This window comes from Ahaetulla prasina, chromosome 2, assembly GCF_028640845.1.
Source record: "Ahaetulla prasina isolate Xishuangbanna chromosome 2, ASM2864084v1, whole genome shotgun sequence".
Lineage (NCBI taxonomy): Eukaryota > Metazoa > Chordata > Lepidosauria > Squamata > Colubridae > Ahaetulla > Ahaetulla prasina.
Window position 1 is genome coordinate 56656439 of NC_080540.1, and position 227079 is coordinate 56883517.

The 227079-nt window shown below is 39.5% G+C and overlaps 5 protein-coding genes and 1 long non-coding RNA gene across 10 annotated transcripts; 3 read left to right on the forward strand and 3 right to left on the reverse strand.

Moving 5' to 3' along the window:
• Positions 1-2283: 2283 nt before the first annotated feature.
• LOC131189952 (uncharacterized) lies at positions 2284-68222 on the forward strand. The gene is made up of 3 exons (XR_009153176.1): positions 2284-2364; positions 64302-64478; positions 65669-68222. It is a non-coding gene; the product is annotated as an uncharacterized LOC131189952 (long non-coding RNA).
• Positions 68223-88470: 20248 nt separating this feature from the next.
• On the reverse strand, positions 88471-95470 carry LSM3 (LSM3 homolog, U6 small nuclear RNA and mRNA degradation associated). Of its 2 annotated transcripts, XM_058172583.1 has the most exons (4): positions 95200-95246; positions 93152-93262; positions 90405-90500; positions 88471-89117 (listed from the first exon to the last, which is right to left on the reverse strand). In XM_058172583.1, the coding sequence occupies exons 1-4, from the start codon at positions 95218-95220 to the stop codon at positions 89037-89039; spliced, it is 309 nt and encodes a 102-aa protein (XP_058028566.1). In that variant the 5' UTR covers positions 95221-95246; the 3' UTR covers positions 88471-89036. The 2 variants fall into 2 exon arrangements, with proteins under 2 accessions (XP_058028566.1, XP_058028567.1); XM_058172584.1 differs by lacking the exon at positions 90405-90500 and having other exon boundaries at positions 95200-95470.
• A 223-nt stretch (positions 95471-95693) lies between these two features.
• Positions 95694-119995, forward strand: XPC (XPC complex subunit, DNA damage recognition and repair factor). Of its 2 annotated transcripts, XM_058172575.1 has the most exons (16): positions 95694-96491; positions 97471-97663; positions 98942-99051; positions 101128-101242; positions 102491-102575; positions 105259-105416; positions 105660-105774; positions 106580-106669; positions 108553-109449; positions 110573-110733; positions 111504-111585; positions 112737-112871; positions 112971-113140; positions 114903-114996; positions 115925-116014; positions 116762-119995. In XM_058172575.1, exons 1-16 carry the CDS (start codon positions 96368-96370, stop codon positions 116972-116974), a joined length of 2832 nt encoding a protein of 943 aa, XP_058028558.1. In that variant the 5' UTR covers positions 95694-96367; the 3' UTR covers positions 116975-119995. The 2 variants fall into 2 exon arrangements, with proteins under 2 accessions (XP_058028558.1, XP_058028559.1); XM_058172576.1 differs by lacking the exon at positions 97471-97663 and having other exon boundaries at positions 95699-96491.
• Positions 119996-120054: 59 nt separating this feature from the next.
• TMEM43 (transmembrane protein 43) lies at positions 120055-135767 on the reverse strand. The gene is made up of 12 exons (XM_058172580.1): positions 135594-135767; positions 132284-132436; positions 130831-130965; positions 129946-130040; positions 128618-128667; positions 126988-127057; positions 126538-126608; positions 125495-125616; positions 125301-125375; positions 124664-124765; positions 123453-123570; positions 120055-122768 (listed from the first exon to the last, which is right to left on the reverse strand). Exons 2-12 carry the CDS (start codon positions 132422-132424, stop codon positions 122566-122568), a joined length of 1182 nt encoding a protein of 393 aa, XP_058028563.1. The 5' UTR covers positions 132425-132436; positions 135594-135767; the 3' UTR covers positions 120055-122565.
• A 289-nt stretch (positions 135768-136056) lies between these two features.
• CHCHD4 (coiled-coil-helix-coiled-coil-helix domain containing 4) lies at positions 136057-150603 on the forward strand. Of its 2 annotated transcripts, none has more exons than XM_058172581.1 (3): positions 136057-136427; positions 140129-140227; positions 149557-150603. In XM_058172581.1, the coding sequence occupies exons 1-3, from the start codon at positions 136406-136408 to the stop codon at positions 149853-149855; spliced, it is 420 nt and encodes a 139-aa protein (XP_058028564.1). In that variant the 5' UTR covers positions 136057-136405; the 3' UTR covers positions 149856-150603. The 2 variants fall into 2 exon arrangements, with proteins under 2 accessions (XP_058028564.1, XP_058028565.1); XM_058172582.1 differs by lacking the exon at positions 136057-136427 and adding an exon at positions 144633-144724 and having other exon boundaries at positions 140152-140227.
• Positions 150604-153315: 2712 nt separating this feature from the next.
• LOC131192946 (netrin-4-like) lies at positions 153316-220252 on the reverse strand. Of its 2 annotated transcripts, none has more exons than XM_058172577.1 (11): positions 219971-220252; positions 219331-219485; positions 208189-208721; positions 191515-191778; positions 176549-176675; positions 175026-175214; positions 165003-165216; positions 162866-163002; positions 161521-161589; positions 158111-158281; positions 153316-155434 (listed from the first exon to the last, which is right to left on the reverse strand). In XM_058172577.1, the coding sequence occupies exons 2-11, from the start codon at positions 219416-219418 to the stop codon at positions 155298-155300; spliced, it is 1929 nt and encodes a 642-aa protein (XP_058028560.1). In that variant the 5' UTR covers positions 219419-219485; positions 219971-220252; the 3' UTR covers positions 153316-155297. The 2 variants fall into 2 exon arrangements, with proteins under 2 accessions (XP_058028560.1, XP_058028562.1); XM_058172579.1 differs by lacking the exon at positions 219971-220252 and having other exon boundaries at positions 153316-154613; positions 155266-155434; positions 219331-219934.
• Positions 220253-227079: the final 6827 nt, after the last annotated feature.

Genomic DNA, 227079 nt, shown 5'->3' on the forward strand with positions numbered 1-227079 from the left:
TTTTCTCTGTAATCAAAAGGATTTTAATTATTAAACAGTGACAGAAGTGGATATAGGCTGGTGATATCCATATCTGAACTTTTATCCTTTGTATGGTTGTATGTTTATTATTAAAGTAGAAAGTAATTCTACTCAGATTAAAGCTGGGTGGCTGTGTTTCACGATTGCCAAGTGTTCGGGGTTTTTTTAATGTCTCAGTCATATTCAAAGATTTCACTCCTCAGGTTTTAAGGGCTACTTTTCAATAGAAACTCTGTCAATACTGTTGAAAATATCAAAGCTCGAACATACTTAAAAGGGTGGTAATTATTAACATATCAAATAGTATCTTAGCTCAGGGTTTTATTTACAAGATTACATACCATTGGTGATTAAGATTTAAGTGCTGGTTCTTTAAGTGGCAAACTGGTCAGCACAGCCTCCAAGCAGTGAAGAAAAGGTGGGCATTGGAACAAGACACCAGTGGCTCACTACAAAATGGCAGGTGCTATCATCACTGAATATCAGAGGCCTATCCTTAGACCTTGGGCCAAAGATGGGTAGAGACCTTCCTTCCTGACATGTTTATAATCATGCAAATTATATTTCTACACTTTTCTTTTTTTAAGTATGTTTAACAAGAAGAAACAAAGATGCCAAATTCAAAGCATATCCCAGAGAGGAATAAATGAATCATGGAATGGCATTCTTTAACCGTACAAGTAAGTCATATATTTTTCTGCACCTAAGCAGCATCAAAATTAAAACAGAAGTCCATGCAATAAATAATACATCGTATTATCAGCAAAGCCCTTCACTAAGACCCATGTCTTCCTATAATGTTTACTTACAAGTAAATGCTTTCAAGCAAAACATTGACCTACCAGACGTTTATCTCTGTAGGTACTAGATGTTTTTGTATACTTTTTTCTAAGTCATAGCTAAAGGACTAGTGATCAAAGGAGCCTTTATCTTAAGTTATGTCCCCATTAGCACCTGACCATGGCACAAACATGCTCTGGAAATCTTCTCATGCCAATATAACTTTCTGCCCTGAGTAGCCCTATAATTCCATCAGTGAAGAGAAGTTTTTATAGTGCAATGCTATCTACCAAGAAAGCTGGATCTAATCTAAACTTAATCAGACTACCCTAACTTGCTCCAGAAGCAGCATTCTCCTCTGGAAGATCACAGCCCAAGAAAAGATAGAATGCCAAGTCCCAAAGTCCCCTTTGATTTCACATCTGAATCCAACCCACTGAATACATGGAACTTCCTCCCACATACTGTAAGTGAGGAAAGGAATTTAGACTTAATCAACTCAAGGTCTTGTTTTTTCCCCGCATTCCCACTGTATGAAAGGGGAAAGCAACCACAAACAAATCCTATTTTAGATGACAGTGTAAGACAAATAGGAGGAAACTTGTAATTAAAGTCCCCCTCCCCCTATGGGAACAAATACTGACATGGGGGAAATTAAGAAATGCTATTCAAGGGGTAACTAAATAAATATTCATCACTAATCCCTCAACTGTGCAACAGGGAGTAATAAAACAAGTAGGAGTTGCAAACAGGATTAGCAGCTCAGAAATACTAAAAAGATTGGAGAGCATTTGCCAGGTGCTTGGCATGAAACTGCAATTTAATGCAAACATGTGCCACAATATAGGAGTGGGAAAATTACAATAGGTGAATATAAAAAACACTAGTTGGCAAAATTAAGTAGAAGGAAGGACAGAGAAGAAATATCCATCTGGATCTGGTTCAGTTCCAAGCTGGGAAAAAGACACAGGAAACATGAAGGCTGATTGGAAAGATAGTTTAATGATGAGGCAGAACCACATTTGGTTCTGCTGCGGCTGACAACATGGAGTTGAGAGTGGGTGTCTTTTATACCTTCTTTTGGGCTTTGCACTTGAGCTTCCTGTTCCTGTTTAAGAACATGCATTCTATTGGCTGTTGTCAGATTCCTATGGGGTCATATAGGGGTTATGTTGGGGTCATAGCTAACTCTATAGGCAAAAGAGGAAATCAAACCTGAAAAATCCTATTTTGATAATCTAATGAGTTAGCCTGCCAATGAAGACTAGGAAGATAACACTGTCCTTCAAAGTTTTGAATAAAGAAAATGTTCCCCCTCAGCTTCCATGAAGATCATAACATTTCAATCAACAGCTTGAGTGCAGTGAGGATGAGGAAAGGGAACTGGTAAGCATAGAATTGCGATAATGTTCAGAAGGATGAGCAATAACTAGTGACAGCTTTTCTCCTTTCTCATATCAGCGTGGGCAGATGCTGTGGGCATTGATGAGAGAGTCCATGCCCAGCTTGACTCTCTGGCTATTGCAAGCGGTACCATTGTGTGCTACGTGACACCCACATTTTGTAAGTACCCATGGTCACTTTTTAGGATGGAACCTGTTCAAAGCAGATTCTAAATACACTCATATTTTCAAAGATGAATCTTGTGCTGTTCTAAAGCTTGCAAATCTTTCCAACAAAGTGTATTGTCATGATGTTTGTGATTACTTGACTCAACCAGTATCTTGAGGCATATCAAAAGCTGAGGCATCTGATCGTCTGTTCTGCTTCATCTCCTCTCTCACCTATTATAAGCACTTTGTTCTAATGTGCTAGAGGGAGGCAGAATGTTAATAGATTCTCACCCGCTTTCATCTCTCCTACACAGGGGAGGTCATCGCATTGATGAGCAATTCATAAATTAAATAAAAGGAAAGAGAGATTGCAAGAGTGTTCAAAACAACTTGTCTTTTCTGATGGTTCTCATGAATCATGATGTTGGTAAAGACTCTTGGTCTCCATGCAATTTGTAGTTATCACAGCAGGGTCAGTCTTCAGCGCTAGATCAAAATCCCTGGTCCCTATCAGAACTAAAGCTTCAGCACAAAAGGTTTTAAATAACAAATTGTAAGAAATGCTTGCTAAGCATGAGGTGGTGAAGAACAAATTAAAAAAAGAAAAGGCAGAAGCTAGAATTCTACATGGCTGTGATGGCTTAACACATCATAGAATATGTTGCAGAATGTGGCCTATCAAAATTAGGCAGATTTCTGGTCCGAAAGTGGAATATTATCAAGGAACTGTTTAGCCATGAATATTGTACTCAAGTCTATGTGTTTAACTTAATATTTTGCTCATCTCCGAGTCAAGATTAATTTGCGCATGTAGTTGAGCAGTTCAGATGAAAATTCATCCTTGGGCTAGCATCATTTCCAGGTTTTTTTTTCCTTCCCAAGGCCTCACATGTCTTTTTGAGCATTTTTTTTAAAAAAAACATTTCATTGCAGTTGCTGATTGCTGGGTCAAAAATGTAGGAAAGGGGAACATGGTCCTTAGATGTGAGCATTTTTCCCAAGACGGATATGAAACTCTGACCAGCAGCTATCATTTCAGATCCAAATTGGAGATTAAGGACCACTATGGATTTCTGCTAAATCCTCCTTCCTCTATAAAAAAAATATATGTAATTTTTCATTTCCTTCTTTGGTTGTTCCTGTTCCTGTTGGAATGTATAGTACAGTTTCAAAAGAATCAAGAAGATAAATACATTCAGGGTGCTTGCTTGTCCTCTGACTCACATGCTATTCTTACTACCGGGAAGACCAATAAATGAACAAGGAAGCTATTGGGTTTCATGAATCTCTTTTGGAAAGCGTTCAACCTTCAAGATCCTTTTCCATAAGTAGACCATGCTTAAAGCAGATGGACCATCATCAATCTGTAAAAGCATTCAAGAGAATGCAACCAATCAAAGCCTGAGGCAACTTATAGGGGTATATCTTTTAGATGCATAATCCATAACAGATGGCTTTATCTCAGCTTCTAGGGTTTCCTCTTCCTCAGCAGCTTTAATGTAGCTATATTTCTGAAACTAGGGAACTGTCAATCATCTCAATATTAGTGCACGGCTGTTGAGCTCTCTCATTTTACCCATGGATTTCTGAGCAACAAGATATGTACTAAACATAACTGTATAGTCGGGACCAATTACAGGCCTAAGAAGCTAGAGTAAAGTATTGAGATTTGGATCATGGACCTGCCTTAATGAGAACTTTGAATAATCTTATCTTGTAGTTTCATCTCTTATCAATAATTTATTTACCCATTGCACTTCCATATTTTCTTGCCTATTCAGATCAGCCTTACACCAACATTTTAATAAGCACCATATTTTTTTACCTTCCTTGTGATTTTACTTAATTTGCATTTCTAACTTGCCCTGTCTTGACAGCATATTTACACATGAATGATATCAAGACTCTTTCTAAATGTGATTAGAATTCTTTCTCCTGCCCTGAAATTATATGCATGATTCTATGTGACTTAACCATGGCCACAGCAGCACACCAGATAGACATAATAGCAATTCAAAAACACATTTAGAGAATAAGCTTTACACATTAAAAAAAAAAAAACCCTACAGGAATTATTCTAAGAAGTAGTGGGCAAATAGCACATATATAGAAACATCAAAGATGTAACAACTCTGGTATCTCTGGTGAATACCCCTGTCCACCGTGATAGATGGATGTGACCTCTGAAACTCTAAACAAAACCTAGGCTCTCCTTTGATCCCCAGTGGGAGGACGTGGTGCCTGGATAATATTTGTGGTGAAGTTCTCCATCATTTCCCCCTTTACTTTCTTTGGAGTTTAAAGGACTAGGTTCAAGTCTTAGCAGGCTTGATCTCTCCCATAAGGATTCTATTTTCTCCCCTTGTCTTTTTAAATTAGGGGCTGCTGGAGAGTAAAACTCCTTTATTTTCACCTCCCAGAGTACGAGAGCCACAGTGTTGGATTTTGTGAAGAAGGAAGGAGGGAGGGAGGGAGGGAGGGAGGAAGGGAGGAAGGGAGGAAGGAAGGAAGGAAGGAAGGAAGGAAGGAAGGAAGGAAGGAAGGAAGGAAGGAAGGAAGGAAGGAAGGAAGGAAGGAAGGAGACATCATGTTCTCCTGGTCACTTGGTAACCACAATCCATCACCAAATATTCTAAGATTAATCAATGATACCAGGAAGCTTGGGAGGAGGAATATTAGAGTATGCTATTTTAACTCTACTGAAAATTAATAGACTTTACTACTAGGCAGTGATGAGCCTTTCTATAGATTCACTTTACTATTGTATTACTATATTAATGATAGGGTTTGTCTGTTTGCAATAGGATTGTGATTTTATACCAGTTTACCAACTAAAATGAAAAAAATAAAACCCTCTAGGAAGACCATAAACACTTGCCTTTGTTTCTTACCACTGCCAGTTAACATGATTGCCACTTCATAGAGATTATTATCTGGAGAAGAACAATCACTTCTTTCCCTGAAGAAAAAAAGGGTCCATCACCAGGAGAAGGCAAATGGTTGTGCAAATAATTGCTATAACTTCATTTATTGATTCAGAATGTTGAACTGTTACTAAAAAAACAGGTTGGTTTTCAATTAAATGGGTTGAGCTCAGTGGTGGGATTCAGCCAGTTTGCACCACTTCGGGAGAACCGGTTGTTAACTTTCTGAGCAGTTGGCAAACTGGTTGTTGGACAAAATCATTAGGGCAGAGAACCGGCTGTTAAATTACTTGAATCCCACCCCTGGTTGAGCGGAATGTTTCCTGTATATTTTATCTCTTATCTTTGGGTCTACAAAGGTAGAAACCTGCACTTACATAGTAAAGTTAAACTCCAGGAATTGTTTTATTACGCTTTATTCATCTGACCTTCTAATCCAGGGGTCTCCAACTTAGGTAACTTTAAGACTTGCGGATTTCAACTCCCAGATTGCAGGCTGAGGAATTCTGGAAGGTGAAATCCACAAGTCTTAAAGTTGCCAGGATTGGAGAGCCTTGTTCTAATCCTTACAGACTGGGTCACACATGGAGGGAAAAATGGTCTACCTTGCTTTCTCCTATAGCAGCGGTTCTCAACCTGTGGGTCGGGACCCCTTTGGGGGTCGAATGACGATTTGCCAGAGGTCGCCTAAGACCATCAGAAATATGGGAAGTATACTTGTGAGTTGAAGAATCGCGCTCAAATGGTTGACTTCACAAGCCAGCTGCAATCACTCCCAATTGCTAGCCTAATCTGGCTTCAGGCGCGATAAACTTAATAGGGGAGGAGTCTCCGCTTTAATGCCTCCATCCTCAAGGCAATCGCAAGCAGTTCAGCTCGCTAGCCAATATGGCTTCAGGCGCGATAAATTCAAAACCGTGGTGAACCAGGGCCGTGGTGGCTCAGGCTGTAAGATAGCCTGTTATTAAAACACAGCAGCCTGCAATTACCACAAGTTCTAGTCCCACCAGGCCCAAGGTTGACTCAGCCTTCCATCCTTTATAAGGTAGGTAAAATGAGGACCCAGATTGTTGGGGGGGCAATAAGTTGACTTTGTAAATATACAAATAGAATGAGACTATTGCCTTACACACTGTAAGCCACCCTGAGTCTTCGGAGAAGGGTGGGATATAAATGTAAATAATAAATAATAATAAATAAAAACGAAAATAATTTTACGTTTGGGGGTTGCCACATCATGAGGAATTGTATTAAAGGGGTCGCCACATCATGGGGAATTGTATTAAAGGGGTCGCAGCACTATAAAGGTTGAGAACCACTGTCCTATAGCAAGGGTGGTCTCATGATACTAGCAGGGAAGGCTTCAGAATATATGCTTAAAACCCTATTAAAAATACATGGAACAGTCTGTAGGGAACAGATTTCTCTATTTGAATATACTGAAGTATAAACTGGCTCTGGGACATATAGACATACAGTGTAATGGAATATAGGCCTGCAGAAAACTAAGCCTCAGATAGATGTGTATAGTACTGTAGCCTAAATCACTCACCCATTTCCCTTGATTTTGATTCAAAAACCTCAAGATATCAAGGGAAGGGATAAGTCAGAAATTTAATATTAGAACTAGCTTTGAACAAAACTTTGTAGATATCAATAATCAATAAAACTGGAAGAGTAAAAAAAAGGGCTGTGGATTAAAGCATTGCGAAATGAATGCAGGTCCTGCAGTTTGTAAATTAACATGAAATTTCCTCTTTATCCAAAATAAAATCTAAAGTCAATGTTGCTGTTCCTGCATTCTTGAAAAAGATTTTTCATTCGAAGAGATTTCTATTCATGTGCCCTCTTTGCCTCTTTAATCAAGTATACAATTCTTAGAGAAATGCTACAGTACGATTGTACTGTTTCAAAGGGTATGAGGTTAGAACAGAAAGGATCAAGTATTAATTCAGGACTCATTTCCCAAATAAGGAGGCCCAACTGCAAATACAGACCATTAACCCTTTCTCAAGAATTGGCATATGCAACACAGTATGCAATCATTCTCCACTCAGACCTGAACCCACAAGAAAGCCCTTTTTCCTTTCCCTTTGGTGCATTCAAAGGAACACTTTCAGACTTTTGCTGACTGAAGCTCCGCTGTCTGGCTCACCTTCTATGCTTCATCTCATTGTAGGCAATCGCTTCTACTCCAGAGAATGACAAAGCCCGCCAAGGTGACTGTTGAAACACTGTGCTATTTATTATTTTTTAAACAAAAGAGGAAGTATTAAGTCCTTTTTTTAAAAAAAAATCAGGTGGTTGACTAAAGTTCTGTCAATTTCCACTTTTAGCTTACAGTAGTGGCCAAAATTATGGAAACCTTTTTTGAAAACTGTATTTTTGAGGTTTGATGGCTAATAACACCACTTTTTTTTTTTTTTTGGAGTTTCAGGATAATCATATTCCACTGCTGAAATGGCCTGGGAAAAGCCCAGACCTTAACCCAACTGAAAATCTATGGAGCTGACTAAAGAAACTTGTTAGTCAGAAGTGACCCAGCAATAAAACCCAGTTAATGGAAGCAATCATTCAATCTTGGTTTCACATTATAACAGCTGCAGAAATAAAAGACTTGGTTCACTCCATGGAAAGACATTGTAAGGCCGCAATTCATGCTAAAGGTTACCCAACTAAAATATTAACTGATGTGATAATTTTTGTATATCTCATTTTTTCTATGGTGATAATTTTTGTATATCTTATTTTTTCTACGTGTTTCACTTTTCTTCTTTATACTGTAACTGCTATTCTAATAGCAAGTCCTTCATTAAAATTATTGCATTACATTCTTGATTAAATTATCTTTCCATTGAAATATAATTTTATGGTACTACTCCCCAAAAAAGTGGTGTTATTAGTTAGTTTTAGAAAATATGCTTTTCCCAAAAGGTTTCCACAATTTTGGCCACTACTGTAACTGACAGGAATAATTGTAAAGCTTGATGTTTTCTTTCTTCAAAAATTCAGTGAAATGGTGGCCCTTCCTTCCTTCCTTTCTTCCTCCCTCTCTTCTTTCTCTCTCTCTCATAAATGTCCTACTAGCTTATATTTTTGTTAGTCCACATGACAGGAATAATGGTAAAACTGTGGTGGTGTTTTTCATTCATTTCTTTTTCTTTACTGATCCATGGTAGACAGATCAGGAAGAAAAGTGTCCTTCATGACTCAGTAAAGAGAGGCTCATAAAAAAAAAATCTATTGACAGAAATAGCATGATCTCAAAAACTCTCCCACATAAAGGAAAGCAACTAGTGAGTCTTTTCTTGGCACAGGTGGAAGAGACAAAGAAGCGCTAATTCTCCCAGTCCCTTGGTAGGCCTAGTCTAGACAGAATGGTCAAAGGAGGAAGGGTTAAACTCTACTAAAAGGTACCTTAAACCAGATTCATTTCTAGCCAATTTACTTGCAGCTTAAGCCCAAGTTCAGAAAAGACTTCATCTCCATTCAAGGAAATTAATACATTAAGAAATGTGTCTAGGAGGAGAATGCATCAGATATTTTTGATATATTTTTCAGCATTCAACCAAGATGGACTTTTTATCTTTAATGTCAGTGTGAATGACATTAAAGTATATTATGTATAATGAGCTGTGGTGGCGCAGTGGTTAGAGTGCAGTACGGCAGGCTATTTCTGCTGATCACCTGCTGTCAGCAGTTTGGCAGATCACATCTCACCAGACTCAAGGCTGACTCAGCCTTCCATCCTTCCTAGGCCGGTAAAATGAGGACCCAGATTGGAGGGATATAGTCACTGATGAAGCAAATAGAGTTAGTCCTTGATTTATGACCACAATGGAACCCCACATTTCTGTTGCTAAGTGAATAGTTATTAAGTGAGGTATGTCCCATTTTATGACCTTTCTTGCAGTCGTTAAGTGAACCCCTGCAGTTATTATGTGAGTCACACGGTTATTAAGTGAATCTGGCTTCCCCATCCCTATATGCTGACTCTGTAAAATCGCTTAGAGAGGGCTGTAAAAGCATTATGAAGTAGTATATGTCTATGCTATTGCTATTGCTATATTCATCTTTTTTTTGTACACATCTTTTTTTATTTTTATTATTAGTGTTTGATAGTTGTTTTGTTTTTTCTTTATTTTGTACTTTAACTTTGGAAATAAAATTAAAAAATGTAAAAAAGAAATATGTTTTTGTTATAACTTTTCACACAGTACCAAGTTATTTTTTGATACTAGGCAGCACCGGATCTTGTACTCCATGATCTGTACACAACCCCCAAAGGACATTACTTTAACATTTTTCTGACTGTGTACAGGATAGACCATAAATAAAATCTCAATAAACAAAAATGAATCCGGGCTTAAGTTCACTGAACTTATTACCCATTAAAATCAAGAGAAATATTGATCCTGAGGTCAGGGGGAACTAAGTTTAAAATATTTGCTGGCCATGATCCGACATGTTTAGCTCAATTTTCCTGGAAGAAATCTTTTGAAAGACTTAAAACATCTCATTTGCACACAGAAGACCTGCATTCAGGTTTTGTACATCTCCAATTGAAGTATGAGGTTGCGTTGATGGCAAAGCCTCTATTTAAAAGCCTCCATTTGTTAGAACAGACAATGTAAAGTACATAATATAGATCAGGGTAGTCAACCTTTTATACCTACCGCCCACTTTTGTATCTCTGTTAGTAGTAAAATTTTCTAACCGCCCACTGGTTCCACAGTAATGTGCCGTATCGCATCATCGCATGTCTCTCGCGCATCGTGGATTGGGTTTGGGGGGGTGCGCAGGCTACCAGCTCTGCTTGTCTGTTACAGCTGGGTGGTATGGGGGAAGATGCACGAGCTATTCTGGATAAGGCTCTTTTGTTTGCGGTCACACTATAGCGCCATTTAGTTTCACTTACGTAACGTGAACTAAACTGATGTGCAGGCGATACAAATAGTATATTTTCAGAAATTTAAATTGTAACAGGGAATTTTAGGAAAACCTAATGAAAATGTTTTTAAATAATGCTATGAATTTTTTTTTAAAAGTCAATTTAATTAAAAAAAAGAAAGTGGTTCAGTATCAGACAAAACCCCTATGCCCACCATGAAAGCTGGAACGCCCACTAGTAGGGACCAGGTGGACTACCACTGATATAGATGATGTAACTCAGTTTCTCTAAGTTTTATGTAAACGAAATGGCACTGCAAAGGAAGAAACGTAACTGTGCATAAAACATAATATGCTGCTATGTTCATCACCTCTTTTTAATGATGTCATCAATCCTATCCAACAATTCTATGACTTTTGCACTTCCTCTTGAAAGTTCACTCTTTCTTCATATGTGTGTGTCTGTGTGTTACAAAACATATATATGTGTGTGTGTGCGTGTGTGTGTGTCTCTGTGTGTGTAGCAATTCAACTCTCAATGTACTTCCTTCCTACTGGACACTCCCTTTTTTATGCAGTCCACATTCATCCAGCAGCAATTTATTCTTGATTCTGTTCCAAACTTTCTGAGCAGTTGGCAAACTGGTTGTTGGACAAAATCATTAGGGCAGAGAACCGGCTGTTAAATTACTTGAATCCCACCCCTGGTTGAGCGGAATGTTTCCTGTATATTTTATCTCTTATCTTTGGGTCTACAAAGGTAGAAACCTGCACTTACATAGTAAAGTTAAACTCCAGGAATTGTTTTATTACGCTTTATTCATCTGATCTTCTAATCCAGGGGTCTCCAATTTAGGTAACTTTAAGACTTGTGGATTTCAACTCCCAGATTGCAGGCTGAGGAATTCTGGAAGGTGAAATCCACAAGTCTTAAAGTTGCCAGGATTGGAGAGCCTTGTTCTAATCCTTACAGACTGGGTCACACATGGAGGGAAAAATGGTCTACCTTGCTTTCTCCTATAGCAGCGGTTCTCAACCTGTGGGTCGGGACCCCTTTGGGGGTCGAATGACGATTTGCCAGAGGTCGCCTAAGACCATCAGAAATATGGGAAGTATACTTGTGAGTTGAAGAATCGCGCTCAAATGGTTGACTTCACAAGCCAGCTGCAATCACTCCCAATTGCTAGCCTAATCTGGCTTCAGGCGCAATAAACTTAATAGGGGAGGAGTCTCCGCTTTAATGCCTCCATCCTCAAGGCAATTGCAAGCAGTTCAGCTCGCTAGCCAATATGGCTTCAGGCGCGATAAATTCAAAACCGTGGTGAACCAGGGCCGTGGTGGCTCAGGCTGTAAGATAGCCTGTTATTAAAACACAGCTGCCTGCAATTACCACAAGTTCTAGTCCCACCAGGCCCAAGGTTGACTCAGCCTTCCATCCTTTATAAGGTAGGTAAAATGAGGACCCAGATTGTTGGGGGGGCAATAAGTTGACTTTGTAAATATACAAATAGAATGAGACTATTGCCTTACACACTGTAAGCCACCCTGAGTCTTCGGAGAAGGGTGGGATATAAATGTAAATAATAAATAATAATAAATAAAAACGAAAATAATTTTACGTTTGGGGGTTGCCACATCATGAGGAATTGTATTAAAGGGGTCGCCACATCATGGGGAATTGTATTAAAGGGGTCGCAGCACTATAAAGGTTGAGAACCACTGTCCTATAGCAAGGGTGGTCTCATGATACTAGCAGGGAAGGCTTCAGAATATATGCTTAAAACCCTATTAAAAATACATGGAACAGTCTGTAGGGAACAGATTTCTCTATTTGAATATACTGAAGTATAAACTGGCTCTGGGACATATAGACATACAGCATAATGGAATATAGGCCTGCAGAAAACTAAGCCTCAGATAGATGTGTATAGTACTGTAGCCTAAATCACTCACCCATTTCCCTTGATTTTGATTCAAAAACCTCAAGATATCAAGGGAAGGGATAAGTCAGAAATTTAATATTAGAACTAGTTTTGAACAAAACTTTGTAGATATCAATAATCAATAAAACTGGAAGAGTAAAAAAAAGGGCTGTGGATTAAAGCATTGCGAAATGAATGCAGGTCCTGCAGTTTGTAAATTAACATGAAATTTCCTCTTTATCCAAAATAAAATCTAAAGTCAATGTTGCTGTTCCTGCATTCTTTTTTTTTTTTTATTCAAAAAGTTTTACAAATTTTTCCCCCCCTTTCCCCCCTCCTCCCCCCTCCCTTCGCAACCCCCCTCCCCCCCCCCCGACTTCCCGGAACGAGCACAAGGTATAGTTAAAATAAAACAAACATATGCTAAAAATTTCATCCCAACTTAATTATACCCTACAATCATCAATTCCTAACTTCCCCAAAAGCAATCAAAATAATACATCATAATCATTCAAAACAGTCTGATAACTCTTAGTCTGATATCTCGTTGAATATAGTCAATCCATTTTTCCATTCCTTTAAGTATCTTTCTTGCGTATTGTCTTTCAAAAGGCTGATATCTTAGCCATCTCAGCCAAATTGGCAACTTTCAATATCCATTCTTCTATTGTTGGTACTTCTTTTTCTTCCAATATTGTCCTATTAGTAATCTTGCTGCAGTTATTAGATTTAAAATCAATTTAGTCTCAATTACTGTACAATCCGTAATAATTCCCAACAAGAAAAATTGCGGCAGGAACTTTATCTTCTTTTCAGAACATTTTGTAAAATCCACCAAATTTTTATCCAAAAGGCCTTTATGTCCTTACAAGTCCACCAAATGTGAAAATATGTAGCGTCATCACAATTACATCTCCAACATTTTGCTTGCATTTCTGGATACATACACGATAATTTTTAGGATCTAGATGCCATCTATAAAACATTTTATAAAATTTTCCCTCAGATTCTGTGCCTCGTGAATTTAACATTTCTAACCCAAATTTTTCCCACGTTTCCAATAATATTGGCTCCTGAAAATTTTGTGCCCACTTTATCATACAGTCCTTTACCAAGTCCCTTTCAGAATCTATTTCAAGTAACACATTATACAATCTCTTTATATGCTCCTGAGACTGATTTCTAATTTGCTTTACCAAATTTCCCTCGTTCTGCTCTATACCAATTTTCTGATCTCCCTTCCATCTAGCACGTAGTTGCTCATATTGAAACCAAGTATAATTTTTCCCTTCCTCTCTTAATACTTGCAGAGATTTTAACTGCAAATTACCTCTTTCAGTATACAAAAGATCTTTATATGTAATCATTTCCTGATTCTGTTCTATGTTTATATTTTCTACTGTATGTCTAGGACTTGCCCATATAGGAACCTTATAATTTAGTTTATAAGAGTATTTTTTCCAAACACATGAAGGGCATTTCTTAGCACATGATTTTTAAAGGCCTTATCCACTTATTTGTCATAAATTAAATATGCATGCCATCCATATAGCAAATCATAACCTTCTATATTCAAAATTCTGTCCTCTGTTAAATTAAACCAATCACTTATTGCAGAGAGAGCAGCTGCTTCATAATATAATTTAAAATTAGGCATTTTTAAACCTCCCCTTTCCCGAGAATCTTGAATTATTTTCATTTTAACCCTAGCCTTTTTACCTTCCCATATAAATTTGTTAATTCCCTTCTGCCATTCCTCAAGATTCTTATCTTTCTTAATTATTGGTATCATCTGAAAGAGGAATAAAAATCTAGGTAAAACATTCATTTTAATAGCAGCAATTCTCCCCAGCAAAGATAATTGCAATTTTTTCCAAACAATCAACTCCTTCTGAACTTTTTGCCATAAAACCTGACAGTTAGAACAATTAATCAGTGGAACGACTTGCCTGCAGAAGTTGTGAATGCTCCAACACTGGAAATTTTTAAGAAAATGTTGGATAACCATCTGACTGAGATACTTTTGTCTTTTCTGATTTACCTTAAACCCTGAGACATTCCCATATTGATCAATTATTTCCAACAAAGATTTACTAGAATTTATAGGGTTTGTTAAAGTAATCACCAAATCATCTGCAAAAGCTCTTAACTTATATTCATATTGTCTAACTCTAATTCCTCTATCTCCTTTACTTCTCGTATTTTATCCAATAATGGTTCTAGAGTTAAAATAAACAATAATGGTGATAAAGGACATCCCTGTCTTGTTCCTTTCGCAATCTTAAAAGGTTCTGTTAAGCTACCATTGATTATAATCTGTGCTGTTTGCTCTCCATAAATTGCCCTAATTATTCTTAAAAAACCATCTCCAAATTGCATCTTTTCTATTAATTTAAATAAAAAATCCCAATGCAATCGATCAAAAGCTTTCTCTGCATCGAGAAAAATAAATGCTGCTGGAATAAAATTTTCTTTTCTAAGTACTCCAGTAAATTAACAATCTGCCTAACATTATTCCTCATCTGTCTCCCTTTTATAAATCCAGATTGATCATTATGAATTCTTAGCTGCAGAATCAACATTAATCTATTAGCTATTATTTTAACAAAATCTTATAATCATTATTTAAAAGTGAGATTGGCCTATAATTCCCAGGTTTAGAACAATCCTGTTCCTCTTTTGGTATCAATGAAATAAAGAGGTTCTCCATGAGAATTCCCCTCCTAGTTGTATCTGATTAAATAATTCCTTAAGTGGACCTAACATCTCATCCTGTAAATTCCTATAATAACTAACTGTGAGCCCATCCGTACCAGGAGTTTTCCCCATTTTAATTGTTTAATTACCAAAATAATTTCTTCCGAGGTTATAGGCCGATTCAGTTCATCCGTTTGTTCTAAAGTTAAATTTTTAACCTTATATTCCTTCAAATAATTATCAATATCCCTATTCAATATATTATCTTTAAGATATAAATTTGTATAATATTCTAAAAAAGCTTTTTTAATTTTATCCTGTTGATATCTCTCTTTACCTTTATATTCTATTTTTTCTATAGTACGTTGTTTTGTCTTTTCCTTAAAGTGTATGCTAACCACCTACCAGGTCTATTTGCGTTACAAAAGTATTATGTTTGGCATATTGTATATTTGTTGCCACCTGATCAGCCATTATCATATTAAATTGATTCTGTAGTAACTTTATTGCATCTTTAAGTTTTTGATCATGTGGTGTATGTATTAATTATTGTTGTTTCTTATAAATTTCCTCTTCTAAATACCTCGCTGTCTTTGTTGCTTATTTCTCTGTCTATTATTAAGATATATTAATACACCTCTCATAAAAGCTTTACTGGAGTCCCAAACCATTTCTATCGATGTTTCATTATTCAAATTATAATCAAAAAATTCTTTCATCTGCTTTTTACATTGATTTACATTATCCTGATATCTAAACAAATTTTCATTTAATCTCCAAGTTCTTCTACCCTCTTTTCCATATTGCAATTCCATCCAAACAGGACTATGATCAGACAAACATCTTGGAAATATCTTAGTTTTCTTCACCCTAAAAAGCAAATCATTAGAAATTAAAATAAAATCAATACGTGAGAAGGATTGATGCCTATCAGAGAAAAAGTATAGTCTCTTTCCTCCAAATTCCAGTCTCCATACATCTCTTAACTCAAAATCTTCTATCATATCAAAAAAGGATTTAGGCAGCTTTGCATGTGCAGGTATCTTCTTGGAAGAAATTCTCTTGTCCTTTCGTGTATCTATTACTCCATTCCAATCTCCCAATATAATGCACGATTTATAATCCCATAGATTCAACTTATCATATAACATTCTATAAAATTTTTCTTGTTGCTGATTGGGTGCATATATACCAAGCAAGAGAGTCCTTTTTGTTTCTATTGTAAGTTCAATAGCAATATATCTTCCGTGAATATCTGCCTCTATTAACTTGGCTGGTATATCTTTTCTCAAATATACCACTATGCCATGTTTATTCTCCAAAGCTGAAGCAACAAAATGTTTACCTAACTTTGACTTTATTAGGTACTTTTGATCTGATAATTTAATATCGTTTCTTGTAAGCAAATAACATCATTTTAAATTGTTTCAAATAATGAAATATTTTCTTCTCTTCTGAGCTGAGTTCAAACCATTGACATTCCAAGTCAAGATTTTATTTGCCATTACTGGGCTGCTGAAGCCTTTGAGCAATCAACTGAAGATCGTCCTCCCGTATCTTGACGTGCTCCTCCCACCGCTTCTGTAGCAGAATCCTGAACTTTACTTTGAGTTTGTTGCTCCTTTTCTTTACGCTTAAGGGCTCCCCTCGTCAGTCTTTGTTCTTGTGGTTGTTCCTCTGATGGTAACATCACTGGAATCACCTCAGCTTCCACACCCATTTGAGTCTCTTGAATTCTTTTTTCTATTATTTCTATTTCAAATTTCAGCACTGTAGAAAGAAAATCTTTGGCCTTAAGCACTGTGTCAATACGATATCTCCTTCCTTGATAATACACTGTCAAGCCAACTGGAACCTCCCATCTAAATTGAATCTGGTATTTCTTAAGTTCTTGTGTGAAAAATGTAAAGTCCTTTCTATCCCTTAACATCTTGGGAGGAATCTCTTTCAAAACCTTCAACTCCTGTTCCCCTATTTTCAAGTTTTTCTGAAAAGCAACTTGCAAAATTTGATTCCTCACTGTTCTTTTCAAAAAATAAACCACAATGTCTCTAGGAAGTTTCTTTTGCCAATTTGATAAGCAACCTCTTGTGGATCAAGTTCAATAAATTCAGCCAGAGCTTCTGATAAAAATTTTTTTAAATCTTCCCCTTTCTCCTCATTCAAACCCCTAATTCTCAGAGCTCCTTCCATCATTCTATACTGCATCACCACCACTTGATCTTCATTTTTATCCAATTTGATTTGCATTCCCCCCATTCTATTTTCTATTTGTTGATTTGACTGAACAATTTCTTGCACCTCCTCCTCCACCACCTCCAGTCTTTTTGCCAAACCTTGAAAAGCCATCAAGATATCTTCTCTTATTTTTTTATTATTCTCTTTTATTTCTTCTCTTATTTTCTCATTATTATCCATAATCTCCTTAAACCTTTCTTCAGACACTTTCCCTTGCTCTTTAATCAGGTCTTCTAAAGCTGGTTCAGAACCCCTTCTGCCCCCAGTCTTAGGTGGTTTAGTAGCCATTTCAGTTTTTAAAATTCACAAAATATAAGTCTAGAAACTTCTCTTTTCCCCTTTAAGTATAGGAGAGCTCAGTTCACTTCATTAAAATCCACACATAACATTTCTTATCTTCTTAGTTGCACAGACTGTTTGAAATTCCATTCGTCACTTTCACTCCCGTTCAGGCGCCATCTTTAAGAGTCAATTAAAACAAAGGAAAAAAAGTTTCTCTTTTTTAAAAGGTAGAAGTCAGGAAATCAAAAATACTTGCAATCCAATAATTGTCCGCTGGCACTCATTCCGTCTGCTTAAAGAGATCCATAAAGATAAGACAATTAGCAGAGATGGACACTTTCTTCTTTTCCTGCTTTTGCAGGCACGCACTGAAGTCGGAGGGCAGGAATATTTATGGGACCCGTCGACCCTTCGAGGCTCTGCTTAATTAAAACAAAGCCTCTGGGGAGGTCTACCAACATTTCCTGCTGCTCTTATCTTTCCCCTTTCATCCAGGGAAAAAGATTAAAGCCGGCTTTTCCTGGCTTTTACGATGTTCAGTGCGGAGCCCCTTTAATTAGGGGCTCAGCGAAGAGGTGGAGCCACCCGGAAGTCTGTTCCTGCATTCTTGAAAAAGATTTTTCATTCGAAGAGATTTCTATTCATGTGCCCTCTTTGCCTCTTTAATCAAGTATACAATTCTTAGAGAAATGCTACAGTACGATTGTACTGTTTCAAAGGGTATGAGGTTAGAACAGAAAGGATCAAGTATTAATTCAGGACTCATTTCCCAAATAAGGAGGCCCAACTGCAAATACAGACCATTAACCCTTTCTCAAGAATTGGCATATGCAACACAGTATGCAATCATTCTCCACTCAGACCTGAACCCACAAGAAAGCCCTTTTTCCTTTCCCTTTGGTGCATTCAAAGGAACACTTTCAGACTTTTGCTGACTGAAGCTCCGCTGTCTGGCTCACCTTCTATGCTTCATCTCATTGTAGGCAATCGCTTCTACTCCAGAGAATGACAAAGCCCGCCAAGGTGACTGTTGAAACACTGTGCTATTTATTATTTTTTAAACAAAAGAGGAAGTATTAAGTCCTTTTTTAAAAAAAAAATCAGGTGGTTGACTAAAGTTCTGTCAATTTCCACTTTTAGCTTACAGTAGTGGCCAAAATTATGGAAACCTTTTTGGAAAACTGTATTTTTGAGGTTTGATGGCTAATAACACCACTTTTTTTTTTTTTTGGAGTTTCAGGATAATCATATTCCACTGCTGAAATGGCCTGGGAAAAGCCCAGACCTTAACCCAACTGAAAATCTATGGAGCTGACTAAAGAAACTTGTTAGTCAGAAGTGACCCAGCAATAAAACCCAGTTAATGGAAGCAATCATTCAATCTTGGTTTCACATTATAACAGCTGCAGAAATAAAAGACTTGGTTCACTCCATGGGAAGACATTGTAAGGCCGCAATTCATGCTAAAGGTTACCCAACTAAAATATTAACTGATGTGATAATTTTTGTATATCTCATTTTTTCTATGGTGATAATTTTTGTATATCTTATTTTTTCTACGTGTTTCACTTTTCTTCTTTATACTGTAACTGCTATTCTAATAGCAAGTCCTTCATTAAAATTATTGCATTACATTCTTGATTAAATTATCTTTCCATTGAAATATAATTTTATGGTACTACTCCCCAAAAAAGTGGTGTTATTAGTTAGTTTTAGAAAATATGCTTTTCCCAAAAGGTTTCCACAATTTTGGCCACTACTGTAACTGACAGGAATAATTGTAAAGCTTGATCTTTCTTCAAAAATTCAGTGAAACGGTGGCCCTTCCTTCCTTCCTTTCTTCCTCCCTCTCTTCTTTCTCTCTCTCTCATAAATGTCCTACTAGCTTATATTTTTGTTAGTCCACATGACAGGAATAATGGTAAAACTGTGGTGGTGTTTTTCATTCATTTCTTTTTCTTTACTGATCCATGGTAGACAGATCAGGAAGAAAAGTGTCCTTCATGACTCAGTAAAGAGAGGCTCATAAAAAAAAAAATCTATTGACAGAAATAGCATGATCTCAAAAACTCTCCCACATAAAGGAAAGCAACTAGTGAGTCTTTTCTTGGCACAGGTGGAAGAGACAAAGAAGCGCTAATTCTCCCAGTCCCTTGGTAGGCCTAGTCTAGACAGAATGGTCAAAGGAGGAAGGGTTAAACTCTACTAAAAGGTACCTTAAACCAGATTCATTTCTAGCCAATTTACTTGCAGCTTAAGCCCAAGTTCAGAAAAGACTTCATCTCCATTCAAGGAAATTAATACATTAAGAAATGTGTCTAGGAGGAGAATGCATCAGATATTTTGATATATTTTTCAGCATTCAACCAAGATGGACTTTTTATCTTTAATGTCAGTGTGAATGACATTAAAGTATATTATGTATAATGAGCTGTGGTGGCGCAGTGGTTAGAGTGCAGTACGGCAGGCTATTTCTGCTGATCACCTGCTGTCAGCAGTTTGGCAGATCACATCTCACCAGACTCAAGGCTGACTCAGCCTTCCATCCTTCCTAGGCCGGTAAAATGAGGACCCAGATTGGAGGGATATAGTCACTGATGAAGCAAATAGAGTTAGTCCTTGATTTATGACCACAATGGAACCCCACATTTCTGTTGCTAAGTGAATAGTTATTAAGTGAGGTATGTCCCATTTTATGACCTTTCTTGCAGTCGTTAAGTGAACCCCTGCAGTTATTATGTGAGTCACACGGTTATTAAGTGAATCTGGCTTCCCCATCCCTATATGCTGACTCTGTAAAATCGCTTAGAGAGGGCTCTAAAAGCATTATGAAGTAGTATATGTCTAAGTGCTATTGCTATTGCTATATTCATCTTTTTTTTGTACACATATTTTTTTATTTTTATTATTAGTGTTTGATAGTTGTTTTGTTTTTTCTTTATTTTGTACTTTAACTTTGGAAATAAAATTTAAAAATGTAAAAAAGAAATATGTTTTTGTTATAACTTTTCACACAGTACCAAGTTATTTTTTGATACTAGGCAGCACCGGATCTTGTACTCCATGATCTGTACACAACCCCCAAAGGACATTACTTTAACATTTTTCTGACTGTGTACAGGATAGACCATAAATAAAATCTCAATAAACAAAAATGAATCCGGGCTTAAGTTCACTGAACTTATTACCCATTAAAATCAAGAGAAATATTGATCCTGAGGTCAGGGGGAACTAAGTTTAAAATATTTGCTGGCCATGATCCGACATGTTTAGCTCAATTTTCCTGGAAGAAATCTTTTGAAAGACTTAAAACATCTCATTTGCACACAGAAGACCTGCATTCAGGTTTTGTACATCTCCAATTGAAGTATGAGGTTGCGTTGATGGCAAAGCCTCTATTTAAAAGCCTCCATTTGTTAGAACAGACAATGTAAAGTACATAATATAGATCAGGGGTAGTCAACCTTTTTATACCTACCGCCCACTTTTGTATCTCTGTTAGTAGTAAAATTTTCTAACCGCCCACCGGTTCCACAGTAATGTGCCGTGTATCGTCATCTGCGCATGCCTCTCGCGCATCGTAGATTGGGTTTGGGGGGGGGCACTGGCTACCAGCTCTGCTTGTCTGTTACAGCTGGGTGGTGTGGGGGGAGATGCACAAGCTATTCTGGGATGAGGCTCTTTTGTTTGCAGTCACACTATAGCGCCATTTAGTTTCACTTACGTAACGTGAACTAAACTCATGCGCAGGCGATACAAATAGTATATTTTCAGAAATTTAAATTGTGACAGGGAATTTTATGAAAACCTAATGAAAATGTTTTTAAATAATGCTATGAATTTTTTTTTTAAAGTCAATTTAATTAAAAAAAAGAAAGTGCTTCAGTATCAGACAAAACCCCTATGCCCACCATGAAAGCTGGAACGCCCACTAGTAGGGACCAGGTGGACTACCACTGATATAGATGATGTAACTCAGTTTCTCTAAGTTTTATGTAAACGAAATGGCAGTGCAAAGGAAGAAACGTAACTGTGCATAAAACATAATATGCTGCTATGTTCATCACCTCTTTTTAATGATGTCATCAATCCTATCCAACAATTCTATGACTTTTGCACTTCCTCTTGAAAGTTCACTCTTTCTTCATATGTGTGTGTCTGTGTGTTACAAAACATATATATGTGTGTGTGTGCGTGTGTGTGTGTCTCTGTGTGTGTAGCAATTCAACTCTCAATGTACTTCCTTCCTACTGGACACTCCCTTTTTTATGCAGTCCACATTCATCCAGCAGCAATTTATTCTTGATTCTGTTCCAAACTCAATTCCTATTGCCTCTAAAGTACCTTTATGCTTCTCCTGACATACTGTTGCTTCACTTTAACAAAGTGAACAGAAGTGTACACTTAAACATAGCTATTTTGCCATGGAGTCATGAAGAGTCAGACATGACTTAGCGACTGAACAATAACAACCAAAAGCTGTCTTTGCTCTTGAACAGATCACATGCCATCTTCTATCTTCTTACCATCACCTGCATATCTTAAAATTTCTCCATCCATTTTTCCATCTTTAATCAACATTTTACCTGTATATATATATATATATATATATATATATATATATAGATATATATATAAAATCATTTATTTGCTCTAGTTTTTCAACATTTATGTAAAACTTGCAATTATTCTCTTTATTTTTTATGTTAAATACAATTGCCTTGTGTTTTGTACACTAAATCAATCATATATTAATTTTCAGATTCATAATCCTTGTTGCATCCTACAATCTTCACTACAAATCACGTTGGGTCTCAAACAACAACATGGCATCACCTGGGTACAAAAGAAACATGTGTTTTCCCATCCCCAATTAATACATCTTTAACACCACAACAAACATTCCTCTTTACCCATGGGACCATTAAACAACTTCTAAGCCAAAAGGAAATAATTCACTCGTATTGCCTTCCACTTATAATGTTCCATGTGTCTGTATGTTATATTTGCATGCATGGGTTTTTGCAGTTGAGTCAGTGGATGATAAGTGTCAAAACATGCACTGTGATATTAACTTTATAGACAGGTGTACAGTGTTGCAATGCAAGTACAAAAGGGCTTGCTTTGTAACATTATGGTTCAAGGTTCACCATTCTGGCATCATTGTGGCTTGCTGCTGACCCCTATTGTCTATTGATTTGCAAAAAGGTTCCTTTTCCAGAATCATGCTACGGTAGCAAGAGAAGATAGATTGTAAATAATGTAAGTGGATGCCCTGAAAGGCTTCCCTGGTTGCCATGGCAATAAGCTTGCCCTTCAAAAGCTTTCACACCCCAATTGCATTGGGGAAGACATGTATTTGGAAGCCTTGCCTTTCTGAAGGGTTAGGACTGTAGCAGCACAATTAAATTGTGAGGAATGAAGGAAGATCAGCTTTAAACAATGCATATGCTAGCACTGTTAGAGGACTGCTGTTTATGCTCCTACCAGATTTTATACACCCAATGCAGTGGGTATAAAGCTCAGTGTATCATCCTGGTGAATTGGAAAAGCACAGGTAAATTCCTCCTTTACTAACAGCACAGATTTAAAAAGAAAAAGAAATGTATTTTCTTCCTTATAGAAAAAGATGGGGGAAAGGGAGAGAAGAATTGCATTAGAGAGAGGGAGAGCTACCGTATTTTTCGAAGTATAAGATGCACCCTTTTTCCCTAAAAAAAGAGGGTGAAAATCTGGGTGCGACTTATATTCCGAATGTAGCCCCACCCAGCTTCTCAAACAGAGGTTTCAGAGGCTGAAAAAAGCATCAGAAATGAAGCTTCAGAAAAGAAGCCCCCAAAACACTGAAAGATGAAAAGGACAAGTATAAAAAGTGGAAAGAGGGGCAAATAACTAAGGCAGAATATCAGCAAATAGTCTGAGCCTGTAAAGATGAAGTGAGAAAAGCTACGCCTCACAATGAACAAAGGCTAGCAACAAAAACAAAAAACAAAACAAAAAAAGCTTCTTCCAACATGTTAAAAACAAGAAAAAAAGTCAAGGAAACAATTGGCTCATTGCTGGGAGAAAGTGGCAAGAAGGTGACAAGCAACAGGGAGAAAGCAGATCTACTTAACCCATTTTTTGCATCTGTCTTTACACAAAAGGAAAAAACAATCCAACCTATCAAAAACAGCACCACAAAAGACAGATTAGGAATACAAGTTAAAATGAGGGGGGAAATAGTAAGTGAACACCTGTCTACCCTAGATGAGTTAAAATCACCAGAATCAGATGGATTACACCCCAAGGTTCTGAAGGAACTGGCAGACGTGATCTCAGAACCACTGAACTATATCTTTCAAAGATCCTGGAGCACAGGGGAACTGCCAGAGGATTGGAAAAGAGCTGATGTAGTTCCCATCTTCAAAAAAGGAGAAAAAAAACAGATCCAGGAAATTATAGACCTATCAGCCTGACCTCAATACCAGGAAAGATTTTGGAAAAGATAATCAAGCAACGAATCATTGAACACCTAGAAGCAAATAAAGTAATAAGCAAAAGCCAACATGGGTTTGTCAAAAACAGATCATGCCAGACTAATCTCATTGCATTTTTTGACAAAATGACAAAATGACAAAACTAGTGGACCAGAGGAATGCTGTTGATACAATTTACTTGGACTTCAGTAAAGCATTTGATAAAGTAGACCATAACCTACTACTAGATAAAGTAGAAAAATGTGGGTTAGACAGCACCACCATCAGATGGATTCGTAACTGGCTGACCAACCGCACTCAACGTGTAGTCCTCAATGGAACTACATCCACATGGAGGGAAGTATGCAGTGGAATACCCCAAGGCTCTGTTTTAGTCCCAGTACTCTTCAACATCTTCATCAATGACTTGGACAAGGGGATAGATGGGGAACTCATCAAATTTGCAGATGACACCAAGCTGGCAAGAATAGCCAACACTCCAGAAGATAGGCTCAAGATACAGAAGGATCTTGACAGACTTGAACACTGGGCGCAATCTAACAAAATGAAGTTCAACAGTGAAAAAAGTAAGGTTCTACATTTAGGTAAAAAAACCAAAATGCACAGCTACCGTATATGTGGTATTTATTTATTTATTTATTTATTAAATTTTTATACCGCCCTTCTCCCAAAGGACTCAGTGGTACCTTGCTCAATAGTAGTAACTGTGAGAGGGATCTTGGAGTCCTAGTGGACAACCATTTAGATATGAGCCAGCAGTGTGCAGCAGCTGCCAAAAACGCCAACACAGTTCTGGGCTGCATAAACAGAGAGATAGAATCAAGATCATGTGAAGTGTTAATACCACTTTATAATGCCTTGGTAAGACCACACTTGGAATATTGCATTCAGTTTTGGTCACCACAATGTAAAAAAGATGTTGAGACTCTAGAAAGAGTGCAGAGAAGAGCACCAAAGATGATTAGGGGACTGGAGGCTAAAATATATGAAGAACGGTTGCAGGAACTCGTTATGTCTAGTTTAATGAAAAGAAGGACTAGGGGAGACATGATAGCAGTGTTGCCGCAAAGAAGAGGGAGTCAAACTATTCTCCAAAGCAACTGAGGGCAGGACAAGAAGCAATGGGTGGAAGCTAATCAAGGAGAAAAGCAACTTAGAATTAAGGAGAAATTTCCTGACAGTTAGAACAATCAATAAGTGGAACAACTTGCCTGCAGAAGTTGTGAATGCTCCAACACTGGAAATTTTTAAGAAAATGTTGGATAGCCATTTGTCTGAAATGGTGTAGGGTTTCCTACCTGGGCAGAGGGTTGGACTAGAGGACCTCCAAGGTCCCTTCCAACTCCATTGTTATGTTATGTTATGTTATGTTATGTTATGTTACGTTACGTTACGTTACGTTACGTTACGTTACATTACGTTATTTACAGACCCCTGTAAATAAAATAATAATACAGACCCCTGTAAATAAAATAAAAAATATTTACAGACCCCTCGCATCCTGAACATAAACTGTTTCAACTCCTACCCTCAAAACGACGCTATAGAGCACTGCACACCAGAACAACTAGACACAAGAACAGTTTTTTCCCGAAGGCCATCACTCTGCTAAACAAATAATTCCATTAACACTGTCAGACTATTTACTGAATCTGCACTACTATTAATCGTCTCATAGTTCCCATCACCAATCTCTTTCCACTTATGACTGTATGACTATAACTTGTTGCTGGCAATCCTTATGATTTATATTGATATATTGATCATCAATTGTGTTGTAAATGTTGTACCTTGATGAACGTAACTTTTCTTTTATGTACACTGAGAGCATATGCACCAAGACAAATTCCTTGTGTGTCCAATCACACTTGGCCAATAAAATTCTATTCTATTCTATTATGTAAAACAGAGCTTCAGAATTTTTTTTTTCTGAAGCTGTTTCAGAGGCTTTCAGAGGCAGAAAAAAGTTTTTTCTGAAACAGAGTTTCAGAGGCAGAAAAAAAAAAAAAAGCAAGACACAGAGCTCACAACCAAGGAACCTGTTGCTAAAATTCACCTCTGGAACAGCTGATTGGGGGTATTCCAGGAGGCCATTCACCTGCCAATCAGCTTTTTTCTTATTTTCCTCCTCAAAAACTAAGGTGTGTCTTATATTCTGGTGCATCTTATACTCCAAAAAATACGATAGGTTGCGTTTGTGTTCTGGAAATTGCTAGGAGGTTAGGATTTCTGCTGGCAAACTGCAAAGGAAGTTGGGAAACCCCCAGAGTTCTCAGCTGGACTTGTTTTCACCTGATGATTACGAGAAACCTATAGACCAAGCAATAAAGGAAAAAGAAAGTAGGCACATGTAATAAATAAATGACTAACTCATGCCATTCTATTGCTGCAGGCAGCTGATGGCTTTGCTTCTTTATAAAGTTTATAAAGCATCACCTGCCAAGTTCCACCTCCGAAATGGTACTTGGAACTGGTTTCTGAATTGCAATCTTGCCTCCTCTTTCCCTCTTCTGGGTGAGATTTAAGTATTAGTAGGATCAGATCATTTGCAATGTATGGCTGTGAAAGGCTGAGCACCAAAGTTGTTGCAATGAATTGCAATGTATGGACCATAAGAAAGGCTGAGCACCAAAGAATTGAGGCCTTTGAATATGATGCTGGGGAAGACTCCTGTGAGTCCCTTGGATTGCAAGGTGATCAAACCGGTCAATCCTAGAGAAGATCAACCCTGACTGCTCTTTATAAGGCCAGATTCTGAAGATGAAACTGAAATACTTTGGCCACCTAATGAGAAGGAAGGATTCCCAGCTAATGCTGGGAACGATTGAGGGCAAAAGAAGAATGGGACGACAGAGAATGAGGTGGCTGGATGGAGTCACTGAAGCAGTCAATGTGAGCTTAAATGGACTCCAGAGGATGGTAGAGGACAGGAAGGCCTGGAGGAATGTTGTCCATGGGGTCATGATGGGTCGGGCACGACTTCGCAACTAACAACAACAACAACAAAGGATCAGATATTTTAACATGGCAGCATTAACAGAGCATATGAAGTAGTAGATGTAGTTTAAAATAGTAAAGAACATTTATCATTTCTGAGTGTTTTCAGAGCAAGTCAGATTCAAGAGTCAAAGCAAAAACGTTTTGGAAATCAAGTCTTCTGAAAGTCAGCAGCAGATGAGAACCAAAATAAAACAACCCATGCATAGATATTACACATGTAAAAAATTCAGCAAGCCTGTTTGGTTCCACCTCATCAGGAACTAACATGGAGATCTGAAATTAAACCATTATCCTGCCACAATATCATATGAGACTTTTAGGGGGACAGTAACTCTTAGTTTGCCCCTTAGGAGATCTCTATATCATAAATCCAATAAATGAGAATAATTTTAAGTATCTCTCCCCACAAAAGATAGTGGCAATTCAAGGAAGCAGCTGTGATTTCAGACATCCTCTCTGGAAACAATGAGAAGTGATATCCTCTCCCTGCCCCTCAACTCTGAAGAGCTAACATAGATGGGCCATGAATAATTTTCTCTAGCATTCGCTTTGGCTGCAGATCAACTACTGTATATTTATGGCTCAGTACTTGGAATGAAGAGTTCCTGTTACTGAACTTTCCAAGGTTATCTAAAAGATACCCAGCTCCATTTTTAAACAGGAAAAACTCTTAACTCACTTAGTGATTCATTATATGAGGTTTATCATTTGACCAGGTAATCACTTAATAAATGTGGAAGCCTCTTTATCAAGCTGATGTAGAAATATGGTGAGTCTAGGATTTGGGGTCTATCTACTTTAGGGTTTTTTTCATAGTTCTGCAGAGTTGGACTCAGACAAAACAAAACATAATATGTTCTACCATTTGTTTTCCTCTTCTTTATTAAACAGAATAATGAGACCATAATAATAGGACAAGCAAATTATAGATATGAAGTCCATTTTTCAATTATTCATATTAATAGTTCTTTTTCTTGTTAAGCGAATCCCCCCCCACCCCCATAATTCAGGATGATAAAAAAAATATCCTTTGTATTAGCCTTCTAATTTTGGATTGTAATCTTCGCTAACCCCTAGAAACACAGGAAGCTGCCCTAGATTCTCTTCATATGTTTTTTCCCTTATATTTCTTTTGGAATTTTGCTGTGGGAGATAAAAGTCCACCAGTTCTTTATTCAGGAGATATTAAAGGATTTACTTACTAATGTGAACAGCTGCAAGTAGTCCCTTCCCTCCAATGTCACTTATCTGATGCTACTCTTCTTAAAAGGCCCATGTCTACGGAATTAAACAGATTAACAGAGTTGGATGGGACCTTATAGGTATCTAGTCCAACCCCCTACCTAAGCAGGAGACCCTACACCATTTCTGACAAATGGTAGTCCAATCTCTTCTTGAAAGTCTCAAGTGATGAAGCTCCCACAACTTCCAAAGGCAAGCTGTTCCATTGGTTGATTGTTCTCATTGTCAGAAAATTTCTCCTTATTTCTAGGTTGAATGAATGATTTCCTGTGACTGATGAGGAGAGCACATCTTTCTCCTTCTGTCCTGGCCACTTTTTACAAAGGCACAATTGAGAGCATTTTAACAAATGGTATCACTGTTTGTTTTGGTGGCTGTAGTGCCTCAGATAGAAAGTCCATACAGAGTGTGGTAAGGACAGCCGAGAAGATTATAGGAAGCTCACTTCCCGGTATTCAGGATACTGCTTATAAGCGCTATGTGCTTAGAGCTCAAAGCATTGTTAGAGACCCCACACACCCACTTCACAGTCTGTTTCTGTTGCTCCCCTCTGGGAGGCGATTTCTAGCAGGACTACCAGCCTAAAGGAGGCAAAGTAGCCAACTAGAAAGGCCAAGTAGAGATGGTTGAGGATGCCCAGGCCCTGCAGGCATAACGTAGCCACTGCAAGCAGGGAAAGCTGGATTCCCATCAGCATCATGGCCACCCAGGCCCAGCAGAAATGTGGGGAGGTACATGATCCCGGCTGGGCCTGAGTTTGATGCCCCTGGCATAGAGAATTCAGACAGCATAGTCTGCAAGCTGCATTCAACCTAATAATCCACTCACAAAGCCATCCCAAAATGGAAGAAATCCATTTTGGGATTTCTGTTTTATGAGCAAGATAAAACAGAAGCTTTGCAGAAGCTGGAGCACCCTCCTTTTCATTGTTTTAGAAACTTTGAATATCAACCTCTCTAGCAATGTTTTCAGGTGACCTTCAAGCCAGTGAGAATCCTAGTGGGTGTTGCACACTTTGGTTTTAATATAGCCATTATTTCCGAGGGTTAAAATAAATAGATGTGAGCAACTCTCCCCTTACCATACGTACAGTACACACATTTGGGGTTCATTATCTGCCATTGAGAGGAGCCTAATTTGTAATATGCATGTAGACAGCTGCACATCATTACATAAACTTTTGATTTACAAATCTGTATTGCTCTGCCATTGTACAGTAGATGCATTTGCAAGGTTTGAAAAAAGAACTTGAAATAACCCAAATGGCATTCACAGCTTCTTTTCTGGAAGCTATAGCATTGTACTTCTGGCATGTGAACTCCCACTATAAATACAAGTTGCAGGGCACTCATGCCCTTTCAAAGCTCTATTTCTCCCACAGTTATAGCTGTGTGCATTAGTGCATGACATTTAATCATGTTAAAAACACAAAAACAATTGCACTTTTTTTGAAAAAAAAAAGTTGCTTGGAAGGAAAGAAACAAGGCTGCTTTCAAACACGATACTATCTTGCATTGTACTGTATAAATCCACAAGAAAACTCCAGGGGTATTGACTAATAGCAATAACCATAACTATTTTCTTAAAATTCTAGTGTATAAGTAATTTGACCCTGGGAATGAACTGGAAGGAAGAAACGTATCTTGAGACCTAATTTTAAATATGTAATGTTTAAATGTAAGTGCAAGATTATCCTACTTGATTTTGCTCAGTGCATTGCTTCTTCCAAAGAATAGTATCATAATGTTCCATTACATATAGCATTTAGTGATATCCAGTTTTATAGATGAGGAGGAGGAGGAGGAGGAGGAGGAGGAGGAGGAGGAGGAGAAGGAGAAGGAGAAGGAGAAGGAGAAGGAGAAGGAGAAGGAGAAGAAGAAGAAGAAGAGGAAGAGGAAGAGGAAGAGGAAGAGGAAGAGGAAGAGGAAGAGGAAGAAGAAGAAGAAGAAGAGGAAGAAGAAGGAGAATTCTATACTTCCTAAGTCCCAGGGATTCTGGGATATACTATAGATATCATTTATGGAGGAGCAGACAGATGTGCAGACTAATTGGTGAAGCATTGTCAGGTTTCTCCCAAGAAAGCTATATCTACCTGAAACGCCAGAAAATATAGAAGTCCATTGGCATAAATGAGAGAAAATGAAACGAAAAACATGTACAATCCAAGACAAAGAAATCATTCTTCAGACCCAAGTTTTTCCACTGTTGGCTAAGAGGCATGGATGGTACTTCTGTACAACACAATGCAACATGACAATCCTACAACTAGCAATAAGAAGGCAATACTGGAGCAGAAGCTTTTTTCTGAAAAATTCCCTTCCCCCACTTTTTTTTTTTTTTTTTTTGCATGGAGCTTTGAGGACACTGCATTTCCCTCTCCAGCCCTCAGCACTTACATAGCACCCTAGAAACAAGGGCATAACATTCAAAGGCTGGCTTTAACGTACTTTTTAAAAATGCAGAAGAAAGTACATCTGGGGCAGCTGAGCAAATATTTTGGAATCAATCCTGCATTTTTTTTCCTATAATGTATCAAAAATAACCTAGAGAGGAGTTTAAATATAGCACTTCTGAATTGCTCTTTCCAAGAACTGATGAGCTGTTTGTACATAAGAATTGCACAAGGTTAAGTAGCAAAATTAGCTACTTCTCTTAGGAAAGGCTGCTGCAAAATAAATATATAAAATAACATTCTAAGGGAGACATTAAGACTCACCCTGGGTTAAAGGAATGCTGTTCACAACCCTCCATCCTGCAAACAATGGTTGCAGGATGGGTTAGCTTCACTTTCAGAACATGGGGTCAGAGATCAAGCTGAACAGATTATTTACACGTCTCAATCACTTCTAAAAAGAGTTTCTTTCTTAGGAAGGGATGGAAAAGATGGTTCATAATCTACCATTAGCCATCTTTTTTTTGTTATTGACTTTAGCAAGAGGACAATGGCCACATTTATTCAAGCAAAGTTAGATTGCCAGAGTTACATTGCCAGATTACAGTGCCAGAGCCCACTGTAACAACACTGCCAAAAAGGCACTAAGAATTGTTAACCTAATAACTTCTTCTCTGATAATATTGTATGACTAACTAGAGCATACAAAACATTTGCTAGACCAATCCTAGAATACAGCTCATCTGTCTGGAACCTGCACTGCATATCGGACATTAATACAATCGAGAGAGTCCAGAGATATTTCACAAGAAGAGTCCTCCACTCCTCTGCTCGCAATAAAATATCTTATGCCACCAGATTTTGGGTTTAGACAATTTAGAACTACGTAGACTTCAATCTGTCCTAAGCGTAGTACATAAAATTATCTACCACAATGTCCTACATGTCAATGACTACTTCAGTTTCAACCACAATAATACACAAGCAAATAATAGGTACAAACTCAAGGTAAACCGCTCCAAACTTGATTGCAGAAAATATGACTTCGGCAACAGAATGGGCAATGCCTGGAATGCACTACCTGACTCTGTAGTTTCTTCCCAAACTCCCAAAACTTTAAGCTTAAACTATCTACTGTTGACCTCATCCCATTCCTAAGAGGTCTGTAAGGGGCGTGCATAAGTGCACCTGGGTGCCTACCGTCCCTGTCCTAATATTCCTTTTTTACCTACTCTTTTCATGTATCCAAATTATGTTTATACTTTTACCTGTTATCTTATATATGATTGACAAATAAATAAATAAATAAATAAATAAATAAATAAATAAATAAATAATAAAATTGCAAACCCATTTATCTGAGAGCAAATTGTGAAGTATATACTTATTTCCATTAATTAACCGTTGGGTTTTGTGAAATGCTAGCCAATGCATTTTCATCAAACATAATGGAAACATGCAATGACATGAAAAATAAATACTGTGGAATCCATCAGTTCCTGTTAACCAATAGGAACAGATATGGGTGGATCTAGACCAGGGGTATCCAGGCTTCGCAACATTAAGACTTCTGGATTTCAACTGCCAGAATTCTCAGGCCAACATGGCTGGCTGGGGAATTCTGGGAGTTGAAGTCCATGGATCTTAAAGTTGTCAGGGGTGGACACCCTGATCAAGATAAATAGAAAGACACTGGAAAAACAGCATCGAGAAAATAGTTGTAAAAATATTTACCAAGGAATCAAAGAATAACAGAGTTGGAAGGGACCTTCTTAGAAGGGAGGTCTTGTAATTCAACCACCTACTTAAGCAGGAAACCTTATAACATTTCAGACAAATGGTTATCCAATCTCTTCTTAAAACCTCCAGTGTTGGGGCACCAGAACTTCTCGGGGCAACTTGTTTCACTGATTAATTGTTCTGTCAGGAAATTTCTCCTTGATTTTAGGTTGCTTCTCTCCTTGATTAGTTTCCATCCATTGCTTCTTGTTCTACCCTCAGGTGCTTTTTTTTATTTGAATTTATATCCTGCCCTTCTCAGAAGACTCAGGGCGGCTTACATTGTGTTAAGCAATAGTCTTCATCCATTTGTATATTATATACAAAGTCAACTTTTATTGCCCCCAACAATCTGGGTCCTCATTTTACCTACCTTATAAAGGATGGAAGGCTGAATCAACCTTGGGCCTGGTGGGACTTGAACTTGCAGTAATTGCAAGCAGCTGTGTTAATAACAGACTGTCTTAGTCTGTTGAGCCACCAGAGGCTGTTTGGAGAATAGCTTGACTCCCTCTTCTTCGTGGCAACCCTTGAGATATCGGAACACTGCTATCATGTCACCTCTAGTCCTTCTTTTCCATTAAATTAGACATACCCAATTGCTGTAACTGTTCTTTATATGTTTTAGCATCCAATCCCCCAATCATCTTTGTTGCTCTTCTCTACACTCTTTCTAGAGCAGGGGTGATGATCACGGCATCGTCAACATGACACATTGTGACTTTTTCCCCCTTCAGTAAACCGGGCATGGGTGTGGCCAGAGCATGACACATCTGGCCCGGGAGCCATGAGTTTGACAGCCCTGTTCTAGAGTCTCAACATCTTTTTTATATTGTGGTGACCAAAACTGGATGCAATATTCCAGCGGTCACCAGCTGGTGGTCCGTGGACCACCAATGGTCCGTGAGAAAATTTTGGTGGGGCGCAGAAAAATTATTTGCATTTTTTATATTAAACTAAATACTATTTTTTTAAAAAAAAATCATATTAGTGGTCCACAGGATTTACAATTACAAATTTAGTGGTCCCTGAGGTCCAAAAGGTTGGTGACCCCTGCAATATTCCACATGTGGTCTCACCAGGGCATTATAAAGTGGCACTAACACTTCATGTGATCTTTATTCTAGTACCTCTGTTAATGCAATCTATGACTGAACTGACTTTTTGGGTACACTGCTGGCTCATATTTAAATGATTATCCACTAAGACTCCAAAATCCCTCTCGCAGTTACTATTATTGAACCAGGTACCACCTATACTGTATCTGTGCCTTTGGTTTTTCTTGCCTAACTGTAGAACCTTATTTTTTTCATCATTAAATTTCATTTTGTTAGATAGGGCCCAGTGTTCAAGTCTGTCAAGATTCTTCTGTAGCTTGAGCCTATCTTCTAGAGCAGTGATGGCTAATCTTTTCCGGACTGCATGCCCAAAGCGCACATGTGCCCAAACCCCCAAAATGCAATATGCGCGTGCCCAACCCCCTGCATGTGTGGCCCCTGCATGCCCCCTGCCCCCCCATGCATGCGCCGCCCCCACACACTTACTATCCTACTATCTTGTCTAAATCAACTGTCAGCGTTCCAGAAAACCCCTGCTGCAGAAAAGATTCCGAAACCAACATCTTTCAAAGTTCTTTTACTAGCATAGGTAAACTGGCACAGTTGGAGGAAAACCGAAACTGGGGATTCCGGTTCCTCCCTCAGTAATACAAACCCCAAAATCTCCACCCTCATGACCCCTCTGCCGGTCACATGCTCCAATCCTCAACCATCCCATGTCGAAGCATCACTCCAGCCATTCCTTCTCCAGATGCAAACCCAGCCTGACCTTGACCAGCAGAAAATGTTATTATGTCTAATCATCCCTTGCACCACCACCCTCCTCCCCTCCTTTCCCACAGAGGAGGATTGTGGCAGCGCATGGAAGCCTTCAGCCTAGTACGGCTTCCAAAGCTGACATCAACTCTGTTTCCCGGATTTGAGGAATGCATTAGATGGGGACAGTCTATTAAGGCCACATAACATTAGCCCTAAATTACAGAAGCTCAATATCTCATCTTAGGGGAGAACCCCCCTCCCATAAGACCACAACACACATTACCATGAAGTAATGTATCAATATGTCAGTGTCAACACCAATGTCCTGATGAACAACCTAATGAATAATACTATCATTAGAATAATAGCAATCTGATTCATACTTGCAATAATCAAACTTTGAAGCAGGAATAAACAGAAATATACTGATACTTAAAAAAAACATAATCATTTTTATTAATAAAGACATTTGTATACTACTTCCCATAAAAGATGTTGAGGCAAGCTGCAAAAAAGAGAAACAATAAGAAAACATCATTGTTAAATGAGTTGATCTGAATCATATATGTTAAACGCAAACAGGGAAGGTCTTTGTGAAAAGATAATTCTTCAACCAGCATCTCAATGATATAATGGTAGGTTTGCCTTGGATATCAGCTGAGACAGTCTTCCAACGAAAGCAGGCGTAACCATCCAGAAAATCTGCTGCAAATCATTGCAAAAATAATTGAAAACAAAACAGATGGGTTTTAATAGGTACCCCAGTCCAAAGTTTAGATTTTTATTTCATTAATAAAATCTTGAACCTGGCCTGGTAGTGATTGAAAACCCCTATGGTTTCTTCAACACAAGAGTAAGAGGTGTATAAAAAGATACCAATGTGAAGTGAGATGTCATTTATCCTAGAAAGAAAAGCTTTGTTCAATGTGATTTTCATCTGAGTCAACTGTGAGTATCAGCTACAGCAGGGGTGTCAAACTGGACTTCTTCAGATCAGCATCCACGGGGACATTTTTGTGGCTGGTTTTTGGCCTGGATGGCCTCCTGCAGCATTTTGCCGGCCAAAACGGGCCACGGGTGGGCTGTGCACATGGGCTGTCCAGGTCAAAAATGGGCCACATTGGGGGGGGGTGCCCCATTTTGGCTGCCAAAGGCACTGGTCCTTTCCGAATCCGGCCGCCGCCGAGGCCTCAGGGGCCAGGTGTTCGAAAGGACACCTGCCGCAGACGGCTCGCCAGGGGTCTCCCAGCCGACATACAGGACTGTGGGGACCGATGCTGGCGCGTCCTAGGCTTGGCGGGGTTCGAGGCCACAGGCGCGGCCATTATTTTGGTCGTCGCCTGGGCGCTGTGCCAGTGACACCGGGGCATTGGATTTATAACTGCAGCAGCCTGGTGGTGAACAGGGCACGGAGAAGAATTGAGGAGGAGAAGGAAGGGAATATCGGTGGCGTGGTGGAGTGCTCCGGTGCGGGGGTTTTCTCTCCCCTGCGGTTGGAAGGAGCACGAGTTATTCTGGAGAGGAGAACTTAAAATAAGAAGATTACGGTTTTGTGGAGCTCTGGAGAGAAGAGGTGATGGAGAAATTTAGGAGGGAAGGTTTGAGGCCCCCTCCTTCTGAGGAACAGTGGTGGCGTCCAGCTTCCGCCTTCACTATGAGAATTTTGATGACATCACTTCCCTTGACTTCCTGGTTGACTAACTGTACTCTGGACTCGTTGCTCCTGTGAGTGCCCCTGGTGGATCGGAGGAAATTACAAGGATACTGTGCTTGCCTGAGGATTTTGATTCTTTTTTTCAAATGGCAAAGGTCAGAGACCAACTGCTGGAGAGATGGAGAATTTTGGAAAAGTTATCTAATATGGACAAGAAACTGGATGATTTGCAAAGAGGCCAAAACGGAAATAAGAGCAGAAATTGTGACTATCCAAAAGGATTTAAAGGATACTCAACAAGTTTCAGCAGAAAACAAGCAGAAAGTGGAAGGTCTGGAGGGTGAGATGCGGGCAGTGCAGAAAGAGAGGAGGCGACAGGCAATGCTGTGCTTGGACTACAGATGGATAAAATGTCTTATTTCCTTAGGTTTCAAAATTTGGAAGAAGTGGACCAAGAAGACTTGAGAGATGTTGTGACTAAATTGTTGGGAGAATTTCTTGGGAGAGGTGTTGATTTCATGAATTGGGATGTGGATCGAGTTTATAGAGTTAATTAGCAATATGCACGCACGCATGCAGTTCCCAGAGAGGTTCATGTCAAATTTGTGAGAAGAGGCGAGAGATGAAATTCTTAGAAAACATAGGAGTGGGGCACTGATTTACAGGGGCAGGAGATAGCCATTCTGAGGCAGATTCCCAGACAGGTACGTGAAAAAGAAAGAAATATTATTTTTGTCAAGCAAATTGTACCAGAAGGAGTGGGCTTCAGATGGCTGATGCCAGAGGATTGATGATTTTCCGGGAGGGCATTACGAAAAAATCAGTACAATTGCGGAGGCTACGGCCTATGTGGAGGAACACAAAGCCTTCCTGGAATCAGATGACCCAGGAATTGAAGAAGGGGAGGTTATAGATCATGGGGCTGAAGCGGCTGCCGCTGTTGCGGCCCTGGAGTTGGGTCAGGCTGAACCCAGAGTTCTGAGATCCAAAACTAGGAAGTGATAAAGATATTTGGGATTGTGTTGGTTTTCCTTATTCTCTTTTGTATGATATTCTGTTTATTCTTGACTCTTCTTTATTACGTATTTAAAATTTGCAAACTTTGCTACTTCGTGTCACCTGCTTGCCTTATGGCTGTTGTATGTGTTAAAAAATTTGAGTAAAATTCTTATTTTAGATAAGAAAAATGAAAATTTACCATACCTGATATGTATTTGTATAAACCTTTTTTGACTAATAAAAACTTTTTGAATAACAAAAAAATGGGCCACATTGGGGGGGGGGCGTGCCCCATTTTGGCTGCCAAAGGCACTGGTCCTTTGCTATTTCCAGGCTGGCCCTGCAGGCCAGATTTAACCACCCTCTGGGCCGGACCTGACCCGCAGGCCTTGAGTTTGACACCCCTGAACTACAGCCTTCAGAGTGGTAGGTAATAAAAAACACAGGTCATTCTTTCTTTTTGTTGAAATGGATCGAGCATTAATAGCACACTCAGAAACCCTTTTCAAAATCCGGAAGGCTAGTCCCGGGAGTATTAAGAGTCGCTAACTCTCTTCATCAAAGGAGCCTGGTTGCATTTAAAGGGTCCGTTGTGGTCAGTTCAGAATAAAAATAGAGTGTAAATTGCAACCCGGTGACTTTAGATGACCATGAAAGTAAGGTGGGGTGGAATGTGAGGATGGAAGCTTCTTCTATTTCTTCTTGTAGGCACAGAATGAGCTTGATGGTCTGATCTTGAAAGAAACATCTGCCATCTATTGGCAGTGATTCATTCAAAATAAAAATAGAAAGGTGGACTAGCGCTCAAAGTTAATCTGGGAACATTGTCAATAATGCTGAAGTTTTTGCTTGTTTGCTTGTTTATTAGATCCATATCTCCTTTGTCATTCAGGAACTCCATGTTGGATTAAGAGAAAAATATTGGTCCAAAGCACCCAGTCACTTAGCTTCGACAAGTCAGAGTAGAATTGCAGCTGAGGCTCTTGGATGCCAGCCCAATATTGTACATTCACTGCTACACCACATGTGTGATTGCCTGATATAAATAGCACATCTTGTGAGAATTCCTTTATGCACATGCTTAAAACCACACTTTTGTTGATAAATTATTTGTGAAGACTCATTTTAACTCAAAGAAGCCAATCAAACCTATTACCAAGACCAAGTCAAAGATCACAAAATATGAATCTAATTTTTTATGAATTCACAAGAACCATTTTAAAAAGAAAAACTCAAAATGCCAGAGTTGATCTCTGATCAATCTGTTTCTCATAACTAAAAACAACAACAACAACAACAGCACCCTATAGGAGCCTGCTAAATTCTGACAAAATCGATGGAATACAGCATATATTCAGTTCAGGAGAATATATAGTACCGTAAAGTAAGACTTCATTATGAAACTCAGAAAGCCTATGATGTTGTAGAGTAGAAAGTGTTTGAAAATTATTTGCTCATCCTCTTAAATTATTTTTATAGGCACCATAGAAAGTTGAAATGGCAATTGGTTTTAATAAGAGAGACTACAAGCTGTGGTTCTGCCTGTTACAGTTGTGATAAATAGATAAATTTGCTGAATAGATATCCAGCAAACATTCCATCTGTGTGCAGATTAAAAGAGTATCCTTTTTAAATTTATGAGCAGAGCATCCATTCCTATCAACCACATGTAATGTACACCTATGTAATACAGAAATGGAGGACATCATAGGCATTGCATATATATGCATATTTGTTAATCAAACTGCAGTCTCCATGCATGGCAAGGTATCTCTGCTTCTCAATGTATGGAAATCTAAATATCTCCAATGGCATGAAATTAATGGGATTTCAATGTGGCATTCATGACCTGAAACTTTTAATAAGACTTAATTACATCTAGTTTTGGTCAAATCTAGACTATACTAATCATTTTTATTGGTGTAGCTATCATGAGACCAACATGGCAACTGAGATGTACCAGGTAGAGATTTAAGAGCATTATCGGTGTTTTATGAGATAAGGACTATGTAATTATTTTGTACTTGTTGAGCAGATTTAGAAGAAAACCCATCTTTTCCCATATTGTCATTGAGTTATGTTATCCTCTGTAACATATTATCCTACAGAGAAGGTTAAATAGAGACAGGGAAGACTTTCCCCTGCTTTCATATTTAATCCCACTTTCTTATGGATTTGGAAGCATGAAGCAGCTCCACTAAGTCTTCTTATACCTTTTGTTCCTCTTTGTACTAGTCAATTTTACACATTCAAGACATCTCACTAGACTTATGTGGAGTACAACTTAAAAGCATTTTGGCACGCACAGAGTGAGAAGAAATCTTTGCTGCAAATGTTCAAGAGAAACAGCAGCACCTTCTAATAACTCTTTAACAGGTGCAATTTATTTTTAGCTTTCCAAAAGTGTCCCGTTTAGATTTAGACTCATGAACAAATCCAGTATCTTAGGAGCAGAAGACTCTAAACAGTAGATCTATCACTGAAGCCTAACCAGAGAGAGTTTGTTCTCCAACCCTGGGCAAGACAGACGGGAAGATTCTCTAACAGTTTGTACATCCTGACTGAGTCTTCTTCCAGTTTCTAAATTCCCAGATATCTCATCCAGCATTTAAGTCATTTCCCCAAACAAATCTGCTTTCAGGTTTGCATATTATCATGATAAAGTCAAACGATTTATTCCATGTACAGAGTTTCCCATCAAGTAAAAATGCACAAGCCGGGGATTTCTATCAAGCCATTTACAGAAAATCCTTTTTAAGTTTGGGGTGTTGTTGTTTTTTTAAATTGAGCAGTAAGTGGTGTTATTTTCACTACTTCAGAAATCAGTTTATTTACAAGCTCAGTTTAGAGTCCTAGTTTCAACTTAACATTGTCAGTGAAGAAAGCCTTTATTGTTTTCAGCAAGGGTGTGGAATTTTCAGACATGGCTAAGCGGCTGTTTCCACTGGCACCAGTTTGCAAGGATTAGAGAAGTTGGAAATTTTAGTTCAACAACAACTGGATGGCCAGAGATCCTCTATCCCAGTTTAAGATCATAGTAAGTAAAGGGTTACCTCTTTCCATACATTTCTACCCACTCTTGAGATTCTCCATCATATGAAACTTCAATAGATGTTTACCTGTGCACGTACTTCTCTATTGTGAACTATCTCCCCTGAGAGATCTACACATGGCTGTCCTTTTTTAATTTCACAAGCCTATTAGTGTGATTAGTTTATAGTTTGCTACTCAGATGCATCTTGCCATTATATCCGAGTTATTTTTATCTCCTTTGATTTTATTCCATGTCATTATGCTTTTGTTTTTAATCTGCACAACCTTGAACTGGGCAGCTAGCTACTCTTAATTTGTTTTTATGATACTGTGATTGAATTGGGTTTATTTGTGTGTGTACGTGTGCAGAGAGAGAAAGACAGAATCTATGCTCCAAGAGAGAACATTCAAAACACTTTCACCCCCTTGTGATAAATATCCCGCATCACACACTTTACTATGTGATGGGTCATAATCTTAATATCTGCTGAGGACACAAACCCTGTCCATTGCCATTTTAATATTTACTTGTTTATGAGCTGTGGAAGCCAGACCTCACTCTCTGCTCTAGTTGGATCATCCTCCTTCATGGAAAAGGCCCAGGAATTCTTCTATGCCCATATGAAACTCACAGGACTTTCCGTTAAGGAAACAAACTCCAGTGCCAAAGCAGATCTGGTGCTAAGTAGAACAGAAACCTTTTCTGGCTTTTTGGTAGACCTCCCAATGGTTTCCCAAGAGGTTCTGCTCTTACAAGCATCCCATGGAAGCAACACCTGCCATTGCAACACATCTGGCAGAACATTTTGCTTTGTGATTTTGCTTTTTCACCTTTTCTCTTCTAGGAAGATAAGGAGCAGGTCTGCTTCTTTTATGCTGGAAGTTCTGGGAGGGATCAACTTGGTGATTGGCTGGTTTGCATCCTTGGTTTGGCTTCAGTTCGGCTATAGTGGAGTGGCTGGTACAACTGGCTTTGAGCTACAGAGTCCCAGACATTTGGGTGGCAGCATCTGTAATCTGCAGCTGGTGAAGGAACAAGGATGAATGGGAGGTGGAACACACAGTATTGGGAGCAAGTTGGAGATCAAACACATTGGGTGGGGCAGAATATTGCCTAACCTTATTTGGCACACCTTGCCCATATGTTCTTCCCATTCTGCAAAAGCAAAGCACCAGGAATGCAGGGAGCAGTGGTCCTTAAAGGATTTTCCCATAGACAATGAGGAGGGAAGTGTCATGATTGAGCCAGAAGCCATGCAGACAGGCTGAAGCATGCAGGGTCTTCATATGACTTCAGTACAAATCTTCTACAATCTGCATACTGTATGTGATTGTGTTAGCAACATTTATCCTGCAGTTGTAATAGGGTCTGGTTATGTCACCGGGAAGCAACCCAAGCAAGCGTTCCTACATCCTGACAACCAGTCTGTATTTGTCATGACAAATGTGAAAATGTGCCATCATATTTATAACAGTGCATTTCACTTTGATCTCGTCCCACAGAAGGATTTTCTTTTGACATAGATTTCTAGGCCCAGCTGGCAGTAACAGATAGTAAATAAAAAGGATTGACATTTTATAGAGAGCTCCTGTCATCTTAAACTGATTTAAAATGTGACTCTCTCTAAGCATTGGTCTATAAATAAGCTGACTTCATTCCCTCCTTACTCACTTGTTGATAAATAATGCCAAATGTTTCAAGATTACTATCTTAACAGATCCTGATAAGAAACCAGGGTTGGGAAACATACATAATTGAGTTCAGTTGTCTGTCCTTGGTTTTTGAATTGCTTTACAATTCATTCCAGATGTATTCATGAAACCCCCAGGTTCTAATTTCCATTATTCCTCCTTTAGGAAAGAACATTGGAATTGTGCTGTCTGGAATGAGAGACACTGAAGGAAATGGCCCCCTTTCCTTCTACTGCTTTTATTCATTTGAAAAACAGAATATCCTCTCCCCCTTCTATTTATTTTACCCAGCCTTGATCTCCAGCTTTAATCCCATGACCTGGTATAACTTGCCTATGTCCTAAAGTTCTTATCTTAAGGAATTAATGACCAGCGAATATAGCAACAGACTCCAGTATTAAATAGGTTTTTTTTAAAGCTTTCCCTCACAGCATGTACTTGGCCTTAGTTTATCTTGAAAAAGTTAAGGAGGGTCAGATCTGGCAAGTATTTGACTGGAAAACTAACAGGAAATACTAGGGCTGTAAATTTGATTGGAAGAATGAAAAAAAAAGCTTACTGGAAGAATAGAATGGAAAACCATTTCCATATTGTTGCCCATGCGTCCATCCGGATGTGTATCTATATAACCTGCAGGAGTGAAGGCTGCCTTGAGAGAGTCTTCAACTTTAGATGGAAGCAGACCAGTGGTGGGTTTCCCCCGGTTCGGACCAGTTCTATAGAACCGGTAGTAAAACCAGCAGGAGGCTCCACTTACTAACCCGGATGTCGTCATAGGCAATCTGCGCATGCGCAGAAAGCTCGAGGTGCGTGCAAGTGATCCTGTTGCAAACTGGTAGTAAAGGTAAGTAGAATCCACCCCTGAAGCAGACCAGTGGTGGGTTTCACTTTCCTTTGCTACTGGTTTGCTAACAAAGCAAGCACGCACACTTCTACACATGCACAGATGCGCATGTGCAGAGTGTATTTGATGACATTTGGGTGGATAGGCAGAGTGTCCTGCCCCCGCTGCTACCGGTTCTCCAGAACTGGGGCAAACTGGTAGCAACCCACCACTGAAGCAGAGTTGTCAAAAGTGATATAAGTCAGCAGTACCATTAGGAAGAATGGAAGCTTCAGATGGGACGTCAGCCACAGAAATTGGGGGTGATGAGAAGCTGAACTGAATGAAATGTTGGCTGACAAAGTTGTGCCTTGAGGCCGGCTGTATGATATTATGTTCCTTTGTATAACTAAAAGGAAGTAGGATCATTTACAACCCTGTGTATGGGGTTGTACCATTTTAACCTTCTGATGAAAATGCCTCTAAATTGTCACCTTCGTTTTTTTGTTTCTTAAAAGTAAAAAATATCAATGGTCTGAGTCTAAAGAAAATTCATAATTAGCTTACTCAATTTATTTAGTTGCAATTTATATGCGACTATTTTTTCTTAGACTAGTTTTTTTTAAATATATTACAAAACGTGCATAAATCAGCAATAGAGATGGAAAGTATTTCATACTAAGCAACAATTCATGTAAATCTGCATCACTGTTAAATCCTACTGCCGTACCTATATGCTGTATAACAGATACCTGTGCTGAGTTGGGTGTTACAATGAAACTTGATTTGCTTTCCATCATTTGTAAATATGAAAAAGCAATCCAGACTAGCTCGTTACATAAGAAGGTGCTCTTCTCCTGCTACAACTACATAATATATAGTGTACTATAAGAAGTATATAATACTTTTTCAGGCTAAAATGTATTCTAGAACAGGGGTGTCAAACTTGATTTCATTGAGGGATGCATCAGGGTTGTATTTGACCTCAGGGGGGCTGGATAGGCATGGCCGGGGTGAGGGTGGCCAGCTTGATGTCACTCATGGCAGGGGGAACCTGTGGTGGCCCGGGCAGCGCTGGAGGGATCCTCCTGCAGCCCTCTGCCAGCAAAAATGGAGCCCAGAATGGCTGCACATGGCCCTCCAGAGCTCCATTTTTGCTGGCAGAGGCACTGCGGGCCAGTCATTCGCTATTTCCAAGGTGGCCCCACGGGCCAGATCTAAGCACCCCACGGGCCAGAATAAGCCTTGAATTTGACAACCCTGCTCTAGAACAACATTTCTCAACCTCAGCAATTTTAAGATGGGTGAATTTCAACATGTTAACTGGGGGAATTCTGGGAATTGAAGTCCACCCAGTGGTGGGATTCAGCCAGTTCGTACCACTTCAGGAGAACCGGTTGTTAACTTTCTGAGCAGTTTGGCAAACTGGTTGTTGGGAGAAATCATTAGGGCAGAGAACCTAGGGATTGTTAAATCCCTTGAATCCCACCACTGAGTCCACCTATCTTAAAGTTGCTGAGATTAAGAAACGCTGCTCTAGAATTACAGAAGTCACAAAGATTCTTTAGAAGTCCAGGGAGAGTGCTAGATAGTAAAAAGAGGGTGGGATACAAAAAATGTTCAGAGCCGGAATAAGCATTGAATTGGGGTTTAAGGAATTAAAGTGATCTGATTTTCATTTTGATATCATCATTCCTCCATTTAATAGTTTTCAATCATATTTTATGGAAACTTTTGGAGAGATTTTGAGGGTCACTGTGAAAGCTGTATGTAGTTACAGGCCCTGGGCTAAAGCACCTCTGGCATAAATTGTATTAAGTTAGTTCTGTTCTATCAGGCTTGATGAACTTTACCATTAGTTGCCCTAGTAACAAGCTTCTAAAAATACATTTCTTACAAGAGTCATTCTTCTCAATTATTATAGCAGAGTTTCTCAAAACCAGGCAGACAATGGTCGCTCTTAAAGACAAGAGACCCACAGGAGAGGGTGGGTTTAAGAATTTTGGCACCCACATCCATTTGCTGGTACCCAACGTATTCAATCAACTTCCCCAGGCTGGTTTCTGAACAACAGAGGGGATAAAAATTGGCTGCCCTTGTGTAGGCACTGTTTGAATTCTTTGCTCTTTGTTTTCCCAGCCAGAATAGGCAAAACTTTGTGTTTCTAAGGTTCCAACATTGTCCTATGTTTGGATTATACTGGAACAAACATCTTGCATCAGCCTTGGACAGAGATCATATAGCTTGTTCATTGCCCATTGTACTTCCATAAACACAAACAGAAGAACAGAAATCACAAGAAGCCAGTTTTAATACAGAGGAATTTTTATTCTCTTACTCAGAAGCCACATTCTTGCCATGGAGTGGGATGTAAATCCAAATAAATTAACCCCAGTCCTTCCATCACTAGTCAGTGCCCAAAGAAGTGATTGTTACAACTATTGTCTCTTTTGGAATACAACACTCCTGCCACTTTGGAAATTGTTCTCTAGTCTTGTAGTCTTGTGTTGGTAGTAATAAAAAAAATATTAGACATCAGTCACTGCTGCTAATTCATCCAATCGACCAAATGCTTAAACCTGTTTTTCACTGATTTCAGAAGAAACACCTTTGTTTTGTTTTGCATGTGATGAATTTTGTTAAGTGAGGGGGGGAAATCCAAAGACTTTTTTTTAGCAATATTAAATCTGCCAGAAAGGTTCTAAGATTTAGGATCTTTACAGATTCCTTTATCCCTGATTGTCGTTGGGAGATAAAGGGGAGATCTTTTCAACCATTTGTTTTATTTAATATATAAGTGTGGGTTTATATAGACACTTTTATAAAAGGGCTCAAACTCATATTTTCAGGTGATTTCCTATCACCAGTGACCAAGTATGGACTTGCTTAGGTTCTGCAATCTGACTTCATCAAATACTGTATCATCAGACTAGCATCAGACTAGCATTTTCACACGTTAAGTTCCTGAAGAGTATATGAGCTGTGGTGGTGCAGTAGTTAGAATGCTGTATTGCAGGCTAATTCTGCCTACAATCTGGAGTTCAGTCCTGACCAGCTCAAATAAGTCTGGAGTTCAATCCTGACCAACTCAAATAAGTCAGCTTTCCATTCTTCTGAGGTCGGTAAAATGAGGATTTTGGACGGCACTATGCTGACACTGTAAACCCCTTAGAGAAGGCTGTAAAGCACTATGAAGTGGTACATAAGTCTATGTGCTATTGTGGTTGCTCTATAATTCTACTAAAAGTTGGAGGATGAAGGTGGACTCACATGCTGACTTTCAGAATCTTTCTGGTACTTCAGATACAGAAATGCCAGCCCAAAGGCAGAAGCATCCTAATCTCTAGAGATGCTTACTCTGAATTCTGCCTTGAAGGCAAGTGCCTGCAATGGCTTTTTTCCTCATACTAGCGCTGCCCATAAATCCTAACATTGGGCATTTCCTAACATTGGGGTTTATGGGAAATTGAAATGCTTGCTTCCATCAACATTCACTTGGCACCGATCAGAAATCTGCTGCTGGATTACCTGGTTTACTGTAATCAGTTCCGAGCTATGTTATGACCCTAGTGGATCTCAGGAGTATGTTGAAACGTGTATTATGTATATTTTGTGGGTAGTTTATTAATATTTGTTTATGTGTCATATGGCAACTAACTGAACTGATTGCACTGAGTACATTTTAGCTTATGAAACATTTGTTATGGATAACGGGGAAGCACTGACAGTATATGACAACAAAGCAAACAAAAAGGTTGATAAAAAGTTTAAAACTAACCAACTTGATTAGGATATAAGCTTTTGTGAGCAGCTGCCATAGAAAGGTTGGCTAATCATGAAGGTAATACCAGCCTTTGTATCTAATGTGTTACTCTGCTTCAAGGAAACATTCATTTTTAAATGTACTTTTCATTTTAATGCTCATATGAGATACTATACTTTGTATGATATATCATAGAAATGTGGGGTGAGACAAGTAAAGCGATTACAATTACTGTTTAAAAGCTTTATAATTTTCTGGAGTTCTACTACATGTACGTTTGGGCCCAGCTTTTCAAATTCATTGAGAAAGTGTCAGTGTTATTCATTAACTGATTGCTTGTAGTCTATATTAATTCTTCTGAGGAGTTGCTGCTGAAGTAAATTTCTGAAACAAATCTTTGGACTTGAAGAAAAACTAAACCAAATGTCCACATGCTCATGAATGTGAGATTTAGCACCATCTGCTGTTCCTTGGAGTGAATCTGGACAATGTCCCTCAGGATCCTATTTGGCATTGCAAGAGAACCTTAGTTCCCAGGAATGTAGTTGTTCTGTCCGTACATTTTGATCTATGCTAGTTCTGCAAATCTGCTGTGTTAAAGGTAAAGCTTTCCGCTGTCCAGTTGTGGATCTTGGTTTTATTCCAGTGCCAAAAACCAAAATTGTCTACTATTGACGTCACCCCATTCCTAAGAGGTCTGTAAGGAGCGTGCATAAGAGCACAAATGTGCCTACCGTTCCTGTCCTATTGTTTCCTTTCATTATATCCAATTAATATAGTTATTACATACTTATGCTTATATATATGCTTTTATATTGTATAGTTATTTCATACTTATGCTTATATATACTGTGTGACAAAATAAATAAATAAATAAATAAAATATTCCTGGCAAATCCCATGTTGGTGTAGAGCAGAGGAGTCTTGGAAGAGTGCATGTCTCTGCTGAAGTAGAGAAAGTAGAACAGGAGGAAACACCAGAGAAAAAAAATTGTGCTATCAGATTTGTATAACCGAAGTGTATTTCTGAAAATCACAAGTTCACATGGCTTCACATCCGCTCAAAGATTGGCCAGAAAAGCAACAATAAATATGAATTCACAAGTTTTTACAGCTTCACAGCTCATCAAGTCTGGCAAAAATTTAAATGTAAGCAATACCTTCCCCCCACCACACCCCATCATGTTATTTACAAAAGAAGCAAAAGGCTTCATTTTAATTTTAATAGTTTAAACTTTTATTGCAGAGACAGATTGGATCCATATTTGCAGTGTCTTTAATATTTGGATATACGTATTGTAAGTTGGCTAATTTATGATGTATCCTTTCACAAAAACTAAAAGGTTACATCTGCTCCTTTTGGGCACAACTGATATTGAAAGACACATGCTGTGATGCTATTCAATGTAGCTGTTGCTTTGAGGAAAATCTCTATGTGAAACCAGAGAAGTGAGTGTTCCAGGGTACTTACAGATGTAATTATTAGATTGCTGCAGCACATCACTTCCAATGTCCCAGAGAAGAACAAAAGGTAACCAAAGCCATTTCTATCTTGTGCCCAGGTCTGAAGCAAATCTGTCCAGAAAAATCTGCTCCCTAGACGGACTTGCAAAATGTTGCCCAAATCATCTCACTGAAATCTATGCATCACTGTGCAAATGCAAGCTATGTTGCTTTTGAAGTATCTATCTGTTTCCCTAATAGGAAGCAGGTAACATTGAATGACACTACTGAACAGGAGTCTGCAGTTGCAATAAGATAGACAAATGAGGATACTTATTTGTAAGCTTCCTCCTTAGATCCACAACTGTGATTAGTCACACTCATTCTTTGTTTTCTTCCTCTGCCATTGTAGGAGTGTCTGTGTTTATCTGTCCTGCAGCTCTTCAATAAATCAATATCTCCTCTGGGATCTATGAGAAAGAAGAAGTCACTTCTTAATGATCTCACTGCCTCTTCTGCAAGGAAAAGCTCAGGTCTAACTTGTGGCGAGATATATATATATATATATATATATATAGTCATCCTGTGGTGAAATTCAAATTTTTTTACTACCGGTTCAGTGGGCGTGGCTTAGTGGGTGTGGTGTGGCTTGGTGGCCATGGCAGGAGGAGGATACTCCAAAATCTCCATTCCCATCGCACTCTGGGGCCAGCCAGAGATGTATTTGTTGGTTCTCCAAACTACTCAAAATTTCTGCTACTGGTTCTCCAGAACCTGTCAGAACCTGCTGGATTTCATCCCTGTATTCATCCCAAGGTATCCTTGGACAAACCCATTATCTCCAGGGAGACCATGAACTTCTGAACTCCAGCAGACCCCCTCCTCAGGACAATGAAACAGAAATATCCTAAGACTAATAGCCAAGAGGGCTTTCTACCACCAGTCCAGCCACAAGAATCAGGAACTTGGTTAGGACCATGACTGGGTATATCATATTATTTCTGAGGTCCAATACAGGCATTTTCACCAGTTATCTGAGGAGACTACCAAGGCCTTATTATTATCATGCGTCCTCTCTGATCACTTCATCAAAGCTACTCGGCTGCCCAGAAACCCGATAGGTTACTCTCAGATAGGTTCCATCTTAACCCAATCTCATCTTGGTGATGTAAGCCAGATCTCTGAACTCACCTTTCCCCATAATGTGGAAGAATGAAGTGTTATGGCACAGGGATTTGGCATTATTCAATAGCAGCTTTAGGCTAGATCACCTAGAAATGCTGTCACCCAGCAAAAGGAATGAGATCAAATGTGAGCATCTGCACCAAATTGCTGCCCTCTATTTCTTGGCAAAACATACTAAACAGTGCTCCTTCCCTTGGCTTGTCAATGTGGAAACAAGCTCGTGCTTGAATAAGTTCCCTCTATTATGTCAACAAACATCACATCTTTATCTTCTACAACTACTGATTCATACACTTCTCTCTTCAACCTGCCTAATGTTTCTTCACTCTGATGAACAATATTTTAAAATATTTTAAAAGCCCCCCCCAAAACTTTATACAGATGGTGACTGATATATTTTAAAAAAAGAGTGTGGATTAGCATGCCATACAAAACAAGCTGTGCCGTTTAAAATAGGAAAATTATCCCAGAAAAATGATTTCTCTTATAATACAAATCTCATCATTCGTTCAATAAACGTTGGCATGAATTTTAAGCCCTGTCATTTAGCATAACTGATAAATGGACAATACTGCAGACCCCAATGGTGTTATCCTGGCATAACATCAGACATATCTTCAAAATGCACTGTATAAGCCATGTGTCTTTTGTCTGTCAAAACTTACTCTTCCTTCACTCCCATTTTCGGCCAACAGAATAACCTGATTTATTGCTTTTCCTGGCAGAGATACAGTTTGGTATTATGGTTATAAATTCAGGAAGTCTGTGGCTATGGAAGGAACACTTCAGCGGCAAAACAAAAGCAAAGTATGTTGGCCGACAAGAGTGGACACGTTCTTAACAGCTGTAAAGCTTGAAAGGGAATGAAAAGAACCAGGAGCGAATAGAATGAAACTGAACTCAAGTATGAAATCTGATTCATTCTCAACTTCCTTTGGCTTTTCTGCACACCATTTTTCTCCAGCTACACAGCAGGTGTGACCTTTTCCCCCTGATCCACAGGGAACTTGAAATAAGACAAGTTGATAAGCGCATGTAAGATGCTCTGGTTCCTAACATACATATCCCAAATAAAGTAGTCAATGGAAACAGAAGCAGGGCTTGGAAATCTAAAATCTATGCTTTTCTTCTTGTTGAAGAAAGAGCAGCATCTACTCTCCTGCTTGTTATCAGGCTCTGTACAAATAAAGCAAACTCAGCAAACGGGCTCCTGTCCCATGTTCTGCTACTCTATATCAACACCGTCCCACGCACAATATCCTCACAACTCCTACATTTCTCCCTCTCCCTCCTTCATCATCTCAGCCTTTGTCAAACAGTTCTTTCAATGCAAGTCAAATAAATATACACAGATGCAAACAATTTGGTATGTAAATCCATAGAAGAGCTGCATCTCCATGGAGAAGAAAGTTAGTAGATCAAGTTGACCAAACGTTCTTCTGTGACGTCAGGAGTTTAAAAATCTAGCAGTTTACTAATCCCTTTCCCTGCTTATTTGGCTCATTAGATTTCAGCTTCGTCAACTGATTTGGAAGATTGTAGCACTAAGTTACCTTTAACATTTATATTTATTGAATCTATGAACATTTTAACAGAGCAATCAAATTAAAAAGCATTGATTGAATACTTGATAGAAGTTCAACATCTTATCTTACATTTTATTATAGGAACGTTTTTCTACAAATGGATAATTGCTGCAATGTAAGCCATTTAAAATATCTTCCATCAGTGAAGAAACTGCATTTTGCTGCCACTGAATTTCCAAACACCATACACTGGAGAGACCTTTTGCAAAGTCAATAACCTTTTTACTATCCACCTACAATTTTAGCAAAAGGGAGAAGAAACAACAATAATAACCAAAACAAACCAAAGTCCAGTTGCCTTTTGAAAAAGCACCTTTGGGACAACCATGACCTGGATGACTGAGAATTTCTACAGGCATGGAGAAGATACTAGATTAAATAGCCACAAGGATCCTGGCCCTATTAATCTGGACACTTTTCATCTTGTACACGTATCAGCAGAAAGAATTCAGATGGGTAAACACACAAAAAGCAGCTTACGAACTTGCATGCTAATGGAAGCTTGTCCCAGTCACCTGGAAAATGCTAAAATGCTTTGTATTGGAGGTTGAAAAATTCTGGATGCACCTGACAGAATTCCTGAGAGTGCAAATCTAACCTGATCAAAGTTTAGTAAAGCATATAGATAGTTCTTGAATTTATGACTAGTTGCTTAGAAACCATTCAAAATTATGATGGGCTATTTACAACCCAGATTTGAAGTTCTGACAGTCACCCCTCCCAGCAGTCACATGACTAAACATCAGGTACTTGGCAACACAGCCACATTTGCAGCCATTTGCAGCATCCTGCAGTCACATGACCACTCATTAGGAGAGTTTTCCTGAAAATGGACACTTGCATTTTCCAGCAAAACCACGCCCACAGTGAGCCATTGATCCACTTAATGATTGCAGCATTCATTTAATGACTGCTGCGGGGAAAAATATTATAAAATCTAGTTGGCCATGTGACCAACCCATTTTATAACCATAAAGACTTAGGACCCTGATGGGCAGGTTCTTTTATGGTTGTAATTCAAGGATTACTTGTATTTGGTTACTTTAATCTCTCAGTGGATTGGTCAAGAAATCCATCCTTAGCAAGAGGCCCTGAAGTGAAATATTCTTTGCTCCAGTGGTGAAATTCAAATTTTTTACTACCAGTTCTGTGGGTGTGGCTTGGTGGGCCAAGCCACCCCACTCCAGGGGAAGGATACTGCAAAATCTCCATTCCCACCCCACTCCAGGGGAAGGATACTGCAAAATCTCCATTCCCACCCCACTCCAGGGGAAGAATAGTGCAAAATCTCCATTCCCACCCCACTCCAGGGGAAGAATACTGCAAAAGCCCCATTCCCTCCCCACTCCTGGGGAAGGATATTGCAAAATCTCCATTCCCACCCCACTCTGGGACCAGACAGAGGTGGTATTTGCTGGTTCTCCAAACTGCTCAAAATTTCTGCTACTGGTTCTCCAGAACCTGTCAGAATCTGCTGGATTTCACCCCTGCTTTGCACCCATTGAAGGAAATCTATTATACAGAAACCACATGAGACCTGAACATGATCGTTCTTTTAAATCAGAAGGGGACCCAGGAATATCTCAACAAGCCAGCATGTGTTTGTATCAAAGCTGGGCAGCAGTCTGACTCCCTTTATCTATTCTGCATTTTTCTTGATTAAATATCTCAGACAACCTCCAAATCCGATCTTTCCTCGGTAGCCTAGGTACCTTTCTGATGGGTGCTGACAAAAGCATGTCAGGGTTCTTCTGAAAATGTTTGTTACCAGGACAACCATTCTTCCATAATATTATGCTCTCTCTCAAGAGCAACAGATTGGTGTTTTTCTCTTGCTCTCACAGACATGCGGTCCACTGACGTAGGTAGTGGAAGCACTCCAAGTTCCATTCAGTGCACATCACCACATAAAAATCTCACACCAGTTTTCTTAAAGGTACATTGTACATTTGCAGCAGTCAAGATGAGCTTCAATTTGTGAGGGCAGCTCTGCATTTTAGCAACAAGGCAAATAATAATAACAATAAATTCAAGATTAAACCATAAACCAATCTGTAGTTGTTCTGAGTCAAGTCATTGCTTTGCACAACACCAAAACCCAAATCTGATCTATTCCAGCTTGTGGGAACTAGAAAAACCACACCCAGCTTGAACTGGCTTTCAGGTGTTTTAACTAATACCAAGCCAGCTGTGTGTGAGGCAGAAGGAAAAACTGTACTGTACACAAACATCCATTCATTCTGTAAGGATTTGCGGCTTTCTGGATTCTTGAGCAACACATAGAAAACCTAAAGGTACACTTTCTTTCTCTTACAACTCATACATAAGCATGGGAAGGGGGAGAATGGTACAGGATGATGCCCACTGGTACTGATATTCACATGTGCACACACACTAGCTTCATCGGAGGCTTTTGTGTTTGACATTTGTACCGAAAGGCTGTCCCTATGTAGAATTTTTCCTATCAAAGGGGACTCCATTAAGCAAGAATAGAATTTCTGTATGTCTAGCTTTTTCTCACAAGTACCAAACATATAGCCAACTAAAGTGGTGGTGGAAAATAAAACATCAGCATAAAAAGTATAAAGGTAGTTCTCAGATTACAACCATTCAAAGTTACATCTGAAATTAATGAGAGACACTGTCATAAACCAGCTTGGACTCTGACAAGGAAATTGAGAATGAGCATCCAGTTCCAGAGTTGCTGGACAAACTGCTGCCTGAGGAGCTGGAGAGTGGTACCCTGTATAACTGGCTAATGAGGAAATGCAGCTGCTGCCCATTCTTGAAGAGGAGGAGACCGGATTACTGCTACTTCCCAGTGCAAAGGCTGGTTATGCAGAAAGGTGAGCATAGCAAAGGCATTCTGCAAGGCTCCTCGCTAGAAAAGAACTTTGCCCTTCCAAATAAGCAACACCGGGGAGAATTAAGCTCAAGCATCTCTGTTGGCAACAAGCATTTTGTTACCCAGACTCTGTTTACCTTGACTTCTGAGTTTGAACACTGTGACTCTGACTCTGGGCCTGGACCAGCTGACAACCCTGAACAACTTTTGGACACTTGGACTTCACTTAGCCATTCTTCTGCCTGCTGTTTTGGATTTGGAACTTCCTCAAGGCAAGCATGCTGGACTTGGAAGGCTTGAGTTCTCTAGTGTGTGTGTCTGCCTTTTGTACTCCAATTTCCTTTACCACTTGTTTATTTCCCTCATAAGCTCCTCAGTAAATCTGCAACCATAAGCCGGGTCAGATGATTGTGATTTCTGACATTCCCTGCTGGCTTCCCACAAGCAAAGTGGGGAAATCAACAGGAGACCACAAATTGCTTCTGCTCTTGCCACTTTTTTTAGCTCTTGCAACTAAGTTCCATAACATCTGCCCATGAGCCAGCCCAGTCTGCTGGCTGGGACTCTGCTTCTTCCTATTTAATGACTTGTGTGGTCCAGGATTGTTGGATTGCCTTTGCTAAGCAATGTGGTCACATAATGTCATGTTTTATGATTATTTTGCTTTAGCAACAGACATTCCAGTCATAACTGGAGGACTACCAGAATAACTATCTAATAAAATTTTGTTCTCCTAGTTGATAGGAGATTGAATAATTGAATTCAGCACAGCTGAAGACTTCTTCAGTAGATCCCTGCTGCATTTATTTACCTAGGAAGAGGATTTATAGCAATGGAGCAACAGGATTCCTGAGTGCTTAGCTGTAGCAATTCCTTAATTCAAAATCACTCAATGCTTTTTGAAAGAGTGACCGCCTCTTTCCCTGTGATAATGGTGACATTGAAACATGTATTATTTCCATGAACTATTAACTAAAAATGTTCCTTGCTTGCTTTCAGGGCTAAATTTATATTTGCTAGCTATCACGAGTGTGCTGTGATAGATTAATGCAAGTGATTGGCAAGTCAGAACTATTTCTGCATGTGGAATTAGAATTAACAGGAACTTTTTGACAAACGAAGAAGATGCAGCCACGGAATTAGAAAGGTTTAGTTATTTTCAAGGAAGTATAATAAATGTATATGTAACAATGGTATGCAATTGAGGGAACATATAGAAAATTTCCCTTTGAATAAAATCCCATTGATTTTCTGTTGGCAAATTATCCCTGCTCCCTTCCAGTTAATTTCTAAGGTAGGAAAAAAAGTTAGAAAACAGTTTTAAGGCTGTTTATACAGATGTAAGTATCAGTAGCCTGGACCTAACAGAAACAAGGAGCGCCCAGATATCCAAATCACTAGAAAAAGTATGCTAGTTATTTGTATGGTTAGAGAGGAGGAATATTATCAAGAAAATGAGCTGGGGAGCTGTATCATGTATTGCTCCACAAGACACAGCAAGAGACCCCAGTACCAGATAAAATGTTAGTGTTCATTCTCCTGCTGCAATTCTAGTTCTAGAAAAGTTGTATTTAAGGGGTTATGATCTTCACTGATCTTCAGTGTTGTGAGTTTATGAAAGATCATTTGTGATCTCTCTCTCTTTCTCCCTAACATTTCACCTAATTCTTTAGTCTCTTAAGTCAACTGTTCACAAAGGGCAGGGTGGGGATTGGGAATTAAAGAGCATGATTCAGGAAAGGCAACTTACGGTATCTTGCAGATGGCTGATATCTAATATCAAGGAGAGATTCAACCTGGAAATAAGGAGAAATTTTTTTGACACTGAGAGCAATCACCCAATGGAACAGCTTGCTTTCCGAAGTTGTGGGAGCTTCATCGCTGGAAGCTTTCAAGAAGAGACCGGACTGTCATATGTCAGAAACGGTGTAGGGACATGATAGTGAACCTATGACACATATGCCACAGGTGACACACAGAGCCCTCTCTGCTGGCAGAGAGCTCAGCTTCACTCCGCATGCGCGTGTGCCTCCTACCAGCCAGCTAATTTTTGGGTCTCTGTCACGCATGTGCATGGGGAGGGGCGCATGTGGGAGACACGCGTGCATGCCTGGGGGGGTAGGGGGGTTGCACGCACATGCCTGGGTATCACATGGGTGGGGGGGTGCAGAGGGGTGCAGCGCGCATGCATGGGGGTTCAGGGGTCATGTGTTCCTTGCATTATGGGTGCAGACACACAGGTGTGCTATCGCACACCCTTGTGAGCACTTTTGGCACACAACAACAAAGGTTAGCTATCACTGGTGTAGGGTCTGCTTGGGCAGGAGGTTGAACAGGATAATCTACAACGTCCCTTCCAACTCTGTTAATCTGTCTCTGTAGCTCTTCCCCACTTTCTTCTTCCTTGACAAATTTTTCAGAATAGGTTTGGCCTTGCCTTCTTCCTGCCAGAGAGTGATTTCCTAAGGTCATCCAGTGGGCTTTGTGACTCTGACAGAGCAAAGCTCACTGACTCTCAGTTTCTAGCCTGATACCCTTAATTACGCCATCCAACTGGCTTGATTTTCACCCCTTAGCCAGAAAGGAAAAACAAAAAAAACAAATCTGACACATTCTTAGAATTGCACAGTGACTCTCCTCCCTCTAGTAGCTTCTTGAGAGATATAAGCTGACTGTGCAACTATTAGGTGACCAGGTAAGGCTGATCAGATGATGGTTCTGGGATGAAGACCTGGAAACAGGAGACAGGTAAGATACCCTCGTCTTCACTACCTACGAACATTTTTATAGAAATAATTTTATGCTTTGCAAAAGAGGCAGAACAAGTAATAAACTCACACAGATGTGACAAGAAGAATTTCTTCTGGCTTTCTGTGGGACTATGCAGTAAAGGTAGTCCTCAACTCACAACCACAATTAAGCCCAAGATTTATGTTGCTAAGTGAGCTTTGTCCCATTTAACAACTTTTCTTGCCACATTTGTTGAGCAAATCACTGCAATTGTTAAATTAGTAGCACCATTGTTAGGTGAATCTGGTTTTCCCATTGACTTTACTTGTTAGAAGGTTGCAAAAGACGATCACATGACCCTGGGGACCCCACAACCGTCATAAAGATGAACCAATTGTGAAGTGTCCGAATTTTGATCGTATGACCATGGGGATGCTGCAATGGTCATAAGTGTGAAAAATGGTCATAATGGTCACTTTTTTCAGTGCTGTTGTAACTTTGAACAGTCACTAAATGAACTGTTGTAAGTCCAGGATTACCTGTATAGTTTCTTCTTTATTTTTTATTTTTAAATCTAAGAGCGCTCCTAAGAGACAAACAAGTAAGATGTTCCCCCTTTACAGAGAACAATTCTTTAGAACAGAACAGAACAGAACAGAACAGAACAGAACAGAATAGAATAGAATAGAATTTTTAATTGGCCAATTGTGATTGGACACACAAGGAATTTGTCTTGCTGCATACGCTCTCAGTGTATAGAAAAGAAAAGGAAAGGAAAAGGAAAAGGAAAAGGAAAGGAAAGGAAAGGAAAGAAAAGAAAAGAAAAGAAAAGAGAAAAAAGAAAAGATCCAAAGGCCTAGAGAATGTAAGTCTATTTCTAACATACAAACAGAAAGTAGGCATTTCCACTTGAAGTTTGCCTTATACACTGTAAGCCGCCCTGAGTCTTCGGAGAAGGGCGGGGTATAAATGTAAACCAAAAAAAAAAAAAAAGTTCACATCTCAATAGGACAATGAGCAGGTACAAATCAGCTGCATACCTACATCATAGCTAAGGTGATGCTTATACCAATGCATGTCCCTCTCGGTGATTTGCTTCAGCTTCCTCTCCTAGCCTCCATGCCCAATTCTAGGCATCCTGTAGCCTGGCAGAATGACTGTCTTCCCTGCTATGAACTTTAAATACTCAGGATGCTTATCTGAGGCTCAGCTTTTGCCAAGAGAGTCAGCAATTCCATTGCATAAGTTCCATAAATAATTTTCATTCATTTCAGCCGCCTGAGCAGGGAGGAATGGCTACTACGTCTTTCTTCATTCCACCTGTCTCAGCGGGAAGGAATAGCCAGAATGTCTGGCTAGAAAGAAAGAGGACCGAAGGATTTGAAGAGAAGTGAAAGGAGGAGATGGAATGCTTTAACCTGTGCCAACTTCTTGCTGGACTTATTGTACTGAGCTAGTTAACCTTTGCATTCCTGGCTTAGTATCTTTCCATGACTTCTAGCATCTAGCTGTTCCCAGCAGGAGCCTGTTGCAGAAAAGAAAAGAAAAGAAAAGAAAAGAAAAGAAAAGAAAAGAAAAGAAAAGAAAAGAAAAGAAAAGAAAAGAAAAGAAAAGAAACAGTATTCAGTAGTAGATCAGATCTTATGTTTCTGGTGAAGGTGAAGAATGAAAAAAGAAGCAATGATGACAAAAAGCTGTGATGCAGAAACAGGATCAGAATGTCCCGTTAAGAGCTTGGTATCTTGTAGGCATTTAGAACTCAATGAATGTGGTAGATAGAAGGCCTCTTCTTTAATACTCTTGGCCAAGATGGTCTTACTTCTTCTCTTATGCAAGTGCCAGATGTTGCCATACAAATGGGCTTCCTCTGCAATTAATGAAGGGCCTTTCTACTGGTGGGAGCATAGCAAATACCAGAATCTCTCTCTGTAAGCAACAAACATCCCACCACTAATTCTCCTGAGGTTCCTATCCCAGTGCTCCGTAAAGTTCCCTGCTGCCCACATCTAGCACAGGTTTGGTAGAATTAAATAGGTGGTCTTAGACTCTCATCTTGGTAGCATGGAAGGGAATTTCTTTGTGTGGGATTTAAATCAGGAGTCTCCAACCTTGGCAACTTTAAGCCCAGCAGACTTTAACTCCCAGAATTCCACAGTCAGCAAAGCTGGGAGTTGAAGTCCGCCAGGCTTAATGTTGCCAAGGTTGGAGACCCCTGATTTAAATGGCAATGTGTCATTTCATTTGCTTACTCCAAGTAGGTAGTTATTTACTTATTTATCTATCAAATTTATATACCTCACCAAAGATGACTCAAGAATCAAAAAGGACACAACATAAACAGAAAATATACAACATAAAATAACCTATTAATACATTATATATATAAACCTCAGAAAACAAATATATATATATATATATATATATATATATATATATATATATATATATATATATATATATATATATATATATATATATATATATATATATACGCACACACACATATACATAATAAATGCAAAAATACACATTATTAGAAGAGGGAGGATAAAAATAGTCATTTCAACTGTGGAGCCATCTGAGCAGGTACCTGGTCACCTGGGAGCCACAGACCTGACCACATAGCCTGGTTTTAAGGACTTTTTAGAACACCAAAAGGGATGGAGATAATTTAATTTCTAAGTTAGTCTGCATGTTGCATTTGCTCAATTGTGCTGGAAATGATAGTCACAAGTCTCGTTCTTGTAATGTCCTTGCTGAGAATAATCAGGGCTTGTCCTAATGATCTTTCCCTAATGCTCCTATTGCAATCTCACACTTTCTAGCTTTTTAATCCATAGTTTCCTCTTTTCACTACTGTAGTCGTAATGGAATGCATGGGTAACCTTGAGGAATAGATAGAAGCCTGCAATCATTCAATAGTCAAGAAAGACTCTTAGGAAAGACCCACCGTACTGGGGTCTAACAGTTAAAAATAAATCTGGACTTTTTAACTTACAAGATTCTATTAATGTAATCTTACAATAAAGTAGATTTCAATCATCTAGTCATTTCTTTCTAGTTTACCCAGGGAGGCCAACATTTGCATTATCCAGAATGAAAAGCACAAGCAAACACCTGTGTCTGGGTACCAACCAGTGGTGGATTTCAAATTTTTTTTACTACTGGTTCTGTGGCCGTGGCTTGGTGGGCGTGGCAGGGGAAGGATACTGTAAAATCTCCATTCCCACCCCATTCCAGGGGAAGGATACTTCAAAATCCCCATTTCTTCCCAATCAGCTGGGACTTGGGAGGCAGAGAACAGATGGGGGTGGGGCCAGTCAGAATTTTTACTACCGGTTCTCTGAACTACTCAAAATTTCTGCTACCAGTTCTCCAGAACCTCCCACCTCTGGTACCAATGTTTCAGGCACATCCATGGCTCCTCTTAGAGAGAGATATCTCTCTCTGGACCAGATTTTATGCTTTCTTTCCTTGGGTCCCCACCCACTTTTAAAGTCATAGGTTTTTCTGTGGTTTGAACTCATTATTGGTGTTACTGTATGAATGGTTTTGAGTTGTGATTGCATGGCATGGTTGTTGTAAGGAAAAATGGGAGAACGGAATGCTATGTACACTACTCTAATTTGTAAAATTAGAAACAAATTCTGTAGAAAGTTGACTTCTTCTTTCATAACAAGGCTATCTGGCTCACATGTTTCATTCTTGCACACAAAATTGGTATCTCCTTGCTTCTGTCCCTCCAAGGATGGTATGGTATTTTTATTATTTCTCATTATCATTTCTCAAATCTTCTTTAAACGATTGATTTTTAAACATGCATGTCCATGTTTAACCCCTTGCTTTCTGTCCAATTCACTTTCCCTAGTAAAATGAGCTCTAAGAACCATAGCAAATTCTGATTTACTCCTCCACAGGATGTGGTATATAGAATCCAAAACTTTGAATATGCTAATGGGATAAGTCTGCACCTTCTGCATGAATCCAAAATAAGCATCCCCAAAAGATGGAGACTCTACTTGTATCCATTCAATGATATGGAGTCAACCACTTCTCTGTGTAATTGGCTCCACTGATAAACAGCTTTTAACATTTATTGAGTTGCTCTCTTCCCATGTCTTAATGTCACCCTCTTGCTGTTTATTTGTTCCACAACCATTGCCAGAGGCCAAAAATATGGAATAGGGAAATGGAACATTACAACATCAGAAGGAAGTGTCAAGAGAGTTTGTGTCTTAGTCATTTAATTTGCTCTAAGTGCTCCCAATTTCCCATCGATCTCTTAATAGGAAAAAAATAAAAGAATTCAAGCAGTGAGTCCCTGAGCATACAGATAATTTACTCTGTATGATTTTATGACACTGAGAATATGATGCTTTGTAGCTTACAACCTGGTCTGAACATTGACAACAAAGTAATAAAAATAACTCTGAATGTTATTAAAACATCATTTTTCTTTAACTGGCCAGGACAATTAAATAATTGAATTACATGTGAACAGAATGGCGATGCATAATAAACTGATACTAATCTGTATAGTTAGCAATGCAGTATATCTTGAAGCATTTTGAACATTCAGCTCTTATTCTCACCTTTTCTATTTCAGCAAAAAATCATCTATCTGTTGCTAAGTTTCCAGGCTGAACTTTTCATTACCCTTAGATCATTCAATAACTTGACAGTCAATAAGTAGCTTAACCTCCTGCAGCTGGGCTCCGTGACACACAAAAAAATGCAGAATGCAGAGAGATATTTTAGCAAAGCTAATGATGACCATAAAACAACAATTTGTCAGCTCAAAGAGAACTTAATGAGATTTCTCTGGCATAGATTTAGGGGTTTTTTTTTTAAGGGAATAATGCAATTTAAGACTAAGTTAAAAATAGATGGTATGTGTTCAATTGACTCTTATTATAACTCCTAGATTTACACAGACTGACCAACCTTTGATTCTCAATGTTGCTAAACGTTAGTCATACCTTGGCAATATGGGCTGCTAAGAACTATAATTCAATCTTGCCACTCACTGTGCTGACAGGGAACTATGGAAATTGTAATCTAATATACTGAAAATGCTGAAAAAGAGATAGGAAAGGTTAGTTTACATAAAAGGTAGAGCAGAGGAAAGAGATATGTGAGGTTATGATGGTTGATGGCTGACTTGTACCTTTTATTATAAAGCTTGTCTCTTTTCACGTGAAATTGATACTCTGCTTGCTGGCTTTTTGTAGTCATCCCAAGTTGAAACTTTCAAATACTGAATGGTCAGATTGTTGCTGTTTATTAATGATTCCTGTCTTATTAAAAAGAACAAAAATGAACAGTGACTTTTTTTTTGTCACTCCTTCCAAGACAGCACAGGAATGTTTGCATAGCATTCAGGTATTTTAATTATAAAAATGGGATAGACGTTTTGCATGAATAGGCAGCCAGTCTAGGTCAGCTGAATTATTACAAAGCTATGGGGAAGACAGACAAAGAGGTTACTGAAACTTTACTTGAGTACTGAAGATAAAGAACAAGGGCTAGACAAATTCTTTAATTTCAAAGTAACATGGGGAAGATTAATCAACCAACCTGTCTTACTTATAGCTTTTAAGATAAAGATAATACACGCAAGCACACACGCACACACAACCACACATGACTAACTGCCAATAAATTATTGAGGATGGCTGAGGACACCCCGTCCTCCTTATTAATCTTTTACTCTTTAACTTTGATTTCTTACTTTTAACTTGTAAATTTTAACCTTATTTAAATTTACATTAAGAACTGTGCTTTTTATTCATGTTTTTATATTATTTTATTATGTTGTTTGCAAATCACCCAGAGTCTCTTAGGTGAGATGGGCAGTATAGAAATTTGATACATAAATAAACAAACTCACTGGAAGCTCAGAACTCTTAGAATAGTGCTGGATACTTTGCAGAGAAATTTGTTCTTTCTTGACACTTCCTGGAAAGGAAGAAAGAAACTTGCTAACTTGTCTTTCACAGATTTTTTTTTTAAGGAAGAACTCTACTTCTAGCTAGCTTTTCTTCTCATGGAAGAAAACATATGAAAAATAATAATTAAAACATAGAAAAGAATTAAGGTAGGTGACAATAGAATTGGCATAAAGCTCTGTAAATAGCCAGGCTATGACAATGGCCTGGTTCCCTTATAATGCTGAACTAAACTTCTCATTCCCATTTAATCTAGCATATTTTCTGGATCCAGACAGTAACCTTCATGGCTGAGAATCTAAATATGCAGGCCTTCCCATTCCCCCTGTACTTTATATTAGCACAAAATAGTATTGTAACTGCTGTGGAGCCCTGTGAAATCCCCATTGAGATGTTAAGTGAATACCCTAGTCACCTTCATCCATACTCAAGTGATGAACGTATGACCACAGAGGAATAGGTACTAATCACATACTGAATAGAGGAAGGAGCCTCTTCAAGATGAAATTATGCAGATGAACGTATTAGCTAATGAGTTTTTACATTATTCAACAAGGCTCCATTGGGAATGACAGCCAGCAAAGCATTGGAGAGTTCCTCAAGTCATTTCATGTTGAGTATTCACGAATCTGAGATCCAAATTGTTGCAGTTACAAAGAACAGACTTCCGTGAACATTTCCCACCTTACAGACCAGCACATGATATTGGTTTATTTATCAGCAATGGAACATGCCCAAATATGCCAAGAGCAGGGGCATCCATAGGGAGTAGGGGTCAAATGATGAAAGCAACATCACACCATCATAACATAAGATCTTTCCCTTTTGTATGTGTTTTGATATATACAAAGTAAACTCAATCTGATGACAGGCATCATAAGAAATATAATATTTTATTAACAGAGTTTTGAAGGCCCGACATTTCTCTCTACCTGTCTCCTAAACTAAACAGAATCAAGGCAGGCTGTCTTGTATTTCTTTTCCATACCTTCCTGTTTTTATGGGATGAATTCATATTTTCTTAATGCCTTTTGTATCTTTTCTTCAAAATTATCTTTATACTCCTCTACGGAAAGGGGCAGAGCTTGTGTGTACAAAAATAAAATTTGAATTATAATTAACATGTCAATATTTTGGATGGGGTGCCACAGGCTTTGACTCAACCTAAGCAAGACTAAGTGGCTTTGGGTGTTTGGGCCTTCTGGTATCAGGGATTTTCTGTCTTTGGTTCTAGCTGGGTGGCACTGCCTTAGACAGACCCACTGAGCAATGTACTACTTCTACTAGAGTAACAGCTTCCTTTCAAAAAACAGATGACCATGGCTAAGAGGGTCTTCACATACCTTTGTGTTGTGAACCAATTGTGCCCATTCCTAGACTGGAAGGCCCTGCTTTTTGTTACCTCTGCCCTTGTGAGCTTTCATCTGGACCATGCAATGCCCTGTACATGGGGCTACTTGAAGAGCATTCAGAAACTTTAACTGATGCAGAATGTGGAAATATGGATAGTCAATGGTGCTGCTTACTTGATGTATGTTACACCATGATTTGTGAATTGTGTTGGTTGTCGTGTGCTTCTGAATACTGGTTATCACCTTTAAAATTGTTCATGCCTTAGAACCAGTCATCTGAGGGATGATATCTCTCTAGTTGTTTCTTCCTATCTGATCCAGTCTGATAGGATGGGATGCTCCAAATCGCATCAGCTATGGATCACCAGTTAGCTAAGCAGGAGATGTGCCTTTTCTGATGTGGTGCCTGCCCTATGGAACCACCTCCCCCTGGAGATTAGGATGGTCCCCACCCTGCTGGCCTTTTGTAAGGCCCTAAATACTTGAATCTGGGCCTGGGCCTGGGGCCCCAGGTGTGTGAAGAGATCTGTCTCTTGGCTATGTAAGCAACTGTCAATTCTAATACCTTCCTCAGTTGCTATGTATTTTAATTTTTGTATTTCTGATAGTAATTGTTTTTAATCTTATTTCAATATTGTCTGCTGCCCAGAGTCACTTATTGAAATGGATAACTATACAAATTGATTAAACAAATAAATAAATACATTTTCAACTGTTGTATTCAACTCCTGGAAATTTTCCTAACTTAGTGAAAATTTATGAGCCAGTCGCTCTACTGTTCCAAACAGCAGTTTGATAGTTGTAAAATGCTCGATCAATTTATGTGTGGAGGGCATGATTTGCTCTATTTTTGGAATGTCATGAGAAAGACCAAATAATTGAAGCTTTCAAAATGATAGCTTTCAGCTAAGGTTGGCATATATAGCTGATACATTAAAACTTGAATACATACTTGAAGGTCCAAGGAACACATCACTGTTCATTATGATAGAAAGCAAGCATCTATGGGCATAGCTCTATTCTGAATTGGTTTTTAAAAAATTCTAAACTCTTTGCTTTCTTTCAAACCATTTGTCTCATTGAATCAGAACAGGTATAAACATTTTCCCAGGTTGGAGATATGGCAAGGGACCAGGAATCTACTAGAGGTTTTCAAACCAATGTTTTTTTTTAATTTATTTATTTATTTATTTATTTATTTTTCACATTTATATACCGCCCTATCTCCCTAGGGACTCAGTTGAGTTTTGCCCAACTCCTCCGAATGGAATTCGACACAACAGGATTCTGAAGCTGAGACTCCCCAGATGACATAAAGATGGAAAATCTGATGAAATGTCCCTTGGGATGCCATCCCCAAAGTCAGAGGATTGCAAACTAAGTTACTGTACACACAGAAGCAACTGAAGGTCATTCTTCTTTATAAACCTGCCAATTGCCAAGATGGTGAAGTGCAATCAATAGTTATTTTAGATAGAAAAGAGCCTCATCTCATTTATAAGATAAGGTTTCCTTTATCATTTTCTAATGCCAATAGGTTTTCTTTTCTTTGTTTTTTTTTTAACTTTTAGGTACCAAGCCAAAGTGGGTCCTTTTCTGAGGTGTCCTTGATGCTCTCTGAGCTTGGATGTTTTCTTGCAGACATTTCATTATCTAAACTATGTACCTCATCAGTGCTAGTAAGGAATGGGGTTGCTTCTCAATTTACAAACTCCTTTTCTCTACAGGCTCTGGCAGTTTTGAAAGGCCCTGTTGATTTTACAAGTTATATCACATGTTTTGCTATAGTATTACTGGGCATGTTAGCCTTACTTAACCTGGTACACCTTCCAGATGTCTCTGACAAAAACTGACATAATCCCCAGATGGTATATACATACTGGCTGGGAATTATGGAGCTGTGATATCATAGATTTTGGAGTTTGGCCAGAGGCTGATTTAAGCCACCCAACACATTTTGGAGAGCTGCACATATGCTGTTAAGCCTGCAGCAGAGATGATTCTACGAAGGGAGTGGGTCAGCTGTAGGCAATGAGAGGACAGATGGTAATTCCTAAGGGAATAACAAATTTAATCCAGGAATAAATATCACACACATGAACAGCTGCATAAACCTTATGTTCTTGGGCAATGTTCTGTATTAAGATGATCCTCTCTGCCTTAAGCATGGATTTTTATTTTTATTTAGAAAAAAAATCACCATGAAAGACTTTAGGTATAAGTCAGAGTAACTCCCCTTTTGGACCTGTGGATTAAAAAAAACATTGTCATGTTCATTTTGACTTCCTAAATAGCAGGTCCTACTCCAGAGATAGGAAGGCAGTGACTTCCCATAAGCTGTTGAACTCCTATTCCTATTAGACAGGGGAATCACGGCTACTGAAATTCCCCAAAACATCTGGAAGCCATTTAGCATTTCCAATCTGGCAACATACCTCTTGATTCCTGATCAATTTATGGTGTCAGTCACAGCATTAAAGGTGTCCCCTTAGGGGCTGGCATCATTAACTGCAAAGTGATGTATGCAAGCATGAAGGGGGTTGCCCAGTTCTAGTGTGCCTCACTGCTACCTTTCTTTCTTTCCTTGCTTCTTTGCCAGTTCTCTACATTCAAGCAGTAACAAGCAAAATTCCATGGAGTGGCATTCTCCCTATGTCCTGCAAGTTAGCCATAAAAAAGAATGAATACATGGGATGGAATAAGAAGATGGGTAGCCATTGAACCCACACATCAAGAGGACTGAAATCAACACAGATCTACTGTAGCCTCAGAAACATAAAGCTTCCTAGGTCAACTGAGCCTCCTCTTATCATGAAGGCTGAAAATTGACAATGAGGCCGTCCGCGATTTTGAGGCAGAAATATATTCTTAAAAATCTAGTCTAAAATAGCTTTGCAATACCCAACATCAAGACCTCCCAAGAGCCTGATAAACAAAGACAAATATCCTGCTCATCAGCAAGGTTACCTGTAGAGACTAAGGAAGGAGACTTGATAGACATACGCAAGGACTCTTTATTTATTTTCTTTTGTATATCATCTATCTATCTATCTATTTATCTATTTATCTGTTTGTCTGTCTGTCTTATCATCCACATATTTCCAATGATGGAACTAGTTAACAGTATTCAGTATAACCTGGCAGAAACAAACAGTGAGTGAGAGGTCTCATCTACAGCTAAATAAAAAGCCTAGCATTTGAAAACTGAAACTCAGCCAAAAGGGCTAAGGAAATACCTAACTATTTGATATTCAAGATACAGTATCTCAGTTTGTTGATAGCTGCATTATATTATCGCTAACTTGGCATGACCTTGACAATATCTTCACAACCTCCATCTTCTCCCTTATAATTAAAAGCATTGTTACTACTATTGTTACTACTGTAAATACTATAAATATGGGACAAGTTCCAGAAGTCATGTTGCTACCAAAACATAAAGCAACTTTTCTCGTATAAAGGCCACAAGAGACTTAGAAATGCACGGCTAGGTAAAATCAATAATTAAATATGATATTATTGATATGCCAATGTATTTTACATTCAACATCCATAGAACTAATCCTAAAAATTAACATTACTGCTGCCATCTATTTAACAGGTTTCCCCTTCCATCCTATTAAAAATGATAATTTGTAGACTGCTGCTGGAAGATTTTTAAGGGCCATGAATTGTTCAAAGACCTAAGATTGACCACCTCTAACAGAAAGCCGAAAACAACCTCTCTCTTAACTGCCCTGAAAAGTCATGGAGCCACATTTTACATGTGGGCCCTTTGTCTCTTGTGAGTGAATATAATCTCCCACTTAAACCTTGTTAAAGAAAATATTTTAACAGCTCTTAATGCTAAAGAACATTCCTCTTTAACCAAGACTTGAACTTTAAGATGCAGCCTTGTGGAAAATCTGCTTAGTATTAACAGTGGTCAAGGTTGGTGACAACATTTCCCATGACTGAAAGTCAAAGAAGAGATGTGAATTTGCTGTAGAAAAAAAAGGGCATGTAAGCATTGAGACATTACACAGCGCAGTTAGGGCAGGAGAACAACATCGGCTGGTATCCAACCACCATATGCCCAGCCTAGGATAGATACGCTCCAAATATCTGGTCCCCACTTTTTTGCATCATTAACATGTTTAGAGAATTAAGAGGCAAAGTGAGTACTTTAAGCCTTCTGAATAAGAAGCCTATTCAGCTCTAAAAAAAATCTTGAAACTCCCTGAGTTGAAACTCCATCCAGTTTGCAGAGGGTTTCTGACATATTATGCAAAGCCTGAGGCAGCTATCTAATTGACAGGAGTTCCAGTCTCTTTGGGTCTATGACAATTCACCGTGGCCAGCTTGCCACAGCCAGCTTGCAATAGCCAACTCACTGCAGGACAACTCACTCTGGTGAGACAAGTGTTACAATAATATCAAAGAAATGGTGGAATAAGAATCATTAAAAAAAGGATACAAAAGGAGGGACAGAATGAAATGTAAATGGCGAAAATTAAAATAATTTTATTGTAAATAGAATTGTTAAATTCTTCCACAGCAAGGTGTCCCACGTGAAGTTGGCTGTGGTGAGTTGGCCATCCTGAGTTGACCATGGTGAGTTGGCCACAGCAAGATGGCTGTGGCAAGTTGTCCCATTCCCACCTCTTTGTTATGATTCAGTTGTACCACTTGCTAGTGTGTTGGAAAAAAAACTTTGCCAAAAAATAGTTTTGGCATTTCCCGCCCCCCCAATCAGTCTCATTCAGTTTGATAAACAAGAATTCCTTTCTGTATTTTTTTAAAGGTGGAGAACATTCCAGTAAACTTTCCTGAATAGAAATGATCAGAAATTCTTATAGTCCCTTCTCTGTGAAGTGGTAAAGGAACCTAAACATTCAGTCTTTCTCATCTCCTCGACTCATTCCCACTCTGCACCTCCTTGACCCCCTCCCCACTGTGTCCCATTAAACCCTAAAAAAAGCTACCCAAAATGAATGTGTCGTGTGAAGCTTTTTTAGGAGGGGCAGCCAGGGACGCTGCAGGGTGATAGAGCTTTCTCTGCCATTTTGTACCAATTCATAAACTCTGTGGTGCCATGGTGGTACAGTAGTTAAAATGCAGTATTGCAGGCTAATTCTGCTAACTGCCAGGGGTTTGATCCTCACCAGCTCAAGGCTGACTCTACCTTCCATCCCTCCAAGGTGGGTTCCATCCTCTCCAGATTGTTGGGGTCAATATGCTGACTTTGTAAACCGCTTAGAGAGGGCTGTAAAAGCACTATGAAGCAGTATATAAGTCTAAGTGCTATTGCTATTTAAAGACATTTTATAGGATCTAAAAATGAGGTTTTTTTAAAAAACAAAAATCTATCAAAGGGAAAGAAAAATTCTAGGAAACTGCAGGGTGAATTTTGATGCAATCTTTATCGAAACTGCTCCTGGAAAAAGAAAAAAAACTGATTTTCCAAGGTTCGTTCTGGTCTTCTAGTTACAGTTCAGAGAAAGACAGTTACATATTTGCAGCAGCCCAAATTTTAAAATTTAGTCCAGTTGTAATGTAAGCTTTAGTCAACAAAGAAAAAAAAATCCACATTGGACTGGGGCAGATATATCATCCATTATATGGACTGGTGATTAAAGGAAGAACAAAAAGGAAGAAAAGTTAAGCTATGTCAGTGAAATGTTAAAGATCTCAAGAATGAAACAGATACTGTAAGAAAAGGGTGGGGAGAGGTGAAGAAATCAAAAGTTCAATCCCAACAAATTGTGGAGCTCATGAATCTCTTTCCTATATAAAATTTCATATTATCTTCGTTTAGGCTTAGCCTGTTACATGAATTATTATTATTATTATTACAGATAAGGAGGGATTATGTTGGGTCAGATCATCTGAATGGCTTTGACCTGAAAATACATTTCCACATAAACAAGACCTGAGAAAACCTCTGTGTACACAACACCAATGTCAGTAACCTCAGTGACAACTCATTGAAGGCAGCAGGGTAAGGCTGCAAACCTTTGCCCTGACAAATACAACCTGGCTACAGTATCTCTATTCTTTCCAGGTATAGAGAGGGAATCATAAAGTAAACACATCACTGTCTGCTTAAGCAATGTCTGGAGGTCAGAATTCTGTAAGTCAAATGGTTCTTGAACTTGGAGGCAATGCATATCTCATCGAAAAGAGGACATACATGACTCCTGGTGCCACCTGAATGGAATGGAGAAAGTGGTGTTCCAATTCATTCAGATTTTTTTTTCCTACATTGTGATTAATTTATTTTAACATGTAAATTTGACTAATAGGAAGTTAAGATATATATAGGCTGTAATCTGATTTTTCATGAATTTGGAATGTAGGAAAAGACTCCTGCAAAAAACTGACAGAAAACAAAGGAGTGGAGACTGACTTTTCCCCATCCCAAAGGGAATCACTACTGCTTAGGGACAGGGGTGTGCTTCAAAAATTTTAGCAAGGGTTTCTCTGCCCTGTTTCTGAGTAGGGCATGGTCATGGTGGGTGTGGCGTAGTCAGCCTCCTAAACTATGGCGGCGAGGGGCCTTTTTGCCCTCTCCAGGTTCTGGAGACTTTCCTTGAGCCTCTGGGAGGGCAAAAACGCCCCCCCCCCAGGCTCCAGAGGCCCACTGAACACTGGAAAGTGGCCCGTTTTTCTTCCCGAACTTCCAGTAGGCCCATTTTTTACCCTCCCCGAGCCTCTGCATGCGCTCTGCACTTGCCTGCATCCAAAATGGGCGGTGTAGGAGGGGAGAGGTGGCCAGGGCCAGCCAGGATGAGATTTGGGGGTTCTCCAAACTGCATAGAATCTTAGCTAGAGGGTCTCCCAAACCCCTGCGAACCCCCAGCAGTCCACCCCTGCTTAGGGATGAAGGGGAAAGTACTTTAGTTTAAGAACATTTAGAGAATTAAAGATGCCCTCAGTATTGCTAGAAAAGATCAAAGTGTAAGTTCCATAATTAAAAATCACTGTCAGTGTATTGCAAATTGTCACATATTCTACTAGATCTTATCACATCTTTGATAATATAAATCAGGTCAAGAAGCTAGTCTGCAATTCCCACCAATAATGTGAATTTAACAAAAGAGAGGCTATGGACTGTTTCAATACTCTAGCAGTTAAATACTGCAAATGAAAGCAGAATTACTGTATCTATCTGGCCACATTTATGAAGTTTGAATATCTTTCTTTTTCATCTCTGTCAAGTTGCAAATATTGCTGTTCTTCCATTCTTGCCTCTTCCCTTTGGTATCATCGCTCTATAAAACTTTCCAAATACCATGAAAGAATGAATGAACACTAATTAAGGAATGTAAACAAAGCACTTTCTATCATAAGTTCTGCTTGATAATGTTGGTATTTTCCCCTCATAAGAAACTGTCTTTGTTTTGGAAGCACACCTGCAAAGTCTTACAACTGTCTCCTATCATGCTGGGATAAAGAAACTGGCTAAATGCCCTTTATTTTCTGAAACAAAGCCTCAAATCTCAAGTCATTTTCATTTTCTTTGATGATATTCTACAGCATTTCCAACAGAAACAGAAAAATGACACTTTCAAAGTACACTGAAAGTTCAAGCTCCTTTTGAAGAACTTTTAAATGGGATTTAAGGAGAACATTCTTTTCTAATAGATTAAAATGTACAGTGGAGGCTGAACTTAAGAACAAAGATACTAAGTCTGCAAGGTTTGGCAGGATAAAAGAGTTCCTTTTTTGGAAACCAAGATCATTTAACACAATATTAAACAATTGTGTTTATCATTCCATGAATATCTAGAGTGACAATAATTAGAGACCGAGCCAAAATTTCTGATTTTTCCCCCCCCTAGCCTTCTAAGTTTAAAGATTCAGGAACATTGTCCAATTTATTGTGGAAACATAAAACTCTAAACAATTACAAGTCTGCAGAAAAATATTTTATAAGTCTCCTGAGATATGTGAGGCTTGTTTTTTTTTTTTTTTTTGATATCTCATTATAGTAGCCACGGACAACCCACAGCTTTAAATATTATTTTTCCTGCTTACTTATTTACATCCAGAATATACAATTATAATTATAATTCTGTTCCATATGGAAATTGCATGTTTCCATCATTTTCAGGAAGAAACACCAAAAAGTCAATTCTAAAATGTATTCATTACTTTATTAAAAAAAATTGAAACCCATTTCACACAGTGGTGGGTTGCTATCGCTTTGCCCCAGATTGGGCAAACCGGTAGTGGTGGTGGCAGGAGGCTCCACTCACCCACTCGGATGCTTCTGCGCATGTGCAGAAGCATTGCGCGCGAGCGCACCCACAAGCAAACCAGTAGCGACGGGTTTTGAAACACACCTCTGATTTCACATGCCCAGTTTGCATTCATTGGAGTCACATATTATAGACTTTGATTCGCCAAAGCTAATACTACAGCAGTATCCCTAAGATTACCCATCTCTATCTCATAAAATCATACACCACTCCAGTAATAAGCAACAGTTTTGCATATGGCCTTATAGTTAACTTTTTTAAAATGCTACTTCTGAGCATTGATTTATTTTGCACTCTGTAAGGGATCATTTAAGCCTCACCATTATGATAAGCTGCTCCCAGTCAGGCTAAACCTCTTAATCTACCTAGCCAGAGAGTTCTTAACACTTCTCCCTTTAATTCAGGTCTAGGGAAAATGGAAAAGAAAGTGCTTTGTGTTTTCCTTCTCAAAGCTCAGAAAACACAGAATTTAACAGACTGTCTGCTCGTAAACATACAACTGTTCTGTCTTGCATAAAACACATGGAAGGTTTTATGGTGAGTTTCTTGCTGAAGCAATGAAGCCAGATCTTTAGATGTAAAAACTTTACTAGGAAAAAGAAACTCAGAAAAGAAGACAACATTTACACAGAGAGAATTCTATGCGAAGTATGTGCTGTCAATTTAGTTAAAGTAGTTACTCATTGCCAGCTTGGATAAAATCTTGGGGTTCGGCACATGTTCAGTTTCATTGCAGAGAGGATATTTAGAGAGAAGATCTGAGTCTTTTGACTGTAAGTTGTTAGGAAGGCCCTTTTCCTTCCTCAATTATATAAAATGTACTTGAAAATTGGAACCAGCCTCTGTGGAGAGAATTACTCCACCGGTCAAATAAAATGTTTCACCAAGAAGGTAAATCAGAAAATCATCTAGCACCTAAACCCTGTGATTGATTGATAAAACAAAATATTAATTCTGTCTGTTTTGGCCTTTCAGCATGATTTCTTTTGCTGTTGGAATAAGTCTCCACAACTTCTTATCAGTAATCTGGTCAGATCAAATCCCGTCAACTCAAATTGAGCATTTCTGCATCTAGTTTTGGTCACCATGATATAAAAAGGATGTGGAGGGAGGCATGATAGCCGTTTCCCAATATCTAAAGGACTGACATAGAACCTCTTCTATGTCAGTCCTTTAGATGCTCCAAAGCACCTGAAGCAAGAACAAGAATCAATGGATGGAAATTAATGAAGGAGACAAGCAAACTGCAACTAAGGAGACATTTCCTGACAGTGAGAACAATTAATCAGTGGCTTGCCTTCAGAAGTTGTGGGTGCTCCATCACTATATAAAAAGATGTTGAAACTCTAGAAAGAGTGCAGAGAAGAGCAAACGAGATGATAAAGGGGACTGGAGGCTAAAACATACAATGAACTGTTGCAGGAACTGGGCATGGCTAGTCTAGTGAAGAGAAGGACCAGGGGAGACATGATAGCAGTGTTCCAATATTTGAGGGGCTGCCACAGAGGGAAGGGGGTCAAGCTACTCTCCAAAGCACCTAAAGGCCAGACAAGGAATAATAGATAGAAACTGAACAAGGAGAGGTTCAACCTGGAAATAAGGAGAAATTTTCTGACAGCGAGAGCCAATGGAACCAATGGAACAGAGGTTGCCTTCAGAAGTTGTGGGAGCTTCATCACTGGAAGCTTTCAAGAAGAGACTGGACTTCCATTGGTCAAAAATGGTGTAGTGTCTGCTTGGACGGGAGCTTGGATTAGATGACCTACAAGGTCCCTTCCAACTCTGTTAATTTGTAAAGGAGGTTTTTAAGAAGAGATTGGACAACCATTTCTCTGAAATGGTATAGGGTCTCCTGATTAAGCAGGTGGTTGGACTAGATGACCTCCAACTCGGTTATTCTGTCTGTGTGTGAGCCAGCTGAGTTATTTAAAACATCCAAAAGGGGTCTTTCTTTCAGCTATAAGACTCACTGAGAAGTAATTTAAATCTTGCCCAGATTTCAGTTTATTAATTTGAAATGTAAGAACTATAAGCAATTGCAGCAAATAACTATTTCTGGACTTTATGCAAAATAATGTATTACACTGCAAATATAAAAATAAAGGGCTGGATAGGACTGAAATAATATTACACAAAGATAAGCCTATTAACTTACTACCTTGCTACATTAAAGAGATGAATGTACACATATTTAACTTGGAAACAGTTGAAACAGAACTTTCTAAATTCTGTACTATGGATCCGGATTAGCAGATTGAAAGAGTAAATACAGTTAGCTATTAAGCGAAGTAAACATGCAAACAAAAAATTATTATATGTGGCATAACATCAGGTAGCACAGCAAAGCCTCAAAACAGTATGTTATTTTATTACTAATAAGTTTGCAGAAAGTGTGCTTAACTGTTCAGTCTGGCTCTGGGTCACAATTAGCTGGGAGACTTAATTTCAAGGTATGGTCCTAGTTTGGTCCAACATTCCCCACCTGATATCTGTTCAAGTTTATCCCATCAGGAAACTTTTTGATACTGCAGACTCTGGATCGGGGTGAAATCCAGCAGGTTCTGACAGGTTCTGGAGAACCAGTAGCGGAAATTTTGAGCAGTTTGGAGAACCAGCAAATACCACCTCTGGCTGGTCCCAGAGTGGGGTGGGAATGGAGATTTTGCAGTATCCTTCCCCTGCCACGCCCACCAAGCCACACCATGCCCACCAAGCTACGCCCACAGAACCGGTAATAAAAAAAATTGGATTTCACCACTGCTCTGGATATAATATCCAGAAGAGGCAGAAGTAACCAGAAGAATGCCTTCAAGATGGAGCCCTTCAGCTGCTTCCCTTCCAAAATAAGTTTTTTCCAAATTGGGCTTTTTTTTTCAAACCCCCAAATCATTTTATGCATAGCTTGGCCAGCAGCCTTTGCTAGCCTCTCAACTAATGGTTTCCAGGGTACAAGAAGGTGATGGTGGCAGTAATTCCTACCCTTTTTACTTTGTTTACTCTGTTTACTTCTCTGTTTACTGATTTTCTTCTCCATTTTATTTTTTTCCCCTCACTACCTTCCCACAGCCTTCTCTTTTCTCTCTGGCTTTTCTCAGCTGGTTTTCCGGCTTTACCCCCTTCCCCCAAATTCTCTGCCGTTCACCCTCCTAAATGTAAGACTCTGGGAACAGACGCTTGTTCGTTATATGAAGGAAATTGTATATAGAATTTCTTTTTCCAATTTTTCCTCAGAAGAGAAGTTGTATAGGGTAGGATGGGCTCAGTAGTGATTTTCACTTACCTTCGCTACCGGTTTGGAACTGTGAGCGCGCGCTTGAGCTTTGCTTGCCTGCGGCCCAGTGGTGGGTTTCAAATTTTTTTACTACTGGTTCTGTGGGTGTGGCTTGGTGGGCATGGCATGGCTTGGTGGGTGTGGCTTGGTAGGCGTGGCAGGAGAAGGATACTGTAAAATCTCCATTCCCTCGCCACTCCAGGGTAAGGATACTGCAAAATTTCCTTCTGATCAGCTGGGACTCGGGAGGCAGGGAATAGATGGGGGCGGGGCCAGTCAGAGGTGGTATTTGCCAGTTCTCCAAACTACTCAAAATTTCCGCTACCGGTTCTTCAGAACCGGTCAGAAACTGCTGAAATCCACCTCTGCACTTCTGCACATCCACATGCACTTCTGTGCATGTGCAGAGCGTCCATGATGATGTCTAGGTGGATGGGCAGAGCCTCCCACCACCGCCACTACTGGTTCGCCCGAACCAGGGTGAACTGGCAGAAACTCACCGATGGATGGGTTGGGACAAAGGAGATTGGCTCAAAATAACCTTATGAGCTTTCAGCGCTGAGAGAACATGGGTTACCATGGTCTAATATACTAACTGACAAACTACCCAGCCATGTGAGTAATTTCCCCAAAGTCCCAACACTAATTTCTTGTCCTAAATATTGAAGGGAAATCTAACAACGTTAGACCAATCCTAGGACACTTGTATAGGTCCCCAATCCAGGCCAGCAACTCTCAGGAGATTGGGAAATGATTCATCTGAAGGGACAAAGAATCGCCAGATTCAATGAATAATTTGAATTCCTCACTGAAGGCATTTATTTTACATGTGGGAAGTGATACAGTTGGAAAACACACACAAACAAAGCCTCATTGTAACCAGAATACATTTGTTATGACTTCGCCTGCTACCTTCCTGAAACTATGTTTACTCTCTTGAGACCAACTGAAAGAGTCTGTCATAAATTCTAGCTGTGGTGGCAGCAATAGCCACATTCAGTGGGATTGACATGTGAGTGGCCTGGAACAATAGCCATGTCACAGTGCTTGAGGTTTTCAGAAGGCAGCTGAAACTGGATTCCATTCATGTTTTTCATACTGGAGCTTTCATTCACCTCCTACACAACTTGGGGTGAATTCCAAAGCTATATTTGAAATATATTGGATAGAAGTTGTAACCCACATATTTTACAGGAGTTTTGCCTTGCATTTCATCCCAAGCAAGCCCACTCAATCTTAAAGAAGTGCTCATTGTTTTTGCCAACTTTATTCAATATTGCCACCTTGTGGTTTAAGCTAGGCACTGCAAAATAACTCAGAGCAAACTCTCAAGTTACTACAATATTTAACAAACAGTAGGAGTCTTCCATTGGACTCTGTTTAATTCCTTCATCTTCTAAAAACTCAGATTGTTTTCTCAAATAAAGATTATTATTAATATTTGCACAGAGAGGTCATCACTGAAATATGCAAGATTTAAAATAAAATGACTAATTCTGGATTATTTCCTGATAAATCTAAATGTAAAATAATCTCAATAGTAATTGCTTAAAATTTCACAAGTTCTTACTTCTATATTATTATAAAAGTAATTTCCTCATTTGTTAAAAACCCACTCTCAAATTTTTCACATGCTGTAATATAACAACATAATAGCGTTATTATAGTAAGTTTTGTCAAAGATATTTCAAAACTAGTACAATATTTGGCAAGAAAAACATCTTCCTGTTTTTGAAATGGGATGTTATTGTAACACTATGATCAAAAGATTTAGCCTGGGAAAGAGAATATTCTTGCAAGTGGCAACTCTGGTTAAAAATGGCACCAAACCGAACATTAATCCTGCAGACCGCTTCAGAGAAATGTATCATTTCAGAAAACCAGAAAATCAGAGAAAAGCTCTATAATTTTAACTTGGGAAATTCATTTAAACCAAAAACAGAGGAAAGTTTGCATTTCTGATAAACATTTGTAAAAGTTAAGAAAACTGTACAAAAATGTATACTTATAGTAGGATTGTTTAAGAGTACTGGTGATCCTTCACTTATAACTGGTTATTTTACAAACCATTAAGGCACAAATGGTTTTACAAACCATTAAGGCACAAAATATCATATTTTAGACACTTTATGGAAAGACCCAACTGCCTTAAGATGTCCATAATGCTGGGAAAAATAGTAGGAAAGAGAAGAAATGGACAACCAGCAATATCTAACGCCACTACTTTGAGCAGGTATAAAGGTCATCAGGTGCTGAAAACGCACCTATTTATTCAAGCGGGACTGGATTGATATTTTATTGGGGTATTTATGTTTTATGATTTTAAATGGTTTTAAAAAATTTTGGCCACGTTATAATATTTCTTTTTAACTTCTTTTTAATGTTTATACATTGTATTTTTACTAGGCTGTACACCGCCCTGAGTCCTTCGGGAGAAGGGCGGTATAAAAATTGAAATAAATAAATAAATAAATAAATAAATAAATCATCTTGTTTGATTAGCAGGATTTATCCAGGGAAAATCACATTTTTTCATGGTTATTCACAAGGACCTTAATCTGTAGATCAGAGGAGTTCTGACCTTCATTTATCTCTGTGATCCTTCTCATAGTAAATATTAGCTGGAAAAAAGTTAATTAGTGTCTGTACTGTTTATTAATCTAAAAGGTGTTGTATAAGGCAGCGGTCACCAACTGATGGTCTGTGGACCACTGGTGGTCCGCAGAAAAATTATTTGCAATTTTGATACTGTACTAAATCAGGGGTCCTCAAACTATGGCCCCAGGACGGATACATGCAATGAACATTTGTGTTGCTGCAGTCTCCCCGTTCAGGGTCTTTTTGTGTGAGTTGGAGGGGGGCAGAAATTCCGACTTGGGGTTTGATTCAGCCTCCTGGTGTGGGGCTTTGGGTGAAAGCTGGAGGGAAACGCTGCTGGTGGCAAAGAGCCGGAGGGCCTTGTTCCAGTGGGACTGCATCATGGACTGGAACTGGCTGACCATCTCAGCCCACTGAGCCACCAGGCTCCAGGCTCCCTCTGCTTGGAAAGCCTATGCTCCTAGTCCTCCGTGAAGTGCTTCTACTGAGCCTCCTTCTCGGTCAGATCCAGTTTGAACTGAGTCAGCTGTTTTGCCAACTCTTCAGCAACTGCTTCCTATTGGGGCCCTAAGGAGCCTGGGGAGGGAGGAATGGCTGGGACGGGAGGGGTGAGTAGAGGCTGGCGAGGCACTCTTCCACATGAGTGACACCCAGTTAGCCACGCCCACCCAGCTGGTCATTAGGCAGATCATATTAGTGGTCCATAGGATTTAAAATGATGAATTTAGTGGTCCCTGAGGTCCAAAACGATGGTGACCCCTGGTATAAGGACTGTGGCCCCCTAGAAATGTGGCATGGACCACATGCCCTCTGCCCTAGCCCTGAGTGCTCAGCTGAAGTTTGAATATGGTGATCTGCTGCCTACTTACACAGAAACAGGTAATGAGCTCATAGGCCATAGTTTGCTGACCCCTGCTGTAGATGATAGTGTATATAAAACCTGATACATAAAGGCACGATATAAAGTAACATATTTATCTTCCCGGTCAGCCCTTAAGAAAAATAAGGTGAACTCTATATATAACAGCCGTGATGGTGAACCTATGGTACACGTGCCACAGGCAGCATGCAGAGCCCTCTCTGCGGGCATGTGAGCTGTCGCCCCAGCTCAACTCCACCACGCATGTGTACGCACTTCCCGCCAGCCAGCTGGTTTTCGGGTCTCTGCTGCGCATGTATGGGGAGGTGGGAGACACATACGTATGTGCAGGGGAGGTGCATGTGGAGGATTGCGTGCTCATGCGCAGGGGTGGGGCACATGCAGGGGGGTCACACACACATGCGTGGGGGCAGGCAGGGGTCGTGCATGCAAGCGCAGGGAGGACAGGGCGCTGGGGGGGTCACGCACGCATTGCATTATGGGTGCACACGCACTTTGGGCACTTGGTGACAAAAAGGTTAGCCATCACTGTATTACAGGTAGTCCTTAATGTACAACCACAAGTGAGCTCAAAATTCCTGTTTGCTAACTGAGAAACTTAAGTGACTTTTGCCCCACTTTCTTTCCACAGTTGTTAAGTGAATCACTGTGGTTAATTTAGTAAGCTAGTTGTTAAGCGAATCTGGCTTCCCCATTGAGTTTGCTTGTCAGAAGGACACAAAATATGACCCCAGGATACTGTGTAATAAATATGAGTCCGTTGCCAAGCATTTGAATTTTGATCCCATGACCATAGGGATGCTGCAACAATCATAAGTTCAAAAAAATATCATAAGTCAGTTTTTTTCCGTGCCGTTGTAACTTTGAACCATCACTAAATGAACTGTTGTAAGTTGAGGACTGTTGTAAATTGAGGACTACCTGTATTCTAAAAATACTCTTTGGGCACGTGATCTGAGAAGATGAACTAGAAAAAAAAAGGCCAAGTTGAAAGAAGGGGAAAAAGGGAAAACAGTAAATTTGGTGGATAAGACAGGATCAAACACTTACTGGACTATCCTTGGAAGAAATGCAGATCTTTGGTGAGAATGGTTGGTGTTCCTTTTCTTCCTTTCCCTAGTCCCCATCTGAGTTTGCTTTCTTTTCTGTTATATGTGCTATTTTAAATTTTTAAAAAACATTTTTAGCAATTAGTAAACCATCCAGAGTGGCTGTGAGTCAGGTGCATATAAATTTGATTACTTATTTATTTAACAAATTTATATGGCTGCCTAAATCATACATAATGACTCCTGGCACCTTCAGCATTAAAATTTCACAATATAAGGACTCACAAACCCTCGACCACACCCACTCACCTCCAGTAGCGGCAACCACACAATCACAACAGCCATCTGATCAGCTCCACATCAATCTGAGGTGTCCAGGCCTGTTGATAGAACCACAACTTCTGGGCCTTCCATAAAAATATCAAGGTGGGCCCACTTCTACCTATGACTGAATATTATTGCAAAGAGAGGGAGCCACAACAGAGAAGGCCCTTTTCCTTTGTCGCACTACATATACTTCCGAAAAGATGGTCCCTGCAGCACACTTGTCTTCCTGCTCTGTTGGGCTGAATAGATGTAAAAAGGTGATCTTTCAAATAACAAGCCATATAGGGCTTTAAAGGTGATAACCAGCACCTTGAATTGTACCTGGAAGCAAATTGGTAACCAATGCAGCTCTATGCAAGCTGTTGCATTTTGAACCAAATGAAGCTTTATAGTCACATTACAACCAACTGAAGCGTTATTATCATCACATTATAATCAACGGAAACATATTGTTATTATTATTAGAGGTAGATGACAAGCATTTGACCAACCAGTCACCAGAAATCAAACCTGACTTAATTGCACATACTTATTTTGTAGAATTTGCAGAATAAGATAAGGGTATTTGGATGTTTGTACAGAAGGCGTTCAGAAGCAAATTCATGGAAGATCAAATAAAGTCTGGTTAGGGACACAAACTTATAATAGCATTAATTTTCCCCATGAGTCAAAACTACTTGAGTATTGTTCCAGTTTTCATCAGCATTCTGAACGCTGGACTATGTTGGCATACCTATGGGATTAATAGCATTTGCTTTCTATCTGAATGAGGTATTCAAGGGTTAATTGATTTTTGTAAACATGACTCCCAAGAGTTTTATTAACCACTGTTTTGGAATATGCAAAGATTGCTTCCAAGAATCTAAATGAGTTTCTGTGTTAAGAGTGGCACCTGCAATATCATAGCTCTGAAGAAAACTAGGCCGTGTTCTACTAATGTCTTTTTTTACAGCAGGGGTCTCCAACCTCGGCAACTTTAAGCCTGGTGGGGTATTCTGGGAGTTGAAGTCCTCCAGGCTTAAAGTTGCCGAGGTTGGAGATCCCTGTTTTACAGGACTTTTTTTTCCCCTGCAGATAAAACCTTGGGCTGTATAACATGGGTGAATAAGTACATAAATTTCTTCAAAAGCCAAAGGCCATGCCAAGGATAATTATAAACTATAATCTCAACCCACCCACAAATGTTGATTTTGCTACTAGTTGAACAGTGTGTTTTTCGTTTTTAGCAAATTCTAGGTAGTTCAAGACAGGTTCTAGTGTGCAAAGAGGCAGATAATCATCCTGCCCTTAATGCTGTCGACCTCCTTGGTATCCCCAGGATGAAACCTTATCCCAGATAATATCATAAGACCTTATATTTTAGATAATCTCCATAGATCCCATGTGAGTCTGAATATGAGTGAATTTGAAGGGTTTATTAGTGAAATATTGCCCTCAAAACTCCTAACAGTCTGTGGGAAGATCTTGCTGACTCTAACTAACCAACAGGAAGAATCATCTTACACAATCTCTTTTGTCATTTTATTTCCTCAATTATCTCCTTAGAATTGGCAAACAGGAAAATGCCATTTGAGGACAACCTCATCAAGCACTCTAGAGTCTAGACATATCATGGTCCGCAATTTTATCAAGCCCACAATGGGACTACCTCCCAGAGCTTGGAAATTCACTTAGATCCATGAGTCTTCTTACCCTACAGGGTTTTGAAACAGGAACTAGCCTTAGGTGAATTGGGGAGTGATCTTACCATGGCAAAGAATTCCTCCATTTTGAGATTGCAAATCAAATATCAGACGAGATAAAGTTTTATGCCTGTTGTGAAATGAATTGCAGATTACCTGCAATAAGCTCATGTTTGCAAGGAAGGCCATGAATCAGATCTCCTGAAGCAGCACTTCAAGGCATGGAAATTGAAGTCTGCTAGCATTATAAGTTGGGGATATGCCAAATGTAGCCTTGTCATGAATTCCAAGAGCTCAAGACTGCCCTACAGCAAGGGAGGCAATATACATGCTGTATCCCTAGCTCTATATTATATAGGCACTAAGAAGCCCATGACACCACAATAGGACTCCAAATCGCTACTGATCTGTCTGGGGACTATTGTTCCAATTTCTGTATAGTTAATACTTACCGGTATGACCTATATTTACTTGATTCAAAACTTTTAAGTGCATGGTAACAATCTTATCATCAATCCTTCTTGCTGATGTTGCCAGAAATTTATGCTGAGACTTTTTATATTTACTGTCTCTCTACCTGCAAAATTTATGCTTTTATCTCAGGGGTTTGGACAAGATTGGCTGACCTGGTAGCGATGGCAGCGGGTGGTTCGGAGAACCAGTAGCAAAAATCCCTGCCCCTCCCCACCCATGCCCACCCAATGCCCGGTCGCCTGCTCCCCCACTTGCCACTTCTTTTAAAAAATGCTTTTAAAAGGTTAAAAAAAGAGGCTCTGAAGATCCCAGCTGAGTTGCCTGATTGTCAGAGCCTTTTTTTTTACTTTTAAAAGCATTTTTTACAACTTATTCGGCTGAATAGGTTGTAAAAAAATGCTTTTAAAAGTAAAAAAAAAAGATCGTGCACCACAGCTGATCACACACAGACACACACACACCCCACGCGCTGTTCTACTTACCCCATGCCTCCTTTTGGCGTGCACTCCACGCACGTGCGCATATGCACCTTGCTTTTGGTGAATGGTGCGCATTGTGCATGCGCGTACAGTGCGTATCGGCAGCCAGCAAACCGGTAGTAAACGGTTAAGATTTCACCACTGCTTTATTACCATCTATATTTATATACAATCCTATGTGCCTCTCATATGTCCTATCTGGAACTTCCTTAAAGATAGGAGTTACTACCCTATGGTCACTCAATTTGAGTTTTATAGCCAAAGAGTAATTGAAACTCATTTTCCCCCTTTGACACTAACACAATTACTACTCTACAATTGGGTCTGGTGATTATGCTAAACTAATATTAAGGTGTATTTTTTTTCAACTAAAAGTAACTGACAGCTTATATATCAACACATTTTCAATATAGTGTTGTATATCTAAGCCTAACAGGATCTGTGGCAGCATCAAAATTCAGAACAAGATTTTATTACTGTAGTCAGTTCTGAAGTGCTGAAACTTTAAAAACTTGAGAATAACTTTTTTTCTCTGTCGGCATGAGAAAATCTAGCTGTATCTTATTTACTAGAATTTTTGGATGATTCCTCATCCTAAAGATTCAATGAAGACAAATTCATTTGCCTTGATTTCTGCATTCTCAGCCAATTTACAAATATAAACTCTCAATTTTAAAAAATAAGTTAGCGGGTGAGGGTTTGGGGGTAACAATGTTCCTTTCAGATAAATTCGCTTTCAGAATCTTTTTAATGTAAATGTAAAGCTTATTTCTCTAGATCAGTGCAATGCCCATATAGGATACCAGAGAGATAACCGATAAACATTCATTGCTGATGCATTTTCTAGATGCATTTTTGCCTCTTGATGAGAACTGAGATACTGTCAGAGATGTTGCATCAATTGTTTTATATATATATATAGCCAACAAGCACAGTGCTAGCCCTTGGCTAAAACATTAAGAAAAATTCAGGAAAATGCGCATCAAATTTTTGCTTACTTTTCAAAGGTTCATTGAATCCTAATCAGATAAGACAGCTCTGGTCTTTGAGATGGGAATCCGTGATCTGTTCTGCTACATTGTACAAATAGCAGCAGCTTAATTTATCCCCACAGGCCAATTCAGTAGGGAACACTGCAATAGGACTGCCTTCTATATGGGATACCAATTTAGTCTAGGAAGCAGCAAATCGAAATCCTGGGTTTTAGCAGCATGGAGAGGAGTTTCTTGCAGCAGCAGGCAAAACAGTGTCAAATGAAAAACATAAAGAGGTAAAGCCATGGAATTCAAATGTAGGGATTTGCTTTGAGAAATCTGTTATGATAAACCATTGGCAGTTAGGATAAATTCCTAAGATTTGCGATGCAGTAAAAGTTGCTAAGACAACCTGATTAAGACAAAGGAAACTGATCAAGAAGAGATTCAACCTAGAAATAAGGAGAAATTTTCTGACAGTGAGAACAATTAACCAATGGAACAGAGGTTGCCTTCAGAAGTTGTGGGAGCTTCATCACTGGATGCTTTCAAGAAGAGACTGGACTGCCATCTGTCAGAAATGGTGTAGTAGGGTCTCCTGCTTGGGCAGGGAGTTGGACGAGATGACCTACAAAGTCCCTTCCAACTGTGTTAGTCTGTTAAACCTTAAAACAATAAGGTTTCCTGACATACAGGAACCACAATTGGGACTGGCAACTCAGTTGTTAGCTGAAATGGTCACTAAATGAAACTTATGTGCTTATGATCTTTTTTCAACTTTCCTTTGCTTTACAGACCTGTGATCATTGTAAATGTGAGAATTGGTTTGTAAAGTTATTTTTTCATCACCACAACTAACAGTTGTCATGCTGGCTGGGGAATTCTGGGAACTGAAGTCCACAAGTCTTAAAGTTGCCAAGGTTGGCCACTCCTGCTCTAGAACAAGTACATGGAACACAAAGGTACAGGTTTATTTTCTGTGAAAAGGAGGGAAAGAAGGTCACTTAAAAATATCAGGAGTGATGTAGCAAATTTTTGAATACTATAGGTGCTTATGTCGCAATTTAGACTAAAGAGACCTTTCTTATGTCAGAACTGATGCCGTAATTGACACCACTCAAACCCCAGGTTGGGAAATAGAGCCAAAACACTCCTTCCCCTTTTCTATACTCAAAGAGTGATATTAGGTAGAACAGTTGAAAGTCCACAGAAAACACTTATATTGCAAGACACCATTCTTCTCTGCAAAGTCAAATCCGATCCTTCCTACATATTATTTTATATTCCTGATGCATTTCAGTAATATCCTCCAAAAATTATGAGCCATGACATTTGCTGGCAAAAGTCTTTACCCTCCCTAGCAATCCCTTGTGTTTCTTCATTTACTTCTCTAGCTGCTTATCCACAACTGGGTACGTTTACAGTAATACTATTCCAGGCAGTATAGCATTAAAAAAACATAAAAGTTTTAAGGTTACTCATTGTATCTTTCTTGAGAAAGCCATTAGTATTTTGTGACCAAAAAGCAGTCTGTTCATTAAGAGTTATTGCACAGAATGTTATAACTTTCCACTTGAGGATACAGACACATCTTTTATAATTTTTGTAAATAACTCAAGGGGGCAAACTGTTGTGCCTCGTCCGCTTTCCCCGCAGCTGGGCCCGTCTTATCTGCTTCCGAACGCTGAGGAATGTCCTAGCATGCCTCCCGGCCCCAGCCCTGGCTCCATGCCCAGACAGGCCGAGGAGGAAGAAGCGCCTCCAGCCCCCAGCTCTGGCTCCATGCCCAGGCAAACGGAGCAACTAGACCCCTCCCCCTCCCCCACAGCATGTGAGCCTGAGGAAGGACAATTACCAACAGCTGCAGACTGGAGTGACCCTCGCTTCAGGAGAATTGATAGGCGGCGTCAACAGAAGGAAGGGAGGGGCAGGCCTGGATAAGTGCTAAGTCATGGAGCCACACCCCATGGCCTATATAAAGGATCTGCTTTCTGGCATTCTCTGAGTCAGGCAAAGTCTACTTTATCTTGCTGAAGTCACTTTCTGGTCTCCTGCCTGCCTTGAGAACTTTGCTAGGACTTTGGCAGAGCTGCAGAGGCACGCCTGATTCGGATTTCCCTGACCCGGCCGTCAGCGGAGGAGTGGGACACGACACAAACATATGTAATACTCCTTCCTCCTCCTATTTTCCTCACAACTACCCTGTGACAGAGGTGGGTTTCAGCAGGTTCTGACCAGTTCTAGAGAACCAGTCGCAGAAATTTTGAGTAGTTCAGAGAACTGGTAGTAAAAATTCTGACTGGCCCCGTCCCCATCTATTCTCTGCCTCCCGAGTCCCAGCTGATCGGGAGGAAATGGGGATTTTGAAGTATCCTTTCCCTGGAGTTGGATGGGAATGGAGATTTTACAGTATCCTTCCCATGGCACGCTCACCAAGCCACACCCACAGAACCAGTAGTAAAAAAATTTGAAACCCACCACTGCCCTGTGAGGTGAGTTGGACTGAGAGAAAGTAGCTGGGCCAAAGTCACCCAGCCGGCTTTCATGCCTGAGGAGAGACTAGAACCACAATCTATCTAACCGGTTCTTAATTATTAGATAAAATGAATATACTTAGTGTGTTAGTTTATGATAACCATCAAACTGTGTGCACATTTGTTGTGAGCAAAGCAAGCAGCACCATCTAGTGTTCAGGCAAGGGGATCTGTAAAGGGGAAGTGAAAAGGCGAAATTCCTAGATAGTAACAAGGCAAATAGGATGGTTTGGAGAATAAGCTCTCATGGAAAATTTAACTGGATTATCCCAAAAGCCTGAACAGGACATTTGCATACTCATACTAAAACTCTAGACCATTCTACCATTATTCTGTCATTCCATTCCAATATACTAAAACAAAAATTATTAACTACTATCCAGTTATGACTCCTCAGACATTTAATGTGAGGATTGTAAGACGATGATGAAGAACACTGGCCCCCTTAGTAGTAGTTTCTGCAAAAAGATAATTCCACAGTGTCTTGCTTTGAGGTGCTTTGTTCAATTTTAGGCATCAAGTTTTAAGGCAACTTGAAGGAAACTGGAACGCTGCTGTACAAAGAAAGGCAACAAGGATGACCAGGAGACAACAAACTAAAATTTACAGTGAGAAACTAAGAAAGTTAAGTAAAACTGATGCTGCATTGTGAAAGTGCCAAGACTGGCTCTTTCCCTAGGAGTTGGGATAGGGAGAGGCCAGGGTGGGATAAGTCTGTGGAATTAGCATTAGAAAAACTGTGGGTATGGCTCCAGGTTTTTCTTGTTTTAATTTTATTGTTGTTGAATTTATACTGTTTTATTGGTTGCAAGCTGCCCAGAGTTGTTGTAAAACGGGTGGCTATGCAAGTGTTTTTAAAAAATAAAATGAGAAACCTCATTTACTTTCAATACACAAGTAGAAAAAGGCTTATTCTACTACATCGTACTGCTTTTTTGCTTTAATTTTCCTCTTACATCCTGCTTTTTTATTTTGCTTTCTTTTAGCATATAGATTTTAATTATTTCATGTGGGAATGTTAGATATTGCTTACATTTATCATTTGTACAGTACTATACATATATGTGCTGTAGATATATATCTACAAGTATATATACGTATCAGAATATACCCAGTGGTGGGCTGCTGCCGGTTCGGGTGAACTGGTAGTTCCGACCAGCTGCTGGCCCCGCCCGCCCACCCTAGTGCTATCACATCCTATATATTTACTGGTTTTTCGATGCCATGCACATGCATGCTCACGTTTTCAGTTCCAGTATGTTACAGTATATGATGCCCACTTCTGAATATACCTGTATTTTAGATATATTCTGTCCATAAAAAGCAGTGAGAAAATGAAACCCATCGGGGAGGGCAGAAGGTAGTTGTCCTTTGCTGGGTGGGTATAACTATATAGCCAAAAATAGCACATATGTCTTTAAAGCATTGACCAATCAAATTTACATCAACAGTTCTACAGTATTGATCTGAGCCCAACCCTGAGTTAATGTTCCAACTCTTGTGTTGTACTGTATCTTCAAAAGCAAGGTAAAAGTAACCAGCACTGATGCTCTGAGGTATCCAGAATTTGTGAAACACCTTTGAATTTTATTCGTTATAGTACCTTGTTTTAAAATCACAGAAATCAAATGTTATTTAAAGCAATCAACCAGTGAGACATTAGGATTGAGATTCAAGCTTGTTATTTTATAGATCTTATAAATAACTAGTAACAATTTAATTTGCTTCCCATAGAAATAGTAACTCGTTTGAGAGCCACAATTGCTCTGATCCATGGGTTACCAAGTGTTAATGAAAAAAAATATGCTGATCAGGGTCAGATTTAGTTTTGAGAGGACTTTGAGTCCTATCAGGCCATGTTCAATAAGCCATCTGTTCCATTCACTAGCCTATACTACTACTACTATATTATTATAGCAACAGCTGTTATCTGGCTAAGGCCAAGGCCTCCCACTGAAGCCCACCACAGCTCATTCTAGTCACTTAAATACACAAATTAAAGAAATAATGGAAATAGAGGTTTTTGGTCTAGATCAAAATCAGAACATATTTTTATGCCTTTTCAGTAGTTCTCCTTTGGTTAGCCAGTCAGCTATTAATATATATGCAGCTAGCAATTGCACAAATGTATTTCACTGTACACTTGTATGTACATTACTGAAGTCATTCCCCTCTCTCCTTTGGATATGTTCTTGTGGAAGTCTTTACTGACCATTTTTCTTCAATCATCATAAGCAAGTTGAATTCATTAGCAGTGAGATTAGACATCTCAGTGTTGAGGCCAAATATGTTACAAGTTACTCACCAATCGAGAATCATTCCAGTCCCCATCTGGATTATGTTATCTTCCTCCATTGCCCAATCATCCATGCCATTCTGGGGATAGTTGGGCAATTTCTGATAGTAAATTCTAATTCCTCTGAATTAAAACTGATTTGACATTTTTAACTGAAAACCAGGCTTATTTTATTCAGAATTCCCTCAACTGTTTCTGAGGATTTCTGGAACAGCATGATTCAAAAAGGGAACCAACATCTCTTGAACATTCTGTTCCTGAATTAGTGAGTTTCACACATTTGTGGAAATGGCACTGCTCCACTTCAAAACTGTAACATTCCTACAATTTTGTTCTTTAATTATTTTCCAATCTTTAAGATGACTTTTGACATGACTGCTAAATTTGCAGACAGCATAGCAAAACCTATTTGAAATTGCAAGCAAATAATGTTAACTAAGACCATGTAATTATTTGGAATCTCCAAAACTTGAGAATTTAGTAAGATATTGTAGAAAACATCTTCAATTTATATTTCTGCAAGGTACTTATCAATACCTGATCATTTAAATTGATTTTTTAAAAAAACAATTAAACAGGCAAATAGTCAGTTAGTACAGATGACATTAAATTGGTGTATTGATCATTTCCATGAATCCTTTTCTAGACATTGATATTAAATACATTTCATATAGGTTGGACAGATCCGTTCTATTTTTATTATATATGGCATGTTTACATTAGATATCTCAGAACAGTCAAGTGAATATTATCTAGACTCTGTTTTCCATGTTAGGAAACTGACATATTCAACTGACAGCAGAATATCATTTACCCAAACAGACAAAAATATTGATGTGTATGCACTACATTGAACTGTAACAAGCATGAAGACTATTCATAGATACACGTGTACAAAATAAGTGAATTGGTTTATTTAAAAATATACATACGGAACAAAGGTACTAACCAAACAAGAAAATCCACTGATTTGATGACACTGAACTGCTCCAAGAGGGAGAAAAGGAGTCTTATTTGCCAAATAAACATACATTTTTGGAATACATAATCAGAATTGGGAATTCTCCTGTAAAATATTGGATAGTCCTAATATTTAGAGGGAGTGAGAGTTAATGTCTTGGAAGTCCAATAACCCACAGTGAAGGAGCGGTACTGCAATATCAGCCAACCCGCAGTGGAGGAGCAACCAATACAACTCCATCTCCTCTGACAAACAGCATTGGAATATTCCTCTTGGTAGACTGTGGAAAGAAAAAGCAATAAGTCTTAGACTACATTTAAGAATACCAAACAACCATTACCTTCTTCCCTTCCCTACTCCTATTAAATAGAACTAGTTCTATTTAAGGTGGTCTAGTGATTAACACACCAAGCAAGTAGCCTCACAGCAAGAGACTGTGAGTTCTAGTCCACCTTAGGCATGAAAGCTGAATGGGTGACTTTAGTTAAGTCACTCTCTATCAGTCTAACTCATCTCATAGGGTTGTTGTGGGGAAAACCGGAAGAAGGAATATCGTGTGTGTTTGTCACCTTATTTATTAAAAAAAATAAAGGCAAGATATAACTACCGTAGTTTTCTGAGTATAAGACACACACTTTCCCCCCTAAAAGAGGGTGAAAATTTGGGTGGGTCTTACACACCGAATGTAGCCCCACCCACCTGCCGGTCCCCACCCTTCAGCCTCCGCGCATCGTGTTTTAAACCTGTTCCAGACTGCAGGGATTGCCACAAACCATCGTCCCCTCCTTGACGTTTTAGGCCTCCAAAACCTCCGTTTGAGAGGCTGCTTTTTCAGCCTCCGAAGGTCCCGTTCAAGGCTGCGGAGATCACCAAAGCACATCGCCGCCGATCATCACCTAAAAATACGACGCACAGAGGCCAAAAACACTTTTGGGGGCCTAAAACGTAACCTCTCAAACAGAGCTTTTGGAGGCTAGCAAAGCAAGGCGCAGAGGCCAAAATGGCAATCAGGAACAGCTGCTGCCTTGTTGGACCGCTTCCGCATTTCGCCTGCTGTACTCATTGAAGCACCCTGCAACAATCCACTGCATTTTTTTAACCTGTGCACGCACACTCACAACCAGCGAACCTGTGGCTAAAGTTCTCCTCTGGGAACAGTTGATTGGGGGTATTCTGGGAGGCCAATCCACCCGACAGTCAGCTGCTCATGCTGAATCAGGCTAATATACCTGTTCCAGGCTGTTTGCTAAGGACACTAGCCAGATAGATGCTGGTAGGCAGATTTTTTTTTAATTTTCCTCCCCAAAAACTAAGATGTGTCTTATACTCCAGTGCGTCTTATAGTCCGAAAAATATGGTAAATACAATTCATACATTTGGAAACAAGATTATTCAATTAAAATTTATTTGCACAATGAATACTAAATATATTTAATTTTGCATCCAACACTGCTTTGAATTGAATTGTATTATACAATGATCTGATTAGTAAAATGTAAGATAGCACTTAAATTTATGCAGCTTCTAATATTTAAACTTTATTATCAGTGATATTAGAAATTCTCACCTTATAAATCTCTTCGTAAGTTTCTTCATCGATTTCTATTGTGGTCACAGTCTCTTCAACATCACCCAAAATCATATTTAAATGCTGGTCATATGCCTTTGAAAGTGAAACAAATTCATAAATATTGTTCTGGTGGCATAATTTATGTGGCACAAATAGAAAAAATTAAAAATTCCAGCTTTAACATGTAGTAATTTGTTTTACTTTTCCAGTCTGCTGAACCTAACTCTTTTATCATGCAAATTGATTTCTACTGTTATATCCCATGCATAATTGTTGGAAGTGCTATAATCAGGCTGGATGATTCTTATATATATTGGTGCCAATAGTGTAAAACCCATCAATCTGGAAAATGATTTATTATAGAATGAAAGAAATATTAAAAGCTGGTTTTTCTTTCCTACCAGCTGTTTTTCTGTTCAATATATTTTATCAAAACTTTGATTTCTAAGGTAGCTCTTACATGATAATAACTGTCAGGACTCTTTGTCCCTTTATTGGAAAGTATACATAATTCCCTTTAAAAGATGGCAAATTAAGTTATGGGAGTGTGCATCCAAGTCAAACTTAATTTCATATTTAAAAACAAGTTTGGCACAGAATTTTAATTTCAACTTGGAAACCTTTTCTGGATTATAATTCTGCATATGGACCTGTACTACATCCAAAATTTGGGTAGCTCTTAGCATAAGGATTTAATATAATAGCTTCTGTTTGAATTGTTAAATGAGCCTTTGAATTCTTATTTTTGACAAGATACTTTTATCAATAGGTTGTTTTGACTTATGATTAATTATACTGAGCACTTTAGTTAATTATGGGATATGGATTTAATCTTAATAGTTTTCAGATCTTAAATACAAAAGAGTCTTTAATATGCAGTACTGATCTAATGACATCTCAAAATTTTAATGTTCACTTTGTAATAGTCTTTTCTATTTTTTGTTTTTCTTATTTTTACACTACCTTGGTGTCATTAAATATATATTGAAATAAATGTTCTGTGCATTCAAGCATAGCCAATCTTTAATGAAAAGTTCACAAGCAGGAAACTAAGTGAACAGCATCCTTCTGTTCACCCACTGGACAGTTTTGAACAATATTCACTGACCAGTTGCTAATACTATACCAATTAATAGAAAACCTAGTTCTACAATTTATATATACCGTATTTTTTGGAGTATAAAACGCACCAGAGTATAAGACGCACCTTAGTTTTTGGGGAGGAAAATTTTAAAAAAGCTGATTGATGGGTGGATTGGCCTCCCGGAATACCCCCAATCAGCTGTTTCCAGAGGTGAATTTTAGCAACAGGTTCCTTGGTTGTGAGCTCTGTGCCTTGCTTTTTTTTCTGCCTCTGAAACAGCTTCAGAAAAAAAAGCCTCTGAAGCTCTGTTTGGGAGCTTCTTTTCTGAAGCTTCTTTCAGCCTCTGAAACCTCTGTTTGAGAAGCTGGTGGGGCTACATTCAGAGTATAAGACGCACCTAGATGTTCATCCTCTTTTCTGGGGGAAAAAGGTGCATCTTATACTCCAAAAAATACGTAATCTATAATTTTATGCGTTCACAAAGATGGATCTTGCTATTTGGGTCAGGAGAGGCAGTCTAGCTTAACAACTACAGATGAAGAAATACACTTTATGGATATGATAAAGCTCATCCATTCTTTAATGCATGCATCAAATATTAAAAAAAACCACTTCAAACACCACTATGTGCCAAAAACATGAATATACAAAATATACAAAAATATACATAATGAAGTTGAAGATAGAGGATAATCTCTATCACTTTGCAAAAGGTTTCTCTTGTTATGCTGTCTAGATAAAACTGAATATACTTTCAACTCTTTTTCCACTGAAATAATACTGAGGGCCAACATTTGAACCCCCAGAGTATTCCTCTATGTCAGGTATAATGCTGCTATAACAAAAAAAAAACTTTAAACTTTGAACATTATTATATTTTGCTTTTACAACCAGCTAAAGTAGTCCAGTTTTTAAAAACAAAAAAAGCATGATTTACTACTGATGCAATTGCCTGAGAAAAGGATAAAATACCACCTTACTCAATGAGTAAGGTGATTGTTACATGATTGTAACAATCATGTTACATGACTGTTTTTGATATAGCATACAGATCATTAATAAACCATTCATGCATACAGATCATTAATAAACCATTCACTGAATCTCTATTTGTTTTGCTAACTAATTGCAATTGTGGTGTAAAGCTGTGACTTTAAAAATGGAGATTCAAGATCTGAACATGTTTTTAACTTGTTTGTACTCATATCAAAGCTCTAAAAAATCCAGAGAAAGAACAGAAATAAAGATTTAGAAAGGAAAATAGAAATCAGGAATAGGCTAAACAAACTGTAACTACTTTGACTCTGTTTTTGCTTGTATGACCAACTAACTGGCTTATGGGTAGCATATAAATTTAATGAATTATAATGTAACTAATTTTTCTCCACAATGATCTATTACTAAATAAGCATTGTTTGTAACTTGTTTTATTTTAAGAAAAAACTAACCTTTAAACCAGAAATATAAAACTGCAGAAAAAGGTGACCTAAGCCTGGCAGAGGCATTTCACCCCTTTAAAACCACTTGCAAATGGGCTTTGGTTATACCTATGCTTGGAGTGTGATTCTCAAAAGCCTCTTGCAGTCCTTGAGCTAAAAAAAAGTACAACTCTATTTTAAAATTTCAGTCCTTCTCCCCACTTCTATGTAATTTTACTTACATGTAACCTGCCTCGAAGTTCTCGGTCATTTCTCATTTTTACATAAATCCGTTCATCAAGACTAAGCCTGATGAGATCCAAAGGCTCTTCTACAGTGTTGGTAGTTTGTTGCTATAAAATATAAAAATTTAGAGATATATTTTAGCAAAGAAACCTGAGACGATTTGGTCTAGTAGTTAAGGCATCAGGCTAAGAATGAGAAGATCATGAGAAGTCTCACTACGTGACTTTGGGCTGATCACTCTCTCTCAGCCCAATCCACTTCATAAGGTTATTGTTGTGGGGAAAATAGGAGGGAGTATTAGATTTGTTTGTTATCTTGAATTATTTATAAAAATAATAAAAGCAGGTTGTATATGAATAAATACTAAATGCTGACTATTGATACTCATTTCTTCTCAAAAAAACCTAATCTGATGACTATTAATGTGTACTGAAATCAAATGGGAAGCAATTAAGTTATACTTTGTAATATAATATGGTGAATTTTCATCAGCTTTCAGAGGAACAAGAATTCACTTGTGATGACTGGATCAACAGAAAAATGCAAGTAAAATTAGAGAAAACATATACTGCTTCCCTCAACTTAGTCCACATTAGTAACTGTTGTGATATATTCATATTTGATTTTGAAAAATCTTAGAAAAGATCACCACTTTCTTAAACAAAAGACTGGATGTACATTTCACTAGAAAGACTTAGTCTATCTTGTCAAAGGTTATAATAATGTCTGTATTTTGCTGACACAGTTTGAGTCAATGTTGTACAAATAAAAGTATTACATACTTCGACTATAATACTTGTCAATCTCAAACAAAACAACTATACTGTCATAAGCTGTTTTTCTGTTTTATATTCCAAGTTCATAATGACTTATTTTCCAATATTGAAAAAGGTTGCTATTTGCAATAAAGGTATAAAATAATTAAATAGTTTCATATCAAGAAATGCCCATACAATTGAGATTTTATAGCCTAAGGCTTTAGCTTTCCTACTTATAGACAGTTATCTATATCAACTTGCTACCCGCTTCAACAAATACTAGTAAATATTAATTTTACTTATTAATTTTACACACAAATGGCATTCAACAGCCACACAAATATGTACACCAGATCACAGCAACACACTAGTGGTACACTTGCTTTGAAAAAAGGTGCCTATTGGGTTTAATCCAGGAGTTGGTCAAGGTTTAAGGATCAATATAGCAATGGAGAACAATTTAACGCAGCATTTCCTTAAAATTTTCCCCCTCAGGATCACTTCCCACTTTTAAAAATGATAACAGCCCCCAAAATAGTTTGTTTGTATGGATTATATTTATCAATATTCACATCAAAAATTAAAACTTGAGACACTTGGATAAGCAGCAAAACATTTCAAACCAAAAAGAAAATTAGCCCAGTTGCCCTGACTCAACTTCCAGACTGGATGACTGAGAATCCTTTGTCGGCTTCTCAATATAGTTTGGTAAGATTTTAAGATTGCATTATTTTTCAACACAGACTGACTGGTAAATCATTTCTATTTGACTGGGACGCCACATTTTGAGAAACACCGATTTAAGGCATTTAACCAGAGACCATGAAATAGCATTTCATCCACTGCAAAACCTTAGTATTGTCTTATGTTTGTATCAGTTAAGGCAGTCTTCAAACTTGGCAGCTTTAAGACTTGTGGACTTCAACTCCCAGAATTGAAGTCCCAGAATTCTGGGAGTTGAAGTCCACAAGTCTTAAAGCTGCCAAGTTTGGGGACCCCTGACTTAAGGCTTTGCAAAAGGAAATCAAAAGCAACTTATATAGTAGGAGTCGTGTCGGTATTTGAAATGAGCGGCCGTATAAATCGATTAAATAAACCTCAAGAGGCAGGTCGCTGAATAAAACACGAACGCAGCACCAAAGTCGTTTACTGGGATTTTGCGGAACTCAAAGCGAGAGCTAGAAACTGAAGCTCTCGTTAAAACCCCAGGTTTGCTACAGTTTCCGCCGCAACGGGGTCAAATCCCTCGGAGACTCAGCGGCCGCCAAACCGGCCGTTTCACCCACCTGATCCACCTCGTCCGCCATTTTTTTCAAAGGCAGACCGCTTTCTTCTCGCGAGATTTTAAATCGAGCCTGATACGGCGGCGCTACCGAACGTCTAGCGGAGTACATAAAGCTGCGAAAGTAGAGATGCTCGCGTAAACGTCCAGCTTCCGGGTTAGTGAATTAAAAAGAAACTGCAATTTCTTTTGAATTCATAATATGTATCTCCAAACCGGAGCGATTTTAAGATGTATGGATTTCAATTCCTACTCCATTTCAATGTTCAATGCTCCAACACTGGAAATTTTTAAGATGTTGGATAACCATTTGTCTGCAGTGGTGTAAGTTTTCCTGCCTGGGTTGGACTAGAAGATCTCCAAGGTCCCTTCCAACTCTGCCGCTGCTGCTGTTTTTTGTTGTTGTTGTTGTTGTTGTTGTTATTATTATTATTATTAATGTTGCCCAGGTTGAGAAACACTGGGTTATATTATCCAAAAGGTGCTTTTTCAAGAAGCAACTGGACAAGAGTCTTTGAGAAGGCTGGACCTTTGGGATAATAACCATGGCCTGGATGACTGAGAATCTCCATAGACGCTGGGTTACGTGAACAGGCTGAGCTCACAGATAAAACAAGGCTGATGGAAACCAAGCCGCCTCCGCCTGTGGTTTTCCTCAGCCCGTCCTTTAATGCGCCTCCCTTTGAACCGGTTCAAAACCGCCCCGTGTAAATGAATATTCATAGATCGGGCGTGAAGCTTGAGCGCTTTTACGCTTCGAGGGAGCCGACAAATAAGTTTGCGGGCGCTTCCTCCGATGCAAGGGAGAGATGCGAAGCGCAGCCAGTCAGCTAGATCCGGAATAATCGAGCGATTCGCAAGGACAAGCCAGAACCCCTCCGATCCGCTGCAGCGCAACTTCTCCGAAGCCGCCGGCACGGAAGGGACGTCAAGGGAGGAGGCGCCACGGAAAGCCGGGAGCTCCCGGCGTGGCTCTGTCTTGCTTGCCTCTTGCGAGAAGCGGAGAATAATATAGGGCAGCTTGTAAGGCGAGGCCACCCACCCTTAGCGCCCTGCGCTAAGCCCGAAAGAGACGCTTTGGCTCTTTTTTGGCACCTCCCGGCTCTGCCTCCCTTAGTTGCGGTTCTCTCCTTCGGGGCTCCGCCAAGCTGGGTGGCGGAATAGCGGCCGGGATGGTCGGGAAGCGTAAAGGGGTCTCGCAAGTGCAGCGGTCCTGCAAAAAAATCAAGGGAGAGGGTTCAGCCGCCGCTTCTTCCTCCTCTTCCCCGGGTCTGAAAAGTTGTGAGCAGCGAGACGGTAAAAAGACAAGTCCGATCTTGAGGAGGAGTAGGCTGGTAACATCGGGGTGGTGGTGGTTGGAGAGCTGGGGGACAGCCTGGAAAGTTATACTTCAGAGTCGGAAAGGAGCAACTGTAATTAAAGCAATTTTTTTTCTCGGTTCTGGTAGATTTCACCCCTTCTTATGGAATAGTTTTTCATTGCGATGCGAAGTTAGCAACTTGGATCGCTCCGGGCGGAATTCTCTCTTATGCAACGCTTATGTAAAAATGGTTAGAGAAAGTTTCCCAGGACTGTTGCTTAGCCCTTTTAATTCCCACCCCCCTTAAAAATGAGCGTTTCTGCCGTTCCATATTTAAGACGCTTTTCTGGGGGTATCTGCGCAATAAACGCTAACGCTAAAGTGCAATACTGTAGCATGCGGAATGAAGTTGTGAGTGAAACTCGAGTTGTTGTGCCATGTGATTAAATCACACTTTGAATGGCGCCTTTCTTTTCTTTGTAGAGTTACTGTTGTGGTTACGCAAGTTACATAAGTTCTTTGTCGCCAATATATGCTTAAAAATTACTAAGTGTGTCATGGAAAGGACCTTGTGTAATTCCTTTTTTTTTCTGAAGTGTGAAAACAAAGGCTGACTTCAGTTCTTTATTCTATCAGAATGGGATACAGCTTTCTGCTGATTAGGTTATTGAGTTATGATGCCCTTGTTTTGTTAATGCATCATGGATATTCAGTAAATTTTAAGGAGAATTAAAAAAAAAGACTTTCTCACTAATATAAAGTTTTAAAGTTCATTTATAATGCTGAGTGTGTTGAATTGAATAAAAAAAGTATCTGCTTATCTACACATTTAAGCAGAAGCATCTTAGTTTACAAATCCTTGCAGCTTAATTTTGAATTTGAAATTAAGTGGGCTTCTGCTTTAAAAAGTTCCATGAAAAATGGAACTTTTCCCCAGTGATTTTTTTTTGGCCATTTTCTCTATTTTTGATACAGATGATTTTGAAGATGAAAAAGCTGAGAAGAAAACTAGGCCCAAATTGTCATCTGGAAAAAAGAGAGAAAAAGAGTATGTCCCTCAGACACTTAGTAAAAATTCCAATCAAAAAAGTCCAAAGACCAAAGTCAAGGAGGAAATGAATAGAAGTATAGAAAGCCAAGGCTTCCTTCCAAAAGAGGGGAAATGCAGGTATGCAACTTTAAAGGTTTTTGTACACATTTTCAATGTATACATACAAATTATTAGAATTGAAAGAGTCCATTAAGGCTACCTAGTGCAACACTGTACTTAGTGTGGGATTCCAGAATAAATTTTAGCTTCTGCTTGAATACAGAAACCGGGATCCCAGCAGGTGTGTTTTTGCTGTTGTTAAATTGCTCTGTTTTTTGGCATAAAAGTTGCCTAAAAAGTAACCAGAATCTCATTTTTTGGGGAATTACAGACAACTTGAAAGATAGATAATAGAATAGAATAGAATTTTTATTGGCCAAGTGTGGTTGGACACACAAGGAATTTGTCTTGGTGCATATGTTCTCAGTGTACATAAAAGAAAAGATACGTTCATCAAGGTACAACATTTACAACACAATTGATAGTCAATATATCAATATAAATCATAAGGATTGTCAGCAACAAGTTATAGTCATACAGTCATAAGTGGAAAGAGATTGGTGATGGGAACTATGAGAAGATTAATAGTAGTGCAGATTCAGTAAATAGTTTGACAGTATTTCTTGACAGATTTCTTCTATTGACAGTAAATAGTTTGACAGTATATCAAATGCAGTATTTAATAATACTGCATTTGATGTTCTGAAAAGGTGGCATCTCTTCTGATACTTGGAAAATTCCATTACATTCCCTCTCAGTTGCCATTTTTCAGGACTAATGTACCTAATCCCTTCAGTCACTCCTCAGTAGATATAATTTTTTATTATCTTATCAACTTTTCTCCTCTTCTGTTTTTTCTCAAAAGTAGATGCATCCAGAACTGAACAGAGTACTTCAAAGCAGATTCTGACCAATGCAAAATATATTGGAACTTTTACTTGCCAAACTACTTGCAGTAGTTTTTTCACACTAAATGTTATCAAAGCAGATATCTCCTGATCTTATGCCTGTGAATTAAAATTGTTTTTCCTAAGTGTAGAATCCTGCATTTGTAACTATTAAATTGCATGCAGTTTTCTTCCCACTTAACCTGTGAAGATTCTTTGGAGGTCTGTTTATGTCTCCTGAAGCATTTGTTATCTCATCCGAGTTTCATACCTTTTTCCATTTGGCAATGATTATAAGGAATTTAGAGGTTTTTATTTTTTGCTTTGGTTACATGTAGTTTGCGATGTTGTCTAAAGTAATAAACTGTGGTTAATATTACTGCCAGTGTGAATCGTATCAGGGAAAGCAAAGAAAAGTACATGAGACAAGAAAAAAAAATCATAGTATATTTCTTTTTGAATTCAATAGTGGTTTGCAGAAATCTTCTTTAAAGAAAAAACCAGATGCAAAAAAAGAATTAATTATTACAAAGAGAGAAGAAGATGAGGAAAGTGAGGAAGAGTGGGAAGATGTGGAAGGTAACACATTTTTCATTTTCTGCTATATGAGCCATTTGTCTCATTTATTGATGGCTATTTTAGCTTCTTGTGGTTTATGCTTATTTTCATATTGAAGTTGTCCAAAGATTATCACAGATCTATTTAATGTTGTGTTTCTTTTATGCCTCTCTGAGCCTAATGGAGTTTTTTTTTAAAAAGCTTTTTCCAAGATGTAACAGAATAATTAAATAAATAAATTATAGATATATTGTTTCTTCAGTTGCAAATAAGATGAAGGAGCTATTTGGAAGTTGATGTGACTGAAAGTTTCATTTAGCATGTCAACCCTCTCTTTCACAATAATTCCTTAGATATAAGTAATGAAAACGTAGCACTGTTTTAAATAATAATTTTAATTTATAATGTCTTTATTTATTTATTAAATTTAAAACTGTGAAAGAAATGGGCGGTTAAAATAATCTGAAAAATAAATAAAGATAATTTAGATCCCATTCAGGAGCTCAAGACAATCTGCATAGTGATCCCACCACCCATTTTTTCCCCTTACAATAACCACTTTATGATTTGTTTCCATTAGTTGTAGCTTATCTGAGCTAAGATGGTACAATAAATTGATTCATAAAAATGAAAAAAGATGGTAAAAAGGTAAAAAAATACATCCAAGTCATCCTTGACTTATATCCACAATTGGAACCAGAATTTCCATTGCTAGGCAAGGTGATTGTTAGGCGAGTCGTATCTGATTTTATTACCTTTTTTGCAATGATTAAGCAACTTGTGTTAAGTAAATTTGGCTTCCCCCATTGACTTATCAGAAGCCAGCTGGGAAGGTCGCAAATGGTGATCATATGACCTGGAGAGAATTGAACTATTGTAAATACAGTAGAACCTCTTGCACAAATGCTTCTAACCATGACCAATTAGGGTTCCGACCAAAAAATTGACAGTTTTTTTCGTGGCTGATTTTCCCTTCGGTGCCATTTTTTTTGTAAGTGCCAAATTTCCAAAATTAGGTTCAGGCCACGACCAAATTGGGTTGCAACCAAAATTATGGAACGAATTATGGTCATGACCGGTGTTTCTACTGTAAATACCAATTGCCAAGCACCCAAATTTTGATCACATGACCAAGGTGATGCTTCAACAGTCATATGTGACTGTAAGAACTTGTCATAAGTCACTATTTATGCTGTTGTAACTTTGAATAGACATTAAATAAATGGTTGTAAATCAAGGACTACATATAGTAAGTTCATTCTGATGCTGAACTGTGCTTTAGTTTCTCCTCATAAAAATCCTTAGAAATCTAGAAATAAGTGAAAGATGAACCCATATTTTGCATACAACATTTCTATAATCATTATTTTCTATGCTGAACAAGGTTGCTTAATAAAAGGATTTCCTCATTTAATAATGATTCCTTATGAGCTGGACATGGCTGTTGGGTTGATGTTAGAACAGAAGGAAATAGCAATAACATTTAGACTTATATACCAGTTCACAATGCTTTATAGCCCTTTTTAAGCAGTTTACAATGTCAGCATATTGCCCCCAACAATCTGGGTCCTCATTTTACTGACTTTGGAATGATGGAAAGCTGAATCACCTAGAGCTCGTGAGAATTGAACTGATGGCAGTCAGCAGTCAGTAGAGTTAGCCTGCAATATTGCATTCTAACCACTGCGCCATCTTGGCTCATATATTGCATTAAATACTAGATTTCCAATGTAACATGGGTTATGAACATGTCTTCTCCAATCTGATGTCTTACAGGTATGTTGGAAATACAGCTTCTTAAAACTCAAACCAGCAAAGCCAGTAGTGTTCATTAGAGCACCCAGTTGGGGAAGAGTGACTTATAAAAGAATATGATATTTGCCTGATTGATAGGCAAAATATTTGTTAGATTGATAGGCACATACTGTTTAGCTTGTTGCCAAAACATGTGATTCAGAAATACTCATAAATTATCATATCTTATGCCTTCATGTATCTTAATTTTCTGACATTGAAACCATATGGGAAACAGCCCTGAATTGGAACTGTTCTATTATGTTTGAAATACATTGGTTAGATTTAAACCTTTGTTTCCAGAACTTTGTGAACCTGAGATCGAGATGCTGAAAGAAGCTAAGGCACCAAAGCTGCCCAACACAACTGTTGAGATAGAAATTGAAACACCTGAACAAGCAAAGAAAAGAGAGAGAAGGTAGGCAGACATCCATGTGGGGTTGAGTCCCAATGGAGTTGGGTGGCCAATAAAATTAAAATAATAATAAATAACATAATCATATTTGGAGTTTTCACAATTATTTGGCTTTTAGAGAGAAAGAGTCTATATAAAAGATTTTCTGAGATTTTGCTATGGTCTCTTTTTTTTTCAATTTGGTCCCCAAGTTTTGTAAATACCTTTGCTATTTATAATTATGAATCTTATGTGTTACATAGTTTTAAGATTAAGACAAAAAGGTTCTTCTTGCTTAGGATTTTGGTAACCTTCATTGGTATTTTGTTTGTGCTGTCCTTATTTTTGGCTATTACAACCATGCCTTGTTACATTTTGCTTTGTATTGTCTTGACATTTGACTAGAATTAGGATCAGAATTTTGTTGCGTAGCTATGCATTTGTTAAGCAAGTCATCATATGGCAAGACCAAATTTTACAACCATTTTTACTGTGGCCATTAAGCAAATTTGGCTTCCCCAATTAATTTTTCTTGTCAGAAGCCATCTGGGAAGGTCACAAATTGTGATCATGTGGATGCAAGATGATGCAACTATTATAAATGCAAGATGGCTGCCAAGCACCAAAATGGTGATCACGTGATCTTGAGGGTGATGTGATGGTTGTAATTTTGAGGCAAGGTCATAAGTCGTTTTTTCCAAAGCTGTTGTAATTTCCAACTTCTGTTAAACAGTTTTAAATATAGGACTACCTGTAATTGACTCCTACATCATTAGGAAGCAATTTACATATTGCCAAATAAAAGAAAGGAATTCACACAACCAGTAGCCACATATAGTGTATAGCTTCTGACCAATTGTAATATGTTAAGTGATCCTTGAAGTTTCTTGCTGTAAATGACTGCTCAAAATCTAAATTAGGGGTGGGGACTGTGCACTTTTAAGAGGGTGATAGGAAATGGAGAACTGCTTTATGCACTTAATCAAACCTGTGATTTAGCAACCATTTTTAAAAGAGCCTTCAGGACAACAAAATGGGACATTTAGAAAGAGAGATCCTAAAGTCATTATAGCATAGAGTCAGTTTGGTCTTGCGGTTATGGTACTAAGGTAGAAACTCACAGAATTGTTGTTACGGGAAAAACAGGAGGAGGAAGGTGTATTGTATTAGGTATGTTTGACATCTTGAGTTATTTCTAAAGATAATAAAGGGATGATATAAATAAAATAATTAAATAGAATTCATTGATTTGGTTTACATGAAATCTTGCAGAGAGAAACAGCAGGCTGAGTTTGAGATATATCTCCGTCGAATGGTGAAACGCTTCAGCAAAGAAGTCCGCGAGGATACCCATAAGGTTTGATCTTCAAGGTTAAGTTGTCAGAAAATTGGGAGAATTCTAGGGGCAAAGTTCATTATCTGAATTATTACATTTATCAATTTACCCTGGCAATTAAACTAATTAAATTTGAAGGTACTTGAAGAGTTAGGACCATCTAATGGTGGCGCCACAGTGGCGCAGTGCTTAGAATGAAGTACTGCAGGATACTTCCACTGACTGCCCGCTGCTTGCAGTTTGGCAGTTCAAATCTCACCAGGCTCAAGATTGACTCAGCCTTCCATCCTTCCAAGGACAGTAAAATGAGGACCAAGATTGTTGTGGGCAATACGCTGAGTCTGTAAACTGCTTATAGGGCTGTAAAGCACTGTGAAGCTGTATATAAGACTTCAGTGCTATTGCTGTCGAATCAAGCCCCTGATCAATGCAAGACTTACAATGCAGTATGCCATTAAAATATTCCTGCTCAATAATCTTCCAGGCTCGCCATAATCAAATTTCTGAAAGGTGAGCTTATTGCTGTATGAATGTTTCACAGTTGAGCAGTTTTTATATTGGAGGAACATAAGAGAGTCAGTTTGGTCTAGTCACTAGTGGTTAAGGCACTAGACTAGAATGCAGAGACTGTGTGATTAAAAGTCTCACCTTGATCATGAAAGCCAGCTGGTTGACTTTGAGACTGTCATTCTCTCTCAGCCCATCCTACCTCATAGGGTTGTCGTGGAGAAAATAGAAGGAGAAATGTGTATTGGATTTGTTTGCCTCATTGAGTTATTTGTAAAAATAATAAAGAGGGAATACAAATAAATAAATACTACACATCTAGTGTAGATGCGTTAGTAATTTCCAAAAAGTAATTCAATTTATTCTTACTGGGAAAATAGCATCCTGAATTTTGGAAGGAGTTTTAAAAAATGTTCCTGTGTATATAACAGTATTTTAAGTTAGCACTCAATAAACGTAACTCAAGGGATTAATTACTTTTGCACGTTTTGTAATAAAACTTAATATTATGTGAAAAACCTGTTTAGTGCAGCTGCTTTGCTCATAATGGCATATGACCTATAAAAGCAAATTTAAAACCACATTTTTGAATTCAACTGCCACATGCATCTTAAAAATAAGCTGAGCAGTTAAAACACTAGCAGATGTAAATACAGCCTCAAAAAAACCTAACTGTCAAATTGATATTCAGTTAAATACAACTCTGTGACACTGGAAACATCATAAGACTTGAGGCAGGGAATATTAACTTCCTGTAGTCTCTCACAATACATCATGTTATAATTAGAACAATGCAGGAAAACCGTTTTTAGTCTCAGTGCATTCTTTAACGCTGCAAACTTATTTATTTATTTATTTTTCATATTTTTATACCCTATCTCCCTAGGGACTCAGGGCGGTTCACAACCAGATAAAAATATACATATAAATACAAATAAAACATCCATTAAAAAACTTATTATAATTGGCCGAATAATTAAAATGATAATAAAAATAATAAAATCCCCATTAAAACCAATTCAAATTTAAAATCTAGTCCAGTCCTGCGCAAATAAATAGATGTGTCTTAAGCTCGCGGCGAAAAGTTCGGAAGTCGGAAAGTTGGCGAAGTCCTGGGGGAAGCTCGTTCCAGAGGGTGGGGGCCCCCACAGAGAAGGCCCTTCCCCTGGGTGTCGCCAGCCGGCACTGTCTGGCCGACAGCACCCTGAGGAGTCCCTCTCTGTGAGAGCGCACGGATCGGTGAGAGGTATTCGGTAGCAGCAGACGGTCCCGTAAGTATCCCGGCCCTATGCCATGGAGCGCTTTGAAGATAGTCACCAAAACCTTGAAGCTTGAAAACCTTGAAACTTAACCGAAAACCTTGAAACTTAACCAAGAACCTTGAAACTTAACCAAAAACCTTGAAAATTAACAGGTAGGTTTGGCCTGTAATATGTATTAGCTAATATGTATTAGCTAAGGGCTGAGGTTAAATTACCATCTACCATGCATAATAGAAGTTTATGAAGTTCATATAAAAATATAAACATATATAATCCAAGGAGAGAAGAGAAATAAGGCTATTTCACCCCTTGGTTGAAAGCAGAACATTCACTCCAGTTGGTCATGAAAGAACTGTAACTCTACAAATGGTTTCCTAAATATGCATTTTTATTTCCTTTGTTCTTCTCCCTCTTCTTCTTCTCCCTCCTCCCCCTCCCCAGTCTTTGAAAGTAGGGATGTGCAGTGGGAGACCTCAGAGCCACTACCAGCTCCCCAAAACCTTGGCCCTGGGAGCGCCTTCAAATGCTGCCATCCAATTCCAATCCAATTGATTATAATGGGGATGAGAAGAAATTTTCCCTGCCCCTGCCGATTTTGGGGGAAGTTAGCTCCAGCATACCATTGAAACCCAAATATGGGTCTTGTTCCATGAAATGAAGATGGATGCCTAGACTAAAGAATGGAACAAGATACTTTTTAACAGGAATTAACCAGTAAAGTGACATGGATGATTGGGATGCTTAAAATGTATATTTCCTGCAGCTTCTCTGTCTTTTGCCAACCAATTAGGTGTTGTGGGGGGAGCAGAGCTGGGTCCAACTGAATGGATCTGGTCTATATTGGCCTGTCCCTTGAATTGTAAAAACCACTTCAGTATCTCTGATGTACCCTAAGGCTGCTTGTTTCCTTAGAACCCATGTCCTTTTCCCAACAGGTTCACTTATTGTGCCTATTGGCTAACGGTTTCCATAGGAACACTATCTGCCTTCAGCCAGATCTTCAAGCGATTGGCCTTTCTGTCATTCCAATTCGCTTCACCAAAGACTCCGTAGATCGCATCAACCGTCTGTTTCTGTCAAATCTTGTGAATTGGTGAGGTGTTCTTTTTTTTCTTTCCTGTTTCTTTTTTAATTGAACTTGGGGTTCAACAGTGAGAAATCTGGCTTTCTGTGATTATGATTAGAATAAAAAAGTAAGTCTGATGAAGTCTAAAACTTCTTTTTAGTTTAACTGTAAGATGGAGATAGCTTCCCTACCGTCTATTCCAGCTCCCATGGGAGAGATAAATGACTGGGCAAATAAATAAAATATGGTTCTCTTGTTTTTAAAATAAAGGTTTTCTGCAACTTTCACTATTAACGATCAGCTCTCCGAGAGTGAAGATTGGCAGGTTACCCTAGAGAGGCGCTTTGCTGTCTATGCTGCACGAGATGAGGCGGAACTGGTGCAGGTAAGTGATAGAAGGCTTTGCCAAGACATGCTGGATACCTGCTATGTTGTAATCATAGGAAGGATAATGTGAGGGAGGCTGTATTTTTCACATACAAAAAGAAAGACAGACCTCCGGAGATTTCGATTAACATCTTGTTCCTTTAGCTGCTGATGTCATCATCTGTTTTTATGCTGAGCATAGCATTTAAGGAATTTATCGGACATTATACATGTGTGAACCTGAGTGTATGTCTGTACACACCCATATACACAAATACACACATATGCGGCAGTTTTAGCATACATGGCACTAGGGAAAAAGATTAAGACTTCAATTGTCGTAATTGTAGGGCAGGGGACCCTGCTTTACATATTATATATATGTTTGATTTCAAAATACTTGTAGCAATTGTCCTGTGGGTAAACTGTATTAACACCGGTGGTGGGATTCAAAATATTTTACTACAGGTTCTGTGGCCATGGCTTGGTGAGCATGATGTGGCTTGGTGCGTGTAGCTTGGTGGGCGTGGCAGGGAAAGAATATGTAAAATCTTCATTCTCTCCCCACTCCAGGGGAAGGTTACTTTAAAATCCCCATTTTCTCCCAATCAGCTGGGGCTCGGGAGGCAAAGAATAGATGGGGGCCAGGCCAGTTAGAAGTGGTATTTGCCAGTTCTCCGAACTACTCAAAATTCACACTACCGGTTCTCCAGAACTGGTTAGAACCTGCTGAAACCCAACTCTGGTTAACGGGGGAAGGGGAAAGGGAAGGCAGAAGGTACAAAAATCAGATTCCAAACTGGGTTTTTTCTCCCCCCAAATAGATGTTTTTACTTATTCTTCGAGCACTGCATCTAATGTGCCGACTTGTATTGTCTTTACAACCTATTCCTCTGAAGGAGCCATCAGGGAAGGTCAGTATGGAAAAATTGTTTCTATCTGTTTTTTTTTCAGGAGAAAGTCTTTCCCGAACAACCTGAAACTTACTTTATTGTAAATCTGTTTGGTGTTTATTTTTAATATTTTTGCTTATGTTTATGAGTGTGCTTTGGTTTCATTTCCTTAATTTCTTCAAGTCTTTATTAATTCCTTATTATTCTGGAAATAAAGGAAAATATATACATTTAAGATGATTTTAAAGTGAGATAACTACAGTTCATGGAGTAGACGAGATACCTATGGTTTGTAAGTCAGATAAGATTGTACTTCGTCATATCTGCGAACGGTAAATATTGTTAAACAGCTAATCCTTCACTTACGACTAGTGTAGTGATTGCCCACCATGGTTGTAAATTGTAATGGTTATAAAATGGGTCACCCAGGCGATCTACCAGGATTTTATGATGTTTTTTTGGACTGTGGTTGCTAAGGTATTTGCCAATGGCTGAAGTAAATTTTTGCTTTCCGCAAAACTATTGTAAAACATGGTCACATGACTGCGGGATACTGCAAGCAGCCATAAATGTGAGCCAGTTACTGAGCTCCTGACATGCTGTCATATGACTTCGGGGCAGAGGGGTCATCAGAATCAGGTCATAAATATCCCTGGGTGGTCCATTATAAATTTGAACAGTCACTAAAGGACCGGTTGTAAGTCAAGAATTACATGTATATAACTCCTTGGGTTGTATTTATGCTGTTTTTTTCCGGTAGCTCTTGATTCAATACAGAACGTAGAAACTAGAGCTGAGAAATGATATGGGAAATAGGTGGGAAACTGCTAGGGTAAGCCATACCCTATAAAGCAAGGGTCTCCAACCTTGGCAGCTTTAAGACTTGTGGACTTCAACTCCCTTGTGGACTTCAACTTCAACTCCCAGAGTTCCTCAGCCAGCTTTGCTGGCTAAGGAACTCTGGGAGTTGAAGTCCACAAGTCTTAAAGTTGCCAAAGTTGGAGATCCCTGCTATAAAGAGATACCATTAATAATATTATAGATGGGAGGTGCACTGGCAAAGTTGTTGTCTGAACAATAGAACTGGTTTACATAGATTATGTGTCATCGTTCTTAGTAATGAACTCAGGGAAGTCAGAGTTCTGACACTTTGTCCAGGTTCAAGAGATTCTTTATTGAGTACATCATATCGGCACTTAGAAAGTTGAAGCTATCTCTAAATTATTTCCGCGCTCAGGGATAGTTAAAAGAATGAGACCTCCCCACCCCACTTTGCCTCTCAGGTCACATGAGCCAATCAGTCCAGATGTACGTTCCGACTCAGCTTCAACAGGTGTCCGTTGACATGACCTTGGTTCTCACGCCGGCTGGTAGATATTATGGCTAGCAGACAGAGGCACCGCATTCATGAGCTTCCCCCTCCCCCCTGAATGGCAACTAAGAAATGAAGCAGAAATAAGAGTGGCTTCAACTGAAGTTGTTTTGCAGGTTGACATAATGCCTGGTTTTTAACATTGTAATGATAAATGTGTTTCTAGTCCTTACGATTAAGAGAGAAAGAACTGAAAGGTGTCCAGATTTGTAGTCCTTCATCATCATAAAGGCCCCAAAAGATGAGAAATGGTGGTGGTGGAGTTTTGTTACACAGCACAATCCACAGATCCAGCATCTCCATCAATGCACTGTAATTCATGTTGGGTTGTAAGAAGTGAACAGCCAATATAATCTAAAGGCAGGTTATTTTCTAAAGTCAACAATTTTATTTTTAATTCAGTGGAGCGATCCATTATTATTATTATTATTATTATTATTATTATTATTATTATTATTATTATTATTATTATTATTATTTTGTTCTACTTTTGCCTCTCAAAATCTTCCTCTCTCCTTCATATTTGTTTCAGGGAAAATCCTCCAAGAAAAGCTCTGTTTTGGTAGCTTCTGAGACATTGCCCAATTCTGCCAAAAGCTCAAGACAAGGCACAAGAGCAGATACTGCGAAGAAGCCAAGCCCCTCCAGGGCCAAAAAACAAAGAAAGAAATCTCCAACACAAGAAGATATTCAGAAAGATATAAAATCTGAGAATGATGAGAAGACCTTGAAGACGGAACAAGGGCTGGGAAGGCCTAAAAATGACCGGCGACGGCAAGTGGCATCAAAAGTGTCCTATAAAGAAGAGAGTGGAGACAGTGAGGATAATGATTCTGAATTCTGTCCTACAGGGGAAAATGATGATGGTAGCATATCTGATGAGAAGTTTGAAATTCCCAGAAAAAAACGGAAGTCATCACTAGGTACCTCTAAAACAACACAAGGAACTCTGAAAACAAAAGCAGTAGTTAACAGGCAACGATCCGTGCCTTCTGGGTCGAAAAGACCCAAGGACTCGGAGATAATTGGTAGTTCAGTAGACAAAACAGTCAGCCCATGTTCTTCAAATTCATCCAAGAAGAAAAACAAAATAATTTCTAGTGAGGAAGAAGAGCAGAGGTCGGTTGTATCGAGAGGCACGGACCATTGGGTAGAGGTTTTTCTTCAGCGAGAAGACCGGTGGATATGTGTGGACTGCATTCATGGCAATGTTGGACACCCTCTGGAATGTTTCAAATACGCCTCAAAGCCAGTGTGCTACATCGTTGGCATTGACAACAGTGGATTTGTAAAAGATGTAACACAGAGATACGACCCAGCATGGATGACTGCAACGAGGAAGTATCGTGTGGATGCCCAGTGGTGGGAAGATACCTTGGAGCCGTACAAAAGTTCTTTTGTGGAACGAGATGCAAAAGAACAAAGAGAGGTAAATAAAATGGAATGGGAGGATATTTTTCCAGTAATCAAAATCACACCCAGAAGGACTCGAATATTCTTTATCCTTTTCTAATAGGTTTAGATCCTTAGGTTGCAAAAAAAATGGAGCTCTCTTCTTTTATCTTGGTCTGCTTTTCATCCAAGATCTCAACTAATCTGTTCCTTTTGGTTTACCCACTAACTGAGATGTTGTGTGCTTTTATTCAGTTTCCCTTCAAGTCAGTTCTTGGCTGAATGACCGCAGAGCTTATGAGGTGTCCTCTTTAAATGTCCCTCGGTATGGCTGGCTATTTAGCTTATATAACCATTAAGAGGCAAATGCCTAGACAGTCTCAAGTTTCAAAGACATCTTCCCATTGATGAAAACGAGAAGTGTTCAGACCTCAGAAATTGTATATAATAATCAAGCGAGTAACATTCTTTAGTTTGTATTTATTTCTTTGTTTTTCAGTTTGGATGTCACCCGACATGTATGTTCTATCTTCAGCAAAACTGTAGTGGATTGATACTTTAATTCAATTTGCTGCATCTGATTGATTAAATGTATTTCCCACCTTTATGTTTGTATAAGCACTATGGAAGCTGAAATTAACTGGAATAAAACTACTACAGAGTATACAAAAGATAATGTTAGAATAAGTACAATTAAATGAATTAACAAGCTTAGGGAAAGAAATGAATTTTTACATTTTCCTAAATTCTGGAAAGTGGCAGCCAAATGCACATCTTTAGGGAGACCAATCTGTAGTCTGAAACCACATAGAAGAAGGCCTCTAATAGATCCATACTTGGGCAAGTTCATACCAGAAATAGTTTCTAGCTGACTTAGTCTCTCATACTTCTTTGAACCAAAACTCCTTACTGTACTTTCTAGCATAATCCACACAGTGAAAGCAAGCAAAATTGAGATCTCTTCTGGGAAAAGTAGGGTTGCCAATGATGCTTAGATAATGTCTATAATAGCGGTAGTTATTTAAATGCAAAGCTTTGCATTAAGGCAGGGTTAATATACCAGGACTCCAATGTTGTCTTTTATCTAGTCTTCCAAAAGCTGAATAATATATTTGTAATTGGTTTCCTCTATATTCTACTGGTAATAACATGATTCCCAGTTTGTAGCTAAACTTCAAGATCAGCCTTTGCCAAAATCCGTCAGTGAATACAAGAATCATCCGCTTTATGCCTTGAAGAGGCATCTCCTTAAGTATGAGGCCATATATCCTGAGACAGCTTCAATTCTAGGATATTGCCGAGGGGAGGCTGTCTACTCCAGGTGAGGCATTTCTCAGTTGTGTATGCCATGATACACGGCTTCATTTGGTACACTGGTCTGGGATCATCACATTGTCCCACTAGCAATACCTTACTACTACTTATTTTGAACATTTAAACAAGGATCCATGTTTGCACTCCTCACTATGAATGTTATTCATCTATCAAGGTAGAGACAGACATGCCTTCTTTAAATTGGCATGGGATGATTATTCCCAAACTTGACTGAACTTCAAGGGTGCAGTTCAGCACAGAAGAAATTTCCATCTACTCGGCTTTATTGAAAAAGTGAGGCCTGTGTTGGCTGTTTGAGGCCCAAGAGGGCCTTCGCTGTCCATCACTAGAAGCCATAACTTGTTTATACAAGTTACATAGGAAGGACAGATCTGATGTTTTGGGATACGAAGCCAATATCCCTTTCATCCCTTGGCTTTTCCCTCCTAAAATGAATCTGATTTTTCCTCCCTCCCCCCCCCCCGTAACGAGGTTTGAATTGGATACTAGGAGTTGATGAGGCTTCTTAGAGTGCATCCATGAAACCTGTTTTTCTGCTTGAAAAGTCCACCTATGCTTATTTTTCCCAGTCTTCCCCATCCCTGCATTAAACACAGTATGGGGATTTCTTGCAAATAAGCATTCAGAAGAAAGTCAGCCATTTTGTATATTGCTCTTTAGTGTATATTATGTATATTATCTAATACATAGTTTATTGTGAATATTACCTATATGAAGCTATATTACTTACCAAGAATAGTATTTGGGTAATTTCAGAGACTGTATCCATACCTTGCATTCCAAGGACACCTGGTTGAAACAAGCTCGAGTGGTGAGGATTGGGGAAGTGCCTTATAAGGTACAGTATTATCAACAACATGTTCGGGTTAATGTTGAAATTTGTGGCAGGAAATATTTATATATAAAACTTTTGAAGCTGAATAACTTTTTTTTTAAAAAATGTTCTTTTTTTTTTTAATTTGAATTTATATCCCGCCCTTCTCTGAAGACTCAGGGTGGCTTACACTGTGTTAAGCAATAGGGGACAGATTAAAGGATTGTGGCCAAATACTGTGACGGGGATGGTGGAAGATTAAGTACTTCTCACCAGTGGTGAAATCCAAACTTTTTTACTACCGGTTCTGTGGGTGTGGCTTGGTGGGCGTGGCAGGGGAAGGATGCTGCAAAATCTCCATTCTCTCCCCACTCCTATGAAGAAGGATATTGCAAAATCTCCATTCCCACCCCACTCTGGGGCTAGCTGGAGGTGGTATTTGCTGCTTCTCTGAACTGCTCAAAATTTCCGCTGCTGGTTCTCCAGAACCTGTCAGAACCTGCTGGATTTTACACCTGCTTCTCACTCCTAAAGAGATGGGCAACCTCCTGATACACACAGCCTACTCCTACATGTTTCTCCATGAGGAAGAGGCTGCGATCATTGCTTTGAGTATTATGAGCAAGAATGATGAAGACACTCTAAACCAGCGGTTCTCAACCTGTGGGTCAGGACCCCATTGGGGGTCGAATGACGATTTGCCAGGGGTCGCCTAAGACCATAGGAAATATGGGAAGTATACTTGCGAGTTGAAGAATCGCGCTCCAATGGTTGACTCCGCAAACCAGCTGCAGGCTCTTCAAATCGCTAGCCGAATTCGGCTTCAGCCATGATCAATTAAAAAAGAGAGAAATCTTTGCTCTGATGTCTCCCTCTCAAGCCAGCTGCAATCACTCCCAATCGCTAGCCTAATCTGGTTTCAGGCGCGATAAACTTAATAGGGGAGGAGTCTCCGCTTTAATGCCTCCGTCCTCAAGGCAGTTGCAAGCAGTTCAGATCGCTAGCCAATACGGCTTCAGGCGCGATAAATTCAAAACGAAAATAATTTTATGGTTGGGGGTCGCCACATCGTGGGGAATTGTATTAAAGGAGTCGCCACATCATAGGGAATTGTATTAAAGGGGTCGCAGCAGTATAAAGGTTGAGAACCACTGCTCTAAACTCTGTTTGCACAGATGGTGAAAGGTTATTCCAACCAGGCGAGAAAAGCACGAATGGCAGAACCTGCAAATCGGGACAAAATGGATTTGCCATTGTTTGGTCTCTGGCAGACTGAGAAATACCAGCCACCTCTGGCTGTTAATGGAAGGGTAAGCTGGCAATTAGGTAAACTGGGTAGGTTTTAAACTGAATTCTCCCACAGAGTTTATTTCAGTATAAGTTTTTTTTCCATTCCACTTCTCTTTTAGGTTCCTCGGAATGAGTTTGGGAATGTCTATCTCTTCCAACCCTGCATGTTACCAATAGGCTGTGTGCAGCTAAACCTTCCTAGCCTTCATAGAGTGGCCCGTAAACTAGATATTGACTGTGTTCCAGCTGTTACAGGATTTGATTTTCATGGTGGTTATTCTCATCCTGTGTAAGTCATAAATTTATGATCTGGTTTTACTAAGATATACAATGGTCTTATGTGCTACTTAGTAATACTATTGGGATGGATATACTTAGCATACATGGTTAGTGATAGTATTACAGAAAAGCAGAATTAACAGCTTAGTTGCTTACTCTGAAATAATAATAATAATAATAATTTAATTTGTATACTTTAATTTGTATATTTGTATAATAGTAAGAGCTCAGCACTTGTTCCTTTCACAAAGGTGGATTAACCTTGTTGTATGTGTGTGTATGTATGTATGTATGTATGTATTTATTTATTTAATATTGCTACCTATTTGCCATGGCGACTCAAGGCAGCTTACAGAATATAATACCACATTTAAAACAATAAAACTAATAAAAAGAATCAAATAATAAAATCACCTCCCACCCCGGTGACAGTAGATCACATTATAGCCATTTAATGGACTCCATCCCGCTCTGGGTTCTCCACACCTGCTGGCAGAACCAGGTCTTCAGCGCCTTCCGGAGGAGTATTACAGTGGGGGCCATTCTTATCTCTGGGGGAATGATGAACCAGAGAGAGGGAGCCACCACGGAGAAGCCCCTTTTTCTTGGTCCCACCAGGTGTTATCTCCCTCGGGGATGGGATCTGCAACAGTCCCTGCCTCCCGGCTCTGATGGGTCGGGTAGATGTGACCGGCAGGAGATGGTCCCTCAGATAACCTGGTCCCAAACCATGAAGGACTTTAGAGGTGACAACCAGCACTGTGAATTGCACCAGGGTCTGCACAAAACCATGCGGGCTGCTGCATTTTGCACCAACTGGAGCTTCCGGATGATCTTCAAGGGCAGCCCCATGTAGAGCATGTTCCTCTTTTACCTCTGCTTATTTAATATTTTTATATCCATATCATTCAGGTGAGGATGCTAAAGCAATTAACATTCCTTCCTAGTTTTGTTAGCTACCATATTTTTCGGAGTATAAAATGTACCTTTTTCCCACCTAAAAGGGGATGAAAAGTTGGGTGTGTCTTATACACCGAATGTAGCCCCGCCCACCCACTGGCCTCTGCCTCCCAGCAATTTACCTCCTTCCAGCAAGCAGCAAGAAGAAACAGCCCATTCCAGCTTCAGAACAGCCTAATTAGCACAAGTTGATTGTAGGTTGGATCGGCCTCCCAACTCTCAGCTGTTTCAGGCTGCAGGGATTGGCATTGCCTATTGCTGCGAGGGCCTCTGCTGCTTGCTGCAAGGAGGTAAATTGCAGGGAGCAGATTTTTTTTTCTTGTGCTAATCAAGCTATGCTGAAAACGAAAATGAAAGTAAAGCAGGCTTTTTGATGTTTGCTGTTTGCTGCAACTAGGCAAAATTGCTGGGAAGCAGAGGCAGATTTCTTTTTCTTGTTTTCCTCACCAAAAGATGTAGGTGTGTCTTATAGTCCGGAGCATTTATACTCCGAAAAATACTGTACTCATTTATGAATACAAGTATATCCCTTCACGGGTTCCTGGGTACTTTCTAGTTTTCTAGTTTTAGTATCTAGTTTTCCAAATGTTATTGAATGGATTGACATTTAATCTATTGGAGGGATGGGGAATTTGGAGCCATCCAGATGTTGAAATGTAAGTCTCAGCATCTCTCACTGTTGCCATCCATGGATAAATTGGAATCCAGCAACATTTGGAAGGCCGAAAGTTGTTGCCCCACCCTAAGCCCATATAAACACAAGTCCCTGAATTGTGTTTTGTTCCAAATGACATCCTGGATTCTTTTCACAGCATAGAAGGCTATGTAATTTGTGAAGAGTACAAAGAAGTGCTTGTTGAAGCCTGGGAGAATGAAGAGTCAGAAAGAGAAAAGAAGGAAAAGGAGGTGAGAATCACTTTGAAGTCTTTATTAGGGGGAGGGGAGAGGGGTGCACTGCTAACAGTCAGCAGCATCACTGAGCTAAATGAATGGTGAATTTAATTACAGATCTAGTAGATAGTTAATACTTTTGCAGCTTTTGATATAATAGAATAGAATTCTTTATTGGCCAGTTGTAATTGGACACAGAAGTCTTTGGTGCATATGCTTTCAGTGTACATAAAAAGAAAAGATACATTTGTCAAGAATCATAAGGTACAACATTAATGATAGTCATAGGGTACAAATAAGCAATTGAATCATACTAGGAAACAATCAATATAAATCGTAAGGATACAGCAACAAGTTACAGTCATACAGTCTTAAGTGGGAGGAGATGGGTGATAGGAACGGTATCATTTTCTAGCTTGGTGTCCTCCAAATATGTAAGGATTACAATGATTTTAGAACTAAAGAAGTTGTTTCAGCAGCAACTGGAGAGCATAATAATTTTATATAATTTACCACTTCAACTTCGAAGGCCACCCATTCTTATGAGACTCTTAAAAGGCTGTCCTCAATGATTCAGTCCTTGCAACTTTGCTCTATTTACCACATCTTATCCTGTGCATGTAGAATTACTTCCTCCTTCCTCATTACGGCTCAGAAGAGTATTTTTTTGAAACTTTGATGCAATTTTGGATTCTCATAGATGGCTATTTGAGGCTGCCACAGATACTGTAATTGTTGAGCTTCGAGCTTGGCAATTTGGTTGCAAACGTTTTGTCCCCATTTGAAGAGACATCTTCAGTGACCAATAACATAACTATCAACCCAAGCTACTAATATTCAAAGACATTTCAATACTGTAATGTATAGAGATTCTACTTTGCCAACTGCACTGTTAATGAGTATGTGCCCTTTGGTTTTAATTCTGGGTGAACTTTAAAAACAGAAGCGGGAGAAGAGAGTGCTGGATAATTGGAAACTGCTGGTGAAAGGACTTCTGATCAAAGAGAGATTAAAGAAACGCTTTTCTACCAAGGTAACAAAACATTGGTGTAATATATGGTTCATAAATCTAAAATTATTCAAGGCCGTCTGGACACTGGGGTTCATGCCCAGATTGGAGAAAGAACAAAATGTTAGTACAGATTTCTTAACACTGAAGATACAATCTGAAGTAAAATACTTTTTAAGAAATATATGTAAACATACTTTGCATTTGAACAAGTACTTCCTGCATAGAAATAATACATTTTTGTTACTTTTGAAATGACAAGTGATGGCATTATTTCTTGATGCATAAATATTGAATATTTTGCTTGTTTATCTGAAGTTATCTGAAAGAAAGGGATAATTGGGCTTTTAGAGTATACTTGAATAGGATTGCAGGTATGCTTAACTGGGTTCAATCATAAATTCTGTCAACAGTATGACTATTAACAGCACTGTCTTATGATAATGTTAAGTGGCTTTTGACAGTCAAGGATATGTTATTTGTTGAAAGAAGTTTGGTCATCCATTTCAGACAGTGGGTTCTTTGGGGCCCAAATAATAGAAAAAGCATCATAGCATTTCATGCAAAGTATTTTGATAATGTTTGCATTCTGCTGGTTCTCTTTTTTCCCCTCAGATGCAGTAGGATTGTTGAAATCTGAAAACAAAAATTCTGTATATATGGATTTGTATAACATTTATAATGTCAATTACTAGTTTTGTTACAGTGCCCTCCTTAAAAGGAGAACTGCTCCACAGCATCGGTTAAATATTTTAACTCTGTCTCTTCCAGAATGAGACAAAAATCATGATGGAAGGGGAGTCTGGTTTCTCATCAGATGATGAAGGAGGACCAAACTTAGAAACACCTGCTGAAGATCTGGCTGTTTCTTGGCCCCAAAATCGGCAAGCTGAGGAGCAGAGTGAGAAAGGAAAAAGAACCAAAAAGAACAAGAGAGAAAAGAAAGGAGAAGCAAAACATTTGTTCCCGTTTGAGAAATTGTGACAAGGAGTTTTGGGGTTGGCTTCGATTCTTTAGATTCCTGTCTTAGCATAAACAAGGAAGCACTTTTATGTTCTTCAAGTATACATTCACACTGAACTTTTCACGCCAGCAGGAACAGCTAAAACAACTCAGGAAACTTCCTACCAGTTTTTCTAATATTACATTCCTAGATGTATGCAGGACTTGAAGCAGGAAAATTGGTCTGGACTCATTGCTGGATGCCTACTATATCTTTATATTGGCCAATGGCACCTACTTTTCCTAGATTCTTGATAGACACATTTTCTTTAAGGTGCTCCTGATAGGTAAAGCAAAAACACTGATGTTGGAGCAAAGTACCTTCCAATGCCAGATCTTAATACCTGTAAATATATTGCTTTTCTTGGAAATTTTGCATTATTTTATTGTAAAGTCGTTAACAAGCTAGACACATGAGCTTCCAGAAAGAGTTATGAAAGGAACATGTACACATACATGCACTCACATGCATGTATATGTACTCACAACATACATGTAATAGTAAAGCTGGGCTTAAGTTATATATGTAAAAAACCGTCTGGTGGGAATAAGTGAGGGAATTGCTAGGAAATGTCTATAACTAACAGCTTCTATTCAGCTTTACAAAGGAAACCAATATGAACAGTAGGCTAGTGTAATTAATAGGTATATGTAAGACATTTGAGCAGAAGATACCTAGTTTTTAGCTGAGCTGGATTTATTCCTTTCCCCTTTTCCTCTTCTATATCATCAAGAAAACTGAGGCTTACCTCTTAGTATATTGATCATGTGACAGATTCCAGTTTTAGACATTGTGAATGGTGCAGTCTGAGTAGGGCTTATTACAAAAATGGCTTGCAATCTGCCACATGTTCAGTCATAGTGCAATTACTTAATTGCCTAATGTGCTGTTTTGAATGTTTTACCAATGCACACTTTTTTGTGCAAAAGAACTATAGCAGTTTTCTTACTCAAAGCAATTTCAGAAGTACATTGGTTTATATTCTATGATGATAAGCTTAATCTATTTGACTTGACCAGAACTAATTTGGGCACTTTAAATTTATTCAGATAAAAAAATATATATTGAATCTTGGGTAAAAAAATAAAAAGTAAAGTCCTGAGCATCAGTCCTTTTCCTAAGATTATCATTTGCATATTCAACGTTATTAGGTTCTTATTTCACAAGAGCAACGTAGATCTGCTCTTGGAAAAGGAATATACTAGCTTCCCAGTCTCCCTACAAGCCAGCGTCTCCCTGAAAAACCTGATTTTAAAGATCTTTCAGAATATAAGGGTGGTTAGGCAGGTGCAGCTCTGGAGCATGTTCCAAATTGTGAAGGCCATTACTTGGGATCCTATCTTGGGATCCTGTACTGTCTTTACCTCATATGCAGAGGGAATCTTAACAGGCCCATTCAATGTTTGAATTATGCTTGATCAAGTTGTCCCATGATAGAGCCCAATCCACTGCTGTGGTGGATTTTTATATAATAACCAGCACTTTTAACATGTTCTGGAAGTTAAAATGGCAATATATTGAGTTTATTTTAAGTTGGAGTTTTTTTCCAGTCAATGCTAACAACTTACAGAATTGTACAGAAGTATAAGAACAGGAACTTTTAAAACAGCTTTATTTTTAGTTGCTGAAGTAATGTTTTTAAAGATCTTAACATTTTTAGTGTGTTTTTCCCCTCAGAACCTCCTTTTCACCTTAGAAATATTTTGACAGTCCCAGTAATTGTGAAATTTGCTCTGGAATTACCAATTGCTTCGGTTATACATTGGGTCAAGAAAGTTGAAAAGCTTTCCAAGTATTATCTCATAAGCAGCAATATTCCTGTTAGAAGTCTGTCTCCCTTGCAAAGAATGTCTTAAATTATTAGACTAGAATGTTCTAAATCTAGGGTAGATCTTTTCTTAAAAAATAATCTGAAAAATACATGAATATTTCAGCTTATCCTTCTTTAGTCAGGGCTCTGCCTCAAGTACTTTGTCCAGTTCTGGGTATTACATTTGAAAAATTCACAATGGAAGAGGAACAAAGACGACTTTAAAAAGATTAGAAATTAAGTCCCATGAACAGACATTGATAAGAGGTAGATGTTTGCAAGATAAAAGATTGAGGGGGGAAAATTTATTGCACTCTTCAAAAACTTAAAAGGATGTCACATATAGAATGGTCTTGTTCTTGAATATAGGATACAGAATAACTGATTTTAAATTAGGGGAAAACTGATTCCGACTGAATGCTAGAAAATAGCTTCCTAGCAGTAAGAATGTTTTATGGAGAAAACTAACACAGATGGCAGATGTTTCTTTGCCAGATGTGTTGAAACAGGCTAGACAGGTATGTTTGGGATACTTTGTTCTGGATTCCTACATTAAATGTGTACGTGGCAGAGGTGGGTTTCAGCAGGTTCTGACCAGTTCTGGAGAACCGGTAGTAGAAATTTTGAGTAGTTCAGAGAACCAGTAGTAAAAATTCTGACTGGCCCGACCCCCATCTATTCTCTGCCTCCCAAGTCCCAGCTGATCGGGAGGAAATGGGGATTTTGCAGTAACCTTCCCCTGGATTGGGGAGGGAATGGAGATTTTACAGTATCCTTCCCCTGGAGTGGGGTGGGAATGGAGATTTTACAGTATCCTTCCCCTGCCACGCCCACCAAGCCATGCCACGCCTACCAAGCCACACCCACAGAACCGGTAATAAAAAAATTTGAAACCCACCACTGGTACATGGTGATCTAAATCAGCGGTCCCCAACCTTTCCGGCTTGGGGAGTGGGGAAAAGAGGAGATGGATCTGTGCGAGTGGCAGGCATGTGCATGTGCAGAGCTCTATTTGTGTGAGCAGGTGTGAATGGAGCCAGAAGTGCCAGTGCAAGCGCCTGCTGCTAATGCAGGTGGAGCTTATGCATGTCCGAGCAAGCATCCACCTCTCATGCGGCCCAGTTCCGAACCTGGTGTGTCCCAGTGGTGGGCTGTGGCCCAGGAGTTAGAGACCCCTGATCTAAATGGTACCTTCCTATTCTTAACTCTTACCTTTAATATTGAACTCTGATTTCAAAACACACGTGCAAATCATATATTTTTGAGTTTTATTTATAAAATAGAAAATAGGCATTTACATCCATAGAAATGTTTACAAATGATATTCTAAAAATAAAGAATACAAACTTAGATATTAGTTGGAAGCAGCCACCATGCTTCATTCTGCATCAGTGATACAACTGACATCTTAAGAAAATGATGAAGTTGGACTTTAGTCAAATGACATTAGATAGCACCAGACCAATGAATCTAAATTTAAGTTTGGAATCCTAAATTCAAGAAAAGGGCAGATCCAGGATGATGCTAATGAACTTTTATTTACTTCTAGGGCTTTGGCTTAGTTTTTTCTCTTAGTCTAATTTGATGTACCTCTAATAATGAGCTGAGAATAATACTTACAATTATTTTAGATACAGAATATCAAAGCCTGTCTCTCTTACCTTGGTAGATTGCATCCATATAAAAGGTTTCTATCTAATCCATTTTTTCAGATCATCTCATTGCTGGCAATAATGGCTTGCAATGGGGTATACACTGGCTTTTTGATTGCTTCAGAGTTTTTTATAAAATAGTCCAATTGAAGGTTGTGTGCACAATTTGCAGTTCTGAACCCAGAAAAAGCAGTGATTGAAGCTATAGGGGAAAAAACCTATTCTGGGTATAAATAGTTAACATATTCTTTCAGTCCTAGATTTAAGAAATTTCATTTGCTTGTATAATTTGTAAGTTAAACCTTTTAGCTTAGCATTATATACAAAGCAGGCAATGTCTGGACAAAATAAACAAAGTTACAAACTGTTGTACAGATTTAAAACACCCAATTGTAAAGTGTTGCACTCTTTTTGTTTTTTCCTGAAATTGGGCAGGTTTCAAATAAAAAGTTTGCCAGAGTACCATTAGTACATTGAGTACCCAACCTTACTCTACATAATTTTTCAGTAAAAAAAACAAATATATTTGCCCATGGAGCAAGTTACGTGAACAGCAGAAAGTCTCTTCTCCCTCTGGATATATCTTTGGTTTTGTCTTTAAAAATCATAATTCATGAAACCATCAGTAAATTACTGAGTTGGTTCAGGAAACAATTCTCAAGTCACAGGTAAAAAAATCCACCTGAATCATAAATTATTTTACTTATTGAAAAAAAATAAAGCATGGGATAAAAATAAATTGTAACACTGAGATACAATAATGCTGAATATAGTAATGTGAAAATAAACAGCATCACAGAAACACCAGAGTGGTGTAGGATACTTTGATCCACATACAATTCAAGGTGTTACAGATAAAGTTACCTATGTGAGAATTCAGACAGGATAGTAAGAATAAGAAAAATGAAGGCAACTGAAATATGACAAAAACTTCAAAAAGTTACATGCAGTAAAGCTATAATACATGAAGTTGTAGATAAGGAATAGATTAATCTGACAAGGATTTATCCACTCTTCAAATCCTCATATGGTCCCCATTGAGTCCATATACCTATTCTTCTCCATGAAGATTAAAAGACATTTTACATAAATTGCATAGAAAACCTAATTTGCTTAGCCTTTTTACGTTTTGTTCAACTTTTTATTTCCAGAAATCGGGGCAGTTGCACATTTTTGTTTGTTTCCACTTGGTATGAAACCTATCAATATTTAGATCAGGCCTGCACAGCATCTGACCAGCCAAGCAGCTTCATGCCGCATTCCAGCATTCTTTAAAAAGTCAATAAATTCACTGCCACTCTGAAAGACATGCTACCGAACACCTGCAGGCCTCACTGCCACTTCCAATACTGTCACTAAAGAACTAATTCGCACATCACAGATCACTTTGAGTCATTGTGGCACAGTGGCTAGAATGCAGTATTGTGGGCCAGGGACCCCCAATCCCCAGTCCATGGCATGCCAGTAACCAGGCTGTGCCAACAAGTGAAGTCCCATCCACAGGATGCAGGCAGCATGCAAAACCACGCTCCTTTGGTCTGTGGAAACTGGTCCCTGGCGCCCAAAAGGTTGGGGACCTCTGTTGTAGGCTAATTCTGCCCACAGTCAAAAGAGTTTGATCCTGATGGGCTGAAAGTTTACTCAGCCTTCTATCCTTCCGAGGTCAGTAAAATGAGGATCCAGACTATTTGGGGCAATAAGCTGACTCTAAACCGCCCAGAGATGCTGTAAAGCACTATGGAGTGGTATATAAGTGTTATTGCTATTTGTGGCCTGCACTTATTTTATCAATGTGGTCTTTTCTACCAGTTCTGCAGGCCTGGTCTAAATATATATGGATCTTAGTACCCCTGACCATGGTACCCGTGCTCCTGGGAGCTATAATTCAGAAATGCTTAGTTCCTCACCCCTGGATTGCATAATGAAAGTAGCATATCTAAAATGATTATAGAACACACTGATGGTGCATTTTCTGTACTGCAATATAAAGAAGTGTTTTGTTTTGAGCAAAAATATCCATGATGGTATTTTCTTCAAATATGATAAAAGCATTGAATGTATCCGGTTTCCAAAGAAATGTAGGTACAAAGAAGGCGCTTCTTCCATGATGTCACTGCTGCTTCTTTGGTGGAACCCGAGATCTTGCAATCAGAATGGGAACTACAGCCAACAAAGCAATCAATAGTGCCCAGAAGGGCCGATAGAAGAGCCAGCCCACTGAAATGGTCAGCAATGAGAGAGAAGTGGCTAAGCAAAAGGCAAATGCTTTCAAGCCAATGTTAACCAGATCCCGGACAACTGGAAACCAATCCACTGCAATAAGGAAAAATAAAAATAAATTTAATCAATTGATCCATTTTTTTGTTTTTAAATATTATTTTGTATTAAATAAATTTTATTAAATAAATTTAATCAATTTTTTAAAAAATGAATAAATAAATACTTCATTGGCAAGCTTATAAAAGCAAACTAAATCTGCTTTAAATCTAATCCAATGCCTACCAAATTCATTGAAATTTCATCTTTACAGACTATGGACCATTAAAGGAAGGGGGAAAAAACAGACTTCTACCTAAATACATTTTCAGCACTTAACAATAATAATATTAGTATTCAATTCTCACGTTAACCACAGGCTTTAATTAGCCTTGGTTAGTACTTCATTTTCATAGCTTATAGAAATACTTCTTTACTGTAACAGTGCTGAAATAACTAATTGCTTTCCCTCACATTCCTATGAGTTATCTCATCTAGAGAATCGAGACTACTGAAATACCCTCTTCGATGCTATCCCTTGGACTATTCATTTAACACAAGCATGAGAAAGGAAAACCTTTATTTCCTCAATCAAAATTTGAGCTCAGAAACAATATTCGGCTTCACAGCAATTACTAATCTTATCAAGTTAGATGACTATGTTTCTTAGACCTGATCGGTACAATTTTTAATTAATGCCTTATTTATAAATCAAACTAGGGGGATAGTGGCAACACTTACCTAGGGTATATATAATTCTGGTCATAAGGTTGATGCCTACAAACATAGACAACCATCCAGCTGCACGTAGGCCCCAGGTTTTCATGCTATTACTCTCATGTTCTTTCTGAAATACTTCCTAAAGATATTTGATATTTAGTTAGCACTTCCAGTCATATACCTGGTATTTTATCAGCATCCAATTATGCTAACTCTTTTGATCAGCAGGACACACAATGCTACTGGACACAATGCCAAGGCTTAATCGAACATTACTGGCCTGAATTTATTCCCCTCCCCTCCATAATCTGCTATCATATTCTAAGAGGAATGCTGGTTTCAAATTTATTTGAGCAACCCTAGGCTACAATTTGAAATTGTTTTGAGAAACCATGTTTAAAACTAACTAATTTGATTAGTTGAAAACAAAAGAAATATCGTCAATTTTGTTCTCAGGGCGTCATCAGAGCATTTATGATGATTCTTCAACTGCAGCTGAACTTCAGATCAATATTTTAAAGACAGGATAAAATGGATGGAAGAATAAGGTACAGGCAAAATCAGTTTATGAGTAGGCAGAATTTTAAGAAAAACAGATTTTATTCAGAATATACTAATTTTCCTCCTGTTGCACCCAGCAAACAATCCCTGATAAGCTCTGCAAGCCCCATGTGCCATTCTTCACATGCAAAACGTTATACATTCATGCCTTTTCATTGTCTATATGCATTACTTTTTTTCGGCAGAAACTGAAAACACTTTTTAATCCATCAAAATTATCTACGCTGCTAAATAAGAAAGCAAGAAAGCAATGAGAAATGCAAATGAGAATGCATGTATTTATTTATTTTGAACTGGAGAAATGTCTACAAATGAAACATCTACACTGATCAGAATGAAATTCCAACAGTAGAACTGGAGAAAAATTAGTTTTATAGGAAGTTAACCTACACTGATCTGCTTACTTAAACTCAATTTTGCCTACTAGGGTTGCCAATTTAAGCTAGCCATTTAGGTTTTCAGATAAGAGTCTCACCATCAGGAGCTACATCGTCCAGAACCTGAATCAGAGTTGTTTTATTTGCAATGATGAGCTTTTACCTATGAGCTACAGCCCTTCCATTAATTCAAGAGAATGTGGGGAGTGGGGGAGTTGTTCTCCTTTATTTAAGCAAACAGAACATGTATAACTCTTCCCTACTTTTCTCCCTCTATTGGTTTGTAACCCTTACCTCAGCTGTGAGCTCTCCAGGATAGAGAATGTTTAAGACATCCCCTGATTTGGTTTGGTATGGAACCAAATGATCCTCTTGCTGACGAGCAATGATGGTAACCTGAAAAGGGGCCAAAGTGAGAAATTAAAGAAATTTGCACATTGACATTGGAGAACCTTATCCAGTGATGGCTAACCTTTTTGCCATCGCATGCCAGGAGCGGGTGAGGGGGGGTGGGGGTGGGGGTCACGCGTGTGTGTGCCCACACCCATAATTCTATGAGCTCATCCATAATTCATAATTCAGCTGGAACTGGAAGTTGGCAAAGGGCCATTTCGGGCTCCAAAGGACCTCTGGGTGGTGAGGAAGGCCGTTTTCGCACCCACCCACCCGACTCCTAGAGAGGCTCTGGAGCCGGGTGTGAGAGAAAAATGGGCCTTCCCCACCACTACCCCGAGATCCTCCGGAGACAGGAAACAGCCTGTTTCCCTTCTTCTGGTGGTCCCAGAAGGCCTGAAAATCAGCTGGCAGAGCTGAGCTCATGTGCCCACTGATATGGCTACATGTGCTCCCTGTGGCACGCGTGCCATAGGTTCACCATCACAGGCTTTATCTAATTACATGAGAAGGTCTTGAAGAGATATTGAACATTTACTATATCTGGTAGAGCTGTGCGTGAGAAGTCTTCACTCAAACCTGCATAGAAGAATGAAACACGAAGATCTCCAACCTGAAGAGGAAAAAAACAAGATTCTCATATTCTCTGAACTCAGCTCAAGTAAAAAAGTGCAATTCAGAGTGACTGGGGCAGAGGGCAACAATTGTTTATTTTCCTCTTCCATTTCTTACTTCTGGACGTCGTGGATTCTCACTATGAAAGAAATAATCCCCTGAGCGGATCACATCTGCGTGAGGGTCTTCTAGTTTTGAGAGGCTCATCTGCTTGAAATTATTAATCTTCTCAATAAGGCCTAAAAGTAGAAATAGGAATAAGAAATCATTTTTTGCCTGAGACTTATGGAGTTATTTGGGAAACTTCAATGAAGCCATGCTCTTTTAGGAGATAGGGCCATAGCATAAAATGGGCATGGCCAGAGCTTGGAACAAACAGGGCCATCCTTCATGGTGTCTTGCCAGAAATTTCCTATTTTATTGCATCTAATAAACTTTTCAAGTTCTTCCTATGAAGAAAATGGTCACCAAGAAGGAATGTCATAGCATTCCAAGTACCCAAATGAATGCCACATAGACACAAGTTAAGAACATATTTTCTATCATCCCATAGCATCAGATATGGAATAACTGCCTTAAATTACATAATGACAGATTCTTGGTTAATGTTAGAAAAATGTTCCTGATGGTAAGTATAATTCAACTACAGAAACAACTACCCAGAAATATAGTGGATGTCCCTTCACTGAATGTGTTCTTGCACAGCCCTAAAACTCCATTTGTCAGAGATGCTTGATGCTGAATTCCTGCACTGAGCAGGAGTTCAACTCAACAGCTTAAAATAGCTTTTAATTCTACCATTTCTTAACTCTCCTGTCTCACCATGCAAAATTTAAAAAGAAAAAGTAGGCATGGTGGTGGGGAACAGTATAAGAAGTTACAGGCAGTCTTAGGAATGCCACATTTCTCATGCATAGAATAACTATACTATGCTTTAGAACATAGTACTTAATCCAAAAGCCCATGAAATAATTTGATACTGTCTCGTGATCAGCTCCATAAAATTTAAACTATGGAAACTGAAAAAAACGTGATTTAAATTAAAATTTATTTAGCTACTCTTCCAAATGTTACAAAGTTGAGAAGATTTCCCCTTCTGCCTTGTTAATTATATCTGAACATGCACATATTTAGATATTTCTCAGATCCAAACTTCATACCCCTGGAAAGGAAGAACTTGCCAACTTGAACATCAGAAGCAACTGCAGTGAAAGATTCAACAGCCATGGCACTGCACAGACAAAAAAGAATTAGCAGATGAATTTTAGCATAGTGGACACAAAGCCACAAAAGAATTAGTAAATCTTTTAGCTATTAATTTATTTATTTTATTTATTTATTTGATTTTTATACCGCCCTTCTCCCGAAGGACTCAGGGCGGTGTACAGGCAAAACCACCACAAAGATGTACTCCAGTGTTTCCAAACACAACAACTAGCATAAAAGTATACACACCCACCCAGAAAACCATATATATAACATTTGTTTATGTTTGTCTAACTTCAAGAATACAATCTCATGAATCAGTTAGAAATCTTACTTAGATTCTTAATTTAGAATCCTAAGGACAGTATCGGAAGAGCCACAGTATAGAATACTGTCAAGTTTACCTAGGGTTTTTATGTCCAATTTCTCGATCAAAATTTCTGCTATTCACAACTTCCAATTTCCATTCTGTATCTAAAAGGGGAGTACAAAGATAAGAATATGAAGAATACTATTCTGATTCCTCGAAAACATCCCAGGAGTCACAGGTCATGGTTATTTCCCACTGTCCCTATAATTTTTCATGCTTTTATATGGGAATGGGTACTGGTGAATATCACAGGTAGAATTCTTCTCTAAGCATATGCTAATTATGTTTTTTTCCTCTCAGATTCTATTGTTCACGAACAGACACAAATACAGGACAAATGCTATTTTGAGATTTATTAATTGAAACATAGAATCCAGATCATGAAAAATAATATTCCCACTCTATAGTTCCCAATAGGGATGCGGTGGCTCAGGGGCTAGGACGGTGAGCTTGTGATCGAAAGGTCGGCAGTTCAGCGGTTCGAATCCCTAGTGCTGCCATGTAATGGGGTAAGCTCCCGTTACTTGTCCCAGCTTCTGCCAACCTAGCAGTTTCGAAAGCACGTAAAAATGCAAGTAGAAAAAATAGGGACCACTTTTGGTGGGAAGGTAACAGTGTTCCGTGTGCCTTTGGCATTGAGTCATGCAGGCCACATGACCACGGAAATGTCTTCGGACAGCGCTGGCTCTTCGGCTTTGAAACGGAGATGAGCACCGCCCCCTAGAGTCGGCAATGACTAGCATGTATGTGCGAGGGGAACCTTTACCTTTACCTATAGTTCCCAATATTGACTCTGGTTCTGGACACCATAGTCTAAAAAGAACAAAAACGAAGTGGAGAGAAGATGGGGAAAGGATTGGGAACCGAGTCAGTTAAAGGGACTAAATAAATGTAGCCTGCTGAAGAGAAGACTGAGATAAAGTAAAATGGCATGTATCTTCTACAGGAAGGCAGGATCTCTTCCTCACACCATCGTCTTCCAAGGTTATTCTCCTTTACACTTGGAGATTTTCAAACAGAGATGACTACTGTTTGAAGCAGGTCCTTCCCAAAGGAGAGGCTTGGGCTGGATGACTATCAAGCCATCTTTCAGCTCTATGATCTTATGAATAAAATCCTATGAAAACTTGCTTTCTGAAGTCTGCAAGCACTGAAGTTCAGCTAACCTCGTCATAAGATAAACATCAGTAATGTGGATGCAACATTCTGGCTAAAAAGAAAAATATATGTTTGTTTCCTTTAGCATTTTGTAATCAACTAAAAAGATTAACTTCTTATTTCATTTTGAGAATGCAAATGCAATTAAAAATAATGCCAAAGGCAATAAAAGAGAATGCACATGCAATAAAAATAATAATGTTCCAAGTTCATGCCATACTGTGGTGTCCAGAACCAGAGTCAATATTTGGAAATATAGAGTGGGAATATGATTTTTCATGATCTGAATTTTATGCTTCTATTATAGATAAAATTGGTAATTTTTTCTCTTTCAGTAGTTCTCCCCTTATAACAGCTACATGACAGTAGAAATTCAACAGACAACTCTCACCATCATTTTTTGTAGCTGCAAGGACAGCTCTTTCCTAGCTGGAGAAGAGGTGCCTATCTTAAAGCCATTTTCAGTGATTGTTTTATGAGACAAAATTTTCTACTAGCAAACTTACTGTAAGAATATCTTGTTTCTTTCTTTACTTCACCATCTTCTTCATATTCTCTACAAGGGGGAAAACATCATCAGATGAACATAAAGTACTGAAAAGTCCATCATGTTTTACACAATTTTACTATAAATAATAGCTTTAGCTAATGGATAATTATGTAAGACAATGATAATAATGTATTTGTGGAAAAATAGTTATAGTTTAAATTGATGTGAAGAAAGAAGAAACAATAAAAAGATGGAGCCAGGAAGAAAACACCGAGATGTCACACGGGAGGAATTACTGATGTTGTAAATGTACGTTTGTCTATAAAATAAAAAACTTCTTTTAAAAAATAATAATTTTAGCTAAAATGAGCCATTTTTAACTAATTTGTGTGAATGTGAATGCTCTCATATAGTGCCCCTCCCCATTACTTTTAAAAGATTTTGTAGAGCTTTAGTAAAACATTTCCAAGGCATAAATGTATCAACTTTTGGAATTTTTTATCTCACAGTTCACTAAAAAACACAGGCCTTCTTTCCAAAGGAGGAACTTTATAATTAGTTCATTGTTTGATGTTTTTTGCCTATGGTACCCCCCTCTATGTTATTATATCTTGCTACAGCACACTCTCTCTCTTGTCTAAAGCTTAAATAATAACACTTTCCAAATAAGAGAACTAAGCTGAATGCATGGGAAAATACTGGGATTTGAGGTTAATGAAACTAGACAACTAGACAAAGGAGATGTATTTATCTAAAAGACATGTTAAATTTCTCCTGCTTCTTTTCCTTTTGGGACTTGCTAGTTCAAACCTTCACTGCAAATTTCCCTCCTCTACATAGGCTATCTACTAAATACACTTATCCTTGGTAGGACTGAGAAATCTGAAGGAGAGCCAAAAGTTGAAATTTCATGCTACATGCTGCTTCGCTGTAGCAGTTTGGCATCACACATCCTAGTTTAGATGTGGAGGGTGCTGTAGGCATGACAACTGCTGGTTATTTTCCTATCACCTCTCAGCTGCTCATTCTTTCCAGCCCAGAAGCCAGCTATAAACAAATGACTCATAGTTCTGTATTCATTCACTCTTTATAGCTTCCGTGGTTGTTATAGGTGGAGAAAAAATAAGATACCAGGAGGCTAGATAAAACTGTTATTTTCCATGGATAGAAAGGAAAAGTCATTTAGTAAAAATAAGAATCAATATGCCAATATTTCTCTTAATCCTAAATTGGATTATATAAAATTCAAAAATTCATACAAACCTGTTCCACTGTCACCATCACCATCCACAAACATGCACACAGTTTAAGGCAGAGAAAACATGAATACTGTAAGCATCTTACTTGGAATCTTCAAATTCAACCCACTGATACATCTCCACCTGACGTTTGAGCTTGACTGCCCGGATAGAAAGCCCATAGCTCGGATCATATAGAGGCTAGCAAATGCAAATAAAAATCAGTTGGTAAGAGAACTATTATCTACAAGGACTTCCTTAGATGTTCAGCATGCACAGTGGGGGGGGGGGGGGAATACCATTTATTTTTTTTCTCCACAACTCACTTAACCTAGAAGAGCAGAGGATTGATTATGTGTCTAGTTGTTTTTGAATCCTAGCAACCATATTATAGACAGATGACAATCTATCCCTAACCTTCTCTTTCACATGTCCCAATGTTGCGCTCATTGCCGCTGTAAGTGAGTCCAGCCATCTTTTTCTTAGTTTATCATTGCCTTTTCCAGTGGAATATTAATTGACACCTCAGCTATTTCTGGTATCTTTTTATTTATTTATTTATTTATTTATTTATTTGATTTCTATACCGCCCTTCTCCCGAAGGACTCAGGGCGGTGTACAGGCAAGAATAAAACAGACGGTACAATATACAAATTTAAAATGCAGTTAAATATTGCAGTTTTATATTGCTACTGTCCATTATAGGTGCCATTTTGCTTTAGCTCAGCACCTGGGATGACCTTCGTGGCTCGGGTGGCCTTGCTGGGAATATATATATATATATACTCTTGAAGTACACTCCCAACGTCCTTTGCTTATCCCACTAAGACACAATACAAACCCCCAGCAACACAATGAGTCAGCACAGCAAGACTTGGGGAGGGGGTGGTTAGGGGGAGTGGGGAGAAAGAGACAGAAAAAGCAATGCATTTTTTTTAAAAAAAACTTTAATGTGAAAAGATGAAGCAAGGTTTGGACTAAGGAAATTTACCTTTGATGTTTTAAGGATACCAGACAAATGCACAAGTTTCTTGTCATTCTCATGGGATATAATCTGGATGTTGTCGAGCGGGACAACTAGAGAAAGCCCCTCAGCCAAAGAGGAGGCTGTTTTCAAAGCTCGTCCCTAGGAGTGATGGAATAAGAAATAAAGTGGCTCAAGTGGTTGAGGCAAGGGCTCATCCCTGAAACATCATGCTGAAATCACCAAACAGAACAGATTTTCTTTTAGTGAACATTCATTTACATAAGAAAAAAATAAATAAAAGGACTCTGGAACTCAACGATCAACCTTCTTTTCTTTAAATAATCTAACCCACTAATAATATCTAGGAAGGCAGGAAGATAGGCATGCAAGCTTTATGCACTGTTTGTGTAAAACAGCTGACAAAACCTATTTTGTAACTATTTGGCACAAGGAATCATTGAATTAAAATTCTGAATTTGATTCCAAATATAAAAATGCAAAACATCCTGACACAGGTTTGTACAGTTTCCCTTGAAACTGCATTAAAAAAAAGATAGAACTATTCATCCCAAAGGTGCTTTTTCAAAAGGCAGCTAGACTTTCTTTTGTTTTTCCCTGAAGACGCTTCACTTCTCATTCAAGAAGCTTCTTCAGGTCTGAGAATCGCTGAGAACTGAAGAAGCTTCTTGAATGAGAAGCCCCTTCAAGGAAAAATGATAGAAAGTCCAGCTGCCTTTTGAAAAAGCACTTTTGGGACAACCATGACCTGGATGACGGAGAGTCTCTGTTGTGTCTTGCCCGCTCTCACCGCAGCCGGGGTCTGCTTATCTGCTTCCGAACGCTGAAGAATGTCCTCCCGGCCCCAGCCCTGGCTCCATGCCCAGACAGGCTGAGGAGGGGGCATCTCCCGGCCCCAGCCCTGGCTCCATGCCCAAGCAGGCTGCAGAGGAGGGAGCATCCCCCGGCCCCAGCCCTGGCTCCATGCCCAGGCAAACGGAGCAGCTAGACCCCTCCCCCTCCTCCACAGCATGTGAGCCTGAGGAAAGTTTATTTCCAACAGCTGCTGATTGGAGTGACCCTCGCATCAGAAGACTGGATAGGCGGAGGCAACAGAAGGAAGGGAGGGGCAGGCCTTAATGAGTGCTGAGTCATGGAGCCACACCCCATGGCCTATATAAAGGATCTGCTTTCTGGCAGTCTCTGAGTCAGGCAAAGTCGAACTTATCTTGCTGAAGTCACTTTCTGGTCTCCTGCCTGCTCTGAGGACTTTGCTAGGACTTTGGGCAGAGCTGCAGATGCAAGCTTGATTCGGATTTCCCTGACCCGGCCGTCAGCGGAGGAGTGGGACACGACAGTCTCTATAGTCAGAACTATTCACTGGTTCATTCATAAAACAGCATGCCATAAGCCTTTTGAAGGAGAAGTGTTTCAAACTTGAAACAGCTGAAATCTGACATTTTGACCCATGCTCTCTCACCTCGTTGGTAAAAAGAATGTAGAAAGACAGGGCAAAAGTGGCAAGGCCAACAAGCATCCCTCCAGAAGTCTCACTCAGGCGCTCCAGAAACCCAGGCTTGTGCTCGGTTGTGACCTTCACATGCTCATTCTTTCCACCCATTTCAGAGAACTACTGAAAAGAACAAAAAGGAAAAGTTAATGAACGGCACATCTGCTACCACCTACTGTTATAATTCAAGTACATGTAGTGCTCAACTTACGACCATTTGTTTAGCAACTGTTTGTACTGTTTCAAGTTACAATGGCACTGAAAAATGTGACTTATAACCAGTATTCACACTTACGACCATTGCAGCATCTGTTCAACCACATGATCAAAATCTGGGCACTTGGCAATGGGCGTGTATTTATGACAGTTGTACTGACCTGGGGTCATCTGATCACCATTTGTAGCCTTCCTAGCCAGTTTCTGACAAGCAGAGTTATTGAGGAAGCCGGATTTGCTTAATGGTTACGTGATTCACTTAACAACTATGGCAAAAAAAGATCGCAACATGGAGCAAAACTTACTTCACAATTGCCTTGCTTGGCAATGAAAATTTTGAGCTCAATTGTAGCGTTAAGTCAAGGACTATTGTAGAAATTGTGACAGGGTAGCAGTAGCTACAAGAAATTCTCTAACTACCATAGCAAATCCACAAATAATGAAAAACATAGCTCCACTTACTGGGCTTACTAGTGGCACTGAAGCGGCAACGGTGATTTCTGAAGGACAAGAGTGTACGGTACATATTTGGGTTTCACTTGATGAGCAAAAATATGACAGCATCAATTAGGATCTATTTTAGAGGGCAGAAGTCAGCTGTAGTGCTACGTTTCAATTTGATGGATTATCCATCTATCCCCAGATGGGGAAAAACTAACTTCTCTAACTATTTTCTTGGACGTATTCTTTCAGTCCAAACCTCCTTCTGCAGCATCACAATTCTGCGACAGCAGAAGAGGAGCAGGACAATATGATAGCACGTGGCACTAATTAGCTTCACCTATGTCACAGATTTAACTGTGACATAAAACAGAATAAACAGCATTTCAGAGGCCTTCCAAGTCTCTATAGCATCTTTGGAAAAGGTATGCTCAAAACTAGTCTATTTTGTTGCTGGTTTTTTGTAGTGTAGTCTCAAAATGCTGGATGACACACAGCCCACAAGTTATGTTTGTCCACCTCTGACTTAGCACATTGTATGAATCTTGCTATTAATATTTCTTGCTGTTGTTTAGTGTGTGCACAAAGATTTCTTCACTAAACCATGAAAAAACACAAATTCAGCTAACCCAAGAGCCAGATACCATACGCTTTCACATACCATCCCAAGCCAAAACTGAAAAAATTGCATAATGCTTGTTGTAATGCATGACGTTTCAGTATAAAGCCATAATATTTATAGTACCTTCTTCTCAAAATTAGTGGGTTACAGGTTTACATAGTACAATTTAAAATTTGCATTAAGAAAGCAATAAGTCTAGATTAATAAATATATATTACATATAAATAAATAATAAGACATACTGTGGTATTGCAAAGAGTTAGACATCACTTAGCAACAAAAGCACAACAAAAGTAATAATAAATTTCTTATCATCCAATTTAAAAATACTTCTAGGTGTGTCTATGCCATAATATTTTGTAATAGTTGCTTAGAGCAACATGTATGGAATGAAGATAGATAATTTTTTAGAGAGCAACATGAAAGTAATCTGTGCACAGAAAGTCTGTACAAACTTTAGATTCGGTTTAGAAGAGGCTCTTCAGAACTTTCAGAAGTAGAATGCAACATCTACCTGCAACTCTTTGAAAAAAATACAATTTATTCCCAAGAATATCTTGGTTGCCATGAAGGCCTCTTTACAGCAGTCACAGAATGCTTGAAAAAGACACGGGTGTTTTAATAAGTCATAATACTCAGGTATTGCTCCCATGCTTTCTGAAGCCCCTCTTCCAAGTTTAATCTGAAGTAATGGTATTATTGTAGCAATCCATGTATATATCCTACACCATAGCTAATAAAACAGGATCAAGCCTAAATATCAGAACACAAACAAAAGAAACAAATGCATATTTTTATTTCTTTTATTCTCAGATTATGTGCCTTCTGAATTAAACCAACCAGCAATAAAACTAAATTAAGTTCTTTATTAGCCAGTTCCTTACTAGCACAAAAACTTTTAGTAGCTTAATAAGAAACCTGTTGACTTTTAATAGTTATTACACTAATCACTTTTAATATATTCAGACATGACTTTTTTTTAAAAAAATAACTGTATGCATGCCTTCTTAGAAATAAGTCTCATTCAGTTCAAGAAGTTACTTTCAGTTAAATACAGCAACACAACGCTGTAATACAGCTGCTGTTCACAAAATCTCAATTTGTTTACACAGGGGTGGGCATTGTTATGGTGAGCAGAAAGTGGAAGGTAAGACACTTCAAAACTTAAGGTAGTAGCGACTATTAAACCCAATCAGAAAAGTTTGTGCCAGAATGCAAACATCGGAATGCATTAGGCCCATTTTAAACACTGCAAGTGACAACACTCCAGAACAATTTACAAGACGACGCCCTTTTCCATGGGAATGTACGTGCAGATTGGAAGCAGCATGAAATCAAACAGAAACTCTTACACAGAAGCTCATTCTGTCAAATCGTTCAGCGGCAACCACCTTATCTTTTATGCAGAATTTGGTCCGAAGGGTATTCATTTCTCAAGCTTGCCAACCAAAAAAATAGTGAGATCCTATCACCACCCCCTTGGATAAAGCAAATGCATTTCTCCTAAAAATAAAAAACCTTGCCTGACAAATCAGCCAGCCATTCAATCTCTTTTCTCTGAAATCAGGTGTGGTGGATCTGTCAACACTCATGAAGGGGTTACCTGTTTATTACTGATTGTATACATTTATTAGTATTTCTATGCTGCGGAATATTACAGTGGGAAGGGACCTTAGAGGTCTTTTAGTCTGACCCCCTGCTCAGGCAGGAAGCCCTATACCAGACAAGTGGCTGCTCTTAAAAACTTCCAATGTTGGAGCATTCACAACTTTTGGTGGCAAATCGTTCCACTGATCAATTGTTCTGACTGTCAGGAAATTTCTCCTTAGGTTTAGGTTGATTCTCTCCTGGATTAGTTTCCATCTATTGCTTCTTGTCCTGCCTTCAAGGGCTTTGGAGAAGTGGCTGACCCCCCCACACCTCTTCTTCCCGTTTGCAAAATATCTCCAAACTTTTTTTTTCTTAATTAAGAAAAGAAGGTGGGAAAAAGCCCATACTTACCTATACTGGTATGCTTTGAGCTTTTTAAATACCGTAAATGCACCAACTCCCCGAGCTATTCTTAAAAGTGGAAGGAAGAGAGATCTGATGCCCGAAGGACACGTAACGCCCAAAAAAGACTCCCGCAGATCAGACGCTGATCTCCCTCCCTCTCTCCCTCTCTCTCTCTTTCTAGCACTCGCGGCAAACTCCGCCCTCCTTCAAAGACCTGGGATGGCCCGTACGTCCGCGCGTGCGTACAGAGGCAAAAGGAGGAGGGGGCGAATATAACCTGGAGCCCAGAGAGAAATAAAATCCCTGACCCCGCCTATCCTTTGCAAAGCATTGCTGGGAATATCATTGAACTTTCTAGGCGGGAAGGAGAGGCGAAACTGAGAACCAGTCAAGGTCGCAAAGCCTGTCGGGAAAACGGCGGAAGAGACGGTTCTTTCGCACGGCCTCTTGGAACATGTAGTCCGTTATGAATAACGGCTGTTATCCGGTTTTTTTTTTCGTTTCCACTCCCCCTCCACCCCCGCACTTTCTACTTTGGGCCACTCGGGAAGGGAAAAAAACCGCGCCATAGCCTGTCGCGGAGGCCTCCCTGTTCGTGGGCTCCTCTGCGGATGTGAACAGCCGGGGGGTGGGGGAAGAGAAGCGGTCAGGCGGTTTTCAAGGCCGCCTCTCTTTTGGGGTCCTTCTCCTCTAGGTTGAAAGGCGGCCGCGCGAGCGCGTGGGGGAAGGCGCGCGTGCTTCGCTGGGCTGCAGCCAGGCACCTGCGACGGATTAAGCCGGTCGTTCAGTCAGTGGGTCACTCCCAGCTCGGCCCAGACATGTCCTACTGCAGGCAAGAAGGTACCGGGGACGCGGGAGGAAGGGGCGGTGGTGACGGTCGGGCCGGTTCCTGCGGGCAGCCGAACGGAAGAGAGGAGAGCCGGCAAACGGCTATCTACCGCAGCCGGGCGAAAGGAGCATGGGTGACTTTCTGCCGGTCATTCTCTCTCACTCAACCCATCTCACAGGGTTGTTGTTAACGGGGGAAAAATAGGAGGAGGGAGGAGTATTACAGGTAGTCCTCGACTTATAACGATTCGTTTAGTGACAAAGTTAAAACAGCACTGAGAAAAAGTGACTTGTGACTGTTTTTCCTCTTTCCAGGGTCCCCATGCTCCTGTGATCAAAATTCAGAGGCTTGGCAATTGGTTCACATTTATGACCGTTGCTGTCTCACGAGATCACGCGATCCCCTTTTGCGACCTTCTGACAAGCAAAGTCAACGGGGAAGGCAGATTCACTTAACAGCCGGCTTACAAATTTAACAGCTGTAGTGATTCATTTAACAACTATGGCAAGAAAGATCGTAAAATGGGGCAAAATTCACTTAGCAAATGTCTCACTTAACAATGTTGGCCTCAATTGTGGTTGTAAGTCAAGGACTACCTGTATTGCCTATATTACAGGACTGGATTACTATATTATCGCCTGGACTACTGCAATGCTCTCTACATGGGGCTCCCCTTGAAGGGCACCCGAAGGCTCCAGTTGGTCCAGAATGCAGCTGCGCGGGTGATAACACCACCATATAACACCACTCCTGCGCAAGCTGCACTGGCTGCCTGTGGTCTTCCGGGTGCACTTCAAGGTGCTGGTTACTACCTTCAAAGCGCTCCATGGCTTAGGACCGGGTTACTTACGGAACCGCCTATTGCCACCGTTTGCCTCCCACCGACCCGTGCCACAGAGAGGGACTCCTCAGGGTGCCGTCAGCCAAGCAATGTCGGCTGGCGGCCCCCAGGGGAAGGGCCTTCTCTGTGGGGGCACCCACCCTCTGGAACGAACTTCCCCCAGGACTTCGACAACTTCCTGACCTTTGACCTTCCGCCGCGAGCTGAAGGCGTATCTATTTTTCCGCGCAGGACTGGCATAGAATTTTTAGAATTTTTATTATTGGGTTTTAAATTTTAATTGGGTTTTATCGTTTTAAGTGTATTTTAAATTGGGGCCATATTGAATAAGTTTTTTAATTATTGATTTTATTTGTATTGTATTTACTCGTTGTTTTTTACTTGGCTGTGAACCACCCTGAGTCCTTCCGGAGAAGGGCGGTATAAAAAGTATATTATTATTATTATTATTATTATTATTATTATTATTATTATTATTATTATTATTATTATTATTATTATTATTACGACCACAATTGAGCCCCGGATTTCTGTTGCTGAGGTAAACATTTGTTAAGTTAATTTTGCCCCACTTTACAACCTTTCTTGCCACAGTTGTTAAATTAGTAACACGTTTGTTAACTGAATCTGGATTCCCCATTGACTTTGTTTATCAGGTCATAAAAACTGATCACATGAACATTGCAATCGTCATAAATATTAGTAAGTTGTCACGTGTCTAAATTTTGATCATTGTGGCCATGGGGAGTCTACAATGCTCGTGTGAAAAAACAGTCATAAGTCACATTTTTCAGTGCTGTTGTAACTTTGAACGGTCACTAAATGAACTGTTGTAAGTCTATGTCTACCTGTATATATTATCACCACCTTGAATTGCTCCAGATAGATAAAATGTGGAATAATACAGGTAGTCCTCAACTTATAACAGTTCATTTAGTGACCATTCAAAGTTAAAACGGCACTGAAAAATGTGGCTTATGACCGTTTTTCACAGTTACAACTTTTGCAACATCCCCATGATCACATGATAAAAAATTCAGATGCTTGGCAACTGACTCATATTTATGATGGTTGCAGTGTCTCAAGGTCATGTGATCACCTTTTGTGACCTTCTGACAAGCAAAGTCAATGGGGAAACCAGATTCATTTAACAATCATGTTACTAACTTAACAACTGCACTGATTCACTTAACTGTGGTAAGAAAAATCATAAAATAGGGCAAAACTCACTTCACAAATGTCTCACTTAACAACAGAAATTTTGGGCTCAATTGTCGTAAGTCAAGGACTTGTAATAATAATAAACAGTCTACATCCTGCAACGATGCCCTTTAACATCATCAGAGAAAGAACACCTGCCTATCCCAGGTCTTTGGGAAGGACTCTATAGGTGGATAAAACTAACCATTTTGCAGTGGAGCTGGGTTGGTGCAGTGATTAGAATTCAGTACTGCAGGCTACTTCTGCTGACTACCAGTTGCCTCCAATTTGGCAGTTCAAATCTCACCAAGCTCAAGGTTGACTCAGCCTTCCATCCTTCTGAGGTGGGTAAAATGAGGACCCAGATTGTTGGGGGCAATATGCTGACTCTGTAAACCGTTTAGAGAGGACTGTAAAGCACTTTGAAATGGTATATACCTGTAAGTCTATTGCTATTCCAGTCTGCATGGCTGATCAGCAGTCAGCAGATAATATCAACTTTCTGGTCAGAAGAAATGAATGAATGTAGGTGCTTCATTAGGACCTCTCTGCAAACAGCAAGACTGAGAAGTTGGATCTGAATCATCGTCTAGAAATCTTCTGGCTCTGCAGGTCCTGGCATTGTCTTCCTGCCTCCTTTTGGTGGTGGCACCATCTATTTTCCAGGGAGATGTTTTTTTCCTCCACCAACCCTAGCGTGTGTGTGAGAGAGATGGCTTTCACAATCTGCAATTTACCTGTAACCAACAAAAACTAAATGACAATTAGGAAATAAATTCTGTAGTGCAATGTCCTGCCTCAGGATGTGTGACTAGGGAAATTGGCAACAACACACATCCTCTGAGGTATATCATTCTCACAAACTATAAAGATAATTCTTGAGTACAACCTCCTATTTAGCAACTGTTCAAGTCCCTTGTTGGGACTCTGACTTCTTCCCACTGAAATGCCTGCGCAATGGCAACTGAGGCTGCTGGAATTGCTGTCATTAAGTGATGTGGTCATTTAATACCACTTTTGATTGCATTGCTTAGTGACAGCAATCCCAATCCCAAAGTGCTGTTATAACCTGAGGACTACTTATAAACATGGTCTTTATTAAGAAAAAATAAGAAAGAACATAAAAGTTCATTTTAGCTTGTCATATTATTTATTTCCTTATCATATTTATATAGTCATGTAAGGTACTTGATGGCAAAAGAGATAACGTAGAATTATTCAACTAAAGGGTGAAATTTAAAAAGGTTTTCCAATAGAACCTTACATAAGAAAGGATACTAAGTCCTGGGCATACTTGACTCAGATCCCAGTCTGGTAGGAAGTGGTACCATCTTACATAAAGGCTGAGTGTATATACTGACAATTATCTGCCAAAGTAAACATATGTAGGAAAGAAAATTAAACTTAGCATGATTCTTTGCCAACTTTCTCTTTTTTTCTCTGGAGAGTAAACTAAATTAATAATATAATCAATAAACTAAACTGGAGTACATGTTAATCTGAGCCAGAATTATTATCTGACATTACATTTAATGTCAAGATATACATGGCTTACCTTGAATGGCCCAATGTCATCTGCTGATGAACTTGTTTAGAAGGTAATGATAAATCAGACATTTATCTACTCTTCTAATATTGTATATGCTTCCCCCCCTCCCCCCTAATTTTTAGGAAAGGACAGAATTATATTTGTGACCAAAGAAGACCATGAAACTCCAAGCAATGCTGAATTGGTGGCCGATGATCCCAATGATCCTTATGAAGATCATGGTTAGTGGAATGTAAATAATGTGTTTTGTGTCTTATTGAATAATGTTGAGATTTACACTTGACTGCATTGCTTAGTGATGAGGACCCAGATTGTTGGGGGGCAATAAGTTGACTTTGTAAATATACAAATAGAATGAGACTATTGCCTTACACACTGTAAGCTGCCCTGAGTCTTCGGAGAAGGGCGGGATATAAATGTAAAAAAAATAAAAAAAAATGATAATCCAGGCAGGCCTGGTTGTGTATGAGTGGACACAGTGAGATCAAACAGAAAGGGTGCTGGGTACATGCATGCATGTGTGCAGTCACAGGGAAGCCAAGGAAAAGGTTTAATTTAGTTTATTGTCATTGCACCTTGTACAACGAAATTAAATGCCATCTTCAGTGTACATTATAACTATAAAAATAGAACACAAACACACATCCTTCACATTCTATACAATTGATATTGCATTAATATTGCACTATACAGTTGAATTCAATATGGTTACTGCCCTGGGATAGAAACTGTTTTTCAGCCTATTTGTCCTTGTTTTTATTATCCTGTACCATCTGCCAGATGATAATAGTTCAAAAAAAAAGGGGGGGGGATGCCCAGGATGAGATGGATCTTTAAGAATGTTTTGAACTGTCTTAAGGCAGCGGAAGCTATAAAGCTCTTCCAAAGAGGGGAGATGGCAACCAATGATCCTCTGAGCAATGACGTTGACCCTCTGGAGTGCTGTCCTATCTGCCACTGTGCAGTTGGCAAACCATACACAGGTGCAGTAAGTTAAAATGCTCTCTATGGTGCAGCGGTAGGTCACCAGCAGTTTTTCATTCAGCTGTTGTTTCCTGAGAAGTCTCAGGTAGTATAATCTCTGCTGGGCCCTTTTGACCAGTGCATGCCCCAGATCCTCTTTTAAGCTAATACCCAGAAACTTAAAAGTGGCCAGTTGCTCCACTCAGTCGCCATTGATAAGCAAGGGCTGATCTGTTCCTTCTGTAAACCACTATAAGCTCCTTGGTCTTATTGATGTTAAGGACCAAATTATTGTCTCCACACCATGAAAGCAACCAGTCCACCTCATTCTCCCCCCACCCCATAAGTCCCACCACTGTTGTATCATCTGCAAATTTAGTATTACTAGCGTGAGTGGAAATGCAGCCATGCACATAAAGAGTATAGAATAAGGGACTCAACATGCAACCCTGTGGTGTACCACTGTTAAGAATAAGGGCTGAAGAGATATGATTACCTAATCTGACCCTCTGAGAGCAGCCAGACAGGAAATCCATAATCCATTAGGGAACATGATATACGTGTGTGATCACAAGGAGGCCAGGGAAAGAGCACAGTCCATGTGATCATAGGTGTCATTGCAGGGAGGACAAACAAAGTGTGTAGTGTGTGTGAGCGATCACAAGGAGGCCAAGGAAAAAAGATGTGGGAATTTGTGCGAAGGAAAGAGGGTGCACAAAGAAAGGCCTGTAGAAACGACACTTATCCATTGATTTGGCTTGGAAAAGTCAGCAAGAAAGGGCACAAATGATTATGTGACTGCAGGATGCTGCATCTAGTCATAAGTGGGATCTGAATTATGTTCAGGCATCTGAATTATGTTCATGTGACCATTGGTACTGTTATAGCTGAAACTTCAAATACCAGTAGTAAGTCCCTGTGTTTAGTGCTGTTGTCATTTCAAATGGCCACTGAACGGATGTTATAACTCAAAGACTACATGTATTGCACATCTCTATTATGTAAAAAATAGGCAATCATTTAAATCACCTTTGAAACTAAGACATAATCTAAATAACACTTCTTGGCTATACAGAGTAATCCATTTGGTATTTTTAACTCTTCCATGTTCAATATGAATATATGCAAATGTGGATGATACTGTTTTTCTTATGTTTTCTTAAGAAAGCATAATTTGCAATAAAATGACTTGTAGCCTATTGAGGTATAACAGTAGCCTATGTTTCAAATTCATGAGAATAAGTTTTCACTTGCATACCCTTGTGTGCTAAGTCTATTACTCTTTGTTCCAATTTATTCACATTTTATTCAAAAAGGGAATTCTGATTGTGGATGAATCTAGAGGTATGAAATACATCTCATCCTCATTAACCTGGAATAAGATAGAAGTAGGCACATAATGTATGGAGAATATTCATTATGGTAAAGTTGGAGAGCCTCTGTTTAGCAGTATTAAAGAAAAACATGCAGATTGTCATTTTGCATTTTCAAAGGAAAACAAAACAAAAACAGACTGTTTTATCAATTAAGTGAGAAATATACTTAGTGTTTTTTTAATTAGGTATATTTAACATGTGCTCCTATATGCTTGGCATATTTCCTACAATCAAATTTGCAAATGTCATTTTTGAATTGAATCATTCAGAATCGGTTGGCACACAAGTAATTTTATTTCAAAATGTTAGTGAGAAATCTGTATTTCAGTCTTATCTCTAGAGGGCAGTATTTGCTCACTCTGATAGTTCAAACATAGCTATGTATGTTGTTGGTTCTAGATAAGATCCTGTTTGAGCCTTATTTCCCCAGCATATACCTCAGTCACGGGTATGTGGCTGGTAATGGACACCATTAATTTTATGTATTGTCCGGAGCAAAGCAGTTTATATATTAAACTTGTAAATTGGTATAATGAAAGGTGTACGTTATTGAAAAGGATTATATGACATTCTTTGCTTTTGTAAATAGAATCAAGCCCCCGGATTAAATCAGATATTCCAAACTTTAAAAGCCTAGAAAGTATTTCATGGAAAAGCACTGGATTCACTTGAATTAATACTGAACACCAGCTTTTCCATGACTATATCTCAGAAGCTATGTCTGTTTTAGTAGCTTTGAGTTTTACAAAAGTACAAAAATAAAAACCTGATTTCTCCTGGATGGTTTCTCCTGTCCAGTCATGTCTTACTCTAGGGGGCGGTAGTCATCTCTCGTTTCTTAGCAGAGAGAGAAAGCCATAGTTGTCCAAATACACTTCCATGGTCATGTGGCCATGACTGTATGTGGAAGCGCACGGAATGCTATTACCTTCCCACTGAAGTGATACTACTTTATCTACATGCACTACTTTGCATGTTTCAAACTGCTAGATGGGCAGAAGCTGGGGCAAGTAACAGGAGCTTATCGCAGTGCACAGTGCTCAGGACTTGAATCTGGGCTATCAGCTTTCCACCTGACAAGCTCAGTGTCTTTAGCCTGAAAACAGCCTAAAAGCAGTACAAAAGCAGGTAAGAAAACAAGTTAAAAGTCTGGAGAAGAGAAGGGATTTCACAAGCCATCTCTTAGATAGCCCTCTTAAAAAACCTCCAGTGATAGTTTGAAGCAATACAAGTAGTCCTTCCTTAATGACTCCTATGCCTTTTGGGGGACATGGCTAATCTATGTTTTATAAAAACAATATTAGGATAGTGAAAAAAAGTCCTTTTTTCTGATGCTTCTAGGAATAACCAGGCATTTATAATGCATTTAATCCAACTCATGCTTAGCACCTCGGCAGACATAAGGAGAGGTTGTAAGAGAGATGAGCAAAACATTTTGAGCCCAAAGATATGCGCCAGAAGTTTCATTTTGAGGTTGAAACAAAGCAGTCTGTTTTATTTTGGTCTTGAACAAAGATTTGGTTAATTGTGTTTTGAGAGTTTTGCAGCTAAAAAAACAAACGTAAAATGGGATATTCCACTGTCTCAGGATTGAAATAAAGCATAGTTATGTTCCAAGAATTTTGCTTTAACGTGAGAACAAAACACTTCAAATTTTGTTTTGACAGAAGACAGTGGAATCTCTCAGACAGACAATATTTAAAGTGGGACTGTTTTGTTTGGAACTCTTAATAAAATACATTTCCTATTTTGTGCATGTGTAAGCCGTGGCACATTTTGGATCAGAATATAAAACTTTTCAATAATTGTTTTTATTATACCACTCAATTTTATTTCCTGTGTTTGTAAACTTGTTTAATGCTTTTATTATTCTTCCGTTTCATTATTCCTCATCCTGAGCTCCATTTCTGATTCATTAATGATCAAAATATCGTCAGATGAAACTATGTTTAAGTGCTGCCTACTAAATGAGGTTATTGCAAGGGCTGCTACATCAGGAAGATATATCAAAATGATATAAGATATTAGGGAAGATGTTTAGTCAGAAACGTAATTTCAGTTATATAATTGGAAACAGCCATTCTTAGAGCATGCTAGCCAATATACTTCATAGTAAGACACTGAAAATGACTTTCAGCCTTGACGTGATTGAAGTTAACCTTGCACCCTTCTTGAGATGAAAAGAAATCGCTAGTCCCTTTTCCCCAGCTCTTAGACCTTAAGTGCCATCTGTATACTACAGCCAAAGAATGTGCAGAAATCCATCTTTCAGCTTTTCTAATTTCAGACAGGCTGCGTTGCTGGCCAGGAGCCAGGACTGAGCATTTAGAATGGATAGAAATGATTTCTGCTTTGTGACTCCTGCCACAGCTTCTAAAGGTTTGAAGCAAAATTGCTTATTGGCCACGTCACGTATAAACACAAAGAATGAATGAAACTTCCCTCCCCACCCTTCTATTTGCCTTAATGAAAAGAGGGTCTGTCCAGAGGAAAACCAACATGAAAAGCTGAATGCATTTTTTTAAAAGAAGCAATTCCTTGTTTCCAAGTAGAAGTGCCAATTAACTTTATAGAAGTGGAAACCAAATTAATCCTATAAATCTACTTGCAGCTGGTTGTCACAAGTGACTGTAAGAACCAATTTTCAGCTTTTCTGGGGCATCATTACTCTTATGAACCATCTGGGATTTTTCCCCCTATGGAGTTAGTACATTAGAGAATCACAAAGATTTTATGTTTGTTACTATTTGACTTTTTGCAATGGTAGCTGAGGAATTTTTTGGTTTGTATTCTATGAAAAACTAACTTTACATACCAATGTGCAGCTCACTCAACAAGCCAAAACTAGTGATCATTTTTCCTGTAGTTGTGATGTCTCTCTTCAATGGCCATAGTTATAAAATATGCCAATTAAAAAAAATCTCTGCAAAAATTAGAGATCAGGAAAAATGGGCTGAATGTTCATGTAAGTTTTATTTTTATCGTATAAGAACAAACTAAGTTAAAACTTTAAAAACGAACTACAAAAATGAAACTGCTTACTGAAAGAAATATTTTTCCTTGGAATATGTTAATATGTGAATATTACTTGGAAAATGTTACCATTACCTTCACATAATCTTAATATTTAATATAGAAAATTGTTTATTTAAGTTAACAGAAAGTTGAAAGTACAATGAAAACAACAGAAAAAGAAATAAAGGAGCAAAAAGAAAAGGAATTTACAAGCTGTATAAAATTGAATAACGTTTTTGAAGTAAAGTTAGTACTGCAAATAAAAGTATCCTTGTGTATAGCACTTCAAAATCATTATTAAAATCAAATGTGAATTCAATAGTTAGCAAATGTAACCAGCATAAACCAGTTTTAGTGAATTATTAATAATATCTAATCTGAGATAGTACCTTTTTGGTAACAAATTAGATAAGATCTAATAATTTAAATCTTTATATTAAGACCCTCCAATTCTTTTGCAAGCATAGACATAAGCATGATGGTATATTGGTAGAAATCTGTGGCTCCATCATACTGAATCCTTTAAAATATGTGTGTCACAAGAATTATGGGAATTCTTTTGTACCCAAACAAAAGAATGGATAACAAAACTGCAAAAAATGCTTTTTGCATATCATGTGCAAAGATCTGTCTGCCATTCTGCATATGCATAAAGTACACAAAAAGCTTGCCAATAACAGTTACACTAAACAAATAATGAGGTTTGGTTTATATTTTTCAAGCACTGTATTTAAAAAAAGGATAATAAGGACCACCTGTATATTTCTGTAGTTTGTTTGTGATATATTGGCAATCTGGGAGGAAAAACGAACCAACTCCAGGTTATATACCATGTTTCCCCAAAAATAAGACCCTGTCTTATATTTTTTGAACCCTGAAATAAGCACTTGCCCTTATTGGGAGGTCTTATTATTTTGGGGCACGTGGAGCAAGATGGGGCTCCTCTTGCCGTCTTATCTCATTTCCAGCTCTGTATTAAATATTTTCGGGGAGGGCTTATTTTAGCGCATGCGCTCAAAAGCCCAATTGGACTTATTATCAGGGGATGTCTTATTTTTGGGAAAACAGGGTAGTTTCCCTACATAATGAACCAGTTTTTTTTCTATTTTGCCATTAAACCAAGATAGTGTCTGCACCTCCCCTCTAATGCTAAACTGAAGAGTTGTGTTTTCATTCATGCTCCCGTTCCCTTTTTTGGCACTGCCACAAGGAGGAAACAAAAAGATTTTGCTTTCCTTATGTCTGTACCTGAGCATAATGATGATGATGATGTATGACATCATGTATTGTTATTTTGAAAATAAACCAATTTCCAATGATGGTTTACAATGCTAGCTGTATATTATATATATTATTAATCTCCCAAAGGTGCTTTTCTAAAAGGCAAATGGACTTTCCGTTCTTTGAAAATGTTTTGCTTCTCATCCAAGAAGCTTCTTCAGTTCTGACAGAATGGAAGGATTTATATTATTTGCAGTCATCTGGTTGTTAGTACTTTGAGGGTTCTTAGCTCTCTGAGAGTCTTGAGCCACTTGGGGCTTTATCTCTATCTCCAGAATCACCTGAATCAGAATGGCAAACAGGTGTGAAATCTTCTTGGGACTAGCAGTCCCAAAAAGGTTCCACACCTGTTAAATCTTTCTCTTCCCCTCCAATAAGTTAGAACTGAAGAAACTTATTTGATGAGAGTCAATGTTTTCAAGGAAAAAGGAAAAGAAAAGCACCTTTGGGACAACTATGACCTGGAAGATTGAAAATCTATATAGATATATTATTAACCACTTCCAGATTCAAATAAACAATCAGGATGGACTTTTATTAAACAATGTTTTTACATAACCAATGTAACAAAATGGATAATTGAGGGAAAAAAAACTTCCAATATCTTCTTTGCAGCATAGAGATTGCCAAGGGATGTGAGGCAATAAAAGGTCTGAGTTATGCATAAGATGCAGAACTATTTTTTTAAAAAAAAGTTTTTTTTATTTTTTAACAAAGAATAAACATAAAAATCTCATCAAGTCAATTACAATGTGCTGATGGGACATTTACATATGTTCTTGTGCAATCTCAAGATAAACATCTCTTTCATACATCTATCTTATATCATCTAGATCTCTTATTCGGTCTGTGTCTTTAACGTATCTTTCCTTCTAGCCAATAATAAAATAATTCCCATATTTTATAATATTGCTTATTTTCTTGAACTCTCATTTCAAATGTCAATTTACTCATCTCTGCACATTCCATCATCTTCCTAGTAATTTCGTCTTGCAAGGGTAATTTCTCATTTTTTTAGCAAACACAATCCTGGCTGCTGTAATAATATTCACAATCAAATATTTAACATCTCTAGTATATATTTCAGGTAAAATTCCCAGCAAAAACACTTCAGGTTTAAAGTCAATATGTTCTTTAATCATTTTCTCCAACCACGTGTGTATTTTAGTCCAATATCTTTTCGCTTCGACACATGTCCACCACATGTGGTAATATGATCCAGGTATCTGATGACACTTCCAACATTTTTCGGATTTGTCCTTAGACATTCTAGCAATTCTTGTCGGGGGTAAATGCCACCTGTAAAACATCTTGTACAAATTCTCTTTGTATGCTGTAGACATTGTCATTTTATAATTATACATCCAAAGTTTCTGCCATGCCTCTAAGTCTATCCCACAACCAAAATTCTTCCCCCAAGCAATCATTGTCTCTTTTACTTGTTCTTCCTCCAGTTTAATCTCTAATAAGTATCCATACAGCTTCCTAATCAAGTTATCATCTGAACCTGTTAAAATCTTATCAAAACTCGTTATATTGTTATAAAAACCTTCTGTTTTAAAATCTTTTATGTATCTGGATTGTGTTTGTAAATAAGAAAACCAATTCATTTTTATACCTTCTATTTCTAATTCTAGCTTAGTTTTTAACTCACTCTTTTCATTCAACAATTCCTTATACCTAGCATTTTTTTCCTTTCTAAATGTTATTGGATATGAGAATGCCTCAATAGGTGATACCCAAATTGGGATTTTTAAAAAGTAACTTTTCTTTATCTTCTCCCAGTTTGACAACAACACTTCTCTGATTAAATGTCTTCTAAAGTATCCCTGTTTTTTAGCTTGTCCATACCATAAGAAAGCATGCCATTCCAACAACAGAACTATTATTTTTATGTTACATCCAAATCAGCACAGGAAACAGGTTTGCATAAAAGTTGTGTAAAAATGAAATGTGCAAACATTTCTATGAATTACACGTAATGTCATCAGTTTCTTTTCTCCTTTAGGATCTGTTATGTACATAATAGGATAGCGACTTTTGATACTAATAAAATGATCTAGGAAATCCAAATTATCTTTTTTTCCCTCTCTCTTTTTGACACTCCAATTGTCTTTCTTTTAGTTTTCATGTATCTTATAGGAAGTGTTTCTCTGTTTACAGCTGTTTATTGCACATTAAATCACAATCTTTATCAAGATTTAAAATCATTCCTGTCCAGTTCCATCCATGTTCATGTCAGACGGGCAACAGCAGTTTTTAGTGGCCTGCATCTAGTGATTTTAGTGAGATAGAGGAAAGTTGACTTTTGAAAACTGATAACCTGTATATTTGGAGTGCTTACAAAAAACCTGAACAATCAGGGGAAATTTTCTGTAAGTTCTCATTTGTAAAACACAACACTATTCTTGCTGCCTTGAACAAAAGCCTTTTTTATTGGCTTAATATTTTCCATTCTAAATTTGACTTTTTCTTTTCTTTTTTTGCTATAAACTTTAAAAACAAAATTGCTCTTATGTTTTACTATGTCACCACTAAGGTTTTTAGGAAGATCAAAAATATGATAATCACCAAATATGTTGTTACTCCAAAATACAGAATTTATCACTCAAGTTCCTACAGACTATGAAGCTTAATGATTTGGATCACACATGCTCAGTAAAACGTAATTTGTTTGGTTCAGGATATGATAAGCATGTCTGCAGAGTGTAGCAGCTTATAAAAACTGAAATTAATAAACATTTCAAGTCAGCCACTGTAATTAATTTTTGACTTGCCTTATCTGTATTGACTAAACTTTGACTCTGAATATAGTTAAAGAATCTACGTTGTGCTGTGTGTGAACCCAGCCATTATGTAAGTCCCAATATAAAATAGTTTTGTAATTTACTACCTTTTTTCCCTCTTTTCTTAAGGTTTGATATTGCCTAATGGAGATATCAACTGGAATTGCCCATGCCTTGGTGGAATGGCTAGTGGTCCTTGTGGGGAACAATTCAAGTCAGCATTTTCCTGTTTTCATTATAGCAAGGAAGAAATTAAGGGATCAGATTGTGTGGACCAATTTCGTGCAATGCAAGAATGTATGCAGAAATACCCGGATCTTTATCCTCAAGAAAATGATGATGATGATGATGAAGATGGAGAAGATAATCAAAGCAAAGATTTGGAAACTACTCCTTCAGCGGGCAAAGAAAAGGATGGGTCTAGCTAATGAATGAGCATGGAGGCTGTGGTCTCCTTTCCATATTCAGAGACATTTAGACAGGGCAGAAAATCTTCTCTCCTTTCTTTCTTTCCACCCCACTGATCCCTCAAGGAATGCACTTCTGTACACTGTATCATGTGAACTCACTTACTGTGAAGAAGCTTCAGCCCTATGGTTTTAACAAAGAAATGTTGCAGTGGAGTCAGTATAGAAGAAATGTAGACGCCACCAGTGCTTTATCACTTTTCTTCTCCGGTTATGTTCAGTCTATAGGTTGGCTTAAAGAACAGCAATGGTTAATGCTCTTTTAGGAAAGCAAGAATACCGGATCAGCAAAATGTCAGTTAGCTATAGTCAAGATTTTATATGATTAAAATTAATACAGATTTCTCAGAACAACCAGAAAGAGTCAAAAATCTGGGTAAAATTTTCAGTTAGTCAGTTACGTGCTTGATGACACAGGAAATTTGCATATATAACTAATTTCTAATAATAGAAAATTAATGTTAGTTGATTTTCCATTTTAAAATAAATCTTGATCAAGCCTAGCTGTAACTGAGCAGTCAGAGAAAAACATTGGTCACTGTATTCCTTAATGTTCCTAATTGTCCCTGCTTTGAGGGGTTTCCTTTGTTCCCTCTCTCAGCAGGTTGCTGACCCTAATAGGACAATTGCAATGTTACCTGGGGTAACAAACCTCTGCATAGGTATTGTGATTTGACTGTATATTAAAAGTGAATTCCTTTTACGATTACACTAGCCTCTATGTCTTTTGTTAATGCTAATGACTGTTCCCTGTGACAGGCTACATTGATTTGTTCAAATGGGCAAACAGGCAATCCTCACTTAATTACCATTCAGTGACAATTTATAGTTATGACCAGTCTTTAAAATTGAGGCCACGGCATTACCACCCCGTGGTCATATAATCAAAATGTGGGCATTTGGCAACTGGCCCACATTTATGACCAGACTATGCACTTCAACTTTCCCCCCACCCGCTTATCTCTACTTTTCTCCGCCCTTTTGGCCACCCTGTACTTTCCTGTCTGCTCCTACGACCCTCACCCCAAATGATGTTTGTTGTCGTCTTCCCTAGAGAAGGTGACATCTGAGCAAGCCATCCACACTGCTTCCTCGCCTCTTACGATCTCTGTCCCCAGCTCTACCCTGCTGCTTCCTCCCCATCCACATCCGGCATGTTCCCTTCAACAGATGAGGATCTGCTGTGCCCATCCCAGGTCTGCGCCCTCACCCAGCACATGGATCCGAGGCCATCAGGAGGAGAAAGATGGCAAAGGACAGCTAGGGGCAGCAAGGTACAAGGGAGATAGACAAGCGGAGGAAGCTGGATTAGAGGCAAGTACAGCAGTGGCAGAGTTCCATCTTCCAAAGGGAGCTCGTCAGGGCCTGCTCTGCTAGTCCCAGTTGCAGTTGTTAGGCAAGAACCTCAGGCTTCTCCTGCTGGAGACAGTTTGCACAGAGCAGAAGTGTGTGGTCCTTGTCTAATGACCGCAACTGAGACTACTGGAACTGCCATTGTTAAGCAGTATGGTCATGTGATATTCCACCTAACAACCATTTTGCTTCGCAGTGAACAATCCATTCTCAATTAGGATCTTTGAACGAGGACTACCTCAAGCCTTCTCATCTGAGGAGAATTCTGATATCCTGTGATCTGAATTCTGGGACAAAGTGGCTCTGGAATCATCAAGGGAAACCGGTAGATGTTATTTGTGTTAAACCAACCTATCCAATAATTTAGCTTAACCCTAGTTTTCAATGTACATATCCCATATAGCCATGTAAAGTAGATTTTCTTCTACAAAATACTGCAGGAGTGTAATAAACATAAATCTTTGAGATTATATCCTTCCATTCAAGCAAAGGCTTGATCAACTAGATATGAGTGTGGATGGAAAGGAAAGGTGATTTCAACTGATTTTCTTAGGTCTGATGCCCTGCACCTGCCAAAATGTAGGTACTTGAATCTAAGGGACATTTAATAAATGTGAGGTCAACAGAGTTTTCTTTAAAAAAAAATTTGTAGAATCAAATTTGTTCTCTCTTCTTATGGATACCTCTACTGAACCAAATAATCTTTGAACAGAAGCACACAATAATATGCACCCCATCCATCTGCTGACTTCGATTAACTCCTGTTTTTATGTCTTGACGGTCAGAATATATGTGACATATTTTACTTTTTTTAAAACACATACATACATTTTTCATTTACTGAAGTAAAATGCAAGCAACAGTTTGACCCTTTCAGAAAAACTGTCAGGAAAACCTCTTCAGCCTACATATAGTGTCAATGAAACAGCTATCCATGGAGAACAGGTCCTGAGGAATCAGATGGAGTGCATTTGTGAATAGGACTTAACCAGGCCAGGTCAAAAGGAAAACCAGTGGTTGACTATCAGAAGGTGGTGCCACCCCCTTTGTTTAAAGATTTATTATATAACCAAATTTTGAAGCATCTGGTTAATAAGACATCTCTGGCAAGAATGCTATTGGAAACTGCTTTTGGGTAATTCTGTCAGTCATTACAACAGCACTCTTAAGATATGTCTGTTCACCATAGGATTCTTACAGGACCACCTTAGTGCCCAAAAGGCATCGCTACTAAGTCTGCATTTGAATAGTGTAGCGGACTAAATTTTCTTAAGGTGAGTTCATTTGAAATCACTGCAGAAAGTAGGCCATACGTTCCTATTGCAAGCAATGGGACTGAAATTCAAGGAATTCCATCATTTTTAGCTTGCTTTTGTAGAAAGTCGTTTTCACCACATTGACATCAGTAGTACTGTTTTTATCTGAATGAAATATACCTCAACTGTATCTCAGGATACTATGCTTAGTCTTGTCATGGTTTTGTTTCTATTTCTTGTGCCTAACTGCATGTTCTGTTTTTCTTTGGCATTCAAATGAGAGTCTTCCCCCAGTTTTATCCTTGGAACAGTTCTGTGAAATAGGTTGTTCTCATTCAGGGAGTTCTCTGGGAAGGTGGGAATTTGAACCTGGGACTCCCTAGTTCCAATCCACACTGTTATGCTCAAATGCAATTATTTGAAAATGCTGGTGAAAATGGAGCAAATATCATTCTCTGGTTCCTGCTTCTGTTGCTGTTACTTTTCATATCCTATTCCAGGGCTTTGCTTTGCTGGCTGAGGGACTCTGGGAGTTGAAGTCTACAAGTCTTAAAGGGACCAAGGTTGGCGACCCCTGTCCTATTCTACTATTTTTCCTCTTCAGTCTCTTCATTTAAATTTTGGGTATTTGAATGGCCTTTTCACTTACAAGCAGCTATAAATGCAGAGCTTCTAACAATATGTTTTATATGAATGAAATCCCTTAGGTTTAGCAATAAACCATCTTCTAGCTCTTTATCTGACAGAACACTCATCAGACAAAATACAAAAAAATGCAGGCCATATAATATAAACATAGCTTATACAGTGTGTCCAAAATGATTTTAGAATTTTAATAGAAACTGTGACGAACTAAATAAAAGTCCTGTGTCCATAAATTAACTGACATGCATAACAGATTCTACATTAAAAGGGCAGTAAGATTTATAATGCCTTGGCCAAAGCTTAAGTAAAAGACATTTAACTATATATTCAAAATTAAACTTCTTCCCTTAACCTATTGCCCATATTTTAGGAGAGATTATTTTTTTAGTGCAAACACTTTAGTGCCTTTCGAAAGAAATTCCATAGTTTAGAACAAGAAGTGATATAAACAGTTACATCAGTCATACTCCAGCACAAGTTATATGGCATTGCCTGGGTTTTAACGGCTGTCTTGGAAGATTTCTTTACTCTGCATCAGTATCTAATGTCTCAAACCACAACTATGTTTTGTGTAGTATATAACATTAATAAAGTACAAATTAACACTAGGGAGCTGGGGAGTCACTCATTCTTCTGCAGCACAGATTGTGTACTTTTCTGACTAGTCTCTGCCTGAGCAAAGGACAGCAATGTTAGTGGTGTTCATCTGTTATCTGCCTTGGAGCACTGCTTGTTAGAAGAATCTTGGCTAGTAGTAAATATCATGAATAGAAGCATCTGTTCTTTGAGATGTCTTGAACACACATACAGTATGAAAAAGGCAAGTGACTGAAGCTACAAAGTGGTAATATGAAGCATTTTAGGTGAAATGAGCACAATAGAAATTGAAAATCAAATATTAACTTAGAAAACAAAAAAGGACCATGTGAGGATTTCAAAGAGGCAGTCAGTCTTTAAATCATCAATTTGGTATGCAATTCAGTAGCAAATCTGATAACCCCAAAGGAAATTCCAATACTTCTGGTGATGTATGAAACTCTTTTGAGTTCTTGCCTCATTCGTTCTCTTAAAAGAATTTGGTAGGCTCCTAAAGTCCTTCATAACTGTGGTCTTTCTGCATTTGTTTTGATGCAATGGATGCTAAATGCAGGACAAAACAGAAAAGGCTGTTGATGAGAGCAGGTGGGACCAACTTGAAAACCAGAACTTTCTGGACTCTTGCGTTGTGGGAACAACACTATACAAAACAAATCTTTGGAATCTGGTGGTAATCAAGTGTTGGATAGCCAGCTATTTTTATTCTAATGTGTAGATTGCCAGTCATCTTCTTTCCCCATGAATTTTGTCAGGAAGTTTAGGGGGACACCTACAGCAGGAACAGGGACCTCCGCTTCCCAGAATCCCTGCAGCTCCAAGTCCTTTCAGGCTGCCTTCCGGATTTCCAATAACTTTGCTGTTTTCTTCTCTGATGAAATAGACACAAAGACACATCTACAATATTTTCTCAATTCCAGTGCAAATTCCAATAGAACACATAGACTTCGTAGAACCCAAAAGCTATGAAGGGTACCTTAAACTAACAGCTTTTTAAACAGGCCTCTCAAATATAAGCAAGACTCATATGACAGGCCAATGAATGATGTTTTGTAGCCCTGTCACTTAGCAAATTTTTGCTCTTCCTTCCTACTTACTATAAAACAAAAATCCAGCTCCAGAAAAATAAATAGTGCAGGAGTTCTAGTTTTCTGTTAGTAATGACTGTTCATCAACAGCATAATATAATCTTGGTCTCAGTTACAAATATATGTATTGGTGGAATTCGAAAACTCTAGATACTGTAATCCTAAAACAAGCTATATGCCAGGCTGTGAGCCTAGGTGCATGACATGAGGTTAATTCAGCAGTCTTTACATTTTATTTTATTTTTTACAAATGTGTGAAAGAGAGAAAAAATTGTTGCCTTGGAAAAAAGAAATCCCGGAACAAGATTCCTGCCTAAAGCACTTAATGGAATGGAGGAAAGAGAGTTTGCTTTTAAATTCTCCTTAATTATAAAAGTTATAATTAACGATTAGAGAACTAACTAGACTTTTCACTGCCATATTATTAATGCGTACATATTTGTGACTTGACTTGGGAAAAAAATACATTATTTGCATCCGATTCGTAGTATATCTGCAACAAACTTCCCCCAGTGAGCTTTCCAGGGCTTCACCAGACTGTTCATGTTCACAAGGAGTCTATTCGTCTGTGCGTCTTCTTGTCCTGCTATTAAGTAGTCTATACCTGGTTTGAAAAAGGATTACATATTGTAAGAATCAATTCTCAATATTAATTAAGTTACAGAATCAAAGATTGCCCAGAAGAATCACAGGGATAATTTTAATTAAAATCATTCATTAATCTTTCTTCCCCTCTCTTTCCACCTGAACATGGTGCTCAGGATGACTTAAAATGCAAATTACTTAATTACAAGGTTCATGAGTTTCCTTGTGTAGCTAGATTTGTACTTAACCTAGACTGGGAAATTAAAAATCCTTGAAGAAAGCAATAGCAAATTGATTTCATAGTATTGCCAAGATGATACTTGGGCGTGTTCATGAAGTTCTCAAGAGTCAAACCGAATACTTTATTTTCAAGTGTACTTGTGGCACCATATGGAGCATGTAGTTTTAGGTTGGAGAAAATGTTTTAAAAAGTGAATGCAAATGAACTAATTTGATACGCAATTCGAAATGATGCAATGGGTTGTAGGGATGATTAGAGCTGCCAACTGAATTGTGAAAAAGCAATACCCTGTTTCCCCTAAAATAAGGCATCCCCTGATAATAAGCCCAATCGGGCTTTTGAGTGCATGCACTAAAATAAGCCCCTCCTGAAAATTAGTTCTGCCCGAAAATATTTAAACGCATGCACAGCCATTTCCTCCGGTTTCCTCCACGTACCCCAAAATAACAAGACCTCCCCCAAAATAAGGCCAAGCGCTTATTTCGGGGTTCAAAAAAATATAAGACAGGGTCTTATTTTCAGGGAAACACGGGCAGTTACTGGTTCTCTAAAATAAGCTAAAGAAAAAAAGACAAGCAAACATCTGGAGAGAAGCATGAAACAAAATGCAGGAGACTTAATTAGCCTATGTGAAGAATTAAAGAACAAGAAGACAGCAGAATCTGCATATCAGTCCATGCACATGTCTAGCAAGTTCTCTAAGGCACTCTTTTAACCAATGCCCTTCAGAACGATTGGATTTGACTCTCATAGTCTCTAGTCAGTGTAGCCAGCCTGCAAGTATTAAAATATAACTTATCCAAAGGCACCAGGCTGTGAAGAATGTTTCAGAAAGTAGACATTAATCCCTAACTTTGCTCCTGTATCACAAGATATCACATTAATATCCAGTCTTATGCTGGCTCACAGTGGGTTAGTTGACACATTGTGCTAAACTATAATTGGATTAACTATAGTTTACTGAATATACCATGACTGCATACAATATAGCAAAGTGTGAACTGCAGTTGAAAAACCACAGTAGATGGGTTCACACAACATACTGCACCAAGCCCAAAAAATCATTCTTGTTTTGCATATACCAAGCCCTCAAAGATCAATGATGACACTATTGAAATTCATTGATATATCAATAGAATTGTCCTTAATGTACCTATGTGACTTTCATGAAAAATATATAAAACAGAAAATAGACAAACCCACCCATTGAGGATACCTCTGCTTCACAGTCATGCCATCTGTAACCCTTGTACTCACTCACCCCCATGGATATAAATAAATTCAGACCTCAAATGCAGGGTAGAAGTTGCCATATAGATGAGCAGGAAAAAATGTGATCTGTTGATTTGGGTTTAGCAAGTTCTAAGTATGTCTAGTCTAGTGAAAAGAAGGAGTAGGGGAGACATGATAGCAATGTTCCAATATTTGAGGGGCTGCCACAAAGAGGAGGAGGTCAGACTATTTTCCAAAGCATCAGAAGGCAAGACAAGAAACAATGGATGGAAACTAATCAAGGAGAGAAGCAACCTGGAATTAAGGAGTAACTTTCTAACAGTGAGAACAATCAACTAGTGGAATGGCTTACCTTCAGAAGTTGTGGACCCTTTCAAGAAGAGACTGGACAATCATTTGTCTGAAATAGTATAGGGTCTCCTGCTTGAGCAGGGGATGACCTCCAAGGTCCCTTCCAACTGTTATTCTGTGTTATTCCAAGTTCTATGATTGTAGCCATCATGGTTTGTTTCACTAAGTATATTGCACAAACCCTGACTTCAGCCAACTGTTGTTAAACAAACCTGATGAGCCAAGGTGGCACAGTGGTTAGAGTGCAGTACTGCAGGCTACTTCTGCTGACTGCCGGTTGCCTGCAATTTGGCAGTTCAAATCTCACCAGGCTCAAGGTTGACTCAGCCTTCCATCCTTACAAGGTGGGTAAAATGAGGACCCAAGTTGTTGGGGGGCAATATGCTGACTCTGTAAACCGCTTACAGAGGGCTGTAAAGCACTGTAAAGCTGTATAAAAGTCCAGGTGCTATTGCTATTTAGTATGTGTGAACCCATGAATCTTGTGTTGACAGCAATTCTCTAAGAAGAAAAAAATCCTTCTTCAAATTGAGCATAGCATAGTGTAGTGTAGCATAGCATAGCATAGCCTTTATTGTCATTGTACATCATATATACAACAAAATTTGTTTAGCCTCTGTGGTGCAATCCATAACAGAAAATATAAAACAACATAAATAGTATAGAGAATAATCCCTATAAAAGTAATTGGGGGAAAAGACTAGATTTAATCATTACAGGTAGAGATGGATCCTACTCCAACAATGAACTAAGTTACTAAGGGATCTCTCCTGTGCATATGAGTTGGGGGGAAAAACAAGTTTCATCATCGTATATTAAAAATGTGACAGTGACTCTCAGCATACCAGAATACTGGGGCAGAATACTTACCAGGATTTAGAATAGGACATGTACACCCTCGATTGGTCCAAGAATCTGGATATATGCTTCGGTTATTCCTGGTGATTTTTACTTTGCCTGATTTCAGAACCTTCTTTATCTTCACAATTACTTCAGCATGGGTTCCTTTGTCATGGGCAGATAGAACTTTTGCTCTCAAAACTGCAAGACAGCATAATGCACTTGTATAATAATTTCAAGTCTTCTTTGAACCAAGCTGGAATACATAGATGCTGTTCCCTGTCAAGAATATGGACATGACCCGTTTTTGCCTTCTGAAATTTCCCCCGCCCCCACTTGCCAGTCTACTCTTCAGCCTAGAGTTGCCTACTGGTTTTCTAATTATGCTACATTGGGTCTGATTCAGAGGTGGGTTTCAGCAGGTTCTGACCAGTTCTGGAGAACCAGTAGCGGAAATTTTGAGTAGTTCAGAGAACCGGTAAATACCACCTCTGACTGGCCCCGCCCCCATCTATTCTCTGCCTCCCGAGTCCCAGTTGATCTGGAGGAAATGGGGATTTTACAGTATCCTTCCCCTGCCACGCCCACCAAGCCACGGCCACCAAGCCATACCATGCCCACCAAGCCACATCCACAGAACCGGTAGTAAAAAATTTGAAACCCACCACTGTCTGATTCCGCTTAGTTTCTATCAAGATTATTCCCAACTCAGTTCGGATGCTATAGCAGATTTAACCAAAAGGTCCTGCCTATTTTTCCTGAGTTCCCTAGGAGAGACTAATGAGTATCTCAGCTTTTTTAAAGCCCAATTAGATTATAAGTGAAACATAAATTACATTATGGCAACTGCCAAAGGAACATCAGTACAGAACCAGAACTGTTATGCAAGGGAAGAAAGTATATATTTTCCATCACACTGCAATCTTGAATTTTTTAAAAAAAAATCTGCCTTCACCCAACTGCCTATTCATACTGGCATCAATATGTATAATTGCTGCCAGGCAGATGGGTGTTATCTCCTCCTATCATTTATTTACTACCAGTATTGATACCCTTAGAATGAGAACAATGTAAATCAAATGAGGCAACTCTGTTACTAAAGCGATAGAAGCTTGTTTCCAGCAGTTATGGCTTAGGAATCACATGGATCAGGAACAGGAAACCCCCATTTGTAGCTGCTATGAGGCAACTTGGTACAGGAAGGTCTGAACTTTTGAGCCTTTTTACAATGGCTTTTTGACAGACTAGAAGGTTAAGCACCCATTTCATCCTTAAAAGCTCAGGAATTTCAGAATCAAGCTGATTTCTCCTATTTTGGAAGGTTTGAAGGTGCTAAAGCCATCTTCAGCATCCACAAAGTTCAAACCAATTATTTCACTCCCTTTAACACACACACCCCCAATCTCCTTAAAATATAACTTGGGGCCAAAAGCTTCAGGCCAACTCACTTTAAAGATGACAAGATGTTAGCAGGTCAGGCACAAGTCAGCATCATTGGGCTGGGGATGTTAAAATAAGCAAGGTGGCAGATGTGGCATCTTGATTCAAACTCCACCCCTTTTCTATGAGAGTCAATTTTACACATACATGCTGTCCTGTATGATCGCCTAACATGTTTTTCCCCTTCCTTCTCCTTTTCCCTTCTTCCCAGAATCTTTTTCCTTGCAGACGGAAGAAATTGTTTGGACAAGCTATCTCTTTCTAAACTGTTTTTCTTTGTGTAGAGGCTGTGCTTCCCTGAAAGGTGCAGACTGTAAGCTGGCTCAGCTCTGCCACCTTCATTAGTTAATTAGATTGTCCAGCTTGGGTTGCCATCTGAAATTGGCATGATCCTAATCATTTTGGTCCCAAAGGCTTGCCTTTATATCCTAAGCAGTCAGGCCAGGAGCATGCTAAGCTTACCAGCACGAAGGCATTCCTTTCAATGTGTATTCCCCAGTGTGTGCTTGCTTACTCTCTTGTAAAATCTCTTCCTTTCCACTGAATGTAAATACAAAAACACTGGTTTTCTCTTGCTAATTATCCTAGTACTGAGGTGAGGATTCAAAAGGGTGTGGGAGTAGGGAAAAGAGTATTCAATTTTCCCCCTTTTCCCAGCTACCTTGTGAGTTGAATTAGAAGGACATGAGCCTTTCCCTACCATTAGGGCTCACCTGGCTGATTGAGGTCATGTTTACCTGACATTGTAAATATTTATGGGTAATTTCTTAATGTTTTAAGCTTTATTCCAGTCTAGGAAATTCCTTCAATTCTCCTTCTCTGATATCCAAAGAATTCCTGCAAATTCCAAATTCAGTGACAATGCGCAGATTACATTTATTTTTATTTTATTTTTTATTTATTTTATTTTTTATGTACAAAAAAAGGCTGGGTCTTGCACTGCTATGCCACATCAGTCACCTTAACTGCTTTGACCCATCCCGAAGACATTGCTGGCCCAAAGACAAGTTGCAGCACACCCATCTCTGAACCGATGTACAAAGTAAGAAAGATGACCTTTGCACAATAGGCAAGGACTGTTGCTGAGGCAAAAGGAGATGAAATATTTAAAAAAAAAAAAAATACTGAGAAATAAGATAACATGGGAAATGGGTCAGGCAGATGCCTTTCTAATCAATTGGGATATAAGAAGAGGTGGTACAGCACATTCAGACTTACAAGATTCTGTTGTTATAGATAATTTCAATAAAAGTAGCCTTCCGGCAGAGTTGATTTCCTGTTTAATCTACTTAGTGAGGCTGGCATCTAAAGAAGGTTTCCATCCCAATACAGAGGAAAAATTGCACCCCCTTTAAGAAGGGCAGGGCATATAATTATGATTGGCCAAATGTGTGCATGGATTAGCCTTCGGCTGAAGAGTTGTAAAAAAATGCTTTCAAAAGCTTCTGACAATCAGGTAACTCAGCTGGGATCGTCAGAGGAGCCTTTTAAAAGAATTTTCCTACAACCTCTTCGGCCGAAGAGGTTTTAAAAGCCTCTGACGATCCCAGCTGAGCCGTGCAATCATCAGATGCTTTTTTTTAACTTTTAAAAGCATTTTTTCAGCCAAAGAAAAAATGCTTTTAAAAGTAAAAACAAAACAAAAACAACCTCTGATGATTGCGCGGCTCAGCTGGGCATGGGGGGAGGCAGGGATTTTTGCTACCAGTTCTCTGAACCACCCGCCGCCATTGCTACCGGATCAGGCGATCTGGTCCGAACCAGGAGCACTTCACCCCTGAATTAGCCCATTCTGTGCATGTATAAGGAAATACTTATAAGGTTTTACTATGGCCTCTTTGACATTTATTGCCAAATTTTTATTTCAAAAGGAAGCCTAGAACTTAAGTTTCTCTGACCCAGAAGCAGTCTTATTCAGAGTTCAGATTTTTGGAAGATGGAAAAAGCAACAAGAAAATTATGCTGCATTTCCATTTTTAAAAGTAATTTCTTTCACTTACCATAGGCGTATTTCATCTGACAAAAATTGCTGACGCTTCCTAGGATCCTCTCTTTGCACACACACTTTTCTAGCCAGGAAATCATAAACCAATGTGTCAAAGAAGATGGGTTGCATTAAAAAAAGAAAGAAAGAACAAGGGAGAAGGAGAAACCAGTCACCCTGATTTTCATAAATGCTTGCAATAAATTAGCTGTAGAATGCAAGTTCCCGAGCTGAGATATTGTGTAAATGTTTCAAGTTGTGTAAAATAATTAAATGTAAGCATTTACTTTCTCCAATCTGTTTAAAGTTTATCTGCTAAAAGAATTTAGAATAATGGATTATAAATGCTCCACCCCAATTTTGGAGAACTTTCTCTCCCAAAATGACTCTTTTTTTTATTACTATTTTTATACTGTACAATTAATAAGATGCCTGATTCCAAACAATTCTGAGCAGGTTGTAATTTAAAGTAAAATATATATAAAACACACACACACAAAAGAACCACAAACAGCCCCAGAAACTATTCATGCTCACTTGGAACATGAGATTTGGGGATTCCACCCATTTTTAAAGAAGTTAGGCAGTATATAGAATAGAATATTCTTTATTGACCAAGTGTGATTGGACACACAAGGAATTTATCTCCGGTACATAAGCTCTCAGTGTACATGCAAGCAACAAGTGATAAATCATAAGATACAATCATAGATCATAAGATACAACCAACAAAGTGATAGTCATAAGATAGGAGCAGGTAATAGGAAAGACAATAAGGATAATAGTAATACTGTCCTACTACATGTTAGGCATAAGACAGTGCTGTGGGAATTATGTGTTTAGCAGAGTGATGGCATGGGGGTGGGGACTGTCTTTGTGTCTGGTTGTTTTGGCACACAATGCCCTATAGCGACATCCTGAGGGAAGAAGTTGAGACAGTTTATGTCCAGGATGTGAGGGGTAAGTAAGTAGATACATTCTTGGCCCTCTTTCTGGCTCGTACAGTATACAGGTCCTTAATGGAAGGCAGGCTGGTTACAGTTGTTTTTTCTGCAGTCCTAACTATCCATTGAAGTCTGCGCCTATCCTGTTTAGTTGCTGTACCAAAACCAGACAATTATAGAAGTACAAATGACAGACTCGACAATTCCTCTGTAGAACTGTATCAGCGGCTCCTTCAGTATTAGATAAAGAATGTACTGCCAAAAAAGTTTCTAGAACTTTTATCCTTTTTAGTCAATGTTTGTAAGTCATATGATAAATATTTCTAAATAATCTGAAATGTTCTTGTACGTTATGAACATTGTAATTTGTCTCAGTCTATTTATTAGGAGTGGGGGGGAGTGGGGCAGAAATCATACCTGGGTATCTTAAGGCTGAAAAACCCTGCTTGCGATCATTCCATTGCCATTCATTTTCGCTTTCGTTGGCTGGGGTTTGGAGGAAGTGAGGAATCCTCCCACCGATAGGAATATTTAAAAAAGCTGAATTGTCATAACTGGAAAGAGAAGAGCAGACAGACAAGAACAGAATGAGATTAAATAATGTTTTATGTAGCCATCTGTTTCAATAATACAGAAGTAGGGCCAATGAACCAATTAAACATGGAACGTTTAACCAACTGTTAGCAGTTGCTACACAAACAGATACAACGCTTGTTGGAAAATAATTCTTCAATTTCTAACTGCCTGGAAGCTCTGCTGATCCATTGGGGTCTTCTAAGGGCACTGCCTAGAAAGCTGAAATAAAGTAGGACCGGGCCCTTCCCTGTGGTAATCCCAGTGCTATGAGAATCTCATTCCCTTCACCCTATTTTTGTTTTAAAAATAATTTAAAAACTTTTTTTAAAAAAAACATAATTTTATTTATTTATTTATTTATTTATTTATTAATTAAATTTCTAGACCGCCCTTCTCCCGAAGGACTCAGGGCGGTGTACAGCCTTATTAAAATACATAGATAGACAATAAATTTAAAATAATTTTAAAATGAAATATTTAACCGGCCAATTTAACTAAAAATAGCAAAACCAATTAAAATCAGTACAAAATTTAAAATTTAAAATTTAAAAAACTAAAAAATCTAATCCAGTCCTGCGTACCTGAATAGGTGTGTTTTAAGTTCACGACGGAAGGTTCTAAGGTCCGAGAGTTGGCGAAGTCCTGGGGGGAGCTCGTTCCAGAGGGCGGGAGCCCCCGCAGAGAAGGCCCTTCCCCTGGGTGTCGCCAGACGACACTGCCTAGCTGACGGCACCCTGAGGAGTCCCTCTCTGTGAGAGCGCACAGGTTGGTGAGAGGTATTCGGTAGCAGAAGGCGGTCCCGTAAATAGCCCGGCCCTATGCCAATTTTCTTCCTGATGTATATTTTATGTTAGGCACTGAAGGCCACTCTAAGAATCAAATATAATGGTTTATTTATCTTATTGATCTCCTGAAGCTCTAATTAATTAATTGATCCCACAGACGGCTGTAATGGTATTCCTTAATTCAGGCACTGAATTTATTTATTTATTTATTTTTATTTATTTATTTTATTTGCATTTATATCCCACCCTTCTCCAAAGACTCAGGGCGGCTTACACTATGTCACTGAAGCCTATCCGATGCCATTTTTGGCCTGGCCAAGGAAAGCATTAGAGTAGTGATAGGGCCCTCTCATAGCTGATTGCAGAAAGGTTTCCTTAGGCCAGAGTTCCCCAACCTTTCTGGCTTTGTGGACCGGGGGTGGAGGGAGGAGAGAGGGGATGCTTCTGTGCGAGCAGTGGGCAAGTGTGTATGCATGTGCAGGTTCATTTGCACAAGTGGCGGGGATGCACACCAGCCACTCCCACAAATGGAGCGCATGGAAATGAACTCGCCCACTGCTCATGCAAGCAGGGATGCGCGCACATGCATGCTTGCCCACCACTATCTTGGCCCGGTAGTGGGCCACGGCCCCGGGATTGGGGATCCCAGCTCTAGGTAATATATTATCAGTTGAACTGCCTATGCTTGATAGCCTGTTGGTTTGTTGTGTTTAAAATGGAAGGACCAATTCAAATTCAAATTCCAATGGTCCTTTCCCAAAAGGCAACTGGACTTTGGTGTTTTTTTTTCTTTGAAAATGTTTCGCCTCTCATCCAAAAAGCTTCTTCAATTCATTTCAGAATTGAAGAAGCTTCTTGGATGAAAAGTGAAACATTTTCAAAGGAAAAAAAAACAAGAAAGTCCAGTTGCCTTTTGGAAAAATAACTTTGGGACAACCATGAACAGGATGATTGAAAATCTCCATAGACATTTAAAATGACAAGTAGCTTATTGGGTGGCATAGGGGCTCCTGCCAGCAAGAGGAAGTACTAGCAGAAGCAAGGGCAGGATTTGGAGGAAGCAGGAAGAACCAGTTCCAGGTGGGGGCCAAGCAGATTGGGGAAAACCAAAATGAATGGCCCTGGGGATCCTTCCCAAGAATGCTCTTAAGTTCCCAAATTCCCTCTGCTTCCACTGAAGAGAGCTGGTTTACCTGTGGAGACATTCTCCTGTATGCTTGTTACAGTCTCTAGCACAGGCACAGGGCTGGCAGCCATTTTCTCCAAAGCCCCAATACCCCAATAGACACCAGTCGCATTTGGGTCCTGCAACGCCTGGCTTGCAGTAGCAGAAGCCTGTCTTTGGATGACATTTCTGGGCGTGGTTCAGCGTTATGTTCAGTGAGCCCATGGGATGGCAGGAGCAAGCTGGAAAAGAAGAAAGTAGAAAATAATAGATCTTATGGAGTTTTCCCCCTTGAAAAGGTTCAAGTAAGGGCTCTAGGTCAGGAAGTGGTAAGTCAACTGAGTTTTAAACGCGTGTTGCAATACTGGTGTGACTATTTATTGCTGTGCAGCCCTGTAATTAGGATGAAATATCATTAAGTTTCTATACCAAATATTGACTAGATACAGCTGTTACTGATGAATCTCTGCATGCATTTCCTCTTATACATTCGAAAATTCAGAGAATGTGAAAGTTGAAGGATAATTGTATTCTGATTCTTGAAATATGTCAGGAAATATGAATAAGTCAGTTCTGTTTAAATGGAAACCAAATGTCTGTCTCTATCACTAGCCATAAATAACATGCTCATGAAGTATTTGGATTTTGGTAGGGAATGAACCTTCTCCCTGTTTACTTTCCTGCCTGCTTATTTAAGATTTTCAATTGCTTTCCTATTCCCAGTATTGCATTTTTAGATTTGATTTTATGAATAAAATGTTCTAAACTGGCCAAACTGGGAGATGGTAAGCCTAAACTATACTCCTATAAAGTTGAAGGAATAAATTCTATTAAAAAATAAATTCCAACTCATCTACCTATCAATAGAAACAAATATTTAAGAGGCTGTAACAGAGAAGAGGGAGACAACCTATTCCCCAAAGCACCTGAGGATAAGACAAGAAATAACAATTGGAAATTTGTCAAGGAGAGATCTAACGTAGAATTAAGGAGAAATTTTCTGACAGTGACAATAATTAATCAGCTTGTCTTCAGAAGTTGTGGGTGCTCTAACCCTGGAAGTTTTTAAGAAGGGATTGGACAGCCATTTATCCAGAATAGTATAGGATCTCTTGCTTGGGCAGGGGACTGGACTAGAAGACCTTCAAGATTCCTTCCAACACTGTTATTCTATTCTATTCTGTTCTGTTCTGTTCTACTTTACTCTACTCTGCTCTACTCTATTCTTCCTTGGTGCCCATTTTCTTCATTTTCTTCACTTGGAAAGTTTGTTAGATGGAATAGAATGTGGAGATTTCTTGCATGATACCATGAAGGATGGCCTTATTTCAGTGGTGGACTGTAACAGGTTTAACAACCGGTTTTGGGCTTCACACACATGCACGCCTAATGTGCTTGCACATAGCATTCAAAATGCAACAATTTGAAGCTCAGCTGCTTATTCTAAGGCAGCCCCGGTAACTTGAACAGCAGAGGTGTGGAAATCAGCTATGCCGCACAAATCAGCTGACCCAGAAAGGAAATATAGAACAGGATAGAGCAGGGGTGTGTGGGCTGATCGTCAGAACTACTGGTTCATCTGAACCGGTCCAAACTGGCAGCAGCCCACCACTGCCCTATTTGTTCCAAGCTCTGGCCATGCCCATTTTATGCTGTAGCCCTACCTCCTGAAAGAACATGGCTTCATTGAAGTTTCCGAAATGACTCCATAAATTTCAGGCAAAATGATTTCTTATTCCTAGTTCTACTTTTCGGCCTCATTGAGAAGATTCGTTTAATCTACTGGAGTAACTGGAAATCTCAAATATAGCTTAGTTAATAGTTAAATATTACATTTTGGCTAAGGCATTCTATATTTTGAAGGGATGTTTGAGTATTGCTAAGAGGAAGTCAGTAAAGGAGGATTTCACTAATGTTTGAATATTTGAACTTGCTATCCCCGATGCTAGTGAGCAAGTGAGAACATGTTTGATCATGATGACAAAAACAGAGGGATATCTTCGCATCTGAATCTTGTTCCTTTCTTTTCCCCTGGGAGCTTGAGGATTTATCCTTGAAGACAAGCACAAGGACTAGTCTCTGAATGGAATACTTCTTTTAAACAGGCTCTCAACTAAGGGATTAATGAGATATTTCATTCAGACTTTTCATCTGTCTTCACTCCGAAACTTGCTGCCCACTGGGAGGGTGGGGTGGAGGGAGGGAGAGGCAGGATGGTTTTCTCATAAAGGAGCTGGGAACTGTGTTGCTCATCCCACAAACATCTGTGCTATCTGCTGTGACAAATTTGTTGTTTTCTTCTTTGGTATTTCACAGCAATTTTTATCATGGTGTTTTCCCAGTGAAAAGAAGCAGATACAAGAGTTATTCCTGGAACATGATATCAAACCCTTTAGGCATTTTGCTTAATTAAGATCCAATGGACAAAAGTGTGGCACAAATGAAGGCTCAAAAGCTGTGGAGTTGTGTGGAGGATTAGCTACCGGCCATGAAATCCGATTAAAGGACAACCAGTTTGACTGCCAACATGTCATCTTCTGGTTTATCTTCAATGTACATAACGAGGGGAGATAAGATTATCCCCATCCATCAACTTCTGCAATACTTGAGAAGGAGCCTCCATCGATGAAAGAACCCACCTGTGTAGATAGGCTCAGATTGTATGATGAGAAACTCTACTCTTTTACAATTCGTTCACAGTCTTTGTCCGAATTATTCTGAGTATACTATACAGGGATCAGGGAGCCTTAGGTGTAACCTCATCTTCTCCATTACCGTTCTTTGGATCAGGCAAATCAGGTTGAAAACCTGGACAGTTTTCTGGCATGGTAACATTCTTAATGTTTAGTTCATTCAAATGTTGCCATAGGATTTGATTTCTCTTCAATTCTTCTTTATCTCATCACACAGACCTCTTCAGAATCCAATAAAAATAGTTTTGCAGGTCATTTGCTTGATTTATCTTTAACTCTTTAACTTTTAAACTTTAGGCAGTTTCTTTTGTTTTTCCAATAAAGCGTCCTTTTCCAAATCATCCTTTTTTTTTAAAAAATTTGAATTTATATCCCGCCCTTCTCCGAAGACTCAGGGCAGCTTACATTGTGTTAACCAATAGTCTTCATCCATTTGTATATTATATACAAAGTCAACTTTTATTGCCCCCAACAATCTGGGTCCTCATTTTACCTACCTTATAAAGGATGGAAGGCTGAGTCAACCTTGGGCCTGGTGGGACTTTAACTTGCAGTAATTGCAAGCAGCTGTGTTAATAACAGACTGTCTTAGTCTGTTGAGCCACCAGAGGCTGGTGGCTCAACAGCCTGTCATTTGTAGTGCAACATTCAATACTTTATCTTACTAGAGAAAATTTGCTCTACTTTTGTCATTCCTTTATTCTGTCCATATTTTGGACAGAATCTAACCCATAGAATCAGACAACATTACTGAAAAATGTTGATATGATTAATTTCTAGCTGATTCTTCAAAGATCTCCTTTAATATTTCCAAATTATGACATTTTGTGTCATTTTGTAAGACTCAGATAACCAATACCAGAAGCTGGATGTGCATTTTTTCATTTCTATTTAGAATCTTTAATCCTACCTAGAGTCCAATTTCTAAAATTATAAAGTTGCTTATTTTTATTATGAGCCAATAATAAATAAGTCTGTTTCCCATGAGACACTGAGAAATTAATCATAAAGCTTTTTATCATTAATTCCAAAATCTGATAGTAAAATCTCTACTCCAAATTCATTTGGAACCTTAATTTGTTTATGACTTTCTTAGATCAAACTCTTGTTCAGCTTTTTGATTTGAATTTGATTTCAAACTCTTTAAGTTCTTAAGCTTGTGATTATTATTTTTCTTTTTGTTCAGTTGAGGCTAAGCCCTGTGACTTTTCACACTTGTCATACTGAAGGTCTCTAATAGCTTCTAGATGGTTAATAAGCAATTTCCAAAAGACATTGGAAAGTGGGGCTTGTGAACACAAGTGTTGTTTAAAAGGCTCTACTGCACTTGCAAGCAAGATAGCTAATACCTTTGTCTCCTAGTGCTCAAACCTGCAGATGAATACTGTCCTATGGTGTCCCCATGAGGATCAGCCAACTAGAGCAGGGGTCTCCAACCTTAGTAACTTTAAGCCTGGAAGACTTTAACTCCCAGAATTCCCCAACCAGCTTTGCTGGGGAATTCTGGAAGTTGAAGTCCACCAGGCTTAAAGTTTCCAAGGTTGGAGACCCCTGAACTAGAGCACATCTGGATGATCACCCAAGCTCTCCTTATCAAGACAATTCTGAAGAACCAGTCTCCCCATTGGCTCTTTGGTCTTTACTACGGTTACCAGCTCTGGTTCCACAGATATTTTTGTAGTTCACCATGCCTTCTCTAAAAGTCCCTAGCTAACAGACTTCACAACAAACATGAAAATAAGTATCAACTCTCCAGAAACACAAATCTGCATTCAGTACAGCAGAAACTTTATAGACTTAACATGACTGGATAAGTAACTGTATTCCAGATAAGAAAAAAGATATACAGACAAACACACACACACTTGCTATATGCATGTATGTATAATACATGTTTTTCAGGCAGCAATATGTTTTTGCTAGTCCTCAAACTAGTTGGGCAATGGGGCTCTTGTGAAATCACCTACCAATGGGGAAACCAAGAAGCATGAAGTGCTAATTAAAAACTTCCATTGATGCTAGACAGATATTTAAAGTAATTTTACAGACACAACACTGGCAACACATGGTATGTTTTCCCAGTGATTTTTTTAGAATAAATACCAAAAGAGAGATCATGCATTCTGTTCCATTTTCTAATCAACATTCATACCAAGCATATGCAAACACTGCAAGAGAGAAACATCAGGTGTTTTTAGCCTCATGTAGGTATTTTCTTAGCATCACCCAAATGACTCATAACATAACTAAACACCACTAGTGACTTCTTTATGCATATGGTATATGCATGGTTTCAGGAGAATAAAAGCAAAGTGACAAGGATCCACAAATGTCATTGGTAAATGATTAATTAATTAATTAGTAAATGATAAATTAGGAGCGTGCATAAGAGCACAAGCATGCCTACCGTTCCTGTCCTATTGTTTCCTTTTGTTATATCCAATTAATATAGTTATTACATACTTATATATATGCTTATATATTGTATAGTTATTTCATGCTTATGCTTATATATACTGTGTGACAAAATAAAAAAATAAAGGAGTCAAAAAGTTGCCAGAATTTCTCAAGAAAGGCACAGCTGCTGTATTCCAAGCATCTTCAACGTTTGCTCTGATTGGGGTAATGAATCTCTGCCTTTTGTACGTGACTAATGTCAAATTAAAAAACAAAACAAAACCCTATAGAATAGAATAGAATAGAATAGAATTTTTATTGGCCAAGTGTGATTGGACACACAAGGAATTTGTCTTGGTGCATATGCGCTCAGTGTACATAAAAGAAAAGATACGTTCATCAAGGTACAACATTGATGAATGATTGGATTGGGAAGCACACTTGTACCGAAGGAGCTCCATATAATACTTGGTAATAATAGTTTCAGCATCCTGATGTCAGTCTTGCAAGGTAGACCAGATGGGAAACACGGCCAGATAAGCTAATTCTACTTTACTGTAACATTACACTAAGAGAATCTTGAAAGTCTGAAAGGATATCAGTAAAGCCAATTTGGTCTATTGGTTAAGCCTCTCTCTCTCTCTCTCTCTCTCTCTCTCTCTCTCCAGCCCACCTCACAGGGTTGTTGTGGAGAAAATGGGAGGAGGAGGAAGAAATATTAAGTATGTTTGCCATCTTGAGTTGCTTATAAAAAAATAAAGGTGGGATAAAACTAAATATGTCTCCTCCCACATCCCTTAGCCAGAAACTAGGGAAAATCTCTTCTAAGCCTCTGGCCCTGTGCACATTCCCAGGGCAGGTTAAGGTGCCTTTTATCTGCCCTTGGCTGCATCTCTTTGCCTAGTCTCCCAAGGTCATTCCCATCTATAGTAACCATTCCCAGTGACCAGTGGTGAAATCCAAATTTTTTTACTACCGGTTCTGGGTGTGTGGCTTGGTGGGCGTGGCTTGGTAGCATGGCAGGGGAAGGATACTCCAAAATCTCCATTCTCTCCCCACTCCAGGGGAAGGATATTGCAAAATCTTCATTCCCACCTACCCTGGAGCCAGCCAGAGGTGATATTTGCTGGTTCTCCGAACTACTCAAAATTTCCGCTACCAGTTCTCCAGAACCTGTCAGAACTTGCTGGATTTTACCTCTGTCCATGACATAGGAATGAATATTGATTGTCACTCTACAGAAGCATATTCAATTCATTTTATTTTACTATCAGTGGGAAACAAGCACCTCTCCTTATGCAACGCAGTTAATTTGCAAATGTGTATCTTTGTGATGCAAAGACCTCATCTCATACCTGAATGAACTATCATAGTTATATACCTTCCTTCAGAAGATGGGCAGTGCAAATCTAAGTCCATAGAAGAACAAAAACATTACAAAAGGCACAGGACTATAAATCTAGCTGGACTTAAGTTGTTTTTGCATCTTTCAGGTAGCCTCCCAACCCTTCTTTGTTCTTTCTTTTTGACCAGATTTTGGCAAAACCAGGAAAAAAAAAGTTAAACGTGATGAATTTTCTGATTGTTACAAACGTGGCATGATGACAGTATATGTGATGTAGATGCAATAGAAGGGCAGGACTGATCCTTAAAAAAGATAAGGTAATTAAAAATTAAACAGAAAATATGAAATATAATTTCAAACGTATTTGTCTCTTTTAACATGCTTTGCACCTTTTCGCATTTAATCTGTTCTGCCATTTACAATTGGGAATTGTGATATCTCATAACCTGTTTACTATTAATTTCCATATTTTATGGCCAATACTATGGGTGGCAAATGACAAAGGATTCAAAAGACAAAAATATCACTGAATTCACAGTTAACCAATGCTGTCAAATACAACATCCAATATAGCTTGTAATTTTCAAAGAAACATATTTGATGAGAATAATTTGGTGAGCTGCCAATGCTAATACTCACAGAGGTGAATTTAATACACAGACTTAGTGTTTATGGGGGGGAACTGCCTTCCCCCATATTGGGCAGTCGCTGGTCAGATCAGATCAGATCAGATCAAAGAGCCCTGGAGAAAACTGAGATACAGTTTCATTCATGCAGTCTTTAGTAAAGTTTCCACAGCTTATAATAGTTTTACTTCTAAGCTGTTCCCATCCAAGTGACTATCTAATAATACTTCTTTCTGATTAGGGAGTGTTGGCAGCACGACTGGGCTTTAGAGCAAGGATCCAAACTCTTTCAACTGCCCTAAATCTTGAAATTTAATATGGTGCAACAAGAACTTTACAAAGCTTTTTTTTTAGCAAAACTTCTGAGAATGGGAGAAAGAGCCACAGGGAACGTCCTTTGGTGCCGTGCACTACGGCTGGGCATACCAGTAGGTTATGTAGATCCTTGATCCATGTGCTTTCACAAAAGGTTACAAATAGGTGAAGGCGGAAGGGGGGTGGGCAACGGTACGAAGGGTGAGCCAGCACTAGCATTCAAGAAAGGCCAACACAAAAGAGCACAAACAGAGGAAGTGTTGTGAACTGGAGGTCACTTGAGCAACATCAGAGGCCTGGCAATCCCGGTGTGAAAAGCATATGTAACCTGAGTTTAAAGGCAACCTTGATCTAGTCTATCAAAGCGGCAGGAGAAACCCCAGAAGTCAGTCAGTAACTTGATTCAAGAAATGTTGGAGGGAAAGCAGGTGTAATAGGAAAAAGAGACCCTGGCTTTGCAATTGAAAAGCTTACTTCTAATAACAAGCCGGACTTTAGCCCTATCTCCCCATGATAGTATTACATATGAAAGGTGCTTTTTCAAGCGGCAACTGGACTTTCTGGTTTTTCTTTGAAGACGTTTTACTTCTCATCCAAGAAGCTTCTTCAGCTCTCAGAAAAGCACCTTTGAAAAAGCACCTTTAGGACAACCATGACCTGGATGACAGAGAATCTCATAGACATATGAAATGAACATTAATGCCTTAGAGGAAATGCAGGTTATAAATAGAAGAAACAAAGATGAAAAGCTACATCTTTGAGACTAATGCAATCCAGGATTCTTTGAATGTCAGTTGTCATCTGGTCTTATTTAAAAACCCTCGGGGCTCTGGACACAGGACTTCTGCCGTGATCCACCCTGCATGATAAAAAGCTGATCTGCAGAAGTTTTCACACTACAGCCACAACTATAATCATTTCAGGATATAATTTCATCCCACTAACCTGAATTCTAAGCTTCCAGAATGTAAATCTGTGCTTTAATTATGGGAGGCATTTTCACTGGAAATATTTTGTTTCCAGGTTTTGAAATCTAAAAACTGGGATTAAAGTATTATGATCTCATGAGATGCAAACCCCTACAACAGTAAAATTAGGAAATCATTCTTGGCTAAGGAAATCAATGGTGGGAATATAGTAGATTCAGGTTGCTTGAAGTCTTCAGTATGGATAGACTAATCAATCAATGATGATTTCTTCAGCAATCCATTTTTGTAACAATATCAAGTTCAAATTTGATTTAATTAATTAAAAAAAATACATATACATATTAAAATACATATGCAGCTTGATAGACATTTCTCTAAGCATGCATTTTCCTTTGCAATTTTGCATCGGTTTTCTAAAATAAATTTCTCTTATGGAATACACTTTTCTACATTATTTGCACAAATACATGCATAATTATCCTGAGTTCATTGGTAAAGGCATTAAATAGATAAATCTATTAATATAAATCCATTACCCTGCCAGTGAAAACGGAACTCGTGAGAGCCACATGCAGCCCTCTAGGGCTCTTTCCAGCTGTAACAGCCTCCTGCAGCCCTCTGCTATGAAAATGGAGCCCATGAGGTAGTGGTGAAATCTAAATTTCTTTCCTACCGGTTCTGTGGGCGTGGCTTGGTGGGTGTGGCTTGGTGGGGGTCATGTGACTGGGTGGGCGTGGCTATGTGACTGGGGGATCAAAATACAGAAATTCACTAACAATGTCCTGCTGAAGCAGGGTTGGACTAGATGACCTCCAGGTCCCTTCCAGACCTGGATTATCCTCTTAAACTGCGTCTAGTGCCAGGTTTGTAGTCGTTCTTTCCTCTCCTTTTTCCTCTCTCCCTCTCTCTCTCCCCCTCCCTCTCTCCTCCCTCCCTCCCTTCCTTTCTTTCTTTCCTTTTTCTTTTTCCTTCCTTCCTTCCTTTCTTCCGCTGTCTCTCTCAAACGGAACCCCCCCAATTTTTGCCTACACCCCCAATTTTTTGCCTAGCAGGCTTCAGCTTTTTTACCTTTAAAAAAATGCTTTTAAAATTAAAAAAAAGCCTCTGACAATCAGGACCTGAGCTGGGATGGTCAGAGCCTTGTTTTAACCCTTTAAAAGCATTTTTTACAACCTCTTCAGCCGAAGAAGTTGTTAAAAAAATGCTTTTAAAAGTAAAAAAAAAAAAAGGCTCTGACGATTGTGTGGCTCAGCTGGGCATGGGGAAGGGGCAGGGATTTTTCCTACCGGTTCTCCGAACCACCCACTGCCATTGCTACTGGATCGCCCAATCTGGTCCGAACCAGGAGCATTTTACCCCTGCCGTGAGGATTGCGCGCGGCCCTCCCAAGTGCCGTTTTCACTGGCAGAGGCATCGTGGGCCAGTCCTTTACTTTTTCTGGGGCAGCCCCATGGGCCAGATCTAAGAACTCCGTGGGCCGATGCGGCCCGAGGGCCTTGAGTTTAACACCCCTGATATATGGTTATCAAGTGCTTCAAAAAACATGCAAATAGGAGAAATATGCATATAAATACATTTTCACCATTAGCACTGATGATGTTATCTAGTTGGTAATGAAACATCTGCAAGAAAATAACTAAGCTCAGAGAGCACCAACAGTTCAATCCTGAGCTACAGGTATTTTATTGATAAACATGTCCCTTGTGCATTTCTCAGTATTACATTTAGCAAAACAAAACCACTTACGTTTGCAAATGTCTGGGGAAGTCATAGATTTGGCTCTGTCTCGGTAAAAACCAGGCTTACACCTCTGACACCGGAAACCCTCAGTGTTGTGCTTGCAGTTATCGCAGATCCCCCCACTCTTCTTCCCAGAGGCCAGCCAGACCTTCTGGTCAAAATGACAGCTATCTGCATGATGGTGACAGCGGCACTCTGTAGTAGGGAAGCAGGAAATTGAGAGAGGGAGAATAAAGAGAAAAAGAAGGCACAGCACAAGTTGAGGTTCAGGGGAAGAAAAGTATGGCTCTTTCTTACAGTTGAAGAAAAGTGAGTCTGCATGCATGTGTCTATCTGTCTGTCATCCATCTATCTGAAAAATAATATACCTTAAGTAAAGGAATGTAAGATTGATTTTGGTATCTGTTTTAAGAGTAGCTAAGTTTGCACAAAAATAATAATTGAATAATGTAACATTTCAATTGATTCTTTTATGTTCTTAATTAAGGTATTAATATGATCTGTGAATAGGTTGGCTGCCTTGTTTAACTATTAAACAAAAATGAAAGATACTCCTTTAATTCTTATAAAACCACTGAGATATAAATAACATTTATTGCTGCACTTAACCTTAATAACCATTGTCCAACCTTAAACTGTTCCTCTTCTGACTAGTTTCAACTTGATTCTCTTTGGAGTACCAACCACCTGTTTATAAAAAATTGCCAGCAAAACGAGATGAAAGCAGAGGTGGGTTGTGACATACCTCGAAGACCTAAGGATTCTGATAGTTGGAAATTTTATAAAGAGAAATCATTTACCCAAATGTGAAGAACTTCACTATGGCTAAAGTTTTGCTTTATCCAGTTTATTCTTACCAAAGATTATTCCAGCTTGATATCCCTGCCATATTTTGCCTAATAACAATAAACAACAGCAAACAAAATGTTGCCATTTTTTTTATTCTTAATTCAATGAAAATAAATGTTTTCTTCCATATAATGCTAAAAACTGATACATTTTAAAAATCCTACTGGGTATTGTCACCGGCTTTATTAGAAAACGGCAAAAAGACAACACTCTTTAAAACTAGAAAGTTATTTTATTGTATAATATATATAAACATACAGTATAGCAAGTAGGCCAAATATTATTTATTTATAGTTGTATTCACGAATATATGATTCAATGTTCTACATAGAAACACACTTGCTAGTGAATGTAGGACTTATATAACAGCGGCTGAGGAAGTCAAAAACTATTCTGCTTTTAAATGTTAATATTTCTGCCTTGTCCATAATTCCAGTCAATTTATTCTTTTGATATTAGCTGAACTTTCTGAGGTACAGAACATGGCTGATATCTCTCTGTATGCAAAGAGCAAAAGAGAGGCGGTCTTGAAAGCATTTTCATACATTTTCTTAGACCATTCCCCATCTGCTGCTAAAGCTTCATAAATCCAGATTTAGTCACCAGGGCGTTGCTCCTGGGTTGGAAAGATTCATTATTGTGTTGCTCCCTCCTTCCCTCTCTCCCCGAGACCCACATACTTCTGCATTCATTTGCTGCCCCAGTTTTTCCATTGCCTGGCTCCCATGGCTGGTCATTGTATAATGGCGCACACTTCTCACAATGGTGTCCTGCAGTGTTATGTCTGCACATGCACTTCCCATGGATCTATCAAAGGAAAAAAAAATCATTTTAAAAAGTAATAGTTGTAAACAGTGGCTGCAAGCACGAAAAGGACCCGAGTGATCTGAACAAAAGCTGCAGGCAGGCAAGAACTTTTAAAAGAAAGGGTCTTATAAGGCTTGGGCATACTGTATGTTCCCTGCATTCCAAAGAATTGGTCAGTTGGATTCTTTGCTTTGACATGCCTCACAAGAAAAAGGCAAGGAGGAACTCTGCCTTCTCTTTCCTGTCTCCCCAGAACTTATATCCTACTTCCTAGTCTCCTTTTCAGCAGTCCAAGATTTATGGCAAGAGTTTGTTTTGACAACAACCCAATTAGTTGCATTGAAAAAGGCTTAAATATGGAGATGATGGGCTCTAAGGATTTTGGGCTTGAAGCTTCTTCTGAGTAGCAACAGAGCAGATTTCCTGAGAGAGATATTAGACCAGCCTTACTTTAATTGGTGCAGACTGTAAAAGGGTTCCTTAAAGTTCCACAGCTACCAAGAATTACTGGAGGATTCCCTTCCCTTTCAAAACCCAGCTGATGTTTGCTTTGCTTTCCTGGATCTCTATAAGGTACATGATAAAGAGCATCTCTAGGTATTCTTTCTAGGAACCTGGTCATGCAAAAATTTGAACTGATTAGAATGAAAGAATGACTTTTTTTTTAGGGATGGGGTTAGAAAACAAGGGAATATTGTGGCTTCAGCCTTTAGCATTTCAGACTCCCTGTTTAACTCACAAAGGGTATATAGACAAGTGCAGGACTGAAAGAAACATTTGACGGGATATAGCAGGGACAGCAATACTATGTTTTCAACACTGACCATAAAAAGTTGCTGCCTGCGGGAAAGGATGGAGACTTCTTTCCATCTCACATACTGCCTTTTCCCTCCACTGAATTGAAGTTCTTCTTTACACTTATCCTCGAGTTGGCAGAAAAGTATGCCAGCATGAAAAGTTGCTGCCCCCACTGCCAATCTCTTTCCTGCCTCTACTGCCTTTCTTCCCAGAACCCTGCCAATTATCTAACTTCATCCAGTGGTTCTATCTGGTCGGGCGAACTGGTAGCACCAACGGCGAGAGGCTCCGCCCACCCACCTGGACGTCATCACGTCCTGTTTTTGACCCTCCACGCATGCGTAGAAGGCTCTGCGCATGTGTGGAGGAGGCATGCACAAGTGTAGCGAGTGAGCTCACATTTGTGAACCGGTAGCGAAGGTAAGTGGATTTCACCCCTGCTTCCATCTAAAGTAAAGCCTAACACACTTTATCCACTTTAGGCCTATCTTAACACTAGTATAGCGGAAGGTGACTGAAATCTGTTACACTTATGGATTGGGGCAAGATGGACCATGAGGACAGAGCAAAAAAAGCTGCTGGTATATTTATGCTTCAATTAGATCTATGTGAAGGAAAGCTCAAAACGAAGATGGACATTCATGAGTCGCAGTGATGCAGTGTAGAATGTAGTTCTGCAGGCTATTTCTGCTGAGTGTCGGCTGCCTGCAATTTGGCAGTTCAAATCTCACCAGGCTCAAGATTGACTCAGCCTTCCATTCTTCCGAAGTGAAATGAGGACCCAAACTGTTGGGGGCAATATGCTGGCTGTAAACCGCTTAGAGAGGGCTGTAAAGCACTGTAAAGTGATATATAAGTCTAAGTACTATTGATATTGCTATTCAGAACTTACATTTCATCATACTCCAGGTCAGTGTCAGAAGAAGGGAAAAGCTAAAGGAAAAGATTGTGATGTTGGCTGTGCTGCTGCTATTCAAGACTCCCAGCTCTCTTTTCCCAAGGAAAGGTCAGCCCTAATATTAACCCATGAAATTCAAACAATGTAAGTAAGAGAAGGCTAAGGGGAGACAGCCTTCCAAAACCTGTAAAGTTCTCACAGGGAAGAGGCTACTATGGCTTTATTTTCTATTGGGACCCAGCTTTGTACCACCATTTGAATTTAACTTCATCCTTCCTTCCTATTTGTTTACTCCACTCATCTCCTTTCATCTTCTTGTTGGTAGTTGCTGCTGACGATAGTATTGGCTGTGACTTTCTGGCCGTCATCAGTATATTTGGGGAACTAGTCTCCCCACCCCACTCCTACTCACCCCGTTCGAATGAGGACTTTGGAATTGTTCCAGAATTGGACAACAGTCACTCATTTACCAAAATTATTTCTCTTTGGGGTGCATGTTCACTTTGTAGTGATGCCAAATCCAATTTGGCTTCAGAGAGATTTGCCTGTAATCAGCAAAACTTGCTTGTCCTAGGGAGGAAAACTCTTCCTTCTGGGTTTTGTTGCAAAATGCATCCCTGAAAAATACATATTCAGGATGTATGGAGGAAAGTATTTCATATGCAGATTTTTTATAATGCATAGGAAATCAGGTTTCAAAGATTAACTAAAAATATGTAAGCATTCAGGGAATTGTGGGACTGGGAGCAGAATAAAAATTTCTTCTGTTTTATGTGTCCCTGTCCTTATACAAACTAAAGCCTCCTTTATTAGAATTTCTTCAAGGATCTTTGAAACAAGATTATAACTCTCCTTTTATTGTGAGTTTTGGGATGAACAGACAATTTCTATACCATCTAGTTCCTTTCAGATTCAGATCTTGGCATCACCTACACAAAACATCCTTGAACCATTTTTTTCTTTCCCTTCTCTCTCTCTCTCGCCTCTTCTTATATAACACTAAATTAGGATTATAATTAATAATTAAGTGAACATTGTCATTTATGTTCATTGTCAATTCCAGGTATAACGTTATTATTTTAATTTATACTTCTGCATTGTATCACCACTTCTCAATGTTTTAATATATTGAACAGAGAAGAAGCTAAGACATATCTTTTTCTGGCATTATTTTCAGAAAAGGACAACAGGTAATTTATTTACTTAAGTAAAAACAGGGGATGAATTAAATCCAAAACTTCTCCTTTTATATTTTAATACTCTACTAGACGGCTGTACAGCAATATAGCTTTGTATTTATATTGAAACATTTCTTGTTGTTCTCACTGTCTTTAAATACGAGCTGGCACTCCAGTTCTTCTCTGCTATTTTTACTTTTCCTCGTCTTTCTCTTGTCTTTCAGTAAATTGGTCTGCTACCTTTATCCCAGTCCCTTTCCCTCCTATAACCAGTTCGCTGAGAGTAAAACAGCTGAGGCACGGCAATCCGCTCTGTCGTGCCTATCAGCTGGGCTTCAAACAAAGGAAATATAGGTCGCTATAGTGCAGGGGGCGGGCAGGCCCAGCTGATTGTCCGAGCGAACCGGTTCACTCCCAGCTGATCATCTGAGGTGCTGGTTCTCTTGAACCGGTCCGACCCAGCTGAATCCCACCCCTGTCTATGACAGTAATGAAGGATTTAATTTGATTTGAAACTAATGAAAAGGTCAGCAATCTGAAGCCTCAGTGACCCAAAGGTTTTTTTTCCTCAGATTCTAGAGCCCTTTCAGATCACAAACGTCAAAAAGCCAATGGACTAAGTTTCCTAAAATTTTGAGGCAGGAGTCACCTGTCCTCAGAATCATTGATTTATAAGCATGCTAGTGTCTTCTAGTTGAAAGTTTCACAATCACAAGGAGATAAACAGTATAGTCATCAAATGTTAGATACGTTTATAACAATGGCATTCATTATATCTCTCTCCTTAGCTTTCTATCCTTGCTGTTTTTACTACATGCATTCACTATTTTTGTTATCTCAAATTTCTCTCTGTTTTGAGAATTTCAGCCTTAACTTCCTTGATCTCTCCTCTCCTTTGAACTAATTCAATCCTCCTTCATGTTTGTTCTGCAATCAGTTCCTCATTCGTTCTTTTACTTCCGCATTTATTCTTTTAAACTTTAATGTTTTTTTATTCTACAGATCAGTCACTTGTGTATTCGAAGCACATTCATTCAAGAAACACTCATTCTTGGCCCTTTTACAACACGCACTTAAGTAACCCGTTGCTATCTTATTCAATTCGTATTTCTCCAATCCTCCCAATCATATCCACACAACAGACTGCCACATACAAAGCACTCCTGATATATTTATACATGAACACTTTAAAGAGCTAGGGGACATCACAGATCCTTGTCTTACTCCTTTGTTGAATGATTCATTAACATTGCTTTATTCTTTTGCATAGCGGGATGCAATGGCTCAGTGGCTAAGACGCTGAGCTTGTCGATCTAAAGATTGGCAGTTCAGCAGTTCAAATCCCTAGTGCTGCATAATGGGGTGAGCTCCCGTTACTTCTCCCAGCTTCTGCCAACCTAGCAGTTCGAAAGCATGTAAAAAATGCAAGTAGAAAAATAGGGACCACCTTTAGTGGGAAGGTAACAGCATTCCCTGTGCCTTTGGCATTGAGTCATGCCGGCCACATGACCACGGAGACGTCTTCTGACAGCGCTGGCTCTTCAGCTTTGAAATGGAGATGAGCACTGCCCCCTAGAATCAGGAATGACTAGCACATATGTGCGAGGGGAACCTTTACCATTACCTATTCTTTTGCATGCTTTACCTTCATCATGTACCACTCTTCGTTCAGCAACTAACCTTCAATTTTAAATGTACACAAATCTCTCTTAGACTTTTTCAGATCAGGAAGCGAGCAGCCATGGAAGCATGCACCAACCTCCACAACCATTTTAAATCCCCATCAAAAGAAGTTCTAGAGAAAGCTTAAGGTGTCCTAAGAATGAGGAATGAGAATGAGAAAACCCAAGGTTTTCATGGATAGGAACTTAGGCACTGTAATAACTTATATTAATGAAACTATGAAGGTCTGATAATTAAAAATGCTTGGATATGAGATTATTGAGGTATGTTTAGAAAAGTTTCTCTATACATCGCCAGTTATTCTGAAGTGAAAGCTCCATAGGATCTGATGCTTTTGCCAAAACATGAAAGTAGTGTTAAAATGCTATAATACGTGCTCTCAGAATGTATATGTGACAATACAGTGTTGCTTTTTTCATATGTACATACCCATTTGACCTTAACCATGTATGTCTGTTTTCATCCCGTTCAAATGGCAACTGACCAGTGGTGAAAATCAATTTTTTTTACTACTGGTTCTGCGGGTGTGACTTGGTGGCTGTGGCTTGGTGGGCATGGCAGGGGAAGAATATTGCAAAATCCCCATTCCCTCCCCATTTCTGGAGAAAGGATATTGCAAAATCTCCATTCCCACCCCACTCTGGGGCCAGCCAGAGGTGGTATTTGCTGCTTCTCCGAACTACTCAAAATTTCTGCTACCAGTTCTCCAAACTATTCAAAATTTCCACTACCGGTTCTCCAGAACCTGTCAGAACCTGCTGGATTTCACCCCTGCAATTGATTCCTGTGAACCTAAATCATACACTTCCTGAGATTGCTTGAACAGAGAAGAAGCTAAACCGTGCCTTTTCTGGCATTATTTTCAGAAAGGACAGCAGGCAATTTATTTACATCTTCCTTAAATGAAAACAGGGCATGAATTAATCCCAAAGCTCCCCCACCTTTGTATCTTTTCATCACAGGTACTATATCAGTCTAGAGAATACATTAGGTGAATTTTTCTGCTTACTTTTGACATTTACCAGCTGTGAAGAAAAGAGGCTATTCATTCAGATATTGGCAGAACATAATGTTTGAATTAAATTTGACAAATGATAGGCAGAACCAACCATTAGTTGTCATTGGACAAAAAGGGAAAGAACATACCTTAGAACAATTCTTGTTTGCAATTGATCAAGTTGATGGTTCCTTTAAAAAGGAATCCAATAGCATGTACTTAATAGCAAAATATTATTTTGGGAACATGTAGTGTCATTTTGAGGAGTTACTGAATACTAATCTTTAGCACTTTTATATATATTTCTAATCAAAAGCCTCAGTTGGCATTATATTTTCCCCATAAGAATGGTTAGTAAAGAAAACTACTTACTACAGTTGTGATATCAAGTCTGCAAAAATCCAGGCAAGCACTAGATGACAGCAAAAAGAATTAGAAAAGTCTAAACTTGCTGTCATCTAATGTCTTGAATTTTGCAGCTCAGATTTGACATACTTACCACAATTAAAATAAAATTAATTGAACAAGTGGCTAAACAATTAAAAATAAAATCAGTCTCCTTTTAAACGTCTGTAAGCTTTCCTTCTAAGAAATTTGTTTTAATCCACATGCTCCTAAAGTTAAGTAGAAAAGAAACTGAACTTGAATAAATCATATTAAAATGTTATTCTGCCCAGCTCCCAACAACCCTGGGCATTCACAAGCAAAACCATTAAAGAAAAATAAAATAAAATCTGCAATAAGAAATAAAAATAAAGAACAAAAGATGACAAAGATGACAAGGATATCAAAATCTGAATATTCTATAAGTAGTGACGAATTCATTCTATAAGTATGTTGCTAGACTACAACTACCAGCATTCCTTTCTACTGGCCTTTCTAGCTAGATTCTGTTGGAAGCTATAAATCACCAATATTTGGACAACAGCAGATTTCCCTGGACTTTATTAAACAATAGAAGTCTAACTTTGTGAGTTGATTTCTGTAGCTTTCAACAATACAAAACACACACACACAAATATACCCCAGCAGTTATATGAAACTTAATGAAGTGTGTGCCTTAGTTTTTTCTCTTGAAACATATACATCTATATGATATATGTCTATTTCTTTATTCTTCAGCCTGCCTTTTTCCTTGACCAAAAATCCCAACTGGCAGGTCCTCAGACTTTTAACCAGAGTCATCCATGGAGTTTATGTGCTTGGGGTAAACGTGATGCAGGGACTTTCTGCTGCTCCCTACAAAAATCTCTGCATCTATCGGGTTCCTTTTGCAAGGCTGGGACATTTCCAATGATACACCAAAGTGCTGAAATAGCTCTTTCTATTTTGTGTGGTCCAGGAGCAAATAATTTTCCTCATCACATTGCCTTCTTTATATTTGAAATAATGCCTTAAGGGTTTTAGCTTTATAGCTTCCAAAAATATGAAGTATCACAGTCCAAATAGGATACAGATGTTAGCTTTGGTCTGCAGCTGGATTACTAATTTATGACCTTTCGTAGCCTAACATACCACATTATAAATTCATCTCTATCACAGCACTAATCTAATAATTGTGGCAGATCTAACCTCAATCTATTCTGGATTTATTCATATCTTATACTAAGGTAGGCAACTGAGAGTCTCAGGTTATTTTAAATGTCAGCTCCCATTGACTCAATAGCAAAAGGCTGAGAGAGATGAAGTCCAAAGCAACTGAGGGAGCACTCAGATGGGATGCCTGCTTTGGCAATTAGGAACACTACCAGGTGTTACCCCAAATCTAGCATGAGATTTGCAGGTTCCTATTGAGAACACTTTCCAGCTGCTGCTTCTCTCCCCACCCCATTCCAGTGTGGAATTCCAAATGCACTGCACATGTTATGTTTAAAGTTAAACATAAACCAAACTTCCTGCAGGAAGAAAAACATTTTGCAGACAAAGATGAGTTAGACGGGAAGAACAGCAAATAGGGAAGACATGCTTCCTCTCCCCAACTACCACATCTGCAGCCTAATTTCTGCCGTCTGAAGTAGCTTTTCCAGACAATCAAAACTTTACTGGGATATTTCACGCTAATTTTTCTTTCAACACAAAGTCGTCTCCTCATGAACAAATTCTCCCTAGCAAAAACTGATCTGCGTGGTTCCTCCAGGCTACAGCAAATAACTCTTCAATGTCTTTGTAGGTTAAGCGGCTTTGTGACTAAGATCATTCTTCTGAAAATAAAATCCTAACAAATTGAATATTAATACTGCTATAGCTGCTGCTACTACTAATCCACAATATGTAATCTTACTCACTGTGTGTTCTCTCCAGCACACAGTTGGAAAGTAGAAGTACTATAGTGCAAAAGTACTTAGGAAGAGATAAATGTCCTAGCAAAAATTACTATAAGATGTAGACCAGATAATAGCTTCATTGGAAGCTCTCAAGAAGAGACTGGACTGCCATCTGTCGGAAATGGTGTAGTGTCTCCTGCTTGGGCGGGGGTGGGGGGGTTGGACTAGGTGGCCTACAAGGTCCCTTCCAACTCTGTGAATTAATCTGTTACTAGAATAGCAGACTTTATCCTACATCATCCAGATTTCTGTGCTACTTTAAAGATGCATGAGATTGCTTAGGCTCCCAATGTTCCCATTCCCCATTTTCTGAGAAGGTTGCAAAGTTAAAACCTGGCACCATTTGGGCTCAGAAGCTCATGGGAAGTAGGATTGTTCTGGTCCTACTTCCCAAATGCAGCCAGGGAGCCTCCTGTGCCTCCTGTAGGAGAGCCTACTGAGCAAGCTTCAAGGTAAAGGAGATCACAGGACTTTGTCCTGAATGCTATATAATAGCATGAAACGACTGGCAGAATTGAGACCAGGGCAAGACTGATGCAACAGATGGAGCTGATAAACTGTCTTCCTGAAGACTGTTGATAAATTGTACTCCTGGACAGGATAAAATAGAGTCCAGGAGGATCCACAAGTCTGAAACCTGATCCCAAGGCACCAGGAAGGATTATTTCATCTATCACAAGAAAGACCATTTCCCCAGAGCATCACTATGACAAACTAGCATTCTTGCAGATTGTTTAAATATTTTAAAAGAGGCATTAGACTTCTTGGCTTAATAAATGATGCCCTGCTTGGGAATCAATTGATTATTAGTGCAGCGTATTAAATGTAGTAAGAAATGGAATGGAATTAAATGATATGAAATATCTTTGTTTGACTTCCTTTTCTCATTTCTCTTTGATGTCAACAAAACGAAGTGAGAAACAGTGAGAAAACGATAGTTTTGTAATAAGAACTGATTATATGAAATGTGATAATGTTGTTTTGGACTTGGGATATGAATCCCTTTCCTTTTTGTGCTGTCCCTAAGTTGACAGGCTCCATTGGAAGATCCTGCACTGAGAACCCAACTTAGCAAATGCATAATACATATTTGATTGTTACTTATAAGGTTCAGGTATCTATCCTACGAATGTATTTTCCTGGTGCTCAAACTGCAATACAATGTTTTGAGGAAATTATTATTTCCAGCAAGCCATTAGTGCCTTCATTAAAATCTGAATGCACAATCAACAATCCTGTCTTGTTACAACAGGAGATTCCTTCTTAAAGGTTCCTTTTTAAGACACCCAGAGCAAACTCACATGGTTCAAATCAAAATATGCCCGTGGTGATGTCATGACAGAAACACCACCCTCACATATTTAACCCTTAACCTTGTGGGGTTTTTAGCATGATTATCATGATACACATTTTATCATGCCCATCCCAGGCCAATCCCTGGATGGCCCTGCACTCCAAGATTTATCTTCTGGCAGTCAAAAGAGGGTCTCCTGCTCCCTGCTCAGCCTATGTGATGTGATCTCATGAAAAATTGTGTTTGGGTCTCATTTTCTTATTATTTAGAAAATCAGTAAAGCCCACATTTCTCCTACCAATCTATAAATAGTTAGCTGATTTTAGCATTGATTTTATTATTGCTATTATTACTATTACCAAACTCTATATTTTTAACATTTAACTTTTTTTAAAAAAAGCAAAACATTCGTTAGCTGCCTTTGAAAGTGCACCAGATCAGAAAGTTTGCAAGTACATCAATAACAAGAATAACAGAAAAATGCGGAAAGGAATGGTTGGCTCAAAGGTACTTGGCTATACATATCAGCAATGAGATTAAAAAGAGAGTTGTAGGAACAAGATTCCCATAGAATCCTGGTCTAGGGGTAAGGATTGAACACTCAGCAAGTGTAAACCTAAGAGAGGAAAGATAAAAGATAATAAATTTGATAAACTGGAATGGTCATATACAGATGTCAGAAATTTGTTGTAGAAAGAAAAAGTTTCCAGAATGGCAATGATGGCTGCTGTTTCACAAAGAAATGTTGCATTGTTCCATTGACATTTTAATCCAATATTACTAGACCTGAAGGAAGTTTGGGTATTTACAATGGATGAATATTGACTGTGAACCATTAGTGTATCTATCAAGCAGTTAAGTTACAGTTTGATTGGTCCTGTACAACTTTGTTCTCCCTCAGTTCCTAATTGATAGTCCATTAACAGAGGCACACCATGGCAGTATAACTTTGTTCTTCAATTTTATTTTATTCCCACAGCTACTGCTTTGTCATCTTGTCTATCAGTTTCCTGAATCTCATTTGCTTTCACTGCTAATTCAGTCCTGTTGGCTGTGATTGCTTCCAAGATTGTGTTTACGTGCCTGTGGCATCATCATGTCATCTGCAAAGCCACAGCATCACCCACAAAATCAAATCAGTTACTAAAACATTAATTTAGCATGTTTAATGTTTGCAGATGAGACTTGATAATAAAGGAGGAGGAGGAGAGGAAGCAACCTAAATTAAATTACTCAAAATGGAATGTACTTTTCCACGGTCATAAAACAAACATCTAATGTGAAAAGGAGAAACAGTCCATCAAGTTTATTCTCAGAAGAATAAAACTCTTGTTAATGTGTCAGTACACATTCCAGGATGCATTCTTCTTTCCATTGAAGTCTGAGAAATGAGTAACTTATGAATTTTGGTTAAACAAAACAATTTAATTTTCTGCTGCTAGATGAAGTCATTTAATGGCACAACAAGCAGTGGAAAATAAATAAAATTTAAAAAAAAAGAAGTCTAGTGATGGTTTACACTCCCTATGCCAATAGTGTGGGGCGTATAATGTTTTTTTTTATCTTGTGATGGGCAGTTTGTTTATTCTTCTACCAGCTGTATTAATTTAATGTATTATTCATCTGATGAGACCACTAGAATATTTAGCAGTTTATTTTCTTGTGCTGTTTCTTAAGTGGATCCATATTTGTCCTAGGTGGAGTACAACAACATCCTTTGTTGCTGGGATACTATGATTCTACAATAATTTATTATTTTTTTAACCAATGATTAAGATATGGTAGCCTAGAATTTCAGTTAACAATTTCATGAACTGAGTGCAGTTGTTGAGTCTGTCAAGCTATCAATGAAAGGGAAGTCAGGAATTTCCTTTCAGAGGGAAGCAAATCAAAATGACAAAAATCTAGAGAGATGTGAAATTAGTTTATGAAAAGAGCCTTTGACTTTTTAATGTCAAGCTCTGCCAAGATTAGAGCATTTCAAACTGCTTTGGCTTTTGTATTTTTTTAGCGAGCCAAATAACCAAACAAAGATATTGGCTGCATTCAGTAGTTGACTAGTGTTGCTTGTTTAGAATTGAAAAAGTCAAATTCTGTTTTTAGTCCTGAATCTGGACTCCACAAACATCCCCAATATGGAAACTTCTTCACAGAGGGCAATTTTATTCAGTTCCCCCCCCACTCCTATGCAATGATTCAAAGACTTTTTGCATCTTTGGTTTTATGTAGCCAAATATTCAATATACTCATCAGGAACCTTATTATAGTGGAATCACACAAAACAGTTGTTTCTGAAAGTAAAAAGCAAAAAAAAAAATCCTTGAATGTCCTTACTTTTTTTCTAAATAGAAGACATTGTTCCAGAATAAGATTACTGAACTTTAAGACAAAAACAGTCAAATCCATTTAGATTTGTCATTGGAATGAAAAGTCTGTCACAAACTGCTGTCTAAAATGGAAGTTCTCCACTTTCACAAGCCTTTTTCTTTTCCATCCTCTCTACATGAGAAACTTTTCTTACACAGGAGGATTCCAAAATCAGTCATGTCCCCAAACTACCCATGCAACTCTCTCAAGCAATTGGAAGAAACAAGGACCTGCCTCAAGGAAATCCCTTACAAAGGATGGTTAAACTAGCACTAAGCCTTGCTGAGTAACTTAAGGCAACTTTGCTTTCTTCTCATGGTGTTGGAATCTGTGTTAAAGGTTCAGTATTTTTTTTCACTGATTTTCATTGCTCCAGGATTTGCTGTACTGTTATTAATGTTGTACTAGCAGTGCACTTTGTATAGGAAATGTGCAGTGGTGGGTTTCAATTTTTTTTACTACGGGTTCTGTGGGCGTGGCTTGGTGGATGTGGCATGGCTTGGTGGATGTGGCTTGGTGGACGTGGCAGGGGAAGGATACTGTAAAATCTCCATTCCCTCCCCAATCCAGGGGAAGGTTACTGCAAAATCCCCATTTCCTCCTGATCAGCTGGGACTTGGGAGGCAGAGAATAGATGGAGGCGGCGCCAGTCAGAATTTTTACTACCGGTTCTCCGAACTACTCAAAATTTCCGCTACTGGTTTTCCAGAACTGGTCAGAACCTGCTGAAACCCACCTCTGGAAAGGTGTCAACTGTAGGCACACTGATCTGGAGGGATCTTTGGTGCCTTCTGAGCTTGGTTGCTTTCTTGCAGATGTTTCAATAGGGAGTGGGGGGATGCAGTTTTCATCACAGTTCATGACTCCCTTTGAGAATAGAATAGAATAGAATAGAGCAGAGCAGAGCAGAGCAGAGCAGAGCAGAGCAGAGCAGAGCAGAATAGTTGGAAGGGACCTTGGAGGTCTTCTAGTCCAACCCTCTGCTTAAGCAGGAAACCCACCCTCCCCACCACAAAGTGGCAGGCAGGTCCATGGGTTAGTTGTTATTTTGAAACTTTTAGCTATTTTAATGAATGTAAATTTGTTTTGCCTCCTTTTTAATTCTTTATTTCCTTTTAAAATTAATACATCTGTTGTAAAAGAAGAATATCAGTTAAAAGAGTTTTTAGAGAAAGCAATATCAAAATCAATATTTGTCATAATTTCTCTCTCTTCTGCATTGGTCAACCCAGATATAGAATATTGTGCCTAGATCTTGTCACCACATTTTAGGAAGGATACTGACAAAGTGCAGTGTGTCTGGAGGAAGACAACTAAGATAAAAAAAAATCCTAGGAGAAAAAGAAAAATAAGGAGAATAGTTGATGGTGTTGTATGTCAAGTCAATTTGTTGAAATTGGCATACAAGGCTAAATAAATATACAGTAGTCAATCAATCTTTTTTTCGTTAGGTTGGAGAAGTGGAGAATTAGGAAAAAACACAGTAATATTTTTACATATCTGAAGGATTGTTTTCTAAAAGATAGAACACAATTTTTCAGGGTTGTTTGAGCAAAAATGAGGAGTAGTAGTAATGGGCTTAAAATACAAAGAATTAGATCTTGGTTGAAAACCTAGTTTGGTGCTGAATTAAAGATATTATGCTAGAAACTAAGTTACAATGCCTTAAACACCAAGCGTGATTTTTAGCCCTAAGAAGTGGTTAGCAAATCATTTCTAAAAAATGTTGTGTCAAGAGTTCACGCAGTTACCAAAACTGACTCAAGGGCGCACACAAAAAAGCAGCTGGCCATCAGGAAAAATATGTTCAATCAATAAAAAATATATTCAAAATTATTTTAGGAAGATGATGGACTTTGATGGAGATTCTTAAACAGAAGCTTGTGGGTAATATTATGGTAGTATAGTCTTCAACTGTGTTGTGACTGCACTGTTTGGAGTAGAAGAGATCTATATACCTTTCAGCTCTTGCTTTTTGTAATAATACAAAATGTATGGGATCCTATCATGCATGTGCTAGAACTATATTTTTCCATAGTCAGGGAAGAATGTCCTTCTATTTTGAAGGATGCTAAGCCAATGTTAGTGTGTACACTAGTGTTCTCATATCTTTTCTGTCCCACATTGACTGGAAATCATGCTACTGAATGTCTGCAATCATAATACCAAAATTTAGGAAAAAAACAGTTGTGGGGTCACTTGAAAATTGGCTCAGAGGTTTCCAAGTACTGGTCTATACCTTCAAAACGTTTATGAATAATAAAGTTTACTCCATTGGATCCAGCTGTATAAAATGGATTTAGATTTTATGATCTTGGGAATAGAAACTGAACACAAAGAATGTGTGGGGGTCAAGAGAGTTCCTATAAGGACCACTGTTTTCCCTTCTATTTTATAATCAGCATTTTCCAGATCCTGTCAACATGTGTCAGTTTCTTTGTATTAAATCTCAGTTTATTCCACTGGGAAAGATAAAAGCTAAGAAAAAATGTGCACATGGTTTTGTCTACATATGAATCAGAAAATTAAAATGTACTTTGCAGTTTTGCTCCCATTCTGTAATTCTATTTTAGATATATTTTTATTTATTTCTTATGAGGACCCATAAGTATGTAATCATGAATTTGTTCTAGTTATCCTTCTCTCTGCAAAAACTCCAAGGAATTATCAGATTCCTTGCAAATATGGATTTTTCAGAAGTCAGATTAAAGTTAGAATTAAAAATGGTGATTAATCAGTAGCAGATTTAACTATTAAAATAGTTTAAGGAAGGAAGACTTACCATACTCAGGACAATATTCAGTACATATTTTTTTGTAATTTTTGTAAATTTTATATATTTTTATGATGAATGTATTTTTATGATGACTATGATCATGATTTATCACTTATAGCTTTTATGTACACTGAGAGCTTATGCACCAGAGACAAATTCCTTGGGTGTCAAATCACACTTGGCCGATAAAGAATTCTATTCTATTCTATTCATTGTGTGCTGAATAATAGGAATGAATAAACCTTTGTACTGGCCCTCTTAGATTGAAATGGGCAAAAGTGATAGGTAGAATATAAGATCATGCTCATACAGTAGCTATTCTCTCACACAAATAGCATTAATTTAACACCATTAAGCAAAGCCTTTTGGCCTCCAAAATGGCATTAAAATTACATTGAAAGATATAAAACCTACATAACATTAGCTACATGGATAAAATTAATGCTACAGTGAAGACTGGTGATTCAGAAGCATTTAGGGGTTTTTTCTTGCTTAATGTAAGAAAGGGTAGCACTAATACTCACCATATTGCTGCCAACACCTGGCCCATTGGCAAACTGACATTCTTCTGCATGGCCGTTACAGAAGCAACTGCCGCGGACAATTAGGTCATAGATGGCATAATGGGCAAATCTGTGCGGTTTCTCCAGCAGTCCCAAGCCTTGGCAAGGACACTCTTGCCTCTTTAATAAAAGGAGACGCAAATTGGTGAGCTTCAAGACAGCTTGTGCTTCGGGACTGTATGGATCTTCAATCTTGTTAGTAGGTGTTAAAGCACGGAAAATCACCTGACAAGGGAAAGAGAATGGTGTTAAATATTCATACATATATATGTGTGTATATGTGTGTACATATACAAACACACACACACACACACACACACACACACACACACAGAGGGATGTGGCGGCTCAGTGGCTAAGACGCTGAGATTGTCGTTTGAAAGGTCAGAAGTTCAGTGGTTCAAATCCCTAGTGCCGTGTAATGGGGTGAGTTCCCGTTACTTGTCCCAGCTTCTGCCAACCTAGCAGTTTGAAAGCACGTATAAAATGAAGTAGTAAAATAGAGACCTTTGGCGTTCCATGCGCCTTTGGCGTCTAGTCGTGCTGGCCACATGACCCTGGAGACATCTTCAGACAGCACTGGCTCTTCGGCTTAGAAACGGAGATGAGCACCACCCCCTAGAGTTGGGAACGACTAGCATATATGTGCGAGGGGAACCTTTACCTTTATACACACACACACGCACACACACATACACACACAACACACACACACCCCTGAAAGAAATCAACCAAGCATAGTTCACCTCTATGGCTTAGGTAAAGTCAGCCCATGATTCACTGTGACAAATTCAGAAAAATGGGCTACTTCCGTAGAAATTTAAGATGTGTAACTTGTGCTTCAGACATCCACCAAATCATGATTCTGAAAGAATGATGTAACGTATTGTATGTCATGAAATCACATCTCAAAGCCACCTTTTCATACTCAGATCTTGATGTTAGATGCAGGCATGTAATTTGCAGGGCTTCCATCCATCACCATGCCCACACATTAAGTACAACTGTGGATTATGAAAACACAGCCAGTGTTTTTATAGCAGTTCAGGCGATATGGTTTCAGAGACTATTCCAGTGAATTCACTGGAGCTTTAGCCCAATATTCAAGATAATCGAACCAGAGTCCCCAGACTGAACACTACTTGCTGAAGCAATTCCTTTCAGAGTGACAAATTTCATGAATTACAATTTGTGATGCCAGCAAAAGTACTGTGAGCTCGCTCACTTGCTCTATATTTTGTGTAGCAGCTATTTCTGCTTGAACAGTCAGGTTGGAATATTTCTATATAAACACTGCAACTTACTCAAACTGTTTTTACAGACTTATATATATTTTATAAACAATCTTCCTTCCTAAATATGCTCTGTCTAAAAATGTCTCCCTATTTCTGGCTTTACAGATTAAGGAAAAACATTCTGGAATGATACTTGGGGTATATTTCCAGGATGCAGCAATAGGATCCTAGGAGATGATCAAGTCAGCTGCCTAATTGAGAACTGCAGAAGCATCCATGCCTGACAAAGAAATGACAGAGAAGCCAACAGTGCATGTGTTTCTTCTGCTACTCTAAGTTTAGCCTCGCTCCCTTCCACCTTCTTTCCATTTCTTTCTTTAAGGGGACACGGATGCAGATGGCCTAGGGTTCAAACCAGAGATATCTCTTGCTCATGGGAGCAATGGGCAACTTGCCCAGCCTGTGTAAGCAGTGCAGGTGCTTGCACTTTCCCTGATCAATGAAAGCATGAGAAAACAACCCAGCCTCTTTCCGGCCAGCTGCCTGCATTCCCCTAATGAATGAAACCCTGCGCAAATAGCCCATTCTGTTTAGCACAGGTGCCCAGCATTCCTTCCACCCAGGGAATTAAGGGCCAGTGACCAAGTTTACTCAATGCACATGCCTGCCTTGGTTTGGGTAATGGAAACAAAGACTCACAGACCAGCTTATTCAGTTCAGATCACACCAATTCACTGTTGATTAAAAAAAAGCAGTATATTTAAACATGAATTCAAAACCTCTAAATGACTTTATTTGTGACTGTTTCATTTCACTGAAGTCCAATATTCTGAGGTCCAAAGATCTGAATCTGTTAGTTGACTGCTGAATGGTGTTTCTGCATAACATCTTTTTCTGTTGTTGATGATGGTGAATCTAAGAGGTCACATGAGTGGTAATATATCTCCTGTACAGAAAACAAGTCCCTGAATGGACAAACTTGCTCTGAAGGCATCCTCTGTTGGAATGATGTCCAGTTTAAAAATAATCTATTTTAAAAATATTCCTAAGGGAAAAAGGTATTGAAGATGCACAACAAAGGTAATGCCTGGACACTATCTCAGGAAGGGATTTTTCCCAATATTTTTGTTTTCTGTCATGCCTTTAAGTGCAATGCATATCTGCTATTAGCAGACAGATATCTATCTAGCCACCCTGCCTTCATATTTTTCAACCTCTTACATCCAACCAATTCTATCTCCACCTGGCTTGCACACTTGACTGCTTGTGTCCTTTTTGACAGCAGCCAGAGCACCAGTGTTCCATACATCTTTCTTCCCATCTTATTTCAAAGGCCTCTCTCTGAAGGTAATTTTCCAGAAAGAAATAGAGGGAAGATAAGCACAGAAGAGATGAGGCAAGATCAGAAAATCTTCATCCTGATCTCCTGACCTTCCTGCCATTTGTTATATACCACTTTCTCTCCTCATCATAGCCACAGGCATCCAGTATAAACTGGGAAGATGCAAAAATGAGGAAGCATCCGTTGCCATGTGGCAATACAAACCAACCATTCATAACGTATTTGCATCTGCACATTTTGTCATTCACCCCTTGGCCTCCCATGAATGCCTCACAGCTTAGCAAGAAATACACCTCCAAGAGCTCTGACTGGTGACACTTATTAGAAGGAAGGTTAAGGATACAACAAAAGAATTCCATCAAGCACCTTACTGTTGGAAGAGACAAATTCTCTCTCACACACATGGTGCTAAAGCAGTCTCTTTTGCTCTTTTGCAGCTGTTGACTGTTTTTGCAACTGCTGGTCTTATCAGGCTGAGAATTAACTCTCACATCAGTTTTAGCAGCAACTTTATCCTCCCTAATAGCAAAGTTGGCTTTATTCCAATGAGATCTTCCTTTCGTTCTTTACAGTTCAGTCTTCTGTATCAAAGTGAGGTTTGCTGATTCATTTGTGGCATCTTCCTGAAAGAGTAACCAGCCTTCACTGAGAGCAAAAACATGCCGAATGTTTCTGGCTGGAAAGGAGCAGTGGTCAACTGTAAAAATGAGTCCTGAAAGGCAAGGCAGGAATGTCAGTGACTCATAACAACCAGAGGCATTGGGCAAGTGCCCAGGGGAATACCATTCAAGGCAGACTAATTTGCTATGATTTGGTTTCTCAGCCTGCTCATTTATAATGTGCATGATCGCTTTTGGTTTTGTAGTCCATCAAGGTAGTTTCTCTTGTGTTTGAGGCAGCTAGACTCCCCATATCTTAACTTTCCCTCACCTATTGTTATATGTGGACTTCCAAGTTTCCTCCAAAACAGGTGAGCCAGGTAAAGAGCCCAATCCAGGCAAGCTAAAAGCTTAGCCTCAGATGGAGTTAGGAGTCCTTTGCAGCTTCAGTTCCATTCTAACTGTAACTTCTGTTGGTTGCCTCTCTTCATGAGTAATAGAACAAAAGCATCTTTTTACATTATTATGGACATTCCTAGACTTGCATTAAAAAGGCCCTCTAAACCCTGTTATAATTAGAATGATGCTGGCGGGTGGGATGGATTATGTTGCTGGAATTTTCATTCTTATCTCCCAAAAGCTTTTGTTTCCAAACTCATGGCTTCAATTCATAATAAACTAGAATATTGGTATCTCTGTCCCTGACCTTTAGCAAACTTAAAGAAATCTGGGTGGGCCCCAAAGCTACATAAAAATTGAAGCTGACAACAATCAAGAAAATAATGTTCTTTCTCTCCCCCAAATTTATTTCCAGCAACTGATATTTTTTCATCTTGTTCTTATTTTATCTTTCTCGGAAAGGTCAGCTTTATCCTAGAGACAATGTCTCTGATTTTGTACTTCCTGCCATCCATGGCTCCAGGTTGTGATTCTTTAATGCCAAGAATTCTGTTCTTACACTCCAATATCTCAGTCTGAAGTCTGAAATATCTTACACATCACCTCCTATAGGTCATATGCAACAGGAGAACTGCAGCTTTCTTAAGACTCAGGCTTATTACTCAGGCATAAGGTTAATGGAGGGGAAATGTGTCCTATATGAACTGAGATGTTTCTTATATCTCCCCTCCCAATTTTTCCATCATGTCCCTGGTGATTAATGGAAATCAAAATTCCTTAAAACAGAACCATTTTTCCCCCTTTCTAGTATTTCCCATTGTTTTCACTGGGCATGTAAAAGATGGATGGCATTCTAATGATTAGATCTGCCAATCCCAGTTGCACTAAATTGTAAATGGACTATGTGTCCATTATATAAATATATGAACATAACTTTTTCTTTATACCAGAAAGATCACTCCATATGTCTTATCATTACACCATCTGAACGTGCCCAATCAAAGACAGAATATGAAAACCTAATATTTTTCTCCAGCTGTTCCCTGAGTGGGACCAGTGTCCCTAAAAGGCAGGCAAAAAATGGACATGACTATGGCACTATCATTAGTTCAATACATAAATGGGTGTATTGTTAGATTTTAGATATTTCTAAATCTTGTTTTTATTATTTTTTATAAATTATTCAAGACGGTGAACATGCATAATGTTTCTTCCTCCTCCTATTTTCCCCAAAACTATAAAACTGTGAGGTAAATTGGGCTGAGAAAGAGTGACCGGCCCTCAGTTACCCAGTCAGCTTTTCATGCCTAAGGCACGACTAAAATTCACGGTCTCCCAGTTTCTAGGCCAGCAGTTTCACCACATCAAACTGGCTCTCTTTTTTTGGAAAAAGAACAGACACCTGCTCATGAGATGGTGAAAGCCAACTTAAACTTCTATGTTTATAAAATACATGTTTGAGTTAGCAAATTGTGATGGTCTGCTTATATTATTAATTCCACCAGACCATAATGTACTATGTTTCAGTAACAGTTTCTCAAAACAATAACACACTGAATAATAAACATGGGTTATATGTTTATGTTTAATAGTAATTTAATTCAAAATGATCCATTGTGGTTATTCTTTCACTCTCTTTTTAATTATTGAAAATGCTACATTCAAAAACAAGCCATAAACTAGTAATGAGCTTCTGAATGAATAGAGACAATGTCTCTCCAGAACAAGTCATTATTAGATGGTTTTAGACTAATTGATATGTCTCTAACAGATTCTTCTAGAGCAGGGGTGTCAAACTCAAGGCCCACAGGCTGGATTTGGCCTGCAAGGTGCTTAGATCTGGCCTGCAGTGCTGACCTGGTAACAGCAAAGGACCAGCCAATAGTGTCTCTGCCAGCGAAAACGGAGCTCAGGAGGGCTGCATACAGCCCTTCCAGGTTGTGTTTTCGGCCACAATGGCCTCCTGCAGCCCTCTGCCAGCAGAAACAGAGCTCAGGGGGGCCAAGTGGGCCCCGTTTTTGGCCGTAATGGCCTGCTGCAGGCCTGTGTCCCCCCCCCCCCAGCTCCGTTTTCGTTAGCAGAGGGCTGCAAGAGGCCGTTGCGGCCAAAAATAGGGCCTCAATGAGTTATGTCGAGCTGGCCATGCCCACCCTAGCCACGCTCCCCCGCCCACTTCATGCCCCTGATGTGGCCCTCAATGAAATCAAGTTTGACACCCCTGTTCTAGAGGAATTACTGGAAATATTCACTATGTAACTCTAATTCTACACAAGTTCTTTAAGCATTCCAGAATCACCTCAGGACCTTTGTTTTCACACCATTATCTGAGGTCAGCAGCAGCAATTTGTTTCTCGCTCAACAGGAGTTGTTCTAAAATCTCTCTCACACACACAAACACAGACACACGTGTAGGCAACATCTTTCTATTTTGCCTTCTAAACTTTGGTGGATTATTTGACTACATCTACAACTATGTGTGTGTGTGTGTTTATGTATGTGTGTGTGTGTATATGTATATGTATGTGTGTGTATATATATATATATATATATATATATATATATACATACACATACACACACACACGCACACGCACACACACACAAATGGCATTTCAAATGAAAATAATGTATACAGGTGTGTTTTTTTAAAATTTCTCATTAGATTACATGTGCATTTTTAAAATACATTTCTAGATTTTTATCCCACCCATTGTAGAGGAGTTCAAGGTGGTCTCTCCTATTTTACCCCTTGAAATGGTTTGGAATAAAAGAAAATGACTGGCCCAAAGCCACACAGTGAGGTTCCATGGCTGCAGGGGGATTAGAATTTAAATCCTTCACCTTCACTAGTGCATCACACAAACTAAGTGGGAAGTTTATGCTTGTTCTAATGCCCTTTTAATATCTTTGCTTGTAAGTTTTTTTAAAGTTAATTCTGATCACCGTGCATTTACTTTCTGAAGTTTTAAAAATGCACTAGTATTGATCTTTGTGTCTGTCTAAATATTTTCATTACATCTTAACAAAAGCGCTATGGCAAATTAGCGCTTGCCTGGAATGTTTTTAGACATATTTACATATTTTTCAGATATATTTACTCATCCTTTGGAGAATGGATTTCTCCAATGGACATAAAATCCAACATAAAATGGCAATATGTAAACAACTAATTGCTCTTCAAATTTGCTTTCGCACAGTAGCAAGTGTATTTTCTGAAGGTCACTGTACTAATCATGTGGCGTGAATAGCTGGGACAATAAATTATCAAGGTCACTTCACACACAAACACGTGCACGCACACACACACAAATGGCATTTCAAATGAAAATAATGTATACAGGTGTGTTTTTTTAAAATTTCTCATTAGATTACATGTGCATTTTTAAAATACATTTCTAGATTTTTATCCCACCCATTGTAGAGGAGTTCAAGGTGGTCTCTCCTATTTTACCCCTTGAAATGGTTTGGAATAAAAGAAAATGACTGGCCCAAAGCCACACAGTGAGGTTCCATGGCTGCAGGGGGATTAGAATTTAAATCCTTCACCTTCACTAGTGCATCACACAAACTAAGTGGGAAGTTTATGCTTGTTCTAATGCCCTTTTAATATCTTTGCTTGTAAGTTTTTTTAAAGTTAATTCTGATCACCGTGCATTTACTTTCTGAAGTTTTAAAAATGCACTAGTATTGATCTTTGTGTCTGTCTAAATATTTTCATTACATCTTAACAAAAGCGCTATGGCAAATTAGCGCTTGCCTGGAATGTTTTTAGACATATTTACATATTTTTCAGATATATTTACTCATCCTTTGGAGAATGGATTTCTCCAATGGACATAAAATCCAACATAAAATGGCAATATGTAAACAACTAATTGCTCTTCAAATTTGCTTTCGCACAGTAGCAAGTGTATTTTCTGAAGGTCACTGTACTAATCATGTAGCGTGAATAGCTGGGACAATAAATTATCAAGGTCACTTCACACACAAACACGTGCACGCACACATTGCCACTGCAGAGTAATTCATTACCTTCATTGCTTGCCAACTGCACTGAGATTTGAACTAGTTAACTCAAATGAACTTAGCTGGGGTGGGGGGAGAGAAAGCTTATACAGTACACCAATGGTCTAAGGGGTACCCTAAGACAGAGTCCTGAAATGGCTTTGCAAACCTCTGGAACCGTAATACTGTGCATTCTAAGAAGAAGCTCTTCTGATTAACGTTTGCATGGGAGATCATTAAGGTCCCTATGAATAGCCGCCCCCAGCTTTTCAAAAGCAGATGGAGCCATAAGACTAGCAACAATAAGTTCTGAAAGAAAAAGAAGGAACAGGAAGGAGGAGGAAACAGAGAAAGTTCAAGTTCAGTTAAGAACATCTCTATGGTCCCTTTTCTTTTAGGGTTCAATGAACGCTGTCCAGTAGTTAGCTCAGCTATATAAGTGCTTTAAATAAATAAAAGCGGCAGTAGTACAAGGCATTTCTATCACAATGCAAGGACAAGGAATCTAATTGAATATCTGCATGTCAGAAAGTGCAGAAATTATGGGAAAACCTAGGACTTGTTCCTGGCTGATTTCAAGTGAAAAGGAAAGGGATGGGGGGTGAGAAAAATGCCATCCTGCTGTTGATGTGGCTCATTAAAATGCTGGTTGAAAGGACACGATTCTTTTTTGCATTGGAGCAGCAATAAATCGAGCCTCTGTTCCGTCTTTTCTGCACAAGACCGTATTCTCTGTTTACAGTCCCATTCCTTACTACCACTCAAAAGCACATAAGGCATATTCTAAGCCTTTCCTCTGGGTAAAGCAGTACCTGGCTGTGCTGGCTGTGAACTTATTCTGGGGAGGTTAACTGCTTCCCCCACCTCTGCCTCTGCATTTTATCTCTTCTGCAGCTCAAGTTCAATGACATACTGAACACACAACCCTAGTCATAACATTTGGGCACTTGCCTTTCGCAGTGACTAATCCCTGGATTGATCTTTTCCAGCTGGAAGCTGAAATAACTACAGAATTGCAATGAGCTTTCTTTGGCACAAGGTCCAAAACGGAAATGCTGAGTCAAAGACTTGTTATTCAAGAGGTGACCCTGAAGTTGCAACTTGGCCCTCGTGGGGTCTGGCTTAACCTGTTGAGTTTTTCCCTAGTCCTGCTTTTCAATGGAAAAATATGCTCTCCTGCCTTGTGTCTATATATATCAACACGTGGCAGCAGCTGGATGACCTGTCTGGGCTTGGAAGCTAAGCACGGTCAAGCTTGGTTATCTTTTCAAAGGGAATCCACCAGGAAATACTTAGGCTATGGCTAAACTGGAAAGTTGGGGGTGAAAAATCAGAAATCACTGCCATATTATTGCCAACAAAACCCCAAACCTGAATGGATTTGTTCCTAGTCACCAGGAGTCACATTTGATCTGTAGGAGATGCTATTTCCAGGCTAGTTTTAACTTCTTCTTTCCCATCATTCCAATGGACCTTTAAGGGCTGAAAACATCCTTTATCCTTTTTTTTTAATCCTCGTCTTCTGCTATGACCCTATATACCCAGTGATCCAGTAAGCATCCCAAAATATTCAATCCAGCTGGCCATCTCACTTTGTCACAAGTCACCATCTCAGATCAATATTTCAGGAGCTTCATAAGCAGAGAAATACGATATTGTAGCCTTGAAGGCCCTTCCTTCTAGCTCTCAGTATATTTGTACTTTTAGGATACATTTTTGATCTTCCTTATAGGCATGACCCCCTTGAGCCAACATCCTCCCCTGAAGTCATTTCTGACCTTACCTGTTTACTGTATCTTGAAGATCAGGTACCTGCTCCAGCTTATGATGGTTGTCAGGAGAACAGTGAAAGGAAGTTTGACTTTTTTTCTTTTACAAAGCTCATTTTTGTTACTTTTTTAAAATAAATATATGGAAGGTGTATGTTTACATCCATGCAGTTATAGATCTAGGGAAGTCCACATTCAGTCTTGACAAAAGTCCCTCTCTGTGGCTTTGATGCTGGGAGAAGAATGCAATTTCTAAACATCTTTTTATGATGGCATTTTAAAAAGCACAGTCCAGGGCTAGTCCAAATTAGGTGTTGCAGGTCTTAAATTTGGGACTTTTTCCAAGGACAATTTCTATCAGAATCATGTTTGCGGGTTCAGGAACAAGTTGAACATAATAGTTCTGATCCTCTTTCTGTTTTGAAATATATTTCAAACATTCTAAAAACATATTTGATTGCATTTTATTTTAACTATTCCCCCCCCTCCTCCCAGTTTGGGCAGGATATGGCTTGAACTGTAGAGCTTAAACTAGTCTGCCAAGCAAGGCATGTTTAACATGCTTCCCTAGCAACAAGTTATCTTATTCAAGCAGACACAATTCTTCTTTTCCTAGTGAATTCCAGTAATGGGCTCATTCTAGCACACTTCATTGGTGTCATCTGTCACACAGGCTCTTGTCTAAAATGAATAGCCTTTTGATAGTTTAACTTTCTCTACATTCTAATGGAAGTGTAAATAAACAAGCAAGGAAACAAGCAAGTGTTTGTACTTTTTGTTAGAAGAGTAGTTTGACATATAGCTCCAGTGACATTAAAGTAGAAAGTTGTAATGAGCTGGTTTTCATTGCTCCAAGATCCTCCTTCCAAAGAGACTCTTATCTTCATTTCCGCATGCTCTGCTTTATTAAAAAATGTGCTTCTCATTTCCCAGATCCCTTGACTGTACAGGTGGACAGGATGAAAAAAGAAACTTCATTTCTATAACTATTTGTATCTCATTTGGGACCTTAAGCTGAACGCATCAGTATCTTAACATAAGCTTCTGCTTTTGATCATAACTTCTGTTCAATGTAGGTGAAGTTAGAGGATGGCTTGTATTTTATCAACATAGTAGCAAAAAAAAATGAAGTAAGCTATAGAAGTTAAATATGAATGTTTATATCAGCACCACCATCCACCAGCAGTACTTGCTGTATTACATGTCCTGGGAATATTAGCACCACCATCCACCAGCAGTACTTGCTGTATTACATGTCCTGGGAAAATCATCCTCTACAAACTGCATTATGATGTAATTTCTCGCATTTTTCATATCTTAAGATAAAGGTTAAGTTGTGACCAACCCAAGGGGGCAGTGCTCATCTCCGATTTTCAGTCAAGGGAGCCTGAAGTCTTTCCATCATCATGTGGTCAGCATGAAAATATGGAATACTGTTACTTTCCCACTGAAATGGTACCTACTGTATTTATCTACTCTCATTTGCATGCTTTTGAACTGCTAGATTTCTTTCTGCGCATGACAAAGATGGAGGTCTGACCGTTTCTCGGAGCGGCAGGCGGAGTTGTTTCCGGGCCGGAGATGCAGCCAGAGGACGACCTGGGCTGCCTGGGTAGCCTGGCCGGAAGGATGATCTTCTTGGCAGCTGCGAGAGGGGTTTTTTGCCCCTGAGAGTTTCGCAGCTACCGAGTGCCGAGCCAGGGCCGAACGGCAGCGAAATGGCGGCGGCCATCTTGGTGCGGGCGGGGCGGCGTCCGGCCTACCCCCGGCAGCGTTTTGGCGGCGTCCGGCTTGTTCCCCTGCAGCATTTTCAAGCTTATACTGCAGGGAGGGCGACGGCAGTGATGAGAGCCCCGAGAGTCTTCTGCTCCCGACGGGAGAGCCCCGACGAGGCCCCCTGCGGAACGGTAACGAAGTGGCGGCGACCATCTTGGTGCGGGGCGGGGTGGCGTCCGGCCTATTCCTGGTGGCGTTTTGGCGCTGTCTGGCCTATTCCCCTGCAGCATTGTCGAGCTGTGCTGCAGGGAGGGCGACGGCAATGGTGAGAGCCCCGAAAGTCTTCTGCTCCTGACGGGAGAGCCCCGACGAGGTCCCCCATGAACGGGGGTTGTGGAAGGGGGGGGCATGTCCGTGGCTGCGGTGGGGACGGCAAGGACGTCTGTCTTGGATAAGGGCGACGTTTGGAACCCCCTAGCGGCAATGGCGGCAGCATGCTCTCTCCCTTTTCTCCCTCCTTTCCCTTGGATTTTTTCATCTTGACCTGATAAGATCTGAGGAGGCTGTTTTAGAGCTGGTCATTTTCGCTTTGGATGGACATGGACTTAGGCATGGAGGTCTCCTTTTCTTCCTCTAGACTTTGGAGTTGTAATGGGGAGTTTCGACTCTGGAGCTTAGACTCCCCCCCCCCGGACTCTGGAGCATTTTTAACATCTGTATGTCTGTTATGACTTTTACCATCTTGAACGGGATCTCCTTGCGAGAATGTCCATCATCTTTTATCATCTGTGGGACCTATGTCAGCGGTTCTGAATATGACTGCTTTATCATCATCTACGGTTACGGACAAACTCATTTTTGTGCCAATTATGCCTGATACGAGATATGATTTATTCTTCGTTAGAACTTCATCATCTGCGAGGATCCTCCGCCTCGCAGAAATGGCCCTCTACGTTATCGAGGGCCTATCTCAATGATGGGTTTTGGGACCCAAAGAGATGGCATGCGTTAAGAAAGAATCTTTGGGGTTTTTTAGATAAACAATTTTTAAGGGGTGGGAGGGTAAAGGCGGGTATCGGGGGAAACCCGTCGGGGAGGGAGCCAGTCCTTGCGTTTGCTCGCGGCGATACTTTATTAAGTTCAGAGGTTAAGGGGAAGCCTTGTTCTCCAATTCCAGAGGATCGTTCCATCAGTACGGTAAGTGGGAGAGGCAGATATGGCGGAAGTGGGGGGCCACATCATGTTCAGGGGGTGCGCACTCACTGTTTGAGAGCGATTGCGCGCTCCGGCCCCTCAGACTTCTCCCGTTCCCCGAGTGGCCAGTATCCCCAGGGCTTGGACCTTCGGCTGATATTGTGCAATGCTAGGTCCGTAGTGAATAAAGCCCCCCTGATCTACGATTTTATACAGGGGGGGGCTGCGGACCTTGTGGGCATTTCGGAGACTTGGTTGGGCATTGAAGAGGGGGTTCCCCTGGTGGAGATGTGCCCACCGGGTTTCCGGGCATTTCATCAGCCGAGGGCCCAAGGTAGGGGTGGAGGGGTGGCGGTGGTTATTAGAGAGAGTCTGGAGCCGATGGAGGCCACTGTTCCTCAGATAGCCGGTTGTGAATCCCTTTACGTGAAGTGGGGGCGTAGGATGCAGGTGGGCTTGTTGATCACGTACCTGGCTCCTTGCTGCGTGGCAACAGCCCTGCCCGAGTTGCTGGAGTTGATAGCCGGGATGGCAGTTGATACCCCCAGGCTTATGGTCATGGGGGATTTCAACTTGCCATCAGCCGGTGTGTCGTCAATGGCGGCTCGGGAGTTCATGGCCTCCATGACGGCCATGGACCTGACCCAATTAATTGACGGCCCCACCCACGTTGGGGGAAGCACACTGGATCTGATTTTTGTCTCTGGACAGTGGTTGAGTGATCTGGACATACGAGAATTAGTCATTGAACCTTTGTCATGGTCAGACCACTCTCTCCTTCGTCTGGACTTTCGGACCGCCGCTCCACACCGCAGGGAGACGGGACCAATACGTTGGTTCCGTCCCAGGCGACTGATGGACCCAGAGAGGTTCCTGATGGAGCTTGGGCCGCTCCCTGGTGACCTGGCCCACGGCTCGGCCGAGGAGCTTGTTGCGGCCTGGGAACAGGCCGCGGTGGGCGCTTTGGACCGTGTCGTGCCTTTGCGGCGTCTGACCCGGCGTAGGTCTCAACCAGCTCCTTGGTTTTCTGAGGAGCTGAGGGAGATGAAACGCCGGAGAAGACGCCTAGAGAGCGCGTGGAGGTCCAGCCGTTCTAAAGCTGACCGAACACTAGTTAGGTCTTTTACTCAGACCTATCTAGTGGCATTGAGGGAGGCCAAGCGGGCCTATGTCTCTACCCTCATTGCGTCAGCAGAGAACCGCCCAGCCGCCCTGTTTAGGGTGACTCGCTCCCTCCTTAACCAGGAGGGCTGCAATGACCCCTTACAGGGTTGTGCTGAGGATTTCAGCAGGTAACTGTTTGACAAAATCGCTCAGCTTCGGGACGGTCTGGACCAAAACTGGGTAGTTTCGGGCGAGGTGACGGAGGCTAGTCTTGTTGAGACCATCTGGGAGGAGTTTGACCCTGTGGCTCCCGAGGACATGGACAGGTTGCTGGGGCGGCTGAATGCCACCACATGTTTATTGGACCCGTGTCCCTCCTGGTTGGTGCTGGCCACCCGGGAGGTTACACGAGGCTGGCTCCAGGGGATTGTTAACGCTTCTCTGAGGGAGGGTGTTGTTCCCACCGCCTTGAAAGAGGCGGTGGTGAGACCCCTCCTCAAGAAGCCTTCCCTGGACCCAGCTGTTTTGAGTAACTATCGTCCAGTCTCCAACCTTCGCTTTGTGGCGAAGGTTGTTGAGAGTGTGGTGGCACACCAGTTACCCCAGTACCTGGATGAATCTGTCTATCTAGACCCGTTCCAGTCCGGTTTCCGACCCGGGTACAGCACGGAGACAGCTTTGGTGGATGACCTCTGGAGGGCCCGGGATAGAGGTTATTCCTCTGCCCTGGTTCTCCTTGATCTCTCAGCGGCTTTTGATACCATCAACCATGGTATCCTGCTGCGGCGGTTGGGGGGATTGGGTGTGGGAGGCACCGTGTTTCGGTGGTTCTCATCCTATCTCTCCGACCGATCGCAGACGGTGTTGGCAGGGGGGCAGAGGTCGACCTCGAGGCGCCTCCTTTGTGGGGTGCCACAGGGGTCGGTTCTCTCGCCTCTCCTGTTCAACATCTACATGAAGCCGCTGGGCGAGGTCATCAGTGGTTTTGGGGTGAGTTATCAACTGTACGCGGATGACACCCAGCTGTACATTTCCACCCCTGACCACCCCAATGTAGCTGTTGAAGTGTTGTCTCGGTGTGTGGAGGCCGTACAGGTCTGGATGGGGAGAAACAGGCTCAAGCTCAACCCCTCCAAGACTGAGTGGCTGTGGATGCCGGCATCCTGGTACAGTCAGCTGCAACCGCGGCTGACTGTTGGAGGCGAATCATTGGCCCCAATGGAGAGGATGCGTAATCTGGGGGTTCTCCTGGATGGACGGTTGTCTTTTGAAGATCATTTGGCGACCGTCTCCAGGAGAGCTTTTTACCAGGTTCGCCTGGTCCGCCAGTTGCGCCCCTTTCTAGACCGGGAGGCCTTATGCACGGTCACTCAAGCCCTCGTCACTTCTCGCCTGGACTAATGTAACACTCTCTACATGGGGCTCCCCTTGAGGTGCACCCGGAGACTTCAGTTAGTTCAGAATGCAGCCGCGCGGGTGATAGAGGGAGCCACTTGTGGCTCCCATATAACACCGATCCTGCGCAGGCTGCACTGGCTGCCTGTGGTTTTCCGAGTGCACTTCAAAGTGTTGGTTACCACCTTTAAAGCGCTCCATGGCATAGGACCGGGATATCTTCGGGACCGCCTTCTGTTACCACATGCCTCCCACCGGCCGGTACGCTCCCATAGAGAGGGCCTCCTCAGGGTGCCGTCAGCCAAACAGTGTAGGCTGGCGAGGGGGAGAGCCTTCTCTGTGGGGGCACCTACCCTCTGGAATGAGCTTCCCCCAGGTCTTCGACAACTTCCTGACCTCCGGACCTTTCGCCGCGAGCTTAAAACATATCTATTCTTCCGAGCAGGACTGGCTTAATAGGGTTTTTAAACATGGATTTTATTGGGGTTTATTTTATATTTTGTATTGTATTTTAAATTTAGGCTATTGGAATAAGTTTTTTAAATAGTGTTTTTTATCGAAATGTATTGTATTATTTTATCTGCCTGTTCACCGCCCTGAGTCCTTCAGGAGAAGGGCGGTATAAAAATTAAATTATTATTATTATTATTATAGGTTGGAAGGAGCTGGGGCAAGTAACGGGACTCATCCTGTTGTGTGGCACTCGGGTCTCGAACCTGGACTGTCAGCTTTACAGTTGACAAGCACAGTGTCTTTACTTCCCAATGTGGTACCCTATAGTTGTGTTGCATGATGACTCCTTTCTTCTTTAACTACTATGGCCATGCTTCGCATAGATTATGGTTATCTATTCAATATAATCCATTTGTAAAGCAGCATTCAAAATAAGATCACACGACTGTTAAGGCTGTCATCTTATGTATATAATTTGTGCATAAACCCATTAAACACCCTTAGGAAGGAATTTCTGAATAGGTCTGGCCTATATCACTGTGTGCTAAGAATTGTGTTATACTGAGACACATCAGTTATCTGTCTACTCAATATTAACAGGAACTGTAGGTTTTCAGAGTTTCAGAAGGAAACCCATGCTCTATCTCTAAATTCGTCCCTGATTGAAGGAGACATTGGATGCTAAAAAGAAAAGGGAATGCTAATCCAAATGAAACGTATCAATCTAGAAATGTTGCTATCTTGCTTTTGGCCACTTCTCTACAACCATACTTATAGTGTATGTGGAGTGATGCAACATATACTCAGATTGTTCACAATCCATTCCAAACAAAGCAGCCTGGTTCAACTCCTTTCACATAAAAATAATATATAGTGTTTCATTTTACTTCTTTCCTTGGCAATATTTTCAGAAAATTTAGAAGAGAATTTTGGCTCAGGATTTTGTGAGTAATATGACTTCATTACCTACCCAAATCTGCTGTCCAGGTGCTGTTGACAGGCAACTTTAAAGCCGCTTCCCTAGATTTCTTAATTTCTTAACTTTAAAACGCTTGGACTGATGAGCAATCCTTCCATCAGAGCATGCTTTTAAATGGACAATCATCATCTCAAAATCTTTCAAAAGAGGACCATCCTCAATAAAATAAGACATATGTTAACAGTTGTGTGATTGACTAATAATCCAGGCGCAATTCCTTTAGAAGGACTCTCTAATTCAGGGGTGTCAAACTCGTGATGTCATGTTGTCATCATGTGATGTATCATGACTTTTCCTCCCTTCACTAAACCGGGGGTGGGTGTGGCCAGCGCATGACGCATCCGGCCCGCGAGCCGCGAGTTTGACATCCCTGCTTTAATTTTACTAAGCATAAGATCAAGGTAACTTTTGAATAGTATGTCCTTTTTCAGTTACCATAGCTTACCTCTCCTCTGGTGCAAGGAACCGCATCAGAATATCTAGAAGTACAGAGAGAGCCCTCTTCACTGTTATCATCTGGAAGCCCAAATGTAGCTGTGCAATTGACAGCAAAATATTTGTAAGGTCTCCAGGTTTGCCCATAGTCCTGGGACCTCTCCAGTACCATGGCTGCTGGGCGGGGTGACTTGAAGACTACAATGACATGGGTCAGATAGACCTCTGTTTCCAGATCCAGCCTGATTTCTTCTCTGTGCACCCCTTGGGCAGACTGCCACCAGGAACCAGGATGCAGGAAGAAGTCATCAGTCATCTCATCAGGATGGTGAGAGTTATTAGGCTGGTTGGCATTGCATTTGGTACACTTGGGCATTCCACAGGAGCCTTGGTGCAGGTTGTGCTCTGGATAAAAGCAGTAGAGTTCTGTGCTGTTCTTTCCACAGGTGGTAAGTGTAGTTGGTATCCTGCCTGTTGCTAGATTTCCCACTGCAGGATTGCAGGAATGCCCATCACAACGGAAGGCTCGTGGCTTCATTGAACCTGCAGAACAGAGGAATGACAAACCAATTCAGCGCACTGCACTGTTCCACCTGCTTCCTTAAATGCTTCCTGAACACTTAAGGACCTACTATATTTCATGACTCCCTATCCTGCCTGCCTTTCTATCTTTCATATTGATGGGTGGCTATTAAAGAGAGTGGTTGGTTGATTTTGGATTTTTGAAAATGCTAAACTATTTGAAATCTTTTATTTTAGCAACGGGGCATATGATGCGAAATCAGTGAACATATCTAATAAGAGTTAATGAGAAGAAATAATGGAGGTAACAGAATAAAGCAAGTGTAAAAAATCTGCAAGATAAAGTAATGAACAACTATTTTAGGGAAGGTTGCTAATTGGGTGCTAGCACTCAGCTTTGGAGGATCCTGGACGAAGTGAATTGTCCATAGCCTTTTCAGTAAAAATTCATGTCATGTTATAGCACTGAGATAGCATTGGTTATGCTTGCGGATGACCCGGGATGAAGATGATGAATCCACCCTGCCCTCCTGAATCTTTTAGAAGTGTTCAATAGCATCAGCCATGGTTTCTTCTTGGACTTGCTCTGGAGATTGGGAGTGGAGGATGTGTTTTGTATTTTTGTATTGATTCTTCTTCTTCTGGGGCTGGTTCTAGTCAGTGTTGCTGGGCTGAAGAGAGGTCAAGCCCTAGGCTTCTAATGTTGTGGGGTACTCAGGGCTTGGGTCCTTTGCCTCTTGGAAAGGAAAGAACCAAAGCAGGAGTGTGAAACTGGTGGCCGGTAGGCCGGATGCATCACGTGCAGGTCACACACATCTTAACTCCATGAAGGGGAAAAACATTGTGAAATGTCATGTGACGGCAACATGATGCCGTGAGTTTGACACCTATGAACTAAAGGGGGAAAAAGCAAACCACAGATTTGATTTTTTTATATATCTATCTCTCTGTCTCTCTCTATCTATGTATTGAACCGAATCCGTAATTTTTTCCCCTTTAGTTTCTGCAAACGTGTGTGTGTGTGTGTGTGTGTGTGTGTGTGTGTGTGTGTGTGTGTGTGTGTGTGTGTGTGTGTGTGTGTGTGTGTGAGAGAGAGAGAGAGAGAGAGAGAGAGAGAGAGAGAGAGAGAGAGATGCAGTAAAATGTTTAACCTGGGGGCCAATCAAAATTGGCAGCAATATGTTGATTTTAATTCAGATTACTTGTTAAATTGTGTTGAACATGAAATACCAATCAGTTCTGTGGTGTTTCTTATTCCTTATATGGAAGAATGGACAGAGAGAAGAGGTAGCAAACTAGGTTACATTAATGATTCCAATAAAGGAGAATATTTGTAGTTCAGGTTTGAAATAAGGGGTCCTTGATGTTCTCTGAGCTTGGTTGTTTTTTTGCAGACATTTCATTACCCAAAACTAGGGAACATTATCAGTGCTAGTGATTAGACTAGATAGTGCAAGACTACAAAGCTCAGAAAGCACCAAAGATCTCTGATTTAAATCTACTCGTTCCAGAAATCAATGAGCAGATTGTATTTACAGAAGATTGCTTGAGAAAAACATTAAAGAAGCACCTTAAGAGTAGAAGGTTGGGGGGAAATGTACATGGAGAAGAGCAGATTCTATACTTTGGCTTGTGCAAATGTAAATTTCTTTGTGATCCTCTGACTTAAGGTGTAAAGCCACTATGGGTGAGTAAGATGTATTCCATATGTATAAGGTTCTAACCCAACAGAAACCTTTGCACCAACTTTGTTTCACAAGGAATCCTGCCTACGTATTAATATGAATGATCAGGGGCAAGAGATGAATGGAGGTGAAAATTATGAGGTACATGTTTCACCACTTAAAACCAGCAAACCAGTCAACAAGCAAGCCAGCTTTTTTTTCCCCCCAGTTCTTATAGATGAGATCAGAAAACCTTTTCCCTCTCTCTTAAATTTCCTAGCTTTTACCTTGTAGAACAGAGTCAAGAGTCAGTTTGGTTTAGTTAAGGCACCAGGCTAGAAATCAGGAAACTCTGAATTCAGGTGCCACCTTAGCCATGAAAAGCCAGCTGGGTGACCCTAAACCAGTTGCTCAAGAAGGCAAGGGACAAATGACTTATGAACAAAGGTGTCAAAAAAACTGCAAGGACTAGTCCAAGCAACACCAGGAGTCAAAAACTGACTTAAAGACACAGGACAGGACAAAAAAAAAGTTCCTGTTGAACTGTTGCATGGCTAAGAACAGCAGTAGAACACAAGGCAAATGAACACAGGGAAAAGTTGGTTGTGGGGGAAGGGTTGGTTCAAATGATGGGGTTAAGAGCTTCACATTGGAAAAAATCAATGTGATTGCTTGGCTTCCCAATCAGGCAGCCCATCCATCACTCACTTATTCCCTGAAATGTGGGGTCACAGTCATGGGGCAGTATGGATGAAGGGACAGAAGCAACTTGGGACCTAGCCTGAATACCAAATGGATCTCTTTGAATAATTCATAGAAAGGATAAACAATCAAGATTGTAGTGCATTTTTCTTCTCTGGGCCCCAGGTGCTGCATGTCATTGAGAATTTGGCTCTTGATTGATGGCTTGTTCAATAATCCCTGCTCCTTGGCTATTTATGTATTTATTCCAGAGTCCCCAGGGGGCTGTTCAGAGGGGTGGCTGCTTGCTGGAGGTGGCTTGATTAAAGAATGGCTCCACTGAGGGGAGTCACACAGCTGGAAAAGCAAAACTGGGTAACCTCTTCCATGGGCGATGGCTGAAACAGACAATTCCAATGGACATTAAAATGTTAACTAGTAAATAGGTGATTTGTTATCCTTTTTGAAATCGTATGTAGAACTCAAACAATTGGAAATGAAAGCTGAAATGTTCATACTGAATTCAGCTGACTATATGTACATTCAGGAGGAAAGATTTATACAATCATCACAATGGTATAGGACCCTACAGATTTTCAGCAATCATCAAGTGTGCTTTGCAATACTTTATTTTTCTTCAATGAAAAACCATTTAGTTCTGTAGGGTTTTTTTCGTTGTTAAGTACATTTCTCCAGATGATGTTGTTGTCATGTAGGAACATGATTTTTTAAAAAAACATAGCATGGCCTAATTTTATTATATGGTCTGTGTCCTTTTGTATTGGTTTTCATTGAGAATTTCTATTGTCAATGTGTTTTAAATTTATAAAAAAAATCTTCCAGCTGCCTCCAGTTGGGTTTGCACTGTAGGTTTACAACTTGGGCATTGTTTTAAAAATCTTGCCTTTATAAGGTTTGAAGAAACTGTTAGACTAATATACAGCAATAGCAATAGCACTTAGACTTATATACCGCTACATAATGCTTTACAGCACTCTCTGAGTGGTTTACCAAATCAGCATGTTTTCCCCAACAATCTGGGTTCTCATTTTATTGGCCTCAGAAGGATGGAAGGCTGAGTCAACCTTGAGCCGGTCAGGATCGAACTGCTGGCAGTGAGCAGTGAGTTAGCCTGCAATACTGCATTCCAACCACTATGCCACCACATATAGGTATGATGACCGCACAAAGTTAAACATTTCAGAGGATAATATTCTCTTGAATTATATATCTAGTTACACGGAACTTAATAATTGGACAATATGAATGGTTTCTCTGAACTATTGCTGAAACTAAAACACTGGTATTGCAACATTAGAAAGATAAATATATGTCCCCATTTATTCAATGGATTGAAAGTTTGATTTCACTTGCTCCTTATAAGCCTATTGCCTAGAGGTTTGTATGGCTAAATATAATGAAATATGGGATTCATTTATATAAAATGCAGTAGGTTTAAAAAAGCATGATAGTTATATAAGTGCACCAGAAGAGTATGTGTGTGTATGTGTGTGTGTATATATTTGCAGAATGTTTGCATTAATTATATACGGAATTGTAAGTGTGTAATTCTGTATTTAATTAATAATGTTACAATATGTAGCGTACTTTATATTTTGCTTTTTTCTGATTTTTTTTTACTTTTTAAGCACCTGTTATGCATTTTCTATTACGTCTGTACTTTTGCTCTGTATCTTTTTTCTTTTTTCTCTTAAAAGCAATAATATTTATATTAAAAAATAAGCCCACTTATGAGTACTGTTGAATTTCAGATGTGCTTCCTAGATTGTCCTATCCTTGCTATATGGAATTTAATATATTGCAACTGTATCAATGCACCAAAGTTAATTTAAAATTTAAAAGAATAACCTAAAGGGAACCATATCAGAAGGAAAAGTGGGTAGAATATTGTAGGTGTGATAGGTACTGTGTGTAAACCATTTCTTGTAAAGGAAAAAAAATGTCAGAGGGATCCAATCAGGCAAATGGAAAGACTACTCTCTCTCTCTCTCTCTCTCTCTCTCACCCTCTCTCTCTCTCTCTCACTTGTCCCTCTAGAACAGGGATGTCCAAACTTGGCCCCTTGAAGAGTGGTGGACTTCAGTTCCCAGAATTGCCCAGCCAGCAACTTGCTCATATTTATAGCTCATGCTGGCTGGGGAATTCTGGGAGTTGAAGTCCACCACTCTTCAAGGGGCCAAGTTTGGACACCCCTGCTCTAGAATGAACAGGTGAGAGGTGGACAGATTAAGATTAACAGATTAACAAAGTTGGAAGGGACCTTGTAGGTCATCTAGCCCACCCACCCCCGCCCAATCAGGAGACCCTACACCATTTCTGACAGATGGCAGTCCAGTCTCTTCTTGAAAACTTCCAGTGATGATGCTGGAATTGCCAGTGAATGAAACAGTCCAGGATGGGAAGAAGCATGTAACAATGTAGAATCACAATGACATATATCTGGTTTGGGGGAAGAGCAGAGACAGATGTGACATATAGCTAGAATGCCAACTTTTTAATTCTTATCCACTGAAGATGAATGTCTGAGAAAATAAATCTGATACTTCAAAGCTGCTTGTATGGAATTTCAGTTCCTATGCATAATTATAGCTACTTGGAGTACAGAGAACTCCAGGACCACTTACTCAAGTAGAAACTGCTTGCCCTGGATGTGCCATACATAAAATTTGATAAATAAACACCCCTCCCACCCCTCCCACAGAGGTAAGCATTGTTTTATGGAGCTCTTCCCCAACAAGGCAGACACGGACTTCAGAGGATAATTAGAACTGCAGAAAAAACAATGGCTACCAACCTGCCTTCCATTGAGGACCTGTATATTGCACGAGTTAAAAGGAGGGCTGTGAAAATATTTACAGATCCCTCACATCCAGGACATAAACTGTTTCAACTCCTACCCTCAAAACGATGCTATAGAGCACTGCGCACCAGAACAACTAGACACAAGAACAGTTTTTTCCCAAATGCCATTACTCTGCTAAACAAATAATTCCCTCAACACTGTCAAGCTATTTACTAAATCTGCACGACTATTAATCTTCTCATTGTTTCCATCACCCATCTCCCTCCACTTATGACTGTATGACTGTAACTTTGTTGCTGGTATCCTTACGATTTATACTGATTGTTTCCTAATACAATTTGATTGCTTATTTGTTCCCTGTGATTATCATTAAATGTTGTACCTTATGATTCTTGACGAATGTATCTTTTCTTTTATGTACACTGAGAGCATATGCACCAAGACAAATGCCTTGTGTGTCCAATCACCCTTGGCCAATAAAGAATTCTATTCTATTCTATTCTATTCTATTCTATTCTATTCTATTCTATTCTATTCTATTCTATTCTATTCTATTCTATTCTATTCTATTCTATTCTGTAGAACTGGCTCGCCTCAGAAATAAGCTTGGTAATTAGAAAGTAAGTGGACACATTTTATTATTTAAAGAGGCATTCAGGATTGAGATATGGAAGATGTATATACCTAGGAAGTACAGGGGTGCCATTCATGAAATGGCCACACTTATTGTTCTTTTCTTCATTATGTTAATTAAATTTTATGTAGAGTGCAGTTTACTGCATACCACTTATGTAAGCAGCTTCATTTTTTTTTATTGAAATGGTATAAAAGCACTTGTAATAAAAGGGGACTGGAAAACTTCCTAGAGAATAAGGTTATCAGGGGCTTCTCATCGTGATGGTTTTTTTTTTTTTACTGTGTAGCAATGTTGATGGGAAAACATGAGGGACAATTATGTCCTTATGTCCTATCTATGAGCTTCCTATTGGCAGAGCTTTAGAGAAAACAAAATTGTTGGCCTGAACCTGCACTGCTTTGCTTATTTTCTTATGTACTCTGATTAAATCACACTCTCTGCTGCAATCTAATTTACCCTTTGGTTTTCAACCGTGTCCAGTAGAACTTTTTCATATATCTCATTGGCCCCCTTCTGTGTTCCTAATTGGGATGGGAAGGAGAATATAAATCACTGTAACTAAACTATTTTGACTACCCTGAGACAGCAATGTGACTTAGCTTTCTGTGAAAAGTTGCAATGTTATAGTGAGGCCCCATTAATACCATCCAACTGAATTTAATCAACCTCTGTCAAGCAAACAATCAGTGCTTTAGTATTAGTATTCCTCTCTATTATCAACAAATAAACAAACCAAGTTCTCGAGCTGAGAATTAGTGAGATCAGGAAACAGAACCCCAATGAAAAGGTGAGCATGGATTTACGTAGCATATTAAGCATCACAAACACGCACATTATATTTAGAAATATCATATGCTCTCCATTCTGAAAAGTATACCCTGCACTTGCAGGAAAACATTAGGAAGAGAAAAATGTTATCCTTTCTATTGAAGCAATAATAATTTCAGCAATAATTTTCTAGATCAGTATGATGGGGAGCTCCACTGAATGCTGGTTTATGGCTTAGCATTATATAGAAAGTAGTCGATCACAGCTTCATTCAAAATACAACATTGTTCTGTATATACATCCAGATAATGGATGATGTTACTGGGGTCACCAGAGACCCCACAGAATTCTATCCACTTAAATTTTAAACCAGAATTAAAACTCTCCACCAGCTTTGCCTTGCAAAGTGCCCTTTCTGTACTCATGCAATAATCTTTATATTTGCTATTAAACAAATTAGAACAGCTCAATTTTGCATGATTTTTGCAGGAATGGGATAATGGGATCCACTTGTCATTTTGTTCTTAGTGTACAAGTCTGAAAATCTAGTGAAACACACACATACACACACACACCAATAATGACTCCTGTGTCCACAAATTTGTTTTGAATTACAGACCTGAACAGAGCTTGTGTTTCCTTCATACAAATACCCATATAGCTTATTCATACCCATATAGGTTATTCTGAACTTTTGAGCAATGTAAAATAGTGAGGAGTGGTGGTGTTTTATTTAAACAAATACAAGTTGGAAATCTTCTCTGCATATCATGTAGATATCTAGCAAGAGTCCCAGTCTTTGTTATGAGATGACAGGGAAAGACTGCAAACTAATAGAGCGGGTCAATATAACTTGGGCTTCCTGCTTTTTTCAAACCATTCACCATTACCAAGTAAGATTGATGGGCAACATGAACAATTCTTAAGGATTCTTCAGACTGAAGACTCAAGGGGAACGAGGCCTGCTTTATTTTTGCAGAAGCTGTCTAGAGTGCATGCAGACTAAACACTGACCTTTGCTCCAAGAGGACCTTAAATAAGGCAAGGGGCTATGAAGGGCACCTGTGCTGTCAAAACATGGACTGCCTCCATTGCCCCTTCAGCCATAATATTTTGCTTTTATGACACCTCAGAATCAGGTACCAAGACGGGAGAAGAAAAAAGGAAAGAATCAAAGCAGGGGTGAAATCTACTTACCTTCCTTACCGGCTCGCAAGTGCACATACTGCTCACGCAGGTGTGCACATCACATGCGCACGCAGACCTTCTGAGCATGAGCAAAACCTGCACATGAGCAAAACCTTCTGCGCATGCGCAGAAGGTAAAAAACACATTATTTCCTGGTTAAAACCAGGAAGTAATGATACCCGGGTGGGTGGGCAGAGCTTTGCTCCACCATCGCTATCGGATCGCTGAACTATTGGCCACGATCTCTACCGGATTGCGTAATCCAGTCCGGTCCAGTAGCATTTCACCTCTGCATCAAAGGCGGATTCTCTCCTTCCTTCCTTAGATGCCAGGTCTTCTTGGGTCAGCTGTGTGTTGTAATTCATCACAAGATGATTTTACATGATCTCCAAAACAAAAGCCAAACGATCAAACTTTTAATTTGCTTCCCATCACAAAATGGGAAGTCATGTCCATGGCGTTCTTAGTCATGCCAAACAATAAAGCTACATTCAGCCAATTACAGCCTTCCAGTTTTTCATATCGGTGTGGGATAGTTGAACACAGATAGGGCAGAGACAAAACAAGATTCTTCCTTCTTTGCTTGGCATTTTGCAATGCTTTAACAAATAAGAATTTGTGAACTTCTGGATTGGCAGCAGGAAGAGGAATTTAAAAAAAGAAGCAGCAACATCTTAATTCTGCCATGCCTGTAAGAAATCAAGCTAAATATTGCAATTTTTTTTTCTATTACAGTAATGTTCACACTGCATTATACTGGATATCTGTTGTTTTACTGAACAAATGTAAGGGATAGCCAGAGACTATGATTTTCCATAGCTATTGGGCCAAAATCTTTATTGAATCTTATTGAGAGCTATCGTGCTGGAAAGAACAAAGAGCAAGACACAAATCTGGATTAAACTGTTGAACTGAAATGGAACTTGTATATTACATATTTGCAGTGTGCTATGCAGGCCTTTGGATGCCTATATAGGCTTTTGGATCTGAGAGTCAACAGTTCCCTCCAGCCATTTTTTTTAATGCTTTCATTATTATTTGATTAGTAGAGAATCTTAGCAAATCATATTTGAATCATTAGGCAGGCTCTATGGCTTTCTGGGGTGACAGATCTTTGGCTGCCATTCAAAGGAACTAGTACATTGTACTTGGACATTTTTTTTTTTACAACAGAGCCAGAAAATCCTGGTCTGAAATCTGTGGCACTATCCAGCTATTATTACATGAAGATTTATCCTGAGAAGGGGTTTTGCTCTGCCAGATGGCAGGAAAAATACCCAGCAGTGCTCATCAGCCTCCATACCATTCCTTAACAATCTGGCCTTACAAAACGTTTTTCTTGTAATCCCAAGGGATCAAAAGGGTTGTTGTTTTTTTGCAAAAGTTTAGCAATCTTGCGTGAGGTCTCACAAGATTTTGGCCACGTGGAAGCCCTTGGGCCACTGCGGTCATTCCACAACAATCCCTAAGGCTGGAAAAAGTTGCTAATTTAGATATCCAGCTGCCCATCCCTTCCCAAACAGGAGGAATGTTGTAGGATGGAATTCTAAGAGGAACATGTCATTGGATGATGTGTTACATCATTGAGAATGGCTGAAGGCAACCCTCAGCCCAATGAAAGCACACCCATGTGCAAATTGCAGTGGGAAAAGGTTCTGTGTCTATGGAGATGACCTATCTTTGGTTCCCACCCACCTCAGTTTCAATGGATAGCATTACTGGTAAATTTGGCAAAGTCTGTTTTATCAAAACTGCTACCAGCCAGCAGAGAAATGGAACAGGTTTTCCATATGACGGTTTCCTTAAGTACACGTTTTCCATGCAGGCAGCCTCCCATTCAGCCCCAATGTTGTAAGCTACACTTGGGAAAGATTCCTATGCAAAACCTGGAAAAGACTTTGCCAGTCAGCTGCTAAAGACTTTGCCAGTCAGCTGCTAAACCGTAGGTTCACTTGTTTGGTTTGGCTTGATGCAATGTGTGAATTATGCCTTGTAAACCATAATTTGCAGTTTAGCATGTTGTATCAACATAGGCAATGATAATTAACTTAATTGTTAGGTAATCCATGGCCGAACAATATCTTCTTAAGCTTTTTAAATCAGTGTCTTCTAAGGGGAACTTCTGTCTCAAGAAATGAAGCCTTATGCTTCAGCGACACTAGGGGGCTGTCTAAACACAGAAGGCTTTGCCTCAAACTCTCTGTTACAAACACATCTCTAATCTTTATGCCTGGGGATAGTTTTTAGAATAAAAAACGGTTCTTCTAAATGTCTTTCTAAAGGTATTTTTGTTGAAAAACCAAGGGGCCACTTTTACATTAGTGGACAACTTGATTCAGATTTGGTACATCCATCCCATTCTTCTATGTTCTTATCATGCTTTATTCCACTTAAAACTTTGTGTCAGGTGCTTGCTGTACAGAAATTTTGAACTTACGGTTGCACATACATAACCACCTTAAAATTATTCATATTCAGGGCATGAAATAAAGTGGCTCATTTGCAGAATATGAAATCTTAACATCCAAACTGGAATGGCCATCAATACATTCTCACCCACCCACCCACCCACTCACCCTCACTCTTGAAAATTAGGCAAAACTTAAACATTCTTCCCTGACACTTTACATTAAATTGTTAGAATGGGAAATTTCTGAACTCACTTTTCTGGTTTTAAAATGAGGACAAGAGCGATTATAATAAGCAAATTCCAACAGTTTGTAAATGTATAGATCTAAATGAAGGTGAATGGAGACTTACTAATTTATTTATTTTTTTACTAAACTCAAATTGAATACGAAAAGCTTTTAAAGACTCATCTGAAGTATCCGCAAGCTTTAAACGCCTTTACTGTTTATTTCTGCTTACCTGCTCCAAGCTGGGCAAAAATAATATACTCCAGGAATACGATCAGCGTTAAGCTTTTATGTTGCGTGACTCCGTCTACGAAATCCATCTTCGCCACCGACGTGAGGTCGTAAATAGTAATTAAGGCTATTTTACATGTCTGGTGCCCACTCAACCTTTGGCAGGAAAAAGAAAACAAAACTCCAACCCCTCGTAATTTATTCGGACGATTCTGGGACTGCCGGGTTTTCGCCCTGTCATTTCTCTTTTAAGCTCCCCCCTTCCTTTTCCCCAAGGGGTCGCGTTTTCCCAAGCCGCCGCGCTCTCTTGCTGCGTGTCAGTCCCGGCCGTCCATCGCCGCCAAGTAGCTCGAGCCCCGCTGGCGGGCTTTGAGGGGGAGACACCCCCCCCACCCCTCTCTCCCCGGCTCGCCCCTCCGGAGAGTCGGCGAAAGTCGCGCGGGATTGGCAAAGGCAGCCGTGCAGCGAGCAGGCGCCAAAATCGCTGCTCCTGCTGCTGTTGCAGACCATTTGGGTCAAAAACACGAGGCACCGTCAATCGGTCTCCGGGTCCCGAGTTCTCGATTCCACCCCGGGAATCTCTTATCCTGGGCTGGTTCTTTCGTCTCCCCTTCCTCTCTCCCCTCACCCCACCCACCTACCTCAGATCTCCTAACGAGTGTGCATTCCGGGGCAAAGCTGCCTTCGTGTTAGGCACCACTACACCGACTCTCCTTCCGGCTCCTTCACTCCGAGGCAACAGACCGGGGAGGGGAGGGAGTTGCTCAGTGGGGAACCCAGCCAGGACGATGGTTTCCCGGACGATCCGTCGTGCGATGTCGGGCGCTTGTCTCGAGCAAAACCCGACGACTCCCACGGCATCCTCGGGGTCTCTCCTTCCTCTCCCCTCTTCCTCCTCGCTTTCTGCTTCATAGACGGAGCAGAAGTCCGCGATCGCATCCACGCTCCATTCACCTCTCCGCCCCTCGGTGAGACCCGATCGGACCGAACATGCGGTTTATAGATCCCCTTCCTCGCCCTGTCCCTCCACAATCGAGGCTTATCGTGGGCCTCGTGCAACAGTCGCGCGTTCTTTAAAGCGGGTTTTTTCCCCAAACGCCATCACTCTGCTAAACAAATAATTTCCTCAACACTGTCAAACTGTTTACTAAATCTGCACTACAAACCGTTCCCATCACCCATCCCTTTCCACTTATGACTGCATGACTGTTAGCTTGTTGCTCGTATCCTTACGGATTATACTGATATTGTTTCCTGATTGCTTATGACGATCATTAAGTGTTGTAAGTGTTGTACCTTGATGAAGGTATCTTTTCTTTTACGTACACTGACAGCATATGCACCAAGACAAATTCCTTGTGTGTCCAATCACACTTGGCCAATAAAATTCTGTTCTATTCTATTCAACCTTGGCAACTTTAAGCCTGGAGGACTTCAACTACCAGAATTCTCCAGCCAGCTTTGTTAGCTGGGGAATTCTGGGAATTGAAATCCGCCAGGCTTAAAATTGCCAAGGTTGGAGACCCCTGCTTTAAAGACGGGCATTGTGGGTGGGTGGGTGGGTGGGGAATGGGGTTGAGGGACATATTTCCCGCCTTCACTCTTGGAGACTTTCATCTGACGCGAGGAGAAGGCCGAGGAGGAGAACGAGCCCACACAAACGCAACAGCGACCGGGAAAGGGTGCTCTCCTTTCAACTCCCGTCGAACTTCCTTCCCATCGCTTATGGACGAGTGTTCGGGTGTGTTTAAAGTAAACTCGGTTGTTCCTTCAGAGAGTCGGGCAAGGATTCCTGCCCCCCCACCCCCAGCCCCAAGAATCTATCCCTCTGGTTGGAGTCGATTGTCGACCGCGGGAAGAGGGAAGCTGGACAGCACCGCGACCTCGCGCTGGCTGCCCGGGTCCCTGTCCCTTGCCTGCCCGCTGATGGGGATGCATTTCCTCGCCTGTCTCTGCAGCGCCCTCTCTCGGCCCATCGCTCCCAATCGCAAGCTCTTTATTGCGTTGCTTAGAATTATGGACCTTCCCGTCCCGCGTAGGGACTTCGACCGCTTAAGGATGGCGCTGGTTAAAGGGAAAGTTGCAAGGAGAGAACACGGTAGATTTCAAATTCCTTTTGCCCGTTGTTCAAGATGGGCATCAGTACAGAATAGAGGGAATACTGGTTTGGGGCCACAGATGCTCTGCAAAAATACAATTCCAAGTATTTTGTTTCTCTGACTCAACTGTAACTCATTTCCTGTTAAGGTATTTTCTAGCAGATTGGCTGGGCATTTCACTTTCAGTTGGTCTCCTCTGGTTTCCCTTTAATTAGCATCCTCCTTAAGCGATTGAGATCTATCATATTATTACAAATATTTTTTTAATTTGCTTTTCTCACTAACAAAGCATTTAGTACAGTTTTAATGTTACAAAGAATAATTGAAATTTAGTAAAGGCCAAAGATTATATTCTATATATTCAAAAGGGCAACTACTACAGAATGCAGATGTCAATAGTGATCATGGCAAGATCTTTTGAAAGTTAAATGCCAATTCTTCCACAACTTCACTGGTTTTACTTCTGAACTCGTTTTGAGTTTTTGCAAGCCCCACATGGCCTGAATCTGTAACAGTTGAATGAGAACAGAGGCCCTTCTAATTCCAGATTTTGCAGTTTTAGTTTCATACTCTAACCACCATGAGCACCTACATAGGTATATTAAAGGTAAAGGTTCCCCTCGCACATACGTGCTAGTCATTCCTGACTCTAGGGGGTGGTACTCATCTCCGTTCAAAGCCAAAGAGCCAGCTCTGTCTGAAGACGTCTCCGTAGTCATGTGGCCAGCATGACTAAACGCCAAAGGCGCACGGAACACTGTTACCTTCCCACCAAAGGTGGGTCCCTATTTTTCTACTTGCATTTTTAATGTGCTTTCAAACTGCTAGGTTGGCAGAAGCTGGGACAAATAACGGGAGCTCACCTTGTTATACAGCACTAGGAATTCGAACCGCTGAACTGCCGACCTTCCGATCGACAAGCTCAGCGACATAGCCAAATAACTACATACTATCAAGTGATCTTGATAGTATCCTTTTACCCAGGACTGTATTGGTCTTTTTGGCAGCTGCAGCACATTGCTGGCTCATATTCAAGTGGTTGTCCACTAGGACTCCTTGAACCCTCTCACAGTTATTTTAGTAACCTTAGAGATCCAGATCCTCCAGGAGGTTGTTCAATATCCTTTTGAAGCATCCAGTTTGACTGTCCCAGACAGCTTCCAGAGAAGTCCACAAATGGACCTCTGCTTTTATTGGTCACTTGAAATCGCTTGAATGTGTTAGTTTTGTCTTCCAGAACAGAATCATCCATGAGAGTTTGGATATCCTCACCAATATTGGTATGAAGAATGACTTTTCTGGATAGACCTAGTTAATACTTAATTATTACAACATTTAAAAATCAACATCTCAAGTAGGTGCACTAGAATTCAGCACATTTCTTTCCTAGCCAGCATGGATTTTTATGGTGGCCTCCAAATGCCTAAAACAGGTTTTAACTTTACTAACAGGGCCCTGAGATTGCATGACACATTATTGATTCTGTTTATAGTTTCAGCATATAAATATTTTATTGCTGTATTGTTATTTTAGAATATTGTTTAATAATTTCATTGTTGGCCACACTTTAAATGTCATTAAAACGCTTTGGGATGTCTGGAATGAAAGAGGGAAGCATAAATATTTCATTAAAAGACACAGAGAGAAAAGTGGAAGAGGCTCACAATAATGTCATGTTCGCAAATAAAAATATCTGAATATTTGAACATTTGCTTATATATAGTCAGATGGATATGTTTTGCCAAATTTCCAATTCAAAGCCTGCAAAATCTCTGGGTCCTGTATGGGATAAAGAACCTTCCCTTGTCTGTGTACAAAGTACAGGAGCAAATCAACTGTGATTCAGTGCAACAGAGCAACCAGATGTGGAGAACCAGATTGGAGAATAAACAGTAGACCTGTCAATGATTCTTCAGGAGGAGGCAGCAGACAAACCAATAGGATGATGAGGGGTGTCAAATAGAGCGTTTTCCCCCAGAGGATTGGAGGGAAAGCCAAACCAACCTGCTTTTGTCAAAGGTCACCTTAGCTACAATAGAACCTCAACTCTCTTCTAAGTCTTGTCCTTCAGCCACGGCTGTCCGTCAGGCACTAGCCTTCCCTTACAAGCAATGTCTACTCTGAAAGCAATTTGTGCTGGACTCCCCCTCCATCCTCTTCCAGAGAACAGAGGCCGAAAGAGTGGCATCCCTCATGCTCCTGTGAGAAGCCCCAATCTCACTGCAAGTGAAGAAAAAGTAAGAGTTTGTACAATTCTTCTCTTTGGACATTACCCCTATTTTCCTACGAAAAATCTCTCCATTAGCTTGAACTACAAACTCTGCATTCCTAAAATGTTCCCTAGAACCGAGTTGGGCGAACCACCCCTGATAGAGTTAGATCTGCTTCTTAAAGCAAATCTGGTGGTCTCTGCCCAGCTATATTATTGATAGCTACCAGTTGTGAAAATAAACATGACACGGTTCTATTATATATTGCCCTTAATGTCTGTCTATCAGGTCTGTTGAGTTCTAGTGCATATCTCTGCTCCTCACACCCTTCAGAACATGGTCTGGTTCAGGAATTTCCAAATTTTCAGCATTATGAAGTCCTGTTGCTGGGACTTTCTGGGTGCATCTTTCTTTATGGTTCCGTTCAGTAAAATGCAAGTTCCTTCTGCATAGATGAGGCCCTTTTGAAATGGGAGGAGCAGTATTAATAGAAATAATGATTCATCACACTTACCTTAATTCAAGGAACGATGATATCAAACATAACCTGAGGATCAGGACTACCGGTATATATTGTGTCTCTTTCCAATTTGAATTTGTAGTAATAATTTTTTGTCTCCAGGGTTTTATGCCATGTCCCTTGGTTTCTGTAAATAATACGTAGCTTTTTTTTTAATAAGACTGTAAAGGCCTATATCCATTTATTAGTTGATTTTACTATCCTTGAATAAATCAAAACATATTTGCAGGAATTTTCTTCCAGTTATTTCCTGAATTCTCTTGCTTCCAAACTGCTTTGTGATTGAAATATGTGACAGTAACATCCTTCATGTTTTTTTTCTTCCTTTGAAGACTAAGCAGGTTAATACCTTGCCTCTGGTTTCACTGCCCATTCCCTTAAGGTCAACTTGGGATTGTCTTCCTGCTTTTCACCCTCAAAACACAGAAAAGAGCCTTTCAGCAATGAATAGAAGCCAAAAAGGAGACTAAAATGCTAGTGGTAGAGGCAAGAGTGGTGGGAGTTCTTACAGTGGGGGATCAGGGTGCCCAAATGTTTTGCTGGATAGGTGCTTTTGCCTAAAGTGTGAAATATATCCATTTCAGTACCTCATTGGATAAGGTAGCAGAAGTGGTCATGTTTCTTTGCATGAGCAGAGAATCATAAGGCTGGAAGGGACCTTAAGGGTCTTCTAGTCCAACCCCCTGCTCAAGGTAGGAGCCTTACTGTATATCATCCTAGTCAATTGGTTGTCCAATCTACTTTTGAAAACTACAAGGGACGGAGCAACCACAAGTTTGGAGTAGCATTGGCAATAAGATTCATTCTGTGCTAGGAGTGTCTGTAGGGGTTTGTGTGTCAAAGTCTTGATAACACTTGTGGCAGCATGTGAAACTTCCTCCTCCTCCTCTTCCTCCTCAGCATGTTAGAATAATGATCACAAGCATTATCTTGACATTCCCCGCCTCACCACTCTGTAGTCACCTTGTTCTGTACTGCATATGAAAGCAGGAGATCAACTTTTATACCCCAGCAATCGCGGGTGGGGTCTTGGGCCTCCTTGAACCCGCGGTTGCTGCGCTGGAGGCCGGAGAAACTGGAGACGGGGCGGGCGAAGATGGCGGCCCTGCGGAGGTGCGTGGGCGGCCGGCCGGCCCTCAGCTGTTCTCAGCTGTTTGGCGGTGGGCGGCGTTTCTAAGCGCGCTACCGCTTCCATCAGCGACACCACCCTGGATTAAGCCTCATGGACTCGGCTCCCCCGCTCTTGCTGTCATCTCCCTGTTGGTTACAGGGTGAGCGGTGGGAGACGAACGGCCATGTGGAGGCGTGGGGGGGCGGCGGATGCCAGCTTCGCCGCGACGCCCGGGTTGCGTGGCTCGGCACTTTGGCCCTCGCTTTTCTAAAACATCTTTTCCGTCGGCGGTTGAGGCTTGGCGGACTGGTGAAGGCGGCCTTGTGGAGATGGGGAGGGCTGCATGTTTTCAGTTGAGATGGCGCTTATTCAGCTGCGCCTTGTTTGCACCCTGGACTCGCCTCCTGGGGCTTCTGGTTTCCAGCTTGTTGGATCATCTCTCCCACTGAGGGTGGGGGCAAGTGATGGACATGACGAGCATGTTGAGGCGTGGGGCAGGAAGGTGTATTCTCCAGCTGACATTGTGGCTACCCTTTACCCCCACTCCCGGACCTCCTTCCTGGACTGCTGGAACATCTCTCCCGCAGACGGTACACTCGGTCCAGCGGAACATCTACCTGGTGGATGGGTTGAGGCAGTTTCGATCTTTTGTCTGCTAATCCATCAGGATATAAATGGACTTTACATCTCTCCAGGACGGACTGCCTGTCTCTTTTTTCCATCTGTTACTGGACCCCAGAAAAACATCCCAGTATAACATCTTAGCTGCCAAATGGGACATAGTCAGCTGATGGTTGATTCTATCGTTATTCGCCACAGGAACTCTTGCGCCTGCAGTGCCCCGCCTCGCAGGAATGGCCCGCCACATTACCGAGGGCCGGCCTCTATGACGGGTCTTGGGACCCACAGAGGTGGCATGCTAAAAGAAGGGTTTTATGGGGTTTTTAGAGAGGGAATTTTTAAGGGTGGGAGGGTAAGGCGGGTAATGGGGTAACCCGTCGGGTAGGGGCCAGTTCCTGCACATGCTCGGCGGTTTTTCTTTATCAGGTCCAGAGGTTATGGGGGAGGCGTGTTCCTATTTGTGAGGTGGTTCTATTGACACGGTAAGTGGGAGAGGCAGGTATGGCGAGCGAGGGGTCATACCAAGTTTCGGGAGCGCGTGCTCGATGTTTGAAAGCGATCACGCTCCGACCCTTGGACTTCTCCGTTCCCGGATGGTCAGGATCCTCAGAGCTTGGGCCTCCGGCTGATGTTGTGCAATGCCGGTCCGTGGTGAACAAAGCCCCTTGTCTGTGATCTTATACAGGGGTTCCGCGGACCTTATGGGCATTACGGAGACCTGGTTGGGCACTGAAGGGGCGTGCCCCTCTGACTCAACTGTAACTCATTTCCTGTTAAGGTATTTTCTAGCAGATTGGCTGGGCATTTCACTTTCAGTTGGTCTCCTCTGGTTTCCCTTTAATTAGCATCCTCCTTAAGCGATTGAGATCTATCATATTATTACAAATATTTTTTTAATTTGCTTTTCTCACTTACAAAGCATTTAGTACAGTTTTAATGTTACAAAGAATAATTGAAATTTAGTAAAGGCCAAAGATTATATTCTATATATTCAAAAGGGCAACTACTACAGAATGCAGATGTCAATAGTGATCATGGCAAGATCTTTTGAAAGTTAAATGCCAATTCTTCCACAACTTCACTGGTTTTACTTCTGAACTCGTTTTGAGTTTTTGCAAGCCCCACATGGCCTGAATCTGTAACAGCTGAATGAGAACAGAGGCCCTTCTAATTCCAGATTTTGCAGTTT

Bases quoted from the DNA above. Each gene is read 5' to 3' on its own strand.
- LSM3 (XM_058172583.1), bottom strand. From the start codon at position 95,220: ATGGCGGACGAGGTGGATCAG. The intron at 93,263-95,199 runs GTGGGTGAAACG...TATATTTTATAG, and splicing joins TGGCGGACGAGGTGGATCAG to CAACAAACTACCAACACTGT. The intron at 90,501-93,151 runs GTAAGTAAAATT...TCACTTTCAAAG, and splicing joins AACTTCGAGGCAGGTTACAT to GCATATGACCAGCATTTAAA.
- XPC (XM_058172575.1), top strand. From the start codon at position 96,368: ATGGTCGGGAAGCGTAAAGGGGTCTCGCAAGTGCAGCGGTCCTGCAAA. The intron at 99,052-101,127 runs GTAACACATTTT...CTTTGTTTCCAG, and splicing joins AGAGTGGGAAGATGTGGAAG to AACTTTGTGAACCTGAGATC. The intron at 105,775-106,579 runs GTAAGTGATAGA...CCCCCCAAATAG, and splicing joins ATGAGGCGGAACTGGTGCAG to ATGTTTTTACTTATTCTTCG.
- TMEM43 (XM_058172580.1), bottom strand. From the start codon at position 132,424: ATGGGTGGAAAGAATGAGCATGTGAAGGTCACAACCGAGCACAAGCCT. The intron at 126,609-126,987 runs GTAAACTTGACA...TTGTCTGTGCAG, and splicing joins ATTGGACATAAAAACCCTAG to TGCCATGGCTGTTGAATCTT. The intron at 124,766-125,300 runs GTAAATGTTCAA...GCCCCTTTTCAG, and splicing joins GCACAGCTCTACCAGATATA to GTTACCATCATTGCTCGTCA.
- CHCHD4 (XM_058172581.1), top strand. From the start codon at position 136,406: ATGTCCTACTGCAGGCAAGAAG. The intron at 136,428-140,128 runs GTACCGGGGACG...CCTAATTTTTAG, and splicing joins GTCCTACTGCAGGCAAGAAG to GAAAGGACAGAATTATATTT. The intron at 140,228-149,556 runs GTTAGTGGAATG...TCTTTTCTTAAG, and splicing joins TGATCCTTATGAAGATCATG to GTTTGATATTGCCTAATGGA.
- LOC131192946 (XM_058172577.1), bottom strand. From the start codon at position 219,418: ATGGATTTCGTAGACGGAGTCACGCAACATAAAAGCTTAACGCTGATC. The intron at 191,779-208,188 runs GTAAGCTATGGT...TTCCCTTGTCAG, and splicing joins TTCCTTGCACCAGAGGAGAG to GTGATTTTCCGTGCTTTAAC. The intron at 165,217-175,025 runs GTAAGTGGTTTT...CTTCTTTTCCAG, and splicing joins TTCCCCAGACATTTGCAAAC to CTTGCTCCTGCCATCCCATG.